The sequence below is a fragment of the Bufo bufo genome, chromosome 4, assembly GCF_905171765.1.
Source record: "Bufo bufo chromosome 4, aBufBuf1.1, whole genome shotgun sequence".
Lineage (NCBI taxonomy): Eukaryota > Metazoa > Chordata > Amphibia > Anura > Bufonidae > Bufo > Bufo bufo.
This window is the reverse complement of record NC_053392.1, coordinates 136,416,530-136,704,887: the sequence shown is the minus strand read 5'-3', so window position 1 is coordinate 136,704,887 and position 288,358 is coordinate 136,416,530. Positions and strand designations below refer to the sequence as shown.

At 44.8% G+C, this 288,358-nt stretch overlaps 3 protein-coding genes across 3 annotated transcripts; 2 read left to right on the top strand and 1 right to left on the bottom strand.

The window, feature by feature from the left end:
- Nucleotides 1–51,887: 51,887 nt before the first annotated feature.
- On the top strand, nt 51,888–117,658 carry SGPP2 (sphingosine-1-phosphate phosphatase 2). The gene is made up of 5 exons (XM_040427994.1): nt 51,888–52,161; nt 93,006–93,164; nt 109,296–109,475; nt 114,091–114,180; nt 116,519–117,658. Exons 1-5 carry the CDS (start codon nt 51,949–51,951, stop codon nt 117,059–117,061), a joined length of 1,185 nt encoding a protein of 394 aa, XP_040283928.1. The 5' UTR covers nt 51,888–51,948; the 3' UTR covers nt 117,062–117,658.
- A 4,876-nt stretch (nt 117,659–122,534) lies between these two features.
- Nucleotides 122,535–201,561, bottom strand: FARSB (phenylalanyl-tRNA synthetase subunit beta). The gene is made up of 17 exons (XM_040427990.1): nt 201,428–201,561; nt 198,563–198,618; nt 195,617–195,771; nt 194,007–194,079; nt 176,997–177,112; nt 175,304–175,454; nt 175,016–175,124; nt 174,146–174,216; nt 173,996–174,057; nt 163,440–163,491; nt 161,644–161,705; nt 158,405–158,612; nt 155,229–155,309; nt 155,004–155,096; nt 147,377–147,494; nt 134,144–134,296; nt 122,535–123,198 (listed from the first exon to the last, which is right to left on the bottom strand). The coding sequence occupies exons 1-17, from the start codon at nt 201,483–201,485 to the stop codon at nt 123,047–123,049; spliced, it is 1,770 nt and encodes a 589-aa protein (XP_040283924.1). The 5' UTR covers nt 201,486–201,561; the 3' UTR covers nt 122,535–123,046.
- Nucleotides 201,562–242,413: 40,852 nt separating this feature from the next.
- Nucleotides 242,414–280,723, top strand: MOGAT1 (monoacylglycerol O-acyltransferase 1). The gene is made up of 7 exons (XM_040427996.1): nt 242,414–242,487; nt 255,830–255,945; nt 272,454–272,632; nt 273,498–273,702; nt 276,092–276,266; nt 277,877–278,076; nt 280,157–280,723. Exons 2-7 carry the CDS (start codon nt 255,849–255,851, stop codon nt 280,309–280,311), a joined length of 1,011 nt encoding a protein of 336 aa, XP_040283930.1. The 5' UTR covers nt 242,414–242,487; nt 255,830–255,848; the 3' UTR covers nt 280,312–280,723.
- Nucleotides 280,724–288,358: the final 7,635 nt, after the last annotated feature.

Here is a 288,358-nt window from a genome sequence, read left to right as displayed (position 1 = left end):
TTAAATTTTAACAGTTGCCACTTCCATAAATGGAAACGCAACATCCCCTATAGCCAAATGAAGAGGGTCAGAATGAACTGTACCGATGATAAGACTCTGAGGAAACAACTTACTGTTGTACAAAAGAGATTCCTCAAGAAAGGTTACCCATCTAGCCAAATTTAGGCCTCTTTAGAGAGAACTATGAAGTAAGGCCAACATGAATGTTTAAAACCACGAATCCCTACAAATGAGGTTGGAGATTTTGGCTACAACTTCCTTACGAGATATAATTCTGAACACAATCTCATCAGGCAGATTTTTTGAAAATACTGGACTAATTACAGAAAAAACCCATTATAGGGAAAGCACTACTGAATCAACCTAACATGACCTTCCATAGAGCCCGTACCTTGAAAAACCTTTTAGCCTCGTTCCTCCCAAAAATCCAAACAAATGAGGCAGTTCTCACTAATGCAAAAGGCTCATACAGATGTGGCTCTAAACATTGTAAATGTTGCGACATTATCTCACATGAGATACATGAGGTACAAATCACCAATACTAGTGAGACTATCCAACTTACACACCATATGGATTGCAGCTTGAGTTATGTTAGCAGTGCCCATGTAATCTCCGATATATAGGTCGCACAACTCGATCTTTGAGGGAACGATTAAACCAACACTGCTTGAATATATTCGGAATTATGCCAAACGTAGTGTTTTCAACCACTTTACCACTATTCACAACTGTGATCCATGTCTCCTTAGAATAACACCGACAGACTGGATCCCTCAATCATATACTCAATTATGTAAGAGGGAGATGTTTTGGATATTCCGTTTTAACACCCTGACTCCATTCGGGCTTAACAAGGCCCTGGAATATACCAATTATTAACTAGTTTATATGCTATTTTTGGAACATAAGCCCTATCTACAGTACAATAGAGGTCCAGTCGTGATAAAACTAGCCTGAAATGTCCCTTAGCAGCAGTCTCTAAATGAGTGCTCACTGTGAAGGCGGCTGGGGTTAATTATTTTTCTCTCCCTGCTGGTTCCTATATATTTTTTAAAAATTAACGTATGTAGTATGCATATATATTTTCGCTGTCCTCTGGTCTCCTGCAATTTTGACACTGATCATCATGGCTGGCACTGACAGTGAATAATTCTTCCGTAAAGGGCAGATCGTACAGTCAGCACTGGCTATTGAGGAGGAGAGACAGGGAGAAGCTATTGAGGAGGAGAGACAGCTATTGACACACTGATTATAGTATATACTATAATCAGTGTGTCAATAATGGAGGAGGGCATAGCAAATATATATGCACAGTACAGATATTAACTTCTAGAAATATATAACAGGAAGGGAAAAGCCATCTTCACAGTGAGCGCTGCTCTGTACCAGATAGACGGACATATCTTAGCAACACTCATTTAGATAATGCTGCTACGGAACATGTCAGGCAAGTTTTCTCTTACAAATGTACAAGTTCTCTTTTATAAGTGTATTAGAAAAATGTTCCCTATCACAGTCCCTACACATTCAAAGAAAATAAATAAATAGTTACTCTTTAATTTACTAGTGACTTTGAAGCAGTCATGGATTCTTTGCAATGGTCGTAACGGTTTCTCCCATGGGGAAATTATGTGTAGCCATGACACCCTAGCCATTAAAAGAGTTCAATACTGATGGCCTATTCTCAGGATAGGTCATCAATCTCTGATGGGAGTTGGACCACCACCTAACACCCCCACTGATCAGCGGTTTGAAGAGGCCGTGGCGCTCTGGTGATTGTTGCAGCCTCTTCCTAGGCGAGTGAGATCACGTTCAGCGGTCACATAGCCTATTTAAAAGTTCCATCTCATTCAAATAAATAGGCCTGGGCTGCAATACCAAGCACAGCCACTATACAATGTACGGTGGTTTGCTTGTATGTATCCTCTTCAAAAAACTGATCGGTGGGCGTACCAGAAGTCAGACCCCCACTGAAACAGAAGAAAAATATTTCCTCCAGTGACCATCAGACGCCTAGTAAATGAAAGATTTATGATTGACATTTCTCTGTGCTGGATCTGTTTCGGATTATATAAAAAGTCACTAAATCATTTATGTAATATGTAAATGTCCTGTTTTTCTGTTTCCACAACAGATTCCTCAAAATGTAACTCCTCCCGAAATACATAATTCCTCTAGTCTTGTGGTTTATCCTTGGTTTGGCTGTGCAACACAAAGTTTAATCAGGCATTCGTGAAATTGCCTATGCTCAAGTCGTTCGCTTTCATGAAAAACACTGAGGATTTCACAGACACATTCCTCATACCAGCAGTAAAATACTAGTATGTCAAAAGTGTTTTCCTGAGAAAAAATATAGAAATCCCATCAAACTTGTATATTTACTGTTTTTACTTTATTTTGTATTGAGGAATTGCAGCATATTTGTACCTTCAGTATGCTGATTGCATATATCACCATTTACATTCCATATTTTTTGCTTTATAAGACGCACTTTTTTCCTCCAAAAGTGGAGGAAAATTGCACTGCGTCTTCTAAAGCAAATACTAGTGAGCACTTTCATTATGTAAATGCTCATTAGTATGCTGGAGGCTCAGAGAGCAGTGACTGTAGCGCTTCTACTGTTAGCTGTACTCATCGTTCCCTGGTCTTTTTCTGGGCCCCATGCTATACTGTGTATAGTGTCAGGACGTAGTGCATGTAGGGGTGCACTTTGACTTGACGCTATGCAATGTCAGGTCACAGTGCAGCGTGGGGCCAGCAGAAGACCAGGGAGTGGTGAGTGCAGGAAAAATGGAGTATGAGGGATAAGTTCATTTATGTATACACTGCGTGCAGAATTATTAGGCAAATGAGTATTTTGACCACATCATCCTCTTTATGCATGTTGTCTTACTCCAAGCTGTATAGGCTCGAAAGCCTACTACCAATTAAGCATATTAGGTGATGTGCATCTCTGTAATGAGAAGGGATGTGGTCTAATGACATCAACACCCTATATTAGGTGTGCATAATTATTAGGCAACTTCCTTTCCTTTGGCAAAATGGGTCAAAAGAAGGACTTGACAGGCTCAGAAAAGTCAAAAATAGTGAGATATCTTGCAGAGGGATGCAGCACTCTTAAAATTGCAAAGCTTCTGAAGCGTGATCATCGAACAATCAAGCGTTTCATTCAAAATAGTCAACAAGGTCGCAAGAAGCGTGTGGAAAAACCAAGGCGCAAAATAACTGCCCATGAACTGAGAAAAGTCAAGCGTGCAGCTGCCAAAATGCCACTTGCCACCAGTTTGGCCATATTTCAGAGCTGCAACATCACTGGAGTGCCCAAAAGCACAAGGTGTGCAATACTCAGAGACATGGCCAAGGTAAGAAAGGCTGAAAGACGACCACCACTGAACAAGACACACAAGCTGAAACGTCAAGACTGGGCCAAGAAATATCTCAAGACTGATTTTTCTAAGGTTTTATGGACTGATGAAATGAGAGTGAGTCTTGATGGGCCAGATGGATGGGCCCGTGGCTGGATTGGTAAAGGGCAGAGAGCTCCAGTCCGACTCAAAAGCCAGCAAGGTGGAGGTGGAGTACTGGTTTGGGCTGGTATCATCAAAGATGAGCTTGTGGGGCCTTTTCGGGTTGAGGACGGAGTCAAGCTCAACTCCCAGTCCTACTGCCAGTTTCTGGAAGACACCTTCTTCAAGCAGTGGTACAGGAAGAAGTCTGCATCCTTCAAGAAAAACATGATTTTCATGCAGGACAATGCTCCATCACACGATTCCAAGTACTCCACAGCGTGGCTGGCAAGAAAGGGTATAAAAGAAGAAAATCTAATGACATGGCCTCCTTGTTCACCTGATCTGAACCCCATTGAGAACCTGTGGTCCATCATCAAATGTGAGATTTACAAGGAGGGAAAACAGTACACCTCTCTGAACAGTGTCTGGGAGGCTGTGGTTGCTGCTGCATGCAATGTTGATGGTGAACAGATCAAAACAACTGACAGAATCCATGGATGGCAGGCTTTTGAGTGTCCTTGCAAAGAAAGGTGGCTATATTGGTCATTGATTTGTTTTTGTTTTGTTTTTGAATGTCAGAAATGTATATTTGTGAATGTTGAGATGTTATATTGGTTTCACTGGTAAAAATAAATAATTGAAATGGGTATATATTTGTTTTTTGTTAAGTTGCCTAATAATTATGCACAGTAATAGTCACCTGCACACACAGATATCCCCCTAAAATAGCTAGAACTAAAAACAAACTAAAAACTACTTCCAAAAATATTCAGCTTTGATATTAATGAGTTTTTTGGGTTCATTGAGAACATGGTTGTTGTTCAATAATAAAATTAATCCTCAAAAATACAACTTGCCTAATAATTCTGCACTCCCTGTATTTTATCTGATTTAAGGTCTGATACAGATTGGGGGTCTAATCTGAGATCTTATAAAGATTGGGGGTTTGAACTGAAGTCTGACAAAGATTGGCGGTCTGATCTGAGGTCTAATAATGATTCGGGGATCTGATCTGAGGTCTGATAAAGATTGGCGGTCTGATATGAGGTCTAATGAAGATTGGGGATGTCTGATCTGAGGTCTGATGAAAAATATTTTTTCCAGAGTTTCCTCTAAAACTTAGGTGTGTCTTATAATCAGGTGCATCTTATAAAGCAAAAAATATGGTATATTAAAATTAATATCTTACCTGCCCAAAGCACTATTATGTGAAATACTACATGGAATAATAGAGTCTAGATCATTAATATATACACTGCCCGTCCAAAAAAAAGTCGCCACCAAAAATATTTTGTTGGACCGCCTTTAGCTTTGATTACGGCACGCATTTGCTGTGGCATTGTTTTGAAAAGTTTCTGCAATGTCACAAGATTTATTTCCATCCAGTGTTGCATTAATTTTTCACCAAGATCTTGCACTGATGATGGTAGAGTCTTACCGCTGCGCAAAGCCTTCTCCAGCACATCCCAAAGATTCTCAATGGGGTTAAGGTCTGGACACTGTGGTGGCCAATTCATGTGTGAAAATGATGTCTCATGCTCCCTGAACCATTCTTTCACAATTTGAGCCCGATGAATCCTGGCATTGTCATCTTGGAATATGTCCGTGCCATCAGGGAAGAAAAAATCCATTGATGGAAAAACCTGGTCATTCAGTATGTTCAGGTAGTCAGCCGACCTCATTCTTAGAGCACATACTGTTGCTGAACCTAGACCTGACCAACTGCAGCAACCCCAGATCATAGCACTGCGCCACAGGCTTGTACAGTAGGCACTAGGCATGATGGGTGCATCACTTCATCTGGCTCTCTTCTTACCCTGATGTTCCCATCACTCTGGAACAGGGTAAATCTGTACTCATCAGACCACATGACCTTCTTCCATTGCTCCAGAGTCCAATCTTTGTGCTCCTTAGCAAATTGAAGCCTTTTTTTCTGGTTTGCCTCACTGATTAGTGGTTTTCTTAAGGCTACACAGCTGTTCAGTCCTAATCCCTTGAGTTCCCTTCACATTGTGCATGTGGAAATGCTCTTACTTTCACTATTAAACATAGCCCTGAGTTCTACTGTTGTTTTTCGATTTGATTTCACCAAACGTTTAAGTGATCGCCGATCACGATCATTCAGGATTTTTTTCCCGCCACATTTCTTCCTCATAGAAATGAGGAACAACTCATTGCACCAGTTGGGGTTAAATAACTTGTTGCCAGCTGAAAGATAGTCGCCCATGCAGTATTTATCCAATAGGAGGCTCATAACTATTTGCTTAGTTAAATCCAGGTGGCAACTTTTTTATTGGACAGGCAGTGTATGTTGATACTGCCCCCGGTTCACCTGTTGTTTCAAAGCAAATGGCCGACTGACAACACAAGCTGAGAATAGAGAGGACATTCTGACACGTATCCCAGCAGCAGTTTGTGTAGAAATGAGAGGGTAGAATGTACAGTACATATAAATTAGCCATCTGGACTGGGTGGCAGCAGTATTATATATTATGCTGCACCTAATAGTGCTTGGGGGAAGTAACAGATTCCCTTTTAAGAAATCAAGCTGTGTGTAACCCTCTAGAAACCAAGTTCGGCCTCAACCAAATGATTCTTGAAAAACGTTGAATTTATAAACTTCATACATAACATCCCTCTCTTATAAAGAGAAGAATGTCCTACGTCTTTTTATGGCAGTCACTAAGGGGCCTTAGGCTGGCCCGCTGCCTTTTCATGGTGGCCTGTTCTAAGCACTGCACTGGTCCCCCATGTAGTGCTGAGCAGGGGCACAGCTCTCACATGAGAGATAGCCTCACTAATAGCCCGGATCAGCAGAAGTGCTTATCCAGGCTATTTAAACACTTACATGCCGCGGGCATCTAACCTGTCAGGTGAACACCGTAAAAAAAAAAAAACTGCGCCAGAACAAAGAGAAATAAAAAAAACATGAATAAAACAAAATAGTACCAATAAAAGTGTCACCTTATCCTATAATTTCCAGAATGGGGTCACTTTTTTGGAGTTTATACTTTAGGGGTGCATTAGGGGGACTTTAAATGTCATATGGCAATTTAAAATTATCCCAGTAAAATCCTCTCTCCAAAATCCATATGACGCTCCTTTCCTTCTGCGCCCCTCTTCCCCCCCCCCCCCCCCCCCCCCGCCGATCTGATATTGATTACCTGTCCTGAGGATAGGTCATCAATATACAAAATAAAAACAACCCCTTTAATACAAGGCACTTCCTAATATATTGTGATTGTCCATATTGCCTCCTTTGTTGGTTTGATTCATTTTTCCATCACAATTTACATTGCTCGTTTCCATGGTTATGACCACCCTGCAAGCCAGCAGTGGTGGTCATGCTTGCACACTATAGGGAAAAGCACAGGTCTCTCTGATTGCCGGGATTGTGGGAGCGTACATAGGCATACATGCACAGCAGTCCCATCCTGGCCACCTTGTATCTGTACTGCAGGGTGGTCGTAACCCCTGGAAACGAGCAGTGTAGCAGTCTAGCCAACAAAGGAGGCAATATGGGCAATCACAATACATTAGTAAGTGCCTTGTATTAACTTTGTCTACATGATAAATGCTATTTGCTGAAATGAGACAACCCCTTTATAGGTCCTAGTCACATCTTGGCACGTAGGAAATGCCCTGTCTGCCAATCGCTGACTCAGTTGGGTCATGTGGAGAGAGGACCAGGAAGGAAAGACCAGAGGTGGCCTTTATTGACAGCTATATAGTGACATGATAAACCATATACTTTTATAAGCTGTGCAAGGAGAAACAACAGGTCCACAGGTTCACCAGAGTTTTATTAAACCTTCAGAAAAACTGGCCTTATTGCCCCAAGCAACCATTGACCGTGCTGGTCTGATTCATTGCTATGGGCAACAAGGGCAGCTTTTTGTTAGACAGTTTACAATGTAAAGGTACCAAAGTTGATCAAGATGATTGTTGGTCAGGTGAAGGTTAGCCAAGAACTATGGTTTTAGGTGACCAGTAGCTGAACAGGCATTGTCTGAAAAGAAGTGAGTTGTGTTTTATATTTTCATCAGATCTTTTATCCCTTGCCCCGGTGTCATTGAACATGTATGACCTTTTGAAGAACTGTAATGGTTAATATAGACTAAGATGCGTATGTCTGCAAAACAATCGTTCACCAGATGACTAGTTGTTCAGAAATCAATATACTTCTTTATAATGTGTATAGCCTCCTTAAATGTGTCTTTACATGTGCCAACATGCAGGGCGATTATGAGAAAGGAGTGGTCCTGGGAATTCTTGTTCTTGATAATTGCCCTGTGTAAAGGTGCCACCGATCACCTGTTGATGGTGACGGCATCACTGATGTGGACACCTAACTCATCGTGCGGTGTTAACAGCGATCTGCTGCCCAGAAATAATGATTCTCTGTGGGGACAAGCGATCGCTCGGCTCCATAGAGCAGAGATGAATTCTGTATGTAAATGCAGCCTTCACCTCCTCTAACGAGCAGGCAATTATTGGGAATCAACAGTTTGTTCCCGATAATTGCCTACTGTGTCGGTCCGTGTAAATGGGCCTTAATACCGTGGCTATACTACTACACTTTAGGTGTTCAATGGAAAATGTTCTGATGGATTGCTCTATAGAACTCAAGATCCCAAATGCCATTGTGTACGGTAACTTGTAACCTAATACACGTTGTATCTGCTACTATAATCTGTGCCTAATCTAGAATATCTGTATCACACAGGACACCCAATACAGAACTACAGCCGATGTGACATTATACATACTAATTGTGCTTAGCAGGGTTCATAATTAGAGCTTTCATGTAGAAAACGGTGATTGTAGGCTCTTGGCAGAAGAAATCTATTAGCATCCTGGTTACTCATGCATTCGATAGGAGCATGGCAATAAATGCACAGTCACTCCTGATCCTAAATCCTATGAACCTTTTTAACTTACCAGGCTTTGCTTGAAAACATCTGCTTGGCAGGGGCCTGTTTTCCGCTCTATCTCGTAGGCTGTTTGCATGTGGCATAATTGTAGATTTACAGTACAGTGCAAGCGAGCCTGTGTTCAGAGGTACACAATAAAAGAATTAGGCAACTTATGCATCTGACAAAACTTTGTGATGGCCGCCATTGTATAGGTATATAGTCGTATATGGGCAGCACGGTGGTTAGCACTGGTGTCCTGCAGCTCTGGGGTCCTAGGTTCGAATCCGACAAAGGACAACATCTGCATGGAGTTTGTATGTTCTCCCCGTGATTGTGTGGGTTTCCTCCGGGTTCTCCGATTTCCTCCCACACTCCAAAGACCTACGCCGGGTACATGGGGCACTATGACTACATTTAGCATATGTTCTGGAAGATTTCCCTGTGCATACCCCAAACCTATTCAAATAATGAAGTGTGAACCAAGCATTAATAGAGTAAGAAATTATCCATGCAGATTTGTAAATGCACACCACTGCAATGCAAAGGGTGAAATCCGCTGCAGAAAATATCTAATTCATGTGAACTTCCACAAAAAACTACAATTAAAAATGTGTGGGTTGTGGTTTGTGTGTGTGGGTGGGGGTGAAGCATCAATAATATTTATGAAGGCATGAATTTAATGAAAATGGTTCACAATGAGACAAATTTAACAAAATCACAATTTTCTAGTCAGGTTAAACGCATCCTCTTTTGCTACCTTAAAGGGGTTGTCCCACTTCATTAAATCTGTTTAACCCAATATACTTTCCCCAATGAACATTTATTCCTATCTATGTCATTAAAAAAAATGCTTCAATCTTCTGCAAACAGCTTCTATTAGAAGCTGTTGTTTACCCTGGTGTCCCATGGATACGGCCGGCTTTTCGCCGGCCGCATCGTTTCGCCGCGCCTGCGCACTACAGGCAAAGAAATAATCGGCCGGCCTCTCCTTTACATGAACGCGCACGACCGCGCATGCGCAGTATATTCGCGTCTTAGATAGAGCTGCGCATGCGCGGCCGTCCGAACAGTTCGGGCGAGTCAGCGGAGTGAGCGGACGGACGTCGGAGGAACGGGATACTGTAAGTATAATATCTGCTGTCCCACTAATCGACCAACGATAATTGTATATTCTGCAATAAGGGGGGTTCATAGGAAATTCAATGGGGTCATTTTTGTGTACAACTGGGGGGCAACTATATTCTATCTATGGACACAGGGGGCAACTATATTCTATCTATGGACACTGGGGGCAACTATATTCTATCTATGGACACTGGGGGCAACTATATTCTATCTATTGGACACTGGGGGCAACTATATTATATCTATTGGACACTGGGGGCAACTATATTATATCTATGGGCCTTGGGGCAACTATATTATAGCTATGGACACTGGGGGCAACTATATTATATCTATGGGCACTGGGGGCAACTATATTCTATGTATGGAAACTGGGGGCAACTGTATTATATCTATGGGCACTGGGGCAAACTGAGTTTTATGCACAATGGGGGCAACTATATGAATTATATGCACAATGGGGGCAACTATATTATATCTATGGACACTGGGGGCAACTATATTATATGTATGCACACTGGGGGGCAACTATATGAATTTTATGCACAATGGGGGCAACTATATTATATGTATGCACACTGGGGGCAACTATATGAATTTTATGCACAATGGGGGCAACTATATTATATCTATGGACACTGGGGGCAACTATATTATATCTATGGACACTGGGGGCAACTATATTATATGTATGCACACTGGGGGCAACTATATGAATTTTATGCACAATGGGGGCAACTATATTATATCTATGGACACTGGGGGCAACTATATTATATGTATGTACACTGGGGGCAACTATATTATGGGGGCGGATGGAGGAGGCACTTATGGGGGCGGATGGAGGAGGCACTTATGGGGGCGGATGGAGGAGGTACTTATGGGGGCAGATATGCAGAGATGTGTATGTGGCGGTTTAGAATCAATGCGGGTGAAATATAGAATCAGATGTAGCAGAGCTGAATAAGCGCTGTTCAGTCACAGTACTAATGGTGAAGGAAATAGACGGATTTAGCAGAGATGTGTATGTGGCGGTTTAGAATCAATGCTGGTGAAAGAGAAACAGATGAAGCAGAGCTGAATATGCGGCTGTTCTGACACAGTGCTGGTTGAATAGAAAAACAGATGTAGCAGCGCTGTATATGTGGCAGGTCAGCATCAATGCTGGCAAAAGAGAAACAGATGTAGTAGAGCTGAATATGCGGCTGTTCTGACACAGTGCTGTTTGAAGAGAGAAACAGATGTAGTAGAGCTGAATATGCTGCTGTTCTGACACAGTGCTGGTTGAAGAGATAAACAGTCAGATGTAGCTGAGCTGTATATGCATCTATAAAGATACATAGTGTGAGGTTTATACACAACTGGAGTACAGCTGTAATGGAAACAAATCTGCATCAGTGCTGGGGGGTGGGGGTCGGTCAAGCTTTTGGACTAATGTATAATATGGAATTATAGTTTTTGATGCACAGAATGGGTTTGTAAAAGATCAGACAGAGATTTTATGTGTAAAACTGTACACTGAGCTCACTTCACATGGCTCTGAGTGACCATTCCCCTCACAGACACTGCATACTGATGAGTCATACTCTTCACATGAACGAGCACATAAGAACTCAGTGCTCAGTGTGATGTCATAAGGAGGTGTGGCCGGCCTTCACTCTAGCTGCCTAAGCCCGCCCAGCCTTAGCTGCAGAAAACCAGGAAGTTACCAGCAGAGCTGGCTGCAGGTGAAGCTGATTTAGCAAAGTGGGAAAACCCCTTTAACAAATATTTAGCGCACATCATAAATTTGGCAGCGTTTATCAATCCTCATTGCTATACCCCTTTTTCTTAACACCTTTTGAAACTGATGAGGTAGGCATAGGAAATAATACGTGGTGCAGTTATTACAGGATTCAGATACATTTTGTTTCGTAAATCTGCAGTCTTCTAGATCATCTAACAGGTTAATTCCCGGCCCGGTTACAGTTTCAAGTACAAGCAGATGAGGTGAAAGCATACAGAAAGTGTCATTACGGAGAAAGTCTTTAGTTAATTTGTATAACTTTTTGCATTTATGAAAGCTAAATGATGTACTTTATAGATGTGAGTTTGTAACTCGAGGCAATACTTGTTATTGTGTAATCTTTTCATAAGACCCAGAGTTTTCCATTTCAGACCTTTATAATTATGCAAGTTAGAAGTTCTTGTAATGCCTCCTTCACACGTCCGTGTTTTCATTAGTGATTGTGAGCCAAAACCAGGTGCAGCGCTGAACACAGATCAGGTGCAGATCTTTCCCTTAGGGCTCATGCACACAAACATTTTCTTTTGGTGTCCACTCCAGTTTTTTTGCGGACCGTATGTGGAACTATTCACTTCAATGGCTCAACAAAAAAAACTGAAGTTACTCCGTGTGCATTCTATTTCCATATGTCCATATTTCCGTTCCACAAAAATGATTGTCCGCATTACAGACAAGGATAGTCCTGTTCTATTAGGGGCCAGCTGTTCCGTTCCTCAAAATACGGAATGCACACGGATGTCATCTGTATTTTTTGCGGATCCGTTTTTTGTGGATCGCAAAATACATACGGTCGTTTGCATGAGCCCTTATACCTTATGTCTCTGGAGGCTCCAATCCTGGTTTTGGCTCCCAATCACTGATGGAAATCACTGACCAAAACACTGACGTGTGAATGAGGCTTTAAGGTAAAGCAGCATAGAGGCCACCACATTGCCGCTGATTTTGAGTATTACTTACAAAACCGCACATATATTAACCCACGTTTATATTCTGCACTGATTTGCAGTAAAACTGCATTTGGCTAAGGCTTTCAGCCACACTGCAACCATTTCTCAGCCAAACAGTGCTAGCTTACCATTGACCCCTTCTACCCCGGGCCATTTTTCACCAGGCCATTGTTTGCAAATCTAACAAGTGTCCATGGGCGTCCGCAAGGGGGGGGGCAAGTGAAATCTGTGAACTGAGTTCTGCCACTGGCGGATCCAGGAAGGGGCAACGGGGTAATTGCCCCCCCCCCCCCCCCCCCCCCGAGCTGTTCAGAAGTGAGGGGGGCGGCGGCGGGGTACAGGGAAATGAACGCTTCCATTGTGGAAGCGTTCATCTCCATAGTCATCTGTATCGCCGTCCTCAGGACAGCGATATAGATGACTGTGCTGAGGCAGGGGAGGGAGAGGCATGTCCCTTTCCCTTCCTCTGATAGGCTGCTGGCCAAGTGCCTGCAGCCTATCAGAGGCCGGCGCAGGCGACGCAATGATGTCATCGCGCCGCCTGAGCCGTACAGCGCGGGACACAGGCCAGAAGAGGCCTGCATCGCATCGCTGACATGGAGGTAAGTATAAGTGTTTTTTTTTTTTGTGTACAATACTGGTGGCTACTGGCACATGATGGGGGGGCTGTCATTACTGGCACATGATGGGGGGGCTGTCATTACTGGCACATGATGGGGGGGGGGCTGTTATTACTGGCACATGATGGGGGGGGCTGTCATTACTGGCACATGATGGGGGGGCTGTCATTACTGGCACATGATGGGGGGGCTGTCATTACTGGCACATGATCGGGGGGCTGTTATTACTGGCACATTATTGGGGGCACTATAGGGGCATCTACTGAGGCCACAAAGAAGGGGTGTTTTATATGGGGGCTCTGTACAGTAGAATTTTATACTGGGACACATTATGGTGGGTACTATGAGGAAGGGGGGAGAGGAGTACTATGGGGTCATCTACGGGGGGCACTAAGAAGGGGTATTTTATACTTGAAAATTATGGGGGACACTGAGGGCATCTACTGGAGCATTTTATACTGGTACATTATGGGGGGCACTAGAAGGAAGGGGGGTGGGGGGGAGAGGAGCACTATGGAGGCATTTACTGGGGGCACTATATAGGGGTATTATATACTGGCACATTATGGGGGCACTATGGGGACATTAGCTCAACTGGGGGCATTACAAGGGGGTTTTTTCTGCACTGTCATATTATAAGGAAAATTATTTCTACTAGGGGGCATTATGGTGGGCTTTATTACTCCCACATGGTATGACCCCCTAGTAGCAGCACCATCCTCTCCCTGCTCTGCTATTCCTCTGCCCCTTCTCCAAATCCTTATTATGAAATCTTTCTCATTAGGATAAAACACAACATCAGCTCCACCGAGCCCCCGGCCAAGTGTTGAAGTGGTGTCCGAGATCCCCAAGGGCCAAGCCAAGTAATTGTAAGTTTTCATGTGAAATATGTTTATGTTATACACATATAGCATACACTGTGCCACACGATATACAGTATACCGCTGCACTGTGTAGTCTGTTCTATAAGCACCATTGTTTTGTGGCGGCGGACAGAAAATAATCTGGAAGTGCCCCTCCCGAGACCAGGCTCTGGATCCGCCACTGCACAGCTCATGCGTTATTATACTTTGTGATAAAGAATATGCCCCTCCCCTTCATTACATTCTCAGAAACAATCAGAGCATGGATGTCAATAAAATTATGTCCCCCACCTGGAACAATTTCTGCGGACGCCCTTGAATGTGTCATTTTATATGGTGATAAATTTACCAATATGTGACGAGAATGGCTTGGATAAGTAAAAGCGTTTTAAAGTTAAGTCAAAGTATTTAATTTTTATTTATAAAAAAAATACCAAATTTACCCAAAATTTTGAAAAATTTGCAATCTTCAAAATTTCTATTTCTCTGCTTTTAAAACAGATAGTGATATCTCCTAAAATAGTTATTACTTTACATTTCCCATATGTCTACTTCATGTTTGGATAATTTTGTAAATGACATTTTCTTTTTTTTGGACGTTAGAAGGCTTAGAAGTTTAGAAGCAAATCTTTAAAAGTTTTAAGAAAATTTCCAAAACACACTTTGTAAGGACCAGGCTTACATAATAGAAACCACCCATAAATGGACCCATTTTAAAAACTACACCCCTCAAGGTATTCAAAACTGAGTTTACAAACTTTGTTAACCCTTTAGGTGTTCCACAAGAATTAAAGGAAAATGTAGATTCAATTTTATAATTTAACTTTTTGGGCAGATTTTCCATTTTAATCCATTTTTTCCAGTAACAAAACAAGGGTTAACAGCCAAACAAAATTCAATATTTATTACCCTGATTCTGTAGATTTTTTTGCATTTTTGAAACAAGAAAATCATGTTTTAGTGTCTCCATATTCTGAGAGCCATAATTTTTTTTATTTTTTGCCCGATTGTTTTATGTAGGGGCTAATTTTTTGTGGGATAAGGTGATGGTTTGGTACTATTTTGGGAGGTATATGCCTTTTTGATCACTTGGTGTTGAACTTTTTGTGATGTAAGGTGACAAAAAAAAAAAATGGTTGCTTTAGCAAGTTTTTATTTTACTTTTTCTACGGTGTTCAGGTGAAGGGGTGGATCATGTGATATTTTTATAGAGCAGATTCCCCGATGGGGACCCAATGGAGAAGCGGAGGGCACACGTACCCCCCCGCAAACCCTCTGCATGCTGTGGTCAGCTTTGACCGTGGCATACAAGGGGTTAATATGCCGGCATCTGTGTCTTCACCGATGCCGGCGTATGCAGCAGGGGCCCAGCTGTCAGTGACTGCCGGGTCCGTGCCGCTGATCGGCGCTGGTCTTTAAGTCACGTCCACCAGTGCCGTACATGTACGGCGGGGGTCCTTAAGGGGTTAAACATTGTAAAAAAATAAATGTCTTTAAGGGGTTTTCTGGGATTTTTGTATTAGTAGCCTATCTTGATTGCTTGTCCATCAATATGTGATCTGTGGGGGTCTAAACCCTGCATCTCCGCCGACCAGCTGCTCCTGAGTAGCTCCACTGTTGGAACTACACAGCTCTGTGTAGTGGGCTAAACTGGTTACTGCGGCATTCACCTCTGTCCTCTACACAATGGAGCAGTGTAGAACCGACTTGGGAACAGCTGATCGGTGGAGGTGCAGGGTGTCGGATACCCGTCTATCAGACAAAATGGAAAAACCCTTCAATGGTTTTATTAACTGTAAAGGCAGACTTCAGGATAAGTTCCTTATTTTAATTATTGAGGCATCATAGAAACATGTTTGGTTAGTGGCGGGCTAGCAACAGTGTGTATTGCCACCATGTTTCAGTATGGTAACCAAGTGCACCCCAAATAAAGCCCAACTATATAAATAAATATATTGTCTGTCTATGTAATGCTGCACGTGTCGAGCAGAAAACTTTTCCTTTAACCACCTCCGGACCGCCTAACGCAGGATCGCGTTCCGGAGGTGGCAGCCCTGCGCACAGTCACGCATATATGCGTCATCTCGCGAGACGCGAGATTTCCTGTGAACGCGCGCACACAGGCGCGCGCGCTCACAGGAACGGAAGGTAAGAGAGTGGATCTCCAGCCTGCCAGCGGCGATCGTTCGCTGGCAGGCTGGAGATGTGTTTTTTTTAACCCCTAACAGGTATATTAGACGCTGGTTTGTTTGGATCGACCACCAGAGGACACAGGTAGCTCAGTAAAGTCCCACCAAGCACCACTACACTACACCACACCCCCCCCCCGTCACTTATTAACCCCTTATTAGCCCCTGATCACCCCATATAGACTCCCTGATCACCCCCCTGTCATTGATTACCCCCCTGTCATTGATAACCCCCTGTAAAGCTCCATTCAGACGTCCGCATGATTTTTACAGATCCACTGATAGATGGATCGGATCCGCAAAACGCATCCGGACGTCTGAATGAAGCCTTACAGGGGCATGATCAATGACTGTGGTTATCACCCCATATAGACTCCCTGATCACCCCCCTGTCATTGATTACCCCCCTGTAAAGCTCCATTCAGATGTCCGCATGATTTTTACGGATGCACTGATAGATGGATCGGATCCGCAAAACGCATCCGGACGTCTGAATGAAACCTTACAGGGGCATGATCAATGACTGTGGTTATCACCCCATATAGACTCCCTGATCACCCCCCTGTCATTGATCACCACCCCTGTCATTGATCACCCCCCCTGTCATTGATCACCCCCCTGTCATTGATCACCCCCCCTGTCATTGATCACCCCCCTGTAAGGCTCCATTCAGACATTTTTTTGGCCCAAGTTAGCGGAATTATTATTTTTTTTCTTACAAAGTCTCATATTCCACTAACTTGTGTCAAAAAATAAAAATCTCACATGAACTCACCATACCCCTCACGGAATCCAAATGTGTAAAATTTTTTAGACATTTATATTCCAGACTTCTTCTCACGCTTTAGGGCCCCTAGAATGCCAGGGCAGTATAAATACCCCACATGTGACCCCAGTTCGGAAAGAAGACACCCCCAGGTATTCCGTGAGGGGCATATTGAGTCCATGAAAGATTGAAATTTTTGTCCCAAGTTAGCGGAACGGGAGACTGTGAGAAAAAAATTAAAAATATCAATTTCCGCTAACTTGTGCCAAAAAAAAAAAAATTTCTATGAACTCGCCATGCCCCTCATTGAATACCTTGGGGTGTCTTTCCAAAATGGGGTCACATGTGGGGTATTTATACTGCCCTGGCATTCTAGGGGCCCCAAAGCGTGAGAAGAAATCTGGTATCCAAATGTCTAAAAATGCCCTCCTAAAAGGACTTTGGGCACCTTTGCGCATCTAGGCTGCAAAAAAGTGTCACACATCTGGTATCGCCGTACTCAGGAGAAGTTGGGGAATGTGTTTTGGGGTGTCATTTTACATATACCCATGCTGGGTGAGAGAAATATCTTGGTCAAATGCCAACTTTGTATAAAAAAATGGGAAAAGTTGTCTTTTGCCAAGATATTTCTCTCACCCAGCAAGGGTATATGTAAAATGACACCCCAAAACACATTCCCCAACTTCTCCTGAATACGGCGATACCACATGTGTGACACTTTTTTGCAGCCTAGGTGGGCAAAGGGGCCCATATTCCAAAGAGCACCTTTAGGATTTCACAGGTCATTTACCTACTTACCACACATTAGGGCCCCTGGAAAATGCCAGGGCAGTATAACTACCCCACAAGTGACCCCATTTTGGAAAGAAGACACCCCAAGGTATTCCGTGAGGGGCATGGCGAGTTCCTAGAAATTTTTATTTTTTGTCACAAGTTAGTGGAAAATGATGATTTTTTTTTTTTTTTTTTTTTCATACAAAGTCTCATATTCCACTAACTTGTGACAAAAAATAAAAACTTCCATGAACTCACTATGCCCATCAGCGAATACCTTGGGGTCTCTTCTTTCCAAAATGGGGTCACTTGTGGGGTAGTTATACTGCCCTGGCATTCTAGGGGCCCAAATGTGTGGTAAGGAGTTTGAAATCAAATTCTGTAAAAAATGACCAGTGAAATCCGAAAGGTGCTCTTTGGAATATGGGCCCCTTTGCCCACCTAGGCTGCAAAAAAGTGTCACACATCTGGTATCTCCGTACTCAGGAGAAGTTGGGGAATGTGTTTTGGGGTGTCATTTTACATATACCCATGCTGGGTGAGAGAAATATCTTGGCAAAAGACAACTTTTCCCATTTTTTTATACAAAGTTGGCATTTGACCAAGATATTTATCTCACCCAGCACTCACTATGCCCATCAGCGAATACCTTAGGGTGTGTACTTTCCGAAATGGGGTCATTTGTGGGGTGTTTGTACTGTCTGGCCATTGTAGAACCTCAGGAAACATGACAGGTGCTCAGAAAGTCAGAGCTGCTTCAAAAAGCGGAAATTCACATTTTTGTACCATAGTTTGTAAACGCTATAACTTTTACCCAAAGCATTTTTTTTTTTTACCCAAAGCATTTTTTTTTTATCAAAGACATGTAGAACAATAAATTTAGAGCAAAATTTATATATGGATCTCGTTTTTTTTGCAAAATTTTACAACTGAAAGTGAAAAATGTCATTTTTTTGCAAAAAAATCGTTAAATTTCAATTAATAACAAAAAAAGTCAAAATGTCAGCAGCAATGAAATACCACCAAATGAAAGCTCTATTAGTGAGAAGAAAAGGAGGTAAAATTCATTTGGGTGGTAAGTTGCATGACCGAGCAATAAACGGTGAAAGTAGTGTAGGTCAGAAGTGTAAAAAGTGGCCTGGTCTTTCAGGGTGTTTAAGCACTGGGGGCTGAGGTGGTTAAGGCGCCATTCACTGTATTGTTTATCCACCTTCATTTCAATGGGGCCTTAAAAAAATAAAGACAGCATGCCCCGTACTGTCCGCATCTGTGTATCCATTCTGCAGTCCCGCAAAAAAGATAAAACATGTCCTATTTTTGCCAAAGTGCAAAAATGCGTAAATTCCAGCATTTAGGCCACTGTTAAAATTCCAGCGTTTATTGCATCATCTTCAAATCCATTAGCTGAATGGAGAGCAAAACAGCTATATTCTTGACTGTTTTGCAGACAAAAATAGGTATTGTTACAATGGATTCACAAAACGAACGGATGCAACACAGACATTTATATTTTTTGTGGATCCGTATTTTGCGGACTGCAAAATACATACGGTCATGTGAATGCACCCTAAGGAGGACAATACAGGTCATCTGGAGTTGGAAATTGTGTGTTAGTACTATTCCTTGTTATGCTACTGGGAAAGCACTGACCTACAGGACTTCCATTTAAATGCCACAAGTAGTCTATTTTGAGGTAAAGTGGCTGATTTACATATTCTTGTTTAATCCTCTGTTGTGTATGGCAATGTTATACAGAAGCATTCAAGGCTGTATAATGGAGGAACGAGGAACAAAGTAAAATTGTACAATTATGGAGAGCAGGCCATTCATAGTGACACATGGCTCTACAGCGGCATAACCAGTACAATATGAGTGAACAAGACCTTGCTGCTGGCCAATCTCAAGATTGCTGTATTCATATCTTTGTTGCACAAATGTTTGAGGACCTCTTTGGCAATACAAGTTGACATCAGGAACAGACCAGGTAGCCCTAATCAAGGGTCATTATAGAAAACGACATAATGGAACTGCATGGATAATCCTGTTTTTTGGGGAAAATAAAAACTTATTTTGTCTTAACCTGTGTTATTTGGTTAGGCAGCCACAAAAAATAACTATTTAGTGAATTTTATGTTCACTGATGTTTGAAAGCATCTGACTGGACAGTCATTCAGGGTCTCTCATAGGGTGGGTTAAATGGTGGGGTTAAAAAAATATACAGTATGTAATACTCACCTAGCCGTCATTCACAGAAACTCCACTTCTGGCTCACTGCTTTAAAATGGAGCAAGCAGGTAGACGGAGTCCTGTGGCTCCTCTGGCCCACCAGGGGACATGGCTCTAAGGCCCCACCTTTTATCCACACAGAATATGCACACATCCACTTTTAATTTCATTGTAAACTTTGCTTTTATCGCATGCACAAAACATATTATCAGTAAGCTGATATAGATTTGTGAATCAACTCATAAGAATGACGTGAGGCCTACCTGGATAGTCGATGCTCATGGATGGCCACACATGGAGGTCAGCTCCTCTGATGTAGAATCTGTGGGTAACGACTGACATGAGTAGAAACCAGTTAATAGTACCAATGGAATTTTTTGTCATTTCAGCAAAAGAGCAGGGTTTGCAGAGTTCATGCAACACAATAATCCAAACGGCAAAGGTAAATGGCAGAAGATCAAAGCTAGGGGCAATCCAAGCAATACAGAAGCTGACAAACCTATTGCTCAGGTAACAAGCAGTGGTGGAGGGGTCCTTAAAGATTGAGTTCAGAACTGAAAGTGTAAAGGACTGTTTTGTTGTTGAACTTGTTATGGTCAGGTTAGATAGAGGTAAGATGATCAGGAAAGATGGCAGAACTGAATTTGATACATGACATCCAGTTGGCAACAACAGATATAGTGGGCAGAGAGCGTGATAAAGAAGCAGACTCAAGGCTCCAAAATCACCTCCACATGGGGTTGTTTTCTGCTAAATCTTTATTAAGTCTGGACCCACCAGAGAATTCTCTGGTACACTAATAAGCCCGCCAACTCTGCCAAGGTGAGTAACATTACTAGCTCTGGTAACCTATTGCAATCACTGGACTGTACTGTGCCAGTCTGGAGGAATACGTAATGCTACTGATGTCAGGGCTGGAGAAGCTATTCAGCCCAAACATCATGTCTGAGGCCTTGTTCTCACGTCAGTGCTTTGGTCAGTGATTGTGAGCCAAAACCAGGTGTGGGTCATAAATACAGAATTTGTGCAAATGTTCTCATTATACAGTGGGATGCGAAAGTTTGGGCAACCTTGTTAATCGTCACGATTTTCCTGTATAAATCGTTGGTTGTTACGATAAAAAATGTCAATTAAATATATCATATAGTAGACACACACAGTGATATTTGAGAAGTGAAATGAAGTTTATTGGATTTACAGAAAGTGTGCTATAATTGTTTAAACAAAATTAGGCAGGTGCATAAATTTGGGCACCACAAAAAAGAAATAAAATCAATATTTAGTAGATCTTCCTTTTGTAGAAATTACAGCCTCTAAACGCTTCCTGTAGGTTCCAATGAGAGTCTGGATTCTGGTTGAAGGTATTTTGGACCATTCCTCTTTACAAAACATCTTTAGTTCATTCAGGTTTGATGGCTTCCGAGCATGGACAGCTCTCTTTAAGTCACACCACAGATTTTCAATTATATTCAGGTCTGGGGACTGAGATGGCCATTCCAGAACGTTGTACTTGTTCCTCTGCATAAATGCCTTAGTGGATTTTGAGCAGTGTTTAGGGTCGTTGTCTTGTTGAAAGATCCAGCCCCGGCGCGGCTTCAGCTTTGTCACCGATTCCTGGACATTGGTCTCCAGAATCTGCTGATACTGAGTGGAATCCATGCGTCCCTCAACTTTGACAAGATTCCCAGTCCCTGCACTGGCCACACAGCCCCACAGCATGATGGAACCACCACCATATTTTACTGTAGGTAGCAGGTGTTTTTCTTGGAATGCTGTGTTCTTTTTCCTCCATGCATAACGCCCCTTGTTATGGCCAAATAACTCAATTTTAGTTTCATCAGTCCACAGCACCTTATTCCAAAATGAAGCTGGCTTGTCCAAATGTGCTTTAGCCCACCTCAAGCGGCACTTTGTGCTGTGGGTGGAGAAAAGGCTTCCTCTGCATCACTCTCGCATACAGCATCTCCTTGTGTAAAGTGCGCCGAATGGTTGAACGATGCACAGTGACTCCATCTGCAGCAAGATGATGTTGTAGGTCTTTGGTGCTGGTCTGTGGGTTGACTCTGACTGTTCTCACCATTCGTCGCTTTTGTCTATCCGAGATTTTTCTTGGTCTGCCACTTCGAGCCTTTACTTGAACTGAGCCTGTGGTCTTCCATTTCCTCAATATGTTCCTAACTGTGGAAACAGCTGAAATCTCTGAGACAGCTTTCTGTATTCTTCCCCTAAACCACGATGGTGAACAATCTTTAGCTTCAGGTCGTTTGAGATTTGTTTTGAGACCCCCATGTTGCTACACTTCAGAGAAAATTAAAAGAGGAGGGAAACTTATAATTGACCCCCTTAAATACTCTCTCATAATTGGATTCACCTGTGTATGTAGGTCAGGGGTCACTGAGCTTACCAAGCCAATTTGAGTTCCCATAATTAGTTCTAAAGGTTTTGGAATCAATAAAATGACAACAGTGCCCAAATGTATGCCCCTGCCTAATTTTGTTTAAACAATTATAGCACACTTTCTGTAAATCCAATAAACTTCATTTCACTTCTCAAATATCACTGTGTGTGTCTCCTATATGATATACAGGGAGTGCAGAATTATTAGGCAAGTTGTATTTTTGAGGATTAATTTTATTATTGAACAACAACCATGTTCTCAATGAACCCAAAAAACTCATTAATATCAAAGCTGAATATTTTTGGAAGTAGTTTTTAGTTTGTTTTTAGTTTTAGCTATTTTAGGGGGATATCTGTGTGTGCAGGTGACTATTACTGTGCATAATTATTAGGCAACTTAACAAAAAACAAATATATACCCATTTCAATTATTTATTTTTACCAGTGAAACCAATATAACATCTCAACATTCACAAATATACATTTCTGACATTCAAAAACAAAGCAAAAACAAATCAGTGACCAATATAGCCACCTTTCTTTGCAAGGACACTCAAAAGCCTGCCATCCATGGATTCTGTCAGTGTTTTGATCTGTTCACCATCAACATTGCGTGCAGCAGCAACCACAGCCTCCCAGACACTGTTCAGAGAGGTGTACTGTTTTCCCTCCTTGTAAATCTCACATTTGATGATGGACCACAGGTTCTCAATGGGGTTCAGATCAGGTGAACAAGGAGGCCATGTCATTAGATTTTCTTCTTTTATACCCTTTCTTGCCAGCCACGCTGTGGAGTACTTGGACGCGTGTGATGGAGCATTGTCCTGCATGAAAATCATGTTTTTCTTGAAGGATGCAGACTTCTTCCTGTACCACTGCTTGAAGAAGGTGTCTTCCAGAAACTGGCAGTAGGACTGGGAGTTGAGCTTGACTCCATCCTCAACCCGAAAAGGACCCACAAGCTCATCTTTGATGATACCAGCCCAAACCAGTACTCCACCTCCACCTTGCTGGCGTCTGAGTCGGACTGGAGCTCTCTGCCCTTTACCAATCCAGCCACGGGCCCATCCATCTGGCCCATCAAGACTCACTCTCATTTCATCAGTCCATAAAACCTTAGAAAAATCAGTCTTGAGATATTTCTTGGCCCAGTCTTGACGTTTCAGCTTGTGTGTCTTGTTCAGTGGTGGTCGTCTTTCAGCCTTTCTTACCTTGGCCATGTCTGTGAGTATTGCACACCTTGTGCTTTTGGGCACTCCAGTGATGTTGCAGCTCTGAAATATGGCCAAACTGGTGGCAATTGGCATCTTGGCAGCTGCACGCTTGACTTTTCTCAGTTCATGGGCAGTTATTTTGCGCCTTGGTTTTTCCACACGCTTCTTGCGACCCCGTTGACTATTTTGAATGAAACGCTTGATTGTTCGATGATCACGCTTCAGAAGCTTTGCAATTTTAAGAGTGCTGCATCCCTCTGCAAGATATCTCACTATTTTTGACTTTTCTGAGCCTGTCAAGTCCTTCTTTTGACCCATTTTGCCAAAGGAAAGGAAGTTGCCTACTAATTATGCACACCTGATATAGGGTGTTGATGTCATTAGACCACACCCCTTCTCATTACAGAGATGCACATCACCTAATATGCTTAATTGGTAGTAGGCTTTCGAGCCTATACAGCTTGGAGTAAGACAACATGCATAAAGAGGATGATGTGGTCAAAACACTCATTTGCCTAATAATTCTGCACGCAGTGTATTTAACTGACATTTTTTATCGTAACAACCAACGATTTATACAGGAAAATCATGACTATTAACAAGGTTGCCCAAACTTTCGCATCCCACTGTATCTTATCTCTGTGTCGGCTCCACTCTTTGTTGTGGCTCACAATCACTGACATGTGAATAAGGCCTAACGTGGATTTGAATATAGTGAGGTGAACATCAAAGATCTATACTGATTTTAAGATGAGTTCTTAACAGGACCATGACTGGTATGATGGATCTTTTTATATTACTAACTTATGTTGAGGTCTGTCAGATTTCAGTCAGGGTTCTTTCTGTTTTTGACAACAAGAATAGAGGTGCAGACTGTTATTCTTGCTGTCAGAAACACTCAAACCTCGGGGAGTGATAAATAACAGATTTATTGCTGTAGCCCACCAGTGAATGGTGTTATTTGGAAGAATTGCAGTACAATGAGAAAACTATATGGCAGTATATTATGGGTTAGTATTTTGATATTGTATATTATTTGGCCATTATATGGAGGTGTGTGATGTGTATATTGTAGTATTATTTTGGCATTAATATACAAGCAGTTCTGTAGAGAACGTATGGCGGTATTATTGAAGCATTTTACGGTGGTATTTTTGGATAGCGAACATCATTTTTATTTTATTTTGCATATGGGTCATTAGTCTTACAGTATATACTGTATACCTGCCACTTTGTAATATAATCAAGTGACTTGTATCCCTATATCTGACTGTCAGTCCGACAGCCCATCATACTTCCACCAGTCCATGACTTTGCTCTTTAGTCTTCCAGTCCAGAGATATTCACAAGAGTCAACAGCCTTTCTAATTTTTTTTAACAGTTTTTTTAACTAAACCATCAATTAATGAACACAGATAAAAATCTGATGCCAAAATTGAGCAGCATAGGCTGGAGTGGAAAGATGGCACAAGGTGGAAGAGTTGGCGATTCAAAGGAATATGCAGGGAGGAACTCAGGAAGTGCCTGACTGAGTGTAAAGGGAAAGAAGGAGTAAAGTCTCATGCACACAACCATGTCCGTTTTGCGGTCCGCAAATTGCAGATCCGCAAAATGGAGACTAGCCTTGTGAATCCTGCATTTTGCCATTCTGCACATCTTGTCCTATGTTGAAAATGCCTATTTTTGTTCACAAAATGGACAAGAATAGCATATGTTCTTATCTTTTTTGTGGGATGGTGGAACAGACATATGGATGCGAACAGCACACTGTGTGCTGTGGCTTTTTTTGCAGCCCCATTGAAATGAATGGGTCCACATTAGCTCCTCAAAAAATGCAGATTGGATGTGGACAAAAAATATGGTTATGTAAATGGAGCCTAAGGCTGAGGTTGGATAACCCTTATAAATGTCATATATATTTCAATATATTTCAACAGTATGTAGAATTATATTTGGATAGTGTATGAAGGTGTTATTTAGATATTGTATGCCAGTATTATCTTATATATTTCTTGTTTTAAATTACAAAAAGGCCTGCCTAAAAATGGTGAGGGTGATCGCTACTTCACTTTTTACCCAAGGCTCTATTTTCTATAAAAATCAGCCATACTATTAATAATCAGACAGATCCCTGACTTAAAAATCGTGTGTGTTTTTTTTTTTTTTTTGCAAGCACTCATCAGTGAAACTTAGTTCGATTCCTGGAAGGAAGCCATAAATGTGTCGAAGGTTTGTCCAGTAGCATCACCTTCAGCTTATCTGACAAACACCAGGAGGTGTCATCACCATCTATAGAACAAAGGGCATATTTACACTTTGTCAAAGATTAGACGAGAATATGTAGGAGAACAGAAGCCATCGCTGGGTGAGGCGCTTCCCCATTTTCTTTCTTATCAAATACTGGAGGTAATTTGGTAATTTTTCAAATAATATGTAAGTATGTGCCTGGTATAGCAGTTTAGAACCATTCATTTGAATGAGGCAAAATTGTAATACCAGACACAGACCATGAATATGAAGGGTGCTGTTTCTGTAATAAAAGCAGAACACTTTTCTCACCATAAAAAAATGTAATTAAAAAACCATGTAAAAAGAAACTCATGCACAAGGACTAAACAGCAGATTTAGGGATGAGCAAGAGCATACATACCAAAAATTCAGGGCAAGTAAACCCTGCCCTGGAAACACCCTAAATCCACCCAGGAACACCCACATACATACAGCCTTTTGAATTTGCCAAGACTGTTAAAGTCAGTCCCTCCAAATTTAAGGCTATGGGACTAGCAGCTATGGAACTAGAGGGTCCTTGGATGCTAAGAAACCCTGTGACCGGGTTGTATATAAAATTAGGGTGTCTGGCATAGTGGACTGTCAATTGAACCTTCTTTCTGTTTTCTTCCTCACCCTCCCAGCCTTATTTTTTTCTGTTGTCATAACCTCTTTGTAAGAAGGAGGGTTAAGTCGCTCTCTGTTAGAGAGTGGAAAGGTAAAATTTGAACTGGTTTTAGGTCGAGCTTATGGCTGGTTTAGTTATTGATTTATTTATTCTGAGTTTTTATTATTATAGTTTTGTTTATTTCAGGGTTTATCTTAAAGAGGCAATGTACTTTGACACAATTTCATTTAATATAGAATGGTGTAACTGGCACATTTCTAAATAACTTAATTAAAAAAATATGCCTGCGTCCACCTGAAAAAAGCTGTAAAGTTATGGCTACTAGGGGTCTCACTTCTACTTATTTGCAGTCGACTGCCTGTTGTCAGGCAAGATCCATCCCTGGTAACAGAAACTTGGAAGACGCTCCTGGAAATTGGGGCGTGTCAGAGCTAGTTGAGCTTCTGAGCACTGCTTCTACACTGCTTTTGAAGAACAGAGAAGCTCCTGTGTGTCTAGAATTCTGATTTCTCCCTTCTTGTCAGCTTTCCGAGCTTCCTAGAAAAAGACAAATGTAGTGGGAAGTGAGGTCACTGCATACATTACTAGCAGATTCAACAAAAGGTAGACAGACACGGCTTTTGAATGAAATGCATCTAGCTGTGCAGCTGAAATAGGGAATAATATGGCTGAAAAGACTTTAGGGAAGCCCAAACGTAACTGTTCCTTTACAGTTATGTGTTACAAAGAAGCACAGCCATTGTGCAAACTTTTTTTTTGAAAGGTTAGGACATTCTTTAAGATGATATTTAATAAAGTTGGCCATGGCCTAATTTCTGTGTCCACAGGCACTATTTTAAAGACTATTACATTGTGTGTGGTCTATAATCCCATGAAAGTTTCTTCACACATTTAGACAGTTTATTAAATCTCATGTCAAGTGGACTTTTTCCAAATAAAAGCAAAACTGGCATGCACTCCATATGAAAAAGCATTAAGCTATTTATTTATTTATTCATACACATGACTTACTGGTGACCATATCTGAGATGGTTTTAGCATATGTTATTACTGGTCAAAATAAAGAGCACTTCACTGGTCCACATAAAATCACTATAATGATCAATTTAAATAGGATGAATGTATTAGGACTGGTATTTCATTCACCAATCTTAATAGTATACCCCACTGGTGTCTGATGCACCATAATTATTAAGAGGCCGTAATTCTGGCACATGGTGCCAGAGAAAGAAATATGTCAGCTAGGGAGCTAAAGCAGATTTCTGGCGTAATGTGTTCACATGTAAATGAGTCAGACTGTGGAGGACTCTTGCCTATGGTCTGTCCAAGCCGCATCCACTTTTTGTAAAAGTGTTGATGGAGATGGAAAAGATTCACAATTTTGTGAAGCAAAACACAGAAATAAATAAAAATTGCCATACAAAGTTGATATATTCCCGCACACTGTTTTGCAGATAAATTATCAATAGGTCTACATAAACAGCGTTTTTGTGTATGGCGTTTTTTGGGGCATTTTTGGATTTTTTTTCCCTAATGCAGCATGCTATGGTATGGCATCTGGGCGGCCTGGGAACTTCAAGTGGCCATGGAAAAAACACCTATAGTTGCCCCATGTTGTAGACAGCTCGAAATTGACAGAAGACAGGTCAACACAAGTAGGCAGGACTTGTATTGCAGCACAAAATACCGCCCCAGCAGAACCAAATACCAAAATGCAGCAGAAATTACTGCTGCCCTCACCACAGTATTCATCTATATCACCGTCCTAAGGATGGTTATACAGTTGAGTTCAGGGTGGACTCTCATTGCATTCGTTGGTGGCCATTTGGCACCAGGAGAGGTGTGGAGTGGGCTCGGCATGCATGTTGGTACCCGCTTTCCCTGGATTTAATGGAGGCCATTTTGGCACCAAAGATAATAAAAATTAAGGTGGGCCCAGCATGCATGTGGAACCTACACTCCCTGAATTGTATGGTAGCCGTCATGGCGCATAACAGGTAGAATTTAGTGTTAGGATCCCCTCTTACAGAGATCGCCTTGACATTTGGCAGACGGGCCCAAATAATTTTGTACAAAATGTATTTGCCAAGCATCTCTAATTTACATAATAAGCATAGCATTAGAATACCTTTTTTGTACTTTATTTGGTTTGAAGAGAGCTGTTTAATTGTATTTTTTACTTTGCGTTTTCAGCCACAGCAACGTGCACCTGCGCATTGGGATGTGCTGACTGACCCCCTTTTTTTTGTTGCATTATATACCCAGCCCATCGGCCTACTGGGAAATTTCCCTGTAGGGTCTATGGTCAGCCTGCCCCTGTATGCCATTTTGTGTGTCATAGGTTTTTCCATAGGACTTAAATACAATATATATTAAAAGACCAAAAAATTATGAAAACCCCTTAAACAAACTGTCGAAAATTAGCACAAATTGTCTGGTGCATTTTTGCCGCATCATTTCTTGAGAAATCCTCTGCACCTAACTCAAAAAGGGGCATCAATTAGTAGCGAAAGGGGGAATGGCCTAATATGCAACATTTAGAGACAAAATTGTACCTCAATTTTGGCATAAAAATTCTCAAACTAGGCCAACCAATAGTTTGTATTACAGAGTTCCAGTGGATCACTGTTAAAGGTAAATCCTCTCTCTGCACTATGTATTCCAGTAGTTGTGTATGGACATAAAACAGTTGCGGTAGAGACTGGCTGGTTTGGCCTCCTTTGGTAAGACAGTCTTGGTGGAGCAGAGCTAGAAGCAACACCTACATGTGTGGGTATCAGGGGTCAGATACCCCTGACGAAGCTTCACAAAGCGAAACCCGGGTCGGGTGAATTGATTTGTATACACCGCATGTGATTTTATCCATCTTGTCAGTATAGTAAAAGCCTTGCAGTTGGAACCTCGTGTGATTGTACTTCACTATTGGTGGCACCTTGATTTCTCACAAGGTTACCTGGAGGAAAGGTGAACACAAGTGAACTGAACGCTTACCCATATCCAGAAAATTCCTGTGAGGTCTGGAAGGGAGGATTTGTCAGCTCTGTCCGGGTGCAGCACGGTCCATTCAAAGAAAACGTGTCTATAGATGTGAACTTTGCCCACTTCACTACTGGACTCGCGATGCACTAAAAGAAAGGCAACGTACCGAAGGCTTTTTATATATATTTTATTTGCATTGTCTTTGGACACCTAAAGGAAGGAGAAGGTAGCTATAAGGGAATGGACAAACTAACAAAAAAAGGGGGGGGGGCAGGGGAGGGTCGAGCTGAGGAGAGCTCCTTGTACCAGGAAGAGAGATAAGCCCACAGTTAAACTGGGAGAACAAAATCTCCCTTCCCCCCCTTTTTATCTTACAGCAGGAGAGGGGGATCAATAGACTCCCTGACCAAGCAATAATACCCCCGAATGGGACTCACGGATGGTGGCAGCATCGGTTCGGGCTCTCTAGGGGACCGCTCTGTCCCAGACATTGTGGTCGGATGCTTCGTCCTTTTTCCAGGAATAGGTAAGGGCTCCGCAGGCTGTGGGAACCGATCCACAGAAGCATCTTCCTGGAGTCCAGGCCTCGGCCTTAAGCCGGGCGCCGAACGCCGTCCACGTCACTTCCGGAACGCCAGAAGTGACGTCATAACTATGCGCCGCGGGCGCTGGCGCGCAACCCAGCTGAAGCCTCTGTAGGCCAGGAGGGAGTCTACGCCGAGGGATCAGGCCCCAGATTAACCGGGACGAGACTATACCCCACACCCTCTGCCCAGCGTTAGTACAAGACCGCGGGAGGGCAGGGGGACGCCATGCAGGATGCCAGCGATTTTCCAAGGTAACACACAAAAGAAAAAAAGGAGATTCAATTTCCTTAGCTTCATCTCCCTGGCTACAGGGAGACCTTTCTCTGCCCTGTCCTCTGTAGGGACTGGAAACACTGGTGTTGGTGGTGGGAGGGGGGTATTTAACCTTTCTCTGTTCCTGCCCCTACAGAGGTCAGGGGTCAATCTCCTTGTATGCCGTCATGATGATGCTATGGAAATCGCTGTTAACGAGATAGAGTACTGTGGAGGTCACTAATAAAGGGGCGTCCGCTGTGGAGGTCACTGTTAAGGGGTAGGGCGCTGTGGATGTTACTGTAAATGGGGCAGGCCGCTGTGGAGGTCACTGTTAAGGGTGGAGGGGACTGTGGAGGCCACTATTAAAGGGGCAGCGGGGTACTGTGAGGTCACCGTTAAGAGAGCGGGGTACAGTGGAGGTCACTGCTAAGGGAGCAGGGTATTGTGGCAGTCATTGTTAAAGGTTTCAGATCAGTAGGCCACAGCACTTTTTCGAAAAATGGCAAGGGTGGGTGCGCGTCCGAGTTGTGTTCTGTAGCTCCACCTCAAGAACTGTAGATATCACACAAATATTTAGACAGCACTCCGTGATGATAATAATAATAAGTGGTAATTTATTTCATATTATTTCAGCCGGAAACAGTGGTAGATAAGTTGCATGCAACGTTTCGAGCTAACATACGCCCTTCATCAGGCTGACCAAACATAATATACAAGAAATAGTAATATAATATTATTCATAGAATATTCTTTAAACATGATTTTACAGCATTACAAAAGTCTGTTCAAATGGACATGATTGGTAAAACAAGACTCAATTCGATTGTATGAGCTATAAACATGATGATATGCTTCATGGCATATAGACAAAACATATACATGGGATCAGACTATAAAGATATATCAAAATAACGACCCATGCAAAGAATGGATGGTTGTAGCATGATAGTCAGACCAGACATGCGGTGGAAATCACCACAGATCTGATCCAAGTACCATGCCACATCACTGCAGACAGGCTGAAAAGAAATAGGTGAAGAGGACACATGTGCAGAAGAGGGAGCCCACGCTTCTAGAGCACAAAAGAAGGCAATGAGGAAAGTATTACAACTGGACAGAAAAGTGAAGCTCCAAAGATGCCATAAAGTTGGAGCCACAGGCTCAAAACACTCACCACTAGTAGGACCAAAGCTTGTGTATAGCCGGCACTAACTTGTATTGCGGAGCGCCATGTTAAATATCACTTAAAGGATGCTCATTGGTGGCTGAGCATCACATGTCAGCCTCGGTGGGCAGTACTGCTCCCATACGAGGCTTGGAATGCAGGGAGGATGGAGAGTGGAAAGTATGACCTGCGCGTCACATGATCGCGCCACCTGGTCTATCCGAATTGAGAAAGAGGATTAACTAGGTGAGCCAAGGATGGGTGTGTGGATTCACATGCAAATAGGGCAAGTTACGCGCACGTCACATGATCGCACCATCCTACTCCGTTGCAGAAAGGGCCCAACAGGAAAGTATAATACGTACCAGCGGTCATAACTATAGACAAGCACTAGGTAAGGGAAAAGGGGATATATAGAAGAAGAAAAGGAGGGGACAAAGTCCACATACCGTGGCGCATGCGCCGAACCCGGATGGTCCACCAGCGGCCATCTTGGAAGATGGCAAAATAAGGGCTTCAGGGGAGACTCATCATATCGCTATATAAAGAGAGGTAAATAGGGAAAATATCTAAGAGCATGACAATGTAGCCATAAAATTATACGCTCCACTAGTTAAACATTTTATTGTACATAAACATGCAATTAGCTAACTACGATTTCAGGTGATTGACTGGATTCCTCCCCTGAGAAGAGGGAGGTGACTGTCAAGCGTTTTTATGAGAGAGAGAGAGAGAGAGAGATGACATGGATTTGCCGCCTGTGTACCTTACAACCTATTGGACTCAATAGGGATTTTCTTTTGGATGAGTAATGTCGCCTATACTATGTTTTGAGTGTTTCTAACGTTGGTTTCTTTTCTATTTTTACTTTGTAGGACCGGAACTGTCCAGTAGCGGGTGGAGGCATCCGCCACGCTCATTCTACGGTCCATTATAACCTCAAGCACCTCATGCGTCAGTTATAAGTGACCTATTGTATATTATTGACGTAGAATACAACACAACTTGTGCAATGGTTTCTGTTCCATTGATTTAAATGCACCAGTGGCCTTTTTGCAATTGGGGTTGGCCCTGGAATTATATAGAATTTTACATGGTTATATACATAGCTATGTATAATTGTATAATTTTATGGCTCACTGTTTATGGCTCAAGGGGGTGGAGTGCTGTGGAACTCACTGTTAAAGGGGCAGGCTGCTGTGAAGGTGTGCGAAGCCGGGTCCTTCTGTATTTCACAATCTGCTCAGTTACTGGGATTTTCACGCACAACCATTTCTAGGGTTTACAAAGAATGGTGTGAAAAGGGAAAAACATCCAGTATGCGGCAGTCCTGTGGGAAAAAATACCTTGTGGATGCTAGAGGTCAGAGGAGAATGGGCCGACTGATTCAAGCTGATAGAAGAGCAACGTTGACTGAAATAACCACTCGTTACAACCGAGGTATGCAGCAAAGCATTTGTGAAGCCACAACACGCACAACCTTGAGGCAGTGTCACGGATGGTGTACAGGAAACAAGATAATACAATACAAACAATGACTCACTGGACCCACAACTAAGGAACAAAAGGGAGACCCCTGCAATCGACCTGCCGCTCTCCCTTATTGCTCAGCCTATGCGACCACCCCAAAGGTGGATGGGCGCATATCCACGTACCTCGGCTATCTTAGACCTGAAGGCCCTACAATAGTGAGGGGACACGACCACCGGCTCCCTACACAGACACGGAGGGAGTCAGGGTCACCTGGATCCAGAAAACAGAAAATAATAAATACATAAACAGAACTTATCTTGCAGACGACTGTGGACAGGGAACTGGGAACTGGGAACGGGGACAGCATGCACACACACTCCAGGAAGTTGTATCAGCCGCACACTACTGCCTTATGGGTAGGAATTTAAAGGGAAGTAATCAGTCCGACTGCATGACAGCTGAGATAGACTAACGAGGTGAGGAACAGAAACCAAAACAAAGAAACTCAAGGAGGAGGATCTGGACGGCTCCTGTCAGAGCTTCTCAGCTGTCTGGTTGTGACAGTACCCCTCCCTCTAGGAGTGGACTCCGGACACTCAGGGCCCACCTTCTCAGGATGGGACCTATGGAAAGCCCTGATGAGACGAGAGGCCTTAATGTCCGTCACTGGGACCCACATCCTCTCCTCAGGACCATAACCCTCCCAATGAACGAGGTACTGGAGGGAACCGCGGACAAGACGAGAATCCACAATCCTAGAGACCTGAAATTCAAGATTTCCATCAACAATAATCGGAGGAGGAGGCAAAGGCGAGGGTACAATAGGTTGAACATAAGGTTTCAATAAGGACTTATGGAAAACATTATGGATCTTCCAAGTCTGAGGAAGATCAAGACGGTAGGCAAAAGGATTGATGACAGACAGGATCTTGTAAGGCCCAATAAACCTAGGACCCAACTTCCAGGAGGGAACCTTCAATTTGATATTCTTGGTAGACAGCCACACCAAATCACCAACATTCAGGTCCGGACCAGGCACACGTCTCCTATCCGCCACACGCTTATATCTCTCACTCATGTTCTTTAGATTATCCTGAATCTTTTGCCAAATAGATGACAAAGACGAGGAGAATCTGTCCTCATCAGGCAAACCAGAAGAGCCCTCTCCAGAGAAAGTCCCAAACTGCGGATGAAACCCATATGCACCAAAAAATGGTGACTTATCAGAGGACTCCTGACGACGGTTATTTAAAGCAAACTCAGCAAGGGACAAAAAAGAACACCAATCCTCCTGATTCTCCGCCACAAAACAGCGCAGATATGTCTCCAGATTCTGATTGACACGCTCTGTCTGGCCATTCGACTGCGGATGGAAAGCAGAAGAGAATGACAAGCGAACCCCCAAGCGAGAACAGAAGGCCTTCCAGAATCTGGAAACAAACTGCGTGCCCCTATCAGAGACTATGTCTGAAGGAATCCCATGCAATTTGACAATGTGGTCAACAAATGCCTGCGCCAGCGTCTTAGCATTGGGCAAACCAGGAAAAGGGATAAAATGCACCATTTTGCTAAAACGGTCCACCACCACCAGAATCACAGACTTCCCCGAGGAACGAGGCAAGTCCGTTATGAAGTCCATGGACAGATGTGTCCAAGGACGGGAAGGAATGGGCAAAGGAAGGAGAAGACCTGATGGCCGTGAATGAGGGACCTTGGCACGAGCGCAAGTCTCGCAAGCTGCCACAAAACCCTCAACCGACTTACGAAGCGCAGGCCACCAGAATCTCCGGGCAATGAGATCCAGTGTGGCTCTTGTCCCCGGGTGCCCAGCAAGGACCGTATCGTGGTGTTCTTTAAAAATCTTGTGTCTCAAAGCGAGAGGCACAAACAACCTCCCAGGAGGACAAAGATCAGGAGCTTCTGACTGAGCTGCCTGCACCTCTGCCTCCAATTCAGGAAAAAGAGCAGAGACCACCACACCTTCAGCCAAAATGGGACCCGGGTCTTCAAAATTCCTACCTCCCGGGAAACAACGTGATAGGGCATCTGCCTTCACATTCTTAACCCCAGGGCGGAACGTAACAACAAAATTAAACCTTGAAAAGAACAAAGACCATCTGGCCTGTCTCGGGTTCAGACGCTTGGCTGACTCCAAGTAGGCCAGATTTTTATGGTCAGTAAACACGGTAATAGGGTGTCTGGCTCCCTCTAGCCAATGGCGCCATTCCTCAAAAGCCAACTTGATGGCCAACAATTCCCTATCTCCCACATCATAATTTCTCTCTGCGGAGGAGAGCTTCTTTGAGAAAAAGGCACACGGTTGCCATTTGGCAGGAGAGGAACCCTGAGACAAGACCGCACCCACCCCTACCTCAGAAGCATCAACCTCAACTATGAAGGGTAACGAAACATCAGGTTGTACTAGGATAGGAGCGGAAGCAAAACTCTCCTTGATATTAGAAAAGGCCTTACGCGCCTCTACCGACCAGGAAGAAAAATCTACCCCCTTTCTGGTCATATCAGTGAGTGGTTTAACAACAGAGGAATAATTCAAAATAAATTTCCTGTAATAATTAGCAAAGCCCAAAAAACGCATCAGCGCCTTCTGATTCTCAGGAAGCTCCCACTCAAGCACAGCATGAACCTTCTCGGGGTCCATGCGAAAACCAGAAGCGGAGACAAGAAACCCCAGAAATTGGATCTCTGGAACCGCAAACACACATTTTTCCAGTTTCGCGTATAATTTATTCTCCCGCAGGATGAGTAAGACCTGACATAAGTGTTCCTTATGAGTCTTGAAATCAGGAGAAAAAATCAAAATGTCATCCAAATACACTAATACAAATTTTCCCATTAAATGATAAAAAATGCTGTTGACGAAATGCTGAAAAACGGCTGGGGCATTCATCAAACCAAAAGGCATAACTAAATTCTCAAAATGGCCCTCAGGGGTATTGAAAGCCGTCTTCCATTCGTCTCCTTCTCTGACCCTAACCAGGTTGTATGCCCCTCTTAGGTCTAATTTGGAAAAGACTTTCGCCCCAACAACCTGGTTAAACAAGTCCGGGATCAGAGGAAGCGGATAAGGATCACGAATAGTGATACTGTTCAGCATCCTGAAATCCAGACAAGGTCTTAAAGAACCATCTTTTTTCTTAACAAAGAAAAAACCAGCGGCAACAGGTGACTTCGAGGGTCGTATGTGTCCTTTTCTCAGACTCTCAGAGATATAAGCAAGCACGACCCTCTCAGGTTGGGAAAGATTGTATAAACGAGATTTAGGCAGCTTGGCGCCTGGGATGAGATCAATAGGGCAATCATACTCCCTGTGCGGAGGTAAACCCTGAACTCCACTCTCAGAGAAGACATCCAAAAATTCAGAGAGGAAAGGTGGTACAGTTTTAGTAGAAACCTCAGAAATAGATGTTATGAGGCAATTCTCTCTGCAAAAGTTACTCCAACCATTTATTTGCCTCGCTTGCCAATCAATGGTGGGGTTATGTTTAGTGAGCCAGGGTAGCCCCAACACTAGAGGAGTAGGCAAACCGCTAAGGACGAAACATGACACATCCTCAACATGAGCATCATTCACAATTAAATGGATATTGTGAACTATGCCCTTCAATGATCTCTGAGAAAGTGGAGCTGAATCAATAGCAAAAACAGGAATATCTCTTCCCAAAGTGCATACCTGGAAACCATGAGTTATTGCAAATTGATTGTCAATGAGGTTGACAGCTGCTCCACTATCCACAAAAATCTCACAAAAAATGCTCTTGCTCTCTAGCGCCACCCTAGCAGGCAGGACAAAACGGGAACTACAAGCAAAAGGAAAACCTTCAATTTCCGCCTCAACCCTGCCAATAGTAACAGACGGAACATTCTTAAAAGATTTCTTCCTTTTTGTCTCTTTATTACTCCCAGAAAACTGCCTGAACCTCCTAGAGGGACAAACATTTGCCAGATGATTTATACCTCCACAACAAAAGCAAACCCTCCCCTGCGGGCTGAATCTTCTATTGTCAGAGGCAATCAACCCCAGCTGCATGGGCTCCTGCTCAGAAGGGGCTGACAGCGACTGAGACCCCTGTGCACAGAATGAGACCGCTGCACTGTCCCGGGACTGAGTATGACAGGAAGGAGAGATCTCTCCTCTCTCTCTAAGACGCCTGTCAATACGAACAGCCTGAGACATAGCAGAATTCAAGGAGGTAGGTCTTTCATGAAAGGCAAATGCATCTCTCAATCCCTCTGAAAGACCATAGCAAAATTGACTTCGGAGTGCAGCATCATTCCAACCCGTATCTGCTGCCCATCTCTGAAATTCTGAGCAGTAAATCTCTGCGGATTGTTTACCCTGGCATAACAGACGTAGTTTAGACTCAGCCAGAGCAATACGATCCGGATCATCATATATCTGACCCAGGGCTAAAAAGAATTCATCCACTGAACGGAGGGGCCGTGCCCCCTCCGGCAGCGAAAAGGCCCAGGACTGAGCGTTACCCCTGAGCAGCGATATAATGATACCCACTCTTCGTTCTTCATCACCAGAAGAATGGGGAAGAAGGCGAAAATGGAGTTTGCAAGCCTCTCTAAAACGTACAAAATTCTCACTACCCCCGGAAAACGTATCCGGGAGCGAAATCTTAGGCTCAGCACAAACTCCATGAACGCAAGCTGAACCGGTCACTTGAAACTGAGAAAAAGTCTTACGGAGATCAGCTACCTCCAAAGCAAGACCCTGAAAGCGTTCAGCCAAAAGTGTAACCGGATACATGCTTGAGACGGTTTTGGCGGCTGATAATGTCACGGATGGTGTACAGGAAACAAGATAATACAATACAAACAATGACTCACTGGACCCACAACTAAGGAACAAAAGGGAGACCCCTGCAATCGACCTGCCGCTCTCCCTTATTGCTCAGCCTATGCGACCACCCCAAAGGTGGATGGGCGCATATCCACGTACCTCGGCTATCTTAGACCTGAAGGCCCTACAATAGTGAGGGGACACGACCACCGGCTCCCTACACAGACACGGAGGGAGTCAGGGTCACCTGGATCCAGAAAACAGAAAATAATAAATACATAAACAGAACTTATCTTGCAGACGACTGTGGACAGGGAACTAGGAGCTGGGAGCTGGGAACTGGGACAGCATGCACACACACTCCAGGAAGTTGTATCAGCCGCACACTACTGCCTTATGGGTAGGAATTTAAAGGGAAGTAATCAGTCCGACTGCATGACAGCTGAGATAGACTAACGAGGTGAGGAACAGAAACCAAAACAAAGAAACTCAAGGAGGAGGATCTGGACGGCTCCTGTCAGAGCTTCTCAGCTGTCTGGTTGTGACAGGCAGATGGGCTACAACAGCAGAAGACCCCACCGGGTACCACTCATCTCCACTACAAATAGGAAAAAGAGGCTACAATTTGCACGAGCTCACCAAAATTGGACTGTTGAAGACTGGAAAAATGTTGCCTGGTCTGATGAGTCTCGATTTCTGTTGACATTCAAATGGTAGAGTCCGAATTTGGCGTAAACAGAATGAGAACATGTATCCATCCTCTGATGGCTACTTCCAGCAGGATAATGCACCATGTCACAAAGCTCGAATCATTTCAAATTGGTTTCTTGAACATGACAATGAGTTCACTGTACTAAAATGGCCCCCACAGTCACCAGATCTCAACCCAATAGAGCATCTTTGGGATGTGGTGGAACGGGAGCTTCGTGCCCTGGATGTGCATCCCTCAAATCTCCATCAACTGCAAGATGCTATCCTTCAATATGGGCCAACATTTATAAAGAATGCTATCAGCACCTTGTTGAATCAATGCCACGTAGAATTAAGGCAGTTCTGAAGGCAAAAGGGGGTCCAACACCGTATTAGTATGGTGTTCCTAATAATTCTTTAGGTGAGTGTGTTCTCCATTTGCAGCTAAAACAGCTTCTACTCTTCTTTGACGAGTGTGTCTTTATTCAGAAGAACATTTGTGAGGTCAGACACCGATGTTGGATGAGAAGGTGAGGCTCACAATCTCAATTCTAGTTCATCCCAAAGGTGTTTGATGGGGTTGAGGTCAGAGCTCTGTGCAGTTAGTCATGTTCTCCACACCAGACATACCCAGCCATGCCTTTATGGACCTTGCTTTGTGCACTGGGGTGCTGTCATGCTGGAACAGAAAAGAGCCTTCCCCAAACTGTTTCCACAAAGTTGAAAGCATACAATTGTCCAAAATGTCTTGGTATGATGAAGAATTAAGATTTCCCTTCACTGGAACTAAGGGACATAGGCTAAAACAACTCCATATTATTATCCCTTCTGCACCAAACTTTACAGTTGGCACAATGCAGTCAGATAGGTAAAGTTCTCCCGGCATTCTCCAAACCCAGAGTCATCCATTAGACCACCAGATAGAGAAGCTTGATTCATCACTCTACAGAACATTTCTACTGCTCCAGAGTCCAGTTGCGGCATACTCAACCTGCCGCTCCATTCATTTCAGAGTATCGGTTGTCTGTTCTTGTGATCACTGCAGTCCCAGTAGCCAGAGCTCCTGGGATAGGTGATACATTTTTATAAATGGAAAACCCCTTCAATCCTCTGACATGTCGCATGCAAAGTTATTGTCGGGGTGGTGGGTCATATGACCTGATTAAAATGGGAACAACATACTCCACATATAGGTACATTGTAGTCATCCATCATGCTTTTGAAACTGATCTGTCGCTTGATATAGGTGAAATTTTTCACTTTATAATTGTCAGGTCATTTTAAGACTTGCTTTTTTCAGTATGTTTTTGTTAAAAAGACGGATCATAACAGTTAAGCTGACAGATCATATTATTTCTATAGGACTCCAAACAAGAATATGTATGCATTGTGTTCAGACTTGTCTACCCCTTGATTTCTGGCCAGCTGTACTATTCATTAACTTCTAAAAAAAAATGGTATGCAGATGTAAACCTGCCAAACAATTGTCAAAATAAGAATCTTTTCACACTGATACCACGACAAATAGTAATGACCCACAAAGCTACAGTAAATATCAGATGCAGCAGGGAGCTAGGAAAAACAACAATTTCCTGATCAATTCTGCCTAATCAATTATGGATTGCTTCAGTGCTCATGTACAAGTCAGACATGGCGCCTTTAGGCCAGACACAGACAAGCAAGTGCAGTGCAAGAAACTCTGCGTGTGGTAGTGAGAGTTCCTGTTCGCACAGCATTACAATGATTTATAAGGCTGTGTGTCCCTGTCTCATAATGGTGTCAGTGTAAGGGCTCATGCACATGACCGTGGTTTTGGTCCACATCCGATCCGCATTTTTTGAGAGTCAGATGCAGACCTGTTCACTGCAATAAGGCCACAAAAGATGTGGACAGTACCCCGTGTCCTGTCCTCAAAATTATAGAACATGTCCTATTATTGTCCGCATTATGGACAAAGATAGGATTGTTCTATTAAGGGTCGGCCATCCCATTCCACAAAATGCACACTGCCAGTATCCGTGTTTTACGGATCTGCAATGTTCTATTGGGCTCTGCAAGTTTGCCGTCCCCAATGCACGGAATGGCTGCACAACGGCCGTACGCATGAGGCCTTAGTGTATGAGCATGCAGCGTGGTCATCTCACAGCTGTGCTGCAGCTTAGTACCTCAAGGCCATACGGACAACTGCACTCAGTTTGCATTGTTAATGACCAAACAGTATTAAAGGGTGCCACGTGTGCGGTCTTCATTAGTTAACAAAAACCAGGTGCAGCACATACGGCCGCGAGGTACTAGACCAGAGCACAGCCGCACTGCAACCATGACACGACCGTCTTAGCGAGGTTGCACTCATGTTTTTTTTTTCTTTAAAAAAATTCCACTTTGTGTGTTTTAGCAACAATAACAACAAATCTCCACAAACACTTTTTTTGTAATGTCACTCTGAGACAGTTTCCTGGCCCTTTTCCCCCCCCCCCTTGACATTTTTTTCAAATTGCAGCATGTTCTGTGTGTGATGTTTTTTCAGGTGTTTTTTTTCCCCCCAAAGACTCTCAGGGGGTCACAATCACAAACAACAGGATTTAATGTCCAAACTGGTGCTTTATTTTGGCACTTCAGCACACGCACAAACATAAGCATCAAAAAATAAACACCTGCTCATCTGGGCTCACTATTACACAGTACTTTTCCCTGACTCACCTCTAAGCATAGCTTATACATAGGGTCTTAAGCTCCAACCCTTTGCATATTCAGTCACCGAACACAAGTCCAGATAGGGAAGAGATCCAGCTACACGTAGCCTCGTGGTCCCCCTCAGCCATCCTGGCTGAAACCACCCAGAGCCTCTGTTTCCAAGTTTTCTCTCCCCAGACGGTTTTATCCCTCCTTGATTACAGCAGGCTTCACCTGCGATGACCTCAGGTAAAAGACAATACCCGGACTGGAAGGGTGTGGACTGGCAGATCCCACTACCAAACCTATCCACCAGTCCAAATAAAATCCAGCCCAGAACAAAAATGTAAACAAAACTGTCTCAGCAAACTATGCTTTGCTGAAACACCTGCAGCTTTCTGGATTTTATTTATCTCACCCAGCTGAGGTATCTGGGTGGGATATACACACCTTCCAGCACTTATACCTTACACATCACCACACTATGCAAAACAAAAAGTCTGAAAAACAATGCAAAGTAATATGTGATTTTTTAAAAAGTAGCTTGAGGGAAAAAAAAGGTTGAATTTATTGATAATTTTTCCAAGTCAAAATCCACAGCGTTTTTTTTACTGCGTTCCCGCTGAAAAAAATGCACATAAAAACCGTAACAAGATGGCATGTATTACATGCGGTTTTTGAAGCGGAATAGCCAGCAGATTTCACCTTCTCCATTGGAAAGGTAAAATCTGCAAGAAAAATCTACTGTATAAATTGACATGCTGCAGATTTCAAATCTGCAATACCACAGCTTTTCTGCTGCGTCTGTTTTACGCAAACGTGGATAAGAATTCAGAAATTCTCATCCACTTTGCTGGTCCTGTACAATGCTGTGGCACCATAACCGCACATGAGCCCTAAGTCATATTCAGCCTTGTTGGATCTCATTCGAAGGTTGCAAGGTTACTGGGAATGTCCTTTCCATAGGAATACATGAAAGTTGCATCATGGTTGAGTAAGTCCAACAAATATTACCAGCGCCTGTGGTCAACATGTCGCTGTGAAGCCTTAGCCTAGGTGCTTATTTTAACGATTATTATATGTTTCCATATGGGAGCTGTACATTTACTGCCAAGAACCAGGACAAAGCAGGGAAACCCTTCCCAAATAAAACCTTATCCTCTCCATGTTTAATGTTTCTAGTCTGTGTTAGAAACTGTAGTCTTGTTCATCATTGCCTTTTGGGCACTTCTTCATAATCACATTTTAGTCTCTATAGAGAGAAGAAAAACATTTTCATCTGCTGTTATGCAATCCTGTTTTTGTTCAAAGAAAAAAAATACAGAAACAAGTTAATCTTATGGAACAAAGAATAATATGTTCTTCTGAATAATTAAAGGTTTATCGGAGATTAACCAATTGTTCTGCTAGATTCTCTTCTGGTTTGCAGCTCAAGAGTTGTGTCATTTCTGCTGTAGCTGTCTCCCTATGTAGTGTACGGGGACTGTAATGCCCGTCACTACAGAAGGGTCACTTGTGTGCTGTCGTCCCCCTTATTTATGGGGAAGTTGGTATGGGTCGTCTTTATAAAATGTAATGTAATGTAATGCTATGTACTTCCCTGTTGCTGTGAAATTTGCATCTACAGGCCTGCTAGGGGTGTCATTCCGGCTCTTAGTCACTAGAGGGAGCTAGGGAGCCCTAGTCTATATAAGGCCCAGTCAGGGAAGGGAAAGTCAGTCTAAGGTTGATAGTCTAGTCTAACCAGAGATTAGACAATGTCAGAGTCAAGTCCAGGCCTGAAGCCTGCAGACCAGGAGAGGGTATTGCAGTCCCTGTAACCGGGTTCCAGATCCAAGGAGAAGGTTCCCCTCCTAAATATATATATGCAGAAGCAGGAATACCACAGCTGATCAGCCTGAGGACACTGGGAGAGTTCAGAAGTTTCTAGAGTCAGTGCTGAGAGAGACAGAGGCAAGTCCAGAAAAGCAAGAGGTACTAAAGACAACAGAGGAGGTACTTGATAATTATAAAACCAAGGATATCCGCCAGAGCTAGGGCATTGGGCCTTGGAGAAGGGTTTCTATGTTCCAGGATCAGTCAGGAATAGAATGCAAGCCGCCTGTACTACAAATCCTGTGTCTAACACTCTGAATGTCACCTTGCTATATATATTGCCTGCATCAAATGTACTGCAACCAACTGTCTGCAAAGGAACTGCGCTTCCATCTATGTCCATGCATGATGACTACTAAAGTTTGAGTTCTGCTTTAACATCACGTGGTTCCTCAGTTATTCCTGCTATCAGCAAACGGCGTGCCACCGTTTAATTGGCACTGGCGTCACGAACATTACTTATCATGACCTGCCCTTGCAGAGAGTCAGCTGTCTCAGGTTAGTGTCACAATTGCACTACAACACCCAGGAACATTTCTACACCTAACTTGAGTACGCTGCACCTCTCTTTTGGCGTCACGAACAGAATGCGCACGCTTTCTAGTGCAAGAAGCGTGAACTTTGTGCCTTATACAGTTGCCCTGTGACCAAAGTGACATATTGCCTGTTTTATTAAAGTGGACTTTGTGGACTGAAAAACATACCAAAAGTGTCCCTAAAACCTCCAAAAAGCGCTGTGCAGTGTTGCGCTATCAAGAGGAAAGAAAACGCCACATCGGAGTGTGGTTTTGTGGACTTTTCATCATCCTGCTTGCTGTCAGTGAATAGACAGCGCTTCTACCAAAGATGGCCGCTGAGACTACTGAAATAGCTGCTGCGTCATCTTCATCCCGAAAAAGCGGGAAAAATTGGCGCCTTTTTGAGGAAATAGCGGGAAGGAGTTCAAGGTCAGGCGCCACTGCTTATCTGGACATTTGCATGTTTGCCAGCATGGACTCCGCTTCCCCCTACTGGAATACCTGGGGGGCGGCCTCCCAGTGCAATGGGAGGATCTGGCTGATCTTATTGGCGCCACCCTGTCGCTCTCCAGAGAAGGATCGAGCATGTTGGAGAGTGAGCACTGCGTTGCTGCAACGTCCGCGCCTGAAATATCAAAAATGGATAATGTTGGTGTCAAGCCAGAGGAGGCTCCACCGGCTTACTCTCCGGGACCGGAGAGACCCGCCTGCCTGCCACGGGAGAAAGAACCAGAGCCCTGCTATGGCTCTTGGAGAGACTTCTTTCAGCCCTCTTTCAAGTGGTCCTCATTAATGGCAGAGATCCGGAGATAAAGCGGAATACCAAGACTAAAATATATTATGAGGAACTGACCAAGACTATCCATGAACGACACACCAACACCCAACCCCGCCTGGAAAGGAGAAAGGGGTTGGTGGTGTCCTTTGACAAAACCCGTGGCTACGGGTTCATCCAAGATTATCTAACTGGCAGAGACTTGTACTGTATGTTAACAGAAGATCTGTCAAGAGAGACTACCTCCCTTCCTATCAGCACAGCCTCCGCGAGGGAGAGGAAGTGGAGTTCACCCCTGCCGAGAGCCTGAGAGGCCCTTATGCAACTGCCGTGACCCGTCCCAAGCGAGAACCTGAGGACTGGGAGGCAGAAGAAGACTACTCTGGCTGCGAGCGGGAACCTGAACGCTCTCCAGAGCCGGCCCATCACGCCTTCCAAGAGCGGGGCTCCTTCATTGGGCCTAATGTCTTCTGGCAGCCAACCGTGTTGGAAAAATGGGTGAGCCCCTATCCTTCCCCCGAGCTGCCTCGTCGGGAGAAGACCGTACAAGACATGGAGAATTTAAAAGGACTTCGGGTTACCTTGGAGAATATCCGGAAGGGTAGGAGACCAGATGCGCCACCGGAATCTGCCAAGGCTGCGTCCGAGCCATCGTTGACTGTACCTGCGCCGACGGCGCCAGCAGAGGACAGCGATTCCGACACAGAGAGCATTGGTGACCAGATCGTCCGGCTGGAGGAAAAGTTGCGGGAGCTGCGCAAGATTGCCACCGCCAGGATCCGGACGCCACCTAAGGAGGATGAGGTAAGGGTGCCTGTCACCACCCGTAGACCACCTTCTGTCACCCCCGCTCCGTTGCGGCCCCAAAGAGGACCCGCTAGTGCTGTGAACTGCTGCACAGAGCCCACCGGACCGCTTGCGGCGGCGGTACCCAGCGCCGCACCACCCACAATCATTATGCCGGGACCGGTACGGTCCACCCGAGGGTCTACCCCTAGGCCCATGGGGCCAATACCTATTAGGGGCCCCTTTACCTTGCAGCTGCCCCCTGACACCGTTATGTGGGCACATCCTCCTGTAGAGGACTACTACAGGCCGTACTTGCCAGCAGAGCCGGGTAATTATGACATACCCCTGTGAATCAGCCTGCTAGGCCTTTGCTTTATTTCACCAAAGAATGATGTTGTTAACCTTTCCAGGACAGGAGTCCTATATTTTTTGGTCCTTTGTTGCTGCTGCCAGTTCATCCACGGCTCAGTGGTAGGTGTCACTCACTGAAATAATAAACTCAACAAAGCCAAGTTTGTTTCCAGGATCTCCTGCCTGCTTTTGCTATTTTCCACCACGTTGTGCCTGTTCCGTTGTTGCACCTTTTACCCTTACCCCCCTTTTCAGGTTGATCAGGGGTATTACAGCACTTGTTTTCTATTATACAATTTTATTGTGCAACTTGATACTAAGGAACCGTGCCCGGAGATAGACTCAAAAGAACCTGAGCCTCTAAGATTTTTGCTCTTTTTAAAGAAAATGTGCCCAGAGATGGACTCCACCGCATGAGAGCCTCTGTGATTTATAGGAAAATAACCTGGGTACGGACTCATATTTGTTCTTTGAGCCTCCAAGAACTTTTATACTGTTTTACCGTTTCTTGCTGTTCTAATATGGACTTATTCATTGTCATGGACTATCCTGGTATTAATGTCACGCTGTGCCAGGTCAGCGCCCCAGTTCCATTCACTATCCTGAGAGAAGAGAACGACGCCCCTTGTCACCACCCTTCACCTTTGCCAATTGGACCTGATATGAATGTAAATGCAGATGAATTACATGTATGTATGCCTGCATGTGTCTTTTTCTGTTTCAGGTGAAGATTCCAGTTGGGCGGGCCCTGATGGAGTACGAGGTCGTACTCAGCTTAAAGCAGTGGGGTATGTAGTGTACGGGGACTGTAATGCCCGTCACTACAGAAGGGTCACTTGTGTGCTGTCGTCCCCCTTATTTATGGGGAAGTTGGTATGGGTCGTCTTTATAAAATGTAATGTAATGTAATGCTATGTACTTCCCTGTTGCTGTGAAATTTGCATGTACAGGCCTGCTAGGGGTGTCATTCCGGCTCTTAGTCACTAGAGGGAGCTAGGGAGCCCTAGTCTATATAAGGCCCAGTCAGGGAAGGGAAAGTCAGTCTAAGGTTGATAGTCTAGTCTAACCAGAGATTAGACAATGTCAGAGTCAAGTCCAGGCCTGAAGCCTGCAGACCAGGAGAGGGTATTGCAGTCCCTGTAACCGGGTTCCAGATCCAAGGAGAAGGTTCCCCTCCTAAATATATATATGCAGAAGCAGGAATACCACAGCTGATCAGCCTGAGGACACTGGGAGAGTTCAGAAGTTTCTAGAGTCAGTGCTGAGAGAGACAGAGGCAAGTCCAGAAAAGCAAGAGGTACTAAAGACAACAGAGGAGGTACTTGATAATTATAAAACCAAGGATATCCGCCAGAGCTAGGGCATTGGGCCTTGGAGAAGGGTTTCTATGTTCCAGGATCAGTCAGGAATAGAGTGCAAGCCGCCTGTACTACAAATCCTGTGTCTAACACTCTGAATGTCACCTTGCTATATATATTGCCTGCATCAAATGTACTGCAACCAACTGTCTGCAAAGGAACTGCGCTTCCATCTATGTCCATGCATGATGACTACTAAAGTTTGAGTTCTGCTTTAACATCACGTGGTTCCTCAGTTATTCCTGCTATCAGCAAACGGCGTGCCACCGTTTAATTGGCACTGGCGTCACGAACATTACTTATCATGACCTGCCCTTGCAGAGAGTCAGCTGTCTCAGGTTAGTGTCACAATTGCACTACAACACCCAGGAACATTTCTACACCTAACTTGAGTACGCTGCACCTATCAAAGCTCGGGGGGGGGGGGGGGGGGGGATCCTTTATGCTGTAGCTCTCTCCCTATCACAGCCTAGCTAGCATGTCCTTTCTGCTGCAGCTCTCTCCCTATCACAGCCCAGATGGCATGTCCTTTCTGCTGCAGCTCTCTCCCTATCACAGCTCAGGGGTCATGTCCTTTCTGCTGTAGCTCTTTCCCTATCGCAGCCCAGATGGCATGTCCTTTCTGCTGCAGCTCTCTCCCTATCACAGCTCAGGGGATGTATCCTTTCTGCTGCAGCTCTCTCCCTATCATAGCTCAGGGGGCATGTGATTTCTGCTGTAGCTGTCTCCCTATCACAGCCAAGGGAGCAAGTTCGTTCTTCTGTAATGTTGCTGCCCAACCTCGACTATAATGAATTGTACCGACATAATGCTGTCAGTACAATTTATTACAGTTGAGGTCGGGCAGCAACATACAGCATTATAAATCATTATAATGCTGTGAGGTCCTGTTACAAGAGGGATGGGGATGCAGGATGGGAAATGATGCTCTGCAGGGCACACAAGTGCTTTTTTGCTACTGGCATTTTTGTTAATTAGGTGCCTTTTTGGGTCTCCGGCATTTTTTTATTTTTTTTTAGCACAGCATGTTGAAGCTTTTGGCATTTTTTTATGGCATTTTGACAGCTCCTTCTATATAGGAAAAAACTGATTTGGTTTAAACAGTTTTTCTATACAAAAATACATGCTGTATAGAAAACATGTGAATGTTTTCATGCCTTTTCTAGTGAGCAAAAAACATTTAGGGTCCAATCACACGTCCATAGAATGTGTCTGCACCCGTTCCGCAATTATCCGGAACGGGTGTGGCCCCTTTCTGGAGTGCGGCCCCCAATCTTCCGGTCCGCGGCTCTGGAAAAACATGGAACATGTCCTATTCTTGTCCGTAATTGCGGACAAGAATAGGCAGTTCTATGGGGGTGCCGGCCGGTGGATTCCGGATCCGCAATACACTACGGATGTGTGAATGGACCCTTATATGTGAAGGGGCTCTTAGGCTAGGGCTACACAACTACATGTGTCGCGCGACAGTAAGTCACGCGACACATAGGGCACAACTACACTGCTACATTGATGTCCATAGTGTCGCACTGCAACATGTGACATGCTGCGACTGCGACAGTCACAGAAAATTACATCTTGGGTGGATTTTTTGCGACTGTTGTGTCACAGTCGCAGCATGTCGCATGTTGCAGTGCGACACCCTAGACTATCATTATAAAAATTGTTGTATGACATTGGTGCGACAAAATGTCGCGCGACACATGTCGTCCTGTAGCCCTAGCCTAATATAGCTGGCCCCACATCTGTCCAGGAGTCCTGAATGGCAGCGTTGTCTATTTATGGAGGTATGACCACGCGGTCCGGGATCCTGATACAGTTTTGGAAGCCAAAACCAGGAATGAATAAAAAAAAATAAGAGAAGTTGTATCTGTCCTTTATATGTTCTCTCCTGTTTCACTTCCATGACAGCTGTAAGGTCATATACACACAAGGGGCCATTTATTAAGACCGGTGATTTATACGCCAGTCTTAATCCCCCTGCGCTGGCGGCAGATGCTTCAAAGTTTTGTAGAGGTGCAGTCCTCTACATACCTTTGGCGCTTGGTGCTGCTGGCCGTGTGACATGCTTTAAACTATGCTAGCTGCCTTGCTGGAGTACTATTAGGCCATTTTCCACGCCATGAACTGGCGTGGAAAATGATGTATGAGACAGGCTGTCGGCCCACACCCCCTTTTCCCGATACCTCGGCAAAGTCACCGATTTTGCCACAAAACCCCTTTGCGACAAAACCTGTAACAAAAATGCACCAAAAAGTGGTGTAAAAACATTAATGACCCTCACAGTGAGTATTTGTGGATTTTCATGCAGAAATGTGCAGCATAATACAGTACCATCAAGTATTCATTTTCTAAATCTCTTGTGTATGGTGCAGAAATTGACCTGTGATTGTTTGTATGGATTTTCAGTGAGATTTCACCCTTTGCAATGCACAAAAAGGAAAATCTACGCGGGAAAATCTGCATTAGCTATGTGCATATATCCTAAAGGTAAGCATATAGATTAACACCCAGGGGGTCATTTATTATAGTGGTTTGCGCCAGTTTTTGCCCTAATTTTTTCTTGTTTGGATAGACTAAGGCCACCTGCACACATTGCGGAATACGTGCAAAAACCGCACAATACCAGTAACGTGTATGACATTACACAAATCTCACACTCGGATTTCCAATTACACAGCATGTCGATTATGGTTGCAATTTTAGATGCGGATTTCACCCTTTTCCAATGAAGGGTGAGATCTATGGTAAAACCGCATCAAAAACCGCCGTTAGAAGTTGCAGTTTTTGGTGTGGATATGATGCAGAAACACACATAAATCTGCACAGAAATTCATGCGGCTCTTATGTGCGTTCACCCATACTCGTGTGCAGTTGGCCTAATTGTTTTAGCCACATATAGGCCTCCTGCACACGCAATGTACGAACACCATCCGTGGGGCTGCCGCAGCGGATCGCGGACCCATTCACTTCAATGTGTCCGCGATCTGGCCATTCCGCAAAAAGATAGGACATGTTCTATCTTTTTGCGGAACGAAAGTACGGGACGAAACCCCACGGAAGCACTCCGTAGAGCTTCCGTAGGGTTCTGTCCGTGCTCCCGTTCGGCACCATTCCGCATCTCCAGATTTGCGTACCCATTAAAGTGAATGGGTCCGCATCTGTGATGCGGAATGCACACGGAACGGTGCCCATGTATTGCGGATCCGCAAATGTGGTCCACAATACGGCAACGGGAAGCACACGTTCGTGTTCAGGAGGCCTTAGGCCCCTTTCACACGGGCGAGTTTTCCGCGCGGGTGCAATGCGTGAGGTGAACTCATTGCACCCGCACTGAATCCGGACCCATTAATTTCTATGGGGCTGTGCACACGAGCGGTGATTTTCATGCATCTCTTGTGCGTTGCGTGAAAATCGCAGCATGCTCTATATTGTGTGTTTTTCACGCAACGCAGGCCCCATAGAAGTGAATGGGGCTGCGTGCAAATCGCAAGCATCCGCAAGCAAGTGCGGATGCGGTGCGATTTTCACGCATGGTTGCTAGGAGACGATCGGGATGGGGACCCGATCATTATTATTTTCCCTTATAACATGGTTATAAGGGAAAATAATATCATTCTTAATACAGAATGCTTAGTAAAATAGCGCTAGAGGGGTTAAAAAAAATAAAAAATAATTTAACTCACCTCATCCACTTGTTCGCGCAGCCCGGCTTCTCTTCTGTCTTCTTCTTTGATTGGAGGAAAAGAACCTGTGGTGACTTCACTGCGCTCATCACATGGTCCATCACATGATCCATCACCATGGATAAACTGTTAGTTTTTAACTGACGTTTTTTCAGTGATGCCTTTCTGAGAAATAGATGCTAAAAACGGTCCCATTCAGTTGTATGGGGACTGTTGGTCAGTAAAAAAAAAAATTACAGCAGTGTGAATAACCCCATAGTTACCATTGTTCCTAAAACAGACATGTGCCGGCCATTAAAAAAACATCCATCACACGTCCGATTTTCATTGTCATGTACATGTAGCCTTAGACAGTTCATGGTGTGGGCGAATTTTGAGGGTGTGGCTAATTGTGCGGCATTTTTTCAGCCTATTTATATACATGCGCTTTTTTAAAGTATGAATTTGACGAAAAAGTTTGACACCACTCATGAGGTGGCATAGTTTTATTCGTCAACTGCTTGTGGGGACGTGCAACAATTTTATTTAAAAAGTCACATCTGGTTGACGTGCGCCTTTTCACACACATAAAACATTTACTAACTTTTTATTTCATATGCAACTTTTCACCGCAGACGGTAGTCTAATTGCACACGATCGACCTGGCCCTGGCGAATACAAAGACACCTCACCTAATTCATCAGCTGCTGTGCGACTCATTATAAATACTGGGGCACTTTTACAAAAACCGCAGTTTTCATGCTGGTCTTTGGGGGTTATTTATCAAGGGACCTGGAATTATTTTATACTTAAAGGGGTGGTCCAGGTTCAGAGCTGAACCCGGACACATCCCCATCTTCACCCCTCCGGCCCCTTTGATTCATGCTCTGATGCTCTCCCTTGCCCTTCGCTTTTTTGTTTATATTATTACACTGCTAGGCGGAAGCTTCAGCCTAGCGGTGTTCCCAGTGACGTCACCGGCTCTGATGGGCAGGCTTTAGCGCCGTTTTACAGGCTAGGGCAGCGCTAAAGCCCGTCCATTAGTGACGGTAACGTCACCGGGTCCACTTCTAGGCAGAAGCCTCCGCCTAGCAGTCCCAACGGAAAGGTACGACATTGGATCTCCAAAAGATGCCTTTTCCCTGCGCGATCCTGCGCAGGGCAAAGGAGAGCATTGGAGCGTGAAATGCTCCGATGCTCATATCAGGGGGGCCGGAGGGGTGAAGATGGGAATATGCATAACGGAAACAGGACGGATCCGTTTTGCAGCCCACAGACTTCTATTATGAAGGAATGAATAACGGAATGCCTCTAAAATCTGTGGTAATGGAATCCATAACGCAATTCACCTTTACCGACAAACGAGGTGTGAACGAATTTCATAAGTGGAAAGTTGCTCCTCTCTAATTGCAGCTTTTACATGTTAATGAATCAGACTTGCTGGTTTCATCTATATCCAAGCTGCAGTGGTGCAAGCGCAGAACTGGGTGAACTTGTCTTTGCAGGAAGCTTAATGAGGACGGTTGTTCCCTTGTTGACGCACGTATGATGTGTGTCGTGCGGTCCTAAAGCATTTTGGCAGTGAACGTGTTACTGCTGCAGATGAGTAAAGGTGTGTGCGGGCGCTAGGACCGCCTTGTACACCTGTTTCCCACGGTGTGCATGTAGCCTCTGCTATATCTATGCTGATCAAAGGGCAAAGTAAGGTTTAGATCTATTCTATTGCCTCCTACCCAGTTTCACTTAGGTAGACCATGGCTCTGTCACTGCTGGAAACTCTGCAGGACCCTCAGCTGGTGGCCCAATTCCAAAGGTTCTGTGGTTTGACCCTAAAGACGAAGGGTGAGGCTAATGGAGCAGCTCCAGGGCATAGCTCTGAGAAAACGGCAGGGGTCAAGGGAGTTCCCCAAGAAAATGGCCACGTGCCCTACATCAATGGATCATATACAAATGGAACACATAGACAGGTAAGATTACCTTAAATCCTAATTCTTCTATTAATGATTGTCCACCGGTCAGTGATGTAAAACGAGCCAACGCCTCTAGGTAACATTCTACTTAATTTTTTATAGACGGCTTCCCACGTCATTTTCTGGTGGCCTCTCCACATGCTAGTTCCCTGCAGCCATCAGTCACTTATTTCATACTGAGACATTTGGTTATATATAGAGGTGGGTTTACTGCCATCAGGGTTGCCAACCAGAATTTTTTTCGGGACAAATGATCCCAAAATCCCGGACAGCCAACATTTTTTACGGACAAATTGGAAAACCAGAATGAATGATAAAGATTATAAGTGATACATGTCTATAGCTCAATATACTGATAACACCTCATTACCAGCATTTACTGCGAGCTGTAAAATGATGAGAATTACCACCAAAATACTACAGTACCACCAGCCTAAAAATAAAAAAAATCACACAGACACCTCTATTTATTTATTTTTTGTTCACGGACACAAGAAAAAAGTTACCTATGTTTCCAGAAATTTCTGGACTGTTGTCAACCCTGACTATACTTGTTATACTTGTGCCAAAGTTGTAGCTAGGATAACATGACAACACGATAAACTGGTTTCCAGTCATTTCAGCGTCAATTTTATACGGGTATTTTGGTTCATTATTATCCCCTGTCCAGAGGATAGGGATAACTATTAGATCACGAGAACAGGGGCCCCATATCCTCTGCAGCGCCCCCTGAAATGAACAGAGTGGCTGATCGCACATGCACGTGGCCGTTCCGTTTCTATGGGAGTTCGAGAGATAGGTGAGCGCTCTACGTGGCTACCTCCGAAATTCCCATAGAAATGAATTGAGCGGCCTCCTCATTCATTTCAGGGGGGGGCTGCATGAGGTACGGGGCACCCGTTCTCTAACCAGAATACCCCTTTAAGGCTTCATGCACTCCCTGTGTGCATATATCAGTCTGCAAAATACAAATACCTTCCATTTACACTCCACGTCTTTCTCGCTCCCATCAATAGTAAGGGCTACTCTCATCCGCAATAAGGACCAGAATAGGACATGTTCTAAAATTTGCGCAAAGGTCACACAGATCCACAAAAAATACGGGTGTGTACACGGCCCTATAGAAATGAATGGGTCAGGTGGTGTGCTACCTGCAAAAAGATTAAAAAAAATAAAAATAAAATACCGGTAATAATAAAAAAAAAACGGTCCTGTGCAGCGGTATTCAGGAAAATGCTCCCAAGCTAGTGTCAAAACCTGAGCCCCAGTACAAAGTCACATCACTTAAGGGCGCATTGTGGTCTGTCGCATCAGTATTATTTCCTAGAGGAAAGCAAGAAAATAGTCGTGAAGGTGTCCTAAAAGCTAGTGACATCACCTGCCACCAGAAGTGATGTCACACAGGGTCCATTCACACATCAGTATTTTTGTTTTGCAGATTTTCGTTCCGTTTTTAGCCGATCCGTGTTTCCACAAAAACCTTCAGTTTTTACCAATTGTGCATCCGGTTTTCTGCAAAAAAAACAAACGAGGAGGAATATACTAAAATAAAATTTCTTTCTTTTTCCTGGAAACGGATCCGCAATTGCGGATGGCATATTGATGCATTCCGCACCTCATCTGCATTTTTGCGGACCCGTTGACTACAATGGGACAACGGAACGCATTTTGCGGACAATAGTAGGACAAGCTCAATTTTTTTTTGCGGATCCGCATAACAGAACAAGGGATGCGGAAAGCTCACTGAGTGCTGTCTGTATTTTATGCGGGGCCATTGAAATGAATAAGTCCACATTCCATGCTGCAAATTTGCGGAACAGATGCGGATTACAAAGTACGGACATGTGAATGGACCCTAAAGGCGGCATATATACTATGGGAAGGAAGTATTTATTTGTACAGAGAGATAACTTGTAGAGTAGACGAGCACATACACAGGGGAAGATTTCTCAAACTGGAGTAAAGTAGAACTGGCTTAGTTGCCCATAGCAACCAATCAGATTCCACCTTTCATTTTCCAAAGGAGCTCTGAAAAATGAAAGGTGGAATCTGATTGGTTGCTATGGGCAACTATGCCAGTTTTCCTTTGTCCCGGTTTTGAGAAATCTCCTCAAAGTCTGCATTGCTATTCTGGTTATGTTTTTATTTTTTATTTTTATTTTTTTTGGGGGGGGGGGTTTAAGTATTTTAAGAATGAATTTGACTAATCGGACAGACATCATTGAGCGTTGTTAAGCTGTGTTTGGACCTCATGTGCATGAAATCCACAAAAAAAACGCACATAAATCCGCACTAGTACTTTGGTGCATATTTTTTAAAATGCAATTTTTGGTGTGATTTTTCCACAGATCTCGCCCTACCATTGAAAGGGGTGAAATCCGCATAAGAAAAACGCACCAACAGTTGACGTGCTGAGGATTTCAAAATCTGCACGGCAGTTCAATTTCTGAATCTAAGAAAAAAAAAAAGCGAAGTGACCATGAGATTTGTCTGATCTCATACACTTTGCTGGTCCTGTATTACACTGCTGTTTTTCCTCATGAAAATCCATGTGGAAAAATGCACACAATCCGCATTGTCTGCTTCGCATTGTGCGCCTTCGTATGCGGCAGATTTTGTTGAAGAAAATTTCTACTAATGAAACATGGGGGGTTGTAGAAATCCATGAGCTTTTCCCCAAAACAAACCGTGCATTCCGAGTCAGCATGTTCTGCAAAAAAAAAAAACAGAACATGTCCTATTATTGTCGGCATTACGGACAAGGATAGAACTGTTCTATTAGCCGTTCTTCAGAATGTACATGGCCAGTATCCGTGTTTTGCGGACCACAAAACATCCAGTGGTCGTGAGCATAAGCCCTTAGAGTATCATACGGGGCTGACGAAGCAGAAGGTGAAACCTCGGTTGGGCGCTTGAAACCGACATTATAGCATTGATATGGCTGTTATTTTATCGATTTTGGGAGTATGATGAATTTGCTAGACATATAATCGTGGTTGCGGTGCTTCGCTATTCTCTACCCCATCTCTGGCGGAAAACGGGGAAAGCAGGAGCAGAGCTCTTATTGAAGGCTTCACCGAGTGGAGCAGTGATTTACTACACCTGTAGAATATCTGGAGCTGTGCACAAGCCCCATCTTGTGACGGTTCCTTCCAGTTGATTGATGCCATGAATTCCTGCCTGACTATGGATCTACTGTACTGTAAGTTCAGGAAATACAGACGTCACATGAAGCTTAAACCATTTCTATTGTGTATTTTCTAATTGTAGAATCTTTACCTGATTCGGGGGGCAGACGTACCTTGGGTGCTTTCACGTGTGACAGACTTTATTAGGATACTTCACATCTTCGTCACCCTATCCAGTAGTCTGTTCTGGCAGAGGAACAGACTACCAGATATTACCGTATCTAGCATAGCTGGATACGGCCGAACCACATTAACTATTATAGGATCCGGCGGCTATCTGGCATGAGTGGCGGGTTTCAACCAGATAAAAAAAAGCTACGTGCATGAGTTTTTGTCTGACCAAAACCCTGTACTCCTGCCGTAAACCGGCCAGATCCCCACCGGATTCTATAATAGTCAATATGGTCTGCCAGAACAGACTACCAGATAAGGTAGCACAGATGTGAATGTACCCTACCATAAATTTCTGCGACTGAAAATCAGCTCCATTCAACTGAATAGGTTGCTTTTGGCAGCAAGCACATGGACTTCTACAAGCGGTGTTCAGATGAATGCAATTCGTTTTCAGCCGCAGAAATTTCATATCTACATCTGAGTTGTGAACAGCAGCTCCAGAGGTTTGCCTTACATCATCAGCATGGACATAAGAAACGCCCAAACCGGTCCTTCACGCCATGTCATTGGCACTCCGAGTTTAGCGCAGAGTTCCCATCTACTCCACTTTAAATCCCCATTGGACTGGAAGTGTGATGTATCATCTACACGCATGTAACCGCTACCAGCCAATCAATGGCCTCTGGTGGTGGTGGTCCCATACCATGCCTGCAAATGTCACCTCTGAGGCCAGTATCTGATGTGCGTGGAAATGGCAGGTCACAGTGAAGTCAAGCGAGGAGCAAAAGCAAAGGAGAAGAGAGCTTGACACTCTATCTTGTCATATGAAAGGGTTCTCTGGTCTCTGAGGACCACTTTAACTATGCCCCGCCACTATCTCCCATGGTTAACCTAATGTCATCCTATGTATTAATTTCCAGGTTCTGCAAAATGTGTATTCATATTTCTTGTTATGTAACTATTCAAGTGTAATATGCCTGGTTCACCAGCAGGTGGCAGTATAAATGGCAGAGCTACAGATACAGAGAATGGAGCTTTCTATTCCATTCTAACACCCCCCTCTGTGCTTTCATGGGCATGTCCCACTTGCTGCAGGGAGGGAGGAGCTCTAGTTAGAGGTCAGTCTAGCCTAACCTTCTAGGGGAGAGGTCGAGTTCAGCTTACCCCCTGCTAGGGGAAGGCAGAAGGAGCATGTCCCTGCTGGACAAGCCCTGTCTGAACCAGCTAGAGCACCCTCAGATCTGCTGGATATGGAGGCAGAAGCTGGAAGCCTCTGAAGCCAGGAGTAAAGTTTTCCCTGGACAAAGCTAGAGACAGACCAGATTACAAAGTGAAGTACAGCATAAAGAAGGAGCAGGGTTCTATAGCCAGACTGTTAGCACAGCAGAGCCAGAGAGCAACAGACATAGCAGAGAAGAGCCTGCCTGCCACAGTTGATGCCAAAGCCTGCTGGAAACCAAGACAAAGCCTGTAAATTGTTTGGAGAAAAGCTTATTCAAGTAAAGCTGTTATTGAACTTCATCACAAGGTCTGGACTCAATTTATTATTCATCCCCTATTACTACTACCCACTTTTCTGCGTTCGGAGGGCAATGCCTGGGGTCCAGCATATCCAGGTAGGAGCACCGTGACACGTGCAACACCATTAAGGGACATTTAGGCTACCATACACCACTCTGGCATTCCTACACTTGGGTACCATCTACCACCATATCACTAAAAGGGGCCCTGTGCCCTTGTTGCTTCTGGCGTCTGTTGCAACTGGCGTCACGACAAATATGTACTTTAAGAAGTTTAAGATCCCTTGCTGTGCGCCCGACGTTTACCGCACATCCCCACACATAATTTCAGATCCTCATAGGATGTCCACATATCTCTGACCTGCTTTCTCGATACATCCCCACATGTAATCTCAGATCCTCACAGGACCTCCTCCTCGGTTTTCCTCTAATCTGTTCTTCACACAATCGCCTCCAAGTTTTCTCATGTGCCTCTCCCCTACTCTGGAACCACACCAACACATCAGACTCTCCCCCAACATCCAAACCTTCAAGAGTAACCTGAAAAACCACCTTTTGCAGGAAAGCCTACCAATTGCAATAGCATGCTACTCCACACAGCCACATGAGCACGCCCCATATGAACACAGGAAGAGGGGCCAAGCCGTCAGGCAGAAGGGGCAGAGCAAGCCTAGCGGGAAGGGGATAGAACGAGTTTGGTCTGCACCATTGGGAAGCCAAAACCTAAAGCCTCATTCACACGTCCGTGTCGGTGCTCAAATCCGTGAGAAGGTGGTCAGTGATGCATCCGTGAAGGATCCGTCTTGGGTCCGTGGGTCCGTTTTTTGCTGTCCGTGTTTCACTGACACTGAACAGCTGAAAAATAATTTTCAAAGCATTTCTTCTTAATGATCCGTAAAATACGGATGCAACACGGATGGCATCCATGTTTTTCACGGACCCATAGACTATAATGGGCGTGAGGGATCCGGGAACACGACCAAGATAGGACATGCATCCGTGCTAAAACACTGATGTGTGAATACACACATTCAAATGAATGGGGACGTGTGCTGTCCGTGGAGAACACGTACGTGAAACACTGACGCGTGAATGAGGCTTAAGACTTGTAAGTGAAGCAGCATCAGCCACGGTCGGTCGCTGTAACACAGGCTGGATAGATGTCTTTTGTTCACACAAGTGTATGCAATCCCTTTCCAGATTGAAAATTCCCCAGTCACGCTGATCATAGATGGTCACATTGCTAGGATCCAACAGTCAGTTCTAGAAATCCATGCGCTTTTCCCCAAAACAAACCGTGCATTCCGAGTCAGCATGTTCTGCAAAAAAAAAAAACTGAATATGTCCTATTATTCTCGGCATTACGGACAAGGATAGAACTGTTCTATTAGGGGCCAGCTGTTCCGTTCTGCAGAATGTACATGGCCAGTATCCGTGTTTTGCGGACCACAAAACATCCAGGGGTCGTGAGCATAATCCCTTAGAGTCACCCTAGGAGATCAATCAGTGTCCATGTTTTACCTACATATTGCAATACATTATAGTGGGCATATGCTATAGAAAAACTTCCTGTATTAAAAAATATTACCAAAATAATTTTCAATATATAAAATAAAGGGTCTTTTATAATAATAATCTTATGCAGTGTCAGCCTTGATAACTCAGAACCTGTGTGTTTGTCAACTGTATTACCATCCATTTTTGTTTTTTTGTTTTTTACCTTTATGCTGCAGATGCAATCTGAGATCTGAATTGGTTTCTACAGTAGTACTTGAAAGTTTGTGATCCTTTTAGAATTTTCTATATTTCTGCATAAATTTGACCTAAAACTACATCAAATTTTCACACGGATCCTAAAAAAGTAGATCAAGATAACCAAATCTAACAAATGAGTCAAAATATTAGACTCCTTTTATTTATTGAGGTTGCTATGTGACATTATTGCTTACATTTTAATGGCTAACAAAAATAGATCATCCCTGCAATACTCTTACTTTGTTTCTCTTAGGCCTCTTGCACACAAATGTATTAGTTCTGTTCCGTGCATTGGGGACCGCAATTTGCTATCCCCAATGCACGGGCAACGTCAACTTGAATGGGTCCGTGATCCGTCCGATCCGCTAAAAGATAGAACAAGTTTTTCTTTTTAGGGTGGAACTGGACCCCAAGGAAGCACTCCGTAGTGCTTCCGTACCGCATCGCATCTCCGGATTTGCTATCATTTTGCCCATGGATTTCCAGATCCGGCAAGCAGTTCCGACGACGGAACTGCCTGCCGGATCTTCACAACGCAAGTGTGAAAGTACCATTAGTAAGAGAACTAAACTTATTTATGGGGAAAATTTGGCTTCTACCTCAGTGTTTTTTTTTTTTGTTTTTTTTTTGCCTTTCTCTGGATCAACTTGCAGGATAACAGGCCGAACTGGATGGACAAATGTCTTTTTTCGGCCTTATATACTATGTTACTATGGAGGTCAATGATCTAATGGCCACCTTCACACAGTCAGTAATAGATCAGTGTTTGTAAGCCAGAACCAGAAGTGGAACCTACATAGAGAAAATATAATGGAAATATTTGTGCCTGTTCTGTGTTTTGGACCCACTCCTCTTTTTAGCTTATGGCTTAGGAAGAAGAGTTGTTGATGCTCATAAGGCTGTAAAAGGTTATAAAATCTCTAAAGAGTTTAGACTCCACTAATCCACAGTCAGACAGACTATGTACAAATGGAGGAAATTTAAGACCATTATTACCCTCCCCAGGAGTGGTCGGGGTCATATATATGCAGAAATACGGATAATGCTGACAGGGTCACAAACTTTCAAGCACCACTGTATTTGAAGTATATAGCCATCATACAACATCTCATTGAGCATCATGTCCCTTGGGTAATACATAATACAATGTAGCGTGCATGTTGCAAATGTGCTGTCGCAAAAGCAAGTCTTAAAAACACAGTTTTGAAGTGCAAAATGTAAACAACATTTTCACATATTATGTTCCACTTTCACCCAGGACAAGTAGGTTCTCATTATGAAAGCTTTAAAACCCCCATGGCACCTGCTAAAATTTGGCACAACTTAAAAGATATTTGCAGTTTCCACCCGGGCAGCTTATGTAAATGTCTCTAAAACTAAGACTAAAATAAGTAGTTTTTCTTTTTTGCACACATGGACATGTTGCAAACATACAAGTACCTGCATGAAATGATCCGGCTTGTGCACTTTATAACCACATTGTATAGTATCCACTCATGGTTAGTATACACTAGAGCAGTGATGCTCAACCTGCGGCCCTGTTGCAAAACTACAACTCCCAGCATGCCTGGACAGCCTACAGCTATTAGGGAATGTTGGGCGTTGTCGTTTTGCAACAGCTGGAGGGCTGCAGGTTGAGCATCCCTGCACTAGAAGGTCTATGGGTACTGTTCAGAGTCTTGTCAGGGATAAAAAAGATTGGAAAAGTAGAATTTAATGCCTTGTAGTACAACCTACAGTTAGGTCCATATATAATTGGGCACTGACACCATTTTTAAAATTTTTTTTTTTTACCTGTTTACTAAAACATATTCAAGTTATATAATGGACATAAAGTCCAGACTTTTAGCTTTCATTTGAGGGTATCCACATTAAAACTGGATGAAGGGTTTAGGAGTTTCAGCTCCTTTACATGTGGCACCCTGTTTTTAAAGGGACCAAAAGTAATCAGACAATTGACTCAGAGGCTGTTTCATGGGCAGGTGTGGGCAATTCCTTCATGATTTCATTCTCAATTAAGCACATAAAAGGCCTGGAGTTGATTTGAGGTATGGTGCTTGCATTTTGAAGATTTTGCTGAGAAGTGAACATGCGGTCAAAGGAGCTCTCCATGCAGGCGAAACAAGCCATCCTTCATCTTCAAAAACAGATAAAACCCATCTGAGAAATTGCTACACTATTAGGAGTGGCAAAATCTACAGTTTGGTCCATCCTCAGAAAGAAAGCACTGGTGACCAACAATGCAAAAAGACCTGGACTCCCACGGAAGACAACAGTGGTGGATGATCGCAGAATAATTACAATGGTGAAGAGAAACCCCTTCACAACAGCCAACCAAGTGATCAACACTCTCCAGGATACAGGTGTATCAATATCCAAATCTACCATAAAGAGAAGACTGCATGAAAGTAAATACAGAGGGTTCACTGCACGGTACAAGCCATGCATAAGCCTCAAGAATAAGAAGGCTAGATTGGACTTTGCTCAAAAACATGTTTAAAAAAAAAAAAACAGCACACTTCTGGAAGAACATTCTTTGGACAGATGAAACCAAGATCAACCTCTACCAGAATGATGAAAAGAAAAAAGTATGGTGAAGGCATGGTACAGCTCATGATCCAAAGCATACCACATCATCTGTAAAACACGGCGGAGGCAGTGTGATGGCTTGGGCATGCATGGCTGCCAGTGGCACTGGGTCCCTAGTGTTTATTGATGATGTGACACAGGACAGATGCAGCCGGATGAATTCTGGGGTTTTCAGAGACATACTGTGTGCTCAAATCCAGCCAAACTGATTGGTCGACGTTTCATAATAGATATGGACAATGACCCAAAACATAAAGCCAAAGCAACCCAGGAGTTTATTAAAGCAAAGAAGTGGAATATTCTTGAATTGCCAAGTCAGTCACCGATCTGAACCCAATAGAGCATTTCACTTGTTAAAGACTAAACTTCAGACAGAAAGGCCCACAAAACAAACAGCAACTGAAAACCGCTGCAGTAAAGGCCTGGCAGAGCATTAAAAAGGAGGAAACACCGCGTCTGGTGATGTCCATGAGTTCAAGACCTCAGGCAGTCATTAACATTTAATTTCCAATTATCGAATTTGTCCAATTACTTTTGAGCCCCTGAAATTTAGGGATTGAGTTTAAAAATCGCTTTAGTTCCTCACATTTTTATGCAATAATTTTGTGGCAATTTAAATTTTTTACCAAATCCAGAAGTGGGTTGGAAGGGAATGAAAAACATAAAGGAAGGGCTTCTGCTTCTGGCTTTGTCTCCAAAAACTGCCACATAAAGCAGTGTGTGACACCACCCTTAGGCCCCTTTCATACGAGCGAGTTCCACGCATTGGAATTGCAGTGTGAGCACCTGTCCTGACCTCCCAGCACTGACGTGGTTCGTATAGCATTATATTGATCTATGATGCTATGTAACCCTTAAGCCCATTTCACACGAGCAAGTTTTCTGCGCGGGTGCAATGCGTGACGTGAATGCATTGCATCCGCTCTGAATCTGGACCCATTCATTTTAATGGGTCTGTGTACATGAGCGTTGCTTTTCACGCATTACTTCTGTGTTGCGTGAAAGTCGCAGCATGTTCTATATTCTGTGTTTTTCACGCAGCCCTGGCCCCATAGAAGTGAATGGGGCTGCGTGAAAAACGCATTGCATCCGGAAGCGTTCCGTTGTAAATGCAAGTAACTTAGCAACAGTGAAGGGATTTTAGACAGGAAATTGAGTTTGCCAGCGTCTGGCTCCAGGCAGTGCAGTGTGAGAAGTTTGTTTGGAGAGTCTCCTGCCCTTGCGGACCTATTTCAACATGTCCAAGCCACCCAAATCCATGGACGTCAAGAGGCTCATTGTCCTCGTGGAGGAGAGGCCCTGCATTTGGGATACAAGGTCGGGGGAATACCACGACCGGTACAAAAAGGATGCAGCATAGGTGGAAATAACCCTGGAGCTGTTTACCACTATATGGGAGAAAACGAAAGGCCAGAGTTTGGGTAAGTAGCCAATCTATACGTGTGATACTTGCTGTCCTCCCTAGCATAGCACATGTCATACGTTTGTCCTCTGTATGATTGTATTTTTTGCTAAATTTAGCTTTTCTTGTCTTTTTATTAAAAGTGGATGAAGCCAAGAATCGGTGGCGGAGCTGCAGGGACCAGTTCAGGAAGGAGATGCAGCATCAAGGCCACCTAAGAAAAAACCCTACATGTTTAGGGAACAACTCATGTGAAGTGATGGAACTGCGTCCGTAAGTTAATTATAAACACTGACCACTACATGTTTATCAGTACACACTGTATGTTGTCTATGTTAGCAATGTGATTTTTATTTATTTTTTAACAATTTGTAAATTAGAAATGTCATAGTTGCCGATAGAAACCAAGCCGATTTTTCCTTTCATTAGCAAAAGTAGGTGAACAACATTGCAAGTGGAATCAGATTTTTTGCTATGGACAGCTATGCCACTTCTAATTTCCCCAATTTTGCTACATGACCACATATGTAATATGTTGGTTAGTTCATGTAATACTATGTGCTAAATGTATTTTTTGTACTGATGATAGTAATAAGTAGTGATGAGCAGCAGGGATCATATTCGAATTCACTATATTTTGCAAATATTTTTTAGAATATTCGCGAATATTAGCGACTTCGAATATTCGTTATATTTACATTTTTTTACTCGTAAAATCAGGAATGTAATTGCATAATATGTGAATATTACGCGTTCAAAACAGGCGTGCGTCAAAAAGGAATATATAGCACTATATTCGATATAGTGCTATATATTTGTGTTTTAGAATATTCGTAATTTTTTTTTTTCATCTGAAGTTATGATTCCTCCCTGCTTAAGTTGCTTGTCAAGCAATTTAAGCAGGGCGGAATCATGACTTCAGATGGAAAAAAATGCTGAATATTCTAGAAAACTAATATATAGCACTATATTCATTATAGTGCTATATATTTCTTTTTGACCCACGCCTGTATTGAACACGTAATATTTGCATATTACGCAATCATTACATTGCCGATTTTTCGAGTAAAAAAAAAATAAAAATTACGAATATTCGAAAAAAGAATATTTAGCAAAATATTTGCAAATTCTCGAAGTTGGGAAATTTGCGATAAATATTCGTAATTCGAATATTTGCGCTCAACACTAGTAATATGTGACGTGACTATTTTCTTTTTTAAGTGTGTTCATATATTATTTTACATGTTCAGTTTTTTTTTTTTTTTAATTGTGAAGAACGGAGGACAACCTAGAGGAGGAAGCAAAAGAGTCTGCTCTCCAGCGCCTACAATGAGGACACTCCATCTGGGCCACCTCCTACAGAGTGCTGAAGGACCCCGCACCACTGCAACCACGCTTCCCACTTCGGGAGTTGGATTTCCCTCACCCCCCCCCCCCACTTTGCCTCTACCCAGCCAGCGAAGAAGACGGGCCATGCCTCCTGCTGAAGCTCTGGTCAATAGCCAGGTACTGGACTATTTGTCTAGGGCCCGGCAGGAGGACCACTAAGACCTTTATGGCCGAAGTCTGGCCCATTATTTGCGGAGGCTGGCTCCAGAACAATTACTGAGAACCAAAGCGGCTCTCAGAATCGTTCTGGATGCAGCCACTCCGCCAAATGACCCCACTGAGATGTTTGTGGCCCTGGAGAATTGGCGCACCCATGGGCACATGTCTGGCCCCCGCCCAATGCCAATTTCACAGGGTCCCACTCAGTTTGCTAGTACAAGGGAACATTATGGCAAACCAAGTCTGCCATGTGGCCAACCATATCACCCTCTTCATCCTAAGCTGGGCCATCTCTGCACTCTGGCCCCCCTGCACAACCCTCCTACCATGGCCCTCAGTTTCATAGTCCCCCATTGCCACCTGGGCATTTTTTTAATTTGTAATTTTTCTTTTCTATAATTTATTTATTGGCGAAAAAAGTCAATTTGACTAATCTGTGTTTGAATAAACAGGGTTTTATTTTCATGAATTTTGTTTGTTCTCTTTATTATATACAGTGTATAATGATATTTATGTAGCACAAACACATAGACCAGATTAATAATTGTAAACGTTTAATATACATTAATATAACCCAAATACACTTACTATATAAATCTGATTTCTCAATCATTTACACACACTAATATTAATGTGGTTATAAACAATATAAAAAAAATTAATACACTTTATTCAACATATTTTTATTTATAATACATATCTTCCAAACATTCCAAATAAAATATGTCCATTAAGCACACGATAGTAAACACAATACAGATGGAGTTTACTGACATGACACATGTAATGATAGTTTTTATTAATTCATATTGAGGCCAACTACAGCTTTATTATTGAGGATGGTGAAACATGCATACATTTAGTGCTAACAATTACACTTTATATTAAAGGGAGTCTTTCACCTAAAATGACCATTATACACCACAAACATCATGATATCTATTATATTCCCCATATCATAATCTTACCTTTCATATTGCTGACCATTGCCTATTTTCTCTTAAACGCTTTTAATCCATAAGCTTATTAGGTTCTGAAGGTGCCCAGGGGCGGCGTTCATGCGGCTGGTGCCCATGCCCCACGGCGCTGTTCAAATCAAACCCCTCCCCTTTCACCCCTCTGGCCCGCCCTAGTTTTTTTAGATTCTATCCTCCTGTCATTGTTAAATCCGGCACCTGTGCCGTTCAACATAATCCTTGCGCTTGCGCACTCCATTACCCACTAGGGCAGAGGCAGCAGAGCGTTTAATGCGCATTCGCCGGCCCGTACCTCCCGATGTAGCTGGAGGAAGTAAACTGCCGCAAGATCGGGATGCCGGATTTATCAATGACTAGAGGATGGAATCTGATGAACCTAGGGCGGGCCAGAGGGGTGAAAGGGGAGGGGTTTGATTTGAACAGCGGGGCATGGGCACCAGCCGCATGAACGCCGCCCCTGGGCACCTTCAGAACCTAATTAGCTTATGGAATAAAAGCGTTTTTAAGAGAAAATAGGCAATGGACAGCAATATGAAAGGTAAGATTATAATATGGGAATATAATGGATATCATGATGTTTATGGCGTATAATGGTCATTTTAGGTGAAAGACTCCCTTTAATGAGGTATTAGTACATATTTCACATACCGTGTTCTAAGCAAAATATGTAAGCTCGCAACCCACGTCAAGGGTCCTCATTATCTTGCGAGTCCCTAACAAAAAAATACTAAAACTAACTAAAAATTAACCATCCAGGTTGTGAAAAAAAAACTAAACATGGCAACTACAACCTTCCATGTGTCGAGTACTACTGCTGGAAAAGGAATAAACTGATAGGGGACATAAAATAATCAGAAAACAACTCCCTCACTCTCAGTCCAGTAGATCCTAATCTTCCAAGTTGGAAAGTGTCTCTTCCAGATGGCGGACTATATACTTCGGTGTTTTCATCAGGTGTCGACTCATAGGTGCGTATGTAGTTGTGCAGCACTACACACGCTTTGATGACCACATTCACATTTTCGGGAGCCAGTTGTATGGCCGAATGAAAAAAAAACGCCATTTGAAAAAATACCAAAGGCACACTCCACAATCCCTCTGGCCCTACTTAGACAATTGCGCCTCTTTTCATTCAAACCTCGCCTTGGAAAGGGACGCATGAGGTGGGTAGAAAGGGCAAAACCCTCGTCACCTACAGCCACATAGGGTGCATGTGGACCAGAGAAGCCAGGTAGGTTTGCTGGCTGTGGTACGTCCAGTTGGTTGGACTGAAGCCACCGACTTTTTCTGGAAGCCCTGAAGATGCGAGCATCTGCAGTACTTCTATAGGACCCAATATCTACAATTATAAACCTGTAGTTTGTGTCAGCCAAGGCCAACAAAACTACAGAGAAAAACTGTTTATAGTTATAGAATCGGAACCCTGAGTTCGGTGGCTTCTTAACCGTATGTGCTTTCCGTCAAGGACACCTATACAATTTGGGAATTGAGCCCTCTCCAGGAATCCCTGACCTATATCAAGCTACTGCTGCCTGGTTGGATGTGGCAGCACCGAAGCTTTCAGTCTCAACCAAATGGTGGCTTATGTAGCCCGTACCACGCCAGCAATTGTGGAGGTCCCCATTCTAAACTCAAAATGTAACGACGAAAAAGAGTTGCCAGTCGCCAGATATCTGAAATGAAAAACAAATACTGATTAGCACCAAAAGACCACATGTTTTAAAATCTTCAGCATTACTTATAAGTATTTCATGGCAATGTGTCTGGCAAGATGAAATAAAATTATACCATACAACAAGATTGGGACTCAATACTTTATATTGAAATACACTTTAAAGTAAGGAAAACCGTTTAGCTACATCAACTTCCAGACATTTACCATATACACACAGGTGATGTATCCTCATCATTACAGCCAGGATTTGAACCCACCCCCCCTCCCCCCCCGGATCTTGAATCTGGTGTTGACTAATAAATGACTTGGTAGTACACCAAATGACTGGATAAAAAATGTCCGGGGCAAAAGCTCACACAGCTTCTTACTGTAAATGTAAAATATACAATACTTGTGTACTACTGTTAAGTACTTATACATAGAACAGGTAAAGTTCTGAAAATACACAGGCCACAGACCAAACTGCTATGTATTGGCAAACAGTGGGTCGGATAATAGTCTTACCTTAAAGTAATAATAAGACGTTCTTCAGGTGACACACTCCGCCGCATGTTGGTGTCCTGGAAAGTCGAGGCAGGCCGCAACTCCCCCAACAGCCAATCAAACGTAGCCACCGACATGCGGCAATAATTAAAGAACTTAACAGGGTGCGCACGGAGGTCAGAGTACAAACAAAAAAAATTGCCCTTTGCTGGCCCGCTGTGAAATTATAGGATGCACCCACATCCGCTTCCTCCTCTATCATTTCTGGCCGCTCTCCAAAACAACGGAAGACGGATGGAGTTCATGACCTTTTATTTAACATGATCCGTCTTGGCCATGTTAAAGATAATACAACCGGATCTGTTCATAACAGATGCAGACGGTTGTATTATCAGTAACGGAAGCGTTTTTGCTGAGCAAAACCGCTAGTGTAAAAGTAGCCTAATGTAGTCAGGCAGGTAATGTTCTCCTGGCATTCACCAACCCAGACTCCTCCATGAGACCGTCAGGTAGAGAAGCTTGATGCATCACTCCATAGAACATTTCTAATGGTGGCCTGCTTTACACCAATCCATCTGACACTTAGCATTGTGCTTGGTGGTGTAAGGCTTGCATGTGCAGCTGGGAGGAGGATAGGAGTGGTAGTTGTGGCACTGATAGGGGTGGTAGTGGTTCACGGTGGCTGTCCTCACACTGGTGCTCCCCGGGGCCATGCAGCAGTGAATGGAGTGTGCACCCTTTCTTCCTTGGGCCTTTTGGGGACTCCTGCCTGCTAGTAGTTGGAGTGCCTTTGATGGTGAACATTTGGCAGGGTGCCAGGCAGGAGAGCATGTGCAGGGCAGCATAATGGCAGCGGTGCAAGGCAATATTCAGGCCCTTGTAGGGGTAACAAATCGAATGTTCTTTACTGAGATAGTCTAATCAGTTCATACACAGACACTGGTAGCATTCAGTTCAGTCTAGGCCGGGGGTCGGCAACCCGCGGCTCCACCTTTGCTGCGGCTCCGGTAGTGTGTCATGCGGGCCGGAGTCTTTCAGTGGCTGCGGCGCGCTCCTGAAGAATGGGAGGCGCCGCCTTACCTGTCAGGCTGCTCGCCGCGGAGGAAGATCTGCGACGTGTGTGCTGCCGCTGGCCGGCAGCCTATCAGAGAGGCCGCCGGACCTGTGCAGGCGGCACGATGACGTCATCGCGCCTCCAGACTGCCGCTGCTCTGCCGAGCCTGCCGTAAAGAAGAGGACCGGGCTGAAGGAAGGCACGTGATTCGCTCTCAGGAGGTAAGTCACCCTTTTTTTTTTCCCTCTTTTCTTTTCTATAATGCCAATGGCTAATTATATGTGGCCTGGACTCATGTGGCACATGTGGGGGCCCCCCTGGACTCTGGCACATTATATGTGGGGGCCCCCCTGGACTCTGGCACATTATATATGGGGGCCCCCCTGGACTCTGGCACATTATATGTGGGGGCCCCCCTGGACTCTGGCACATTATATGTGGGGGCCCCCCTGGACTCTGGCACATTATATTGGATGGGGGGTGCCTGGACTCTTGCACATTATATTGGGGGGGCCACCTGGACTCTGGCACATTATAGGGGGGGCCACCTGGACTCTGGCACATTATAGGGGGGCTATTGGACTCTGGCACATTATAATGGGGGCCTGGACTCTGGCACATTATAGCGGGGGCCTGGACTCTGGCACATTATAGGGGGGGCTATTGGACTCTGGCACATTATAGGGGGGGCTATTGGACTCTGGCACATTATAATGGGGGCTATTGGACTCTGGCACATTATAGGGGGGCTATTGGACTCTGGCACATTATAATGGGGGCTATTGGACTCTGGCACATTATAGGGGGGGCCTGGACTCTGGCACATTATAATGGGGGCTATTGGACTCTGGCACATTATAATGGGGGCTATTGGACTCTGGCACATTATAGGGGGGGCCTGGACTCTGGCACATTATAATGGGGGCTATTGGACTCTGGCACATTATAATGGGGGCTATTGGACTCTGGCACATTATAGGGGGGCTATTGGACTCTGGCACATTATAATGGGGGCTATTGGACTCTGGCACATTATAGGGGGGGCCTGGACTCTGGCACATTATAATGGGGGCTATTGGACTCTGGCACATTATAGGGGGGCTATTGGACTCTGGCACATTATAGGGGGGGCCTGGACTCTGGCACATTATAGGGGGGCTATTGGACTCTGGCACATTATATTGGGGGCTATTGGACTCTGGCACATTATAGGGGGGGCTATTGGACTCTGGCACATCATAGGGGGGCTATTGGACTCTGGCACATTATAATGGGGGCTATTGGACTCTGGCACATTATAATGGGGGCTATTGGACTCTGGCACATTATAGGGGGGCCTATGACTCCTAGCACAATGTAGGGGGGAGCTATGGCTACTAGCACATTGTGGGGGCTCCTATTGGCTACTGGCATATTATATGGGGGGCTTATTGGCCCAGTAATGGTGGTGATCTGTGATTTTTAGCGGTACAGTGGTATTGCGGCAGAAATGCCGAACAATTTTCACACAGGTTGCAGGTAAAGAAAGGGGAAGTGGGCATAGCAAATTGGTATGGGGCCCTGTGATTTCTACTTACGTTGCTGTTTTCAACCCCCTGGTAGGCCAGCCATGGATAAAGGCAAGAAGAGAAAAATTTCTGATGAAAACAGAGTGTTTAATGATACGTGGACAGAATAATTTGCATTTTCTACTGACGAGACTGGTTTACCAGTATGCTTAATATGTGGTGAGAAATTAGCAAACCACAAAAAGTCCAATGTTGCAAGACATTTCCAGAATAAACACACAGCCTTTGCTGAAAAATATCCAGATGGAGATGAGAGACGAAAAGCTGTTGCAGAACTTATCAGGAAGGTTAATATGAGCAAAAATAATTTCAAGAAGTGGGTGAAATCTGCAAATACCACAACATATGCTAGTTTTGTGGCCGCTCAGGAAATAGTCAAGCACGGGAAGCCCTTCACCGATGGAGAGTATATAAAAGAAGCATTCATTAAGATTTCGGAACATCTATACATGGACGTCAAAAACAAAAATGAAATTGTGCAGAAAATCAAAGACATGCCACTCTCTGCGAAGACTGTCAAAGACAGAACCCTAAAAATGGCAGAAAACATTAGCAAACAGCAAATTCAAGACATTAATTCAGCTGTGGCGTACTCCATTGCCTGTGATGAGTCCAAAGATATCGGTGATATTGAACAAATAGCGCTGTTCTGCCGATATGTGAACTCTTTTGGGCCACAGGAAGAACTGATTGAGCTGATACCACTAAAAGACCAAACAAGGGGTGAGGATATCTGTAAGGCTGTCCTGGACTTTTTAACTGCTAAAAAAATAAACACCAACCACCTGGTCTCAGTAGCTACTAATGGGGCACCGAGCATGAGAGGAGCACAGAAGGGCTTTGTGGCTTTACTGCAGAAGGCTGTGGGTAGAACGCTGCTGTCATTTCATTGCATCCTGCACCAAGAGGCATTGTGTGCTCAAACATTTCCGCCGGAATGCACAAAAGTGATGGATGTGGTCATTCAGATTGTTAATAAGATAATGGCAAAGGGTTTAAACCACCGTCAGTTCCGTTTGTTATTGGATGAGGTGGAAAGCAAATATTCTGACCTCCTGCTCCACAACAAGGTCCGGTGGCTGTCCAGAGGCGAGGTGCTAAAACGCTTTGTCACATGTTTGGAAGAAGTAAAAACCTTCCTGGCCAGCAAAGAGCTCACCTTTGCTAAGCTGGAACAGCCAGAGTGGCTGGAAAAATTACATTTTATGGTAGACATGACAGCACATCTAAACACGCTAAATACAACCCTTCAGGGGAAAGGAGGCACAGCCCTGCATATGCTGGAGGAGGTTTTGGCATTCGAGCGCAAGTTGACAGTGTTTGTCAAAGATTTACAGAGAGGCACACTGTCTCACTTTCCCTCTTTGAGAGAGTTCAAACAAAGTCATGATACAATCAATTTGGAATATTTCAAGTCTGCAATCACGGCAATGCAGAGTTCATTTGGGAAACGATTCTGTGAGTTCAGAGAGGAAAAAACCACATTATCCTTCCCTGTCACTCCCCTGGAGATCGATCCATCCCTATTGAATATGACTGCATTTGCAGGTGTAAGTCAACCTGATCTTGAGATGGAATTGGCCGATATAGCCGACAAAGATCTATGGGTGTCCAAGTTCAAATGCTTGACCGCTACTCTTGAGGATGTTGCCCGTCAGAAGGCCATTCTGGCCCAGAATCATAAATGGACTGATATTGAAAACCTTCCCAAACAGGACAAACTTGTATTCGAAACATGGAATGCCATCCCCAACACTTATATAAACATGAAAAAGTATGCATTTGGAGTGCTGTCGATCTTCGGCTCCACATATGTATGTGAGCAGGTCTTCTCCAACATGAACTATATTAAAAACAAACATCGATCACGCCTCACAGGTGACAGCTTGCAAGCCTGTGTGAAAATGAAGGTGACGTCTTACAGCCCTGATGTGCAGACACTGTGCACTGACGTTCAGGAGCAAAAATCCCATTAACCAGGTAAATTAAATATTTTAGTTAGCTATTAACAATGTAAAATATTTTTGCACATTAAGTGAAAAAGTCCTTTTTTTCTTCAGATTGACAGCTAACTGCACGATCCTGTATATAGCATTAAGCCTTAATGATTAAGGTAAGAAACAATATATGCAGTGTTAGATTTGTTTTATAATGGTTTTGCGGCTCCCAGTTTTTTTTTCTTTTCGGAAACGGGTCCAAGTGGCTCTTTATTTCTTAAAGGTTGCAGACCCCTGGTCTAGGCACAGGACATATACAATACTTCTAAGGGCTCATGCACATGGCAGTGTGCCGGCCAGCCCTGTATTGCAGCCCACAAACAGCGGGTCCGCAAAATACAGGCCTCGGATGAGGGTTCTTTACAGCAGGCCTCACTTCTGCACAGGCAGATGCTTCCTCTCACCTAGCCTGCTTGAAATCCACCACTAAGCTCCTGACCTCGAGGAGAAGACACTAAGCCGTGCACAATTACTAAAAAGTGTTCCCATTTCAGCTCTTGGATTACAAAAATTACATAGAAAAAGTGCATTATTTTAACAATGGACATTAACCCATTAAGTAGCAAATTAACCATTTGCAGTAATCCCGTGGGTGGCACATGCAGCTGCTCGACCATGGAAACCCATGCCATGAGGCCCCCGGGGGAACAGTTTTTGTGCTGATGTTAATGCCAGAGGAGGTTTGGCACTCAGCAGTTATGGAGTAAGCAGAGCGCTGGTGGCTTTTATGCACTATGGGGAACATTTATAAAACCAGATACATCAGGGTTTTGGTGTGAAAATGTCGCACGACATGCCAATTGTGACTTTTTTTTTGTGACATTTCTGCGACATTTAGGTAACAACCTGGATTATGACACAAATTCGTGTAAGTCATACAACACAATGCAAAACCAGACTTATATGACATGAAAACAATCTCGCATGATAAATGCCCCCCTATGTGTCTCGGCACTCGGTGATCCCGCTCTGTAACTCTATGTGGTCTCCACTTCATGGTTGAGTTGCTGTGATGGAATATCTAGGAGGGAAGAAATGTAATGAACTGACTTGTTACAATGGTGACATCCTATTACAGGACCACCCTGGAAGTCACTCAGCTCTTTAGAACGAGCCATTCATTCACAAAGGTCAATATATTGTGTTTCTTTGTGGTATATGGTTCTGATGGGACAGTATTTTGCACTATGATATTGCTGACCCGCCTTCCCGGCTACAAATTTTTGATTTTTTTTTTTCGAGGGCCACTTTAAGTTCTCAGTCCACTCCAGCTGGAGCTCGGCTACAAAAAGAAACCAATTGAAATGTGTGCATGCAATTTTTATTTTTTTATGGTATTTTTCATGAAAGTAGGCAGTCCGGGATGAAATTCAACATGTGCTCTCCTCTTAAAACGAGAGTTTTCTGTATGTTACAAGGCATCTTTTTGCTTTAGTATTTCTAAGCTGCTCTTGTGGTCATCGCATGCCTTGTTATGGGAGAGTGTTTCTATTACTGACAAGGTACTGGTGGGCAGGGACGTGCACACATAGGGATGAAAGGGGGCTTGAGCCCCTGCCCTTTTCATCACCGGCCCCTTAAATGCCCTCCGCTCTTACAGAAATTTTATTTTATTGGAACTTTTTTTTTTTTCATAATGCGCAGATGCTGGCACTCACTGTCACGTGCGCTGCGCATTAATCTTTGTTAATTATCAAGACCAGACCCGCCGGCAAGTCACGTGGTACGGGCGGCGCGCACAGGCAGTCTTCTGAGCAGAGAAGAAGAGCTGCCTGGCTGTGTGTGCTCCCGCCCGTCCTGCCCCTGCTGACAAGCCGCCTCAGAGCCTCACCGCCCGCCCCTCCCGTCAGGAATCCGGATTCAAGTGTGGGTGAGTGAAGAAAAAGAAAATGATTGATGACATACCACTGCCCTGCGGCCCTGCCCTGCTCACTCAGTTTAATTCCTCCTGTGTGTGCTTGCTTGTGCTGAGTGACTGGGTTGTTGTCTTGTGTTTGTCTTGTCTGTCGGTCTAAGTCACTGTCTGTGTGAGTGTGTGAGTGTGATGTGTCTGTCTGTGATCGCCCCCCGCTCTGTGCTCTGGCTACTGTGCTGCTGCCTGGCCTGCTGACTGAGCCTGCCACACTCACTGTCATGGAGGTAGTAGTAGGCCATTAGTGGCGGCTGGCGGGAAAAAACAGGGAGGGGGGAGGGTGTATAGGAGAGGAGATGCTCTACCTGCCTGCAAAACCCACCCACTGCCCAGCACACCCATGCTTCAGTTTACAATCATGCCTTTATGGCCCAGCAGGCCAGCACCCCTGCTTTTTGGCTACTTGTGCTGCCTGCCACTGCCATCATGGAGGCTGGTAGTGGCGGGAAAAATGTACCGGGGGGGGGGGGGGGGGTATGATATGTGCTGCCAGGCTGCCTGCAGTGCAAACCCAGGTCCCAGGCCCATGAATCACCCCTGCAGTCTGTGGGGCCACTTCTTGCTAGTACAGTGGCACATTATTGGTGGGCAGTGGCCAGTGGGCACTATATAGGGGCATCTACTGAGGCCACAAAATAGGGGTATATGTTATATGGGGGGTTCTGTACAATGGCATTTTATACTGGGACACGCTATGCTTGCATTGCTTGGTACTATGGGAAAGGGGGAGAGCAGTAATGGGGGTCATCTACCAGGGGCACTAAGAATGTGTATTTGATGTTTGCAATAGGGATCGACCGCTATTGATTTTTTTTATTGCCGATACCGATATCCTGTGAACTTTCAGGCTGTTCTTTTCTGCCGATATTGGACCGTGATATTTGCATACTCTGAGTCGCCTCAATTGTATTGGACTGCACATTGTGATTTCATATCTGTATGTACCTTTTTCTTTTTGCATATACAAAAAAATAAATAAAAAGAATTGACAAAAAATAAAGGAATATGCATTATTACTGTATCTATACATTTATGGAGAACAAGGAAAGACTTTTAGAAAGCAACTAAGCTTTGTGGTACAAACACTTTTTAGATTTTTGTCAAGTGCCCTTTTTTTTTAAGCCCCTGTCCTTCAAAATGTCTGTGCACGTCCCTGCTGGTGGGTACTGCTATGTGGTAACATAATACAGTATGTACATTGCTTTCCAGGTTCCCACATGTCAGTGGCTCATCTCTTTATGAAGTAGTGTTTATTTCACTATAGTACGGTTGCTCCTGATGTGTACTGGGGATGGTATCGTTGGCAGGGTTTTAGGAAGGTTAACGGGAGCTATTATTTCATGTAGTTATACTTTTTGGAATTCTTTAGCATTGAGGAAATCCAGGGGTGTAGCTATAGGGAAGCGGCTGCTTTGCGGCCTGAAAGAGGAGGATTAAAAGATGTTGTTATAAGGGTCCCTCAACTGTATTATAAAATTATATACAGTGAGATGACACACAATATGTACATGTAAGAAACGGACAGAGCGCCGTCTGAGACGGTGAACTTGCATGGGAGGAGGGGGATGCAAAGAAGTTGCTGGGGGGAGGGAGCCGTTCAAAAATTTGCTGTGGAACCCAGTGATTTCTAGTTACCCCACTAAGGAAATCCTAATACCCGTAGGCAGAGGTTTTGCCTGCTGCCTCTATGGTGCATTACAATTTTGCTATGCCGTCCATTGAGGGGTCTCCTTGGCATCTGCCGCTTTCTCACCTTGCCAGAGGACCACTTAGGTCTCCTGCACACAACCGTATGGCTTTTTCAGTGTTTTGCTGTCCGTTTTTCATGGATCCATTGTTCCGTTTTTTTGTTTCCGTTTCTGTTCTGTTTTTCCGTTCCGTTTGGCATATACAGTAATTGCATAGATAAAATTGGGCTGGGCATAACATTTTCAATAGATGTTTCCGCAAAAAACGGAACGGAAATGGAAGACATACGGATGCATTTCCGTATGTCTTCTGTTTTTTTTGCGGACTCATTGACTTGAATGGAGCCACGGAACGTGATTTGCGGGCAATAAGGCTCCATTCACACGTCCGCAATTTCGTTCTGCATTTTGCGGAACGGAATTGCGGACCCATTCATTCCTATGGGGCAGCACGATGTACTGCCCGGACACGGAACTGTGGATCCGCACTTCCGGGTCCACACTTCTGTTCCGCAAAAAAATAGAACATGTCCTATTCTTGTTCGCAATTGCGGACAAGAACAGGCATATTCTATTAGTGCCGGCAATGTGCGGTCCGCAAAATGCGGAACGCACATTGCCGCTTTCCGTGTTTTGCGGATCCGCTGCTCCGTGTATCCGCAAAACACGTTGCGGAAGTGTGAATGGAGCCTAATAGGACATGTTCTATCTTTGAACGGAAAAACGGAAATACGGAAACGGAATGCATACGGAGTACATTCAGTTTTTTTTGTGGAACCATTGAAATGAATGGTTCCGTATACGGAACGCAAAAAACGGCCCGTAAACGGGGAAAAAAAACGGTCGTGTGCAGGAGGGCGTAGAGTAAAATAGTCTCCAATCAGATAAATGAGGAGAGTGAGACCGCCCAATGTCACAATGAGATCAGCAGGACGCTTACACACCTTGAAGCCTTGTCATGATCACCTTCCCTTCTTGGCAGGAATGTCATTGTCCTCTTCCCTGACTGAATGGCAGGCGTCACCTCTGTGTTTCCTGGTTGATATCTGAGAGCACACAAGAAAATGCAGTTCTTGTCACAAGTTACTGATAGCATGTGGCGGATAACTATTTTATCTGTATCTAATAACTAGAGGGCTTATCATAGCTGTGGCTTCACCATCCCTCCAGTTCTCCTGCTGGTGGCATTGTAAATTCTGTGTTTGGCCTACACGCCAGATACCAATCTGTTTCTCTGTAGTGTGCACATAGCTCTTTCTGGTTCTGTGGAATGTAGCTGAAAACTGACCTTTCCAGTCGACCCACACGTACGTTTCCCCTTTATGTCAGTTGGTTAGGTGTGTACTTTGTGCATAGACCGGTTCACAAATGCAATACTTTTGTGGTTTCTCAAAATAGCCTTAGAGTTAAAGGCCCCATTCACAAGACCATATTTCTGGTCCGCATCCAATCCGCATTTATGGTGGATTGGATGCGGACCCATTCATTTCAATGGGTCCACGACAAATGCAGACAGCACACCATGTACCGTCAGTGGAGGCGAACCACACAACTGCTATGTGGCTCGGGGAAGAGGAATGTGGTTGTTGGACCCAGCGCTGAACTCTTTCTGCGTTCTCCTCCCAGTGTAAAAACACTGTATTGCATTTTCATTCAGCCACCACTAGGGGAAGCTCAGTACAAACAGAGCTCCTCCTAGTGGTGGCTGCAGGCAGTCAGCTTTGGAATAGATGAAAAGCAGGAGATTTATCAATGTATGTATTCCAGTTGTCTGAGAAATATGGTGCTCAAAATGAGTGCCATGTTAATGAAGCACCTGTTCCACTTTGCCGATCTAGAAGTCGAATAAAGTGGGTGAGCCTAGGTGTGACCTTTATTATTACAAACTAGCAGAAGGATCCGGCTTTGCACGGGTATATTTCATCTATTTAATTAAATGTTTCTGTGTGTCGTTAAAAGATATCAACGGTATCTCCTATAACAGTGACCTCCACAGTGCCTGCCCTTTTAACAGTGACCTCCACAGCTCCCTACCCCTTTAAGGCTAGGGCTACATGACGACATATGTCGCACAACATTTTGTCGTACCAATGTCTCGCAACAATTTTTATAATGATAGGCTATGGTGTCACACTGCGACATGCTGCAACTGCGACACGACAGTCGCAAAAAATCCATCCAAGGTTGTGCCCTATGTGTCATGCAGCCCTAGCCTAAAGCTGTGTGTATGCGGAGACTAAGAGCCTGTGGGCTTCTATTGGCTGATAAGGGTCATGTGACCGTGTGTATGGCAGTTGGGATATGAAGAGAAAGACTTGCAGGCTTGTATTGATTAATGCAGGTCATTTTTTGGGAATATCTCAGGAACGTTACATCCTAGAAAGCTGTGACCTCCACAAGATTTCTTTCCAGGTAGCAAGGGATGTGTATACCAAGTTTCGTTGAAATCGGTGGTTGCGTTTTTCAGTGATCGTGGAACATCCACACATACATATATACATACATACATCCTTCTTTATATATATACACACTGCTCAAAAAAATTAAGGGAACACAAAAATAACACATCCTAGATCTGAATTAATAAAATATTTTTCTGAAATACTTTGTTCTTTACATAGTTGAATGTTCTGACAACAAAATCACACAACAATTAAAAAATGGAAATCAAATTTTTTAACACATGGAGGTCTGGATTTGGAGTCACACTCAAAATTAAAGTGGAAAAACACACTACAGGCTGATCCAACTTTGATGTAATGTCCTTAAAACAAGTCAAAATGAGGCTCAGTAGTGTGTGTGGCTTCCACGTGCCTGTATGACCTCCCTACAACGCCTGTGCATGCTCCTGATGAGGTCGCGGATGGTCTCCTGAGGGATCTCCTCCCAGACCTGGACTAAAGCATCTGCCAACTCCTGGACAGTCTGTGGTGCAATGTGGCGTTGGTGGATATAGCGAGACATGATGTCCCAGATGTGCTCAATTGGATTCAGGTCTGGGGAACGGGTGGGCCAGTCCATAGCATCAATGCCTTCGTCTTGCAGGAACTGCTGACACACTCCAGCCACATGAGGTCTAGCATTGTCTGGCATTAGGAGGAACCCAGGGCCAACCGCACCAACATATGGTCTCACAAGGGGTCTGAGGATCTCATCTCGGTACCTAATGGCAGTCAGGCTACCTTTGGCAAGCACATGGAGGGCTGTGCGGCCCTCCAAAGAAATGCCATCCCACACCATTACTGACCCAATGCCAAACCGGTCATGCTGGAGGATGTTGCAGGCAGCAGAATGTTCTCCATGGCGTCTCCAGACTCTGTCACATCTGTCACATGTGCTCAGTGTGAACCTGCTTTCATCTGTGAAGAGCACAGGGCGCCAGTGGCGAATTTGCCAATCTTGGTTTTCTCTGGCAAATGCCAAACGTCCTGCACGGTGTTGGGCTGTAAGCACAACCCCCACCTGTGGACGTCGGGCCCTCATATCACCCTCATCATAGAGTCTGTTTCTGACCGTTTGAGCAGACACATGCACATTTGTGGCCTGCTGGAGGTCATTTTGCAGGGCTCTGGCAGTGCTCCTCCTGTTCCTCCTTGCACAAAGGCGGAGGTAGTGGTCCTGCTGCTGGGTTGTTGCCCTCCTACGGCCTCCTCCACGTCTCCTGATGTACTGGCCTGTCTCCTGGTAGCGCCTCCATGCTCTGGACACTACGCTGACAGACACAGCAAACCTTCTTGCCACAGCTCGCATTGATGTGCCATCCTGGATAAGCTGCACTACCTGAGCCACTTGTATGGGTTGTAGACTCCGTCTCATGCTACAACTAGAGTGAAAGCACCGCCAGCATTCAAAAGTGACCAAAACATCAGCCAGGAAGCATAGGAACTGAGAAGTGGTCTGTGGTTACCACCTGCAGAACCACTCCTTTATTGGGGGTGTCTTGCTAATTGCCTATAATTTCAACCTGTTGTCTATCCCATTTGCACAACAGCATGTGAAATTGATTGTCACTCAGTGTTGCTTCCTAAGTGGACAGTTTGATTTCACAGAAGTGTGATTGACTTGGAGTTACATTGTGTTGTTTAAGTGTTCCCTTTATTTTTTTAAGCAGTGTGTGTGTGTGTGTGTGTGTGTGTGTGTGTGTGTGTATATATGTGTATATATATATATATATATATATATATATACTGTGTGTGTATATGTATGTGTGTGTGTGTGTATATGTATGTATGTGTGTGTGTGTGTGTGTGTGTGTGTGTGTGTGTGTATGTATGTATGTATGTGTATATATATATATATATATATATAATTTTTAATTAAAATTTATCTTGCTTAACCACTACAGGACCGCCGTACGCAGGATTGCCTCTTTGCGGCGGCCCTGTTATTCTGAGTGGACGCGCCGGCGCGTCCTCTCGCGAGACGCGAGATTTCCTGTGAACGCGCGCGCACACAGGCGCGCAAGTTCACAGGAATCGGAGGTAAACTAGCTGATCTGCAGCCTGCCAGCGGCGATCGTTCGCTGGCAGGCTGTAGATGCGATTTTTTTAACCCCTAAAAGGTATATTAGACGCTGTTTTGATAACAGCGTCTAATATACCTGCTACCTGGTCCTCTGGTAGTCCCTTTTGCTTGGATCGACAACCAGAGGACACAGGCAGCTCTGTAATAATTAGCACCAAACACCACTACACTACACCCTCCCTGTCACTTATTAACCCCTTATTAACCCCTGATCACCCCATATTAGACTCCCTGATCACCCCCCTGTCATTGATCACCCCCCTGTAAGGCTCCATTCAGACGTCCGTATGTGTTTTGCGGATCCGATCAACACATACGGACGTCTGAATGGAGCCTTACAGGGGGGTGATCAATGACATATAGCCCATATAGACTCCCTGATCACCCCCCTGTAAGGCTGGCTCCATTCAGAGGTCCGTATGTGTTTTGCGGATCCACGGATCGGATCCACAAAACACATACGGACGTCTGAATGGAGCCTTACAGGGGGGTGATCAGGGAGTCTATATGGGGTGATCACCCCCCTGTAAGGCTCCATTCAGAAGTCCGTATGTGTTTTGCGGATCCGATCCATGGATCCGCAAAACACATACGGACCTCTGAATGGAGCCTTACAGGGGGGTGATCAATGACAGGGGGGTGATCACCCCATATAGACTCCCTGATCACCCCCCTGTCATTGATCACCCCCCTGTAAGTCTCCATTCAGAAAAATTTTGGGCACAAGTTAGCGGAAATAGATTTTCAATTTTTTTGTTTTTTCTTACAAAGTCTCATATTCCACTAACTTGTGACAAAATCTCACATGAACTCACCATACCCCTCACGGAATCCAAATGCGTAAAAATTTTTAGACATTTATATTCCAGACTTCTTCTCACGCTTTAGGGCCCCTAAAATGCCAGGGCAGTATAAATACCCCACATGTGACCCCATTTTGGAAAGAAGACACCCCAAGGTATTTTGTGAAGGGCATGGCGAGTTCATGTAAATTTGTATTTTTTGTCACAAGTTAGCGGAAAGGGAGACTTTGTGAGAAGAAAAATAATAATAATAATTTCCGCTAACTTGTGCCAAAAAAAAAAAAACTTTTATGAACTCGCCATGCCCCTCACGGAATACCTTGGGGTGTCTTCTTTCCAAAATGGGGTCACATGTGAGGTATTTATACTGCCCTGGTATTTTAGGGGCCCTAAAGCGTGAGCAGAAGTCTGGAATCCAAATGCCCTCCTAAAAGATACTCATTGGAATTTGGGCCCCTTTGCCCACCTAGGCTGCAAAAAAGTGTCACACATGTGGTATTGCCGTACTCAGAAGAAGTAGGGCAATGTGTTTTGGGGTGTATTTTTACATATACCCATGCTGGGTGACAGAAATATCTCTCTATAATGACAACTTTGTATAAAAAAAATGGGAAAAGTTGACTTTTAGAGATATATTTCTCTCACCCAGCATGGGTATATGTAAATAGACACCCCAAAACACATTGTCCTACTTCTTCTGAGTACGGCAATACCACATGTGTGACACTTTTTTGCAGCCTAGGTGGGCAAAGGGGCCCAAATTCCAATGAGTATCTTTTAGGATTTTACAGGGCATTTTTTACACATTTGGATTCCAGACTTCTTCTCACGCATTAGGGCCCCTAAAATGCCAGGGCAGTAAACCTACCCCACAAGTGACCCCATTTTGGAAAGAAGACACCCCAAGGTATTTCGTGATGGGCATAGTGAGTTCATGGAAGTTTTTATTTTTTGTCACAAGTTAGTGGAATATGAGACTTTGTAAGGAAAAAAATAAAAAATCATCATTTTCCGCTAACTTGTAACAAAAAATAAAAACTTCCATGAACTCACTATGCCCATCAGTGAATACCTTAGGGTGTCTACTTTCCGAAATGGTGTCATTTGTGGGGTGTTTGTACTGTCTGGGCATTGTAGAACCTCAGGAAACATGACAGGTGCTCAGAAAGTCAGAGCTGCTTCAAAATGCGGAAATTCACAGTTTTGTACCATAGTTTGTAAACGCTATAACTTTTACCCAAACCATTTTTTTTTTTTTTTACCCAAACATTTTTTTTAAATCAAAGACATGTAGAACAATAAATTTAGAGAAAAATTTATATAGAAATGTAGTAAAAAAAAAAAATTACAAATGAAAGTGAAAAATGTCATTTTTTACAAAAATTTCGGTAAATTTCGATTAATAACAAAAAAAGTAAAATTGTCAGCAGCAATGAAATACCAACAAATGAAAGCTCCATTAGTGAGAAGAAAAGGAGGTAAAATTCATTTGGGTGGTAAGTTGTATGACCGAGCAATAAACGGTGAAAGTAGTGTAGTGCAGAATTGTAAAAAGTGGTCTGGTCATTAAAGGGGAGCTGAGGTGGTTAATTAATAAAATGTAAATTCATCATGCGCTTTGCATTCTGCATTGCCTGGGAGTGATTGATACATGCATACTCGGACACAGGATGGGGTGGGGGCTCTTACTAGATTTTGTGTGTGTGTATGTATATATATATATATATATATATATATATATTGTGCATGACTAGCCATGTGTTCAAGACGCACTTCGAAAAATTCATCTTGCTCTATGTGAATGAAGTTACAGAGATTCTTACTGCAGATGCTTGTGTTAGACTACTTTCACACTAGCGTTTTTGTTTTCCGGTATTGAGTTCCGTCACAGGGGCTCAATACTGGAAAAAAACTGACCAGTTTTATCCTAATGCATTCTGAATGGAGAGCAATCTGTTCAGTATGCTTAAGGATGCATCAGTTCAGTCCCTCTTACGTTTTTCGGCCGGAGAAAATACCGCAGCATGCTGCAGTTTTTTCTCTCTGGCTGAAAATCCTGAACATTTGCTGGAATGCCGGATCCGGCAATATTTTCCATTGAAATGTATTAGTGCCATATGTTCTGGAAAAACTGATCCGTTTTTGCGGTCTGCGCATGTGCAGACCTTTAAAAATGTGAAAAAGATAAATACCGGATCCGTTTTTCCAGATGACAACCGGAAAGACGGATCCGGTATTGCAATGCATTTGTCTGATGGATCCGCATCCAGATCCATTTGCGTCCGGATTGCCGGATTCGGCAGGCAGTTCTGGCAACAGAACTGCCTGCCGTAATCCTCTGCCGCAAGTGTGAAAGTACCCTTAGGTGTGGAGAGACACCCCTCCGGATCTCATTGACTATATTCTGTAATATAATATGTATTATACGCCGCACTCCGAACAGTCCAGTAGGGTTTATTCTCATTTTTTAGTGCAATGTTTCAGCTTGAAATAAAGGTCCTGACATAGGACTGAAATGCTGCAGTGAGCATGAGATAAGAGGTCCATGTCACGTCAAATACTCATTCAAGGGTATCCCCCCCCCCCATAATAAACATGAGTCTAGTGCTCGACTTGGTGCCGCGGTACACTGCTGCATCCATGAGTAACGTTGACTGCTACTTGCTGCACTCGTGCTAAACTCTGCTTACAGTTACATTAAAAAGGGTTATCCCATGACTGATGTAAAAAATTAAAATTAGACATCAGAACCAGCCCTGTACCTCACATGGATCCAGAGATCTCCACATTCATTGCTCCAATTGTTCTGCTAGATTCTCTTCAGCCTGGCAGCTCGGGCGTGTCCTTTCTGCTGAAGCTATTTCCCTGTAACTGCCATAGCTTTAACATTATAGCCGGTGGCAGTTGAAGATTTAGGGCCCATTCACATGACCGTATATTTGAGTCAGATTCCATTTCACAATGCGGACCCATTCATTTCATTGGGTTCGCAATTGCGGATTAATTAAGAATAGGCATTTCTATCCTAGGGCTGGCCAATCCGTTCCACAAAATATGGAACGCACACTCCGGTATCTTTGTTTTGCGGATCGCAAAACACATACGGTCATCTGAATGAGCCCTTATACTGAGCACGTTCGACCAGCTCAGTGATATGGACAAAATAAGGGAAAGAACTAACAGCAGGTGGCGCTATACAGATACATTTTATTGAATCACTCAGTAGCTATACAACATTTTTAATTACATTCAATTCCAAAAGTATTCAGATCCAGGAACTGGTTTGAAAAATGTAGAATATGTGACACAACCCCTTTAAAGGGAATCCATCCAAGGGACACATTGAATGTGTCCTAGCCGTGATCGAAGCGACACACATAAAGATGACAACTAGTAAGTGCCAAAATATCTTCTACCCAGCAACACCCACTGGGTATGACCGGGGTAGAGGGACGGTTAATCTAAAATATCTGATTGGTGTTTTGGGGATCTGGTGCTGTCTTGGTTGTAAAAGTAGAAAGATCACATTTTTGAAAGGGTTTGATCACGTAAGGACACAAGAATGTATTACAATGGGGTCCACTGTACATGGGTTAATGGGTGACAAGGGGCATTTCATAGCCTCTGTCTGAAGAGAATACCGCTCTGTGCTGCCGTTTGCTACATTTATTATGTACCATTAAATCACATCTGTCACCCTGAGTCTAAGATAACAGTGCAATTATTGGGCTGACTTCAGCATGTTCCTCTATCAGTCCACTCCCTTCTGATACAGCATCCTCCTCAGTTAACTCCTTCTATGCTGCCTCAGCCTGTGGATAGCGAATACCAACAATAATGCTTGTCTAAAAGGATTATCTAAGAATGAATAAAAACGGCAAAAAAAAAGCCTTCTTCCAGAAACAGCGCCTCACCGGTCTATGGGTTGTGTCGTGTATTGCAGCTCTGCTCCATTGACCTGAACGGAGCTGAGCTGCAGTACGACACAACCTGTGGACAGGAGCGGGGCTGTTTCTGGAAGAAAGTAGCCATGTTGTTGTAATCCTGTCCTATCCATCACAGAGAAATCCCGTAATAACAGAAGCCATGATGCCTGTGTGAACAGTGCCGCAGAAACATTCCTGAAAGCCCAGATCACCATAGGTCTGTATATTTAAAGAGTAACTCCACTTTTAATCAGGTTTTTTAATATACTTTATTTATTGATTTTTGACTTTTTACTAAGGATATTTCACCCTAAGGCCTCTTTCACACAGGCGTCCTGGATTTGCTCCGGATACGTCGCGTGTGCATTGCGGGGAAACCCGCACGAGTGCGCACGCAATTGCAGTCAGTTTTGACTGCGATTGCGTTCCGATGTTCAGTTTTTATCGCGCGGGTGCAATGCGTTTTGCACGCACGTGATAAAAAAACTGAATGTGGTAGCCAGACCCGAACCCGGACTTCTTCACTTAAGTTCGGGTTTGGGTTAGGTGTTCTGTAGATTTTATTATTTTCCCTTATAACATGGTTATAAAGGGAAATAATAGCATTCTGAATACAGAAGGCTTACTAAGATGTGGATTGAGGGGTTAAAAAAAAAAAGAATATTAGCTCACCTCATCCACTGGATCGCGGAGCCGGCATAGTCTTCTTTCTTTTTCTTTCAGGACCTGCAAAAGGACCGTCTATCTTCATTCAGCAGGACCTGCGCTGACATCACCACGTGGTGAGCGCGATTACATCATCAAAGGTCCTTTTGCAGGTCCTGAAAGAAGAATTAGAAAGAAGACTATGCCGGCTGCACAATCAAGTGGATGAGGTGAGTTAATTTTTATTTATTTTTTTAACCCTTCAAGCAACATTTTACTAAGCATTCTGTGTTTAGAATGCTATTATTTCCCTTTATAATCATGTTATAAGGGAAAATAATAAAATGTACACAACACCTAACCCCAAACCTGAACTTCAGTGAAGAAGTCCGGGTCTGGGTACCACATTCAACATTCAACAAGGCAATCGCATGGATGGTTAAAGATGAAGGGATTTTAGAGGGCAGTGCTCTTTATGTATGATTGTAAAACTCTTCTACAAGCTTGTTCACATCTGCGCTGACTTTTCCGTTACTCTGTTCCATCAGAGGAACAGAAAAACAGGAAAAGAAGTGTGCACTTTCATCCCTAATTGCACCGTCCGTGTGCATGCCATTTGCAGATGCAAACCCATTCATTTGAATGGGTCCGCGATCCACAAGAGACAATCCAGACCGCAAAAAAATAGGACACGGACTAAAATCCCACGGGAGCGCTTCGTACTGCTTGTGTGGTCATCCGATCCGTGCCTCTGCTACGTATATTGCGGATAGCAGACCCTTTCAAGTCAATGGGTCCACATCCATGATACACAGTGCATGGTGCCCATATATTGCGAACCCTCTGTTTGTGAGCCGCAGTATGGGCACGTGGCACACATGTTTGTGTGCATGAGCCCTAACACCGAGGTTTTTTTTTTTATTTAAACCGCATGACGTGTTTTTTTTCCACTCGTGGTTTTAAAAACTACAGAGTAGGGAAAAAAAATGAAGGAAAATAGTTAGTTTTTGGTGCAGGTTCCTTAATTAATCCATGTCCAATGTGTCCACTGAAATAGGGAATACCAAAAACTGCATCAAAAACCACAGTGAATTGTGACGTGGGGTCCATATTGTTTTTTTACTCCATGTAAACTCAGCCTTAGGTTTTTCCTATTTTTGATGGAAGAAAAAGGTCTTTCTGCAAAACCTTTCTTTCCTGGAAAAAAAATGGATACATGATGGAATGGAGAGTTCTGACATAGATGACGGATAGAAACAGACGGTGTTCCTTTTTGTAGGCGTCATGCCATCCATTTAACGGATCTATTTTTTGTTCTGTTCCTCTGACTAAACAGCACAGAAAAGTCTATGCACTTGTGGAGACGCCTTTAGTCTGTTGTGCCCACCATTGGAACAAGTTTGAATCTAGAAATATGTGTTGCAGCCATAGATAACAGTTTTATAAGATTATATAAGAGAGCACAGTACAAAAATGACAAGACTGTAGGAAAATGATTGAAAAGGGACAAAAAATTGGTTTGTTAAAACATAGAATATAATGGCAGAACAAGAGTTAACCTGTGATGGATTGGTGACAATCTAGTAAAACTTTTTTTGAACTTGAGAAAATAAGTAGTTTGAAATTTAGGCTGTAATAGTTGATCTACATTTTCCTAAACATGTCAAGCTTTAGCATGTTAAATACCCACCTCCTTTCCTCTAAGACAGGCATCCTCAAACTGCGGCCCTCAAGCTGTTGCAAAACTACAACTCCCAGCATGCCCGAACAGCCTACAGCTATCAGCCTACAGCAGGGCATTGTGGGAGTTGTAGTTTTACAACAGCTGGAGGGCCGCAGTTTGAGGATGCCTGCTCTAAGAAGTCAAGTTTAATACCTTATGGAATTCAATGCTGCAGAGCAATTGCCCTCTGTAGACTGCATTACCTGATTCAGCCACTAGGGGCCTAAAGTGGGACTTGCCATTACAGTTCTCTATGATAAATTTAAAATATTTAATTTGCAGAAATAATGTTTGTGAAGTCGGTAAGTGACTTTGTAAAGTGTCTGCTTTCAGTGCTTGGAGAGGTGATTGATAAAATGTGGCAGTCTTCCTGTTTTTTTGATCGTTGCTTTAAATGTCATTCGTTTTGCTCTGACAATGAGCAGCTTTATCTTAGATTCAGGCCTCATGCACACGGCCGTTGCCCGGCCATGGCGGTATTGCGGCCTGCAAACAGCGGGTCCGCAATATGCGGACACTGGCCGTGTGCTCCCCGCATCACGGATGCGGACCCATTCACTTGAATGGGTTAGCAATCCGGAGCTGCGGTGTGGAACGGAGGCACGGAACCCCACAGAAGCACTACGTAGTGCTTCCGTGGTGTTTCTGTCCGTGCCTCCGCACCACAAAAAAATAGAACGTGTTCTATTTTCTTGCGGTGCGGACGGATCACGGATCCATTCAAGTTGAATGGGTCTCAATCTGTCTCGGCCGCCGCACAGACGCTGCCCGTGCATTGGGGACCGCAAATTGCGGTCCCCAATGCACGGAACAGCCGCACAACGACCGTGTGCATGAGGTCTCAGTGGTATGGCTCCGGCACCAGTCATGCTGACATAAAGTGGTCCACCGCCTAGTTTCAAAATAGATCCTATTTATCACGAACGTCTTGAACTGATCCCAAGACTTCCTGCCTATTTGTTCAGCAATTACGATGAAGTCTAGGATAGGAAGGATTTAATGTGCCAGCAGCTGACACTGTGCTTCCTGGCTTAATATGGAGCGTTCTAAAGCATTAAGGATGCCTATTAAATCTGGAGCATCACATGTCACTAGGAACTCACACAGGACGCAGTCATCGATGACAACAGCAGAGGTTCATGTCCCACCAGAATACATAGTAGATACTAACAGAAGTCCTATTAACTGTTCCTTATTCAGATTACTTTTCTTAGGGATGAGCAAACTTGTGTTTTCAAGTTCGGCATATAAGGTTCAGGTTATCTAAGAATTCCAATATGAATTCCGCTACCACGGACCATAAGTTATAGTCCGTGGTAGCGGAATCCATAACTGAATTCTTAGATAAACCGAACCTTCTACGCCGAACTTGAAAACACAAGTTTGCTCATCCCAACTTCTCACCCTTCCATTCCAGTTGTATGTTAGAACACAGTTCTTGAACATATTATAAAATACAAAGTAGTGGAATGCCCATCAGGCTCTATTTACACTGCTTTTTAGTTTTAGGATTAAGTTGGGGCCTACATTGGCAATCAGCAAATTTTGAAACCTCACCAGAACCTGATAGACCAAGTTATGAGATCCATCAGAAACTGGAGGCATCCATAACATGATGAATCCTGTAGAGCCTTGTGGCTTTTATTATACAATTTAGCCCCAAGAATAGTGTGGACAGAGCCGTATGCTTGTCTGAAGAAGGTGAACAATTCAAATGTCGGAAAAACTCAAACTCCAGTCACCAGAAACCCAAACTTGTGTGTTATGACGACTTGTGAGTGGCCGTGTAGTCTTAGCCGAAAGCTGGCCATACACATTAGGCTTTTGTTGGCCTATTTCATGGCGGATAAGGCCAACACATTGATGTGTGTGGGGAGCTCTCGACTCTCTCCCAACAGATGACATGGGGAGACCAGGATCGGGCAAAATGGATTTGAAATCTGCAGCATGTCAGTTGTGCAGTTCTTTTGTGCAGATTTCTCCCTTTTCAATGGAAGGGTAGGATCTGCTGAAAAATCCCATCAAATCTGCTCCAAAAACCACAGCTAACACATGCAGATTTTGATACAGATTTGGTGCAGAAATGCACAGAAATCCTCACGGAAATTCATGCAGACTTTATGAAAGTCTACCTATACCCCTGTGCACGTAGCTAAAGGGAATCTGCTACCAGTTTTATGCTGGCCTCTCTGAGGACATCATAAGCTAGTGACTCTGATGCGTATATTGGGTCACTTACTTTTTTTTTTTTTTTGGAGCGTCCCCAGTGGGATCTGAGCTCTGCAGTTCTCATGTTCATGAGCTGCGGCTTCCCTCAACCTGCCGCGGTTGATTGACAGCTTTAAGGCCTCCTGCACACGACCGTAGGTGTCCCGTGGCCGTATTGCGGACCCGCAATACACAGGCACCGTTCCGCCTGCATCCCGCTTCACGGATGCAGACCCATTCACTTCAATGGGTCCGCAAATCCGTAGATGCGGAACGGAAGCACGGAACCGAACCCTACAGAAGCACTACGGAGTGCTCCTGTGGGGTTTCATCCCGTACTTCCGTTCCGCAAAAAGATAGAACATGTCCTATCTTTTTGCAAAATGGCCGGATTGCAGACCCATTAAAATGAATGGGTCCGCGACCCGCTGCGGCTGCCCCACGTATAGGTGTCAGTGCATTACGGCCCGCATTTTGCGGGCGGCAGCACGGCCACTGGGCGCACACATTCGTGTGCAGAAGGCCTTACTCCAATATAACAGTATAGGAAAAAAGACAATAAGCGGCTGTGGGGAGGGGCGCAGCTCATGAATTCGAGGACTCCACAAAGTGCACACATCATGAAGCGGGCTCAAACACTCGTGTCCTATGGAGCACTGAACGAGGATTTAAAAAAAAAAAAAACTGACCAAAAAAATTAAGTGACCCTGCATTTGACTCCAGGCCAGGACTGCAATTTCCTTCAAGCTGTCGGTTTTCTGATGAGAGAAGATCCCACCATTTCCCTTCCCAGTTGAAACAACATGGATATGTATGTGAACCACAGGGGCATATTTATGGGGAAGTTGGGGAACATGGCTTTTGTCAATGAGCTTTCATAAGCTGACTGTGCACATTAGAAAAGAAGGCCTAATGTATATGGCGCCTCCTGAACATTCCCCGAGGAAGATGTTGGGGTGTGGCAATCTGGCATGTGTTGGATATTAATATGCTTGATCCTTTGTTACCTTGGAAGATAAATCTCTGTGAGAGGGTTCCGTCAGCATACTTTGTATCAAATATGCAATTAAAAACTATAAAAATAAATGTTTTAAAGAGATTTTTATGGCACAAATAATTAGTAGTCCTCTGTGCAATCACCTTTACCTAAGGGCTCATTCACACGACCATGGTTTGGTTGCGGCTCGGTTGCGGACCCATTCACACTGTGTGCTGTCCGCATCCGTTGCTCCGTTCCGTGGCCCCGCAAAAATTACGAGTCATGTCCTATTCTTGTCCGTTTTGTGGACAAGAATAGGCATTTCTATAAAGGGCCGTCGGAAGGCACACGGACGGCATACGTGTTTTGCGGATCCGCAATTTGCCGCACGTTCGTGTGAACAAGCCCTAAGTAGCAGGATGATGTCCAGTCAACTACAAGACTCAACATCCCTTCTGCAGTGTAGGTAGCTATTCCATACACCAGAGGGGCGGCTGAGTGCCATTCCCATACACCATAAAGTTCTGCAGTGTTTTAACCCCTTCTAATGCTAGAACAAGTGTTGGATGTCTTCATCCGATTACTATTGCCTTCTTCAATATAACCAGGGTCTGGAGCTAACCGGCCATGATCTTCCTCTTCGCACATCTTAGCTGCAAGCTTGTGCTTTATAGGTCTGCAGACAGCACGAGCTGATTGATATATAGTTTTATGTTAAAAGATTCAATACAACTTGTCATATATTCATTTAGCCTCTGCACTTCTTATACATTGGAGTCATGTGGGCGGTCCTATCAGTGATTGACAGCTAATTCTGGAGGACTTAGTATAAAGGGATGGCTGTCGATCACTGATAGGACCGCCCACATGACTCCAATGTATAAAAAGAGCATAAATGAATGAAGTACAAGTTTTACTGAATCTTTTCCCATAAAACTATATAATAATCTGCTCTGCTCCTCCCGCTCTATAACCTGCAGATTGCACTGTATTTCATGGTGACAGGTTTTCTTTAAAGGGTATTTTGGTTAAATGTAGTTTTCCCTTAACTACAGGATGTGGAATAACTATTAGATGAGAAGGGGTCGGACAGCTGAGGCCCCCACGAATCCAACAATGGGGCCCCATGGCCCTTAAATAAATGGAGCACAGGTCAAACATGTGGACTGCCAGTCCCTTGATCTCTATGGAACTGTTGGCTCTTGTACTCTGCTATCTCCGACAGTTTCATGGCAAATGAAAGGAGTGGCAGTCCACATGCTTGACCTGCCGCTCCATTAATTTTAGGGTTATGGGGGTCTCTGTTCTTATGAGTGATGCAGGTCCCAGCTGTTGGACCCTCACGGATGTAGATTTATTGACTAAGGGCTCCTTCAAAAAACTGTATACATTTTTGCGGTCCACCAATCGTGGATCCGTGAAACATGGACACTGGCCGAGTGCATGCAGCCATTTTTTTTTTCTCCTGCAGAAATTTCCTATCCTTGTTCACAAGCGGACAAGAACGGGACATGTTCTATTTTTTGTGGTGACGTGGAATGGACATACAGATACGGACAGCACACGGGCATCTTTTGAGGTCCCATTGAGAGGGATGGGTTCACATCTGATCCGCAAGAAATGCATATCGGATGCTGATCAAAACTATGGTCGTATGCATGAACCCGAAAGACATTTCTGGAGAACTCTAATTTTCAAACAGTATTGGGGCGGATTTATATTTTTTGCTGTGTTTGCAATTTTTTTTACGTGCGTTTTTTTAGTACATAAAAAAAAACCTCTAGATGGTAGATGGCAGTAAGTCTATAGGAATTAGGAAATTAAGCAGTAGAAATCTGTGATTTTATTTTATTTTCATTTTACTGGTGTTTTTCTTTCATGTTTGCATTGTTGTTTTTTTTGTTTTACGTTGCAGTCTCATTTGCTGGCATGTCTGTGTATATTGCCTTTTATGGCGTTTCTATACAGCTTTTTTTTTTCCAATGACATTTTTTTTAAGACATTTACAGATGTAGTGACATCACTGAGGTATAGATACTTTCCTATTTCAGAAAGCATGGCTTTAAAAAAAAAAAAGGCCACAAACAATACGTTGAAACACACTATTTAAAAAAAAACTGCAAAAATGCTACAAAAACGTCATAAAAAAGCATGTCAAAGGATAAAAAAGTGTTTTGTTTTTTCTCTTGCACTGAATAAAAAAGCAAACCAAATTTATGCATGAAGGAGACCAAAGGTTGTATGAAGCTCAGCCTTGGAGTAAACCCATGGAGACAAAGTGGGGAATCTTGTGGTTTTCACAGGATTTTCACATTTCAGTCATTATTTTTGCCAGTTTCTACTGTATGTGCCAGGTTCAGTGCCCACACACACCCGCACCTCGCCATACCCTCTTTTTGGAAACTTGTAGAGTGCCGTGTCGGTTATACAGTTGCAAAACCAGATTTTTCACAATTTTAAAGCCAGAAAGCTGGCATTGGGGGATGATCAATTTCCTGGTAGTTTTCTAGATCTTTTTTCCCATCATGAACCCATAAAATGTCCTTGTTTTCTTTATTTGCAGGGTCGGGAGAAAAAGTATGTGGTCCACAACTACTTGCTGTACTACCTCTTCAGATTTGCTGCCGCACTGGGCCAGGAAATATTTTATATCACGTTCCTTCCTTTTACCTTATGGAATATAGATTCTTTTATCGCAAGACGACTGATCATAGTCTGGTGTGTAAGTATCACACATTTCTGAAGCTCAAGTCATGAAATTCAGTCCTTCCTTTAAAGGGGTTTTCTGAGTCTTATCCCCTTTTGTAGGTCGTCAGTATCTGATCCTGTCAGCACCGCGGCCTTCTCTCTGCTCAGTTCCATACATTGTATAGCGGCTGTGCTTGGTATCGCGGCTCAGCCCCATTCACTTCTATGGGGCTGAGCTGCGCCTAGGTCAAGTGACCGATGAATATGACGTCACTGGCCTAGGCAAAGCTGCAAGAAAGCCGTGGCACTACTGTGAGTGCCGGTACCTTCACAAACAGCTGATCGGCGAGGGTCCCGGACGTGTCGGACCCCCACCGATCAGGTACTGATGACCTATCCAGGATCTGTATGGCATGTAATCTGCTTCATCCACTCATTTCATATGATTAATATGAACAGTCCCAAATCGGCGTTACTTTATTTAACTTTTCTTGAATTCATCATCATATAGACACTGAATACAGTGTTAACAAGCACTGGAATCCAGGGGGTATTCCACCCAAATTATTTAGCACCTATCCATGGAATAACATATTGCGGGGGTCTGACTGCTGGGACTCCCCATGATCCTGGACAGTGGCGTCACTAGACTCCTATGGGCCCCAGGGAAAACTTTGGACCAGGGCCCCCCCTTACTCGGGCAACACTGCCCAGAGGGCTTATGGAGAGAAAAGATAGCATGCAGCTGTGATGCGCCTTGGGCCCCCACCCCCTCGGAGCCTGGTTGCAGTCACACCTCCGGCATCTGTGACGGTTACAGCTCTGATCCTGGGAACCAGAGATCTCCTCTCTGAATGGGATAGTAGGGCATGTACGTCCAACTCTATTTACTTCTGTGAGGCTGAATGGACCTCCACCGATCATAAGAACGGGTTCATGTGTCCCCATCAGGAATGGAGCAGCAGCCGAGCATACGCACTGCCACCCCATTCAGCTCTCTGGGGACTGAAGGAGGTCTGCTCAGCAGTCAAACTCCAATCAGACACAGTTTACATTTTGGGACAACTTCTTAAATCACTATTTAAATAAGAAGTTCCACAACTTTCCAATGTACTCTGCGTTTCAGTTCCCCACATTTTAAAGCTGTGTTTTTGCCCTCTGTGAATGAGAGCACTGTTCATTGAAGGTTATAAACCCATAAAAGCTAGTCACAGCCAAATATGTAGAAGTCCAGCACTCCATTAAAACTATTGACTTTATTCAACTCAAATCTAAAAGTCAAGAACTGCTAACGCGTTTCATGCTGAGCAGCATTTAGTCATAGCTTCACGAAGCATTGTTCAGCCTGAAAAGTCAGTGATGGTGATTAAAAATTTTAAATGTTACACTCAAAATTGTTTATTTTTACACCCCCTCCCCCCCATCCAGTTACTAGATGAGCTGGTGTATGTAATCATATGTTTAATAACCTTAGATATGGGTTTATTGATGTATTTTCTGTGTCCGTTACTTTTGACAGATCATGTGACCCCCGATGAGACTCAACGGATCTCACATCATCTGCTGTGTGGACAGTAAGCCAGTAACTCTCTTCATTCCTATGAGACAGACATCGAGGCTTCCATCGGAATGAATAGAGAAACTGACTTCCTCTTCACACAGCAGATGATGTGGGATTCAATGAGTCTCATTCCATCAATAAATCCATATGTAAGGTTGTTACATACGATTATCTACACCAGCACATTTACTAACGAGGGAGACAGAACATTTTTTTGTGGGAGTACCCTCTAGGTTTTGTTAATTTAAAAAAACAAAAACAAAACTGTGAAACCCCTTAAAGGGTTAGTCTAGGATTAGAACTTTTTTTGTGGGAGTGCCCTCTACGTTTTATTGATAAAGAAAAAAACAAAACTCTGAAACCCCTACAACCTCTTAAGGGGTTGTCTAGGATTAGAAAAAAAATGTCCGATTTCTTCTAAATACAAAAAATAAAATAAAAAATAGCAACACACCTATCCATAGGTTGTGTATGGTACTGCAGATCAGTCCCTTTGACTTCAATGATGCCGATCTGCAATACCAACCTATGAGCAAGTGTGATTTTTTTTTTAATGCATGGTTGCTAGGAGATGATGTTAGTAAATTGATAAAGTCAATTTACTGTATTATTTTCCCTTATAACATGGTTATAAAGGAAAATAATAGCATTCTTAATACAGAATGCTTACTAAAATGTGGCTTGAGGAGTTAAAATAAAAAAAAAAAATTTACTCACCTCATCGGTTTGTTCGCGCAGCCGGCATCGTCTTCTTTCTTCTTCATTCAGGACCTGCAAAAGGACCTTTGATGATGTAATCACGTTCATCACGAGGGGAGCATGGTGACGTCAGTGCAGGTCCTGCTGAATGAAGATAGAAGATTTCTATCTTTATTCAGCAGGACCTGCGCTGACGTCACCACGCTCCCCTCATGATGAATGTGATTACGTCATCAAAGGTCCTTTTGCAGGTCCTGAAAGAAGAAGAAAGAAGACATGCCGGCTGCGCGATCAAGTGGATGAGGTGAGTTATTTTTTTTTATTTTTTAACCCCTCAATCCACATTTTAGTAAGCATTCTGTATTAAGAATACTATTATTTTCCCTTATAACCATGTTATAAGGGAAAATAATAAAATGAATAGAACACCTAACCAGTGATGGCCAGTTTGCATTGTTCACCTGCGAACATATGCGGGCTGCCATATTTTTTTCACAAGTCCGGCGAGGCACAAGTAAGCCCTTACCTGTGCCTGTGCCGCGAGCCGGTCTGAAAACAAATGCGGTCACCGGGAGCAGGCAGTTCCGAGAACAGCCCGATGAAGGCCCCGGTGGCTGTTCTCGGAACTGCCTGCTCCCGCTGACCGCACTTGTTTTCTGACCGGCTCGCGCACAGGCACAAGTAAGGACTTGTGAAAAAAGATGGCAGCCCGCAAATGTTCGTGGGCGAACAATGCGAACTGGCCATCACTGCATATAACCCAAACCCGAACTTCAGTGAAGAAGTCCGGGTCTGGGTACCACATTCAGTTTTTTTTCACGCGCGTGCAAAACGCATTGCACTTGCGTGGAAAAAACTGAACATTGGAACGCAATCGCAGTCAAAACTGACTGCAATTGCGTGCCTACTTGCGCGGTTTTCCCGCAATGCACACAGAGCAAATCCGGGACGCCCATGTGAAAGAGGCCTTACGATCTGAGTAGATTTTGGCTTTTAAGGCTTTTTTGTGATCAAAGTTGATTCTGAACCTGGATGTTGGCTCAGGAGTGACTGTCAATCACCCCACTCTTGATCTCATGGGAACAGCTGTGCCCCTCTGGTCTTCGAGGATGTAAATGGTACAGCACAGTTCTGGAATATACATGTAGGTCATTTTGCTTTAAAGGGTTAAATTAATTTTAATTGGAATACATATACATACACAAAATTTTGCATATAAATAAGATTAATGAAGATATAAGTCTGATATCTGTAAACTCTGATTTTATTAATAGGTAATGAAACTTTCACGTGAAAAATGATTCCTACAATAAACTATAACAATAATGATATATAAAACACCTCAGGGAAACGTTCACAGGTCAGTCTTATGACACTGAAGTGATCTGATCCACACTGGGCCCCTCTGGGGAATTGTCAATCTGCCCCTCTTTTCCCACTGAGCTTATGGGATTTCTCTTCTTCCTCGTACTTGTGGTTTGGATAACCTCGTATTACACTGCTGATTGTTTTCTTGGATTATAGAAGATTGCCCCCAATAATGGAGATGTGTAACACATGAAGGTGGTTCATGCAGTTGGCACATCACGTGCTTAACACCCGGAGACTATTCTGTGCACCGTCTGACTTTTGTGTGTATGGTTTCTAGGTTAGGCAATAAATATCAGATCACAGGGTATGACCACTGGGACCTCTAGTGATCTCAAGTACATGAGTCCTCACTCTAAATGGAGCCGCAATGCACATTTCGGCCCACCACTCCATTCACTTCTATGGTAATGGCCTAGTGTATGGAGAGAAGCAGGGCCGATCCTACACGGGGTGCAGCCGTACCCCAGCGCTGTCACCCGAAAGGCGCCGAGCAAGCCGCCGGGACTTTTTTTTTTTTGACTTTTTTTTTTTTTTTAAGCCGAGCAGCCGAGCCGCCGATTCGCCGAGGAATCTGCGAGCCGAGCGGGATGTCAGTGACGACCAGTGTTCCCTCTAAGCTGCGCGGGTGGGCGGCCGCGCAGCAATTATTGTGGCCCCGCCCCGCTCACAATTTTATAATGCCCGCTCACTCAGCTGTGCCGGCCCCCAGCTGATTCCCCCGCTGTTTTGCTGGCTGACGCCGCCCGCCGCACGGTCAGTTCATTTACAATACCTGGCTGTGGGCTGCCGGTGGGCGGTGGCTAGTATTCAAATAGGGGGGCGGACCCGCCGGAGGCAGAGAGGGAGTGCGTGCTGTGCGGCGCAGGCTGAGGTCACGTCACGTCACGTCACGTTACGCTACATCTGAGTACCCTGCGCGCCTGGCCGCCTGCTAGCTGGTGAGGTGAGGGCATATAAAAAAAGAAGTATGTACCCCCCCCTGTCCCACAGTGCTACGAATCCTCTGTTGTCCCCTGTATTACCCTGATACCCATCAGTTATATAATATATCTGAGGGGTATCAGGGTAAATTATACAGGGGGTAATATAACTAGGGGTATCAGGGTACATGAGGGGTAATATAACTGAGGAGGAGGGCTAGGCTACTATCAGACATTATACAGGGGTAATATAACTTATCTTACCCCTCACCCCTGTATTATGTCCCTGATAGCCCTCCTCACTTATATTACCCCTGTATAATGTACCCTGATAGATACCCCTTAGTTATATTACCCCTGTATAATGTACCCTGATACCCCTCAGTTATATAATATAACTGAGGGGTATCAGGTTAAAATATACAGGGCGGGGTAATATAACTAAGGGGTATCAGTGTACATTATTATACAGGGGTAATATAACTAAGGGGTATCAGGGGACATTATTATACAGGGGTAATATAACTTATATTACCCCTGTATAGTGTACCCTGATACCCCTTAGTTATGTTACCCCCTGTATAATTTACCTGATACCCCTCAGTTATATTACCCCTGTATAATGTCCCCCATAACAGTGTGTCCTCCACAGGTCCCCCATAACAATGTGTCATCCACAGATCTCCCATAACAATGTGTCATCCACAGATCCCCCAAATTATTTTAAAAACCTGCTGTTTCTCTAGATGACCTTATGTTTATGGTAGTGGTAATAGAGTCGCAATGGTCTATAAAAGCAGCTACACTATTTTTACAGACCTTTGAGACTCTATTAACACTACTATTAACTATTAACATAAGGTCATCTAGACTAGAAAAAGCAGGTTTTTAAAATTCTTATTTTTCCCATTTAGGTGTTAGAGCAATCTAATTAAAGTTATGTTTTAACACCTAAAGAGAAAGAAAAAATAAATAAAAACCTACGGTTTCTCTAGATGACCTTATGTTGATAGTAGTGTTAATAGAGTTTCAATGCTTTGTAAAAATAGTGTAGCTGCTTTTATAGACCCTTGAGACTCTATTACCACTACTATCAACATAAGGTCATCTAGAGAAACAGCAGCTTTTTTTAATTATTTTTTCCTTTAGGTATTAAAGCAATCAAATGAAAGTTATGTTTTAACATAAGGGTCAGAAACTGGGTTTTGACTAAGTTATTGTCAAAGCAAATTGGTGGGGCTGAAGTTGGGGGCTGAAGTTGTTGCCATAGAAACATTGTAAAGGGGAGGAGTTAGTAAGATAACCACGCCCATGTGGGGGCGCCAGAAATATTTCTGCACCCAGGCGCCTGTGACCCTAGGATCGGCCCTGGAGAGAAGGACTGACATTCATTATGCTCGCTTCACAGAGAGGACTGAATGGAGTATATAGGCGTCATACAGGTAGGTCCCCAGCTGGGGACAAGGTTTAAGAACAGAGAGCCACTCTATGGGAGAAGGTCCCGTTTTGGCAAACGCTAGCTGTCCTTGTATTACTTGGATGGCCATTCATCTATAATGTGGGGGTCTACATTTTGAAATTTGTCTTTGGTGAGGCAACCCCTTTTAATATACATATATATAACATATAAGATTTTAAAATGTGCAAAAAAAAATAAAAAAGGCAAGTTCCCTTTGGCCTTCACCTCCTAAAGGTAGCTAACCTGACATCCCCTTATATTACACAGTCACGACACTGCTCTCGCATAGTTGTCAACTAGACTTAATTTGCAAGGATTGCCCATCATTTTTAGAGACAGTCCCGGCAAATTTGTGCTGTCCGGGGCTGTGAGCTTGTGGGTGTAAACCAATGGGAGGTTCTAGGTGGGTTTGGGAGCGTTCCCATGGGTGGGGTTTATATGCCCTGAATTTACCAACTACAATGTTGGTGAGTATGCCCTTGAGGCCCAGATATGGATTATATTATAGAGTAAAACACTTTCTCAGCAGCCACAAAACCCACCTTCAGCTGAGACGGGAGTAGTCGATGTGTCAACGATACTTGAATGCAGTTTCTTTTTACTAATTCAAAGTTTCTCAAATCTGAATCTAGGAAACCCTAACAAGTCATGTGCTGAACAGATGATTATACATAGCTTGACTATACTGAAACTATGAGAAATCCTCAAGACATAAACTGTTGCAGATTTTTAAAGTCTGGTTTAAGAAACACTGCTGTAGCCTAAACGCCTAGGAACATCCACAGTCCTGCACCTTTCCCTGTTCAGAACACCTACCTACACTTATACCCCTCTCAATATTTCCCATGTTCAAAGAGGGGCTTTTCAAGAAACTAATCTGAAACCCATCTTCTCTAGATGTGCTATGACCCTTGTACATGAGCTGAGAAATGGGCCAATTATCAGGAATGAGCATTTGAACAAACACTCGTTCCCGATAATTGCCTCATGTATATATGCCACTGATCACCTGACAAATGAGCAGGGTGATCACAACATTTATGTGGTACATAAGATTATGGCTTACTGATGGCACATCGCCCTTTGTAAATGGAGATGTGCTGCTGATTCAGTGACCCAGCAGATGATTTAAAGGGAGTCGGTCGCCTAATCTGAGCCTTTTAGACCGCTCACATCAGGTTATAGACTCCTTTGCAATGTTACCTTTATTTGTGCCGTCCCTCGCTGAGATCTTCCAAAAAAGACTTTTGCTAATGAGTTTGGCAAGTGCCCAGAGGCGGCGTTACTGCAGTAAGTGCCCAGGCCCCTCGGCGATGTGCCCAGAAAACCACACCTCTTTCACCCCTCTGGCCCGCCCTCCTTTCCTATTATTACCTCCTCCTCTCCCTCACAAATCCCGCTCCTGCGCCGCTCCACACTTGTCCTCATTAGCATAAGTTTTAAAAGTCTTTTTTGAAAGATCTCGGCGAGGGACAGCACAAATAAAGGTACCATTGTAATGTGGGCAAAGGAGTCTATAACCTGATCTGAGCGGTCTAAAAGGCTCAGATTAGGTGACAGACTCCCTTTAATGTTAAAAGCACTCATTTCTTTATGCACTCCCAAATGGTTGTGTATGGGAAACAAACAGTTAACACTGGCAGTCTTGGCCTAGATTCCAGGGTGATGGGCTAGACGCAAGACCTACATGTGTGAGCCTACCCTGAGAGATTACCCCTGGGGGGAAGAGAAGTAACATTCACAGAAAGTTTAGAGCCACGTTTTAAGGGCTCATGCATACAGCCGCTGTTCGGTCGCACCGTGCATTGGGGACAGCAATTTGTGGTCCCCAATGCACGGGCAAAATCAGTGTGGATTCCACACTGATCCAGACCCATTTAACTTGTGGTGCGGAGGCACGGACAGACACTTCCCTGAAGCACTCCATAGTGCTTCCTAGGGGTTTCCGTTTCTCCGTTCCACACCGGACCTTCCGGATTGCGGATTCATTCAAGTGAATGGGTCCGCATCTGTGATGCAGGGTGCACACGGCCGATGCCCGCATATGCCCAACTGACACCAGGCAGGAGGCCCAATACCAGGGTATGCCCCGAGAGCATTGGGGTGAGAACAGCCACCGCTAACCACAACTCCTATCAGTGTCACAACTACCACTCTCCTCCTCCAGGCTCTCCCCCTGTGGGCTTGCAGCACTGGCAAACAATGAATTTGTACGGGGACAAACGAGCATAGTAGTGATCGTTCATCCCCATACAGAGGGGATCATTGCTGTATGTAAATGCAGCTCAACCTTGGATCAATGATCAGGCAATTACTGGGAAGGTTCACCTCATTCCCTGTCATTCAGTCTGTCCATCTGCCTGTCTGTCTCATCTGTCTCTCTCTTATATCTGTCTGTCTCATCTGTCTGGTTATCTATGTCTCGATATAAGAGTCTATCTATTTCATCTGTCTAATCTAGTTTATCTATCTGTCATGTCTATCTACCTCCACAGAATTGCAGGGGACGTGGAACCGATCCTTTTTATAATTCTCCTCATGTACTTGTGTATATACGAGGAAGGGCTCGCTTGTCAGGTTGACCCGCACCTACGCCATTACTACGCAGGCGATCTGTCAGTGCCTGCTCCCGCTCACTTTCTATGTTTCTTCTCCAGCCAGACTTATTTTTAGTGACTTCGTCAGCCCAGTGTCTTCTCTGGTTTTGTTGCCATAGAAACGTCTGTTGGAGGTACCGGAGTCACAGCCAAAGGTTTCTTCCTGTGTTTTCTATGCAGGGAATGTGCTTCGCTCCCTATGATTGCCAATTTCCTCATTCCAGCTAAAAGGGTAAAGATGCAGAAGAAATCCAGCAATGAGCTAATAATCGCCAGGGACGAGCGAGCAGATCTGTATCTGTGCGGCTGAAGAGCAGGGAATTCTTGGTTGTATTTTGTTATAGGTATATAATAGTCGCCAGAGTGACCAGCAACCAGCAAAAAAAAACGAAAAAAAGGCCGCCTGCGTCTTATTAAACTGATTAATAGATTTTCACGGATACATTTACTAAAATGAGATCTCGTAGAATAATAAGAAACGTACTGTTCCATCCTTTGTAAATAAGAAACCCCCGACACCGCTGTGTGACGTGTACAATTATTACCCACAGCAGCCTATTTATTAAAGTGTAACCTATATAAACCCACTTAAAGAGGGGGGCGCAGAAGAAATTCCCTGATAACCCAGGCGCAATGTTTTGTAGGGCTAGCTCAGCTGTGGGTAATGACACCTTTAACTTGGCGATCTATTGCTTCGTTCTGGAGACAAAGTATGTTTAATCCATATGCAAATGAGCAGGTAAGTGCACTGAGGGCGGGCCCAAGCCACTTGGTGCACTTCCTTCCTCTGCCAGCCCATTCCTCTCCTTTTTGATTGACAGGACCAGACGAGATGACTATGCAGGATCATGTCAATCATAAGGAGAGGAGGAGCTGGCGGCACAGATCGCTAAGTGAGGGCGGGTGTCGGGAGGAATAGCTGTCGGCTGTATGAGGGTTCGGCTGAGCTCTGTCTAAGGCTGCTTTCACACTGATCCGACAGGGATCAGCAAAAACGATTCCATTACTGATAATACAACCATCTGCATCCGTTATGAATGGATCCGGTTGTATTATCTTTCACATAACCAAGACGGATCCGTCCTGAACTCCATTGAAAGTAAATGGGGAACGGATCCCTTTTCTATTGTGTCTATTGTGTCCCGTTTTTCTCCACATCCCATGACTGAAAGAAAACCGTATGGGAACGCATTCTGGTGCACCCCGTTCTCTTCAGTTCCGTGTTTTTTTCTTCAGTATTGAGATCCTCTGCCGAAAATGTAAACACTAGTGTGGCAGTAGCCCGAGGTGTGTGGCCATCTCTACTCTTGGTTGAGCAGTGGACACAATCGCATTTATTTTGGGCCATTTTGTGTGAGCTAAACAGCCTAAACTTCAGACTGATACATTTTAGCAAATTATCAGTAACATTTATGCTGCTGCTCATGTATTTAGCTCACAGAGATTTACAAAAAAAAAAAAGCCTAAACCCAGGAAGAGGTCTACGTCCCTGCATTTTTTCCTGGGCTCTCCACAGAGAGCGGAGTACAGTACTGTTTATGGCCTGTGGTCCGCTCCCAGGTAGTGAACCTTTAAAGAGTTTGGCTGTGCTTGCACATGCAACAGGCGGGGGTGGTGTTCACTACTCGGGGTCCCTTAATGTATAAGTTTTTTGTCATGACACCAGTTGCATTGAAGCAACAAGGGACAGAGTCCCCTTAAGTAGATGATGCTGGTGGTTGGTACCCAGAGTAGGAATGCCAGAATGGTGTAGGGTGACCTAATGTCCGTTAAAGGCGTTCCACTTGTCACGGTGCTCCTACCTGGATACACTGAAACCCCAGGCGTGGACATCCGTTGCAGGAAAATAGGGTAGTTGAATGGTGCGGTGAAGAAATAAATTGAGTCCAGACCTTGTGATGAACTTGATAACAGCTTTACTTGAATAAACTTTCATCAGAGAACAATCTTCCAGCTTTATCTTGGTTACCAGCAGGCTTTGGCATGAATTCTGGCAGGCAAACACACTCTGCTCTGCTACATCAGTTACTCTCTGACTCTGCTGTTCTGACAGGATTAAATAGAAAATTTTCCTTTCTGCTGTACTTCGCTTTCTGTAGTGTCTCTGTCTCTGTCTCTGTCTCTCTCTCTCTCTCTCTCTCTCTCTCTCTATCTCTCTATCTCTCTTATCCAGGGAACGTTTACTCCTGGCTCCTGAGGCTTGTAGCATGGGCCTCTAGGTCCAGCATAGCTGATGGTGCTCTGCTGGCTTGGCTTTAGCAGGGACGAGGGCCTGCTTCCTTCCCCTTAGTGGGGGTACTCTCAACTCAACCTTTCCCGTAGAAGGGGTAGGTTAGACTGACTTTCACTAAACTCCTCCCTCTCTAGAGAGGGCTAGAATGGAAAGAAAGGCTCCATTCCAGGTAAACTAGCTCTGCCATTACTTCCGCCATCTGCTGGTGAAACAGGCACATTATATAAAAAATAACAGTTGCATAGAAATAAATATACACATTTTGCAGGACCTGGAAATAAGTGCATTGATGACATTATATTAACCATAGAAGATAGTGGAGAGGCGTTAAAGGTGGTAATGCACCTCTGGGGCGTTACACACACTATAGGGAAAAGCTTTGGCTTATGTGAGCTACCACCAGAGAGGCCGGCGCTTTTTCCTATAGTGTGCAAGCACGACCACTGCAACTGGATTATAGGGTGGTCATAACCATGGAAACAAGCAGTGTATAATGTGATGGGAAAATGAATCCAGCCAGCAAAGGAGGCAATATGGATAATCACAATACATTAGTAATTGCCTTGTATTAACTTTCTCTACATAATAAATGCTATTTGCTGAAGTGAGACAACCCCTTTCTGACCGCCCCACTTAAATTTACATCTGCAATTTAGCATTTAAAAATGGTGCCCGCTCATGAGCGAGTGCCATAACAGTTGGGTGATAACATTGATCGCATACATTTAACTCCTCAGATGCCGTGGTCAAATGTGACAATGGCATCTGAGAGGTTAAAGACTGGGAGCACATGCTCCTGGACTTGTACCGGCTCCCCCCAGGCGAGGATCGCGGGAGCTGGATGTAGTGTGCGGCAGCCTTTGTACTCGGGAGTGGTACGAGGCTGCCGCACGTTACTTTCAAAATGTGGCAGGGCTCCATAGGAAAGTACTTCTGTATTACACCAACAGATTATCCGACCAATTTCTGTCCAATCAGACCGATAGTTGGTGTGTATAACAAAAGATCTGTGTGTGTAAACGGACATCTGACCGATGATTGGTCAGAAAATCTGTCAGATAATCTGTTGGTGTAATATAGCCCTTAGTGTACAGGTCCCGATGTTACAGCCAATGGCCGGGAAGCGATTTGCTTCACAGTATGAGGACGAGGGGTGGCTATAGCGATCGCTCATCCTCATACAGAATCCTTGTTTCTGCACAGCAAATCGCTGTTTAGACCGCAGGATCTGCTGCCCAGAAACGATGATTGGAGTGCGTTTTTTTTAAATATAAAAAAAAAAATGAAAAATTCAGACCACTCTAAAACTAAAATAAAAATAATGTAAAAAATGAACATCATGGGAATTGCTGCATGTAAAAATGCCCGTACTATAAAAAAATGGGGGGGGGGGGGGGAGTCAAAATGGCCTATTCGCTTTTTTTGGGCAATTTAGCTCCCCCAAAAAAATTAATAAAAAGTGATCAAAAAGCCATACACACTCCAGAAAGATATCAATGAAAAGTACATATCGCCCCGCAAAAAGTGAGCCCTCACAAAGGTAATTTTTTTTTCAGTATTAAAACACAAGAAAAAGTATACATATGTGGTATCGTTGTAATCGTACCGACCTAGAGGATAAAAGTAACAGGTCAGTTTTACCTCCTAAGAAACCGTGTAAAAAAATAAAATAAAATATATATATAATGGTGCTTTTTTTTTTTTTTTTGAATTCCAGCCCATTTTAAAAAAAAATCCCACTTCCTACCACATTGTATGCAGCCGTAAAGGGTGCCATTAGAAAGTGCATCTTGTCGCGCAAAAAACAAGCCCTCATACGACTGAGTCCAAAAAATAAAGAAGTTATGGCTTTGGGAAATCTGAGAATAAAAAATAAATAAATAAAGTCCGGAAAATCACCCGGTCTTGAAAGGGTTAACCATTAAACACCATACCCAGGGTCACAGTGTCTGCAATAGATCTATCACAGAGCCCTCAAAACCCTTGGCTCTACTAGGCTGCCTGCCATGACCATGTCTAAATAAGAAAAAAATAATCTCATCCAGACCTTCTAGAAATACTGTTCCAATTAGGGCAGATGGACTTCTCAATGACTCCAATGCATTTACTCTGGTAGGAATGTGTAAACTTATAATAAAACCTAGAATCATAAGGATTCCTCACAAAATTAGGTTTTTGCACAAATGTAACCTTGATTTATTTTTTATTATTTTTAATGTGATGCTGTAATGTACTTTCAAGTAGCTCGCCATGCATCTGTAGGATCCTGATTTTGATTTCCAGCAAATGTAATGCAGGCTGCAACGTAGGTTTGACTCTCAGAGGCCGCATTTAGGTCCCTATAAACCCAGTCTCGTTGAGTTTTTTCTTTTGGGTACACTAGTTTCTGGTAGACACAGAATATTGCAGAACTTTATTAGCAAGCCAATTAAAATGATATATGGACATTGGACTGAGTACCACTGGGGGCAGGGGCTGATGTGCATATAAGAGCTTAGTGATAAAGTGTTACTTGGCTACAATAAGGTGCACCCTACATCTGTGAACTTCTACGCCTGTTATAGTAAACTTCATACAATCTGCTGAACCATCTGCTCTTAGTTAAAAGCTTCTGTCTGTTTACCAAATGTCCTTGTTAAACCTGTAGGCACCTTTTATTTATTGGATGGGAGGTTCGGCCGCACACAAAGTTGCCCAGTCATTCTGGCGAGTTAGTATTATATTGCAGACAATTAGCCTATAGAAATCAATGGACAGTATTGATCACAACCAAAAATACAGTCGAAGAAAACTGAATAAACACATGGCTTCCAAAAGCATTGAGAAGTCATACTAAGGTTAGAAGTGATCAGGTCACTTGACCTAAGAAACTAATGGAGGAAACTATACAATTTTTTATTTTTTTTTTAAAGTTTTGCTCAGCACATGATGACCATTTAAAGGGGTATTTCAGCACAAAACATTACAAAACATATACTATCAGATTCCCTGCTGCTGTCATTCAGACAATGCCCAGGTCCCTGATGCACTTCACTTAGTGCTCCTGTCTCAACATAGCAGGAAATGGCTGGGAATGACATTTAGCCAATCACTAGCTGCAGTGATGACCCGCCTCAGGCAGTGATTGGCTGAGCAGCACTCCCAGCCATTTCTTGCTATGTCGAGACAGAAGTAAAAAGTGGACTTGGACACTGTCTGAATGGCAGCGGTGGGGGATCGGCGAGGTAAGTAGAGGTTTTTTCTTTTTTCTTTTATACAACATGTGTAACCCCTGGGATAGTGTTTTTTTATGGGCTGGAATAACCCTTCAGCCCTAAGGTTTGTAAATGATGATCATGGTATAAATTCACCTTGATCTTCTACAGAAGTTCTATATCTAGGATGCTCAATAAGCCATAGATAAAACAGTTATTACTTACTAGGACCTACTATTGGTTGTATCACATGTAGGGCTGCAGCTAACTATTATTTGAATAATCGATTAGTTGTCGATAATTTCATCAATTAATCGGGAAAAAACACCAAAATGGCAAAAAAAGGGGTTTATATGATTTTACTTGAAAAATTATGTTCAAAGGCCATATTAAAACAAATTGTGGATGGCACTGTTATGGGGGATCTGTGGATGGCACTGTTATGGGGGATCTGTGGATGGCACTGTTATGGGGGATCTGTGGATGGCACTGTTATGGGGGGGATCTGTGGATGGCACTGTTATGGGGGGGATCTGTGGATGGCACTGTTATTGGGGGGATCTGTGATGGCACTGTTATTGGGGGGGGATCTGTGGATGGCACTGTTATTGGAGGGGATCTGTGGATGGCACTGTTATGGGGGGGATCTGTGGATGGCACTGTTATTGGGGGGGATCTGTGGATGGCACTGTTATTGGGGGGATCTGTGGATGGCACTGTTATTGGGGGGGATCTGTGGATGGCACTGTTATTGGGGGGGGTCTGTGGATGGCACTGTTATTGGGGGGGATCTGTGGATGGCGCTGTTATGGGGGATCTGTGGATGGCGCTGTTATGGGGGGGATCTGTGGATGACATTGTTATGGGCATCTGTGGATGGCACTGTTATGGGGAGGGGAATCTGTGGCGCGCCTGCTCCGCCTACTTTATGAATGAAGCAGGCGGAGCATGTGCGTCACGTGAGTAAGTGACGTTACGCCGCCCGCTCTGCCTGTTACTGGAGCTTCATTGTAAGGTAATAAAGATGCGGTGATTTAAAGTTCAAGGCCCGCAGGCATAGCGCTGACGCACGCATAGCAACGAATCGGCGATTATTCGATAACGGATTCGTTGATGACGAATCCCGTTTATCAAATATTTTCGATAATGTTGATTAATTGTTGCAGCCCTAATCACATGATAAATCTTAAAGGGGGTTTGTCAGCAAAAAAAAAACAACAACAAAAAAACACTTTTTAAAACCAGGCACAATGTCTAGTAGGGATAGCTCAGCATAAAATAATCCTACCTTTTATTATTTGGCCCAGTGCTGAATTATTTATATGCAATTAAGTTAAGGGGACTGAGGGCAGGCCTGAGCTACTCTGTTCACCCTAGCTCCGTCATCTTTCTCTGCCAGCCCCTCCATCTCAATTGACAGGGTCATACTTCTGCATTGTCCTCTCTCTAGCCCCTAAAATCTCATGCCTGTGCCATTCATCAGAGCTCTGGTGCATGCGCAGTACAACACCGTGTCCTTTCCTGATGATCTCTACAGCACGTGCAGCAATGTTCTAACAAATGGCACAGGAACAAGATTTTAGAGCTGGACAAGATAAAGATGGAGAAGCCTGGCCCTGACAATCAAGAAGGAGAGGGTGGGACTGGCATAGGAAGGCAGCAGAGCTGGGCTTCACAGAATGGCTCAGTGCACTTTATAGATCATTTGTATATCAATAAAAAGTAGCATCAGATTGAAAAAATAAAAGGTATGATTACATTACGCTGAGCTAGCCTACCAGTCATTGTGCCAGGTTTAAAAGTTATTCTCCTGCAGGCAGACTTCCTTTAATGTCTGTGGCCACATTTGCCATGATGTGTGGCTAGATCAAATGTACATTGGGTATAAGCAGTTTGATGTATTCACATATACTGGAGAATTATGTCAATGTTGGTTGGGACAAAAATGACTCATTATTTGCAATGGTCGGCCAACGTAGTCTACAACACCACAACTGGTTGGCACATTCATCATGGGACCACTACAGGAATATCTAAGTACATGCTGCCATGATCAATGCTTGCTTGCAGAAAGTTATTCTGGGACTGGTGAAGAACTTGACTACATTCAGATGTGATCTTTCTCTTTCAGATTGTTATGTACATAGGTCAAGCTTCTAAAGATCTTCTAAAGTGGCCTCGTCCTTCCTCTCCTCCAGTGGCAAAGCTTGAAACTAGAGTGGAAGCTGAATATGGCATGCCATCAACACACGCCATTGCTGCCACTGCAATCTCTTTCACGTATTTGTTGGCCGCCATGGAACGATACCAGGTTGGAGATGGTTTTATAGTTGTTTGACTATAGATTGATTTTTACATTGAAAGAACAGAAAATCTTATTCGATGGATAATCCATAAAAAGTGAAGTTCCACTTTTATTGGGTCCAACATTAAAACATCCGAATGAAGAGTAAAAATGGTAAGGTTTATGCGTGTTGGCTAGTTGCCTTAATTTTAACCTAATCTAAACATAAGAGTCTCCTCTTAAAAACACATGATTAATGCAACACATACATCTGCATAATTACACCATTAAAAGAAGCTCAGAGCTTCCTTAAATTAGGACTAGTGGAAGTATACAGGATAACTCGTCAGAAGAGGAGAGAGACGCACTTTGTGAACTAGAACAGAACGCAGACCTGATGGTCAGGAATGCAGATGAAGGAGGAATGTTGAATGATGTCAGTACATGCTGTATTTTCTTTCTTGAAGGTACTTAAAGAGGACCTGTCACCACTCCTGACATGCCGGTGTTAATAGCTCCATGCATTCGCCATATGGCTCTATGTTGTGCTGTTCCTTTATTAAGCTGAATTCACACGTCCGTGGAACATGGTCCGTAAGATACCGGACTTGCATCCTGCTTAGTGCTGGAGCGCACTCCGTCATTGGTTTCTATGATCTATACGAGTGTATTACTGTACAGCGGCTGCGGCACGAAGCGCACTAAGGAGGATGCCAGTCCGGTATCTCATGGACCGTGTTCCATGGACGTGTGAATTCAGCCTTATTTCTACTAGAAGTTATGAATGACTTGCTAGCAGTCTGCAGTAAGGGTACAGAGGGGAGGTAACCAGATTTGGGGGGGGTGTCCGTGCACAGTCTCTATCCAATCAGTGCCGCCATTTTCAGGGACACACTTTCCAACAATAAGAATAAAGGCCCCTTTACACTGCATAATGTAGCAGACGATTTGAATTCTGGAATGCAGAAAGGCTCCTACGTTAGGCACACTGTTGTCCCCAAATTTATTTTCGGAAGCAAAACAGTCATATAATCCCCGAGACGTCAAATATTTATTCTAAGTATGGTCATAAGAGATGTAACTCCTGCTCGTTTGTTATAGTTAATAAAACATTTACATCAGTAATCACAGGTAAGGAATATAAAATCAGGAGCTACATCAATCTAGAGAGTGGTGATGGTGATCTGACTGTCAGGTATGCTTTCTGTTCTAGGTCACAAAGTGCCTCTCTCTCACCTCTTTCAACAAGTTAGGGCTCATGCACACGAACGTATTTTTCTTCCATTTCCCTTCTGTTTTCTTTACAGGTCCGTATTCGGAACCATTAATTTCAATGAGTCTGTAAAAAAAATTGGAAACTACTCCATGTGCATTCGGTGTCCTCATGTCTGTTCAGCAAAAAAAAAAAAAACAGAACATGTCCTATTCTATATACAGGCATTGTTACAATGGATCCGCTAAAAAACCTGATGCAACACGGACGACACACTGATGTTATCCGTTTTTTTTCTGATCCTGTTTTGCGGACAGCAAAATACATACGGTCGAGTGTGTGATCAATTATCCTTTATACCTCCACTATTCCCAATTAAAGGAAGCTCCGAGCTTCTTTTGTAGTTGTGTAAATTATGCAGACGTATTGAGTTGCCACTAATCATGTGTTGATCATGTGTTTTTAAGAGGAGGATCTTTTATGTTTAGATTATGATATGATTAAAGCGACTAGTCGAAACATGTAAACCTTACCATTTTTGCTCTGCATCCGGATGCTTTAATGCTGGACCCAATAAAAGTTTTTTTTTTTTTTTTTTAACCGGACACTGCGCTCTGATGGCATTGCTATATCTATAAATCAATCTCAATCCAGGAGCTCTGTGCACACCAGTATTGGCTTCTCAATGGTGAACTAACTGTGTTTCATGTATTCGTTGACAGTCTATAGTTGTCAATGAGATCCAGATTGTAGGCGGATACACTAAGATGCAACCATTCATAGGAAATAATATCTGTGAGATGAGATATGCAATAAAAATCACATCAGTGGGGGGAGAGAGGTCACTACAGGGGCTACCACCCCCCAAAGAGTGGCTGCGAAGATAATGTAGCTGTTTCCATACCTCCAACTGACTTTAATGGATGATCACTGTTGTATCGGCTGGCAACGGGTCACTAAGCAAACCTGGAGTCCCAGTGGTCAAATTTTAAAAATCTTTATGTATAAGCAAAGTGAGAACATAGGATGAGGGTCTAAGCCCCATAAATAGTAGCACAGGGGACCCATAGAGGGATAAGGAGAGAATTAAAACCAGAGTGAGTGTTTACACCAACAGATTATTGACCATTTCTGTCCAACCAGACCAATAGTTGGTGTGTGAAACAAAAGATCTGTGTGTGTAAATGGCCGTCTGACCAATGACTGGTCAAAAAATCTGTCAGATAATCTGTTGGCTTAAATGCATGTGTAATCATGTTTAGTGTATTGTTCTTCTATGTTTTTTTTTTATCTGGTTTATGGCCTCTCAATTCTATAATTTAGAGAATAGATTCTATAATATAAATGTAGATAAAGCAGTTATTGATTTGTCTATTGTGATGCCGACTGTGCTCATGCTGGCTGTTTGACCTTCAGTGTAGCTGACATACATTAAAGGGGTATTCCCATCACAGACAATGGGGGATATCGCTAGCATATGCCACATTGTCTGATTGTCCCTGTGTGGGACTGGCACTTACGCTGAGAACGGAGCAGGGAGAGTGGTGGCTGGAGGACCCCGGTTTCCCGGGGTCCGGCCGCCGCCATGCGCTCTCTCCATAACAAGTGAATAGGGGCAACGGAAATGGTTGAGCCAGGTCAGCTATTTTCGGCAGCCCCATACAAATGAATGTTTTTCGCCCCCAGGGCCCCATTTCACTAGAACCGGCCTGGATGTATAGTAAACAGATCTGCAAATGCTATAATATAGCTCCAGAAGTGGAAGAGTAGCGCTATGGACACACTGTAATAGTGAACAATGTAGTGTAAGTATGTACTATAGCAGAGACTTATGCTATGACAGTGTCCCAACTATGGCAGTAACCAATATGAAAATACCGTGAATGTTGAGAATAAATGAGTCATGATCATGGTCATAGGAAGGGATGGAGGGAGGAGGAGTGTAGAGGGTTAAGTGAGTATGGATGAAATTATACTGCTCGCCTCTGCAATGTCGACTGCGAGCAAGTAAGCAGTGGAGAGACAGCAACGCTCATGTAAGCACTGCATTCTCTCCAAACAGCGGATCGATAGGGGTGCCAGTGGTTGGACTCCGCCGATCTGATATTAATGACTATGCTAAGGATACATTGTTAATATTGGAAACTGGACAACCCCTTTAACATAGCATAGGTATGGTTTTAATAGTCTATTCACGATTTGTTAGATCATAAAAACCCATTCATTTCTATGCAAGAGTTAATGTTGATCTAGTTGAATAAAGTAAAAAAACAGTTTATCTGAATGGTATGGTCTAACCACGCATTTCAGCTGTGTCACTAGAAGCCGCAATCATAAAAAACACCCTTTAACCTACCTAACGGGTTTGGCCACAGCCATGATTAAATTGTCGGTTAACTTACAATGTTTGCTGTATCTTCTATAACTCTAAGAAAATAAAATATATTTTTTAAATGTGAAACTGTTTCCAGAAAGCAAAAAATATAAAACATGCTGTACATGGTGCAATGATTTCCAGTGAACAGAATTACAATGATCACATTTTTGCATCCATTTTCTCTCTTTTTTAATTTTTTTTAGGTGATTGATAATTTATCTAAATTTCCATCTAAATCTCCAAATGTAACATTTACAAAGAAAAAATGGTGCACTACAATGGAAAATGCAATTGACAATATATGGCTAAAACCACACCTGATATTAAAATGAGACTTTAGCCTATATATTTTTATATTCAAGAAACATACCGGAGCCCATGCACCCTGTCAAAGATCTCAAAGTGGCACGGGACCTAACGCTAACCTACTGTGCCATATGGGCAATTACAGGGCATAAGGTCCGACACACAGCAATACATCTCCCAGTTACCTCCAGTGTGAAATCCACATACAATGGGAGGATGCTGTGAGTCCCACCTATCACTTGGTCCCGTGCCACTTTGAGATACCTAGACGGGGTGTGCGGGCTCCGGTATGTTCTTGATATAAAAATATATTGGCTAAGTCTCATTTTAATATCAGTGTGAGGGTTTACCCATATATTGTCAAATGCATTTTCCATTGTAGTGCACCATTTTTTCTTTGTAAATGTTTGCTTTATATAGCCAATTACATCCACACATTTGGCTCCCCTGTGTAGGATGTTTCTGTTGTACATATGGTCCACTGCCGGCATCCACCATTGTATGCATTATTGCTGTTATCAAGGGATCACATGTGCAGGATTTGCTCCCCGATTATATATGCGCAACAGCATATGGGGTTTTGAGCATCTTTCTGCCTTTTATGGCCATGTTATTTTATTTCATTTTTAATTTCCAAATTGCACCGTGTATGTCAGGCTTATCAGAGACTGTGCTGGAAAATAAGATGTAGTTGGAAAATGTGATAAATTGGGAGATCTTTTTAAAAGTTGTCTTTTATTCTGCAGTTTCCGTTTGCGTTTGGATTTGTGGCCGCCCTTTTCCTCTCCACCCTGGTGTCCCTCAGCCGGCTGTATACAGGGATGCACACAGTGCTGGTAAGTTGTAAAGACCCTGCTAGTTATGGGCTCCATTCATACAGGTGGCTGGTCCTGTTCCATAGGCTTAGAAACTATTTTTTGTATCTTTAGTATGACATGGTGCCAACTAACACCTAGTAGCATGAAACACTTGAGCAAAGCTTAGGTATGTACCCCAATGACCACTGGACAAATGCCAACTACCTTCCAATATGGAAATACACGTATGTTCACACTTCAGTTATTTGGTCAGTTATTTCCATTAGTTATTGTGAGCCAAAACCAGTAGTGAAGCCTACACAGAGATAAGGTATAATGGAAAGATATGTACCTGTTGTGGCATTTTTGACCCACACCTGGTTTTGGCTCTTAATAACTGATGGAAGTAACTGATCACATAACTGAAGTGTGAACTCAGCCTAAAATAGAGTTTCCAAATCTCACAAAACTGAAAATGTCATCCAAAACCCTAGATTTATCCTGTAAAGGCTGTCTTATCCGTCGGGCATGGTAGTTTTATTGGTACAATTACGATAATAAAATGAGCATAATCATAGACAACACAGATGACATTTACTAAAGCAGGAAATAAGAAGCTTTAGGCTGCACACTGACATTTACCAGCTTGTAAATGATTTCTTTGTGGGTTTATTAGTCCAGAACTGTTTCACAAAGACTGATGCATTCAGTTTTGACAATGCCGTGAACATGGATGAACCTCCAAATCCACATTCAGTCACACTTGTAATCAGGAGTAGGATGGTGGTAGAGCTATCAACATTTAGCCAATTCCAGCTCTGTTGGTAAACTAATCATGTTCTACAACCAGGAGATGCTCCTCAGTCTATAAATAATGTCAGATGGCATAAAGTTGGTCATAGACATAAGATAGCTGTCAGCCAACAGCCACCTCCCGTGAAAGGCCAGAGAACATGCAGTCTCATATCTGCCAGGCATTCATTGACAAGTTATGAAGTAGCCCCAACAATTGTCAAATAAGCAGTGTTAAAAAATTTCAACACAACTCTGCCATTCCTTGCCGGTAGCTGTGTTAATGGGATCGACCTATTAAAGTCAGTCAGGTCATAGCCATCTTTAAGATGCGTGGCAACTATCAGTCTATATTCTTGACCCTGTTGCCTCTTTTTTCTAAATGCTGGTGGGGGTAATTTTAAAGAATAGTCTCCTCAATATCATACTTTTTAAAGTGTCCCTTGTCCATTGCCATCCAAGCCCTGGGCAAGAGAAGCACATAATGAGATGTACCATGGATATTTCAGTGGAAATGATTACTCAGAGAAGAACAATGGCATTCATTGGCCCCGTCCCAGCAGGGGTGCTGGGTAATATAGTAAAATTTAGTGATTTGCTGCCTTTTCCAGCAGGGAGCGGATTAAACTTCAGAGACACATACATTACCCTAGTTCATGTGGCCACCAGGCAATTGGAAATTGTCAATAAGTCTTGAAAGCAATGCCGGAGGAGTCATATAAAGGATTTTTAAGTGGGAATCATGTGAAGGTCTCGTGAGATCGTTTCCATGAAATCCGAGCTTTGAAATTCAGATGGGAATGCTTTGTGGAATTACAGTATTGTTATAATGTCAGCTACTAGACTGCATGTCAAAGGACAAGCCCGATGAGAGTTGTGAGGAGCTCACAGTGTATCTAGATGTTTTATCATTCCTACACACTCGCCGCAGAATGTAAACCCCATCCCTAGGTCTATAATAAAATGTAGCATCAAAAAACAATATTTATCAAGAACAAAAAGATTTTCCCATCTCCAGCTCCCCATAATATCACTATAAATAACTGGTACAGATTTTAATCAATCTTAAAGGGGTTAACCTGATAAATCAATTTATTTTAAATGGGCCATAACAAGATAAAAAAAATTAACTGTACTTGCCCTCACCAATCCCCTGTTGCTGCTGGTCCAGTTCCTGCTGTTCCTTTCTTCCTAGCCCTGGCTTGACCCACCAGAAGTGACAGGAAAGGCCCTGTATGAGGTGCTCACTGCTACAGCCAGTGATTGGATTAGCAGGCTTTTCCTAGCATGTCGAGCTTGGATTAGGAAGTGAAGAGCATTGGCATGGCCGCATGTACAAATCTGTAAGAAAAAAAAACTTGTGCCTCTGTACAATTGGAGACATAAAGAGGCACAGTATGGGCCCATAAAGTCCTCTCTACATCAGCTACTACGGTGTGGCCAGTCTACAGAGAATGGGCATATTTATACAACCTAGTATGTGCTATGTAAAACCCATATCAAGATAAAACCCGATACCTGCATTCTTCTTAATTAACCTAGGCTTGGGGTACATGAGTCTTATCGTTCATCTTTTTGTTTGCAGGATGTGATTTGTGGCGCTGTGATCGCACTGTTATTTCTAGCAGTGACATTTCCGTTGTGGGACTCAGTGGATCATCTGATTCTGACCAGCCCAATATGTCCTGTATTTTCTCTCGTTTTTGGTTTTCTTCTGAGCTACAACTACCCAAAGTTGGACCACTACAGCACTACTCGAGCAGACACCACCGTTATACTGGGCGTGGGAGCCGGGACCTGTGTGGGTACATGGATCCTCAATTTGATAGGACTGACTTATGTGCCTTCTGGACCGTTCCCGCTTAGCATCCCCCCAATAACATATCCTATGCTGCTTAAGCAACTACTGAGGTTTGTTCTTGGTGTTGCACTTCTGGTAATAACACGGTACTTTGCTAAGACACTTTCTCTCAAAGCTCTGGGCTTGCGGTACAAAGTCTCAACTCAAGATGTACTGGTTAGGCAAAGGCTGGAGATTGAGGTACCCTATAAATTTGTGACTTATACATCAATGGGTGTAGTTGCCAATTCAACTGTCCCTTGGATATATTATTTGTTGAATTTATAAGAAGAGCAGAAGTGGGAGATCAATTTGGAAGATAAATCGGTCCAGTGTCCAATCCCGTTCCTACTATTGGTTGTGCTACAGAACCGTAAATTTGGAGGACTGTACTCAACATGGACAATGGGCCAGTGTATGACTCCTTGATGATTTCCACTCATCTGCTGAGCTCCCAACCACAGCAAGATGCTCTATTACTATTTATGAGAAGGCATAATGGACACTTCCAAACTTCACAATTATTTTTGGACATAAGACTGAACTATAATATGATGCTAAAGAAATGACTTTGGAAAAAGTGACCGTTTACAGTATTTCTACTGCACTGATTTTGTATTCCCTGTCTGTCTGATGCCGTATAATTTACAGATGATAATGTAATGAGCGGCTTATGAAGCAGCAGTATATTTATGTCTCTGCCTATTGTGGCCTCAGGTTTATTCTGAATGTACCCAGAGCGGCTTCTAAACCTAGAGCTTACAGGGATCAAACTATTGGGGTGACTGCACTCATGACCCAGATGGCGAGTTGTACGTCTCCGCCATACCTGCTCTAATAAAGGTATTACTGGATTTCTTAAAGATGTTGTACATGAATATTAAATGGGAGTGTTCAAGCTTTGTAATATACCATGAAATTATTGTTTTCTGCAGCCATGTGCGAGACTCGGCATGTTGCGTTACCTACTGATTTCTAAAAAGGTCTGTTCCAAGAGTCATACTGCAGAACACTTACCTGTTCCTGTGAATTCACGCCGAGAACCAACTCAGCCCACAATATGTATACACAGACTAGAGACAAAGGCCTTTGGTTAAGGGACTTTTACATAGAGATTTTTTTGGCTGAAATGAGCACTGATCACAATACAGCAACATAATCAGCACTCATTTAACTCCATAGACACGGAGGACTTCTCACCACTGTATGTGCCCGAACGGCCATTACCCCCTTGCTGATGGAGTTTTTTTTACTCCCTGCCTCACACAGCTGTATGAGTTTTTTTTTTTTTTTTACGGGGCAAGTTGTACTTTCTAATGGAACCATTTAGTAGTGCATAGGATGTAGATAGAACAGTGAAAAAAAAAGTCAATTCCGCCACAGCTTTGTTTTTGCGATGTTCACTATGCAGTAAAACTGACTTGTGAGCTTCATTCTCTGGGTCAGTAAGATTACGGCGATACCACAGTTTTTATTGTGTTCTAACAGTGGGAAAAAAATAAAAATCTTTTAAAATTTTATTTTCATAGCAATTAGAGTTGAGTGAACCTGCCTTTTTGCAGGTTTGGGTTTTAGGTGAATTACATTATGGATTCCGTTGAATCCATAATGTAATTTAATGTCGGCATGCCAAACGGATCCCTCGGGGCTGGCCATACACTTGTAGTGTGCAGCATGCCGGCATTGTATTATGTGACGGATTCCGTGAATCAATTACGTAAATAAATTAAACGCCAAACTCAAATCTGCAAAAAGGCAGGTTCACTCAACTCTAATAGCCATATTCTGACCCCTATAACTTTTTCATAGTTATACTGAGCTGTGTGAGGGCTCAATTTTTGAGACAACCTGTATTGATACCATTTTGGGATGTGTATGACATTTTTGATCATTTTGAAAACAAATAAGCACAAGACTTGGATATGCTGCGGATTTCAAATACCGACGGAAATTATATGCCCATGTGAATAGCTGTATTCATTAACATTAGCAGCGGATAAAAAATCCAGGCCATGTACGAATTGCAAATATGCTCATGTGAAAGAGGTCTTTAGGGAGGTGAAGTGATGAAAAAACTGCCATATTGACTTTTGATACGCCATTCACTGTATGGAACTTTTTTAAATATTTTAATAGTATGGGTGTTGTCGATGTCGTGAAGGGGTTGTCTCATCTCAGAGGGGTTGATCACTAGGATATGCCATCAATGTCAGATAGGTGTGGGATCCTCACCCATGTCTCGAAAAGGTCACCCCCTCCGAAGTGAAAGAGACTGCACACACTGTCTATTCACCACTGTGGGAGTTCTGAAAACAACCGAGCCAGGACACAGACCGTGTCCAAACAATGGTTGTGTGTGTGTGTGGCATTAAATTGATTAAATTTTAAAGGGGGGTGGAATGTTTTTGGCTATTTCTGCTCAAGTAGTCCACCTGGTATGCCTTGGACGTTCATAGGTGATGCAAATTGAGCAGGTCACGTGCCACCTCCTCCCTAAAAGGATGTTGACATAGGCACACCAGGGAAATGAAGAGCTGGCCAGGGAGCAATAAAAACTGGAGCCCAGCAATGGGGACCAGGTAAGTATGATCACCACTGAGGGTCTGTTATTGTCTCGGATAACCCCTTTAAAGGAAATTTGTCAGGTCTGGAAAAAACCCTCTTTCCATGTGCATTCTAATGCTATGTGTCTGCAAAAGACAACGTTGGGCAGCAAATCCTGTAAAAATAAAATATATGTGCTGGTGTGCATCGCCATGGCTAAAAAGTAAAAGCAAACACAATGCAACAGCACTCTGCCACCAGAATATATGAACTAATGCTACAGTCACTATATAATTATTTTACTCACTTATATAGCGCTGACATAATAATCACTTGCTGTCTTCAACGGGGCTCTCGAAGTTCCCTATCAGTATATCTTTGAAGTGTGGGAGGAAACCCGTGTAAACACGGGGAGAACATACAAAGTTGTCCTTAGTCGGATTCAAATCTAGGACACCAGCTCAGCCAGGCCTGCAGCAAATATATTTTGATCAAAATCATCTGTGCCCATCCACGACGACACAGTGACCTCTTTTGGATGGGAACCTAATCTATGATTATTCAGTGGCTAGAGAAAGCGAGAATTATTGCGAAACGGCAGTCGCCGCTAAGATGTGTGCGCCCCTGCCTGTTACCCTGAATATTTTTAAGAATAAAGGACTGATTTTACAACACAGCATTGGTGAGTGCCGCACTATTCATTTTCTCTCTTATATGGACATTGTTGCTTCTATGAGGGCTTGAGCACCGCTATATTGCTTTTTTGATGACGTGGACGTGCGGCGGATGTTTTTGAGGTGAGACGTTGTTAGCCGAGCAGCTGTGCCGCCGGTTTCTGTGCTAATCTATATGATACCCCAGGCTGTGCGCCCACAGACCAGCAGTGCAATGTACCAAGAGGACTCCAAAAGCAGTCCAATCAATACAACTTACTGCCGGTTTGTGGGCGCACAGTGCTGGAATGTGAGTATGAAGATACACAGTACATAATCAGACTCCCTGTCATTTACACCACTTACTGTAGAGTTGCAGTGTTTTGGAGTTGAAAGATTCTCTAAATCACTGTTCAATTTTTGCAGGTAAAGTTGCTCCTTAGTTTCAAAAAAGGTTTATTCCCATATCACATAATTGTTGCAGAAATGTCTCCAACTGTACTAATCATCGGAATAGGGGTTGCGGAAATGCTTGCAAATGCCCCAGAAACCGCCCGAATCAGATTTTTATTTGCAGAAATTTCTGCAACAATTCTGCCATGTTAATGTTCTCTAACAGTTTTGCAGTAAAACCACATTTTGTTAGTCCTCATCATGTGTGTCGGTACCTAATATGTACTGCAAGACAGGATAAGCATATCAGGGAAGTCGCCTCCATAGTGTCATTAGGTCAAACCCTGTTATGGGCCCATATTGGAGTAGTAGTTCCAGAGAAGAGGATACTGCTGGGTTTTGTGCTCATCTTGCAGCCTCATGTTCTATTACATAACATATCATTTATATAACTGCACTCCAATGTAACAAATGTACTTTATTGTGAAGCGACTAGTATCATTTACAGGAATAAATACAAAAATTAGGTCAGGGAAGCTCAGCCTGTGTTACAATTTAACAAAAAAAAAGTATTCTTTACTAATATATGAATCTATTATTTGGAGGTCAAACAGTTGTAGACATCGGAGCCCGTATGCTGTAGGGTGAGGAGTCCTTCATTTCACACCAGCATATTCAGTCCATGAAACACACTCCGCATGACAGAATTGTGTCCCGGACTGAACAGCATGATAAATTATTTAAAATGCTGTGTGTTGCTGCCTGTCCACAGCTGTACTAATGGCATTCTGAGAGTAGGAACACACAGCATTATAATGCTGTGACTTCGTGTCACAGGAGCAGTGTTGTCACATGGAGCATGTTTCACGGTCTGAATACCCTTGTGTGACATCACCCATTATATGGATAAGTCCCATTATGGAGGCAATCCATTGACATATAGATTAGGTTGCTGGGAGATCATCAAAATTGCTGGGAATTGCCAACAAAACGGCCTAGGTGCAGCTCAGCCCCAAATCAATGGGCCTCAGTTGCGATACCAATCACAGCTGCTATAAAATGGACGGTGCTGGGCTTGGTCAGCTGAGAGAAGGCTGCAGTTCTACTGCGAGTGTCAGCGCCTTCTCAAACAGCTGATAAATAGGGGTCCTGGGAGTCGGACCCCCACCGGTGAGATACTGATAGTCTATCTAGAGGCAGGGGTAGGCAACCTCCAGCACTCCAGCTGTTGTGAAACTACAACTCCCAGCATGCATACTTACCCTGCTCTTCTCCATACTCCCATAGAAATGAATGAAGCATGCTGGGAATTTTAGTTTCACAGCAGCTGGAGTGCTGAAGGTTGCTGCTCCCTGGGCTAGGTCATCAGTTCAAAGCTCCTGGAAAACCTCTTTAAAGGGCATCTGTCAGCAGATTTGCTGGACGCTCTTCCCCAATAATTGTCTCAGGGTACTTTCACACTAGAGTTATTATTTTCCGGTATTGAGTTCCGTCCTAGAGGCTCAATACCAGAAAAAAACTGATTCGTTTTATCCTAATGCATTCTGAATGGAGAGCATTCCGTTCAGTATGCATCAGTTCAGTCCCTTTTATGTTTTTTTGTCCGTAGAAAATACCGCAGCATGCTGCAGTTTTCTCTCTGGCCAAAAATCCTGAACACTTGCCGGAATGCCGGATCCGGCATTAATTTACATTGAAATGTGTTAGTGCCAAATCCGGCATTGAAACTGACTGATCCGTTCTTCCGGTCCGCCCATGAGCAGACCTTTAAATCTGAAAAAAAATAAAATACTGGATCCGTTTTTCCAGATGACGTCGGTGAGACGGATCAGGTATTTTAATGCATTTGTCAGATGGATCCGCATCCTGATCCGTCTGACAAATGCATCCGTTTGCGTCCGGATTGCCGGCAGTCCATGTAACTGGCTGACCTGTTGATGTGCTCTTAGCAGCTGAAGGCATCTGTGTTGAGCCCATGTTCATATGTGCCTGAATTGCTGAGAGAAATAAGGGGGCATTGCTGTTACACCTAGAGGCTCTTTCTACCTCATCATACCCGGCCCTGTCAATCAAAGTGCAGAAGGTGCAGCAGTTGCAGAGAGCAGATTCTCTAGGTGTAATGGTAACGCCCCCGTTGCTCCTAGAGGGTCATTTGTATATATTAAAATAGGTACAAATCTGCTGACAGATGCCCTTTTTACATGGACTGCGGATTGGGACAATTATTGGGGAAGTGTCCATACAATCATTTCCAGTCTGTGGGCAGCACTTTGCCCTGTGTAACAGGGATGTGCTCCCAACAAACAAGATGATTATAGGGAAGAACCAACATAGAAGCGGGCAATGCTCTGCCGGCCTGTGTCAAAGGGCCCTTAGATCTCCTTATCTTCAACACCTCTGTGCACTTTCACTGAATGTATCAGAGGTGTATTCCCAGTATGCTGTTAAAATACAACCAATGTATGAGCTCATTTATCACAAAGTCCACTGGGTGCAGTCTATAAAACCAGCTGGAGAGCACACATTAGGTCTCAATCTGCCCTGCAGGTAAGCGTGCCCTGACGTCGCCTAAAACACGAATGGATGGCTGAACTGATAATGGTGTTCAAAGTATTAGGTTATGTCAGCCCATTTTTGTATATCCCGTCTGTGATTAAAAGCAATTTCCATGGATGATTCTTTATCACAAGAATGGCTCCACATTTATTTCCAGGGCTGAACAAGGCATAGTCAAGTCAAATTTTGTGATGACGTCAGGGTGCAGGACGCCCAGTTTTCCTATGGTTTTGCCATCAGCCAGTATTTCTGCACAACGGCCGGGGAAAAAAGCTGGATCTGTAAAAAAAAAAAAATCAGGATTGTATAAAACACTGGTATATAAGATGCATACCATATACTGTGAATCTGTATGGCAGTGCATACCATGAAATAAAAATAATCACCAGTAACCTGAACTCCTTAAAGAGTTAATATCTGACCTTTAGGGGTCCGACTCCGGCCACAGCTGCCAATCGGCTGTTTGAAGGAGCTGGAAACCCCTTTAAATACTTTACTCAGCAGGTATAGTGGTAGTCATTCAACTTGGGACTCCTGAACAGCAAATCTGCCTTGTAATAGAACCGCACACAGGGAAGTAATGTATCACTGCATAACCAGACAGATATCCAAACCCTGGCAGCTGCCATATTGGTCACCACTCAGCTTTCCCAAAAACAGATCTAATTTAAGGCTACTTTCACGCTAGCGTTATTCTTTTCCGGTACAGGTTCTCAATACCGGAAAAAAACGCATCAGTTTTATCCTAATGCATTCTGAAAGGAAAGCAATCCGTTCAGTATGCATCAGGATGTCTTCCATTCCATCCCTTGTACGGTATTTGACCGGACAAAATACCGCAGCATGCTGCTGTATTTTTTTCGGCCAAAATCCCAGAACACTACTGCCCTTGCTGGATCCGGCATTAATTTCCATAGAGATGTATTAATGCTGGATCCGGTACCAAGTCTTTCGGAAATTGACGGATCCGATTTTCTGGTCTGCGCATGCGTCGGGACATAGGAGGAGCCATTTTCCCTTTTGATCTTTGAAAAAAATGAAATACCAGATCCATTATACCGGATGAGACAGATCCGTCTAACGGATCTGGAAAAAACTGATTTCTGTTTGCATACGGTTTTCCGAATCCGGCAGGCAGTCTTCGCTCTGCTTTTCCTAGACCAGTGACGACACGTTCATTGGTCACGTGGCCTAGGAGCAGCTCAGGTCCATATAAATGAATGGGGCTGAGCTGCAATACCAAGCACTGCCACTATACAATGTACAGTGTTGTGCTTGGTGGGCAGAGAGAAGGCCATGGCACTTCTCAAACATCTGATCAGCAGGGGTCCCGTGTGTCGGATCCCCCACCGATCAGATACTGACAACCTAGCCAGAGTATAGGTCATCAGTTGTAAAATCTTGGGAGACCCTTTTAAAGGGTGTGTGCCACAAAATACATTTTACAAGGTGGGTGATCAGGGTATGATTGCTGGGGACCTACTGCCCACTAGTACATCCCTCCTCAATGCTATACCGTGTGTTTAGGAGGTATTTTAATGGAGCAGGCCTAGATTTGTGCTAAAATTTGCTCCCATTTCTGGCTTTAGTATTAATAAACCAGTCACACCTTCTAGTGAAACACACAAAATTTTTTGCACAAATTGTGACTTTTTTGGGGCTCAGTTCGGTGAAACTGGTGTAAATGGATCAATACATTAGGGCCACAGTGCGAAGAAATGCTATGGAAATATATAAAATTATAGAAATAAAAAAAAAACAGAACTACTAGAAGCACCTTTTATTTGAGAATCTGACCACAGAGGAGTAAAACGGCCTTTAGGCCTCATGCACACTACTGCGCTGTCTGCATCTATATGTCCATCCCGTTTTGCGGATAAGAACAGCCATTTCTATGAATGGGACTGAAAAAAATTAACATGTGGACTGCACACGGAAGGTATGCGTATTTTGCGGCCCGCAAAACAAATACGGTTGTGTGCAGGAGGCCTTACATATACATGGGGTTTGGTACATACTTTGCTTTGGGCGGATGGAAAAGTATTAGGATCTGACACTACGGGTTTCCCTGTCAAATTACTTGTTTTTGGAGGGGTCTACAAAAAATGAATCTTTCTTCTCCATTCGCATACTAACGTGTGTTTGGTGAAAAATCTAACATGCAAGTTGATGGGGAAGCTGGGGCCGATGGTTGAACAATCTTATGGATCTGAACGGCCGTGAAGCCACAGGACGGGCCGGTAATTAGTGAGCATCTCATGGTAATAAAACAGCCCAGTATGAAGCCCCTCTATGTGCTGTACTGCTACAAGAGTCACACATCAGGAGGACAAGGAGAAATAATTGGAGTAAAAAGAAAGGACGCGGTACCCTGCAGCCTGACACCAGGCCAGGGCCGCCTCCAGAAACGCTGCTTCTTGGCCATTTACTTTGGACAGAAGTGTGAAATTGGTGAATCTAGCACGCAGCCGACAATAGCTGTGAAATGGGCTTAGGATCCACCCACAATAAAAGGTTTAGGATAATACCAATTCAGCCCGTGGCTCTGAGAACCTAGACTGATAATTAAGGCATTGTTCTAATTACCCAAGAAAAAGTGACAGTGTATTGCAGCGTCATCCTGCACACTGGTGGCGACACAATCCACCGTCTATACAAGACCTATAGAAAATACAAAAAAGTGTCTGGCCGACAGAAACCGCTCTATAGTAACCAAAAGATAGTAGGCAGTAACATCTGTGATCAGAGCACAGAACCAGGGCCTGCGAAATAAAAACTGCAGACAGAGAGTGAAGCTCAATAGGCTTGTAAGTTTTTTAATGTCATAAGAGTCAAATAACAGTAAATGCCAAAAATTCTTAAAGGGCATCTGACAGCAGATTTGTACCTATGAAACTGGCGGACCCGTGATGAAGACATCTGTGTTGGTACCATGTTCAGCTGCCAAGCGCATATGCAACAGGTCAGCCTATTTCATAGGTATAAAGATGCTGACAGATGCCCTTTAAAAGGGGTTTTCCAAACCCCTCACTCCCCTCTCATATGACCCTCCACTCCTGCATCACGCGGATCACTGGCCTCAGTGCTGTTCATGCACACATCTGCTGAGGTCACATGAACGATGGACATGACATCATCTCTATGGGAGCAGAGGGACATAGAAAAAGGTAAGGGAGTTTTTTTTCCCCCTTTATTTTATACAGCCACCTGAAATCCTCTTTACTATACAGTAAGCCCACAACGCCCTCTAGGTCTCCTGTACTGTAAATAATAACTGGGAGCGATGTGGTCCGTTCCTCTCGAGTTTATTGGAGCTGGGAATGTGTGAAAATCTAGACGAGGATCCAAGACAATGGAGCCACATATTTAAAAACATGGGGCCATGAGCCAAAGTTACAACAAGGTGCACTATAAATGGTACACAGACTTCCTTTCAGGCTACTGTATGTCAGCAACTGATAATAAAATGGCAAAATTTAAGTGGTTGCACATGTATTTTTTATTTAATTTTTTTAAAGCAAAAACTACTGTGGTCGGATGTTAAATGCTTGGCATGATGTTCTTCTGTAGTGCAAAAATTGCAGCTTACGGCATTACCTTGTAGAAAAATGCATGGGGCTGACTCACATGACCGCACCTGGTCCGGGGAAACATGGGTCATGTGTCGGCTACCTCTCCTGGACTGACTGCATACAGTTCCTATCTGATTGCAGTGCTATTGTACTGTACTCACATCACCACAGGAGTACAGTACAATCGCCTCACAGTGAGATAGGAACTATCAAAAAACTATCATAAGTTACTACGATTCAGTCAGTTCTGGCCAGGGGAGCCGTGGGAGGTCCGGGACGGATCCGTTTTGCAGGCCATAGACTTCTATTATGACAGAATGAATAACGGAATGAATAACGGAATGCCTTTAAAGGTGGTAACGGAATCCATAACGCAATTCTGCTTTAACCACCAAAGTGTTAACGAATTTCAAAATATGAAATTCGCTCATCTCTTCCTCCTACAAACAGATGGAAAATATATATATTTTTTAAAGAAATAGGAATATATTGTACATTTTTGTAAATCTGGCCAGACTTCTCAGGCCTCCATGGCAGACTACAGCAGCCTGTATTCTGTCTATAGACCAAAGAAACGTACGGACCATTATTAGGGATGAGCGAATCGACTTTGGATAAAACATCCGAAGTAGATTCCCAGAAAACTTTGTTAGAATACTGTAGGGAGCAAGCGCTCCGTACAGTATTAGAATGTATTGGCTCCTATGAGCCGAAGTTATTACTTCACAAAGTCTCCCGAGACTTTGTTTAATAACTTCAAGAGTTAATTTCTACAGTTAAAAACCTTTTACCGAACTCTGTTTCGGTTCCAAGTGGTACCTAACCATTACCAAACAGATCCTACGGTAAAGAGTGTCCTATTATAAATCATGCCGTTCCCCTACAGGTTCTTTAATATGAAGCTTCACTTTAAGGATAATTTTGCAATACAGTAAAAAATAAAATGATTAAAGAAGCTGGGCTGACATGAGGGCGGCTTGCACCTCGCAGCCGTATAATTAGTCCCCCCCATACGGCGAGAGCTGACAGCTGTGTCTGCTTATCAGATTGTACGTATGAGCCTTGTATGAACAGATGTGTGGTGACGGCTGAACTTCACAACTCACTTCCCTAAAGCCATACATGTCACCTTCTTTCCAAAGTCCACTGGGCTGTGAATAATCACATAATTACAGCCCGTCCTAGGACTTCTGTATTCCGAAAGACAGGGCCGCTTTAACCCGTGAATGGCAGGTGCCTGAACACACTGCAGACCCTGCCATCACTGCCCCCGGGCATAAAAAGAGTTAAGAGCTGGAGGGGGCCAAATGTCATTTGTATCGACTAATCTTGATCACATTTTATGGACAATTAAATATCAAAGGGTTGGTTCTTCTTATCCGAGCACTTTAGTCACTTTCTTGTGTGAGCTTCAGAATGAAAAAAGAAAACTGGGAATAAAAAAGAAAAAGGCGCAGGTAATATTACAGGCTTAGACGTACCCCAGCAGTCCTATAATTTGATAGGATGTGCGGAAGTGAAGGCTTACAGGCAGCAATTGAGAAGTCGCATTAAAGGCTAAAAATCTAAGAAACACTTAAACTGCGCTTTCATCTGCAGCTGAGCTCCGCTGGTAACATTTCACGTCTGATCCCGCGCCACACTTGCCCGATCTCCCGGCCGGGGCCATTGTTGTACGGTCACTCAGGCACATAAATCACACACGTACAGGAATGGATCTGGGGCAAAGAGGCATCTGGATATTAGATCAATGGGACGGCGCTCATTATGTTAAAGGGGGCATCTCTCGCTGGCCATACACATTAGAGGTATGTTGGCTGAACCTGCCAATTTTAGTGAGCTCTGCTGCAAAATAACCAGATATGTGACATCATAACCTTTAAGAAAACCTTTCTATAAGGCCTCATGCACACGACCGTTGTGTGCATCCGCGGCCGTTGTTCCGTTTTCCATTTTTTTTCGCGGACCCATTGACTTTCAATGGGTCCGTGGAAAATCGGAAAATGCACAGTTTGGCTTCGGCATCCGTGATCCATTTTTCCAGTCCGTGAAAAAAATATGACCTGTCCTATTTTTTTCACGGACAACCGTTCACGGACCAATTCAAGTCAATGGGTCCATGAAAAATCACGGATGCACACAAGATAGTCATCCGCGTCCGTGATCCGTGTCCGTTTTTCCTATCATTTTCAATGCAAACTTGACTTGGACACGGATTCTATATTAGGTTTTTTTTCAGCGCCAAAAATACCTGGTGTAAAACTAGCATAAAACAAAAACAAATCAGGCCCCCCCCCCCCAAGTTTATTGTGTTTATTTTGTCACACCTACCTCCACAGCTGGGTGCACAGTATTAAAGGGGTTGTCTCACGCGTCCTGATTGCAGTTCTTCCGCGCAGCTCTCTAGGCACACTTTCTGAGCTAAATGATGGCACAGGCAACCGGTGCAGGGATAATGTAATCCCGTCCCTTGCCTGTGCGTGCGCGCTCCGCAGCCATATTCATAACTGCATGCCCTGGAGCTGTTCTTTACTAAATACCAGGGGACATATGAAGGGGCCAGGACGGGGAGCTACTAAGACGAGGTGATATGAGGTGGCCGGGAAGGGGAGCTACTGCGCATGCGCCTATGTGCGCTCACTCCTGCCTACCAGAAAAAAGGCTGGCATTCTTCTTCTCAGCGTATAAGTGTGGCCACTACTGCTGCATGGCGGCAATGGCCATAACCCCTAGAGTACTATTGATAATAAATGTAGATTGGTGAGACACCCCCTTTAATAGATGGATGCCAGACATAAGCTGTCCAGCCACACCAAATTTATTATGCCATTTTCACTACTTTGATCACAATTTGTCCCGTATCTGCTCACTCAAATTCAGGCATATTGATGGATCTCGCCCATTATTTGAAGTAACATCTAAGTCATTAGTGTTTATATGAGACAATCTTAAAGGGGTACTCCAGGATTTTTATACTGATGGCTTATCCTGAGGATTGGTCATGAATATTAGATCTGTGGAGATCTGACCTCCCGCAACCCTGCCGATCAGCTGTCCAGGAGATGCTCCCAGTGCCGGAACTACTCCGTAACAGCTGATCCGCGGGAGGCGGAGTGTTAGACCTCCGCCAATCTGATATTGATGGCTTATCCTAAGGATAGGCCATCAGTATAAAAATTCCAATAAACTCCTTTCAACTGCTCCAGTATTTCTTACAGTGAGATTCCAAAATATAATTCCCCTCCATTGTGTGAGTACCAAGACAGGGGGCTAATAGCTGGGGGGCTTTATATACACAGCAAGGAGAAGGGCGGGGAAGAAGAGAACAACAATAATTGGTATTAATGTAATATGCAATGCAGATCAAAGGCCTGGAGTGTAGAAGAGACCCCACAGGGAGCTAGTAATAATTACCCATGAAACTGTACCTACTGTCAGAGGCTGGCTCTCCCGCTGTGCCTCCATCGCCGACTGCTTTAGATCCCATTTACATTTCTATTTTGAGTTTCAGCAGCTACTCTTAATTATTATTTAACATGCTGTCTGCATTTCATGCCTGCTTAAAAACACAGGTTCCTTCCAGAGGTCAGCAGCCATTACAGGTGTAATATGCCTGCTGGCTTCTAAACACTGTCACACACTTAATGCACCAGGAGGGTGCCACCCAGCCCGCAGAGGTGCACCTTACATGGCGTGCAAGGGTGGAGTGCTAATAGCAGGTGCACGCACCCGCCATACACCTGCCCATGGAGAATCAATTTACACACCGGTCACTAATACAATACTTCGCCCCTTTAGACCTAATCATCCAAATCAATAGGGTGGTTTCACTGCTTAAACCAATGTCTATATGCTGTAATGGGGCAAATGGACCTCACTCGTGGGGTATAAGGGGGGGGGGGGGGGGGGGATACGGCTCTATGTGCCAGAACAGTGAGACGGTCATGGTTTTCCCCTATGATAACAGCGTCAGACTGGTGCTAGAGAATACTAGATTAGGGTGGCATTACCCTGCCTGACCTTTGGGCAGTGCGAGGGGTTATGGATGACAACACATCCACATGCTGATGTATACTGAACATGGGAGGAACAATTACTACTGCAGTCATTGCTCCCTCGTTCTGTTGTATTGATGATCGGCAGCAAACCGCTGAGTACACAGAGATGTCATCTTTCAGGCTAATGAAGAATGCCCATCAGCTGATGAACTAGCACTTGCTTATTCATTGGCTGATAGAATAAAAAAGCCAGTTATTGGGAACTAGTGCTGGTATGCCCAACATTGTGCAGTGTAATTAGGGTCATGGTCACACAAAATCCATGGCATCAGATTTCCAGTGTAGAGCTACATGTGTAATAGCCCCATTGTAATGCAGAGGACCTAAGCTGTTCAGTGTGGAATCCGTGCTGGACTTATCTGTGGTCCGGTCTATATCTTCAGGTCGTCTAGTGTGTGATCTGTATCCATTTTGTGGTCTGCTGAAGGGGCCATATGTCCTACTTGTGACTGAAATGTCATTGGTTGGGGCATGTCCTATATAAATAAGTCGGGCACAAGGGGTAAAAATTTGCCACACTGATGACACCCAACGGACCATTACCTATCAGGGATTAGACATTATGTCTGCCATTTCAATAGCTACTATAGCACGTTTTACTGTTCTAATCTTTCCACTAAATCTCAAGGATCTGCTGATGGAGGCTCCAAACAGAGCCACTGACGGCAGGGAGAGTATAGCCTTACTTTATTAACATTCACAACGCATTGCTCGGCTGGAACTCCTGGTCAATACTTGACTTCATTAGTTGAGAAACACTGGTCTAGTGCCAGTCAAATGGATATACCACCATCTCATCTCCAGTAATGACCAAACAAGACAGAAAAGGAATCCAATGCTCAGGAATGTGTCCTAATGCCCTCCTTAGATCAGGAATGGCACCACTGGCCGATATGTTCTGGATATAAGATGGGAATACTGCATTGGCCCATGAGCCATCAATATCAGGCTGGTGGGGGTCGGACACCCAGTACCCTTGCCGATCAGCTGCCTCCTTGTAGTGGCGAAAATATGCAAGTGAATAGGGGCAGCGCTGTCCATGGCATAATGGACGGAGCAGTGCAGTCCAGCACTGGAGCTACAAGAACAGTGATGGCCAGTTCGCCAGCGAACACATGCAGGCTGCCATCTTGACTCACAAGTCCGGCGATGCACAGGTAAGCCCTTACCTGTGCCTGTGCCGCGAGCCGGTCTGAAATCAAATGCGGTCACCGGGAGCAGGCAGTTCCGAGAACAGCCGCCGGGGGCCTTCATCGGGCTGTTCTTGGAACTGCCTGCTCCCGGTGACCGCATTTGTTTCAGACCGGCTCCCGGCACAGGTAAGGGCTTACCTGTGCATCGATGGACTTGTGAGTCAAGATGGCAGCCCGCATGTGTTCGCTGGCGAACACTGAGAACTGGCCATCACTGTACAAGAATACAGCTGATCAGCGGGGTGCAGGGTGTCTTACTCCCATCGATCTGTTATTGATGGCCTTTACTGAGGACGGGCCATCAATATCAAGATCCTGGATGGCCCCTTTAAGACTGGTTTCTCTGATGTTTAGGAAAATAAATTGTAATAGTCTTGAACATGTGTCCATACTCAATGGAAGAAATCCTTACTAATTTCTTCTATTGTGCACTCCACTGTAGGACACTGCAATCGTCCCATCAGATAATTAGTTGTAACCTAAATACACGGACAACAGCTTTTATCATCAAGTTAGTCTTGTCAAACATAAAGCAACATACCAGCTCCTATGAAAACTGACGCCCGTTTTATTAACCTGTCCTTTTTCACCACCAGGAATAGGGGATTTTGTGCAAAATATTCCCAAAAATTAGACAATTCATAGTTGCATAATAACTAACAAGCCTCATGTTCCTTATGAAGTCATTACAAGAACATAAATCTCAGAAACCCTCATCCATCATAGACAAGCTGTAGGTTATAGTAAAAGTGCATCGGATTGCTTTGTATCCATTACAAATGCAGAAAGGCAGAGGAGATAATAGAATTTATAAGAGACAATTCCTGGAGATCTCAACCTCGCTGATAATGTTCCCGTTCCCTAATAGAATCAGACAGCAGCTAAAACATGGCTCGGGCTACAATTACTGATCCTGTAAACCGAGTACCAAGACATCACAACTGCACCGTGGTAATTCTGCACAGCTCCCATCCCATAGAGAGGAGCAGAGGTTATGACCCAGGTTAGGTGTACGCTCCTTAAGTAAGTTAAAGGGACAGAAGGTGCGTGAAAACTGACTATTATACATATGCTCCTAATAGAGGAGACAACTGTGCCCGTATGGAAAGAAGCTGCAATCTATATTGTCTTCATGCCTAAAGATAATGTAAAGTTGTGGGAATTCCAGGACTCGAGGACCACACCTGGTGCCTTCAAGCTGAACCCAGTTTTTCGTTATAATTTTCAGTTTGCCATCAGCTGAGCGTTCGGCCTACAGCTACTGAATGTGTATGGCCAGCTTTACTATGGAGACACTGGCATAGTTACCTATATTTCTTGCCAAATGCTGCCGTTGTGACGGTGTGTAACGAAACGAGCACCAAAACTGCACCACTTCTGGCATACACTACTATCATTTCCTGACCACATGGTGGACAACACTGCAGATGGTCCTCTGAACTAACACTGCATCCGGAGGGGTTACTTGCATCAGACTATCCTTTCTGCTACAAGGGTTCCCTGACAATAAGCTGATCCCACCATGTCCCACTGCCGAGGACCCTAGTAATCAGCCGTAAAGCAGGACTTCAGTTCCCCTGCAGAGCCATCACAGGGGATGAATCATTACAGAGTGCCCACTAAAATAAACGGGTGGGCTCCTCTAGGCTCATTGCAGCCACTCACCAGTCTGAGGGTCCTATAGGAAACAGATCATATTTTTTTCAATAGACGCATAGAATCTACAGCTACGGGAAAGGAAAATAACCAAAACTCTGCCAGGCAATGGTCGGCTCTCTGAACAGAACTTATTTCCAGCATAGACAGTGAGTCTATGGACCCAATACATGTGCTCCAGAAAAAAAATGCTGATAATGACATTATAAACGAAAACAAAAGCGATAAAATTAAAGGGGTTTTCTCATCTGAGACAATAGGGACATATCGGTGGGACCTGCAGCTATCTCCTAAACGGAACCCCGAAAGTAGTGCATGCGCAGCCGTCCTACATTAATTTCTATGGGGCTGCCAAAAACAGCGCTTGCTCAGCTATTTCCGTCTGGCCAATAGAAGTGAATGGGAGCGGTGGCCGGTCATGTGCGGTGCGCTCCCATTCACTTCTATGGGGAGAGCGCTTGGTGGTGGCCGGACCGGAGTCCTCCAGCCACCACTTTGCGGGGCTCCGTTCTTGATATAGGTGCGGGTCCCAACGGTGGGACCCGCACCTATAAGAAAATAGGGGGTATATCCTAGCGATATGACCCATTGTCTCAGATGAAAATACCCCTTTAAGAAGAAGTTTGCCTTTCCTGTAACACCGGCAAAATGCAGTTGGATCCATGTACACAGTGCATCCATACATGCACAAGACTTTAGAAGACTCAATATATACTAAATACACCCTGGCGCCAACGCCTCTTACCCTCCGCAGCTTTGATCCGGTATCCTTTCTCGGTGCCAGGACTGACTGCTAACAGCTGCATGATGCGGTCCAGCAGGCCGTGTATGACCTCAAACCCCGGGTTCTTGTTGTAATAGACTGCGCACAGGTGACGAAAATTCCTCGCTCCGACATCTTAAAAAGGCAAGTAAAATAATAGAGGTGTTAATGGTTACATCAAATCAGGCTTCTTACGATCTGAATAGATGTGGATAAAATCCACTGAGGACATCTAGGCGCCATTAATAATCTGCTCATATTGTAACTTTGATACACAAATGACAGAATATTCGCCCAAATGATGCACTGGTCTCGTCTCTAGGAAAGCGCATCCTTTACACTCCCTGTCTTCTGTAAAAGCAGAGCGGCATCCAATATGATCACCATTAGAGCTCCTCCAGGGGCTGTGACCCATCTAGTAGTAATGTGTCCCTGCATACGCCATTCAGAAGGCAAAGCTGGCTGAAAATCTATGGTGGAGCTGTAATCCAAACAGTTTTTCTCTTTCTGTTACAGTTGCATCGCAGTATTTTTCGCCCCATGTAAACCCAATACGGATTAGTGTCTTCAAGCATTCGGACCTATACAAACTTCAAAGAGGAAAAGTGGGCAATGGCACAAAAACGGAGGAGGGCATGACAAGTAGCAATCACCGAGATGAAGAGTGGGAGATGAAAATAACAGGAGAATGGCGTAAACAGTAGACATACAAGATAAGGAAAAGCCCAAATCAGCTGCAGACCTGCTCTTTGTAGAAGTAAGAGGAGAAATTGGGACCAGACGTAAGAGTCGGCCTCCATCTGCACATTGTCAAGCTTCAAACGCTCGGTATCTGCAGCGCACTCTCCATGTCCGGAGGACGGAGGCCCAAACTGCTTTATCTCCAGTCCTCTTCTAACAACCCCGGCAGTGAGCAGCAATTACACAAGCACACCACATCTATGTACACGACAGGAGGCACCGCAAGCAAACATTAAGAGCCGACTTGTAAGCTCCTCAGACGAGAGTCAACATGTGTATAATGGCCCAGTAACATCCATACACCTACATAGTAAAATGCCGAAAAATACCACAGACTGTAACAGGGAACTGCAGAGGTTAACTGAGACAGGCTGGGTGTTAGGCCTTGTGCAGGCCCCTAGCCCAGGGCTCATACCACTGCCATACCTTTCTCTACCTCTTATTGCCCTATTGCAAAAGTAGATGGAAAACCTATTTAAAAAGCACAGAAAAGTCAAATTTGGCTATATTCACATGTGACAGAAATTTCTGCGACTGTCCAATGTTCATTTGAATGGAGCTGACAGAGAGCCATGTGCTTGCCGCCAAAACAACCCGGTTCAGATGAATGGAATACATTGTCTCAGAGTATGAATAAACCTTTAAGGCTCCATTCACACGTCCGTAACGTATTTTGCGGATCCACTGATCCGCAAAACACAGACAGCGGCAATGTGCGTTCCGCATTTTGTGGACCGCACATTGCCGGCACTAATAGAATATGCCTGTTCTTGTCTGCAAATGCAGACAAGAATAGGACATGTTCTATTTTTTTTTTTTTTCGGGAACGGAATTGCGGACCCGGAAGTGCAGGTCTGCAATACCGTGTCCGGGCAGCACATCGTGCTGCCCCATAGAAGTGAATGGGTCCGCAATTCCGTTCCGCAAAATGCGGAACAAAATTGCGGACGTGTGAATGGACCCTAAAGTTTTTTTTGGGGGAGTTTTATATTGATGGCCTATAGTGATGGTGGGGGTCCCGGCCATATCGACCAGATCAGCTGTTTAAGATGGCAGTGGCGCTCCAGTGACGACACATTCATTGGTCACATGGCCTAGGTGCAGCTCAGCCCCATAGAAGCGAATGGGGCTGAGCGCGATACCAAGTACAGCCGCTATACTATGTATGGTGCTGTGCTTGGTGACCAGGAGGAAGGCTGCAGTGCCGTGCCTTCTCAAACAGCTAATCAACGGGGGTTCCCCAATGATCAGATATGACCCAAGTCAGGCAGAAACACTATGGATGCTGGACAGGTGCCAGCTCAGGCCAAAAACTTGGCTGGACACAAATGTTACATGTAAGTAGACCTAGGGTATGTTCAGACATGGAGGTGCACATGCCAGTGCAGATTTAGTGGCAATTTATAGTATAATTCAAGTGGATGGGGTTTTCAAAATGTAAAAATCAGGAGGAAAATACGAGCAAGTTGTAGATTTTTTAATGTGCAACACGCTTATTATGGTGCGGATTTTCATTGTATAGGGTAAAGTCTGTGGCAAAATCTGTACAAAAAAGCTTTACTACAGGATCAATGTGGATTTGCAGGGGAAACATTTGTCACATCTGGCCTTCCCTTTAGGGCTCATGCCCCAGCCATTTTTACACCGAATCACAGATGCGGACCCTTTCACTTCAAGGAGTCAGCAGTCCGGAACGGAGGCACGGAACCCCACAGAAGCACTACAGAGTACTTCCATGGGAATATGTTCTATTTTTTTCCAGTGCAGACAGATCATGGATCCATTCAAGTTGAATGGGTCTGGATCCATCTGCTGAATCTGCACGGATGTTGCCCATGCATTGAGGAGTGGAGGTTGCGGTCCACAATGTACGGAACAGCCGAGCGGCGGCCATGTGCCATTAGTTTGTCATGTCATTGACGCAGAGGAGCTTACTCCCCTCCACCCACACACAGTGCATGAGAGCACCAGCGCACACAGATTAGAGCAATCTGTGGATGAAAATATGTAAAATAGCTCAGCTTTATATAAAATGATAAAAATTTATCCGATATAACAAATCAGACAAGGAGAAGTGGAGGATCGGCGCTGTATTGGACCTAGTCATTCTGTGCTATAAGCAGCCGGATATCATCTGATAGCCAGGGTTAATGGGGAGCAGGAGCAGAGAATGCACTTACTGGATACTCATTACCTCCCAGCAGTCCGAGGAGCACTCTCATAGACACACACCTAAGCAGTAATACATATTATTGGGGGCCACGTATCAAAGGAGGTTTCTGCTACCTTTGCATCTCTTGCACATTAATCTTGAAATACAACATGCTGCATTCTTTTTTACATCTGATAACAGATTTTGGGGCTGTCAAGAGGTCCTCGTCTAGAGGAAGGAAGGTTTCTACATAACAGGATTCTTTACGGTAAGAGCAGTGAGACTATGGAGCTGTCTGCCTGAGGAGGTGGTGATGGGGAGTTCACTAAAAGCGTTCAAGAGGGGCCTGGATGGATTTCTGGAGCGTAATAATTAGTGTTGAGCGAATCGAGCTTCGGATCATAGATCTGAAGTCGATTCGTCTTCGTACAGCATTAAAAGGTATTGCCTCCATGGAGGCAAAATTAGTTTCACCCTAAGTCGTGCGAGACTTCTTCGGTGAATGAATTTGGTATTTATTTCTACATCTTTAAAAACATTTAAAATTCAGAATCTGAAGTTGAGTTTGCTACCGGCTGCTACCACAAAATTTGTTCTGTAGCAGGAGTATTTTTTGCCTTCCTCTGGATCAACGCTGCTGGATTATAGACTAAACTGAATGGACTTGTGTTTTTTTAAGCCTTAATAACTGTTACTATATATGAATGGGGTAATTCTGGGAGCTCAATATAGATGGCTTATCCTCAGGATATCCTCACCAATATCTGATTGGTGGTGGTGTGAAGAGTCTGACCCCACCAATCAGCTTTCTGATGAGGCTGCGGTCTCCTCCCAGCTAACCAAGCACAGTGTCGTACATTGTATGGCAGCTCTGCTTGGTATTGCAGCCCATCCACTTGACCGTGGAGGAACGTGATGTTACTGGCCTAGGAAGAGGCCACTGGGCTCACCAAACAGCTAATCTAAGGGATTGCCAGAAGTCGGACCTAATCAGATACTGATGACCTATTCTGAGGATACGCCATCAGTACTGAACTCTTGGAAAACCCTTTTAAACCCTGGACCATTTTTAGGTCAGTGGCCCCTCACTGTAATAGATTAATTTGGAGCACTTGGTATAGCTGGATGTGTTCAGGGTGGTCCTTTGATGAATCAGACCTTGGTAAACTGGTGACTGCAGCTCGTCCAAGATGAACAAAAGATAAAAAGGGAGAAAAAAATATTTTATAAAAGGCATTACTGATGTATGATTCAGCTCGAGAAAGTCACTCCATATAGATTTTCCTGGAAACAAATGTATTGAGAGGAGCCTACCAATGATGCCAAAGTGATTCAGATACTGCAGAGATGTTTGGCCTCCGGGCTTGTTACTAAACATTGGGCGCCCATTCTACTGTTATTAAGGAAACGTCCCTCTCTTTGAACTCTAAGTTGCTGCAGATGTCGGGAACTTCTAACTACTAGGATGTCTTCCCATTCTGAGCCATGCAGTTCATTCACAGCTTGAGAATCTAGCATTTACCAGCAGCGGTGGCACACAGTCTGCAGACCAGGTGATGCGATGCTGCTCTGTGTGGCCCCCAACCACTGGAATACAGACATATTGATCAGAAAGACACAAACCTGCTACAGAGAACAGCACCTGAGGGCCAGGCAGCATCAGGTACATGACAACCTCTTTCTAACAAACCTACAACCAGCCCTGTTCCTCACATGGAGCCAGAGATCTCCCCATTCATTGCTCTGCTAGATTTATATCAAGCTGACAGCTCAAGGGGAGTGTCTTTTCTGCTGCAGCTCAGGGGGCGTGTCCATGCTCTGCCTATCACAGCTCAGGAGGCATGTCCATGCTCTGCCTATCACAGCTCAGGAGGCAGTTGGAGGATGAAACTGAGCATGTGCGGCCATCTCAGTGAGCAGGACTAAGAAATAAGAAATAAATAAAACAGCAGGTGGCGCTAAATAGATGCTTTTAATTAAATGACTCAGTGGCTATGCTACATTTTTAATGACATGCAATTACAAAAGTAATTCAGATCCAGATGCTGGTTTAAAAACTGTAGAATATCTTTTGTGGGACAACCCCATTAAGAGGACATAAGGTGGCACTACAGGGGGTACTGTGTGGTTTGTACTACTAGTAAGCCGTGGGCAGCTAGAAATGTTATGGTGCAGTGGGTTGCAGCCTGGGAAGAAGAAGAAGCAGGAGCTGCAGGATCAGAAGTGCCTGGGAAGGTAAGTTTGAGTTTATAATATTTATTCAGGCTCCCAACAGTTTTCCCTAATAAATAACTTAAAGAACCCCTAAATGTCTCAGATGAGAATAACCCCCCCTATATGTAAAGTTCATAGAGATCAATGTAAGAAAGAAGATCTTTTCGTAGGCTACTCACACTGGACTGCTGGTGGTAGGGTCTGCTGGATAAAAATAAATAAAATACATTTTCTGACATCTTTAAAAGGGTTTTTCAGTCCTTTTATATTGATGCCCTATCTTCAATACCTTGGGATAGGTTATTTAATCTACAAGGGACCAACACCCTGCATCCCTTGCAGATCAGTTGTTTCCGCAGTAGCTCCAGCGCTACAGCTGGAGATGGGAAAACCCCTTTAAGGCTTTATACAGTAGCACAAAAGTTCTTTGTTATAGACCTGTAGACATTTTTAAGTTAGGCTTTCACAAAGAAATACTGCGGGCATGCAGATCCTCCTGTAGGAACTGTTCAGGAACCTTTCTTCCACTCCATACAGATTCATCACTGAACCATCGGTGGCGACATAACAGCAAATTTCCAACCGCCTTTAATGTGTGCTCCTTTGCTGGGCCATATGCAATAAGCCCCTTCTGCCCCTCTGTGATGCTATCCCTCTGACCTGTTTCACACAAAACATTGAAGTTCTTCACACGCTCCACAGCCGGGTCACAACTAACAATCGGGTTTTCTGACCTATTTCTGTTGTAAATAAAGATATATGCACAAAAAGTTCTAGTTTAACCTGTAAAACCATGTCTCCACTGGCAGAAGCTCAAATACTTATATTCTCCTGCCCCCTGCTGGTAAACAAAGGTAAATTATATAATTACAGAACGCACAATTGCAATGGGTATGAAGGTTAAAAATGACATGGCTTCTGAAAGGAGATGAAAAAATGCTGTATAAAACACAAACTGCAAAAAAAACTTTAATAACACACAAAACGCAAAAGTGGTTTTGAATAAAATGCCAGTAACAGTGAATACTGGATAAATGAAGCAATGAATTAGGGAGTGCTGCCACCTATCAGCCAGCAATGGTAAAGTAATGTAACTACAACACTTTATATATATTTTTGATATCAGTGACATAGCAAAGGTCTTGTTTGGTGGGGGGTTCTAGTGCTGAGACCATCTTCAGCAGCGAGGAGAACCAGTGCTCAATAAGCCCCTCTAACTCCTCGTTTTACTGATCTATCAGAGTTCTCATTGCTCAGACCCCTACCGATCAAAACCTCTCATGTGTCATTCTGACATATCAAAACTTTATGTACAGCGAAGTTACGCTAATAAAATGGTGTACCACTGCTGCCAAAAAATGACACAGGTTTAACTGAAATGGTTTCTCACCATTAGGAGTGACGGCATATCACCAGGACTGCAGGGACCCCCACTCATCCTTGCAAAGAAGTACAGACAGTGGCGTAGGGATAGCCATAGCAGCCATAGCAATGGCTATGGGGCCCTACGCCACTGGGGGCCCGCCGAGACTGAGGATAAAAAATAAAATAAAAATGTGGCGAGTGGGCCAGGCGTGGCGCTGTGATAGGGGCAGGGCTCCAGATGGTCTCTCCCTCCCCCCTGTGCTGCTGCCGCCGCGGCCAATAAGAAGAGAGACAGGGGGAGGGGCTGTGGCCACTGCGCCACCAATGAAGATAACTGACCTGTTAATACAAATACAGGAGGCGGGTGCTGGAATTAAATAGCCGGCACCTGACCTCTATGACAGGGAGCAGCACCTGAGGGGTTAACTGACGCTGATCGCAGCTCCCTGTCATAGAGGTCAGGTGCCGCTATTTGATTCCGGCACCCGCCTCCTGTATTTGTATTAACAGGTCAGTTATCTTCATTGGTGGCGCAGTGCGCCCCCCCCCCCCCCCAACACCCCAGTATAATAAACATTGAGTGCGGCCCCCCCCAGTATAATAAACATTGAGTGCGGCCCCCCCCCAGTATAATAAACATTGAGTGCGGCCACCCCCCCCCCCCAGTATAATAAACATTGAGTGCGGCCACCGCCACCCCCCCCCCCCAGTATAATAAACATTGAGTGCGGCCACCGCCACCCCCCCCCCCCAGTATAATAAACATATAAACATTGGTGGGCAGTGCCAATGAGGGTTAAAAAATAAAAATAAAAAATTAACTCACCTCCTCCAATTGATCGCGTAACTGCTGCCGGTCTCCTGTTCTTTCTTCAGGACCTGTGGTGACGTCACTGAGCTCCAGCCTCCTTCACATGGTCCATTACCATGGTGATGTATCATGTGATGAGCTCAGTGACATCACCACAGGTCCTTTGACAGGTCCTGAAGAAAGTACAGGAGACCGGCTGCTACGCGATCAATTGGAGGAGGCGAGTTAATTTTTATTTATTTTTTTAACCCTCACTGGCACTGCCCACCAATGTTTATATGTTTATTATACCAGGGAGGGGGGGCGCACTGCGCCACCAATGTTTATTATACTGGGGTGTATATAATGTTTATTATATTGACCTTCTACTACGCATTCTGCATTAAAGAATGCTATTATTTTCCCTTATAACCATGTTGTTATAAGGGAAAGTAATACAGTGAATAGACTTTCATCCTAGCAACCATGCGTGAAAATCGCACGGTTCAACCGGAAGGATGGATCCGGTATTTTGAATGTCGGATCTGGCACTAATACATTCCCATGGGGAAAAATGCCGAATCCGGCATTCAGGCAAATCTTCAGTTTTCTTTCGCCAGAGATAAAACCGTAGAATGCTGCAGTTTTATCTTTTGCCTGATCAGTCAAAAAGACTGACCTGAAGACATCTTTTCTGGTATAGAGCCCCTGTGACGGAACTCTATGCCGGAAATGAAAAACGCTAGTGTGAAAGTACCCTAAAATATTAAGTTTAAATCCCCCCTTTCCCAATTTTACATATAAAATATATAAACAATAAATAAACAAAGTCCAAACTATTAAATTTTTAAAATATTTCTCCTATGCGGCGAGCATTCGCCATTTTTAGTCACCTTGTCCCCTCAAAAAATAGGATAGGACTGTTCTATTATGGGCCGAACGTTTCATAAAATGCGAAATGCACGCAACTTTTTTTGTCGTTTTTTTTTTTTTTGCACGGTATTGAGTATCGCAATACTTTTTTATGGTGACGAAAGCGAATCAAAACTTTGGTGTCGAAACAACCCTACGCCAATCTGATCGGCGTAGCGTTGTCACGATACCAAAATTTTGATTCGGCGACTAAAAATTACATTTGGCTCCTAAATTTTTCAGTTTAGGAGCCAATGGCTACTAGGTATTTTTTTTAGTCTGGAGCACTGGATAGGGGGCGGTCGGACTCGGAGCCGGCGGAGGTAGAGAGGCAGTCGCCAGAAGTGGAGGAGGCGGGGTCGCAGACTAGGAGTGGCACGTACTAGGAAGCTGCGAGTTGAGCTGCTGGAGTGTCGGTGGCTGGCTGGCTCGGCGGGCGGCGCATGCGCAGTACGGGGTACAGTTCGGTTGGTTCAACTTCAAGTGGCTGAGGTGAGGGCTGGCTGGGGAGTGGCACTGAGTCTGACTGAGTCTCTGACCGAAGCGGCAGGCGGCAGCGTCAGTCAGTGGAGAGATGTGGAGACTGGAGTACTGTAACTGGAGTCACTCTGGAGACTAGTGTAGTGGACAAGTGGAGGAGACTGGAGTTATTTCATCTGTGTGTGTGAGCTACCGCCGGATCTCAGCATCTTCCCTATTCACACATATACCTGCTCAAGCCTGGCAGGCGCAACTGCGCCCGCATTATTTAATAGTGTGGTGTGGTAATGGTTAATGGCATTGGCGAAGACACAGACACCTAATCCTATCTGAGGGGTCTGTGATTAGGTGGCTGTGTCTTCGCCAAAATGCCATTAACCATTACCACACCACACTATTAAATAATGCAGCTGCGCCTGCCAGGCTTGAGCAGGTATATGTGTGAATAGGGAAGATGCTGAGATACGGCTGTACCTCACAGTGAGGTACAGCCAGATCTCAGCATCTTCCCTAATCCATATTCACACATATACCTGCTCAAGCCTGGCAGGCGCAGCTGCATTATTTAAAGGGATTCTGTCCGATTTAACCCCTCTAACCTAAACATATACTCATGTCCAGACTAATAAGAAAAATCCTAAGCTGGCCTTATTAAACCTCACTGTGGCTCTATTTGCCCAAAAAACTGGTTTTTATAACCTGTCAATCACTTACTTAAGGTGCCCAAGGGGAGGTCCGTTAATACAGGGTGCCCGACCACACCCCTTGCCGTCTGGTGCCCAGCGCCACCTTCCCTGTCTTCAGCGCCGCCTTCTACAGCTCACCGCCGCCTCCGCAATCCTCCCCGTCCCTCTGCCAGATCCCGCGCCTGCGCACTAGGCTCAGCCTGATGCGCCCGTGCGGACTCCTGGCAGCGGCAGGCTCGGGATCTGGCAGAGGGACGGGGAGGATTGCGGAGGCGGCGCTGAGCTGTAGAAGGCCAGTTTTTTGGGCAAATAGAGCCACAGTGAGGTTTAATAAGGCCAGCTTAGGATTCTTCTTATTAGTCTGGACATGAGCATATGTTTAGGTTAGAGGGGTTAAATCTGATGACAGAATCCCTTTAATAGTGTGGTGTGGGGATGTTGGGGTGGGAGGTCTGAGAGGTATGTGGGGGTGGGAGATCCGGGGGGGGGGGCCCATAATTTTTTTTTGCTATGGGGCCCAGTCATTTCTAGCTACGCCCCTGAGTACAGATGTAGCAAACCTTAACTTTACGCTTAAAATGCATTTAAAGGGTTGACTCGCAAAAAAGATTCATCACCTATCCCATATAAAAAATGAAATGAACATGTGCACTACTACTCAGTGAAGGGGCCCCCATTACCCAGGATTGTTGTCAGAACTGTGGAGGTGATGCATGCTTTTTGTGGAAAAAATCCCTTTAAAGAGGACCTTTCACTAAAATAAAACATCTAAACTAACTATACAGACATGGAGAGCGGCGCCCAGGGATCCCCCTGCACTTACTATTATCCCTGGGCGCCGCTCCGTTCTCCCGGTATAGGCTCCGGTATCTTTATATGTTCGGCTCAACTGGGTGGAGCCTGCCGGCGTCTCCTTCTTCCAGACTGTAGCGCTGGCCAATCGCAGCGCTCAGCTCATAGCCTAGGAGCTGAGCGCTGCAGCATGGGAGAATGAGACGCCGGCAGGCTCAACTGGGTGGAGCCTAACTATGAAGATACGGGAGGCTACACCGGGCGAACGGAGTGGCGCCCGGGGATAACAGTAAGTGCAGGGGGATCCCTGGGCGCTGCTGTACATGTCTGTATAGTTAGTTTAGATGTTTTATTCTAGTGAAAGGTCCTCTTTAAATGCACAGCTGCAGCAAACACTAAATTGACCCTAAACACAACAGTAACAGCAGTGCCAGTTATGCACTGGAGCCCTTTCACTCCTATCAACCACTCTGCAGCACAGTACCATTTACGCTAGCTGAAGACTTCCTCCCCATAATTTAAGTGATGGGCAGGGCTTTCAGGGATCACACCCAGTGGCGTACTCATCATGGAGGCAGACTACACCACTGCTATGAGGTCCATGATAAGGGAGCCCCCCCAACACTGGATTCCTTCCTTTTGTTAAACCACAGTAATTACCCGTAGCCACCACTAGAGGGAGCTCAGTGCATACAGATTTTTACAGTTTCCAATGAGTTCCAAGACAATTATAAAAAATCCTATGCACTGAGCTCCCCCTAATGGTGGCTGCGGTGGCACTATGTGAAGAGACGGAGCAGACATAGAGCTGTATAGAGGTGATGTATCACTATATTTACAAATGTTTTTCGGTGTAAATACATTGAGAAATATGGTATTCAGAAAATGGGGTTATGTCTGGCAGTGGTGTACATAGAGAAGTAAGGGCCCCATAGCAAGGATCAAACCAGGACCCCCACACAGAACAGAAACCCTTTTCAATGACCCTTGGGCCATTTTTCCACTGCCTCATTTGCTAAAAGTTGTTCCTTTAGAGCAGGGATAGCAGGGCCGGCGCCACCAGTAAGGCGACTAAGGCAGTCGCCTAGGGCGCCATTTAGCAGGGGGCGCCCGTTGCGGTGTAAAAAAACAAAAAAAAAACGTTGGTTATATAGTTCGGCCGGCCGGCGGCGCCTCCTGAGCGGCTGAGCGCTTGCCGCTCCTCTAGAGAATCTCCGGCCGCCGGCTCAGTGCTGCGCAGCCTGCGGTGTCTGCTCTGTGCTGTTAATGTAGCGTGGCCGAGCTCTGTTCGGTCCGCGGTACAGGAGCTTTTGATTCCTGTAACCGACCGGACTGACAGGAAGTGCTCACTTAGTGTGCGCTTACTTTCAGTCCGGCCGGGTACAGGAAACAAATGCTCCTGTACCGCAGACCGAACAGAGCTCGGCCACGCTACACTAGAGGTGGGGGGGGGGGGGGGGGGAATGGAATGGAAATGAGAGTGACAAGGGGGGGGGGGGGATGGAAATGAGAGTGACAAAGGGGGGGGATGGAAATGAGAGTGACAAGGGGGGGTAGAATAAGAGTGACATAGGGGAATGAAAATGAGAGTGACAAGGGGGGGATGGAAATGAGAGTGACAAGGGGGGGGGGGGAATGGAAATGAGAGTGACAAGGTGGGGGGGGGGAGGAAATGAGAGTGACAAGGGGGGGGAATGGAAATGAGAGTGACAAGGGAGGGGGGGAATGAGAGTGACAAGGGAGGGGAGGGGGGGGTGGGGAGGGGGGGGGGAGGGGGAGTGGGGGGGGGGGGGGGAGGGGGGGGAGGGGGGGGGGGGGTGGGGGGGAGAAGAGAGTGACAAGGGAGGGGGGGGGAGAGAGTGACAAGGGAGTCCCCAGAGCCAGACCAAGAGCCAGACTGCAGCCAGAGACCAGATCATCTTATTGTCCTGGTGGTAAGTAGACAATGCAATATGTTTATTATGTAATTGTTTAGTTATTAATACTACATTGGAAACTAATTTACCTCACATTTAGGGTCCATTCACACATCCGTGTGTGTTTTGCGGATCCACAAAACACGGACAGCGGCAATGTGCGGTCTGCATTTTGCGGACCGCACATTGCCGGCACTAAGAGAATATGCCTGTTCTTGTCCACTATTGTGGACAAGAATAGGACATGTTCTATTTTTTCAGGATCGTGAAACTACAACTCCCAGCATGCATACTTGCTATGCTCCTCTAAGAACTCTTATAGAAATGAATGAAGCATGCTGGGAATTGTAGTTTCGGGACAGCTGGAGTGCCAAAGGTTGCTGATCCCTGCTTTAGAGGATAGAGTCCTGACCAAGGTTTCACCTCCAGTAGAAGAGGAGATAATCCCAACTAAGTCTGGGCCTCCTCTTTCCCTCGGCCCCTTAGCAGTCGCATGGTCTGCAGCTATGGTAGTAGTTACGCCCCTGATGTCTGGGTTCAGCTCTGAACCCGGACAACCTCTAAGAAACTTTAAATCTCACAGGGAGTTTTTGCTATGGAGCCCTGTGAGGTCTGTGTACGCCCCTGATCACAACCAAATTGATCAGGAGGTGGTAGCATGTCCTAGCCATATGTTCTGACTAATCATGGTGGGAAGATCCAATCAACCACCCTGCGGACACCAGATGCCCCGTGGGTCAGGTCTGGAGCTTCTCTTGTTCTACGCTATACTGCTGTGGCATTTGCATTGTAGTGAAAAGCAGGCAGCTGAACAGAACCGAGCTGTCTCAAGCAAGTCAGATCTATTCAGTCAGCCAAAAGAGTGGAAAAAATAAAATAATCATGTGTAGATGTAGAATCCATCTGTGTGCTCCTCTGAGCTGCCTACACAGTCAGGATGGAACAGCGATATTAACTCACAGGCAACTGTTCTAATTATTGTTCCCAAAATGTGTATGGAAATGTATCACAAAGCACAGAAATCCTGACGGCGATCTGTCCACCTTAACCTTCTTTTTCCATAGCCTAGCATGGATACCAGACCACACCATACCTGACCAGAGAATTCAAGGCACACCCTATATACACGTGTCGGGAAGGAGTGGTGTTCCTGGTCGCACTAATTACCTTTAGTGTTGTCCTTTGTCACCACATCGGATATTTCAAACAGTTTCAAAGGGAGAGGCATTTTGCGATTGGCTGCAACCGTTTTCAATAAGCCGGGCAGTAAGGTTGTGCGAGCCACCTGAAAAAACAAGACATAAAAAATCTTTTTTACTTAAAATCAAAAAGACAACGTCCAGATTTAGATGAACCGTACAGGCTGTCTCTCGTACATTAGCCATTTGTGTCCCAGATCTCCTCCGCTCATATTGTGAGGGTGACAGCTACTACAGACATACTGTGTGGGCTCTCCGGATGCTGGTGTGTCATCTGTCTTCCCCTTCCATATCACTCTTCCACTTCTCACCAGTAGTGTTGAGCGAACTTCTGTTTTAAGTTCGGTGTCTAAAGTTCGGCTTCCGGTTAGCGGAGAATCCCGATATGGATTCCGAATTCCGTTGTGGTCCAGGGAAGCGGAATCAATAATCGGCCATTATTGATTCCGCTACCACGGACCACAACGGAATTCGAAATCCATATCGGGATTCTCCGCTAACCGGAAGCCGAACTTTAGACAGAAGTTCGCTCAACACTACTCACCAGTCATCTCACTTTTTAGAGACATGCTTGAGTAAGTTTAGTGTGAAACACATATCGATGCCAGAATAAAAAGGTAACGGCAGTTCCTTTAGGGGGTCCCAGAGGGCCCATGTATAAGATGTAGGAATCCAGGGGACTGTCATTTCATGGCCTATTTTTCACACTCTCCTGAACCATGCACAGAACCACTAACTTTTTTATATTTAATATAATCATACCATGTCGATACAGCGGTGAGGGTCACCAAGGCAGTGATGCTAGCTCTCAAGGGGACATCACTTTCTATAGGGCCTTAAAGAGTAACTAAACTTTTGATTAAATTTTTGTTAAAATGTCCCTAATGTCACAATAACACTTTTTGTAATATACTTTATTAATGGTTTTTGTATTTTAAATAATCTTTCTCAATGGGTCAGCAGCGCACACTGCTGTTCCTGCCCATGCCGCCGGAGGTTTACTAAATACCCTATGCCCATGTACTATGCCAGGATTCGCGGAGCCAAGTTGTAGTTTTTAAATGTGTCATTTTGGGGTACACATAACTTTCTGATTAACTTGTATTAACTCTTTCTGGGAGGAAGATGGGAAAAAACAGCAATACTGCCACTTAGTTTTTACATAAAATTTTTTACGCCATTCATTTTTCGGTATAAATAACAAAATATCTTTATTCTCTGGATCAGCACGATTACAGCAATACCAAATACATAGTTTTTTTTTTTGTTTTCTTTACTTTTACTACTTTTGTGCAATAAAAATCTTTTTGCATCGCCGCTTCCCAAGACCCATACATTTTTTACTTTTCTTCCTATGGAATTGTGTAAGGGCTTGATTTTTGGGGACGACTTGTAGTTTACATTGGTATAATTTTGGGGTAAATTATGATTTTTGATTGCTTGTTATTACATTTTTTCAGTAGTGACTAAGCAATTCTCCAATTTTTTTTTTTTTTACGGTGTTCACCATAGGGCATAATTTACATGATATTTGTGTAGTGTGGGTTGTTACGGACGTGGCGATACTAAACAGGTGTTGCACTATTTAGATTGCTTTTAAAATACAACACACACATCAGTGCTGTACTGACATTGACCAGCAGGCTTTGCCAGAGAGGCACAGCCTGCTAGAAACCACTCAAGGCTGGTCTGGGGCCTATATCAGCCTTTACACACATGGGCACCCTGCAATCGCATTTGCGGGGTGCCGATGGGAGACAGAGGGAGTCCCCTCCCTCTGTCAGCACTTACATGTGGAGGGCGCCATGTAAAGGGTTAAACAGCCCGGATCGGCACTCCTGCCGGTTCGAGTTGTTTGAGCAGGAGCGCGGCTCTCATGTGACAGCAGAACCTCCGCTCCCCAGGGGACCAATGTAGCACTTAGACTGGGCCGCAGTGAAAAGACGGTGGCCCCTTAGTGACCGCCATAAAAAGACATATAGGGGTTAAATGGGAAGTAAAAATCCTCTGTTGACACTAGCCATGACCCATCATCACATCTACTAGTGCCCTACAGGGGACCCATCGATCCAGGTCCCTGGCCATTCTCCCTAATGTCAAGCCAGCTCAGTCACAGCTGTGCTACAGAGCTTTAAAGGGGAAGATCCAGCTCCATGCCATGGCTCCAGTCACTGCAGTTGGGTAAGCAACTGGTAAGGGTAAGAAAAACCATTGTTTCTGGATGCATATATATTTCTCTGTGGCCATTTCTGCAAATCCACTGCAAAAAAAAAAGTGTGATGTGGATCCTGCAGATTTCATCACATTTGCTGTGAAAAGCAACCACTCAAAAGCAGAATGCACGTGGCCTGAAATCCATGCAGATTTATTCCGCTATGTGGTGAAACGTTGAAGTGTCATTTTCAGGGTCTCCTTTATGTGGCCTAAATGCAAATGACTTGTTAAAAAGACAATTTTAGTCCAATACAACATTTCTGAGCTTGCCTGTGTTTCACAAGATCAAAAGAGTAAAGAGTCGCCAGTATACAATCTACAGAAGGAAATAATCTGGGGGCGTGAAAAGGAATATGGCTGATAAGATCTTAATCTCAGGTCCATAATCTACTTTGCTGAGAACAGCAAACAGACCTGAGTGAATAGTGTATTAATGTCCTTATCCCATCTGTGACTGGAGAGCAAAGTGAAAAATTGCAGCCCATTAAATAAATCAACCTGTTAGGAATTACTGCTGCTTAAAGCGAGTGTCTGGCCCCGACACCGTCCCCAACAAGACTGCAGTGAATTCACAATACGGTGTCCTTGTAGTGACAATATCAGCACTGGGGCTCTGAGTTTTCACATAGCATCCATTGGTAACCAGTTGGGGGTGTGTACCTGCACAGATGACTCTATCCAATCAGTGCTGCCATTGTCAGACTGTGCAGGCACACCACAGCTGGTTACCTCCCCTCTGTACCCTTACTGCAGACTGCTAGTAAGCCATTCATAACTTCTAGTAGAAATAATAAAGGAATGGCACAACATAAAGACATAGGAATAGAGGCTCCAGAATTGTTATTACAGGGGGAATGCATGAAGCTATTAAAACAGTCAGGAGTGGTTAAAGGTCCTCTTTAATTCACCTCGATGGGCTAATCACAGCTGTTTCCCTACACACCTATCAAAACTGGAGTAAAAATAATGCAAACTTTTTGAGCAAAGAAACTTCTGCCAGCGTTCTGGAGCAGAGGTCTTAAAAATGTTCTCCTCCTGCTCTTCAAAAACATGTTGTTAGGTTTTATTCAAATATATAGGGAAGATTTATCATAAACCGGTGGGGTAGGCTGGGCTACGATACCCAGATGCATTCCCAGAGGTGTACGTCTCGTCATAAAAATGACCTGCAGCATCGACAGTCTGTGAGCCTCAACTAAAATCTACTCCAATGGGCATAGAAGTTGATAAATGTGGTGGGGCCGCCGGCCAATTCCTTCCCTCATCACACCCCCTTTTCAGGAAAGTGTCGCGGCCAGCAGAGAAATGCCACTTGCTAATTCAGACGCCATACGGATATCTACCCGAGCGGAAATCATTCTGGAACAGCTGTCTGCATCAGGCTTTAGGACTACAATTTTGAAGATATTCTTACCCATTTGGAAAAGAACAGCTCAGCAAAGTACATTTACAAGAGTTTCTCTGCGGTCAACATACAGATGACCTATCCATAAGATGGGCCATCAATATAATCGGTGGAGGTCCAATACCCCCTATAGCAGCAGCCGCAGGTTCTGGAAGTAAAAAGTGTACGGAGCTGGAACACCACAGCTCGGTACACCGCATAGTGGCTGTTCACAGGTACTGCAGCTGATGCTCTTATTCAAGTGAATGGGAACTGACCTGCAATAGATAAGCTCCATACACTGCTTACTTCTGGAACCTGCAGATATTAACAGCTGATCTGTGGGTGTGCCAGGGGGTCGGACCCTTATACAAGTCATACTGATGACCTATCCTATGGATAGGTCATCAGTATGTGAGTTTTGTAAAATCTCTTAAGGATAACTGTCATATTTTTATTTTATTTGCTAGTTTATTAGAGCTAGGCATGTATACCTGAGTTAGTCTGTCAATGATTGCCAAAATATCTGTAATTACCTTATAATAACAGCTTTTCATTAATGTCCTCTGTCCCTTTCCACTGCTCCCTTTACCGGTTTAGGACATAGGGCGTGGATAGTTACATTCCTTATAGCGCGATATAGGAGAATATAATCTTATCACTTACTTTCATGCGGCCGTTTCTTTAGAAAACAAAGTTTTATAATATGTAAATCCGGTCTCTACCAGCAAGTAGGGCGTCTACTTGCTGGTAGCCGCAGCAGAAATCCGCCCCCTCGCCGTGTTGATTGACAGGGCCAGCCGTGATCTCCTCCTCCGGCCGGCCCTGTCAGTATTTCAAAAATCGCGCGCCTCTGTTCATTCGGCGCAGGCGCTCTGAGATGAGGAGGCTCGTCTCCTCAGCACTCCCTCAGTGCGCCTGCGCCGATGACATCACCGAAAGAGAAGACGTCATCGGCGCTGGCGCACTGAGGGAGTTCTGAGGAGACGAGCCTCCTCATCTCAGAGCGCCTGCGCCGAATGAACAGAGGCGCGCGATTTTTGAAATACTGACAGGGCCGGCCGGAGGAGGAGATCACGGCTGGCCCTGTCAATCAACACGGGCGGTTTTCTGCTGCGGCTACCAGCAAGTAGACGCCCTACTTGCTGGTAGAGACCGGATTTACATATTATAAAACTTTGTTTTCTAAAGAAACGGCCGCATGAAAGTAAGTGATAAGATTATATTCTCCTATATCACGCTATAAGGAATGTAACTATCCAAAAAAAAAAAAAAGAGTTTTGTGGGGTGACAGAAGCCCTTTAAGGACACAGGACGTATGTATTTCCGATCACCGCCCACCCGGGGCCTGCTGAAATCAACCACAGGCACCCAGGGTCAATGCCCAGGGGGGTCCTGTGACCCCCCCCCGTATCAGCGATCGCTGCATACCGCAGGTCAATTCAGACCTGCGGTTCGCGGCGCTTTCTGGAGGTTTCTGATCCCCGCGGTCCGTGACCGCGGGGATCAGAAACTTCAAAATGCCTATATTTTATGTTTAACCCCCCCCTTGCAGCCCTCTGTGTATGTGCCGGCGGGCGCTGCGGGGGGGCTGGGTGCAGGCGGTGCGGCAGTGCGGGCGGGAGGGCCGCTCGATCATCAGCCCGCCCCCCCTCTCAGGATGGCCGAGCGGTTTACAGAGTGTCAGCACATTGCTGACACTCTGCTTGAAACGCCTGACATCTGTGCTGGGACCGCTGTATGGAAGAGGTTAACAGGGAGGGAGCTCCCTCCCTCTCACATCAGGGACTGCTGTGCCTTTTCAGCCCCAGATGGGAGAGGGAGGGGGCCCCCCTCCCTCCCCATCACCCACTGCTCTTCTGTGGCAGCGAGTGATGGTTACCATGGCAACCGGACGCCTTCACAGGCAAAAATGAAATCATTGTGTAAAACTTACATAAATAAAAAAAATTGTATACATATTAGGTATCGCCGCGTCCGTGGCAACCTGCTCTATAAAAATACCACATGATGTAACCTGTTAGATAAATGTTGTAAATAACAAACTTATCTTGCCTCACAAAAAGTGTAATATAGAGCAACTAAAAATCATATGTACCCTAAACTAGTACCAACAAAACTGCCACCCTATCCTGTAGTTTCTAAAATGGGGTCACTTTTTTGGAGTTTCTACTCTAGGGGTGCATCAGCGGGACTTCAAATGGGACATGGTGTAAAAAAAAAAAAAAAGTCTAGCAAAACCTGCCTTCCAAAAACCGTATGGCATTCCTTTCCTTCTGCGCCCTGCCGTGTGCCCGTACAGCAGTTTACGACCACATATGGGGTGTTTCTGTAAACTACAGAATCAGAGCCATAAATAGAGTTTTTTCTGCCTGTTAACTCTTGCTTTGTAACTGGAAAAAAATTAAAATGGAAAATCTGCCCAAAAAGTTTAATTTTGAAATTGTATCTCTATTTTCCATTAATTCTTGTGGAACACCTAAAGGGTTAACAAAGTTTGTAAAATCAGTTTTGAATACCTTAAGGGGTGTAGTTTCTTAGATGAGGTCACTTAATGGAGTTTCTACTCTAGGGGTGCATCAGGGGGGCTTCAAATGGGACACGGTGTAAATAAACCAGTCCAGCAAAATCTGCCTTCCAAAAACCATACGGCATTCCTTTCCCTCTACGCCCTACCGTGTGCCCGTACAGTAGTTTACGACCACATATGGGGTGTTTCTGCAAACTACAGAATCGGGGCAATAAATATAGCATTTTGTTTAGCAGTTAACCCTTGCTTTGTTACTCGAAAAAATGGATTAAAATTGAAAATTTGGCCCAAAAAAAAATTAATTCTGAAATTCTATCTCCATTTGCCATTAACTCTTGTGGAACACCTAAAGGGTTAACGACGTTTGTAAAATCAGTTTTGAATACCTTGAGGGGTGTAGTTTCTATAATGCGGTCATTTTTGGATGGTTTCTATTATGTAACCCTCACAAAGTGACACCAGACCTGAACTGGTCCCTAAAAATTGGTTTTTTGAAAATTTCTGAAAAAAAATTCAAGATTAGCTTCTAAACCTTGTAACGTCCCCAAAAACTAAAATGTAATTCCCAAAATGATCCAAACATGAAGACGACATATGGGGAATGTAAAGTAATAACTATTTTTGGAGGTATTACTATGTATTATAGAAGTAGAATAATTGAAACTTGGAAATTTGCAATTTTTTCAAAATTTTTGCTAAATTTGCAATTTTTTAATAAATAAAAATGATTTTTTTTTACTTAATTTTACCAGTGTCATGAAGTACAATAGGTGACGAAAAAAACAATCTCAGAATGGCCTGGATAAGTAAAAGCATTTTAAAGTTATCACCACTTAAATGCGACACTGGTCAGATTCTAAAAAAAAAATGGCCTGGTCCTTAAGGTGAAATATGGCTGTGTCCTAAAGGGGTTAAAAGACCGTTGCTATGGCTCATCTGTCTCCGGTTAAGAAGACAGAGGGGCGGTCCTTCACACTGCATGCCTGCATAAGGCTTGAGTGTGAGGAGGCGTGTCTCAGTAATCCAATCTGATTGGCTGGCAGGAAGCTGCTGGCTACAGTAAGTGTGTATGTGACCTGAGGGAAAGCAGTTTTGGCCTCAGAGAACTGGCAAAAGAGCCATCTTGAGAAGATCCTCATAATGTAGGATTCAAAACAGCCGTAACTAAGGGGAAAACTCAAGGAAAACAGTGGTAAGTGAAGAAACTAAAGATTACTTTATGCATAATGCTGCTGCAGCAGTAACATATGCTAAAATCGATTTTTTTATGAAAGTTATCCTTTAAAAAAATAAAATTAAAAAAATGATGCAGGCGTCAAGTTCCACTTTTCAAATCCCTAACCACCAGGTCCACATTAGGTAGAAAGAGAGGCTCAAACATATTGTTCCGTTTTTCTTTTATGAGAGGAGGCAATCTCGCCAATATTACAGTTCATTTACAAATTCTATGTTGCTTCCATAACTGACCTGAAATTCTGCAGTCTTGGGATTTGCAATGTGTGCAGCGTTGGTGGCGGAGACAGGAATCCCCAGTTTATCTGCAATATCATCAACTGAACACTGCGGTGACAAACAAAATAAAGAAGGCGTCAGGGTAATTTCAGATAGAATTATAATTAATATGGAGAAATAGACAATTGGGCAGATGAACATTTGCCTTTCAATGAGGCTGAGGATACATCAACTGCTTACCAAGGCGAAGGTCAGAGCTTCGGTGAAGCCGGCAGCGGCCAAGTCCTGACGCAGCAATTCTGTCAGCTTATTGAGAGGCAACTAAAGATAAAGACAGAGAGGTAGTCAGGAGGCTGCTCAGTGTGAATATATGGAAGATACTGCGCTTACAATATCTGTGCATTTCACAGTATGTGATGCTGTATGAAGATTATCTACATGCTGAACATTATTACTCAGTTACAATTATACTTGGAAGAGTTAGGCCCCTTTCACACGGGCGTCGCGGGAAAATCGTGCGAGTAGGCACGCAATTTCAGTCAGTTTTGACAGCGATTGCGCTCCGTTTAGTTTTTTCTACGCGAGTGCAATGCGTTTTGCGCGCGCTTGAGAAAAAAAACTGAATGTGGTATCCAGACCCGAACCCGGACTTCTTCACTGAAGTTCGGGTTTGGGTTAGGTGTTCTGTATATTTTATTATTTTTCCTTATAACATGGTTATAAAGGAAAATAATAGCATTCTTAATACAGAATGCTTACTAAAATGTTGCTTGAGGGGTAAAAAATTTAAAAAAATTAACTCACCTCATCCACTTGATCGTCCAGCCGGCATAGTCTTCTTTCTTCTTTTTTGAGGACCTGCTAAAGGACCTTTGATGACGTAATCGCGCTCACCACGTGGTGAGGCCGCCCATCAGAGCCGGTGACGTCACGGAAGCTTCCGCCCAGCAGTGTGTTATAATAAACAAAAGAGCCTGTGCCCTGCGCGATTTAGCGCAGGGCAAGGGAGCGCATCGGAGCATGAGATGCTCCGATGCTAGCTTCAGGGGGGCTGCCTCTTCCATGGAGGACACGTCGGAGTGAGACTCTCTGGGAGGAGGCAGAGGAAACGGGAGACATAGACACCCTTTTGGGGGAGGATGGTCTGGCCCATTTAGCGGGACATCTGCAATGGGAATGAGCCCCAGGATCCCCAGAGTCGGACTGGTCAGAGGACGGCCTTGCGGACAAACGCCCCAGTATTTCCAAAAAATAAACCCTCATATAGCTATGTAATCGGAAGTCCTGATTCTCCCCGACGTCTGATTCTGGTAAAACGAAGGGTGAACATGCCCATAGCTATTGTTATAGACTTCCGAAAACTGCAGAGCAAGCGTGCTTGGCTATTCTTGGAAGCCTCACTTCAGTGAATGGAGAGCAAGTTGCACACATGTGGCCACCCCCTCCATTCACCACTTGGCTATTTTTGGAAATCCCATAGAGGGGTGGCTGTGCATGCATGGCTTGCTCTCCATTCACCTGAGGGCCTCATTGAGGTAGCAGCCGGTCCCAGAAGTGGGAACACTTGTATTCATAGGTCATAAGTGTCCAGATGAGAAATTCCCTTTCAGTGGCTTGATCTGCGCACATCTGTATTTAGATTGTGAGCCCCTAAAGGGACAGGGTAAGTAAATCCATTCTTTGTAAAATGTTGTGGAACAGATTAGAGAACAGTGCCACGCCTGTCCACGGGTGGTGTCTAGTATTAAATGGAGCTGATCTGCAATACCACACACAACCTGTGGACAGGTGCGGCACTGTTGCTGGAAGAAAGCAGCTATGTTTTTCTAAACCATTACAACCCTTTTAATAAGAATAACAATAGTAATAATGCTCAGGATAGTAAGAACAGCAATGTAAATAATAATAAAAATATTAAAGGGGGTGTCTCACCTCATTAAGTTAAATTTATTATGTGTGTAAAGTTAATATGAGTAGCTTACTAATATATGTTTGTTTTCAATAATGGCTCTGGTCCTCAGTATCTCCAAATTTGTTCCTTTTTATACACCGCTAGTCTCTAGGGTTTACGGCCGTGGTGGCGCACAACATGAGTATAAAGCCAGCCTCTCTGGTGGCCGGGAATCGCGGGAGCGAGCGCACAAAGGCCAGCGCATGCGAATTAGCTCCGGTCCCTGACCACTGCTCTTCTCTGGCAATTGCTCCTGTCCTCGGCCACCTCGTTTCAACTATGGCTGCTTGTATAGAACAGCTTCAGGGCATGTACCACAGCCTTGGAAGTGTTCTATACATCTATGGAAAGATGGAGGACTAGCAAACAGATCTTGGCAACCATTTCTCATTGGTTGTCACGATCTGCACTGTCCTCACTCAGCCGAAGCTGCTATTGATTCTTATACACTAGCATCCTCTGGAGTGCGCACACACAGCCGCTTGCCTGTGCCATCACTCTCAGCAAAAGGCACTTCAGCTTCGAGTGTGTTTCAGGAACAATGCAACACTTAAATCAGGAGGTGAGACAACCTCTTAAACTGTAAAATAATAAGAAAATAATCATAACAAAAAGGTATAATACTACTGAATTCTAAAAACTGGACAGTGTCAGAGTGTGTTCAGGAACACATCCGATTAAAGGGGTTGTCCAGGTTCAGATCTGAACCCGGACATACCCATATTGTCACCCAGGCAGCCCCCCTGATGTTAGCATCGGAGCATGTCATGCTCCGATGCGCTCCCTTGCCCTGCGCTGGATCGCGCAGGGCAAGGGCTCTTTTATTTACAATAATATACTGCTGGGCAGAAGCTTCCGACCAGCAATGTGTTCAGTGGCGTCACCGGCTCTGATGGGCCGGCTTTAGCGCTGCCCTAGCCGTTTTACAGGTTAGGGCAGCGCTAAAACCCACCCATCAGAGCCGGTGACGTCACCGGGCTCACTGCTGGGCGGAAGCCTCCACCTGGCAGCCCTAAGGGGAACCCGGTACGTCACCGGATCTCCTGAAAATGCCTTTGCCCTGCGCGATTGAAATGAAATGCTCCAATGCTCTTGTCAGGGATGCTGCCTGGGTAAAGATATGGGAATGTACGGGTTTAGCTCTGAAACCGGACAACCCCTTTAAGGGCTCATTCACACTACCGCATATTTGGGTCCGCATTAATAAAAAAAAAAAAAGAAAGTCCTATTCTTGCACGGACTGCAAAACAGATACGGACGTCTGAATGAGCCCTAAGAAGGTAATCAAACTTTCCAGAAAGGATATACTCCCATCCCCCAGCTGAACATAATTGACATGTCTTCACAGAGGAACGGCACAACACAGAGATCTAACAGAAGATGCTCCAGAATTATTATATTCTGAGAAGTACAAGTATTTACTAAACCAGACGTGTCAGGGAGGTGGGAGACTAGTGCAGGTTACCTGGTTAGCAATGGTGTACGTTTTGGGGATGGTCATCTGGATGTTATTGTAACCAAAGGCGACAGCTGCATCCTCTACAATGTCACAGGCGTGAATAATGTCTGCTCGTGTAGGGGGGATCTCAACCTCCAGCTGCTCCCCATCTTCCAACACTTGAGATTTCAGACACATCCGTGTAAGTAGTTTAGCCAACTTGTCTGGAGTCTCCCTGGAGAAACAGAAAGTGATGGATTACATACAGCTTATACCTATAGTGACTGGACGTCACCATCATTTAAAGGGAATCTGTCACAAGCGTCCTCTCTATCCAACTGTCTGCAGAGACATATAGCTGATTGATCTAAGGCTCCGTTCCAGAGATAGGATACGTTTTCTTAATATGCAAATCAGACGTTTAGTGCAATGAGGGCATCATCATTGCTCTTGTTGCACCCAAGCTGCGCTCCTTTCTGTGGTTAGCCCGTCCCTGGCTTTGATTGACAGGACCAGAAAGGGAGGAGCTTGGGTGCAACAGGGGGCAAGGGTTACACCCTCATTGCACCAAACACCTAATTTGCGTATTAGGAAAAAGTATCATAACTTGGAAACTGAGCCTTAGTTCAACAAAAGAAAAACAGCATATTAATCAGGAGGTCCAGAGCTATGTGTCTGTGCAGGCAGCTGGATAGGGAGGTCGCTGGGGACAGATTCCCTTTAAGGGTATCTGTCACCAGAGGGCGGCATAAATTGCTGACAGATACAAAATGCTGGATCACCGCTATTCTACTGAATTGGTCCTACACATCAGTATACCTATATAAGGTCACAAGGTCAGCAGTTTAATCTCATTCCTTGCTGCCATATCCGAATGCAGCATACACCAGTGACGGACACCCAGGGGAAGGCGATGACAGAACAAGGCTAATCTAGTACTCATGTATTTCATTTAAAGGGATTCTGTCACCAGGATTAACGATATGTAGATATTTATATGTGCCCATTAATCTTCATGCAGTGTTTACAATGACCCCACTGTTTATGCTCTGTGTGCCTTATATTCTTATAAAAAGCGATCTTATTCATATGTAAATCACCTCTGTCAGGAGCCCAAGGGGTTGTCCCACGATCTCCTGGAGCCCAGACGCGCCCATCGATCCGAAGCCCAGCACCGCCTACCACTTAATTTATTCACTGCACTATCCTGACGTCATGTAATCTCTGCTCTGTAGTCTCGCGCAGGCGCAGTAGACACTGTAGTCTGCGCCCGTGCGGACTACCAGCACTGGCTTCAACTTGTCCACTGCGCATGCGCCGGCTCCCTGCGCACCCCGATCGGACCGGAAAAGACTCTCTCTGCGCAGGGAGCCGGCGCATGCGCAGTGGACAAGTTGAAGCCGGTGCCAGGCGCAGTGAGTGAATGATGCGCTCCTGGTGCCGGATTCCTCACTGCGCCTGCGTCGACTACGTCACAGTTAGGAAGCCGGCATCAGGAGAGCAGCCTTCACTCACTGCGCCTGCGCCGAATACAGAAGTGAACAGCGCAGGATTTAGTCAGCAATGCTGTGAACCGTGACCTCAATCAAGAGGAGCGGGGCGGGCAGAACAGAGGACCTGGGCGGGATAAAGGGCGAGTAGACCGAGCCTCTAGGTGCTGATTTTACGCCCACATAGCACCTAGAGGCTTATTAGCATATTATACAAGTGCTTATTTTATCACAACGGCTGCAGGGAGAAATGTCAAAAACACACGGTTATGTAGTGCTGACATTAGCGCATCGCTAATGTCAGTCTGCTACATAACGGTATTTCTGATGGAAGAAACCCTTTAATGAAGAGGAATTAATCACGAGGGGAACAGTTGATGTCCATTTTCCTTGAGTCTGCGTTGGGGCACTTCGTGACATATTTATCACACGGCGCAGTTTTGTCCACAAATGCTCTCTGCATTGGAGCGAGTTTGGGACAGTGATAAATCTGGAGTGAAACTCATTAACATAATTAGGTCCACTTTCTAGTGACTTTTCAAAACTCGAGTGAGTGGTGGTAAAATGCAAAAAAGATGCAATTTTTTTTGGGGTGGGCAAGTGATCTCAAAAAGACATAAAAGCAGTATTTTGCTACTTTTTGTATACAGAATTCTGAAGTATTGGTGTGAAAAATTCCATCCTCTGCCTCCAGATATGAGACATCAGTTTGCACCATCTGACTGACTGATGCCCTGCTTTAGACAGAGATTACACAAGTACTACGCGTGGTTAAGTGAACAACCCTTATACATACTCCGGAGGATGCGGAATTCACATGAACATCCTCTTACCGTAATTGGAAACTTGTGTGTCAAAACTCAGAGGTTCAAGCCACAAGGAAAGGGGTCAATCTGGGGGCACCATGGGGGTCTCATGTTTGCCTTCAATCTTTCTCCGTCCCTTTAAGGTAATCCTAATTCACATTCAAACAATTTATATAGCGCTAACATATTCCACAGCACTTCTATAATGCACTTGGTGATTATCTCCGATTCTAGAGGATAAAACGGTGGGGGTTCTGGGACACTTACTGATTTTAGGAGAGAAGAGCTGGGCTCTCTTTAAGGTCATTGGGAAATTGGAATCTGCTGAGAAGCAGTTCCCTATCTTGCTGTTACATTACAAGAAAGATTATGCACATGAGACCAATTCACCAGCATGGAAGCACCCTTGTTCTCAGGAATGGATGGAAAACCCCTTTGAAGGCGTGTAGCCATCTTTAAAGCCTTAGGGCTCATGCACAGAACCGTAGCCCATTTTGTGGTACGCAAACTGTGGATCCGCAATACACGGATACTGGCGGGGTGCGTTCCACATTTTGCGGAACGAAATGTCCGGCCCATAACAGAACAGTCCTATCCTAGTCCGTAATGCAGACATATTTTAGATATTTGCAGATGCAGCCAAAAAATATGTTCATGTAGGTGAGCCCTTATTCACACAGTGATTTCCATCAGTGATTGTAAAACCTGGTGCGGTTCTAAACACAGAACAGGTGCAGACCTTTCCCCCATCTCCGAGTAGCCGACAATCCTGGAAATCCCCCCTATTGGGAGAACATGCTAGCAGAGGTGGCCACAAACGGGCAGAAACTAAATGGAGAGATAAGGAGCGGGCACCTCTTTTGGAAATGATATTATCAATTGTCAAGAGAGAGGGACAGTACTTGGCATAAATATAAGCTTACAGTAACTAGAACACGATGAATCGGAAAATTCTTTCCCCATTTCTTACCTGATCCCAATTTTGCTGTTTATTTTGTGGGCAGCAAGCGTTTCTTTCCTGTATGCCAGCTCCTGCATCCCAAACAATAAGATGTTACTATTACAAAGATTCATGTGTGCCCGATATAGCAAAATGAATAACTCTGCTCCATAATTACCTTTCAGGTTGCGGAATCCGTAAGGTAAATACCATATTTTTCGCTTTGTAATAAGCGTTCCCCCCCCCCCCCCCCAAAAGTGGTGGAAAATGGCAGTGTATACTAGCGAGCGCTTCCATTATAGAGGCGTTCACAAGCATGCAACAGGTGTGGGGGGCCGCGAGTGTACCATTGATAGCACTTGCTGTGCTCACAGGTCTTCTCCGGATCCGTGCTGCACTGTCCTGTCTGCATACAGCTTTAGGACGTAGCGTGCGCACTATGACATGACGCTGTGCAAGGTAAGTTCATTTCATTATTTTTGGTCTGACCTGGGTCTGATCTGAGGTCCGATGGTGGTCCGATCTAGGTCTAATGAAAAGTATTTGTTTTCTGATTTTCCTCCTCTAAAACGAGGTCAGTGGTGGCAAACCTATGGCACGGGGGACAGAGGTGGCACTCAGACCCCTTTCTGTGGGCACCAGCACCCTGGAAAAAGTCTATGGTGTACCAATATGCCTTAGAGTCTCCCTGTCATTTATCAGCGCAGGGCGCACTATGAACGGCACAGGCAGCGCACTGAATGCAGGCAGGCGATTATAGATAAATGATAAAGTACATGGAGGATATACTAGTGTTCAGGTTAAATTGCCGTGTTGGCACTTTGTGGTAAATAAGTGGGTTTTGGGTTGCAGTTTGGGCACCCGGTCTCTAAAAGGTTCGCCATCACTGACCTAGGTGCACCTCATAAAGCGAAAAATACGGTATATTGCAAGGTTTGTTATTTTGAGCCCGTAAAAATCCCATAATATCCTATAAGCACATTCTATCAAATTAGACATTCTAATCTCTCAGGTTTATAACAATCCAATTCAGCAAGGTTTTCTTTTTACAACCTGGGAGGCTGTTGATATATAAAGTTTAAACAGATATACATACAGCAGATATATCTAATGATGCAGATATGCCTATTTTTTTTTTTTTTTAGCAAATAATATATACGGTAATAATAATAATATACCATCAATGTGTGACAAGTGGGGTGCGATCCCTGAGCTCCCTCTGATTAGGAGAGTATAATTAATGTTTCAGCATATAAACTGAAGCACTGGCAGGAAACCATCATAGTAGAATTGGGCAATGACTTTTTTTTTTAGGTTGTAATATCTTGTCTTATATCTCAATCTTGACAACCACACCCAGTGCAGAATAGCAGAATACTCATGGGGGAGATTTATCATCTCTTTTGTGCCTGAAAAGAGGCATTAAATAGTTGCAAGTGCAACTTTTTAAAAAACTGTTACATCCCCCACTTTTCGCCAACCTTGCCACTTTTCTGAAAGGGGGCGCAAGAAGTGCGGGGAAGGGGCATGGCCAGCCGCCCTGACAAATTTATCTTCATTTACACCAGTTTTCTCGAGTAAATGAAGCCAGAAATCTACGGCAACGCTGAGCTGTCATAGATTTCTGTTAAGGCTGCAGGAGGATGTGCCTAACCTATGACGAAGCGTGCGCCTTGTCATAAATTAGGTGTATCCTTCAGTGGTGCAGAGGGATATCAAGACAGGTTCAGAAAGCGCCAGTCTTGATAAATGTCCCCCATGATGGTTAAAAGGGCTACATTTCCCAGAATGGGCCTTTCAAAATAAAATAAAAATGTCATATTTACCGGGTAGAAGTAACTTTTTCCATCTGGGTAAATAACCTCAGCAGCCTCCACGCTAAAAGAAAAAAGTGACTTTAGAAACAGAATAAAATATATCTGCTGGCAGAGCTTAATCCTCATAAGACTAGTGCTTTCACTGCACTTAAATGAAGCCAATGACCTAAAGAGCATAGAAATTCAACAGACTACATCTAGAACCTGGCATAGAGGGTACCTTACAGGAATGAGTAGAATTATCCTACATACAGAGGTCCATCAAGTTACAAGGGCCTCAGGTTACACTATTTTCAGCATACAATGGTCATTCCTGAGCCTCTCATTTAAAACCACGTTCAACAAACAATGACCGACCCTGTCGATATGTGGTGCATGTGATTGACTCGAAAAACTAGATTTTTGTACTTACCATAAAATCTGTTTCTCTTCCGTTCATGGGGGGGGGCAGGCTTGACCATGGGGTATAGCTGCTGCCACTAGGAGACTGACACTAAGCACAAAGGTGTGAGCTCTTCCCTTCAGCTATACCCTTCCTACAGGGACTAAGCTAAATCAGTTAGTGCAAAAGCCGTAGGAGAAGCAAGATAAAAACAGGAAAACCAAACTATATACAAACCCAGAACCACACAGGCCAGAAAAGGCCCGTAAACAAGATAACGGGTAGGAGCTGTGTCCCCCAATGAACGGAAGAGAAACAGTCCCCCAAGGGTGGGCATAACCAGAAACCCTCCTGCCAATCAGAGAACCGCCGTCTGCAAAGCTCTACACCTCACAGACGCGTTAGCAGACGCAAAGGTGTGCACCCTGTAAAACTTGGAAAAGGTGTGCAAAGACGACCAGGCCGTCGCCTTGCATACCTGAAGGGCCGAAGCCCCGTGATGCACTGCCCAAGAGGCTCCCACTGCCCAAGCAGAATGAACAGTCACCCGGAAAGGTGGGGCCCGGTCCTTAACGTGGTACGCTTTCACAATGGCCAAACGAATCCATCAGGAAATGGAAGTCTTTGACGCTGCCAGCCCTCGTCTCGGCCCTTCTGGAATAACAAACAGAGAATACGTCCGCTGGAAAGATGCCGTCTGGGACAGATAGCCGCGAACGGCCCGTACCAAATCTAGAGTGTGGTGCGACTGCTCCCGAGGATGAGACGGGTCCGGACAAAATTAAGGGAGAATAATCTCCTCATTTACTGTAGATGGAATGCCGACACCTCCTTCGGAAGGAAGGACTGAACAGGACGAAGGACTACTTTATCCTGATGGAGGATCAGGAGAGGAGACTGACATGACAGAGCTGCAAGTTCAGAAACCCTACGGATGGAAGTTTTTGCCACCAAAAACGCCACCTTGTAAGACAGGAAGCGAAGCGACACCTGCTGCAAAGGCTCAAACGGTGAAGACTGGAGAGTGTTGAGCACTAGATTACGACCCCAAGGATTCCAACGGAGGATGGAAAGGGGGCGCAGCATGCGCCACCCCCTGCAGAAAAGTCAGAACCGCCGAGAGGGAAGCCATTTTCTACTGAAAAAGAATGGAGAGAGCCGAAACTTGTTCTTTGATGGAACTGAGTGCCAACCCCAAGTCCTTGCCAGACTAAAGGAAAAAGACAAGAGTCACGGCAAGGAGAACTGAACAGGAGACAGCTGATGCCGCTCGCACCAACTAAAGTAGGACTTCCAGGTCCGGTGGTAGATTAGGGAAGGAGACAGCAAGAATGACAGGCAGTCCTTCGGACCTGATCTTCCTGAGGAGATGCGGAATGAGAGGAAGAGGTGGAAACACGTAAGGAAACGTGAACCGACGCCATGGAATCACCAGTGCGTCGCACGCCAGGGCCATGGGGTCCCTGAACCATGCAACAAAGTCCTCGACCTTGTTGTTGAAGCGGGACGCCATGAGATCCACGTCCGGCCGACCCCACCGCTCGCAGATGGCTCGAACGACCTGCGGGTGAAGAGCCCATTCGCCGGGATCGAGACGCTCTAGGCTGAGGAAGTCAGCGATCCAGTTGTCAACACCAGGGATGTAAACTGCAGACAGCGCCGGAACATTGTTTTCTGCCTAGCTATAAATCAGAGCCGTCTCCGCCATGGCTGCCGGGCTATGGGTGCCGCCCTGGTGATTGAGGTACGCCCCCCCCCCCCCAACCCCTTAGCCTTGCGTCCGTTAGCACCGTCCAATGGAAAGAAAGGAACGAGCGGCCCAACGTCAGCATCGGAGAGACCAACCACCACCTGAGGGAGACGCGTGGGCTGATCCAGGGAGGCTGGGGAATGGTCCCAGCTGGACAGAATGGCTCGCTGAGAGTCCTGGTATGGAACTGAGCATATTGAACTGCTTCGAAGGCAGAGACCATGAGACCCAGAGCCCGCATGCAGTGACGAATGGGCATAGGGCAGGGCCGCAACAAGGGGAGAATCTGAAGATGGAGTGTGGACAGCTTCTCCGGAGGCAAGAATACCTTGGCCTGAAATGTGTTGATCACCATGCCCAGATAAGTCAACCGCTGTGATGGATAAATACAGGACTTCTGCCTGTTCAGGATCCATCCGAAGCGTTCCAGGACTATGCGCAGGCTGTCCGCCGTCAGCCGGAATGACGGACCCTTTACCAGGATGCCGTCTAGGGTTGGGCGATATACCGGTGTTCACGATATACCGCGGTATTAAAAAAACTGCGATATCGCTGTTTCCTAATCACCGCGGTATTTTGTGACGTCACACGAAGCGGTCATGTGCGCTGACCACTGCAAAAACTGCGTCTGCGGCTACCTGCCCCTGCATCATTACACACCAATTGCCTCCCGCAGCGGCCGACCAGGCTCCTCCTCGCTTGCTCCCGTGGAGCAGTCTCCGCCCACCGACGTGTAACGTCGGAATCAGATGACGCCCAGGCTGAGCAGCGCAGTAGCAGCGAGCGAGTGGCGGGAAAGTCAGTCAGAAGTTGAACTTTTTCACAGCTGCCAGACGGGCAGCTATTAAAGATGTAAGGTCTCTGCCCCAATTATATGTCTTCTGTCCGACCTTGGCCTACTCAGTCGTCAGTCCTTCATGCCTGCAATGCAACTAGGTGCATGCTCCGCACTCCACATTGATATAGCAGCCAGCAGGCAGGCAGGGAATGAGCCATCACGAGTCCCTCCCTCCCCCATGACCAACAAGAAGGAATTACTGTATGGTGGTGCCAGGCAGGTCACACAGGTGGCCATAAGACATGGGGGGGGGGGCAGCACCTTGTGGCCGCCCCATACAGTATAACGTCTCCTTGTGGCTGCCCCCATACAGTATAACATCTCCTTTTGGCTGCCCCCATACAGTGTAACGTCTCCTTGTGGCTGCCCCCATACAGTGTAACGTCCCCCTTGTGACTGCCCCCATACAGTATAACGTCTCCTTGTGTTTTTATCTTTTAAACGGGTATTTATCGCTTTATATATCGTTATCGTGATAAATTTCTTAATATCGTTATCGTCTGAATATTTTTGATATCGCCCAACCCAAATGTCGTCTAAGTAAGGGATCGCCACGATTCACCTGGCATGGAGCAGGGCTATGACTGCTGCCAGAATCTAAAGACCCTGGGAGCCGTAGCCAGCTGAACGGGAGGGCTTCAAACTGGAAGTGAAATGGACCCACTGCGAACCGGAGAAATCTCTGATGACTGATGCAGATGGGCACATGAAGATAAGCATCCTTGATGACGCAATGACCAATCTCAGGGACTCCATCCAGAAATTGCGGATCCGAAGGAATCAGTTGATCGCCTTGAATTCCAGAAAGGGACGGACCGTCCTCTCTTTTGGGAATCACAAAGAGATTGGAGTAAAACCCTCGAAAACAGTCTTGCGCATGAAGGGAATTTGCTGCTGAGGGAGAGGTAGGAGGCGACGACCAAAAAAATATAAATCAGGACGGAGGGGGAAGACTTTAATTCCAGCTTGTAGCAGTCTGCACCGACCTCTCTCACCCACGCATCTGAAATGTGAGCCAGCCAGACATGTCGAAACAAATGAAGCCGACCGCCCACCCGATCGGAGGGTGCCGGAAGCGTCCCGTCCTTCAGCGGAAGTCTTGGTTATAGGACTTGGAGCCCTGTTGACGGGGATGCCAGGAAGGGCGAGGCTTAACCACTTACCGTCACACTAACGCCGAAAGGCGTCATTTCTGCGGCGCTCCCAGGTCACACTAACGCCGATTGGCGTCATCTCGCGTGAGCCGAGATTTCCTGTGAGCGCGCGCTCACAGGAACGGAAGGTAAGAGAGTTGATCTCCAGCCTGCCAGCGGCGATCGTTCGCTGGCAGGCTGGAGATGTGATTTTTTTTAACCCCTAACAGGTATATTAGACGCTGTTATGATAACAGCGTCTAATATACCTGCTACCTGGTCCTCTGGTGGTCCCCTTTGTTTGGATCGACCACCAGAGGACACAGGTAGCTCAGTAAAGTAGCACCAAGCACCACTACACTACCCTACACCCCCCCCCCGTCACTTATTAACCCCTTATTAGCCCCTGATCACCCCATATAGACTCCCTGATCACCCCCCTGTCATTGATTACCCCCCTGTCATTGATCACACCCCTGTAAAGCTCCATTCAGATGTCCGCATGATTTTTACGGATCCACTGATAGATGGATCGGATCTGCAAAACGCACACGGACGTCTGAATGGAGCCTTACAGGGGCGTGATCAATGACTGTGTTGATCACCCCATATAGACTCCCTCATCACCCCCCTGTTATTGATTACCCCCCTGTCATTGATCACACCCCTGTAAAGCTCCATTCAGATGTCCGCATGATTTTTACGGATCGGATCTGCAAAACGCACACGGACGTCTGAATGGAGCCTTACAGGGGCGTGATCAATGACTGTGTTGATCACCCCATATAGACTCCCTCATCACCCCCCTGTCATTGATCACCCCCCTGTAAAGCTCCATTCAGACGTCCGCATGATTTTTACGGATCCACTGATAGATGGATCGGATCCGCAAAACGCACACGGACGTCTGAATGGAGCCTTACAGGGGCGTGATCAATGACTGTGGTGATCACCCTATATAGACTCCCTGATCACCCCCCTGTCATTGATCACACCCCTGTAAAGCTCCATTCAGACGTCCGCATGATTTTTACGGATCCACTGATGGATCGGATCCGCAAAACGCATACGGACGTCTGAATGGAGCCTTACAGGGGCGTGATCAATGACTGTGGTGATTACCCCATATAGACTCCCTCATCACCCCCCTGTCATTGATCACACCCCTGTAAAGCTCCATTCAGACGTCCGTATGATATTTACGGATCCACTGATAGATGGATCGGATCCGCAAAACGCATACGGACGTCTGAATGGAGCCTTACAGGGGCGTGATCAATGACTGTGGTGATCACCCAATATAGACTCCCTCATCACCCCCCTGTCATTGATCACACCCCTGTAAAGCTCCATTCAGACGTCCGCATGATTTTTACGGATCCACTGATAGATGGATCGGATCCGCAAAACACATACAGGCGTCTCCCTGGAGCCTTCCAGGGGGGGTGATCACCCCATATAGACTCCCTGATCACCCCCCTGTCATTGATCACCCCCCCCGTCAGGCTGCATTCAGATGTCCGTATGATTTTTACGGATCCACGGATACATGGATCGGATCCGCAAAACACATACGGACATCTGAATGGAGCCTTATAGGGGGGATGATCACCCCATATAGACTCCCTGATCACCCCCCTGTCATTGATCACCCCCCTGTAAGGCTCCATTCAGACATTTTTTTGGCCCAAGTTAGCGGAAATTATTATTTTTTTCTTACAAAGTCTCATATTCCACTAACTTGTGTCAAAAAATTAAATCTCACATGAACTCACCATACCCCTCACGGAATCCAAATGCGTAAAATTTTTTAGACATTTATATTCCAGACTTCTTCTCACGCTTTAGGGCCCCTAGAATGCCAGGGCAGTATAAATACCCCACATGTGACCCCATTTCGGAAAGAAGACACCCCCAGGTATTCCGTGAGGGGCATATTGAGTCCATGAAAGATTGAAATTTTTGTCCCAAGTTAGCGGAAAGGGAGACTTTGTGAGAAAAAAATAAATAATATCAATTTCCGCTAACTTGTGCCCAAAAAAAAAAAAATTCTATGAACTCGCCATGCCCCTCATTGAATACCTGGCCGTGTCCAAAGAGGCCTCACAAATATACGCACTGGTATGAGAGAGCTGTAGGGCCATATCGGCTAGTTCCCCAAAGGGAACTCCCGAGGTGAGACCCTGATGTAAATTATTTGCCCACTCCTCCATAGCCTTGCTCACCCATTTAGAGGCAAATACCGACTACAGTGCTGTGCCCACTGCTTCAAAGGCTGATTTTGCAAAAGCTTGCAGTTTCTTATCCCTGATATCATAGAAAGAAGCCCCATCCGCCATTGGTAAGGTAGTATGTTTAGCCAAGCGGGAAACTGGTGGGTCCACTATAGGTGAGGACTACCATTTATTAGTCAAATCCTCCGGAAATGGAAAAAGGAAGATTTGGACCGCACAGCCGCAGTGGAAAAGGACAGGGGAGGGGAGTAAACGGGCGGGCAGAGGCGCACGGAGGGCGGGGTTATGAGCCGTTGAGGAGGTGCTGCCTGGGGCTCCGAGGATTGAGAGACCGCCCTGGGCACTTGAGAGGGCTCATTAACATAACCTTATAAGTTCATTTTCGGCTAAAAGAAAAGTCCGTTTTCTACAGCAAAGGTACCGTTTTTAAGTTCTGGGTGGACCATATAACCCTATTTGATCGGTCTAATATGCCCAAATGTGGTGACAGACTCCCTTTAAGCGCTTTGGTAAAGCAAAACGTCTATAAGGAAAATTCTACTCCTTGGAAAGAGGATTAAAAATCGTGGTGGTTAGGGAAACACTTGTGCGAGCGCCGGGACGTTCTAAAGGGAAAAACCCGAGCTGGCCGAAGAAAGTGTGGGGTACTCGACCTGCAATGTCTCGATAACCGCTGTAATAAGATTGTCCACCATGGAGGACAGTTTGGATGACTGACCCTCAGGAGAGACAACATCCTCATCTGACCCCCCCTCCTCAGAACATGCCTCTTCCATGAGGACACATCAGAGTGAGACTCCCTAGTAGGAGGAGGAGAGGCCGAGGAAACGGGAGACACAGACAACCTTTTGGGGGAGGGTGTTCTGGCCCATTGCACGGGACGGCCGTGATGGGCATGAGCCCCTTGATCCCCAGAGTCGGACCGGTCAGAGAACCGCCTTGCCGACAAACGCCCAAATATTTCCACAATAGCTCTTTGTTGGTATTAGAGACATCCTGTACAATCCTTGACAGGGAACACGCCTACTCTGGTTCTACCATAGACTGGGCAGTAGGGGCGATTGGGTCCGGGGTCGAGCCACTAGACTACGGAACAGCACACGCAGAGCAGAGGGGGTCTGACTAAGCGAATGGAAATTTTGCACGACACAGAAGTGACCGCCTGTTTTGGGGCCTGGGGTCTGGGCTCGGACATAATGACAACCCTGCCGTGACAAAAAGGAGTCTAATGGGGGTAGGTTAAACCCTGTAGGAAGGGGAAAAACAGCGCTTACCCAGCCTGTGTCCCTCCATTCAGCAATTCCAGAGGAGCCTTGTCAGCATCCCGCCGCAGGTGCATTTAAAATGAAAAAAAAAGTGGCCCGCCCCCAAAATGACTCCCGCCACCAGCGCCAGCCCACTAGCCACGGTATCCGAACCGGGGAACAAGAAGACGCGGGGAAACCACGCGGGCCTAGGCTGCAAAGAAGCCAGGGCCTCAATTAGCAGTGGCCCCGGCGGAGCCGCTCATCAAAGTAACTGGAAAACGGACGCCCTGCATCAAGCCCTGACCCCCCCCGTCTCCCAACAGCAGAGACCTCCTGGAGGTGTCCAGCTCTGTGGGGACCAGGTAACCTGAGAAGGGGAGGGTACTGGAAGGAGGGGAGCACTTTGGGGCCAAAACCCTTTATACTCACCTGTCCAGCGTCTTCTGCCCCCCTGGCTCCAGTCGGATCACCACCTTCGGTGTGCGGCCCCTTAAGGAGGGACGCTACACCGGAACAGAGGAGACTTGCGGTGGACGGCCGTAGTGACGCGAACGCTGGCGGGACACAGAGGCTTTTAGGAACCTCTGGTCCTCCTTTGCTTCTGGAGAACGGGAAGGAGCAGGGGGCTTGGGGGACCCCTTGGTCTCCTGGGTAGGAGTGCAGGCAGCTTTTAGGACTGCCTGAAACTCCCACTAGAAAACAGGGGAAAAAAAGAGAACAAAAAAAACAAAAGAAAAAAAAAAAAAAGCAGACCTGCAATGCAGGGAGGTCTGCCTCCTACAGACACCAAGCTAAAAACGGATTTAGCTTAGTCCCTGTAGAAAGGGTATAGCTGAAGGGGAAGAGCTTACACTTTTGAGCTTAGTGTCCGCCACCTAGCGGCAACAGCTATACCCATGGTCAAGCCTGTGTCCCCAATGATATGGATGAGAAATACAACCAATCAGCATAGACATTTTAATGGTAAAACACCCGTGTTAGGGTGTTTTGTTCCAGGCAGAATATTGGCGTGGACACCGCTCTGAAATACCGCCAGCGGCTGCATCATTACTGCCTCCTATTCTTTTTCAATGGGAGGCAGTGCTGAAGATCTTAAAGCGGCGATCAGGAAGAGAAGGACTGTGGCTGTGCCAAAATTCCACAGGAAGAAAAACACTGAGGGACATTTATCAATGACTTTATGCACACGGCATGTGTGCACCATAATTTGCTACTTTTTGAGCTTCTCTGCACTTTTCTAAAGTGCAGAGAAAAGGGGCGTGGCTTAGAAGGGAAGTAGCTTTGCACCGCCGCCGCATTTACTATAACTTTAACCAGAAAGTGGCGGAAGTTATAGCTGAAGTCTATGCCAGCCTGTATCTGGTGTAGACTTCCCTTTCTGGCGCACACAGTAAGGCTTCGATGCGCCTGATTGGTTAAGACGTTTCTGCCTCTTAACAAATCAGGCGCATCTAACGCCAGTGCGGGGAGATCAAGACTGCCAGATGGATCCACCAGTCTTGATATACCTCACCCACTGTGTGAACGGCCCCTTAATGAAGAACAGGCTCTGATTGTGTCTAGTAGCGCCTCTCTACAGTACGGTACAGTACTTTATGTTCTGAACTGCTTTTTACCAGTGCCAAAATGAGCTGCTTCTATAGGCACCAGGTGAGGGCAGCTCCATGGTATTTTTCGGGAACGCTGTGTACTGAACAGGACCCTGCTGTTCTGCTCAGAGAAAACTATTTACAGCTTTCTGACTTACTTACTTACTGCACTACTTATTCGTTTACTTGTCTTCATTTTCTTATTTTGGGATGACATTCTTGGGGTGTTTCAAACCAATTAGTAATGGTCTCAAGTTTTCAATCTACAATGGTCATCCTAGAAATAATGAAAGGGATTGTGCCCCGAAAAATATTCTACATTTTTCAAACTATCTGAATTCTTCTGAGAAATCTAGTAAATTAAGAAATTTAGTCATTAATATCAGCTTAGTGGTGTTTTGGGCACTCCCCGGAAACTATACCATGGAAGCAGAAGGCTCTGCCCACTATGTAGAGTATGTGCTGTTGTATTTCAGCTTAGCTCCCATTCAAATGAATGGGAGCTGAACTGCAGTATCTCAGCACTAGAAAACACAAGGTGAATGGATCCTTCTGGCTCCAACCCGTACAACCCTGATCAAGACAGCTGACTGGTTGGTGGGAGTGCTGGACGTTCTGAAAATAGGTCGTCATTATCGCAGTTTGGAGAAACCCTTAAACGATGAACAATTGTTTTAGGTTACTTTCACACTAGCGTTAATATTTTCCGGTAGATCAGTCAGAGGGTCTCAATACCGGGAAAAAAGTTTCCGTTTTGTCCCCATTCATTGTCAATAGGGACAAAACGTAACTGAACAGAACGGAGTGCTCCAAAATGCATTTTGTTTCCCTTCAGCATGTTGCGGTTTGCTTTCCGTCCTGGGATGCGGAGCAAGACAGATGGATCGTCATGACCCACAATGCAAGTCAATGGGGACGGATCCATTTTCTCTGACAATAGAAAACGGATCCTTCCTCCATTCACTTTAAATGGAGTTCATGACTGCTCCAACTTGGGTATGTTACAGATAATACAACCGGATCCGTTCATAACGAATGCAGAGGGTTGTACTATCAGTAACGGAAGCGTTTTTTGCTGAACCCTGCCAGATCCAGCAAAAACGCTAGTGTGAAAGTAGCCTTAGCCGACTAAAATCAGTCCTTGAAATTTTCATCTGATAGTCAGTAGTTCATGAATGATCTTCCTGTGAAAGAGTGCCTTACCTTTGGCTGGTGTCATTGAAAACATATGGCCAGTTGACTGACTAACAGCCATCGGTAACCAAAATGCGTGAGGCAGTGTGGTTGTAATGATCATTTGCTCAACCAGCAACCTACTTCTATTCAATGTGTACAGCCACCTTAAGACAGTTTTTCCACAGTTACCCCATTACACTATTACGTTTTACTCACGTGAATGGTTGACTGCAGTATTCACTGAACATAGTGACCATAATATCCAGAACTATTTTAGCCTGCAAGAAAATACAGCTAATAAGTAACACAAACAATCCAAAAAGATGTTACCAGCACAAGGACAAGGGGTTATGGTAGCTCCATCACCTTTGTAAGATCCGTGGCTGTGCATTCTATAAATACGTTGTGGGTATTCAAGCTGATTTTTGTGTGATCCCCTAAAAGACATAGGAAAAGAAAGAAAATCTGAACATAAGTACACATTGTAAGTGTTATCTTCTTATGTCACTTGTTTGTCGTCATGCATTGAGGGTAACTACCGTAAAACGTACATGATCAGTTATATAATCCCATCTCCGTAAGGCTCGGGATCACAGCAGAACTGCAACATGAAGATGTAGCAGCAGCTCTTCAGGAATTATTGGGGAGAATTGTCACAATGTGACAATTGCTTCTCAGACTCCTATCATACAGGAATTTCTGACAATCTATGGGTGCAGAAGTTAATTAGATTTTTAGGCCAGCACAATTTTGTCTTTCTCCAGGTTGGGTGGCACTAAATGTGTCCAGGAGCCGCTTGTCCCTCCAATAACATATTTTGGACTGAGCCAAAAGTGCATGGTAATGAAGGATCAACTTTAAATCGGGCAATCATCTATTGTTTAAAGCTGGCTATACACACTAGACATATGCCAGAAAACCTGCCAGCTTTGGTGGGTTTGGCAGACAATGTCATGGGTTTGGAGGCAGCCCAAGAGTCCTCTGACATCTGCGGCTGAGGGAAAATGAGCTGCTATTTCAACATGTCTGATCAACTGTTCCCGCAGGAGATAAGCCGAGGCCAGAGGTGGCTGCCACCAACTTATCCCTCTATCCTTATTGAAATAAACATGCAAGCTTGACAGGCATGCTTAGGGCAGAGAGGGGGGAGAACATTTGGCCAACGACCGTCTCATCTCATGGTAAGCTCAGCTTTCCCCTTGTAATACATACACACACAGTCGCTAACTCTATTACCATTGATGATTGGCGGCATAGAAAGCAGCACCCCATTGCTGTCATAGATCGCGGGATAGACTGGTTTGTCTTCAATTATGTGCAGGAAATGTTTCAGGTGGCTGTCAGTCTGAGAAGAATTAAACAAAAAAAAAAAAAATCACGATTGCCAAGCTAAAAATTGCCAGAAACTTGCAAACCACAGATACATTCAAAAATACTCTATGCAAGCAATATTCAGATTTCCTATCTGTATGTAGAGCTAAGCACAACTATATATGTATACTGTGGTTATAAGAGATCCCTCACCCTGTAGAGCTCCATCAGCTCTGGTGCAGTGTACTCTTTGCTTTGGTTCAGTGGTCTGAATTTGATACTGGAGGGAGGCTTTGCGGTGTAAATAAATGGTCCTGTGATGGTGTCTAGATCATGGGTTCCAATTGCCACCAGTGCTCTCCGCCTAAGAGACAAAGGGATTGCCAAAAAAGTAATCGTGTAAGCATGCTACAGTCCTCAGTAAATTAAGGGCACTTTCACATCAGCGCTATTATTTCCATTCTACTGCTCAATTATAGGACCAGAAGAATAAAAATAATGGAACTGGCCGGAACGGGGCCTAACAGATCCCACTGACCACAATGGGGTCCGTTAGGTTTCCATTCGGAAGAACATTTTATTAGCGGAGAAAGAAGTCCTGCATGCAGGACATTACTCTCCTATATTTTTGATGAAATCTGTGACGGAGGCTTCAAGGCAGATGTGAACATACACTTAGAAGTATTTCAGTTAGGCCTCATGCACACGGCCGTTGTTTTGGTCCGCATCTGAGCCGCAGTTTTGGCGGCTCGGATGCAGACCCATTCACTCCAATGGGGCCGCAAAAGATGCGGACAGCACTGCGTGTGCTGTCCGCATCCGTTGCTTCGTTCCGTGGCCCCGCAAAAAAAAAAAAAAAACAACATGTCTATTCTTGTCTGCGCTTTGCGGACAAGAATAGGCAGTTATATTAATGGCTGTCCGTGCTGTTCCGCAAATTGCGGAACGCACACGGACGCCATCTGTGTTTTGCCAATCCGTGGTTTGCGGACCCCAAAAAAATGGAACAGTCGTGTGCATGTAGCCTTACAAGAATCTGCTATCCACATGAACCCCCACTTATCCATCACAGTCAAACCCTCACCAATCCCAAGAATATGGTCCCTTTTCCCCATCCAAATAGAGCGGTATGCGTGCCGCTGCTCCATTCATTCTCTATAGGACTGCCAAAGTGTACAGCACTCCATAATCTATGGGTGAAGCAGCAGCGCACATGCCTGACCTGCCACTCCAATTAGATGGGGGAATGAGATTCCCAATCCTGGGGTCAGCGGAGGTCAGACCCCTAATGATTTAAAGTTAGCCCCTATTCTGCGGATAGTAGATACCGTCTCCTAACGGGAATATCCCTTCAGTGATACCTATAGATGAGCAACATATATGTGGGCCTGAGGAGGAGGGTCTACACAGACCCTCGACCAAGTGTTCTGATTTCTTGCATTGCCAATGCTGCTACAATTAGTGGCATGGGAAGTTTGGGTAGTTGTGAGTACTTCTTTTTCTACCATCCTACTAAAATTCCCCACAATCGCTTTGGCTGTTTTTCACATGTACCACACTTAATATCAGTCTGTTTATTGTCCTCTACTGCAAGAAACATGTACTGCAAAAGAAAATCTTTTAGGTGCCAAAATAAAAAAAGTTTAAAAAAAATAAAAAAAATAGCACCCAGAAGAGAACCCAGCAAACTTATGCCAAAATGACACTTTGGGCATAAGTGTGTTCCACAGAAACCTATGGAAGCAGGTCCTCCCCTTTACTCTAGGAACAGAGCAGTAGACAGAGCGATAACTTGATCTGCCGTAAACATCAGTCATTGGAATAACTCCTCTGTGAGACAGGAATAATACCCAACACACATTTTTCGGATATATAGCCTCAGAATGCACTTGGGAAATGGAGGTACCTGCATATGTTCTGGTGGAGTTTCTCTTGCAGATCAATGAAGTTTTCATATCGCTCCTTGGTGAATGTTATGTTCCGGAGCACAGCGGCCACTGCAAAGGGGCGTACTGCGGCTGTCTAACACAAGAAATGGCAAATGCATTAGTCTCCTGGATGCCATTACAGATCAAAAACTATGGAGAGTATTCACTCATTAAAGAGGCACTGTCACCAAGATCAACCCTATTAAACCAGACATACTTACTTTTCTCTATATGCTAAACAGGTGGAGAGAAGTTAGCATTTATATTCATATACAAATGAGAAGTTCCAGCACCAGGAGGCAGGGCTGAACCCTTTGAGCACTGCTTTGTGACACCCCCTGTGCTCTGCACACTCCCCCTCCCCTTGATTGATAGGGCTAGACAGGCTGAGGGCAGAGCTGTGTCCTAGCATCTCCATATCATATAGCAGGGGTAGGCAACCTCCGGCACTCCAGGTGTTGTGAAACTACAACTCCCAGCATGCATACTTGCTCTTCTCTTCTCAGAACTCTCATAGAAATGAATGGAGCATGCTGGGAATTGTAGTTTCACAACAGCTGGAGTGCCGAAGGTTGCTGATCCCTGTCATATACTCTATGTACTATAGCTTCACCACACTGAGAACTGCTCAGAAAGCTCATATACAGTACAGACCAAAAGTTTGGACACACCTTCTCATTCAAAGAGTTTTCTTTATTTTCATGACTATGAAAATTGTAGATTCACACTGAAGGCATCAAAACTATGAATTAACACATGTGGAATTATATACATAACAAACAAGTGTGAAACAACTGAAAATATGTCATATTCTAGGTTCTTCAAAGTAGCCACCTTTTGCTTTGATTACACTCTTGGCATTCTCTTGATGAGCTTCAAGAGGTAGTCCCCTGAAATGGTCTTCCAACAGTCTTGAAGGAGTTCCCAGAGATGCTTAGCACTTGTTGGCCCTTTTGCCTTCACTCTGCGGTCCAGCTCACCCCAAACCATCTCGATTGGGTTCAGGTCCGGTGACTGTGGAGGCCAGGTCATCTGGCGCAGCACCCCATCACTCTCCTTCATGGTCAAATAGCCCTTACTTTTAAAGTTTTCCCAATTTTTCGGCTGACTGACTGACCTTCATTTCTTAAAGTAATGATGGCCACTCGTTTTTCTTTACTTAGCTGCTTTTTTCTTGCCATAATACAAATTCTAACAGTCTATTCAGTAGGACTATTAGCTGTGTATCCACCTGACTTCTCCTCAACTCCACTGATGGTCCCAACCCCATTTATAAGGCAAGAAATCCCACTTATTAAACCTGACAGGGCACACCTGTGAAGTGAAAACCATTTCTGGGGACTACCTCTTGAAGCTCATCAAGAGAATGCCAAGAGTGTGCAAAGCCGTAATCAAAGCAAAAGGTGGCTACTTTGAAGAACCTAGAATAGGACATATTTTCAGTTGTTTCACACTTGTTTGTTATGTATATAATTCCACATGTGTTAATTCATAGTTTTGATGCCTTCATAGTCATGAAAATAAAGAAAACTCTTTGAATGAGAAGGTGTGTCCAAACTTTTGGTTTGTACTGTATATATATATGCACATTGACACTTTATTGATAAGATTAAGGCTCCATTCACACGTCCGCATTTTCGTTTCATTTTGCGGAATAGAATTGCGGACCCATTCATTTCTATGGGGCAGCACGATGTGCTGCCCGGACACGGAATTGCGGATCCGCACTTCCGTTCCGCAAAAAAATAGAACATGTCCTATTCTATTAATGCCGGCAATGTGCGGTCCGCAAAATGCGGAACGCACATTGCCGCTTCCCGTGTTTTGCGGATCCGCAAAACACGTTGCGGACCTGTGAATGGAGCCTTAACCCGAGAAAATTCCTATCCATGACGCTAGATGGATGAGACAGTCATATGAACTGTAATAGGGGACTAATAACTATTTATTATTACTACAATCATGAACATTGATTCCTGAATGAAATTAGGAAAATAATTGATATCTGGATCAAGTAACAGCACTGATTATTTATCGGTATTTTAAACTAATACAATCATGAACAGTGATCATTGGATGAATTATGGACAATAATCAATTAACTATTTGGATCAAGTAATACCATTAATAATTCCCTAGATTTAACAACATCACTAATCATTTAATATTTGCGTAATCAACATCTTTTAGGATAATATAAATATATATATATATAAGTTTTTGTATTTTTACTTTTTATATTTTTCAATCAGTGATATATAACTATTCAAACATCTTAGGCAATATATTTTTGATCATGTATTCTTGACAGCAGGTAACATGTACTGACGCATATAAAAAGGTATTTGATTAATGAATTTCTGCTATGAATGTTGCTCACATTGCGTTTAAAAAAAAAAAAAAAAAAATTCCTTTTATTTACTAATTTTTATTTATACTGTTTTGTCTATTTTATGTATTGGGTATATTAAAGTTTTAATTTTCAAGGCAGTTCCAGGTCATTGAGTGCCTGTTAATATTTATAAGCATAGATTATTAGTACTAAAAGGCTGTGGGGTAGGCCTTTAACAGTGCACCTATATCCAGAAATTGAGACAGGTGAGCCACTGTATCAATTTTCTATTAAAATATATGATTATACAGACACCTGTAATATGTGTGAGCTTCTAAGCATATAAAAAAAACTGACTTCTCTGTGTGGTAATGCTATAGCTTAGTGCTAGGAGATCCCAAGTTTGAATCCTGAAAAAGACTTCCAGATTTCTTTCTTCCACATTTAAACCATAATAAACATCTATATCCTTATTATATCGAGAATAATGTTTTTTTTTAGAAAGCTATTAAATATTAATGGTTACTTTGTAATCATATATTGTATCTGTGAATAAACCAGTAATAGTTTTTAGGTTTCTAAACAAACAAAACGCTATTCTCAATACAGTAAGGCATCTTATTATTATATGATTATATTATTACAATTATTATTTCTTGTCGTATAACCTTTTATTATGGTTTAAATGAGAAAAGAAAAGAACAGAAAAAAATGTTGCTGTAAGTCTCTCCCAAGATTCAAATCTGGGATCTCTACATGCAAAACCAATCACTTACCACAAAGCTATAACATTACCACACAGAGATGCATGATTTTTCTGTGCTTAGAAGCTAACACATTACTGGTGTATGTATGATCATATATTGTGTTTGTGAATACAGCAGCTTTCTGAGCAGATCTCAGTGTGGTGAAGCTACAGTACTTAGTGTACATGAAAAAGTGTAAATTGCATAACCAAAAAAATATGGATGCAGTATGTGTGCATCAGACACTTTTCAGCGGCCCCATTGAAAAATTGTCAATTCTTGTCTGCAGAACGGACAATAATAGGACATGTTCTATTATTTGTGGCTTGGCTGCACAGATGTGGTAAGGAATGGTAATATCCAGTTTGTAGGAGGAATAATAGAGCAATGGCACAACCTAGAGTTATATGAAAAGATGCTCCAGAACTGTTATATGTGGAATACAATTATTTTCTAAAACAGACGTGTCAGGAGAGGGTATGGGTCCTCTTTAACTCTTTTCTGCTAAGGAAGTAACTCATACGTTCTTGCAGAGTGGAACTTCAGTAGTTAAAGACAAATGAGACAATTCCTTGCTACTGATGGCTCTATCTCAGACTGCATAGCAGAGATATGAGACAGATCTTATTTTAAAGCTGGCAATAAAGGTGGGTGAAGAGAAAGCTGCATATACCTTAAAGAGGTTGTCCGAGTTAGAAAAAAAAAAAAAAAAAAATGTGTATGTGTGTATATATATAAATAACAAAAAGGGCAGCACTCCAAAAAGTAAAAGAAGAAAAAAAAAAATAGAAAATCTTTAATTACCCAGGCGGGACAAGCGACGTTTCGGCTCAATGTGTGAGCCTTTCTCAAGCTAAGTGTACAGACAAAATACTGGGTATATATGCCAGTGAGAGTGAATACAATCAATGTGCAATCCAGGTGTGTTCAATCATAACAATTGAGATAATCAAAATACAAAATACAGTACATATGACATAATCACAATGGGTCACATGATAAAAATCAGTGCATAATCATATGGTGAATCATCAATTAAAAAATTCATATAATATACAATAAAAATGTGCAAATACATAAGAATACTGCATGATTATCAATCATACAGTAAGTGGTGTCAGCTGTATATGCTGATAAAGTGCTAAGTGCTTACTGCGTGGGTCAGGCAAACGGAGGGTGAAGGAGGATGCAGGACACAGGCGGCTGTCATAGAACATGCGGTTTCGGCGTGCCTGTAGTGTGACTGCGCATGTCACAATGACGTATGTAACATACTTCCGGGTTACGATGTGCTTGTGGTACCGCAAATGCGCATTGGCCTTCTGATGTCTCTTGCGCCATCTTGAATCAGGGCATATTGCCTGCAATGCCAGGGACCTCTGTTGGTAACAGTCGATGTATAACAAATAAGGTGAGGGCACATCATAGTGCTCCTATAGCCTATACTGGTGGCTGCGTGAGTGCAGAAACGGGACGCAACAAAATCAAAGCTGCAGCCCACATCCGTGATCCCAGATCCATTGCGCACCCACACGTTAGTGTGAGGTCACACAGTATCTGCGAACAATACCCACTCATTACCACCCTATAGGGGAGGGATCTCCTCATATACACCTCTAGTGTAAACAACAGACTGTGGTCACAGAGGCACCAAAAAGCATCTACAAACATAAGAATGCACTGACAAAGAAAGACTATCCCTGTATAGGCTTGCCGTCCACATTTACAGCCTCATATCTCCTCACTCCATGCTCCGTGGCCCACCAACTGCAGACTAGGAAAAAAAAGAAAACGAGAGAAAAAGAAGAATAAGTATATTGTGTATACAAATAAATAATAAAAAGGAACATGTTTTTTTGTCTTGTACAAAAGTCTCACAATATACACAGTGAGGTCAACACCATAATGTACAGCATGGAGGCAAACCACAAACCCTAACCCACCCCAATCCTGTAGTCCACATTTAGACCACAGGGCTTGAGGGAATTAAAGGTGTGAATCCACCTCAACTCCCGTCTATTTAGAAGATTAGCCCTGTTGCCACCTCTTCTGGGCATAGGTATAAAATCAATAATACAACACCTGAGATCTCTTTCAGTGTGTTTGAGGTCCGTAAAGTCTTTAGACACGGGCAAGTCAAGCCGTTTTTTTCTTATGCTTAGACGGTGATTATTAAGCCGTGTCTTAAAATCAGTAGTGGTCTCACCTACATAAATTAAATTACATGGACACATCAGTGCATAAATGATGTAACTAGAATCACAAGTTAGATAATATCGTATCGGGTATACCACCCCAGTATGAGGGTGTACAAAATTTTTGCCTTTTACGATATATTTGCAATTTACACATGATAAGCATGGGAAACAACCTGTGCTGTTTGTTGTCAATGTTGTCTGTCTCAATTTTTTGGTGGTACCTACGTCAGCCTTGACTAACTGGTCCTTAATACTTTTAGATCTGCGGTAGGACATTAGGGGTGGAGCATGGAATTCTTTTACAGCATTGTGGCATCCACCCAGTATACCCCAATGGCGTCGGATGATGTTCCCTATCGCTATACTCTGTTCCGAGTACATGGAAACAAAAGGAATTCTAGTTGGTTTTGTTTGACGTATTTTATTAGAAAGAGTATCATTCCTATCTAGTTTCCTGACCAGTTCTTTTTTGTCATGCAACAATTTGGAAGGATATCCTCGTTTCTTGAACTTATTAGTTAGTACGTCAAGTGTGTTGTGTTGTCTAGCTGATCTTGATCTGAAACTATACGCCTTGCTCTTAAGAACTGGGAATAGGGCAAGGATCTAATCATATTTTTAGGATGATTACTGCTGTACGTCAATAGTGTGTTCCTGTCGGTCGGCTTTGTGAAAAGTGCCGTATGCAGCTTCCCGTCCGCCAGGAACACACGTGTGTCCAGAAACTGCATTTCGATGTGGGAATGCACTAAAGTAAATTGTTGCGTCCCGTTTCTGCACTCACGCAGCCACCAGTATAGGCTATAGGAGCACTATGATGTGCCCTCACCTTATTTGTTATACATCGACTGTTACCAACAGAGGTCCCTGGCATTGCAGGCAATATGCCCTGATTCAAGATGGCGCAAGAGACATCAGAAGGCCAATGCGCATTTGCGGTACCACAAGCACATCGTAACCCGGAAGTATGTTACATACGTCATTGTGACATGCGCAGTCACACTACAGGCACGCCGAAACCGCATGTTCTATGACAGCCGCCTGTGTCCTGCATCCTCCTTCACCCTCCGTTTGCCTGACCCACGCAGTAAGCACTTAGCACTTTATCAGCATATACAGCTGACACCACTTACTGTATGATTGATAATCATGCAGTATTCTTATGTATTTGCACATTTTTATTGTATATTATATGAATTTTTTAATTGATGATTCACCATATGATTATGCACTGATTTTTATCATGTGACCCATTGTGATTATGTCATATGTACTGTATTTTGTATTTTGATTATCTCAATTGTTATGATTGAACACACCTGGATTGCACATTGATTGTATTCACTCTCACTGGCATATATACCCAGTATTTTGTCTGTACACTTAGCTTGAGAAAGGCTCACACATTGAGCCGAAACGTCGCTTGTCCCGCATGGGTAATTAAAGATTTTCTCTTTTTTTTTTTCTTCTTTTACTTTTTGGAGTGCTGCCCTTTTTGTTATTTCTGTCTATTTGGATTGGCTTTCATCCACGCTGGGCCAGCTGCACCCGCATTTTTTTCTTTTTCTTTGACGGTGCTGCCACTGAACTTTTTTGCTCTCTCTCATATATATATATATATATATATATATATATATATATATATATATATATATATATAAAAACGAAGAAAGGACAGCACTCCAAGTAAAAAATATACTGGTCTTTAATCACCCATGCAGATGGCAACGTTTCAGCTCAAACAAGAGCCTTTTTCAAGCGAAACGTTGCCATCTGCATGGGTGATTAAAGACCAGTATATTTTTTACTTGGAGTGCTGTCCTTTCTTCGTTTTTGTTCATCTGGGGTAAGCAGCAATATCCCTGGACATAGCACCCACATTGCTTGTCTCCAGTGCCGCCGCTATCTTTCCTTTTATATATATATATATATATATATATATATATATATACACACACATACATCACTGTAAATCTGATGGGCAGCAATATATAACTAAGCTAAGCAAGTTTTAGGCAAAAAAACATATTTCCTCATTTCCCTGGTTCTTTTTTGTTCCTTTGTTTACCGGCAATAACAACAATCTCTGCCCCTCCCCCTGCACTGCTAAGGGCTCTTTCACACTTGCGTTCTTTTCTTCCGGCATAGAGTTCCGTCGTCGGGGCTCTATGCCGGAAGAATCCTGATCAGTTTTATCCTAATGCATTCTGAATGGAGAGAAATCCGTTCAGGATGCATCAAGATGTCTTCAGTTCCGGAACGGAACGTTTTTTGGCCGGAGAAAAATTGGATTTTTTGTACTCACCGTAAAATCCTTTTCTCGTAGTAGGCATTGGGGGACACAGCACCATGGGTATATGTCCAACTACCACTAGGAGGCGACACTAGACATAAAAAAGTGTTGGCTATACCCTCTCCACAGACACTAGGCAGCTCAGTTTGTACCAAAAGCAGTAGGAGAGAGAAGAAAGGCAAGGAACCAACAACTCCCGTACCGGGAAAGATCAAGAGACCAGCCCGGAGAAGCGGAAGTAAAACAATATAGGGTGGGATCTGTGTCCCCCAATGCCTACTACGAGAAAAGGATTTTACAGTGAGTACAAAAAATCCAATTTTCTCGTGCATGGCATTGGGGGACACAGCACCATGGGACGTCCCAAAGCAGTCCCCGAGGGTGGGAAAAGGACAGCCATGCCACCGGTTGGGCATACAGGTGCGGGAGAACCACGTGACCCAACAGGGGGAAAGCACAGAATAGGCAAGAAGCCTCATAATAAGGTAGAAACCCCAATGAAGCAACAGCGAAGATTGCCCGCACTCCAGGACAAATGCCTGGGAGAAGGACCCAAATGCAAGGCGGCGGCAAAAGGGAAACACCGAGCTCCACCAAAGGCTGGAGAGAGAAAGTAGGACAGCACCACGTAGTGGAGCTACCCAACATTCTAATTGACTCAGGCAAAAGCACAAACACCCTGAAGTCAAACTCTGACAGGCCAGGGGAACAAGGGAACATGGACTCATTGAAGGCCATACGAGTGAGGGAAGCCATAGCAAGGCTCACATGAGAAGGGAGCAGCCCTCCCCTCAGCGCAAAACAGGTGATGAAGATAAGCGCCCTATTGAAAGGAAAAAACCCCAAAGACGATAACGGAAACCGACAACCCTTGTAAAGGGAAGGGGTTGTAAGTAAATGCCAGGAAAACAGAAAAGATGAGGCCGGCATCACAAAATCAGGAGACGAGGAACGAGCCCCTGAAAACAAAATATCGCTAAGAAGCGCAAGACCGGAGAAACTCTGGCCAAAAGAAGTATCAGGGAAAAAAGGGGACCAGATGCAGGCCCCGGAAATCTCAGCAGGGACACCCTGGAGTGAGAGAAGCCATAGCAAGGCTCACAATGAAGTGAGCAGGACTCCCCCACCGCAAGGCAGGTGATGAAGTTAAGCGCCCTATTGAAAGGTTGAAACCCCAAAGGCGCCAAGGGAAACCGCCAACCCTTGGAAAGGGAGGGGGTTGCAAGTAAAGGCCAGGAAAAAAGATAAGACCTGCATCCCACAACCAGGAGACGAGGAACGAGCCTCTGAAAACAAAATATCGCTGAAAAGCGCAAGACCGGAGAAACTCCGGCCAAATGGAGAATCAGGGAGATGCAGGCCCAGGAAATCTCAGCAGGGACACACTGGACTGAGAGGCATGGGAGGAGAAGGAGAGTACTCCCAACAATCTAAGGAGGAAGATTCTACAAACAACGATTATCATACAGAATCTGCGTGGTCCATGAACGGGGACAGGGACTCCAGAAAAGGAGTACCTGGTATGGGCTCACAAGGAACCAGGAACTGAACCACCAGAGGCCAACGAAAGGTAGAATAACCAAGAAAAAATTAAGAGAACCGCTACATGGGAAGGGATTGGTCATGGACAACTAACCATTCTAAGAATAGTGGCTAGCAATCTATATACATTGTCCCGGAGAGGACAAGTACAGCGGCTTGGGTTGTACCACAAAATCGACAAACACCCATACGCATAAGGAATGGCGAAGTCGTTATAAAGAAACGGAGTGACTACACGAAATGTAGAAACCAGCTGCGACCGACACACAGAAGACTCCCAGGGGGAGAAAGTACCAGACAGGCGCAGACAATAGCAAGGTCCAAGGGAACTGCCCTCTGTCATATAGTACAACTAAGCAGAGAATATAAGGGAACACCCGGACCCAGAAGGAACTACGGAACCCTGTCCGATGCCAGAGCAATCAGCAGAAAATTCACCTACCAGGCAGGTGTATGGCGCTCAGTGTTTCCGTCCCTACCATTAGGAAAGACGTCCAACGAGGAAAAAATGGTGACCCCAGAAGGATTCCGTGTGGCGGAGGACATCCAGTGATGGCCGAAAACCGCTGCAGCGGCCGGAGCTCACCAAGCTCGTACCCCAACAAGGTAGAAGATCCAGTGGAGATGACTGTACTCCACCAGGAGTGGTCCGCCCTGTAACAGAAAACAACGCGGGTACTCCTTATGATATGGGGTAACGCGGAGTGCCGCGGACAGAAGTACTTTATAGGGATGGCAAGAGCAACCTTAGCACGAAAGCCAACAACCACCTGGCCATGGTGTAGGGAGCGTGGTTGTATGTGGACCACCCACCAGATCAGAACAGATCAGCCATATACTGGGTACACCAGAAGTAGCAGTAGACCGACAAGGTGGCGGTGGGGGTTGGGCTGGCCCACCCCTGCCAGATATGGTTACCGTGCACATGCTGAACCAGGATGGCCTGTTGTAGACAGTGCCTTGAGAAAACACAAGAAGACCATAGAGCACGACAGTAGATGTCTGGAGTATAGAATAGAGTCCAGGGAAGGAAGCACCCCGTAATACAGAAACTGTATGGGCCACAGATTGCACCCTAGGGCCCAGCACGTGGGCTAAAAATACACGCCTAAAACCGAGCTAAAGTGGCAGCATGTTGCACACTAAGGAGAGTGGAAACAAAGCCACAGCATCCGGAAATGCAACCGCATTTGGAGGGTACAGGTCTACAACCTGGTAAAGTAGCAATACGGCTGTGTAGTGAAGAGATACAACCAGACAGGTGCAATGGGTACAGCATCTGGAGATGGTAGAAGTACTAGATTTAAGATTAGAGAAATGTGGCCGCATGGTGCCCCATAGGACCAGAGAAGTCCAGCGGCTACCGCGTTAGCAATGCTACCTATATTCCGCTCGGGAGGGGGAAAATAGGGCCACACGGTACCACAAAGAACGACAGGTGCACACCACAATTAAGTAAGTGCAATGGCAACTGAAGGAGGCCCTCTATTTCACCAGAGGGAAACAGGGCCGCAAAGTACTCCATAGAGCCAGACAGGTGTAACGGTTGCAGAAATCTACCTAAGAAGAGAGTAAGATGGCTGTTTGGTGAACACTATGATGAGGTAGGTGCAATGGCCACGGCAATTGGGGGAGGCCTCAATATCTCGTCCGGTAAGGGAGAGAAAATGCCACATGGTAAACCATAAAGCCAGACAGGAGTAACGGCTACAGCATCCGGAGATGGTGCAGGTACTCTACCTATGAAGGGATCAAGGTGGCAACTTGGTGCCCACTAGACACACAGAGAGGGGCAATTCTGTGGCAATTGAAAGTGGCCTCTACATCTCGCCCGTAGGGAGAAATGTTGCCGCATGGAACACAATAGAGCCCGCCAGGGGTATTGGCTACAGCATCAGGAGATGGTGTAGGAACTCTACCTATGAAGGGAGCAAGGTGGCTGGAAACAGACAGGGGCAATTGCAACGGCAATTGAAGGCGGCCTGTATATCTCACCCAGCAGGGGGAAATAGTGCCACGTGGAACACCATAGAGCCAACCAGGGGTAATGGCTACAGCATCTGGAGTAAGTGTAGGAACTAATCGCCACGGCAACAAAAACAGGCCTGTATTCACTGATACAGGCTACTACAAAAGAACCTTTAGAGGCCGAGGAGGGTTACCAACCCTACAAGAGGCGCTTGCCTGAATTATCAGCTTGCCTGGAACATAGCCCCTGGTGAGGGGAACCAGGAAGGTCTGTCGTGTACAGCCTACGAGGGCGCACGTACCAGAGACACCATGTAGGTGTCCCAGTTGCTAAGCACGGAGACGGCTGGCTTACCAGTGCGGTAATTACCTGTGCAGGTAGGAGAGCGCCATCCGAAAGTCCACTAGAGGGACACCGAAACCTGGGTAGGGTAGGTTCCTCCGTGCACGTTTGTCTTGACCTCACAGAGGGCTTCTGTATGGTGGAAGACCGCCTGATGCTCTGTTCCGAGAGAATCGGTGCAGAGGTGTCCCCAGAGGCAACTGACAGAGAAGGCTTCGTCACCAGCCTCAGGCCTGTCCTGGGAGGACCCAAGGATGCCGAGGAGGGGTGGAAGCTAGTTAAGACCACCAGAGGTTGGTCCGTGGGCTACTCCTTGCGTGACCCTGTATCGACGTGAGCCTAGGGGGGAGAGGAGACCGCAATTCGTGGGTAGCGCTCCAGCGACTCCGCCGGGGATTGGGCGAGTCAGGCCAGGTTCCCATGGTTCGACAAGGAGGGAGCCCATTCAGGGGGGACCTACACAAAAGGGTGGAAAAGGGGGGGGGGACGACGACAAGGCGACCATATGGAAACCTCAGTAAGACAACGGACGCACGTGAAATACGTGGCGATCCGATGGGGAGGCTGGGAGAGGAAATCCTCATAGAGCAGCAGGGCTGACCTAACTGTCCCCGGAGCCACTGTTCCAAGAGGTGCAGCAGCAGCAATAGATCAGGTGGCAGGGCTGCAGGAGAATGCAGCAATTGAGAGGAAGGAGAGGGGGGGGGGGAGCCTGCAGAGCAAATTAGCCAGAGGCTGCCTACCCGACCCCAGGAGCTGTGTCAGCGCGCCCCATGCAGGAGAAGATGGACCCGGTGAAGAGAAAGAAGCCGGCAGCCGGAGGAAGAACCGCCCCTCTGACAGAGCAGGGCAGCTGGAGCTGGATTGGGTAAGGAGCAGAGGCCCCTCCCACGGAGGGAGGGAGAATGAGAGAGCCCGGGAAGCCAGGAGTGGGCGGAGAGAAGGCTCCGCCCCACGTGACGCTGGATTGGTCAAGGAGCAGAGGCCCCTCCCAGGCTCCTCCCACGGAGGGAGGGAGAATGAGAGAGCCCGGGAAACCAGGAGTGGGCGGAGAGAAGGCTCCGCCCCACGTGACCTGCGGCCTAGTCGGCCGAAAAGCCGGGGCCTAGATTAGGGAAGTGCAGCCGGAAACGGACGCTTGCGATCGCGGGGGCGTCCTGAAGCCGGGAGGAACACAGGGCCGAGGGGAATTGAGGAAGCCCTCAGGAAAAACACCCGAAAATGACCCCCATTAATGCTGCGGCTTCTGTGAAAGTGCCGGACCCAGAAGAGACATGGGCCTCTCTGCAGGTATTTTGGCCCCCAAATAACCCCCCCTTCATGGGGATAGGGGAGATAAGTGGGTGGACCAGCCAGCAAAGTGCCCCAGACCCTAAGAGGCCATGGGAGGGAGTTGGGGAAGGAGGGAGGGAGAAGGGGACTACAGGGCCCCCACAATGGATCCGGATCTCTACTTACCTTCCGATGTCTTCAGGCGCAGCAATGACCACCCCCTCGGCGGACTCAACACGGGAGCCGTGGGTCTACCGGAATTCCACTGCGGAAGCAGTTACAAGTGGGGACTGGGTGGCTGCCAGGTACCTGAGTACGCGCCCGCAGGGGGGCAACTAAAGTGGAACACGATGGAGCCACCCCTGCCGCAGGCCGAAACCTGCAGAGAAAGAAAAAATGATTGAAGAAAAAATAAAATAAAAAAGTAGCAGGATGACCTGCACAAAAAAGCAGGTCAGGTCTGCCTCCTATGGACACTAGAACAAGACTGAGCTGCCTAGTGTCTGTGGAGAGGGTATAGCCCAACGGGGAGGAGCCAACACTTTTTTATGTCTAGTGTCGCCTCCTAGTGGTAGTTGGACATATACCCATGGTGCTGTGTCCCCCAATGCCATGCACGAGAAATACCGCAGCATGCTGCGCTTTTTGCTCCGGCCAAAAATCCTGAACACTTGCCGCAAGGCCGGATCCGGAATTAATGCCCATTGAAAGGCATTAATCCGGATCCGGCCTTAAGCTAAACGTCGTTTCGGCGCTTTGCCGGATCTGACGTTTAACTTTTTCTGAATGGTTACCATGGCTGCAAGGACGCTAAAGTCCCTGATACACACAGGATCTTCCCCCTACCTGTTCTTGTGCAATGCTCTGCAGAACTCCCTTGTCAGATCCTGTGCCCAGCATTTGTCTCCTCACTGCCTACAGCTACTCAGTAAAGCCTTCAGCCCTGAGTCTGTGCAGCTGAAGGGGTTAATATTTTTCCTCAAGAATCCAGGGAGTGAGCAATAAGCAGCTGGCAGTGCAGGGTGGCGTGGCCAGCACAGTGACCTCTGGTGTACAGGCACATATCTGCTCTCTGAGGCTTGTGCAGGAAACATCATCAGAGCAGGGAGAGAGGCTGACATCACAGGTCATGTGACCCTCAGTGAAATCTGAGAAAGCAGCAATTGGAGATAAAGTAAGTGAATTGTGAAGTGTTTACATTTGCCTAGTTAAAACATACAAAGAACAAAAAAATAACTCAGACAACCCCTTTAAGCTCTCATTCCACACAGTTTCTAAGGCTACATTCACATGACCGTATGTGTTTTGCGCTCCGCAAATCGTGGATCCCCCCCCAAAAAAACGGATGATGTCTGTATGGCATTGTTTGTTTTTTGCGGATCCATTGTAACAATGCCTATCCTTTCTGCAAAACGGACAAGAATAGGACATGTTCAATTTTTTTTACGGAACAGACATACGGATGTGGATAGCGCACTGTGTGCTGTCCGCATTCTTTGCGGACCCATTGAAATGAATGGGTCCTCATCCAATCCACAAAAAAAAGGCAAGGACACGGAAACAAAATACGTTTGTGTGAATGTAGACTAAAGGTTCTATTCCTGACTGTATGAAGGTTATCAGCATGATGCGGCAGTCTTGTTTTAAAGCTTAGATTATTCTGCTATGCAGACTATGTAAATTAAAGCAGTCTCCCATCCCCCTTTAGCTTGCCACATACTCTAACCCAAAAGATTACCAGCGACCAGATCACGCCGTAAAAGCTGCACCAAACACACAAACATCAATAAAGTTTCTATTTTACACTGTCCCTACATTAACAGCGATGACGATTATTACTAGAGAGGAACATTAATATATTTCTGACAGACGGTAAAGATTTCAGTCAGAAAACACATTTTTGCGCAGTAACTGTCGCCATTAACGATCGCTTTCAATTAGTTATACGAGAGGGAAAAAACAAAAACAGTATGGCCGCTTTTTAAGACAGGTGTAATACAGGGGCTTTTTTGTGCCAATACTGTACTACGGATGGACCTGGACCTCCCATGGATCATCAGAGGCAGAGTTTAGGTCATCAATATCAGATCGGCGGGGGTCTGACTCCTGGCACCCCAGCTGATCAACTGTGAGAAGAGGCAGCAGAGCTTCATGAGCACTTTAGGCCTCTTGCTAGGCCAGTGATGTCATCGTACATCAGTCACATGGCCTAGACATAGCTCAGTCCCATTCAAGGGATTCCGGTGAGCACTGTGGCCTCTTCAAACAGCTTATCGGTGGGGGTGCCAGGTAGGGATCGACCGATATTGATTTTTTAGGGCCGATACCGATAATTTGTGAACTTTCAGGCCGATAGCCGATAATTTATACAGATATTCTGGGAATTTTCATTTTTGAAAAAAAAATAAATTCCTACACAAATCTGCTGAAAATTTATGTTTATTGTTAACGTGTATTTTTTTTTTTTTTAAATCTTTCTTTTTCATTTATACTTAATATTTATTTTATTTTTTTTACTAACTTTTAGCCCCCTTAGGGACTAGAACCCTTGTCCTATTCCCCCTGATAGATCTCTATCAGGGTGAATAGGAGCTCACACTGTCCCTGCTGCTCTGTGCTTTGTGCACACAGCAGCATGGAGCTGAACATGGCAGCCAGGGCTTCAGTAGCGTCCTGGCTGCCATGGTAACCGATCGGAGCCCCAGGTTTACACTGCTGGGGCTCTGATCGGAGGAGCAGGGGAGAGGGGGTCCTGTGGCCACTGCCACCAATGATTAATACTGGGGGGGCTTGAGTGGGGGGGCCCACTGCGCCACCAACGTTTTTAATACTGGGATGGGGGTGGGGGGCGCACTGCGCCACCAATGATTAATACTGGGGGGCTTGGGGGGGGCGCACTGCGCCACCAATGAAGATAAGTTTTTCATTAATTTATATACAGGAGGCGGGAGCTGGCTGCAGAATCACATAGCCGGCTACAGACCTCTATGAGCAGTAGCTGCGATCCGCGGAACCTAAGGGGTTAACTACCGCAGATCGCAGCTACAGCTCATAGAGGTCGGGAGCCGGCTATGTGATTCTGCAGCTAGCTCCCGCCTCCTGTATATGAATGAATGAAAGACTTATCTTCATTGGTGGAGCGGTGGCCACAGCCCCTCCCCTTCTTTTGTCCTCTCTCCTCTAATTGGCGGCAGCAGCATCACAGGGGGAGGAGACACTGCCTCCTTCTCCCCTGTGCTGCTGAGGGAACAAGGAGAGCGCTGAGAGCAGCGCGATCCTGGTTCCCAATACGTTATCGGTATATCGGCAAAATAGATGCCGATACCAATAACTGTCAAAATCCTGAATATCGGTCGATAATATCGGTAAAACCGATAATCGGTCGTTCTCTAGTGCCAGGAGTCAGATCCCCGTCGATCTGATACTGATGACCTATTCTGAAGACAGGCCATCAATTTCAAATTCCTAGAAAACCTCTGTATAGGGTAAGTAAAAAAATGACATGCAGCACCCATGTAATCCCCAATATTTTCATGCAAAAGTTGGCTGGTGAACTTCTGCACGTTTGGGCTTCTTTAACACATACACACCTCTACATTCAGTGCTGCATAAGCATGTGCAGCAGCTGTTTTCCGTGTGCATATGGTATGTATTTTTAACATTTGTGGATGACGCCCAAATATTGTATGGACAGTGCTCTTGAGGGCACAAGCTGTTGCTTTATACACTTGTGGGGGTGCAATTACTTTTTAAGAAGTATTTAATAGTTTGCTTCCTTACAATTTTCACCCCCCCCCCCCCCCTTCCCCTCCAGTTCTGGTCATTTTATGAAGATATGTGCATTTAAATATAGGCCCAAGTGGTATGCATGGACTGTACACAAGTTGTAGTTTTAGGAGGTGTAGTGCATTCAACTTTCTGCTTGGGTCACAACTTTACCCATTAGTATCAACTTTGATGTCATTCTTATGGGGGGGGGGGACACGCTTTGACGCAAAATTGCATGAAGGTGCCTGTACGTATAAATTGCCAAGCAGCATTCTGAAAAAGTCAGCGGTGTTTACTTAAAAAAAAAAAAAAAAAAAATAGGAATATTAAGGGTTAATATTTTTATTTTGCAATTTATCTTTACACAAAAATTTGATAAATTGTCCTCCTGGCTAGCAAAGATGCAAACCGCCCAAAACCCTCTGGCAGCGAAAAGGTTAAAATCTACCTGTCCTGTATCTTCCATTTTGAGGCCTCCCCAGTTTACATGCAGCTCTCCATCAGAAGAGAGTTAGATATGTCTCACCTCCTCTGTGATGAACAGCCTTTGGAGCTGACTGTCGGCAGGTGTAATCCTTTTATATCTAGGGGCATCGATCCTGTGTAGGAGAAAATCGGAATTAGACTTACCGTTATTTCGGTTTCCATGAGATCACCATGATGGCCACAAGGAGAATAACGGGCCGTCATGGTGATGATATGGAAAAATTTGAATTAGCATTACCGGTAATTCGGTTTCCATGAGACCACCAAGATGGCCCGTTATTCTCCTTGTGGCCATCATGGTGATGATATGGAAAAAGGGGCACACAATAAATAATGTATAGGACGGAACCTGCTGACAACGTCTGGTTACACATGTAAAATGTCCAGGATTAGAAAAATGGGTCTGCTTCCTCCGAGAAACAGCGCCTCTCCTGTCCATTGGCTATGTCTGGTACTGCAACTGTGAAAGAGGCTAAGCTGCAAATCCAGGTACAGACTATGGACTCTCTCTCAATTCCTCATGTGCTGTACAATTCCGGCCCTGTCACCGTGTACTTGACATATGGTTGGTGAGGACACAAGGGCTGTGCTCACAACATCCATAGGGAGAGTCAAATATGACATACCTCTGATCCCACCCATGTAACCACCTTAAATGCTGTAGGCAATTGCCCACACTTTAAAGAAAGCTTCTAGGTCTGATGTGAGAGGCTAAATAAAAAAATAAAAAAATGCTCTATTTTGGAGAAAAAAATAAAAAATATCTAAAAACACTACTTGTATTGGTATTCCCAAAACCATACTATAAAATTATAGGGTATTTTAGCGCATTTTGCCATGTGAAAACAGCAAAATAATATCAAATATAATCTACAACTTGTCATGCAAAAAATAAATAAAACAGCAACGTCCATAATTAAAGTTATGACTAAGAGCGCGCATACAAAAACATGAAGAACAATATAAATTTGGTATCACCATGAATGTCTAGCAGAAAAATGCATACAATAAAAGACTTCAGTTTTGGGAATAAGTGTCACGGTGGGCAGTGGGGGAAAACTCCCCACCGTATAGCGTGGGTAAACGGAGAAGCAGCTAGGCCTGGACACCAGGAAAAGGCCTGCCCTAATCCTGGCCCTGACTCCTAACCGTATGAGCAGACCCAGATAGTAGGTGGTCTCATACACAGGAACTATGGACCCTGATGATCCCTGAATAAAGGTTAGGAGCTAGAGACGACCTGTTCCTCCAGAACGCGGACGAACAGGAGTCTCACAGGCCAATCAGCAAAGGTAAGGGAAGACAGTGAGCAGCAACTGGATCTGCAGGTAAGAACCCAGTGACAGGACAACACACCGGAACAACAAGCACTTACCTGCCACAGCAACAGGGTGGAACACCAGCACCAAGACTACCTGGACCCCCATGCGGACCGAATGCATGGCGGCCCCAGGCAGAGCTGCTCACTGACTTGTGCTTCCCCCTCCGGGGAACCCAGAGGCCCTCTCACCGATGGCACAGACAGACAGGGGAATGTCAAGCAACCATGCTGGACAACACTCCAAACAGACCAGACATGGAACACAATATGAAGGAGGCCTAAAGGTAATTTCAACAGCAGCTATGGTAGATGTGACCTCGATACAGCACCTCTCTTTAAATACTTGCAGCCCACGAACCAGTCCCTCCAGACACAACAGGTCGTAGCGGTTGGCAGGCACATCAATCTTGAAGAGAATGACATCTGATGCTCCGTCCACTTTTCCATCACCTTTTTCTTTGCTGAGGATTTCTCTCTCGGAGGTCTGGAATGTGAAGGAATAACTGTATTTACCAATGATTTCCCCCAAACCAGTCATACTCAAAGGGGAAGAGGAGAAGCTGAGATCTAGGGTCCTGTTTAGTAGGGAGCTGCATTTAGCTTGGTGAATTCACTGGCTAACAAAATTGTGGATTTACATGATAAAAAGTATATGCGAGTATATGATTGGATTTCATCTCATTTAAATTATTTTTCAGTTTTTCTGGTGGTTTGTTTTGGTCCACAGATGGCGCAAAAAAAAAAAATAATAATAATTAAAGCAACTTTTGCAGTAGATTTCCAGCAAAATTCATGTCAAGATCTGCATGTATCACATGCAGATCTTGTCACATCTGCTGCAGAATTGACCCGATGCAAGGTGAAGATCTGCAGAAAGGATTGACATGCTTCTGATTAAGGATATGTCCACACAGAGGATGTGGGGGTGTATTCAGCATGCATGCCAAAAACCAAAACAAAGCTGCTCGTGGTTTAGCGCCATTCAATGGAGCTAAACCTAAAACGGGTCTGCATGAAAATCCACAGGAGAACCCGCACCACATCTCAGCGGTTTCTGGTGTGGGATATGGAGTGGATTTTGTTGCAGACAAAATCCTCAGTGTGAACATTTTATTTATTTTATGCACTTATATAGCGCTACTATATTCTGCAGCGCTTTACAGACATTAGCAACCAACTGTCCCCAATGGGGCTCCCTATCAGTAGGTTTTTGGAATGTGGGAGGAAACCCACGCAAACACGGGGAGAACATACAAACTCTATGCAGATGTTGCCCTTGGACCCCAGTGCTAGCCACTGAGCCACCGTGCTGCCCGTAGTAGTAATGTAAAGTAGCAACATACCCTTCACAATGTCTATCTCCAGTAGTCCCATAGAATGCAGCAGCAGCGTGCAAGCGTGACCGCTAGCTCCATTCAAATGGGGAGCACGCTCCCATTCTTGTGATCATTGTGGACCCAGCATTTGAATCTGTGGGTGTTTGTCATGGGGCAATCCCTTTAAAATCCCCACATGTCAATTGTCACACGGAAAATACAGTTTGTGTTCTTATCTAACCATCAGACTATGCAGAGAATTTAACGGGAGTCTGTCATCAACATTTCACCTTTGTAACCCTTCCCATAGGTTTCTAGCATCCTTACAGTTAATAAAAAAACGTTAGCTTTAGCATCAATCCTGGACTTATAAAACTGGCAAAAAACATCTTTGTAGCATATGCAAATGAGGGCTCGCAAGTGCCCAGGGGCGGCGTTACCCTCGTAGGTGCCCAGCTAGCTCAGCCTTTTCTTCGCTTCCCCCCGCCCCTTCCTTCCCTCCGCCCGCCCATCCTTTCCCTATGACCGCCTATCTACTAACTTGTTGTTTCGCCGATATCCCGCGCCTGCGCACTCAGTCCGTCGGCCAGCGCATGCGCACTGCGATGCCCATTCCTTGTACGGCATCACAGTAATTAATGCGCATGCGTGATGCCGTACAAGGAAAGGGCATCGCAGTGCGCATGCGCCGGCCTGAGTGCGCAGGCGCGGGATCTCGGCGAAACAACAAGTTAGTAGATAGGCGGTCAGAGGGAAAGGATGGGCGGGCGGAGGGAAGGAAGGGGCGGGGGGAAGCGAAGAAAAGGCTGAGCTAGCAGGGCACCTACGAGGGTAACGCGCCCCTGGGCACTTGCGAGCCCTCATTTGCATATGCTACAAAGATGTTTTTTGCCGGTTTTATAAGTCCAGGATTGATGCTAAGGGTCCATTCACACGTCCGTTGTTTCTTTCCTGATCTGTTCAGTTTTTTGCAGAACAGATCTGGACCCATTCATTTTCAATGGGTCCTGAAAAAAAACGGACAGCTCAATGTCTGATTCTTTTTCAGGACCCATTGAAAATGAATGGGTCCAGATCTGGTCCAGATCTGTTCCGCAAAAAACGGAACAGATCAGGAAAGAAACAACGGACGTGTGAATGGACCCTAAAGCTAACGTTTTTGTTAACTGTAAGGATGCTAGAAACCTATGGGAAGGGTTACAAAGGTGAAATGTTGATGACAGACTCCCTTTAAGGGGAAAATGCATCAAAATATTGGAGCAGTTGTCCATGGCCACCATTCAGATTTCACATCTCAATTCTCAGAGGCCCTCTGCTAAATAAAAGCACTGACCCGCTTGGCCGTCACAGACAACTACTCCACTTTTCCTTTGCACCATATTGATACATCTCCCCTTCTACACGGAGAAGGGCCCAATCATTACTACTACTGCTACTTGAGAAACCTTGGCGCGGTGCTCGGGCTAGGGCTCAGACATGTCCTACACCGTAGGACAAGTTGGCTAATCTCTCAATTTTAAAAATCTGTTTGAGGGTTTAGTAAGACCGCAGAGTGCACCTGTCTTTGCTATTGTTATATCCCAATCATTACAGCATAATCTGATGCTCAGACTAAGACAAAAACTGTATTTTCAGCTTTAGGGTATGTTTACAAGTAGCAGATATACTGCAGAGGGTCCCGTCCCTGCTGCTTCAGGTGCCTTATGGAGGGGAAGTGTAACGTTCTGTCTGTCATGACGTGTGCTTCTGCAGCCTTTCACTGGCCTCAGCAATGACTTACCCCAGAGCGGCACGTGCATGCTGAAGCCAGTAAATGGCTGCAGCAGTGCACCTGCCATCACACAGGGGACAGGAAGCAGGGGGATGGGACCCTCTACTAGAAAAAAGTGCCAGTGAATAGAAAAGTTTCTGTCTTTCCTTAGGCAGAGCAGATTTGGGGCCATAAGTACCATTACTTACAATCTCATCTAACTCCAATCCAAATTCAAAGCAGAGCTCATCAAACTCTTCATCAGCTGGAAAGACAGAGAGAAATACAGTTACATATAGACATTTGGGAGGTGACAAACATTTTTTTTTTACAAACATTTTAAGGCCAATTTCACACTGGGTCTGGAAAACATGCCCCATGTGATTATCAAAGTAATAAAAATATCCCCCCCCCCCCCAAAAAAAAAAAAAAAAAAAAAACAGGGAAAAAAAATAAATAAATCACATAATAAAACCACTTACAAACACAAAACACAGACAATCTGCAACAAAAGTTACAGTCCCCAGATCAGCATTGTCCTTTTGCGCTGCAGTTTTTCGTGGGTACCCTTCACAAATAACCAATGTATAGAATATTAAAAAAAAGCGCTGCTTCCACTTGAGTGCAGTTCACACTGAGGGAGACAAAAGGTATCTATCGATGTGACTCCTCCGTTATGGTTCGTGCACATTCTATATGCGTGTTGTTTTATGGATCTTGTGAGTACAATAAATCACGCTATTTAAACTCAGTTGGCGGTATTTCACTATGTTGGGCCATCTCTTCTTTGACTTTTAGGAGATTTGAGCATCGACCCCCCTAACGGAGGAGTCACATCGATAGATACCTTTCGTCTCCCTCAGTGCGAGCTGCACTCAAGTTGAAGTAGCGCAGTTTTCTATATTATATGCTCCATGGGATGGTCACATTTCCTGGGCCGAACACTGCTCTTCTGACCGGAACTCACAGCATCATCGTGACTGCGGGTCTATTGTACTGTACTCAAGGCATTGTGGGGGTACAGCACACAGCATTACAGATCATTAGGACCCTCTTGCCCCTACCTGGTGCTGCCTGAGGCAATCGCCTCACCTCGCCTCATTGGTGGTGCACCCCGGGGTAAATGAATTTTCCTTCACAGGTGTGAAGCCACCCTCAGGGTTAATTCTGCCGAATGGTATTCCTGCCCTGGTGCTGTCCAAGTGTCCATCTGAACAATGACCCAGTATAGTCAGTGGGGGTCATTTATTGTAGTGTTTTGCGCCTGTTTTGTAATTGTTCCTGTTTTAGACTGTCTAATTTTTTTAGGCGCATTTATTGTGTCCGTTTTGGAGGCATTTGCGCCTCGTTCAACAATTGCCAGTTTTTACCTTATTCTGGTGGCATCTTTTTTTTGGTCTATTTACGGATGTAGCAGAGTTAAAGGGCTTGTCTCACTTCAGCAAATGGCACTTACTTCTCTATTGTGATTGTCCATGTTGCTTCCTGGATTCATTTTTCCATCACATTATACAAAGCTCGTTACCATGGTTATGACCACCGTGCAATCCAGCAGTGGTGGTCGTGCTTGGACGTTATAGGAAAAAGCACTAGCCTATGTGCGGTCCCACAGTCCCGGGCCACCAGAGAGGCCGCCACTTTTTCCTATAGTATGCAAGCATGACCACCACTGATGGATTGCAGGGTGGTTGTAACCATGGAAACAAATAGTGTATCATTTGATAGAAAAAATGAATCCAGCCAGCGAAGGAGGCAATATGGACAATCACAATACATTAGTAAGTGCCTTGTATTAACTTTCTCTATATGATAAATGCCATCTGCTGAAGTGAGACAGCCTCTTGAAGGCCTCTTGCACATGAACGTATTCGTTCCATTCCGTGCGGCGGCCGGGACGGATCCAGACCCATTCAACTTGAATGGGTCCACGATCCGACCGCTCCGCAAAAATATAGAACAAGTTCTATCTTTTTGCGGAATGGAAGCACGGAACGGAACACCAGGAAAGCACTCCGTAGTGCTTTCCTTCCGCACCGCATCTCCGGACCCACTCAACTGAATAGGTCCGCATGTGTGATGCGGAATGCACACGGTTGGTGCCCCGTGTATTGCGGACTCGGCGTATGCGGGCAGCAATACGGCCATGGGGGGCACACGGTCGTGTGCAAGAGGCCTAACAGTCCCATTTGGTGATTTATCACATTTATTTAACACGTTATCACTGTGACTGTTAACTCTGCTGTATCTGTATCCTGGCGCGCATTTTTTACGCATGAATTAGAAGCAAAAACATAGTCATTTTTACTCCACTCCGGGGCTGGCGTAGTTCTGTTCGTCTGCTTTGTGTAGGGCCATGCGACAATTTTGTTAAAATAGTCACATCGGCGAGTAGACATGCACCTTTTCACAAACATGTATATTGCTGCGACTTTTTAACTAATATGTGACTTTTTTGCTGCACTTTTGTACCTAATTCGTGAACTGACCAACCAGTCGTCTAATTGGATATGATCCCCCTGATGAATACAAAAAAAGCATTGCCTACTGTACAACTCCTTATAGGTACTACGTAAAGCAGCGACAGGCTAATCTACTACGCCGGTCTACTCGCAGATCAGCATGATAAATGACCCCCAAGGGTACGCGAAATTAACACATACGCCTCCAGATGTGGTCCATTTAAGAAATGAAGAGAATTCATTGTAAGGGCCTGTTCACACGGTCTAGGCCACGCAGACTCTTTACCCAAATTCTGGCAGCGGCTACGTGGTGTTTGCAATAGGAGGCAATGCTACAGTTCGCATGGCCAGCTGTTTAACGCCCCAACCGCACCAAAGGGGCATGTCCCTTTTTAGTACGGTGCCTGGACACGCGCCACTTAAAGTGGCAGCAGGTGTCCAGCCGTGGTTCAGCGCCATACAATAGACCTAGGCAGTGTGTGGTGTTTGCGCATCCAAACTGAACAACCACTAAATACACTGCAGATTTTGGCAGCACAGAAATATCCCATTCCACTGTATGTGAGATGGATATGCTCCATAGTAACATGTTATTCCCCTGTGTGCTGTACATACTGTATGTCCGGCCCAGGGCCTGGTACAGCAGGTCTCTCTTCACACTGACAGTCGGCATGGTTCAGCAGCAGCAGCCCCGGCATAGAGAAGGACCTCAGGACCTCAGTAAACTTCCCCTCACCGGTCTGTCCGCGGCGCCTAAAAAAATATAAATGCCATTACCATTTTCCACTCTTCCATTTAGCATGTTGTGGGCTATGTACGTTATATACTGTCCTACAACTATACAGTATAAAATAAAAAGTTATATCATATGTAGTTTTTTATCGCTAATCTGAGAGCAGGCATTGCCACGACCATCCAACACACTTTACTTTGTATTGCATCACTTTCGCGTCCGGCTGTTTCCATTACCCAATCAGAATGGATCACTCAGCGCTCGACCAATCACTGGATGCAGCTAGGTGGAGGCTTGGAACGCAAGACGGGGTCCTGATGCGCGCTAGACCCTTTCCTCAAGCGGAAGGGGAGTGGGGGGGTGTGTGCCCGGTGTGTGCCCCGTGTGTGCGCAACTGCTACGGCCAATAGGAGCAGGCCATGCGGTTGCTATGGGGCCCATAGGAGGTGGGGCCCGGAGCGGATTGAAGGCACCGCCCCCTAATTACACTATTACAACAATGGCAGCTTTGGCGCAGCCAGCGATACTGTCTTGAGTCCCTATTGGGGCTCCGACGGGCCCTGCTTTCCTTGTGCTCAGGGTCCCCCTCCTCTACATACTTTGAGCATGTCCCTTCTCTGGCACTCCGGTGTTCCGTTATATTTTCCTACCTCGTGAGATTTCCCTGCCCTCCTCACTTCCGGCCGCAGATCAGCTGGAGGAGGGGGTGTGCGCCTCAGCGCAAGCGCACTACCATGGGTAAGGTAAAATTACAGGGAGCGCTGTGGGAGAATCGGCCACCAACTGCGCATGCGCGACCACTAGCACAGCCTGACTCACGGACTCCACGCGCACTGAGGGGTAGTGGCGTCTCTAGCTTTCAGATTTTGGGGGGGCACACTGGGGGCCAGGACAAAAGTAGGGGGGGCAGCTATAACAACGATACATTTACACAAGTACGCTTAGAAATGCTGCAATACTTTACCCAATACCTAAAACCGCAACAGGGAAGAAAAGTCCTGCTGTCTGTGGTTTAAAAAAAATAAAAAATCACTCAGATTTCAACATGTCCTAGTTGTGTGAATGACACTTTTATAGGGAGGGGGATCTGTGGATGACACTGCTATGGGGGGGGGGGAGGGGGGGTTAGGATCTGTGGATGACACTGCTATGGGGGGGATCTGTGGATGACACATACCGTATATAGCATCTTATGCTATATGTGTCATCCCCAGATCCACCCCATGACAGTGTCATCCCCATTTCCCCCTCCCTATAACAGTGTCATCCACAGATCCCCCTCCCTATAATAGTGTCATCCACAGATCCCCCTCCCTATAACAGTGTCATCCACAGATCTCCCTCCCCGCCGCTCACAGGAGTGTACATTTGACATTTCTAAACTGTAATCCATATCCTGCAGTAACTTTAACTTTAAAGGGTTTCTGTCACCCCGCAAAACTCATATTTTTTTTTTGGGATAGTTAGATTCCTCATAGTGCGATATAGCAGAATATAATGCTCTTACTTACTTTCATGCGGCCGATTCTTTATAAAACGAACTTTTATAATATGTAAATGAGGGCTCTACCAGCAAGTAGGGCGTCTACTTGCTGGTAGCTGCTGCAGAAATCCGCCCCCTCGCCGTGTTGATTGACAGGGCCAGCCGTGATCTCCTCCTCCGGCCGGCCCTGTCAGTAATTCAAAAATCGCGCGCCTCGCGTCATTCGGCGCAGGCGCTCTGAGATGAGGAGGCTCGTATCCTCAGCACTCCCTCAGTGCGCCTGCGCCGATGACATCACCGAAAGAGAAGACGTCATTGGCGCAGGCGCACTGAGGGAGTGCTGAGGATACGAGCCTCCTCATCTCAGAGCGCCTGCGCCGAATGACGCGAGGCGCGCGATTTTTGAATTACTGACAGGGCCGGCCGGAGGAGGAGATCCCGGCTGGCCCTGTCAATCAACACGGCGAGGGGGCGGATTTCTGCAGCAGCTACCAGCAAGTAGACGCCCTACTTGCTGGTAGAGCCCTCATTTACATATTATAAAAGTTCGTTTTATAAAGAATCGGCCGCATGAAAGTAAGTAAGAGCATTATATTCTGCTATATCGCACTATGAGGAATCTAACTATCCAAAAAAAAAATAATGAGTTTTGCGGGGTGACAGAAACCCTTTAAATCAGGATTAAGCGGCCGCTCATCTCTACAAGTACCTTAACCTTACACCACTCGGCTAGCTTCGGTAACAGGGCCAGGCTACAGCCTACAGGCACTGCCTGTTAGTTGTTACCGAGCGAGTGCTGATTTCTGCAGGTCAGAGGATACGGATTACAGTTTAGAAGAAATGTACACTCCTGTGAGCGGTCCAGACCAGTGGCGGATCCAGAGCCTGGTCTCGGGAGGGGTACTTCCAGATTATTTTTTGTCCGCTGCCACAGAACAAGGGTGCTTATAGAACAGACTCCACAGTGTAGAGGTATACTGTATATTGTGGGGCACAGTGTAGAGGTATACTGTATATTGTGCGGCACAGTGTAGCGGTATACTGTATATTGTGTGGCACAGTGTAGCGGTATACTGTATATTGTGTGGCACAGTGTAGAGGTATACTGTATATTGTGGGGCACAGTGTAGCGGTATACTGTATATTGTGTGGCACAGTGTAGAGGTATACTGTACATTGTGTGGCACAGTGTAGAGGTATACTGTACATTGTGTGGCACAGTGTAGAGGTATACTGTACATTGTGTGGCACAGTGTAGAGGTATATTGTGTGGCACAGTGTAGAGGTATACTGTATATTGTGTGGCACAGTGTAGAGGTATACTGTATATTGTGGGGCACAGTGTAGAGGTATACTGTACATTGTGTGGCACAGTGTAGAGGTATACTGTACATTGTGTGGCACAGTGTAGAGGTATACTGTACATTGTGTGGCACAGTGTAGAGGTATACTGTATATTGTGGGGCACAGTGTAGATGTATACTGTATATTGTGTGGCACAGTGTAGCGGTATACTGTATATTGTGTGGCACAGTGTAGAGGTATACTGTATATTGTGGGGCACAGTGTAGCGGTATACTGTATATTGTGTGGCACAGTGTAGAGGTATACTGTACATTGTGTGGCACAGTGTAGAGGTATACTGTATATTGTGTGGCACAGTGTAGAGGTATACTGTATATTGTGTGGCACAGTGTAGAGGTATACTGTACATTGTGTGGCACAGTGTAGAGGTATACTGTACATTGTGTGGCACAGTGTAGAGGTATACTGTATATTGTGTGGCACAGTGTAGAGGTATACTGTATATTGTGGGGCACAGTGTAGCGGTATACTGTATATTGTGTGGCACAGTGTAGAGGTATACTGTACATTGTGTGGCTCAGTGTAGAGGTATACTGTACTGTACATTGTGTGGCACAGTGTAGAGGTATACTGTATATTGTGGGGCACAGTGTAGAGGTATACTGTACATTGTGTGGCACAGTGTAGAGGTATACTGTACATTGTGTGGCACAGTGTAGAGGTATACTGTACATTGTGTGGCACAGTGTAGAGGTATACTGTACATTGTGTGGCACAGTGTAGAGGTATACTGTACATTGTGTGGCACAGTGTAGCGGTATACTTTATATTGTGTGGCACAGTGTATGCTATATGTGTATAACATAAACATATTTCACATGAAAACTTACAATTACTTGGCTTGGCCCTTGGGGATCTCGGACCCCACTTCAACACTTTGGCTGGGGGGCTCGGCTGAGCTGATGTGTTTTTTCCTAATGAGAAAGATTTCATAATAAGGATTTGGAGAATGGGCAGAGGGATATCAGAGCAGGGAGAGGCTGGTGCTGCTACTAGGGGGTCATACCATGGGGGAGTAATAAAGCCCACCATAATGCCCCCCCAGTAGAAATAATTCTCTTTATAATGTGACAATGTAAAAAATACCCCCTTGTAATGTCCCCAGTTGAGCTAATGTCCCCCATAATGTGCCAGTATAAAATACCCCTATATAGTGCCCCCAGTAAATGCCCCCATAGTGCTCCTCTCTCACCTTCCTCCTAGTGCCCCCCATAATGTACCAGTATAAAATGCCCCATATATCGTGCCCCAGTAGATGCCCTCAGTGTCCCCCATAATTTGCAAGTATAAAATACCCCTTCTTAGTGCCCCCCGTAGATGACTCCATAGTACTTCTCTCCCCCCTTCCCCATAGTTCCCAACATGTGTCCCAGTATAAAATGCTACTGTACAGAGCCCCCCATATAAAATACCCCTTCTTTGTGGCCTCAGTAGATGCCCCTATAGTGCCCACCAATAATGTGCCAGTAATAAGTGCCCCCAATAACGTGCCAGTAATAAGTGCCCCCATTACGTGCCAGTAACAAGAGCCCCCATCACGTGCCAGTAACAAGAGCCCCCAAATTGGCCAGTAATAAGAGCCCAGCCCCCCATAACGTGCCAGTAATAAGAGCCCCCCAATGTTCCAGTAACAAAAGCCCCCCATCATGTGCGAGTAATAAGCTCCCCCATCATGTGCGAGTAATAAGCCCCCCCATCATGTGCGAGTAATAAGCCCCCCCATCATGTGCCAGTAATAAGCCCCCCATCATGTGCCAGTAATAAGCCCCCCCATCATGTGCCAGTAATAAGACCCCCATCACGTGCCAGTAATAAGCCCCCCATCACGTGCCAGTAATAAGCCCCCCATCACGTGCCAGTAATAAGCCCCCCATCACGTGCCAGTAATAAGCCCCCCATCACGTGCCAGTAATAAGCCCCCATCATGTGCCAGTAATTAGCCCCCATCATGTGCCAGTAATTAGCCCCCATCATGTGCCAGTAATAAGCCCCCCATCATGTGCCAGTAATATGCCCCCATCATGTGCCAGTAATAAGAGCCCCCCATCATGTGCCAGTAATAAGCCCCCCCATCATGTGCCAGTAATAAGCCCCCCCATCATGTGCCAGTAATAAGCCCCCCATTATGTGCCAGTAATAAGCCCCCCATCATGTGCCAGTAATAAGCCCCCCCATCATGTGCCAGTATTGTAATAAGCCCCCCAATGTGCCAGTAATAAGCCCCCCAATGTGCCAGTAACAAGAGCCCCCCTAATGTGCCTGTAAAACTATTGTAAAAAAAACAAACACTTATACTTACCTCCATGTCAGCGATGCGATGCAGGCCTCTTCCGGCCTGTGTCCCGCGCTGTATGGCTCAGGCGGCGCGATGATGTCATCGCGCCGCCTGCGCCGGCCTCTGATAGGCTGCCGGTTTAGTGCCTGCAGCCTATCAGAGGAAGGGGAAGGGACACGCCTCTCCCTCCCCTGCACCGCCGCAGCACAGGCAGATTACTATGGAGATGAGCGCAATGGAAGCGCTCATCTCCCTGTGCCCGACTGCGGCGGCTCACTTGGGGGGGCATTTTAGTTGGGGGCACATGGGGGGGCAAAGCGTGATGTAGGGGGGGCCGTGGCCCCCCTGGCGACACCACTGCTGAGGGGTAGGGAGTTCGGATGGTGGTTCGCTGTGCGAGCGATCCCTGGCCGATGGAGTGCATGCGCAGTGTAATCCCGATGTTTGTGGCCGACGGGAGTACATTGCGGCTAGCACCCCCCCTACCGCAGCTAAGGCTTCATGCGCAGGCGCAGTGTCTCCTGGAGCCTAGCTGTTGACGGTCGCACATGCGCATTTGGTGGCCGCTTCTCCCGCAGCGCTCCCTGTAATTTAACCTTACCCGTAGTAGTGCGCTTGCGCTGAGGCGCACACACCCTCCTCCAGCTAATCTTAGTCATGTCCGGTGCAGCCGCGTCACCGGAAGTGACGAGGGGTAAGGGATTTTCACGGGGTAAGGTTTTTTGATAGAACCCAGGGAGTCAGGACCTGCTGCACATAATGCTATGTGCAACTGTATTCACTGCACTAGGAAAAGTAAAATAAATAAAATGGTCCTCACGGGGGTGTCGGAACCTGGATTGTTGTTAGCTGGATGGGGGGATGGGTGTGGTCCGGGAGCTGGTTGGGCTGAAAGATTCTGCCTGGGGCAGCAGCAGGAAGAGTTCATGGGGGCCCCATGAACTCTGCTTGCTGCTGAGGCTTATTATATAAGCAGTGTTCCTCATCGCCAGTCCTCGGGGCCCACCTACCAATCATAATTTGAGAATATCCCACAGAATGATGACCTGTGGTAAGTCCTGATGCACAGACACTAATTATATCACCTGCTCAATACTAAGGAAATACTGAAAACATGGCCGGCAGGTGGGTCCCGAGGACCAGAGTTGAGGAACCCTGATATAGAGGACAGTGTCCCTCAGGCAGCCTGGGACAAACTAAGCAGGGTAGGGGGACGCACATTGTCCTATATAAAATCATCAGCAGCGTATATGTGTAGCATATATATGATGCACCCCTCTGTATTAGTAGTATATATATATAGTCGTGGCCAAAAGTTTTGAGAATTACATAAATATTGGAAATTGGAAAAGTTGCTTCTTAAGTTTTTATAATAGCAATTTGCATATACTCCAGAATGTTATGAAGAGTGATCAGATGAATTGCATAGTCCTTCTTTGCCATGAAAATTAACTTAATCCCAAAAAAACCTTTCCACTGCATTTCATTGCTGTCATTAAAGGACCTGCTGAGATCATTTCAGTAATCGTCTTGTTAACTCAGGTGAGAATGTTGACGAGCACAAGGCTGGAGATCATTATGTCAGGCTGATTGGGTTAAAATGGCAGACTTGACATGTTAAAAGGAAGGTGATGCTTGAAATCATTGTTCTTCCATTGTTAACCATGGTGACCTGCAAAGAAACGTGTGCAGCCATCATTGGGTTGCATAAAAATGGCTTCACAGGCAAGGATATTGTGGCTACTAAGATTGCACCTCAATCAACAATTTATAGGATCATCAAGAACTTCAAGGAAAGAGGTTCAATTCTTGTTAAGAAGGCTTCAGGGTGTCCAAGAAAGTCCAGCAAGCGCCAGGATAGTCTCCTAAAGAGGATTCAGCTACGGGATCGGAGTGCCACCAGTGCAGAGCTTGGAATGGCATCAGGCAGGTGTGAGCGCATCTGCACGCACAGTGAGGCGAAGAATTTTGGAAGATGGCCTGGTGTCAAGAAGGGCAGCAAAGAAGCCACTTCACTCCAAAAAAAAACATCAGGGACAGATTGATCTTCTGCAGAAAGTTTGGTGAATGGACTGCTGAGGACTGGGGCAAAGTCATATTCTCCGATGAAGCCTCTTTCCGATTGTTTGGGGCATCTGGAAAAAGGCTTGTCCGGAGAAGAAAAGGTGAGCGCTACCATCAGTCCTGTGTCATGCCAACAGTAAAGCATCCTTAGACCATTCATGTGTGGGGTTGCTTCTCATCCAAGGGAGTGGGCTCACTCACAATTTTGCCCAAAAACACAGCCATGAATAAAGAATGGTACCAAAACACCCTCCAACAGCAACTTCTTCCAACAATCCAACAACAGTTTGATGAAGAACAATGCATTTTCCAGCACGATGGAGCACCGTGCCATAAGGCAAAAGTGATAACTAAGTGGCTCGGGGACCAAAACGTTGACATTTTGGGCCCATGGCCTGGAAACTCCCCAGATCTTAATCCCATTGAAAACTTGTGGTCAATCCTCAAGAGGCGGGTGGACAAACAAAAACCCACTAATTTTGACAAACTCCAAGAAGTGATTATGAAAGAATGGGTTGCTATCAGTCAGGAATTGGCCCAGAAGTTGATTGAGAGCATGCCCAGTCGAATTGCAGAGGTCCGGAAAAAGAAGGGCCAACACTGCAAATACAGACTCTTTGCATAAATGTCATGTAATTGTCGATAAAAGCCTTTGAAACGTATGAAGTGCGTGTAATTATATTTCACTACATCACAGAAACAACTGAAACAAAGATCTAAAAGCAGTTTAGCAGCAAACTTTGTGAAAACTAATATTTGTGTCATTCTCAAAACTTTTGGCCACGACTGTATATACCAATACAGAAGGGGCATTAAATATAGTGCAGAAGCAACCATTGAATATACTAGGGGAAAAGGGGGAATTATATATACTAAAGAAGGAGCCATAGTATATACTAAGGGTAGAGGGGGTGCATTCTATATACTATAGAGGGGGCCATTGTATATACTACGGGGGAGGGGAGGCATTCTATATACTACAGAGGGGGCCATTCTATATACTATGAATACAGAAGGTGCATTATACTATGAGGGGGTGCGTGACAGCATTTTAAATACTATCAGTACAGGGGGCATTATCCTACAGGGGAAATTACACGTATGGGCACGGCATTATATGTAGTGGCACTACAGGGGTATTATAATACAGGGGTAATCAAGTGTTCCTGCATGACAAGACCACTTACTGTTATCTCACATATATATTCTTATTATTATAGCCAAATTTACCACCCTAACTCCTCCCACAGTTTTTACACTACATAGACAGTAATATACCGAAACGTGCGGATTGTTCCCGATTGGTGTGCTATTACTTTGTGGAACGTTTTGCCGAATGGTTCACGGAATATCAGCGTTTTTGTTGCGAAATTGGTCCCATAGGAATGAATGGCAGAATGTTCAAAACTAGAGTGGGAGCTGAAAAATCAGGACATGATTTCTAAACTGCCACCACTCCCTCATTTTCAAGCCCACCTACACAAATCTTATATCAAAACGTTCAGCTATCCCTGCTGCCACTAAAAATATCCAAGCCATAGTCCTGATTGTTTTCACAATATGACCATTTGTTTGCAACTCATACCGCCCATTGACATTCATTGAAACTCCACTGTAGCCAAATTTGAAGGGCAATTTCTAAACTGCGACTGTGCCTTCATTTTTAATATTTCAGAGACATACTATGCATCAAAATGTAGGTCTCACAATATAAAGCTCTTCGCTGTAGGATTTATAATTTTTAAACTACAACCGTTTGAAGATGACAACCGCCAGTGAAGTGAGCAAGTTGGAGCAGTTTGTTTTTAACCGCTCTTCTCTGCCCTTGCTGTAGAGCAGGCATCCTCAAACTGCGGCCCTCCAGCTGTTGCAAAACTACAACTCCCAGCATGCCCGAACAGCCTACAGGTATCAGCCTACAGCAGGGCATTGTGGGAGTTGTAGTTTTACAACAGCTGAAGGGCCGCAGTTTGAGGATGCCTGCTGTAGAGTGAGATGCCATAGGAACCCATGTGTGTGAGCAGCCAGCAGAGTGACAAAAGCTAGAGTGTGAGCTGAAAAATCAGGACATGATTTCTAAACTGCCACCACACCCTCATTTTCAAGCCCACCTACACAAATCGGCTGCAAATGTTTTTATAAATGTATGTTTTAATGTAACTGTAAAGCACTTTGGGTGTCACGGCTGTATGTGAGCAACAAGAGTATACACAGTAAAAAGAGCTACTGACCGGACCCAAACTAGGGAGGATAAAGGGTGACCCCTGTCAGACCCTCAAAGCTCTCCCTATGCTGCTAAAGCACATGCCCGGATCCAAATGGCGGAACGAGGCATGCCCACGTACCTAAGTCTGATGACCACTGTAACCCCTACAATAGTGGAAGGGGCACGGCCACCGGTGCCCTGCTCAGTATATGGAGGGAACCGTGGCCACCTCAGATCCAGTCAGAAAATAACCAGGTACACATCAATGTCTGCACACTTAGCTGAAGGTGCTGCAGCCGCAGAGAAGACGGATCCAAGGACAGCTGGCAATATCCGGAGTGCTTGCTGCAGCAGAACACAGGTCCAGTGAACTGATAGCTACAAGTGAAGATACTAAAGCAAGAGCTACAACTGAAATGAGAAATATAATCCACGCCCTACAATAGGAGGAGGGGAGATTTAAAGGCAGGGAAATCAACCGCAGGAGGAACAGCTGGAAGGAAGGAAAAAGAAAGTAAAGACTTCATCACAGGGGCGGAGAAACAGAGCAGTGAGAACTCCTCCAAACTCTAGTAGTGACATCATCACAGGGGTGGAGAAACAGAGCTGTGAGAACGTCCCAAAGCTCTGGTAGTGACAGTACCCCCCCCCCCCTTTACGTGTGGACTCCGGACACCCAGGACCCACCTTCTCAGGATGAGCCCTGTGAAATGCCCTGATGAGGCGAGTGGCTTTAATGTCCGACACCGGAACCCACATCCTTTCCTCAGGACCATAACCCTTCCAATGAATGAGGTACTGAAGAGAACCGCGGACAATGCAAGAGTCCACAATTCTGGAAACCTCAAACTCCAGATTGCCATCAACCAAAATCGGAGGAGGAGGCAAAGAGGAGGGTACCGTGGGCTGGACATATGGTTTTAAGAGAGATCTGTGAAATACATTATGTATCTTCCAAACCCGTGGAAGATCAAGACGGAAGGCAACAGGATTGAGGACTGACAAGATTTTATAAGGCCCAATAAACTTGGGACCCAATTTCCAGGAGGGAACCTTCAGTTTAATATTTCTTGTAGACAACCACACCAGATCACCCACATTCAGGTCCGGACCAGGCACACGTCTCTTATCAGCCACACGCTTATACTTCTCACTCATCTTTCTAAGATTACTCTGAATCTTTTGCCAAATGGTAGACAAAGACAAGGAAAATCTCTCCTCCTCAGGTAAACCAGAAAGAGCCCCTCCCGAGAATGTCCCAAACTGCGGATGGAACCCATATGCACCAAAGAATGGTGACTTATCAGAAGATTCCTGACGACGGTTGTTCAGAGCAAACTCAGCAAGAGGGAGAAATGAACACCAATCCTCCTGGTTCTCTGCCACAAAACAGCGCAAATATGTCTCCAGATTCTGATTGAGGCGCTCAGTCTGACCATTCGACTGCGGGTGAAAAGCAGAAGAGAAGGACAGCCGAACCCCCAGGCGAGAACAGAAAGCCTTCCAGAACCTGGACACAAACTGCGTGCCTCTATCGGAAACAATATCAGAGGGAATGCCGTGCAATTTAACAATATGGTCGACAAAAGCTTGCGCCAACGTTTTAGCATTGGGTAAACCAGGGAAAGGTACGAAATGAGCCATCTTGCTAAAACGGTCCACCACCACCAGGATCACCGACTTCCCTGAGGAACGAGGAAGATCCGTGATAAAGTCCATGGACAGGTGTGTCCAAGGACGGGAAGGTATGGGTAACGGGAGAAGGGAACCTGAAGGCCGTGAACGAGGGACCTTAGCGCGAGCGCACGTCTCACAAGCAGCCACAAAACCCTCCACCGACTTACGAAGAGCCGGCCACCAAAATCTCAGAGCAATGAGATCTACCGTGGCTCTACTCCCGGGGTGACCAGCAAGAACCGTATCATGATGCTCCTTGAAGAGTTTGTGACGTAGCTCAGGAGGCACGAACAACTTCCCAGAAGGACAACGGGCAGGTGCCTCAGTCTGGGCAGCCTGGACCTCGGCCTCCAAATCGGAATATAGAGCAGAAACAACTACCCCCTCCGCCAAAATGGGACCCGGGTCCTCGGGGTTTCCTCCTCCCGGAAAACAGCGAGAGAGAGAATCAGCCTTCACATTTTTGATCCCAGGTCGGAATGTAACGACAAAATTGAATCTGGAGAAGAACAGAGACCATCTGGCCTGTCTCGGATTCATACGCCTGGCCGACTCCAAGTATGCCAGATTCTTATGGTCGGTAAAAACGGTGATAGGGTGCCTGGCCCCCTCCAACCAATGGCGCCATTCCTCGAAAGCCAACTTGATGGCCAACAACTCCCTATCTCCCACATCATAGTTTCTCTCTGCCGGGGAGAGTTTTTTAGAGAAAAAGGCACAGGGTCGCCATTTGGCAGGAGAAGGGCCCTGGGACAAAACTGCACCCACACCCACCTCGGAAGCATCCACCTCAACAATAAAAGGTAAGGAAACATCGGGATGCACCAAGACGGGAGCAGACGCAAAACTCTCTTTAATCTTAGAAAAGGCTGCAAGCGCCTCCTCCGACCAAGAGGAAAAATCCGACCCCTTTTTTGTCATGTCAGTGAGGGGTTTGACAACAGAGGAATAATTCAAAATGAACTTTCTGTAATAGTTCGCAAAACCCAGAAAGCGCATCAATGCCTTCTGATTCTCAGGAAGCTCCCACTCAAGTACAGCACGGACCTTCTCCGGATCCATGCGAAAACCAGAAGCAGAGAGGAGAAAACCCAGAAATTGAATCTCCGATACCATAAAAAGACATTTCTCCAGCTTGGCGTACAATTTATTTTCCCGCAGAATCTGCAGAACCTGAAAAAGATGATCCTGATGGGTCTGAACATCAGGGGAAAAAAATCAAAATATCATCAAGATACACCAATACAAATTTCCCCCATTAAATGGTAGAAAATACTATTAACAAAATGCTGAAAGACGGCCGGAGCATTCATCAGGCCGAAAGGCATAACGAGATTCTCGAAATGCCCGTTAGGGGTATTAAAGGCCGTTTTCCATTCATCCCCCTCTCTGACCCTGACCAGGTTGTACGCGCCTCTCAAATCCAATTTGGAAAACACCTTGGCCCCAACAATTTGGTTGAAGAGGTCCGGGATCAGAGGAAGGGGATAGGGATCGCGAATCGTGATATGGTTCAGCTCCCTAAAATCTAGGCAAGGTCTCAGAGAGCCATCTTTTTTTTTAACAAAAAAAAAACCCGCGGCCACAGGTGACTTTGAGGGACGAATATGCCCCTTATCAAGACTCTCGGAGATATAAGTTCGCATTGCGATTCTTTACGGTTGTGAGAGATTGTAGAGGCGTGCTTTTGGCAGCTTGGCGCCGGGAATGAGGTTAATGGGACAGTCAAACTCCCGGTGAGGAGGTAGCTCCTGAACACCGCTCTCGGAAAACACGTCTGAGAAATCAGAGAGAAATGATGGCACAGTTTTAGTAGACACCTCTGCAAAAGTCGCTGTGAGACAATTCTCTCTACAAAAGTCACTCCACTCATTTATTTGCCTTCCTTGCCAATCAATAGTGGGGTTATGTCTAGTGAGCCAGGGTAACCCCAAAACTAGAGGAGAAGGCAATCCGTTAAGGACAAAACAAGATATATCCTCCACATGAGTGTCACCTACAGCTAGCCGGATATTGTGAACAATGCCCTTCAGAGATCTCTGTGAGAGTGGAGCAGAGTCAATAGCAAAAACAGGTATATCCTTTTCTAATGTGCAAACCTGAAAACCATGCATGGCTACAAATTGAGTGTCAATAAGATTGACGGCCGCTCCACTATCGACAAAAATCTCACAAGAAATGACCTTGCTCTCTAGCGCCACCCTGGCAGACAGGAGAAAACGGGAACTGCAGGTCAGAGGAAAAGCATCAATTCCTACATCAACTTTGCCCAAAGTAGCAGATGAAGCAGAACTTGAAGATTTACCTTTTGAGGTTTTTCTCTTATTATCGCTCTCTCCTAGACGGACAAACATTTGCCAAATGACCTATGCCCCCACAACAAAAACACACCATACTCAGAGGACTAAATCCTCTTTTATCAGGGGCAAGTCGACCTAGCTGCATGGGCTCCTCCTCAGAGGGGAGCGAGACAGGATGAGGTCCCTGCACACTGAATGAGTCCGCACCATTGCCCCTAGACTGACAATGGCTGGACAGAGAGGTCTTGTTTCTTTCTCTTAGACGCCTGTCAAGGCGTACCGCCAATGACATGGCAGACTCTAAGGACGTTGGTCTCTCATGGAAAGCAAACGCATCTTTCAATCTCTCTGAGAGACCATGACAGAACTGACTCCGGAGTGCAGCATCATTCCAACCTGAATCAGCTGCCCATCTCCGAAATTCAGAACAATAAAGCTCTGCAGACAGTTTGTTCTGGCATAAAACACGTAAGTTAGATTCGGCCAGAGCAACACGATCCGGGTCATCATATATCTGCCCCAGGGCCACGAAAAATCTTTCCACGGATCGAAGGGAGGGATCCCCTGATGGCAACGAAAAAGCCCCAGTCTAAGCATTACCCCTGAGCAGGGAGATGACAATCCTCACCCTCTGCTCCTCCTTACCAGAGGAGTGGGGACACAAGCAAAAATGGAGTTTGCATGCCTCTCTGAAGCGAACAAAATTCTCACTGCCCCCGGAGAACGTTTCCGGAAGTGAGACTTTTGGCTCGCAACAGACTCCATGAGCCGGAGCAGAGCCCAATGCTTGGAGCTGAGTCATAGATTGACGGAGATCCGCTACTTCCAAAGAAAGACCCTGCATGCGGTCAACCAGGCCAGAAAGCGGATCCATGTCAAAAAAGGACGGTTTTGGTGGATTATAATGTCACGGCTGTATGTGAGCAACAAGAGTATACACAGTAAAAAGAGCTACTGACCGGACCCAAACTAGGGAGGATAAAGGGTGACCCCTGTCAGACCCTCAAAGCTCTCCCTATGCTGCTAAAGCACATGCCCGGATCCAAATGGTGGAACGAGGCATGCCCACGTACCTAAGACTGATGACCACTGTAACCCCTACAATAGTGGAAGGGGCACGGCCACCGGTGCCCTGCTCATTATATGGAGGGAACCGTGGCCACCTCAGATCCAGTCAGAAAATAACCAGGTACACAACAATGTCTGCACACTTAGCTGAAGGTGCTGCAGCAATATCCGGAGTGCTTGCTGCAGCAGAACACAGGTCCAGTGAACTGATAGCTACAAGTGAAGATACTCAAGCAAGAGCTACAACTGAAATGAGAAATATAATCCACGCCCTACAATAGGAGGAGGGGAGATTTAAAGGCAGGGAAATCAACCGCAGGAGGAACAGCTGGAAGGAAGGAAAAAGAAAGTAAAGACTTCATCACAGGGGCGGAGAAACAGAGCAGTGAGAACTCCTCCAAACTCTAGTAGTGACATCATCACAGGGGTGGAGAAACAGAGCTGTGAGAACGTCCCAAAGCTCTGGTAGTGACATTGGGCAACAACATTGATATTCAATGTGCTATATAAATAAATAAATGTTGAAATGCATTTCTCACTATCAAGCTTGCCATGTGCACTTTTTAAATTTAAAGGGCTTCTGTCACCCCACTAAAGTGATTATTTTTTTTTGGGCTAGTTAAATTAGTTATATAGCGATATATGAAAATATAATTGTGTTACTTACATTGATCCAGCAGTTTATTCAAAAAACGAAGTTTTATCATATGCAAATTCGGTCTCGACCAGCAAGTAGGGCGGCTACTTGCTGGTAGCTGCTGCAGAAATCCGCCCCCTCCTCTTGTTGATTGACAGGGCCAGCCGGGATCTCCTCCTCCGGCCAGCCCTGTCGGCTTTTCAAAAATCGCGCGCCTGTGTGGATTCGGCGCAGGCGCTCTGAGATGAGGAGGCTCGTCTCCTCAGAACTCCCTCAGTGCGCCGGCGCCGATGACGTCTTCTATTTCGGTGATGTCATGACAGAAGCCCTTTAATCAATTGGTTAATGTAATGTTTACTGTCTTTACTCACTCCAAACACTCCACACAGTTACTCTGCCCACTCCATAAAGTTACTCTGCCCAGTCCAACCTTTCCACAGTTACTCCAGCCACTCCAACCACACAACAGTTACTCCGCCCACTCCAATTATAGACTACTGGTGGAGGCAAGAACACTTCACACAATTTCCCCAGAAATTGTAGCTTTTCTAGTTATAACTACCGTGGACACTGCTGCAGGGCTTTATAAATACTGGGGCACTATAGGGGGCTTTATTACTACTGTGGGTTCTATAGGGGTGCCTTGTAGAGTTTCCCCTGAAGACGCCGACAGGCTCGGCGAAACATGTAGGGACACAGGGTTAGAGTTTTAGGTAGGAGTTAGTCAGGGGGCCCATTATTAACTCTCTGGAGTAAGAGATTATTCATTACCAGACGTTATAAAACACTAGGAATATCTAGGTATAAGAGGCACAAGTAGTGAACCAGTAGAATTGGCAATCGACCCTGAATTTGCTAACTCCTAAGTTTTAAACATGCTCCCAAGTAATATGTGTTTTAAAAAAAAAAATTACAATAAAATTGAGTTTTAATAATACTAGTCAGAGGAGCTGCAAAAATACGCCTGGTCCATGTGACCTCTGAAAAAATTCAAATTTATGGTAAATAAGTGGCGTAGCAACTCCTCTGAGGGATTTCTTTGTTTGTTATTGTTATCAACTCATTGCTTACACTCTGATTCAAAAGGCTGACAGCCGTTTTAACCCCTTCCATGCCGCGGTCCGTAGGGACCGCTGTATGGAAGGGGATGGAGCTCCTTCCCTCTCCCATCGGGGGGCTGCTGTGCCTTTGCAGCCACCGGACAGGATGGGTTCACAGAGGGAGGGAGCCCCCCTCTCTCCCCTTCCCCGTCTGCTCAGTTGTGGCAGACGGGGAAGGTTCCCATGGCAACAGGACGCCTTCTCAGGCATCCTGCTGTCCATGGTGCTGAACAGATCTGTGCTAAAGGCAGAGATCTGTTCAGACAAAGTGTGAGTGAAATACAGTGCAATACACTATATAGTGTACTGTACTGTATTATACAGACATCAGACCCACTGGATCTTCAAGAACCAAGTGGGTCTGGGTAAAAAAAAAAAAAAAACATTTATTCCTGATAAAAAAAAAAAAAAATTCCCTACACATGTTATATATCACCGCATCCGTAACGACCTGATCTATAAAACGGTCATGTTACATTCCCCTCACGGTGAACACCATAAAAAATAAAAACTATGATGAAATTTTGCACACCTTACTTCCCAAAAAAGGTAATAAAAGTGATCAAAAAAGTCGCATGTACGCCAAAATAGTACTATTCAAACCGTCGCCTCATCCCGCAAAAAATGAGCCCCTACATGAGACAATGGCCCAAAAAATAAAAAAACGATGTCTCTCAGACTATGGAGACACTAAAACAAGTTTTTTTGGTTTAAAAAATGATATTATTGTGTAAAACCTTAAGAAATAAAAAAAAGGTACACATATTAGGTATTGCCATGTCCGTAAGAACCTGCTCTATAAAAATATCACAGGATCTAACCCCTCAGGTGAACAACGTTAAAATAAAAAATAAAAATGGTGTAAAAAAAGCCATAATTTTGTCACCTTACATTACAAAAAGTGTAATAGCAAGCAATCAAAAAGGTATATGCACCCCAAAATCATACCATTAAAACAGTCATCTCATCCTGCAAAAGATGAAACCCTACCTAAGACAATCGCCCAAAAAATAAATAAAAAATATGGCTCTCAGACTATGGAGACACTAAAAAGATTTTTTTTGTTTCAAAAATGATATTATTGTATAAAACTTAAATAAATTTAAAAAGGTAAACATATTAGGTATCCCTGCGTCCGTAACAACCTGCTCTATAAAAATAGCACATGATCTAATCTGTTAGATGAACGTTGTAAATAATAAAAAATACAAAACAGGTATTTTTTGGCAAATTTTCAATTTTAATCCATTTTTTCCCATAACAAAGCAAGGGTTAACAGCCAAACAAAACTCAATATTTATTGCCCTGATTCTTTAGTTTACAGAAACACCCCATATGTGGTTGTAAACTGCTGTACGGGCACACGGCAGGGCGCAGAAGGAGAGGAATGCTATATGGATTTTGGAAGGCAGTTTTTGCTGGACTTGTTTTTTGACACCATGTCCCATTTGAAGCCCCCCCCCCCCCGATGCACCCCTAGAGTAGAAACTCCAAAAAGTGACCCTATTTAAGAAACTACACCCCTCAAGGTGTTCAAAACTGATTTTACTAACTTTGTTAACCCTTTAAGTGTTTTACAAGAGTCAATGGCAAATGGAGATGAAATTTCAGAATTTCTATTTTTTGTTACTTTGCTTCACAAAAAGTGTAATATAGAGCAGCCAAAAATCATATGTACCCTAAAATAGTACCTAAAAAACTGGTCCTTGAGGTGAAATAAGGCTGTGTCCTTAAGGGGTTAAAGGGAATCTGTCACCTGGTTTTATCATTTTAAGCTGTCACCATTGCCATGTTCAATAAACTACCTTATTTCCTGCAGTGGTCTTCTTTCTTCATTTCGTGTAGTCATTTTGATAAAAAAGCTCTTTTTCTGTTATGCAAATGAACCTCCAAGGTGCCCAGAGGGGCGTTTTTTTTACATCTCTGGAGCCCAGTAACGCCCCCTGCAGTGCCCAGCCCGCCTTAATTTGAAGTCCAAGCACGCCTCCTGATCCAGGAATATCCTCCCACAGCCGAGGAAAACGGCGCAGCCCCCTCCGCTACGTCATCTTTAACCTTCCAGATACGCCCCGTTATTCTTCAGGTCTGCCGCCGGAAATCTGGCGCAGGCGCAGTTCCGCCGACTGCCTGCGCCTGCGCGATCATAAAGCTTCGTAGGCAACAGCGCTCAGATTACGTCACTGGGCTCGGCGCATGCTCAGTGACACTTTGGAGGCTGTTGCCCTCAGGAGCTTTATGATCGTGCAGGCGCAGGCAGTCGGCGGCACTGCGCCTGCGCCAGATTTCCTGCAACAGACCTGAAGAATAACGGGGTGTATCTGGAAGGTTAAAGATGACGTAGCGGAGGGGGCGGCGCCGTTTGCCTCGGCTGTGGGAGGATATTTTGCTATGGGGCCCCATGAATTCTATGTACACCCCTGCTCCCAGCATGCTGCAGGAATTTACTGTACATGTGGTTGCTAGTTTTACTCCTGCCTGGCTCCATTGGTCCCCAATACCCGTGCATTTTACAAATGATACATGTTTCTGCATTGGGAGGTTTATGTTTTAAAGTTAATGGGGGTCATTTACGAACATTTTTAAGCCAGTTTTTAGCGTAAAAATGTCAAACTGCCTGTGCAACGCAGGAGTTTCGCAGGTGTGGTGGGACTTCGCATCCACAAGTTTATGACAAAAAAAACTACTCCAGCCAGGGGCTGGTCTAGTTTTTTTGCCAGGCACATAGGGTGGGGTATGATCTTTATAAATGACCCCCAATATTCCTAGTGGGCCTGGGTGATTTAGCTGTTAATACATTTGTGATCTAGACTGGGTTACCTGTACTCCACTATCACCGCCACTCCCATACAACTAAATAGAGTGGCCGTGCGCATGCCTGACCACCAGTCAGTGGCATAAGGCCAGTTTCACACTGGCGTTAACGGCAGGGGAACAGCCTACCGCGGTAGTACGGATCCGGCAGGCTGTTCCCCTGCCGGAAAAGCTTAACGCCAGTGTGAAACTGGCCTAACTAGAAAACCCTGGGCACCATAGCAAATGGAGTGGTAGTGCGCATTTCTGACCTGCCGCTCTGTACATTTCAGGGGAGCTCAATAGAGTTCTCATAATTGGTGGGGTCCCAGCGGTAGAATCCCCACCAATCTAATAGTAATCATTATTATTATGTGTACTAGCAGGGAAGGCCTATGGCAGTAATTCTGACCCTGCCAACACTCCATTCAAACGGGGAACACAGGGTCTCCATTTTGTTGATCATCAGAGACTCCAGTGGTTGGACCCCTGACCATCAGACACTTATCCCCTATTCTTTGCATAGGGGATAAGTGTTTGCCATGGGACAACTCCTTTAATTGATGAGTTTCAAGGTGGATTTACACAGGACGATTCTGCAGCCTATTATCGGAAAGGAAGCGTTTCTTCCTGACAGTGGACTGCTCGTTCAGTGAAGGAGACCGCACATTTACATGCAGTGATCTCCTTCACTGTATGTGGACGGGGGAATCGCTATTGCGATCCCTCGTCCTCATAAAGATTCATGGTTTATGAGCAGCAGACCGCTGTTTAGACCACACGATCTCCTGCCCAGAAACTATGATCGGTGGTGCCTGCATAAACGACAGGATCACCCGATGAACAAGCGTTTTGCTCATTCAGCAGTGATCTGCGGCCATATTGTCGGAAACGAGCCTTTGCAGGAAGGGTTGTTCCCGATTATCTGGACGATTATTGGCTCGTCTAAATGAAGCTTTAGCCAGAATAGAAACAGATATAATTTGATTTCTGTGACATTTTTGAAACATACAGTTGTGTTCAAAATAATAGCAGTGTGTTTAACAAAGTGAATAAAGCTCAAAATCCTTCTAATAGCTTTTATTTCCATACACACAAATGCATTGGGAACACTACACATTCTATTCCGAATCAAAACATGAAGAAAAAGATATCAAATTTGTGTTCCTTTAAAAAAAATTGAAGAAAAGTGAATATTAGACTGTTCAAAACAATAGCAGTGTTTGTATTCTTCTTTACAAACTCAAACATTCACTATATAAACTGAAGAATGTTTGAAGATTTTGCTTTCCTTTGAATCACTTGACTAATATTTAGTTGTATAACCGCTGTTCCTGAGAACTGCTGTACATCTGTGTTGCATGGAGTCAACCAACTTCTCGCACCTGTAAACAGGTATTCCAGCCCAGGATGATTGGACTACATTTCACAGTTCTCCTCTATTTCTTAGTTTTGGCTCAGAAGCAGAATTTTTGATGTCACCCCACAAGTTTTCTATTGGATTAAGATCCGGGGATTGTGCTGACCACTCCATAGCGTCAATCTTGTTGGTCTGGAACCAAGATGTTGCACATTTACTGGTGTATTTGGGGTCGTTGTCTTCATTTGTGAGATCCGTTCAGGGCTCTCACAAGCGGTCCAAAACCGATCAGTTTTGCCCTAATGCATTCTGAATGGATAAGGATCCGCTCAGAATGCATCAGTTTGCCTCCGTTCAGTCTCCATTCCGCTCTGGAGGCGGACACCAAAATACTGCTTGCAGCTATAACGACCAGGCTGCAGGGGAAAACAAGTGAGGCTACAGTGGGCCGATCGGGGTAGTAGTTGTTTGTACTCATGGTTAGCGGATCCTCCCTAGTTGGTTGGGTTCTATGGTAGCTATTGCAGATTGCCAGACGACCACTGGCCCATAGAATTTGGCAGTCTGTTGAAAGCCTACCCTCGTAGATGTTGATGGCTGACTGCGGGCATCTGGTCTCCTCACTGCAGGTGCTGCGGCAGCAGCTGCAGCTTCCTCTGCTTCGGGCCTCACTTCCTCTCCCCAGTCTTCTGTCTCAGGCAGGGAACGCACCACACCGGTGGCATAGGAGCCTCGCGGCCCCTCAGCGGGGGTAAATTCTACGATTTCACCTACCTTTAAATTGTGCAGATATTCAGGCAGGTAAGATCTTTTCACTGATCTTTGGTTCACGAAAAAGTCCCGGCCGGACTCATGTTCCCGGATGAAGCCATACTCTTTTGCTTTATCGAACTGGAGCACTACCCCCCGCTTCCGCTGTAGCTCAGGTAGGGAGTCCACCAGATAGTCAATCATTTTCTTGGTCAACTCCTCATAATACACTGCTCAAAAAAATAAAGGGAACACTTAAACAACACTATGTAACTCCAAGTCAATCACACTTCTGTGAAATCAAACTGTCCACTTAGGAAGCGACACTGAGTGACAATCAATTTCACATGCTGTTGTGCGAATGGGATAGACAACAGGTGGAAATTATAGGCAATTAGCAAAACACCCCCAATAAAGGAGTGGTTCTGCAGGTGGTGACCACAGACCACTTCTCAGTTCCTATGCTTCCTGGCTGATGTTTTAGTCACTTTTGAATGCTGGCAGTGCTTTTACTCTAGTGGTAGCATGAGACGGAGTCTACAACCCACACAAGTGGCTCAGGTAGTGCAGCTTATCCAGGATGGCACATCAATGCGAGCTGTGGCAAGAAGGTTTGCTGTGTCTGTCAGCGTAGTGTCCAGAGCATGGAGGCGCTACCAGGAGACAGGCCAGTACATCAGGAGACGTGGAGGAGGGCAACAACCCAGGAGCAGGACCGCTACCTCCGCCTTTGTGCAAGGAGGAACAGGAGGAGCACTGCCAGAGCCCTGCAAAATGACCTCCTGCAGGCCACAAATGTGCATGTGTCTGCTCAAACGGTCAGAAACAGACTCCATGAGGGTGATATGAGGGCCCGACGTCCACAGGTGGGGATTGTGCTTACAGCCCAACACCGTGCAGGCCGTTTGGCATTTGCCAGAGAACACCAAGATTGGCAAATTCCCCACTGGTGCCCTGTGCTCTTCACAGATGAAAGCAGGTTCACACTGAGCACATGTGACAGACGTGACAGAGTCTGGAGACGCCGTGGAGAACCTTCTGCTGCCTGCAACATCCTCCAGCATGACCGGTTTGGCATTGGGTCAGTAATGGTGTGGGGTGGCATTTCTTTGGAGGGCCGCACAGCCCTCCATGTGCTCACCAGAGGTAGCCTGACTGCAATTAAGTACCGAGATGAGATCCTCAGACCCCTTGTGAGACCATATGCTGGTGCGGTTGGCCCTGGGTTCCTCCTAATGCAAGACAATGCTAGACCTCATGTGGCTGGAGTGTGTCAGCAGTATCTGCAAGACGAAGGCATTGATGCTATGGACTGGCCCGTCCGTTCCCCAGACCTGAATCCAATTGAGCACATCTGAGACATCATGTCTCGCTCTATCCACCAACGTCGCGTTGCACCACAGACTGTTCAGGAGTTGGCAGATGCTTTAGTCCAGGTCTGGGAGGAGATCCCTCAGGAGACCGTCCGCCACCTCATCAGGAGCATGCATAGGCGTTGTAGGGAGGTCATACAGGCACGTGGAGATCACACACACTACTGAGCCTCATTTTGACTTGTTTTAAAGACATTACTTCAAAGTTGGATCAGCCTGTAGTGTGTTTTTCCACAGTGTGACTCCAAATCCAGACCTCCATGGGTTAAAAAATTTGATTTCCATTTTTTAATTTTTGTGTGATTTTGTTGTCAGCACATTCAACTATGTAAAGAACAAAGTATTTCAGAAGAATATTTAATTAACTCAGATCTAGGATGTGTTATTTTTGTGTTCCCTTTATTTTTTTGAGCAGTGTACTTTTTCTTTTCATGCACTGTTTTGTGAATCACAGTTCGGAGCTCTCTCATCAGCCGCTGGTTTAACGAATAGGTTTGCTTAGCGGGCTCTCCATATGGTGGCTGCTCAACACCTCAGGCTCTCACACTTGCAGCCCACTCTGTCACGGACTCGCTCCTCCTCGAACTTCTTGTTGGGGTCCGGGTGGCTGGTTCTCTCCTGCTGCGTGGGGATACGGTCCGCCATGCTTGAATCCACCTCGTCTTCTCTTTCTCTGCAAAGCACCTCCTCTTCCTCTCTCTGAGGGGCTGGCATACACAAATCCTTCAGGCCCGCCCCCTAGGTTCACTTGTATTAGGGGGGTAGCACAGCCATTTCCCGCCGCACAGGGGGCGGTACACACTCCGGGAGGCTTAATGTAAAGTCTATGATGGTGCAGCCACAATTTATCTTCCCGCTCTTTTAAAGGGTTGGCACAGTGATGGCGCAGTTTAAATAACTAGAAAGCGCTCAGGCCGCCATTTTAGATGCCATCCAAAAGTCAATTCACTGACAGCAAGCAGTTTTAGTGACACAAAAATATGCATTTTCTTCCCACTTTTGACACGGCAATTTAATAGTAGGGCTCTTGTATAGTATGCCCATGCAATTTGTAATTCACATAAACACTTTTGCAGCTCAATAAAGATGTTTAAAGATTCCACAGTATTAAAGCACATGTATACAGTAGTCTCTCAAGTAAACAAGTGGGGCTTATTTTCATAAGGCACAGAGGAGTTTATCCTGTTCATGACTCCAAAATTATGTAACGACCAGGCCGCAGGGGAAAACAAGTGAGGCTACGGTGGGCTGATGGGGGTAGTAGTTGTTTGTATTCACGGTTAGCAGAGCCTCCCTGGACCAACGTACAGTGATGGGGAAGACAGCACTACATGCTCCGGCGCAATCTCGGTTGCAGGGAACACCAGCCAGATGGAAGTTGAGGTGCCCTTGATGGTATAGGTGTTTAAGGTGCTTTGGTGGCTGGGCCCCAGGTTCGTGATGCCAGCACCGTAAGGTGCAAATGATGAGGAGTCGGTTGTAATCAAACAGCTGAACATTTACTGAATCAATTGTCTTCAGGTAATCAGTACAGAATCAGTTCATTTGTATGATATAAGTGATGACTCAGAAATACGGTAGGTTCAATATTATTCCTTTTATCAGGTTTAGGCAGTTGTCAGTTGAGGAGTTCTCTTTAAGGTTGACACTTTACAACCAAGACTTCTGTAATTATTCTAAAGTCCAAAGTAAATATGCTGTTTTCTACTTATCTTGAGCTATTCAATAAGGGTGTTCTCCCTCGTGGCAGGCATCAGTCTTCTGCTACATTTTTTGCAGGATGCTCTTCTGAAGGATTCAGGTTTTTAGGATTCCACTATATCCCGGAAGGCTTCTAGTGAATAAGGACAATTCTGCGCACTAATAATCCATTTGTGTCCCAGCACTTGGAAAGTTACTCTCAGGCACCTGTGCTGGTGAGGTCCATAGGCTAGATTCAGCTGTAACCCTCACTAGACTTACTTCATATTTAAACATAGACTTATGGTCTTGTGCTTGGCTGCTGTAGAGTACAGTCGTGGCCAAAAGTTTTGAGAATGACACAAATATTAGTTTTCACAAAGTTTGCTGCTAAACTGCTTTTAGATCTTTGTTTCAGTTGTTTCTGTGATGTAGTGAAATATAATTACACGCACTTCATACATTTCAAAGGCTTTTATCGACAATTACATGACATTTATGCAAAGAGTCAGTATTTGCAGTGTTGGCCCTTCTTTTTCAGGACCTCTGCAATTCGACTGGGCATGCTCTCAATCAACTTCTGGGCCAATTCCTGACTGATAGCAACCTATTCTTTCATAATCACTTCTTGGAGTTTGTCAGAATTAGTGGGTTTTTGTTTGTCCACCCGCCTCTTGAGGATTGACCACAAGTTCTCAATGGGATTAAGATCTGGGGAGTTTCCCGGCCATGGACCCAAAATGTCAACGTTTTGGTCCCCGAGCCACTTAGATATCACTTTTGCCTTATGGCACGGTGCTCCATCGTGCTGGAAAATGCATTGTTCTTCACCAAACTGTTGTTGGATTGTTGGAAGAAGTTGCTGTTGGAGGGTGTTTTGGTACCATTCTTTATTCATGGCTGTGTTTTTGGGCAAAATTGTGAGTGACCCCACTCCCTTGGATGAGAAGCAACCCCACACATGAATGGTCTCTGGATGCTTTACTGTTGGCATGACACAGGACTGATGGTAGCGCTCACCTTTTCTTCTCCGAACAAGCCTTTTTCCAGATGCCCCAAACAATCGGAAAGAGGCTTCATCAGAGAATATGATTTTGCCCCAGTCCTCAGCAGTCCATTCACCATACTTTCTGCAGAAGATCAATCTGTCCCTGATGTTTTTTTTGGAGAGAAGTGGCTTCTTTGCTGCCCTTCTTGACACCAGGCCATCTTCCAAAAGTCTCCACCTCACTGTGCGTGCAGATGCGCTCACACCTGCCTGCTGCCATTTCTGAGCAAGCTCTGCACTGGTGGCACTCCAATCCGGCAGCTGAATCCTCTTTAGAAGACGATCCTGGCACTTGCTGGACTTTCTTGGACGCCCTGAAGCCTTCTTAACAAGAATTGAACCTCTTTCCTTGAAGTTCTTGATGATCCTATAAATTGTTGATCGAGGTGCAATCTTAGTAGCCACAATATCCTTGCCTGTGAAGCCATTTTTATGCAATGCAATGATGGCTGCACGCGTTTCTTTTCAGGTCACCATGGTTAACAATGGAAGAACAATGATTTCAAGCATCACCCCCTTTTAACATGTCAAGTCTGCCATTTTAACCCAATCAGCCTGACATAATGATCTCCAGCCTTGTGCTTGTCAACATTCTCACCTGAGTTAACAAGATGATTACTGAAATGATCTCAGCAAGTCCTTTAATGACAGCAATGAAATGCAGTGGAAAGTTTTTTGGTATTAAGTTAATTTTCATGGCAAAGAAGGACTATGCAATTCATCTGATCACTCTTCATAACATTCTGGAGTATATGCAAATTGCTATTATAAAAACTTAAGCAGCAACTTTTCCAATTTCCAAGATTTATCTAATTCTCAAAACTTTTGACCACGACTGTATTTTTCACCCCATAAGATGCATTTCCCCCCAAAAAAAGTTGTGTCTTATGGGGCGAATACGAATGAATGTTTCCATTATGGAAGCGCTCATTAGGACCGGGAAGTGGTGAAGGCTTTGTACTCACTGCTTCCTGGTGCTTGGCTGTCGGCTGTGAAGGCTGCTCACAGCGTGATTGTGCTCTGTGATCTCATGCTGTGCACAGCCTTCACAGCACAGACAGAAGACAGAGCGCGCTGAAGGAGAGGAGCGGCGGCGTCCGGAGCAGGAGAGGTAAGTGTTTTTTTTATTTTAACCCATATGTGTCACGGATGGTGTACAGGAAACAAGACAATGCAATATAATCAATGACTCACTGGATCCACAACTAAGGAACAAAAGGGAGAGCCCTGCATGGACCTGGCAGACTCTCCCTGACTGCTCAGCCTATGTGAACACCCCAAAGGTGAATGGTCGCATATCCACGTACCTCGACTATCTAATACCTGAAGACCCTACAATAGTGAGGGGACACGACCACCGGCTCCCTACACAGACAAGGAGGGAGTCAGGGTCACCTGGATCCAGCAGACAGAAAATCACAAATACATATACAGCACTTATCTTGCAGACGACTGGGAACTGGGAACTAGGAACAGCAGGCATGCACACACACTCCAGGAAGTTGTATAAGCCGCACACTACTGCATTATGGGGAGGAATTTAAAGGGAAGCAATCAGTCCAACTGCATGACAGCTGAGATAGGCTAACGAGATGAGGAACTGAAACCAAAACAAAGAGAACTCAAGGAGGAGGTTCTGAACGGTTTCTGTCAGAGCTTCTCAGCTGTCTGGTTGTGACAGTACCCCTCCCTCTACGAGTGGACTCCGGACACTCAGAGCCCACCTTCTCAGGATGGGACCTATGGAAAGCCCTGATGAGACGAGTGGCCTTAATGTCCGTCACTGGGATCCACATCCTCTCCTCAGGACTATAACCTTCCCAATGAACGAGGTACTGGAGAGAACCACGGACAAGACGAGAATCCACAATCCTAGAGACCTGAAATTCAAGATTCCCATCAACCATAATCGGAGGAGGAGGCAAAGGCGAGGGTACAATGGGTTGAACATAAGGTTTCAATAAGGACTTATGAAAAACATTATGGATCTTCCAAGTCTGAGGACGATCAAGACGGTAGGCAACAGGATTGATGACAGACAGGATCTTGTAAGGCCCAATAAACCTAGGACCCAACTTCCAGGAGGGAACCTTCAATTTGATATTCTTGGTAGACAACCACACCAGATCACCAACATTCAGGTCCGGACCAGGCACACGTCTCTTATCTGCCATACGCTTATATCTCTCACTCATGATCTTTAGATTATCCTGAGTCTTTTGCCAAATAGATGACAAAGACGAGGAGAATCTGTCCTCATCAGGTAAACCAGAAGACCCCTCTCCCGAGAAAGTCCCAAACTGCGGATGAAACCCATATGCACCAAAAAATGGTGACTTATCAGAGGACTCCTGACGACGGTTATTTAAAGCAAACTCAGCAAATGACAAAAAAGAACACCAATCCTCCTGATTCTCAGCCACAAAACAGCGCAGATATGTCTCCAGATTCTGATTGACGCGCTCTATCTGGCCATTCGACTGCGGGTGGAAAGCAGAAGAGAATGACAACCGAACCCCCAAGCGAGAACAGAAAGCCTTCCAGAATCTGGAAACAAACTGCGTGCCCCTATCAGAGACTATGTCTGAAGGAATACCATGCAATTTGACAATATGGTCAATAAATGCCTGCGCCAGCGTCTTAGCATTGGGCAAACCAGGAAAAGGGATGAAATGCACCATTTTGCTAAAACGGTCCACCACCACCAGAATCACAGTCTTCCCCGAGGAACGAGGCAGGTCCGTTATGAAGTCCATGGACAGATGTGTCCAAGGACGGGAAGGAATGGGTAAGGGAAGGAGAGGACCTGATGGCCGTGAATGAGGGACTTTGGCACGAGCGCAAGTCTCGCAGGCTGCCACAAAACCCTCAACCGACTTACGAAGCGCAGGCCACCAGAATCTCCGAGCGATGAGATCCAGTGTGGCTCTTGCCCCCGGGTGCCCAGCAAGGACCGTATCGTGGTGTTCCTTAAAAATCTTGTGTCTCAAAGCGAGAGGCACAAACAACCTCCCAGGAGGACAAAGATCAGGAGCCTCTGACTGGGCTGCCTGCACCTCTGCCTCCAATTCAGGAAAAAGAGCAGAGACCACCACACCTTCAGCCAAAATGGGACCCGGGTCTTCAAAATTCCCAGCTCCCGGAAAACAATGTGACAGGGCATCTGCCTTCACATTCTTAACCCCAGGGCGGAACGTGACAACAAAATTAAACCTTGAAAAGAACAAAGACCATCTGGCCTGTCTCGGGTTCAGACGCTTGGCTGACTCCAAGTAGGCCAGATTTTTATGGTTAGTAAACACGGTAATAGGGTGTCTGGCCCCCTCTAGCCAATGGCGCCATTCCTCAAAAGCCAACTTGATGGCCAACAATTCCCTATCTCCCACATCATAATTTCTCTCTTCGGAGGAGAGTTTCTTCGAGAAAAATGCACACGATTGCCATTTGGCAGGAGAGGAACCCTGAGACAAGACCGCACCCACCCCTACCTCAGAAGCATCAACCTCAACTATGAAGGGTAAAGAAATATCAGGTTGTACCAGGATGGGAGCGGAAGCAAAACTCTCCTTGATATTAGAAAAGGCCTTACGCGCCTCTACCGACCAGGAAGAAAAATCTACCCCCTTTCTGGTCATATCAGTGAGTGACCAAAACAACAGAGGAATAATTCAAAATAAACTTCCTGTAATAATTGGCAAAGCCCAAAAAACGCATCAGCGCCTTCTGATTCTCAGGAAGCTCCCACTCAAGCACAGCGCGGACCTTCTCGGGGTCCATGCGAAAACCAGAAGCGGAGAGAAGAAACCCCAGAAATTGAATTTCTGGAACTGCAAACACACATTTTTCCAGTTTCGTGTATAATTTATTCTCCCGCAAGATGAGCAAGACCTGACGTAAGTGTTCCTTATGAGTTTTGAAATCAGGAGAAAAAATCAAAATGTCATCCAAATACACTAATACAAATTTTCCCATTAAATGATAAAAAATGCTGTTCACGAAATGCTGAAAAACGGCTGGGGCATTCATCAAACCAAAAGGCATAACCAAATTCTCAAAATGGTCCTCAGGGGTATTGAAGGCCGTCTTCCATTAGTCTCCTTCTCTGACCCTGACCAGGTTGTATGCCCCTCTTAGATCTAATTTGGAAAAGACTTTAGCCCCAACAACCTGGTTAAACAGGTCCAGGATCAGAGGAAGCGGATAAGGGTCACGAATAGTGATACTGTTCAGCTCCCTGAAATCCAGACAAGGTCTTAAAGAACCATCTTTTTTCTTAACAAAGAAAAAGCCAGCGGCAACAGGTGACTTTGAGGGTCGTTTGTGTCCTTTTCTCAGACTCTCAGAGATATAAGCACGCATAGCGACCCTCTCAGGTTGGGAAAGATTGTATAAACGAGATTTAGGCAGCTTGGCACCTGGGATGAGATTAATAGGGCAATCGTACTCCCTGTGCGGGGGCAAATCCTGAACTCCACTCTCAGAGAAGACATCCGAAAATTCAGAGAGGAAAGGTGGTACAGTCTTAGTAGAAACCTCTGAAACAGATGTCGTGAGGCAATTCCCTCTGCAAAATCACTCCAACCATTTATTTGCCTCGCTTGCCAATCAATGGTGGGGTTATGTTTAGTGAGCCAGGGTAGCCCCAACACTAGAGGAGTAGGCAAACCGCTAAGGACGAAACATGACACATACTCAACATGAGCATCACTCACAATTAAACGGATATTGTGAACTATGCCCTTTAATGATTTCTGAGAAAGTGGAGCGGAATCAATAGCAAAAACAGGAATATCCTTTCCCAAAGTGCATACCTGGAAACCATGAGTTATTGCAAATTGATTATCAATGAGATTGACAGCTGCTCCACTATCCACAAATTTCTCACAAAAAATGCTCTTGCTCTCTAGCGCCACCCTAGCAGGTAGGACAAAACGGGAACTACAAGCAAACGGAAAACCTTCAATTTCCGCCTCAACCCTGCCAATAGTAACAGACGGAACATTTTTAAAAGATTTTTTCCTTTTTGTTTCTTTATTACTCCCAGAAGACTGCCTGAATCTCCTAGAGGGACAAACATTTGCCAAATGATTTATACCTCCACAGCAAAAACAAACCCTCCCATGCGGGCTGAATCTTCTATTGTCAGAGGCAATCAACCCCAGCTGCATGGGCTCCTGCTCAGAAGGGGCTGACAGCGACTGAGACCCCTGCGCACAGAATGAGACCGCTGCACTGTCCCGGGACTGAGTATGACAGGAAGGAGAGATCTCTCCTCTCTCTCTAAGACGCCTGTCAATACGAACGGCCTGAGACATAGCAGAATCCAAGGAGGTAGGTCTCTCATGAAAGGCAAATGCATCTTTCAATCCCTCAGAAAGACCATGGCAAAATTGACTTCGGAGTGCAGCATCATTCCAACCAGTATCAGCTGCCCATCTCCGAAATTCTGAGCAGTATATCTCTGCGGATTGTTTACCCTGGCATAACAGACGTAGTCTAGACTCAGCCAGAGCAATACGATCCGGATCATCATATATCTGACCCAGGGCTAAAAAGAATTCATCCACTGAACGGAGGGGCCGTGCCCCCTCCGGCAGCGAAAAGGCCCAGGACTGAGCGTTACCCCTGAGCAGCGATATAATGATCCCCACCCTCCGTTCCTCATCACCAGAGGAATGGGGAAGAAGGCGAAAATGGAGTTTGCAAAATGCACAAAATACTCACTACCCCCGGAGAACGTATCCGGGAGCGAGATCTTAGGCTCAGAACAAACTCCATGAACGCAAGCTGAACCGGTCACTTGAAACTGAGAAAAAGTCTTACGGAGATCAGCTACCTCTAATAAAAGACCCTGGAAGCGTTCAGCCAAAAGTGAAACCGGATCCATGCTTGAGACGGTTTTGGCGGCTTATAATGTCACGGATGGTGTACAGGAAACAAGACAATGCAATATAATCAATGACTCACTGGATCCACAACTAAGGAACAAAAGGGAGAGCCCTGCATGGACCTGGCAGACTCTCCCTGACTGCTCAGCCTATGCGAACACCCCAAAGGTGAATGGTCGCATATCCACGTACCTCGACTATCTAATACCTGAAGACCCTACAATAGTGAGGGGACACGACCACCGGCTCCCTACACAGACACGGAGGGAGTCAGGGTCACCTGGATCCAGCAGACAGAAAATCACAAATACATATACAGCACTTATCTTGCAGACGACTGGGAACTGGGAACTAGGAACAGCAGGCATGCACACACACTCCAGGAAGTTGTATAAGCCGCACACTACTGCATTATGGGGAGGAATTTAAAGGGAAGCAATCAGTCCAACTGCATGACAGCTGAGATAGGCTAACGAGATGAGGAACTGAAACCAAAACAAAGAGAACTCAAGGAGGAGGTTCTGAACGGTTTCTGTCAGAGCTTCTCAGCTGTCTGGTTGTGACAATATGAGGCTGATGGGGCTTGAACACTGCCGGGGGCTAAAATGAGGCTACTGGGGGCTGATATGAGGCTACTGGGGGTTGATGAGAGGCATGGGGCTCTTATCTGAGGTTTAATTGGGGGTCATTCACATTGGGGTCTGAGCTAAGGTCTGATTGGGGGTTTGATCTGAGGTGTTATTGGGGCCTTATTAACATTGGGGGTCTTATTGGGTCTGTCAGCTGAGGGCTGATTGGTGGTCAGACCTGAGGTGTAATGAAATTTTTTTTTTCTCATTGTCCCCCTCTAAAACCTAGGTGCGTCTTATGGGCCGGTGCGTCTTATATTGTGAAAAATACGGTAAATATTCGCGGTACTCCCTTAGCCTGGCAATGACCAAGGGGTAGAAATAGCAGACGACATGGTGGACGATGCCTGTTTCTCTCCTCCATACACTCTCCTCTGATACACTTCCTGTTCTTCTCTACATCTAACACACACCCCAAGCTATATAGATTAGTGGCACCATAACCACCTAGGGGAGGATGGGTGAAATGACATTGCCAGCCTGATTATAAGCAGATGTTTAAAGTGTCCTATTTACACACATATGTGGGACGCTGCACAGTGTTTTGCTGTCCGCCTGATGAAGCAGAGCCAAACGGATCCGTCCTGGCACACAATGTAAGTCAATGGGGACGAATCTGTATTCTCTGGCACAATCTAGCACAATAAAAAATGGATCCGTCCCCCATTGACTTTTAATGGTGTTCAAGACGGATCCGTCATGGCTATAGAAGACATAATACAACCGGATCCGTTCATGACGGATGCATGTGGTTGTATTATTGTAACAGGAGCGTTTTTGCAGATCCATGACGGGTCCGCAAAAATGCTAGTGTGAAAGTAGCCTTACTAATCTGTACTTTATAATTACTCTGCCCTTGATATAATAGAAATCCGTCCTCCATACAGTATAATGACTTCCTGATTAGCCTGTGATAGACTTGTGTTACACACAGCAGCCAATCTTCAGACGAACAAGTGTCACGCTCCAGACTCGCATGACACTTGCTCGTCTAAAAGGGGCCAAACTGTTTTTGCGCCTGATTAGTGCATAAACTGTCTATTTTCTACTCCACTCCAGTGCTAGAGTACTTTTCTTCATCTGTTTTGAGTGGTGAGTTGTGGAAAATTTTGCTTAAAATGTTGCACTTTATAAGGAGATGTGCACCTATTTTCATGCTCATACTAATTGGACCAGTCTTAGCGAATATGAACCTGTCGTACTGATAAAGAACCATTAGAGGTCAGACTAATACCAATAAGCCTAGTCTATTTTATAAAGCAATGTGATACTCTTGATAAATTCTCGAAAGAAGACCGACAGACGAAGCAAATATGCCAGTCTATTTATACTCCTAAAAACAGGCAAGCTTGATAAATGTGCCCCAATGTATGTGCCATAAAGTTCTAGTCTACTGGACAGCTAGGCTGGGTTCACACGTTGCAGTAGTGTGCCAAACAGTAGAACTGCACGTGTTTGATGTGGTTTTTACACTTTTTTTTTTATCATGTTTCACCTGTAAAAAACACATTGGAGAAAAATGAAATTTTAATACTGCAGTCAGCACATGCGGGTTTGCAGTGTAATAAGTGGTGTGCAGCACATCACTGCAATGTGTAAACCCAGCGGATCCGCAAAACACGGACCCCGGCAATGTGCGTTCCGCATTTTGCAAACCGCACATCACCGGCACTCTCATAGAAAATGCCGGACAGCACATTCCGGCCCCATTGAAAATGAATTGGTCCGCACCTGTTCCGCAAAATTGCGGAACGGATGCAGACCCATTTTGCGGACGTGTGAATGGACCCTATGAGCCTAAGAGTCCATTGCGGGAATCACACTTCATGTGTGAGCGTGATCCTCCATGCTGAAGTTGCAAGAGCGCACGGCGTTATCATGATTTATAATGCTGTGTGTCTCTGCTCTGCATGACCTTACTTCTACAGAATCATAGCGACAGCTTTCACTTCCTGCGTTGACCTATTTTCCATATATATATAGTATCTTGTCCTTATCAATATTGTTATTACTTGCATGCAATTTTGTGTATTCCCACTTGTAATCGTTTGCCCGCATGGTTGTCTCCTTTGTTTATATGTTGCCTTGACTATCTGACATCACAGTTTGTGACGCCAGATCCGGCAGGCTATTTAAATTTTGTTAATTGTACACTTACTTGTTTGACAAAGACTCGATTGTCAAGTCGTAACGCGTCACTTATTTTCCTCTATGTGGCAATAAAAAGATAGCATTATATCTACTCCCGCGAGTGCTGGTCTTCCTCCTTTGCATACTGACGGGACGCCGACCCTGGACACGTGCACCGCACATCAGCAGAACGGAGTGCCGGCTGTTTCACTTTGGTAGCTTTATGTCACTATGATCCTGTGACCGTAAGGTCAAGCAGAGGCACATAGCATTATAAATAAGTATAATGCCGTGCGCTCCTGCAAGTCCAGAACGGAGGATTACTCTCACAGACGGAGTGTGATTCCTATAATGGACTCGCTTGTGTGAACCAGCCCTAACACCACTACTCTGCTGTGTGTGTAAATAGCAATGAGGTCTCTAAAAATGAGGTGTAGCCATCTTGCCGCCTCTTTATCTTCTGCATTGCAACACTTGCAACCTCAAACGACGCAGTCTCCTGTGTAGTCAATGGGGAAGTAAAACTGCCATCAGACTCCCTTTTGCCCTGCTTGAAAATAATATTTGATTATTGTCTTTATGTCTCTTTAAAGGGGTTGTCCGGGTTCAGAGCTGAACCCGGACATACCTCCATTTCCACCCAGGCAGCCCCCCTGACTTGAGCATCAGAGCAGTTCATGCTCCAATGCTCTCCTTTGCCCTGCAGCATTTTCAAGAGTTCCGGTGACGTACCGGGCTCTCCATGGGGCTGCCAGGAAGCCCGGTGACATCACCGGCACTGATGGGCAGGCTTTAGCGCTGCCCTAGCCAGTAAAACATCTAGGGCTGCGCTAAAGCACGCCCATAAGAGCCGGTGACGTCACCGAACACACTGCCAGGCGGATGCTTCCGCCCGGCAGTGTGTTATTGCAAACAAAAGAGCCCGTGCCCTACGCGATCTAGCGCAGGGCAAGGGAGCGCATCGGAGCATGAGATGCTCCGATGCCAACATCAGGGGGACTGCCTGGGTGAAAACAAGGGTATGTCCGGGTTCAGCTCTGAACCCGGACAACCCCTTTAAGCCCTACAGAACCAAGCCAATTTTGATGATGTTTTTGTCTTTACTCCCCACTTTCCACTAGAAGTTGACACTGTTACAAATCTTCAGATATTTCAGTCACAGTAATCAGTGAATCGCTGCTTCTGTTGCTCAAGCAGGTCAACACGGATTCTGATATCACAGGATGAAGAAGGAACCTCAGTTACTTCAGGATGTTATGAAACAGGCTATATTGCAATGTACAGCTCAGGATTTCATATGTATAATCGGCGTAGTCCTAACTCTGGGACCCTCATCTATCAGGACAACGGTGGTGGCGTGACCCCAGCGCTTCCCTGTCTACAGTGGCAGCACTCATCATAGGCTGAGAGGCGGCTGTGCTTGACACTCTTCATTGAAGTTTATGGGGACTATGGAAATAGCCAAATGCTACAGTTAAAAGGGTTGTCCAAATATAAAAAATATGGAAACAGGCAGGGTAGGTGTTAAAACAGATATACTCACCAGTCAAGCCCCCTCCGTTCCAGCACTGTCATACCCATCCTCCCAGCCAGGTTTCGTGGTGGTGACTGCTGAAGCCAATCAGTTGGCTTGTGGTGTGTATCACTGAGGCCAGTGATTGTCTACAGCAGTCATGTGCCGTATATAGGTACATTATGGCTGCAAGGAAGATTGGAGCAGAGGGAGTATAAACTAGTGAGTATATGTATTGTTTAATTTTAGTACCTTCCCTTAAATTCAGACAACCCCTTTAAGGGTTCATGCACATGACCGTTGGCTGTTTTGCGGTCCGCAAATTGTGGATCCGCAAAACACGGATACCGGCTGTGTGCATTCCGCATTTTGCGGAACGGAACTGCTGGCCACCAATAGCTCTATCCTTGTCAGTAATGTGGACAAGAATGGGACGTTGTATAATTTTGCGGATGCCAAATCTGCCTTCCAAAAACCACACGTCGCACCTTTCCCTCTACGCCCTACTGTGTGCCCGTACAGTAGTTTACGGCCACATATGGGGTGTTTCTGCAAACTACAGAATTGGGGCAATAAATGTAGCATTTTGTTTGGCTGTTAGCCCTTGCTTTGTTACTGGAGAAAATGGATTGAAATGAAATTTGAGAATTAAAATTTTTGGGCAAATTTTCCATCTCCATTTGCCAATAACGCTTGTGCAACACCTAAAGGGTTAACAAAGTTTGTAAAATCAGTTTTGAATACCTTGAGGGGTGTAGTTTCTTACATGGGGCCACTTTTATGGAGTTTCTACTCTAGGGGTGCATCAGGGGGGCTTCAAATGGGACATGGTGTAAATAAACCAGTCCAGCAAAATCTGCTTTACAAAAACCATACGGCGCACCTTTCCCTCTACACCCTACTGTGTGCCCGTACTGTAGTTTACGGCCACATATGGGGTGTTTCTGCAAACTACAGAATCAGGGCAATAAATATAGCATTTTGTTTGGCTGTTAACATTTGCTTTGTTACTGGAAAAAATGAATTAAAATGGAAAATTTGCCAAAATATTGAAATTCTCAAATTTCATCTCCATTTGCCAATAACTCTTGTGCAACACTTAATGGGTTAACAAAGTTTGTAAAATCAGTTTTGAATACCTTGAGGGGTGTAGTTTCTTAGATGGGGTCACTTTTATGGAGTTTCTACCCTAGGGGTGCATCAGGGGGGCTTCAAATGGGACATGGTGTCAATAAACCAGTCCAGCAAAATCTGCCTTCCAAAAACCATACAGCGCACCTTTCCCTCTACGCCCTACTGTGTGCCCGTACAGTAGTTTACGGCCACATATGGGGTGTTTCTGCAAACTACAGAATCGGGGCAATAAATATAGCATTTTGTTTGCCTGTTAACCTTTGCTTTGTTACTGGAAAAAATGGATTAAAATGGAAAATTTTACAAGCATTAGAAGTTTAGATGCAAATCTTGAAAATTTTCAGAAATGTTCAAAAACCCACTTTTTAGGGACCAGTTCAGGTCTGAAGTCACTTTGTGAGGCTTGCATAATATAAACCACCCCAAAGTGACATTCTAGAAACTACACCCCTCAAGGTATTCAAAACTGATTTTACAAACATTATTAACCCTTTTGGTGTTCCCCAAGAGTTGATGGCAAATGGAGATTAAATTTCAGAATCTAAATTTTTAGCCAAATTTTCAATTTTAATCAATTTTTTCCACTAACAAAGCAAGGGTTAACAGCCAAACAAAACTCTATATTTATTGCCCTGACTCTGCGGTTTACAGAAACACCCGATATGTGGTCGTACACCACTGTATGGCCCCACGTCAGGGCGTAGAGGGAAAGGAACGCCGTGTGGTTTTTGGAAGGCAGATTTCGCTGGACTAGTTTATTTACACCATGTCCCATTTGAAGCCCCCTGATGCACCCCTAGAGTAGAAACTCCAAAAACTTTACCCCATTTTGGAAACTACGGGATAAGGTGGCAGTTTTTTTGGTACTATTTTAGGGTACCTATGATTTTTGGTTTCTCTATATTACACTTTTTGTGAAGCAAAGTAACAAAAAATAGAAATTCTGAAATTTCATCTCCATTTGCCATTGACGCTTGTGGAACACTTAAAGGGTTAACAAAGTTTGTAAAATCAGTTTTGAATACTTTGAGGGGTGTAGTTTCTTAAATGGGGTAACTTTTTGGAGTTTCTACCTTAGGGGTGCATCAGGGGGGGCTTCAAATGGGACATGGTGTCAAAAAACAAGTCCAGCAAAAACCGCCTACCAAAATCCATATGGCATTCCTTTCCTACTGCGCCCTGCCGTGTGCCCGTACAGCGTTTTACGACCACATATGGGGTGTTTCTGTAAACTAAAGAATCAGGGCAATAAATATGGAGTTTTGTTTGGCTGTTAACCCTTGCTTTGTTACGGGAAAAAATGGATTAAAATGGAAAATTTGCCAAAAAATACCTGTTTTGGCACCGTTTTTATTTTTTATTATTTACAACGTTCATCTGACAGATTAGATCATGTGCTATTTTTATAGAGCAGGTTGTTCCGGACGCAGAGATACCTAATATGTTTACTTTTTTAAATTTTTTTAAGTTTTACACAATAATATAATTTTTGAAACCCCAAAAACTTTTTTTTGTGTCTCCATAGTCTGAGAGCCATAGTTTTTTTATTTTTAGGGCCATTGTCTCATGTAGGGGCTCATTTTTTGCGGGATGAGACGACGGTTTGAATGGTACTGTTTTGGCGTACATACGACATTTTTGATAACTTTTATTACCTTTTTTGGGAAGTAAGGTGGGCAAAATTTTAATTTCATCATAGTTTTTATTAACATGACCGTTTTATAGATCAGAGCAGATGGGGAAGGGGAGGGAGGAGGGCTCCCTCCCTCTGTGACCCCATCCTGTCTGGGGGCTGCAAAGGCACAGCAGCCCCCCGATGGGAGAGGGAGGGAGCTCCCTCCCTCTTCACCTCTTTCATACAGCGGTCCCTATGGACCGCGGCATGAAAGGGGTTAAAACTGCTGACATCTGCACAGATATCAGCCCTTTGAATCAGAGTGTCAGCAATGAGCTGACACTCTCATTCAACCGCTCGGTCATCCTGTGAATAAACGGGGGGCGGGCGGAAGATCGCGCACCCGCCCCCCACACTGCCACCCGCCTCCCGCACCGCTGCGCCCGCAGGCACAAAAACACAGAGGGCTGCAGGGGGTGGTTAACATCGAAATATAGGCACTTTGATGTTTCTGATCCCTGCGGTCACGGACCGCAGGGATCAGAAACTTGCATAAGCGCTACAAACCGCAGGTCTGAATTGACCTGCGGTTTGTAGCGATCGGCAATGCGGGGGAGTCACAGGACCCCCTAGGCATTGTCACAGGGTGCCTGCTGAATGATTTCAACAGCCACCCCGTTCCGATCACTGCCGGCCGTGCGGCAGTGATCAAAACTACACAGGACGTACCTGTACGCCCTGGGTCCTTAAGGACTCACTAAACATGGCGTACCGGTACGTCCTAAGTCCTTAAGGGGTTAAGGAGTTAAACGGGTTGTCCCACGAAAAATATCCTACAGTTTTCAAACCAGCACCTGGATCTGAATACTTTTGTAATTGCATGTAATTAAACATTTTGTATAGCTATTGAGTCATTCAATAAAATGTATCTGTATAGTGCCACATATTTTCTTATTTCTTTGACCTGCTCATTAAGAAGGCCGCACATGCTCAGTTTCATCTTTCAACTGCCTCCTGAGCTGTGATAGGGAGAGCATGGACATGCCCCCTGAGCTGTGATAGGGAGAGCATGGACACGCCCCCTTAGCTGCAGCACAAAAGCCACTCCCCTTCTAGCTTTGTTAGAAATAGATTGTCATGTACAATATGATGTCCGATTTTCATTTTTTATATTATTCATGGGGTAACCCCTTTAAATGTTCTCCCCGAATAAGGTCTCATGCACACGAACGTAAGGACTCTGTGCCCATATGGCGGACTGCAAACGCTGAGTCTGCAATATATGGGCACTGGCCGTGCTGTGGATGCAGACCCATTGACTTGAATGGGCCTGCGACATGCAAGATACGGACATGTCATATCTTTTGCAGAGCAGAGGTACGGATCAGAAGCCCACGGAAACACTACAAAGCACTTTCATGGGCTTTCGGATCAGAAAAGATAAGATATGTTCTATCTTTTGCCGTATCAAGCAAATGGGTCTGCATCCACAGCACGGAGTTCACAGGGCCGGTGCCCGTGCATTCCGGACCACTATTTGCAGTCCACTACATGGGCACGGAGCCCTTACCTTCATGCCTATGAGCCCTAACTGTGAGGTTGGACCAGCACCTATCACACATTTATGGCATAGATAATGTAAAGATATGTTTTCTATGAAGTTCATGTGTCATACATGTATATTATAGAGCTAGTACTTGATGCTACTTCCACAAGTAGCATAAATTGGATGGGAAAAAATCTGTGACAGATTTACTGTATTTCACACTTGCAGCAGAGGATTCCGGCAGTCCGTTCCGTCGCCGGAACTGCCTGACGGATCCGGCAATCCTGACGCAAACTGATGGCATTTGTCAGACGGATCCGGATGCGGATCCGTCTGACAAAGGCATTGAAATACCGGATCCGTCTCTCCGGTGTCATCTGGAAAAACGGGTCCGCTATTATTTTTTCTCTTTTTTTACCGGCAAGTGATCAGTATTTTTGGCTGGAGAGAAAACTGCAGCATGCTGCGATATTTTCTCTGTCCAAAAAGTTCAGAGGGACTGAACTTATGCATCCTGAATGGAATACTCTCCATTCAGAATGCATCAGGATAAGGCCTCATGCACACGACCGTTCCGTTTTTTGCGGCAATTAGCGGAACGGAACAGGCGGCCCATTGTAGAAATGCCTATTCTTGTCCGCAAAACGGACAAGAATAGGACATGTTATATTTTTTTTGCGGGGCCACAGAACGGAGCAACGGAGTGCTGTCCGCATCTTTTGCAGCCCCATTGAAGTGAATGGGTCCGCACCCGAGCTGCAAAAACTGCGGCTCGTATGTGGACCAGAAATACGGTCGTGTGCATGTAGCCTAAAACTGATCGATTTTTGTCCGGTATTGAGTTCCTGTGACAGAACTCAATACCGGAAAACAAAAACGCTATTGTGAAAGTACCCTTAGTGGTACACAGCAACCAATCAGATTCCACCTTTGTGCCTCTGGAAAATGAAATGGAATCTGATTGGTTGCTAAATCTCCCCCAAAATCTGCAGCATTTCCTCTATGTGTGAACATACCCTGAAAGTGCCAAGTGGAGGCAGATCCTGTAATACAGTATATATATATATAATGTGTTCCTGTTTTAACATAGGACATTGACCAATGGTTTACAATTTTTTCCCTTACATTGAGTAACAGGATAGATGGTGCAATACCCTGAGCTGGTGGCTCTGGTGTGGTGCAGAAGGGGTTAATGCGTCAGCTGGGTGTCAGACTCCCAGCAGCACCTCCCCCGGTGTCTAATGTCAGTTCTTCCACAGAACATACAAGCCTCACTAGTGCTGGTGAGAGGACATCCCACCCAGCGAGGAGGTGAGTGCATGCCATCTGCAAGGACTCCCAGGACTCACTTTCTGTAGACCTCTGTGCTGTCCTATTGTATATTGCTGACTTCTAACAAACTTTAGGGCCCCAATTACACTGAATTTCATGCGTCTAACCTTGTAGGTTGTGGTTTTTCACAATGCAGAGACTACCTTATAAATGGGGCTTTTCAAAGATCTGTCTTCCCGTCACTTTACCATCTAGAAATAACGTTTAGAGATGAGCGAATCTTTAAAAAATCTGTTTTCCAGCAATTCTTCAAGCTGTTCATTGCTCTAATTCACCGCAGAACTGTACAAATCTGTTCTATGGTCTCTAATTGTGACTAGGGATGAGCAAGTTTGGCGTACAAGGTTCGGATTATCTTAGAATTGCGTTATGGATTCTGCTACTACGGAACATAACTTATGGGTCTGTGGTAGCGGAGTCCATAACGAAATTCTTAGATAACCCGAACCTTGTATGCCGAACTTAAAAACACAAGCTCGCTCATCCCTATTTGTGACCTAAGGCCTCATGCACACGACCGTATGTATTCTGCGGTCTGTAAAAAACGGATCCGCAAAAAAATACGGATGACGTCCGTGTGCCTTTCGTATTTTGCGGAACGGAGCAGCTGGCCCCTGATAGAACAGGACTATCCTTGTCCGTAATGCTGACAATAATAGGACATGTTCTATTTTTTTGCGGAACGTAAATACAGCCCTACGGAAACAAAATGCACACGGAGTAACTTCCGTTTGACCCATTGAAATTAATGGTTCCGTATACTATCCGCAAAAAAAACCAGAATGGACACGGAAAGTAAACAAGATCATGAGCCCTTAGGTTGTCTTTAGGACTGAAATGTGGATTTTCATGAAGGAGTTTTTTTTAGCAATTCTCTTCCATGTGCTTTGGGAAAAAATTGGCAGCGGAAACTGAGCTGCTTGTCAATTCACTGGGTGCCGCAGATATTCATGGCGGATTTCACCCTTTGCATTGCAGCTGAATGGGGTTGTTTTGGCGGCAAGTCCCAGTCAGGTGATATGAAATTATTTTCAGTTGCAAAAACGTTCTACAGCAAAATCTGCTGTGTAGAGGCACCCTGTGGGTGGCTGCGCGCGGTGCAGAAAATCTGCATGAAATCTGCACTATTTTTTGCGGGATTTTACGCAGATCTCATCCTTCTATTGAAAAGGATGAAATCTGCACCAGAAAAGCACAACAGTTGACATACTACAGATTTCAAAATCCACACATTAGGTCAATATCCGCACCTAAGAAAAAAAAAGGCGAAGTGCCCATGAGCGATGTCTAATCTCATACACTTTGCTGGTACTGTATTACGCAGAATTTTTTTCGCACGGAAAAACCACATGTAATCTGCATGGTGTGCAGGTAGCCTTGGTATCCCCTTTGTCCCACCTGCTGCTCTGTTCATTTCAGCGGGCCTTAAGGGGCACGAGGCTCACGATCGGTGTGGGTACCTGCGCAAGATCTAATAGTTATGACCTAAATCATCTTCTAATCGCTCCACTTCTTTAGGGCCCATGCACATGGCCGTTGTTTTCGTTCACATCCAATCCGTATTTTTTCTGCAGGTCGGATGCAGACCCATTAATTTCAATGTGGGCCGCAAAAGATGCGCACAGCACACCGTGTGCTGTCCGCATCCGTATGCCCGTTCTGCGGCCCCTCAAAAAAAATAGAACATGTCTTATTCTTGTCCATTTTACTAACAAGGATAGGACAGTTCTGTTGAGGGCAGGACGTTCTGTTCCTCAAAATGCGGAACGCACACGGCCGGTATCCATGTTTTGCGGATACACAATTTACGGACTGCAAAAACAGGAACGGACATGTGCATGAGCCTTTCGATGGATATTTAGCTCAGAATGGGGCTTGAGTGAAAAAACGCATTGCATCCGGAAGCAAGTGCGGATGCAATGCGTTTTTCAAGAAATGGTTGCTAAGAGATGTTTGTAAACCTTCCGTTTTTTATCACGAGCGTGAAAAACAGATCAAAGCGCACTGCACCCGCGCAGAAAAAACTGAACGCAATCGCAGACAAAACTGTCTGAACTTGCTTGCAAAATGGTGCGAGTTTCACTGAATGCATCTGGAGCCAATCCATATCGTTCGTGTGAAAGAGGCCTTACACAGCAGACACCCAGTGACAGAGTTTGTGAAAGCTCCGATCACAGACTTTTAACCGTTCCAATGCCATCATCAATTGTGACCACAGGATCTGAGCTGTCATTTATAGGGTGACTGAACAGCCATACATGACGAGATCACAGAAGTCGTTTGGTTGCTATGGCAGCCTGTGCCTTCTGAAGGCTCCCTGGCCTGCATAGTACAGTTCCTATTAATCCCTGCTTATGACTAGGCTTAATAGGAACACAGTAATTCTCCTATAGATCAAGGGTCAGCAACCTCTGGCACTCCAGCTATTGTAAAACTACAACTCCCAGCATGTTCCATTCACTTCTGGATTACATTCAGACTGGTGTTGGATAGGGCAAAGTTATGTAGAGGCCAGCACCTCTTCATAACTTAGGCGGATCCACCGTCAGCTATAGCTTAAGGCTACTTTTACACTCACGTTTGGTGTGGATCCGTCATAGATCTGCACAGACGGATCCGTTCAGATAATACAGCCGTCTGCATCTGTTCAGAACAGATCTGTTTGTATTATCTTTAACATAGCCAAGACGGATCCGTCTTGAACACCAAAGTCAATGGAGGATCAGTTTTCTATTGTGCAAGATTGTGTCAGTGAAAATGGATCCGTCCCCATTGACTTACTTACATTGTGTGCCAGGACGGATCCGTTTGGTTCAGTTTCATCAGACGGACACCAAAACCCTGCAAGCAGCGTTTTGGTGTCCGCTTCCAAAGCGGAATGGAGACGGAACGGAGGCAAACTGATGCATTCTGAGCCGATCCTTTTCCATTCAGAATGCATTAGGGCAAAACTGATCCGCTTGTGAGAGCCCCGAACAGATCTCGCAAACGGAAACCAATACGCCAGTGTGAAAGTAGCCTAATAAATGTGTCCCTTAGTCCTTACACAGTCCATATACGTTGTAACGCTCCAAACTTCGAACGGAACCTCACGAATAGCTGCTAGAAGACGAATAGGAAACGCACCCAAGCGGCTTACACTCCTAGTAATCAGTCTCTAACAGCATACAGTGAATCCCCCCAAGAACGAGACGAGGCTCCGTGTTGAGGCTCAAGCAGTGGACACCCAGAGCTGTGTCTTTATCGTTCTTATATAACATTGTTACACACTAGTACCACACACAGGGTTTTGCAAAAACAACCAATAAACACGTACAATACAGTAAAACACTCCCACACAAAATCCTCCCCTCTGCCTGTGATACAATTACCTTACACAATGGGTTGATGTAATTATCACAGGCAGGAGAATACACAATGTCTTTTGTCCTGGAGACAACCGAGGACTAATTCAATTATCTCAGGACAAAAGGAAATCGCCAATACACACGTGGGGACAATAGGACAGACATCACTAATTAAATATACAATGTCCCAACCATTACAGTAACATAGACATTTAACATATCCCCAGATGGCTTGGATCTGAGCGCTCAATATATCCAAACAGCGCTCAGATGCCACAAACACAGTCAAATCGCCATGGGGTTTTAGTTTAGCATGGGCTGATGAGAGGGCCCATAATCCTGGGGCAAGAGGCTGGCAAGCAGGCCCCTCCAAAACCCAGTGGCGAGGTTAGTTTCGCCACATACGTAAATATAAAAAAGTTCAGAATTCAAAAACATAAAACATAAAAACTATAAAAATGTGGTTTCACTGTAATTGTACTGCCCCCCAGAATGAAACGTAAATTTTACCACAGAGATAATGCCTTAAAAATAAAATCCATACAACAATGGCAGAATTCCACCGTTTCCATTACATCATGTAATCATGAAGGGGCAGGGAAGGAGACGCGGTTACCTCGACTTCAAGCATGACTAGAAAATAGCGTGGGCAGAGGATAAAAGAACGTTTTCAGAGCTTTTGCCGCATCTGACTGCTGAAAGAAAATGATCATTAGAAACACACTGCTGGTTACTCTCAGGTACTGCTGGCGGCTTGGGGTGGATTTTGGAGGTGACAAGTTCCCTTTAATTTTAGAACATTGGGAAAAATCATTACAGTTTCACAAAAGCCTTGATGATCGATGGCGGCAAAGAAACGTCAGAGAGTGGTTATCTCGTCCATTGTGCGTGTTGTCTGAAATCTACGGACTGCAGAACTAGAGATAACTTTTCTCTCTAGTTCTCTCTCTCTGTTCTTGAAATAAGTACATGCTCGAGTTCAGTGACAACACCCTATCATTAGATGGGGAGCCAGCTCACAACTCCAGACAAGCCGTTGCCCTGTACATAGGACATTCGTTCTTGGTTTAGTTTTGGTCACCATTGTGATGTTAACCTAAGCCTGATAGGAGCGCTAAAACAGTTCAGACAGTCGGATGAATACGGGGAAGCCGCATCAAGCCACGCCCCTGGGGGCGGGGTGTATTCCCCTTTAACGCTTGGTGCTCACACGGCCGCATGCGGCCATCCTAGCGCCGATACTTCCACCAGAGTATCGTAGTCTCTTTCAGGCAGGGATATTATGCGAACAAGGTCTCCTGTGTATGGCTCCTCACGAAGTGCTAATGACAAGAGCACAGAAACGCGTTGAGCCACGTGTATTTGATCTTATCCTAAAACCTGGGATTGATCCACGGTACTGGCCATACTAGATGCCAGACTTTAAGCAACATTGAGACTTGGGCCTCTTTCACATGGGCGTCACGTTTTGGCTCAGGGTGCGTCCCGGGTGCATTGCAGCAAATCCGCGCGAGTAGGTACGCAATTTCAGTCAGTTTTCATTGCGTTCCGTTGTTCAGTTTTTATCGCGCGGGTGCAATGCGTTTTTGCACGCGCGTGATAAAAAACTGAATGTACCCAGACCCGAATTTCTTCACTGAAGTTCAGGTTTGGGTTAAGGTGTTGTGTACATTGTATTATTTTCCCTTATAACATGGTTATAAGGGAAAATAATAGCATTCTTAATACAGAATGCTTAGTAAAATAGGGCTGGAGGGGTTAAAATAAATAATTTAACTCGCCTTAATCCACTTGTTCGCGCAGCCTGGCTTCTCTTCTTTCTTCATCTGTGAGGAAAAGGACCTGTGGTGACGTCACAGCGCCATGGTGATGGATCATGTGATGGACCATGTGATGAGCGCAGTGACGTCACCACAGGTCCTTTTCCTCACAGATGAAGACAGAAGTGATGCTGGCTGCGCGAACAAGTGGATTAAGGTGAGTTAAAGGGTTTCTACCACCAGAAATACTGTTATGTAGCTGACTAACATTAGCGATGCGCTAATGTCAGCACTACATAACAGTATGTTTCTAACATTAGTCCCTGCAGCCGTTTTTGTAAAAAATGCACTTTTATTATATGCTAATGAGCCTCTAGGTGCTATGTGGGCGTAAAATCAGCACCTAGAGGCTCCGTCCACTCACCCATTATCCCGCCCAGGTCCAGTGTTGTGCCCGCCCAGCTCCTCTTGATTGATGCCACGGTCCACCGTATCATTGACAAAATCCCGCGCCTGCGCCGTTCACTTCTGTCTTCGGCGCAGGCGCAGTGAGTGAAGGCCGCTCTCCTGATGCCGGCTTCCTCGCTGTGACGTATGATGCGGTGGACCGTGGCATCAATCAAGAGGAGCGGGGAGGGCAGAACAGGGGATAATGGGTGAGTGGACGGAGCCTCTAGGTGCTGATTTTACGCCCACATAGCACCTAGAGGCTCATTAGCATATAATATAAAAGTGCATTTTTTACAAAAACGGCTGAAGGGATTAATGTTAGAAACATACTGTTATGTAGTGCTGACATTAGCGCATCGCTATATCAGTCAGCTACATAACAGTATTTCTGGTGGTAGAAACCCTTTAAATTATTTTTTTTTTAACCCCTCCAGCCCTATTTTACTAAGCATTCTGTTTTAAGAATGCTATTATTTTCCCTTATAACCATGTTATAAGGGAAAATAATAATGATCGGGTCCCCATCCCGATCGTCTCCTAGCAACCGTGCGTGAAAGTTGCACCGTATCCGCACTTGCTTGCGGATGCTTGCGATTTTCACGCAGCCCCATTCACTTCTATGGGGCCTGCGTTGCGTGAAAAACCCACAAAATAGAGCATGCTGCGATTTTCACGCAACGCACAAGTGATGCGTAAAAAAATCACCACTCGTGTGCACAGCCCCATAGAAATGAATGGGTCCGGATTCAGTGCGGGTGTAATGCGTTAACCTCACGCATTGCCCGCGCACGGAAATCTCGCCCGTGTGAAAGAGGCCTTATAGTTGCGAATCCTAGGGAGGTTACTAGTTCCATTCTCTGGGATCATTGTCTGAAGGCAGACCAGTGGCTCCTGTGAGCTGGCCTTCAGACATTCTGTTCAGCTAGAGGAGGGTCTGAGCCGTGTGTCCGTGAGCTCTGACATACTTTGTGGTTCAGAAACATTCGCTGCGTGGTGATTTATTGCTTCATCAAGCCACACAGTGTATGCTCCTCTTGAAGCCTGATTTTTACATATATGAAATTTGGGGCAACACCCCCGTAAGTTTTAAACCAGTAATATCAATAAAGTTTATTTTATTTTAACCCTCCTATCAGGCTTAGGTTAAATTGATTATTGTGTAAGGGTCGCATGCCACTATACTAGCATTCCGTTAGAAATTGGTCACCATTGTGGTTGACTATATGCAGTTTTGGTTTTAACAGAATTTGCAGCAGTGGTGACAGACAATGCGCTCGTTCCTTTTGATTGCGGATTTTGACTGCCCCCCCCCCACGCCCCCCCCCCCCCCCCCCCCTACCATTGAACTCATTGGGGCAAATCTGCAACAAACTCGTGAGCACTCTGCCTCAGAAATTGGCATGCCTCATATTTAAAAATCTTCTTTTCTGTACTGAAAATTTACTCAGTGTGGACGAGACTTATAATACAATTTGCTGGTACTAAAATCTACTATGAATTCTCCATCCACAAATCCAGATGGATATCTCTACATCCGCTAGGCTAGTCTCTATATCTAGTGGTTATATGAACATTTCAATAATGAATTTTGGATCTATTTAGATTTAAAAACTGAATTCTATTCAAGGGTAACTACTGGGCGATGTAAAAAATAAATTAAACTAAATAAAAAATAGTACCGTAAATAAATGACAAAATAATTTACAAATGGCACCAAGCACAAATGCAATTTCTCACGCATAAAACTAGGCCACGTATAGGCATGGTAATGAAAGAATAAAAAAAAGTTATGGCTGCCTGAACATGGAGAGGAAAAACTGAAAAAAAATAAAATAAAAATATTCTGGTCATTAGGGGTTAAACAATCTGAGGTAATATCAACTTCATGCAGTAATAAAGTCAGCGATTTTGGCACGTTTTTTGGAAAATGCTGCATGTTGGGATCAAAAAACATGTTCTGGAAAATAGCAGATTGCAATAAGTGAGTGTGCTTGCCAAAAGAAAAGTTAACCACATATTACATATTCAGCTTCTTTTTCTGAAAAGCTTGATTTATTGAGACTATTTGCCTGTATAAGGCCGAGTTCACACACTGACTGCAAAAAAAGCCACAAACTGAAAAGGCCATGTGTGTAGAGATGTTCTTGTAGCTTAATGGCAATTTGCTGTCCCCAATGCACAGGCAACATCCGTGTGGCTGCCGCAGACGGATACGGATCCATTTAAGTGATCGATCCGTGCGGAGGCACGGAGAGAAACCTCACGGAAGCGATCTGCGGGGTTCCGTGCCTCCGCACCAGAATGGGTCTGCATCCGTGATGCAGTGAGCACACAGCCAGTGCCCATATATTGTGGACCCGCTGTTTGGGGGCCACAACATGGGCACGGGCCAGCAACGGCCATGTGCATGAGGCCTAAGTCATGACTTTTGGATGAGGTGGAGGGGAGGCCATTCCAACTGGATTTATTTGCAGAAACTGCACATAAACCAATCTTTGTAACGTGTTTTCATATTTTGTCATATGCTCCTGCAATGCCAGTCCGGTATCTCACGGACCATGTTCCACGGACGTCTGCATGAGGCTTTATTCAATAAAATGTATCTGTATAGCCCCACCTGCTGTTTTTTCTTTTTCTTATTTCTTTGTCCGGCTCACTGAGATGGCCGCACTGTCCGCACATGCTCAGTTTCATTCGTCAACTGCCTCCTGAGCTGTGATGGGGAGAGCACGGACACGCCCCCCTGAGCTGCAGCAGAGAAGACACTCCCCTTGAGCTGCCAGCTGGATATATCCCCATTAATTGCTCTGCTAGATTTACAGTTGCAAGAAAAAGTATGTGAACCCTTTGGAATGATATGGATTTCTGCACAAATTGGTCATAAAATGTGATCTGATCTTCATCTAAGTCACAACAATAGACAATCACAGTCTGCTTAAAGTAATAACACACAAAGAATGAAATGTTACCATGTTTTTATTGAACACACCATTTAAATATATTAACAATGCAGGTGGAAAAAGTATGTGAACCCTTGGATTTAATAACTGGTTGAACCTCCTTTGGCAGCAATAACTTCAACCAAACGTTTCCTGTAGTTGCAGATCAGACGTACACAACGGTCAGGAGTAATTCTTGACCATTCCTCTTTACAGAACTGTACAAAGATAAATGCTTAAAGGGGTTGGAGGACTCTGTTTCATTTCAGCAATATTCTTGGGATGTCTGGTGTGAATCGTTTCTTGAGGTCAGGCCACAGCATCTCAATCGGGTTGAGGTCAGGACTCTAACTGGGCCACTCCAGAAGGCGTATTTTCTTCTGTTTTAAGCCATTCTGTTGTTGATTTACTTCTATGCTTTGGGTCGTTGTCCTGTTGCAACACCCATCTTCTGTTGAGCTTCAGCTGGTGGACAGATGGCCTTAAGTTCTCCTGCAAAATGTCTTGATAAACTTGGGAATTCATTTTTCCTTCAATAATAGCAATCCGTCCAGGCCCTGACGCTGCAAAGCAGCCCCAACCCATGATGCCCCCACCACCATACTTCACAGTTGGGATGAGGTTTTGATGTTGGTGTGCTGTGCCTCTTTTTCTCCACACATAGTGTTATGTGTTTCTTCCAAACAACTCAACTTTGGTTTCATCTTGCCAGTACTGCTGTGGAACATCCAGGTGCTCTTGTGCAAACTGTAAACGTGCAGCAATGTGTTTTTGGACAGCAGTGGCTTCCTCTGTGGTATCCTCCCATGAAATCCATTCTTGTTTAGTGTTTTACGTATCTTAGATTCGCTAACAGGGATCTTAGCATATGCCAGAGACGTTTGTAAGTCTTTAGCTGACACTCTAGGATTCTTCTTCACCTCATTGAGCAGTCTGCGCTGTGCTCTTGCAGTCATCTTTACAGGACGGCCACTCCTACGGAGAGTGGCAGCAGTGCTGAACTTTCTCCATTTATAGACAATTTGTCGTACCGTGGACTGATGAACAGCAAGGCTTTTGGAGATACTTTTATAACCCTTTCCAGCTTTATGCAAGTCAACAATTCTTAATCGTAGGTCTTCTGAGAGCTCTTTTGTGCGAGGCATCATTCACATCAGGCAATGCTTCTTGTGAAAAGCAAACCCAGAACTGGTGTGGTTTGTTTTTTTTTTTTATAGGGCAGCTGTAACCAACACCTCCAATCTCATCTCATTGATTGGACTCTAGTTGGCTGACACCTCACTCCAATTAGCTCTTGGAGATGTCATTAGTCTAGGGGTTCAGATACTTTTTCCACCTGCACTGTGAAAGTTTACATGGTGTGTTCAATAAAAACATGGTAACATTTTATTCTTTGTGTGTTATTAGTTTAAGCAGACTGTGATTGTCTATTGATGTGACTTAGATGAAGATCAGATCACATTTTATGACCAATTTGTGCAGAAATCCATATCATTCCAAAGGGTTCACGTACTTTTTTTTTCTTGCAACTGTATGTCTGGATCAATGTGTGGTACAGGGCTGGATCTCTTAGAAAGAGATTGTTATGTACTATATGATATCTGATTTTCATTTTTTACATTATTCATGGGATAACCCCTTTAACCCCTTAGGGACCCATGACGTACCGGTACGTTATGTATAGTTCCGATCATCGGCAGGCGGTGATCGGAACCCAGTGCCTGCTAAAATAATTGAGCAGACACCTTGGCTAAATGCGCCGGGGGGGTCTTGTGACCCCCCCCCCCCCCCCCCCCATGTCGGCGATCACAGCAAACCGCAGATCAATTCAGACCTGCGGTTTCGGAAGTTTCTGATCCCCGCGGTCATAACCTTTACTTTAATGTTTAACCCCCCCCCGTTGCCCTCTTTGTTATCTGCTGGCGGGTGCAGCGACAGGGAGGGCGGTGCGGACGGTGCTTGGGGGGGGGGGGGGGCGGGCAGGCATGCGATCATCCGCCCGCCCCCTCTGTCAGGTTAGCCAAGAGGTTTGTAGAGTGTCAGCTGGCACAGATGCCATGCGTTTAACCCCTTCCATGTCGCGGTCTGTAGGGACCGCTGTATGGAAAAGGTTAAGAGGGAGGGAGCTCCCTCCCTCTCCCATCGGGGGCTGCTGTGCCTTTTCAGCCCCCGATGGGAGAGGGAGGGGGCCCCCCTCCCTCCCCATCACCCACAGCTCTGCTGTGGCAGAGAGTGATGGGTACCATGTCAACCGGACGCCTTCACAGGCATCCGGCTGTCCATGGTACTGATCAGAGGCTGTCCATGGTGCTGATTAGACTTCTGCTAAAGGCAGAAGTCTAATCAGACTTTGTAAAGTGAAAATACAGTACACTATATAGTGTATTGTACTGTATTATACAGACATCAGACCCACTGGATCTTCAAGAACCAAGTGGGTCTGGGTAAAAAAAAAAAAAAGTAAAAATCAAAAAACACATTTTTTTAAAAATAAAAAAAATATAATTCTCTACACATGTTTGATATCACCGCGTCCGTAATGACCTGATCTATAAAACGGTCATGTTACTTTACCCACACGGTGAACGCCATAAAAAAAAAAACTATGATGAAATTGAAATTTTGACCACCTTACTTCCCAAAAAAGGTAATAAAAGGGATCAAAAAAGTCGTATGTACGCCAAAATAGTACCAATCAAATCGTCACCTCATCCCTCAAAAAATGAGACCCTACCTAAGATAATCGCCCAAAAACGGAAAAAACTATGGCTCTCAGAATATGGAGACACTAAAACATGATTTTTTTTTTTTTTTGTTTCAAAAATGAAATAATTGTGTAAAACTTACATAAATAAAAAAAAAAGTATACATATTAGGTATCGCCACGTCCGTAATAAACTGCTCTATAAAAATATCACATGATCTAACCCCTCAGGTGAATACCGTAAAAAAAAAAAAAAAAAAAAAACTTTTTTTTATGGTGTTCTCTATGCGGTAGTATTAAACTGTTACCTTCATTCTCCAGGTCAGTACAATTACAACAATACCATACTTGTGTAGTTTTTCTTGCGTTTTAATACAGAAAAAAAAAAATTAACTTTTATCATCTGACCCCTAAAACTTTTTTTGTAGTTGTGTATGGAGCTGTGTGAGGGCTCATTTTTTGCGGGGTGATCTGTACTTTTTAGTGATACCATTTTGGGAAGGTGACTTGACAAAAAAAGTGGCTGGCCATTTTGAATTTTTTTTCCGTTACCCCATTCACTGTATAGGGTAACTATTGTTATATTATAATAGTACGGGTGTTTTCGGATGCAGTGATGCCTATAATGTTAATTTTTGTTTATTTAGATTTTGGGGAAAGGGGGGTGATTTGAACTTTTATATATATTTTTTTAAATGTTTTTGAAAGTTTTTTTTTACGTAACTTTTTTATTTTATTTTTTTAAATCGCCCTGAGTGACAACTGGCAATCATTAGGCTGCCCTAGGCTGCCTATTGTGTTCTGTGATGGCTATATAGCCATCAAAGAGACACAATTTACTATATACCAATACAGTGCTGCTACCTGCTGGCCTGTATTGGTATATTCCAGTAATAGCTATCAGAGCCTGCTTGAGGCTTCAGGCTATTACTGTAATGTAACAGGTTTCCCAATCCCAGCTGGGGAACGCTGTTACAGACTTTGGTGTCTGCTCTGCTCAGATCTCGTGGTCACATTTGGCCATGGCATCTGAGGGGTTTAATGTATGCAATCAGCTTTAGGGCCTCAGCGGCTATGGCGCCCGCTGCTCGTGCAAGCGGGTGTCCTCTTTACATGTACGGGGGAGGTCGCCAAAGGGTTAATAGATTAAAAATAATTACCTCGAAAGGTGTCCATAGCCTTTAAAGAGTTTTTCTAAGGTTTAATTTATTGTAGAGAAGTGCCAGATGGTCTGTTGAAATAAAAAATAAAAATAAAAATTACCTTAACTTCCCGAGCCCCATGCCATCCATTGCCGCAAATCAGTCTCCTCCACCTGGCTGCAGCTGTAACGTCCTATATACCACAGCAGCCAATTACTGGCCTCAGGCATCTTGCGGGTACACCACTGAGGTCAGTGTTTTCGGCAGCAGAAGTATGTGGGATGTCACTGCTGCAGCCAAAATAAGTCCATAGCTGAGGGAAGAGGACGGATCGGATTATTACCAGTATCCAGATTGCTTGTGTTTTTCATGTCTTGACGAAAAACTGAAGAATAACAATCTACATCTCCCAGCGACCATCAGTGAAAGACATATTGCATGCGGGTGCCTTCCTTTCTTTCACACAAGTCCCATTCGCTTCTATGAAGTCAAGGCGGCGTGAAAAATCGCACAAAATAGAACATGCTGTGATTTGTAAAAAAAAAATCCTGAACGCAGAAATGATGTGTGAAAAGCAACATTCGTGCACAGACCGATTCAGTCCAGATGCTATGCGTTCGCTTCACTCTTCGCATCTGGATGGAAAACTCACTTGTGTGAAAGAGGCCTTAAGCTTGAGATATCTATTGGTCAAACACTTGGTCTGCAGACTGCTATCTCTACTGATATCCCTCTGTACACCTGCATGCTCTGCTTGACGGTGAGGGCCACTGCCACATACATTTGGCGTTCAACTCAAGAACAAAATGATAGGGCATGTTAAAATCCAACATGCCTGACCCCTACTTCTGGGGTCCCTATATACATCAGATGATCAGCTAATCCTGCTGAAATCTAATTTTTTAAGTGGTATAATATTCTAGTATAACTAATATAATATTCTTTAATATTCCTTCATTTGTATTTTTTTTCTTTGCAGAGTAAGACTTAGTCCAATCATGATGAAAGTGGAGTTTGCACCTCTAAACATCCCATTGGTCAGGAGGATCCAAACCTTAGCTGTGGTACAGTGGGTTTTCTCATTTATACTGCTGGGTAAGAGCATTAGTAAATTGTATGTACTTTCATGTATACCCACGTGTTGTCATTCTCTGGAGTATTACACATATAAAGAGTTTATTTGATATCCCGATGCTGCAAGTGATTGTCGCGAGGGAAGCGTTCCCTCCCGGCAGTCGCCAGATATCTAGCAGAGGACAATGCTGGTATTGCATACAGTGATGTCCTCCGCAGCATGGGGAGGAGTGATCGTAATGCCATTGCTCGTCCCTATGCAGGACAGCGGTGCGGCAGATCGTGATTACACAGCACAATCTGCCGCCGGCAAATCCAGATCTTTCAGCATGCTGAAAGATCAGAATTGCCCAATGAATGAGTGTTCACTGCTAAATGATCGCTAACGAGCGATTATCGGGCAGAAAAACTGCCCGTCTGATATACCCTCAACTGAAGTATCTTCAGGAGTGTGGTATTGCAATTATTGGTGCTCAAGCTGGTAATACAATATATGCCCTAACAAATTCAGGCCAGCAAGTTATGCAGATAACCCTGACCGATCCGCTCACCAATCAGAAGTTCAGTGACGTGATACTGTGATAACTGTATAGCAGCTGCCCTTGGCATAACTTTGTGAGAAATGTCTGATCGGTGAGGGTCCAACCTCTAGGACCCTACTGATCATGAGAACTCCATTGAATGGAGTAGTATGTCTTACTACTGGAGATAGCCATGTATGGTGGTCAGCCATCTCTGGTACTTCCTCAGACTTTGAATGGAGCAGCACTGTACATGCTCAACCGCCGCTCCATTTAAATCTAAAAGACAGGACCTTTATTTGCATGATAGGTGGCGGTCCTAGTGGTCAAAACACCCCCCCCCCCCCCTCAGCCCCCGAAGGGACACTTCTCACCTAAGCAAAAATAAGCGAGAGCCCTTTCATGCCAGTAAAATGAGTCATTCATAAGGTAAATTTTTCACTGTCAGAAAAAAAGCAGTAAATGCGTATTAAAAAATCTAATATAAAACCTATCAGTATTTTTCTCCACTCTACTTTTGCACACGTTCCTTCCACTAACTTTTCCATCTTTCCAATATTAAAATCAATGGACTAATTCTGTGTCCTCGCAACAAAATGTCTCATTCACTCGGCCGTTGTTCAGTCATGCCCGTATTACGGCCTGCAAACAACGGGTCCGCAATATGCCGGCCCCTGCTGTGTGTTCCCCACATCACGAAATCCGGAAGGTTGGTGCGGAATGGAGGCGCCGTGGGGTTTCCCTCCGTGCCTCCGCACCGCAAAAAAAAATAGAACATGTTCTTGAATAGGTCTGGATCCGTTATGGCAGCCGCATGGAAGGTGCCCGTGCATTGGGGACTGCAAATTACGGCCCCCAATGCACGGAGCGGCCGAACAACGGCCATGTTCATAAGCCCTAACATTTTTATTATCTAGATTGTCACTAGCATTCACAAAAGCAGCTACAAAAACACAGCAGCAAAGTCAGTGCCTCTAAAATGAATAAAGACCTATTCCTGATTAGATAAGATATAAATAAATCCCCCAGGGGAAATATGGGAAAAAAGTGGTTTCCAAAACTGAAGTTCAGATTTATTATAAGATACAGCTAAAATGGGATATTAGGGCTCCAGGAATGGTAAATTGTAACCATCAGATAAACCGAGACAAGAGCAGTTGTCATAAAGGTCAACCCTATTAAACTAAATGAATTTCCCGGTAGGGTTTTCCTGATAAGTAAAATTATATCTTATTTATGTGTCTTCGTTGCACCATTCCCAAGATACATCATCACAGTGGAAAAGTGCAGAATAGCAAAAAAAAAGTGTAGGAGGGGAACATACCACACCAGACTGTGGGCCGACTGCCACGTTTACACCAGACTGTGGGCCGACTGCCACGTTTACACCAGACTGTGGGCCGACTGCCACGTTTACACCAGACTGTGGGCCGACTGCCACGTTTACACCAGACTGTGGGCCGACTGCCACGTTTACACCAGACTGTGGGCCGACTGCCACGTTTACACCAGACTGTGGGCTAACCCAGTTGGACAAAGAGCAGCTGAGGCAGGCAGACATGAGAGGAGTGTGGCAACATTGCCATGCAGCTCAGAGAGACCTTTATTCTTCCAGCTATGTAAATAATTTAAATGATGGGGGCCCAAAGCAGATTTTTTTTTTATCCACCAAGCTTAATCTGGTCCTGTGCAATGGTGCTTTAAAATTTGTGAGCCATTCAGAATTTTCTTTATTTCTGCATAAATTTGACCCAAAACTACATCAGATTTTTTTAAGTCATAAGTCGTTAAAGATAACCTAATCAAACAATGGAGTCCAAACAAAGGTATAATAACCTTTGCTTTCAGTATCTGGTGTGACCACCTTGTGCAGCTATAAATTCAACTAAAAGATTCCAGTAATTGATGATTAGTCCTGCAAATGGTCTTGGAGGAATTTTAGCCCAATCCTGCATTCAAAACATCTTGACCTCTGTTATGCTAGTGGGTTGCTTCAGATGAACTGCTCGCTTCAGGTCCTTTCACAACATTTCTATTGCATAAGGTCAAGACTTTAACTTGGCCATTCCAAAATTTTAAAAGGCTTTTCCAGGATTTTATAACTGATGACCTCTATCCTCTGGATATGTCATCAGTATCTGATTGGTGGGGGTCTGACACGCACTCTTGTGAGCACCACTGCCTTCTTGCAGCTTACCAAGCACAGCGCCACACATAGCATAGTGGCTGTGCTTGGTATCACACTCGAGCTGCACCTAGGCCACGTGACGATGAACCTGTCGTCACTGGCCTAGGAGAATCTGCGAGAAGGCCGCAGCGCTACTCCAAGCACAGGTGCCTTCTCAAAACAGCTAAACGGTAGGACCCCCCCCCCCACTGATCAGATGCTGATTACCTTTCGAGAGAATAGGTCATCAGTTATAAAGTCTTGAAACCCCTTGAACTTTATTCTTCTTTAACCATTCTTTGGTAGAACGAGTTGTGAGCTTAGGGGTGTTGTCTTGCTGCATGACCCACGTTCTCTTGAGAATCACCTCATGGACAGATGTCCTGATATTTTCCTTTTAGAATTTGCTGGTGTAATTCAGAATTCATTGTTCCATTAATGATGGCAACAAATCAGGCCCAAACCATGATATTACAATGCTTCACAGATGGGATGAGGTTTTTATGCTGACATGCAATATTTTTCCTTCTCCAAACATAACCCTTCCCATTTAAACCAAAAACTTCTATTTAGGTCTCATCTGTCCATAAAATATTGTTCCAATAGCCTTCTGTTTTTTCTAGGTGACCTTTAGTAAACTGTAGATGGCCAGCTAATGTGTGTTGTTTTTTTTTTTTTTTTTTTTTTAAGAGCAGCTGGCTTCTCCTTGCAATCTTGCCATGCAACACCATTGTTCGGTGTCGTCCTGATGGTGGACTCGTAACAATTAAATTGGCTAATGTGAAAAAGGCCTTCAGTTGCTTAGAGGTTATCTTTGGTTTCTTTTGTGACCTCTCAGACTATTACACGATTTGCTGTTGGTGTGATCTTTGTTGCGCGACCATTCCTGGGGAGAGTAATGATGGTCTTGAATTTCCTCCATTTGTACATGATATGTCTGACTGTGTGGAATCCAAACTCTTTAGAGATGGTTTTGTAACCTGCCTGATGAGCATCAACAACTCTTCTTCTGAGGTCCTCCTTTGTTCATGCCAGGATACACTTCCACAGATATTTGTTGTGAAGATCAGACTTTGATGGCCTGTTCTTTAAATAGGGCAGAGGCAGGGCAGAATGCTGGATGCAGAGTTCGATCACATTTGCATTTTCCGTTTGTATATGTATTTCGCCATAGTGATGTGCACCTACATACAGGTTGTGCTGACTCAATCCCCCACATTTTTTCTTTGTAGTATATATTGGAGGCGTGGCGATCTCCTTGGAGTCATTGCACACCTGACCAGTCAATCTGTCCTGGAGGCTGGTTTTAAAGTCAGTATAAAACTGAGTCTGCTTATATAGAACCTACCAGTAGCCATTTGGCTCCAGGAGAAGTATATGGTGGGCTCAGCGTGCATGTTGGTACTTGCATCCCTGGATCCGATGAAAGCTGTAATGGCACCAGACGGGGTTAAAAGCAGAGTGTGCTTGGCTTGCATGCTGACCTGCATTCCCTGGACTTTGTGTGGCTGTCATGGCCCATAAACAGGTAGGAACTAGTGTTGGGGACCACTCCATAGAGACGACCTTGACATGGTGATTGGCTTATTACGCTTTGGCCAAAATGTACACCAATGTCTCATTCAGCATGGAGGCAGGGCAGAATGCTGGATGCAGAGTGCGATCACATTTGCATTTTCTGTTTCTTTAAAGGGAATCTGTCACTAGCAATTTACCCAATTTTTTTTTTCATGAATCCATGTTTAACAGAGTACCTTTTTTCCATCGGTCTTGTTCTTTTGATTGTCCGTCTTGTCATTTCTTCAAAAAATCGATTCTTATGATGTGTAAATGACGCTGTAAGGAGCCCAGAGGGGCGTTCTTCTTTCTCCACGGTGCCAAGGAACGCCCCTCTGAAGTGCCGTGCCCGCCTAAATTTGAAATCTAATAACGCCTCCAAGTTCATCTAAATCCCCTCCCAGAGGCGTGGCTAAGTGCTCAACAACGCCCCCTCCTCAGCGCCGCGCTCTGCGGCAAACACCCCGATCCTCCTCTCGCCGGCATCCCAATCCCCGCGCAGGCGCAGTGCCGGCGATTTCCTGGGCTATGATAAGATGACTGTCGGCACTGCGCCTGCGCGGGGATTTGGGATGCCGGCGAGAGGAGGATCGGGGTGTTTGCCGCAGAGCGCGGCGCTGAGGAGGGGGCGTTGTTGAGCACTTAGCCGCGCCTCTGGGAGGGGATTTAGATGAACTTGGAGGCGTTATTAGATTTCAAATTTAGGCGGGCACGGCACTTCAGAGGGGCGTTCCTGGGCACCGAGGAGAAAGAAGAACGCCCCTCTGGGCTCCTTACAGCGTCGTTTACATATCATAAGAATCAATTTTTTTGAAGAAATGACAAGACGGACAATCAAAAGAACAAGACCAATGGAAAAAAGGTACTCTGTTAAACATGGATTCATGAAAAAAAAATTGGGGTAAATTGCTAGTGACAGATTCCCTTTAAATAAAACGGGTTGCCCGCTCACACCTAATCGTCATCCCATTGATTGACACCTGACTTGAATTTCACCTTCAAATATACTTTTGCAGTCACAGAAATGTGATATTGGATCATTTTCCTCACTAAATAAATAATCAGTACTAATATTTTTAACACATTTGTTCTGATTTGGTTATCTTTATCTACTTTTAGGACTTGTGTGAAAATCTGATGTAGTTTTAAGTCAGATTTATGCAGAAATATACAAAATTCTGAAAGGTTCTAATACTTTTAAGCACCACTACTACATACTGTAAATATTTGGAAATGGGTGGCTTACGGCTGTTATTACTGGAAATTATCCACTTGCCTACCGATCTTTGACTGTATAAGTCCAGGCGGTCGGCACATACAGTATGTCTGCACAAACATTTTAAAACGGAGATCGGAGATGCACTTTAATCATGCAGCGGGAGCAGGGAGCTCACTGTCAGTGACAGCAGGGTAAGTAAAAGTAAAAGTAAACCATTTTGCGGACAAGAATAGGCATTTTTAACAAAGGGGAGGATGTGTGGATCTGCAAAAACTATTACGGCCATCTACACAAGGCCTGACGGTTGCTCATGATCCCCTTTTTTTTTTTTTTTTTTTGTTCTGTTCTTCTGACAAATCAGAAGAACGGAAAAATAAATGATGATGTGAAGTCAGCCTAAGGCTGGGTTCACACGAGCGTGTCCGGATTAGTTCCGGATGCGTCCCGGTGTGTTGCGGCAAACCCGCGCGAGTAGGAATGCAATTGCAGTCAGTTTTGACTGCGATTGCGTTCCGATGTTCAGTTTTTATCACGCGGGTGCAATGTGTTTTGCACGCGCGTGATAAAAAACCGACTGTGTGTAGATGTTATTATTTTCCCTTATAACATGGTTAGAAGGTGTCACGGAACCATGAACCAGACGTACAACAAGAGATAAGTGAAAATAAGAAGGCTTTATTGAAAATAAAGCTGTAAAGCAAAAGTCCAAACGAATGGTGAAACCGAAGCAGAGTCTTTGAGAGGCCAGAGATCAGGAACCAGAAGGGTAGTCAGACGAAGCCAGGATCAGGAACCAGCAGGGTAGTCAGACGAAGCCAGGATCAGGAACCAGCAGGGTAGTCAGACGAAACCAGGATCAGGAACCAGAAGCAGCAGCAGTCTAAGAAGCATGTGAACACAGGAGGACCAAGCAAGGAACTGAAGCCACAGACCTCCTATATATATGAGCTAGGCATCCAGCTCCTCCCAGTGGGAAGGAGGAGCCGCAGGGTGGAAGGCTACAAGAAACCCAGAAACCAAGATGGCCGCCAGCACATGTCAAACGAAGGAGAACAGCAAGAAGGTAAGACCATGACAGTACCTCCCCCTCAAGGACCCCTCCTCCGCGGAGCAAAAAACGGTTTCTGAGGGAAGCGTGCGTGGAAGGCTCGGAGCAAGGCAGGAGCATGGACATCTGCGGAGGGAACCCAGGAACGCTCCTCTGGACCATAACCACGCCAATGGACCAAAAACTGCACCCGACCGCGGACCAGGCGTGAGTCCAGGATATTGCTCACCTCATACTCCTCATGATTGCCCACTCGGACCGGACGAGGCCGAGGAACCGAGGAAGTGAAACGATTACACACCAGTGGCTTCAACAGGGAGACATGAAACACGTTAGAGATCCGCATGCCAGGAGGAAGCGCAAGGGCATAGGCTACCGGGTTTACCCTGCGAAGCACTCGGAAGGGACCAACAAAGCCGGGCGCCAGCTTGGGAGTGGGCACTCGAAGGTTGAGGTTGCGGGTGGACAACCATACACGGTCTCCGACCTGGTAGGAAGGAGCAGGCGCTCGTCTGCGATCAGCCTGGAGTCTCTGGCGCTGCGCAGAGGCCTCAAGGGACTTCTGGATCTGTACCCAAGAAGCACGTAGGACGGAAAGGTGATCCTCCACCGCCGGAATATCCTGGGGAGAGAATACCTCCGGTAACACGGCAGGTTGGAACCCATAATTGGCCAAGAATGGAGACGTCCCAGAGGAAGAGTTCACCGCCGTGTTCCTGGCAAACTCAGCCCAAGGCAGAAGGTCAACCCAATTGTCTTGGTGATCGGAGACATAGCAACGAAGAAATTGCTCCAAGGCCTGATTGGATCGTTCTGCGGCCCCATTGGACTGAGGGTGGTAGGCCGAGGAGAAGGAGAGATGAATCCCCAACTGGGAGCAAAAGGCGCGCCAGAACCTGGACACAAACTGACTCCCCCGATCCGACACAATCTCCTTGGGCAAACCGTGCAACCGGAAGACCTCCCTGGCAAAAATCGTGGCCAACTCTTGTGCAGAGGGTAACTTCTTGAGAGGAACACAGTGGCACATTTTGGAAAACCGATCCACAATCATGAGAATGACCGTATGGCCTCGGGATGCAGGGAGGTCCACAATGAAATCCATCCCCAGGTGTGACCATGGGCGCTCCCCGGTGGCTATGGGTTGCAGAAGGCCCAACGGAAGGTGCCGAGGGGACTTACTCTGGGCACAAACGGAGCATGCCGCTACATATGCGGCGATGTCGGAACGTAGGGAAGGCCACCAGAACAGACGTGAAACAGCCCAGGACAGCTGATTCTTTCCAGGATGCCCCGCGGTCTTGGAGTTATGGTAGGTTCGCAACAACCGAGTGCGCAACTCCTCAGGCACAAAACATCTGCCGTTGGGTCTCCCAGAGGGAGCACCAGATTGAGCCGCCAAAATCTGCTCACCCAGGGGAGAGGTCAGGCTGGTGCGAATGGCGGCCAGGATCTGATTCGGAGGTATGACCGAAGTCGGAATCGACTCCTCCCTGGACAGCTCGGAGTACTGCCGTGATAGGGCATCCGCCCTGATGTTCTTGGAACCGGGTAGGTAGGAGACCACGTAATTAAAACGTGACAAGAACAGAGCCCATCTGGCCTGACGTGGTGTCAATCTCTTGGCCTCAGAAAGGTAGGTCAGATTCTTATGGTCCGTCAGGATGAGAACCGGAACCACCGAACCCTCGAGCAAGTGCCTCCATTCTTTAAGGGCCTGCACGATGGCCAATAACTCCCTGTCACCAATCTGATAGTTGCACTCCGCGGAAGACAGTTTCCGGGAGTAAAACCCACAAGGAAGCAGAGGACCCTCTGGTGTTCTACGCTGAGACAGAAGGGCGCCTACTCCCGTCTCAGACGCGTCCACCTCGAGGACAAAGGGCAACCCAGGGTTGGGATGCGACAGAATAGGAGCCGACACAAAAGCGGACTTTAGGGCCTCAAAAGCTCGGATGGCCTCGAGCGGCCAGACCTGGGAATTACTGCCCTTCCTGGTCAGATCCGTGAGAGGCTTGGCCAGCATGGAAAAGTCCCTGATGAACTTCCGATAATAATTGGCGAAGCCCAAAAAGCGCTGCAGGGAACGAAGACCACTGGGCTGGGGCCACTGTAAGACAGCCGAAACCTTCTCAGGATCCATGGAGAACCCCTCAGCGGAAATGATGTAACCTAAGAAGGTTACCTGGGATCGGTGAAATTCGCATTTCTCAAGCTTACCGAACAGCTTGTTCTCTCGTAACCGTTGCAACACTCGTCTGACATCCAGAATGTGGGCCTCCATGGATTCAGAATATACCAAGATGTCATCCCAAATAGACCACCACACACTGCTGCAACAGGTCACGGAAAACATCGTTGATGAATTCCTGAAAGACTGCGGGCGCATTGCACAACCCAAAGGGCATAACCAAGGATTCATAATGACCGGTCCTGGTGTTAAACGCGGTCTTCCACTCATCGCCCGTCTTGATCCTTACCAGGTTATATGCCGCCCTCAGGTCGAGTTTGGTAAAGACCGTGGCCCCTTTAAGGCGATCGAACAGCTCGGAAATCAAGGGTATCGGGTAAGCGTTCTTGATCGTGATGCGATTGAGACCCCTGTAATCGATGCAAGGCCTCAACTCACCGCCCTTCTTTTTCACAAAGAAAAATCCAGCCCCTGCCGGGGACGAGGATTTGCGAATGTGTCCGCTTGAAAGCGCCTCCCTCACGTACTCCTCCATGGCCTCATTCTCCGCTACCGACAGTGGATAGACTTTGCCACGAGGAGGAACGGCACCAGGTTGTAACTCTATGGCACAATCGTATGGGCGGTGCGGAGGTAGAGCAACCGCGCGCACCTTATCGAATACATCCCGGTACTCCTCGTATTCAGGAGGCAACAGAGAGTCCGAGGAAGTACACAGCAACTTGACAGACCCATGGATGCAACTAGCCCCACACTGCGGTGACCACGAGAGGATCTTGGCCGATCTCCAATCGAAAGTCGGATTATGCTTCTGGAGCCAGGGGTACCCCAAGACCACCGAGTAGTGTGGAGACGAAATAACCTGGAGACAGACCGACTCTCTGTGAACGGCACCAATGGCTATCCCCACTGGAAGGGTCTCATGAGTCACGTGTGACGACAGAAGGGGTCTGCCGTCTATCGCCTCAAGAGCCAGTGGGGAACCTCGAGCCTGCAGTGGAATTGGCGGCAGCGAACACACTATCAATGAACAAACCACCAGCACCAGAGTCCACCAACGCCTGGGTCGTCACCGAGCCCCCGACCCAGGAGAGGACAACAGTGATCAGTGGTTTGTCAACACGGGAAACCGGGGACGAGGAGACTCCACCCAAGATCTGCCCCCGACAGGATCTCAGGTACGAGCGTTTCCCGGACGGTTCGGACATGTCAACCGAAAATGCCCACCGAGACCACAGTACATGCATCGACCCTCGCGTCTCCGGAGTACCCTCTCCCCCTCGGACAGGCGAGCAAACCCCAGCTGCATGGGTTCACCCCCAGACAAGTCATCCCCAGGAGGCGTGGGAGGAGAGGGAGGCACGGGTGGGACAGCAAACGTAGGCGCCAATCTGTTAGAAGACCTCCGCAGGCTCTCCTTAAAGGAAGGTCTCTCCCTGAGTCTGGTGTCAATCAAAATCAGGAAAGAAATAAGAGACTCGAGCTCCACTGGTAGGTCCTTAGCTGCAACCTCATCCTTCAAGGCATCCGAGAGACCATGAGAGAAAGCAGCGACCAGAGCCTCATTATTCCAGCCCACCTCTGCTGCCAGGGTACGAAACTCAATGGCGTATTCAGCTACGGATCGTGGAATCTGTCTGATGGACATAAGGAGCTTCGCAGCAGAGGCAGCACGAGCCGGCACATCGAATACCTTCCGAAGAGAAGCAACAAAACTGGAAAACTCGGCAACCACCGGATTGTTGTTCTCCCATAAAGGGCTGGCCCAGGCCAAGGCCTTGTCCGAGAGCAGCGAGATCAAGAAGCCCACCTTTGATCTCTCAGTAGGAAAGGCATGTGGCAGCAACTCGAAATAAATGCCCACCTGGTTAAGGAAACCTCGGCACTGAGTTGGCTCTCCCCCAAAGCGCTGTGGAAGAGGGGCAGAACCGGTCATACCCCGAAACACCGCAGGCGCAACAACAGGTGTCGGGGTAGACTCTGGCGCAACAACCGGAGCGGCAGTAGGAGCGACAACCGACCCATCGGCAACGGGAGCGAAATGAGCCGTGCGTTCAAGCAGGGTTTGCAACGCCACAGCGAACCGACCCAACAGGTGATCCTGCTGATCAAGTCTGGCAACCAGCATGGGTAGCGAGGATGGCCCTGTACCGTCAGAACTCATGGCTTGGTCCTAATGTCACGGAACCATGAACCAGACGTACAACAAGAGATAAGTGAAAATAAGAAGGCTTTATTGAAAATAAAACTGTAAAGCAAAAGTCCAAACGAATGGTGAAACCGAAGCAGAGTCTTTGAGAGGCCAGAGATCAGGAACCAGAAGGGTAGTCAGACGAAGCCAGGATCAGGAACCAGCAGGGTAGTCAGACGAAGCCAGGATCAGGAACCAGCAGGGTAGTCAGACGAAACCAGGATCAGGAACCAGAAGCAGCAGCAGTCTAAGAAGCATGTGAACACAGGAGGACCAAGCAAGGAACTGAAGCCACAGACCTCCTATATATATGAGCTAGGCATCCAGCTCCTCCCAGTGGGAAGGAGGAGCCGCAGGGTGGAAGGCTACAAGAAACCCAGAAACCAAGATGGCCACCAGCACATGTCAAACGAAGGAGAACAGCAAGAAGGTAAGACCATGACAGAAGGGAAAATAATAGCATTCTGAATACAGAATGCTTAGTAGGTGATCAATTGAGGGTTAAAAAAAATAAAAAAAAATTAACTCACCTTCTCCTCTTGTTCGCGTAGCTCCCTGTCTCTTCTTTACTTCTCAAAAGATGAACTATGGGCTAAAGGACCTTTGGTGACGTCAGATCACATGCTCCAATCACATGGTCCATCACCGCGGTGATGGACCATGTGATTGGAGCATGTGATCTGACGTCACCAAAGGTCCTTTAGCCCATAGTTCATCTTTTAAAGAACTAAAGACTGGGAGAACTACGCGAACAAGAGAAGGTGAGTTAATTTTTATTTATTTTTTTAACCCTCAATTGACCACCTACTAAGCATTCTGTATTCAGAATGCTATTATTTTCCCTTCTAACCATGTTATAAGGGAAAATAATACAGTTTATAGACTGTCACCTAGCAACCATGCGTGAAAATCGCACCTCATCCGCACTTGCTTGCGGATGCTTGCGATTTTCACGCAACCCCATTCACTTCTATGGGGCCTGCGTTGCGTGAAAAACGCAGAATATAGAGCATGCTGCGATTTTCACGGAACGCATAAGTGATGCGTGAAAATCATTGCTCATCTGAACAGCCCCATTGAAATGAATGGGTCCAGATTCAGTGCGGGTGCAATGCGTTCACCTACCGCATTGCACCCGTGCGGAAATCTCGCCCGTGTGAACGCAGCCTAACTGGGGCTATTATGTGAGCCCCAGTTACAGGAGAAATCTGCAATAAATTTAAAAAAATGTTCATTGTCATAACCCATACGTCCCACATATCAAAACGACCATTATGGAAAGGACCCATAATAATAATAAAAAAAAATTTTAGCTGCATTTTGTACCTTTTAAACGGAAAAAACTGACTATTCCCCCCCATTTATTCATTTTTTTTTTTTTTTACTTTTTATTAAAAAAAATATTAACTTACAAAAATAAAGCCTCACGAATCACCGAAAAAAGGCCCAAAAATGATTTGCATAACCAAACTTAAAAAGTTATGGCTTTCAAAGACACGTGTGAGAGGTGTAAACAGCTAAACTGGTTAAGTAAACTGGTTTTCTCTGACTTGCGCAGTACTTTGTCGCTCTGTTTCTTCTATCATTCTTCATGTGTGACTTTCTAGCCACACAAGGTCACTCTCCTGCCTCACCTTTATCCCACATTCATGGCTACTGCTGCACAAGCTATAAATAGAGGTCCCAAGTTGTTCTGTGTCTTTTCGGAAACTATATCTATATGCCTTTAATACGCCTAACTCTAGGGGGGGAGGAAAGCCGATGGTCACTAGTTTTATTTTCTTAATCATTTAACAATCTAGTAGCTTCACAGTGACCATAAATGAGAATATTTTAGAAGCTGTTAAGTGTGCGAGGACCATAGCAAACCATTCCTAGGATTTCTTCTTCCTGAATATCACGGTGGGAGCTCTGAGTTGGGGTTACAGGGGTTATCCCAAAAATGTAAAACTTCTTCTTTCTTTTTTTCTTTCAAACTCACCGGAGGACATTCTTCCCTTTTTGGTGGTGGTGTTGGGGGTTACATGAGTCAATTATCTGCATCTCCTGGCATGCCTTGCAATTAGCTCTTGTTAACTCTTCCCCCCTGCATATAACATTTTTATTGCTTATATGTTGCAATGATACTTCATTTGAGATGACCTATTTGTTCTATAATAATACGTGGGATAACCCCGGGATTCAGGTAGGATTCGCTTACTTTTCAGAGCAGAATAGTGGATACATAAGAAATCAGACTTTACATTATACTTTTCTTCCTTTTTAGATCTACTCCAGGCTTTGGTAATATAAAAACTAGGGGTTTCAAAAACTAGCCTAACTAGCATCTCATTTAGTGAGGTTAGACATAAGAATGTGGTTCATTCCTTGAAACCACAGAACAACTGGTAGCATCTTTTTATAACTGCATCTACTGGAGCTCTGAATGTGAGGTGAGGTTGAGGCGAGACCTTGTGTTAACCAGAATGGCATGAAACCTTTGTTTAGGATGAGATCTGTAGTTGTGTTGATGTATAGTGAACAATCATCAATTTCTGTTCTCTTCATAGTCATAATACCATTCAACTACTTTATTTATTAAATTTTTTATTTTCTCATTCTTTATTGAAGAAAATTGTAATTTTTACAAAAAAGTCTATTAAGAAACAATAGACACAATATCAATAAAACTTATCAGGTACATTACATTGATGATATTACAGATCGATGCAAATATCCAGTAAGGATAGGCTTATAAGAATCATGGCAAAAGATTGATCTATTCCAATGGTGGTCTAAATAAAAAGAAAGGATCGGAGTATAAATAATACACAATTAGTAGTTCCTAAAAGAAGACCAAGGTAGCCAACATTTCCTAAATTTGATTATTCAGTTATTTTCCCATGAGGCTATTTCCTCAAATCTATAGAGTTGGTCTATTTTACATACCCATTGGGGTATTCAACTACTTTATGACCAGATGTTTATTGTACCTTAACAGCTAGAACAAGTCCACTATGAATAGAGGTCTATACGAGCAATGGTGGACTGAGGGGAGATGGGTCTCTTCTACAACAGAAGGGATGTGTGGCTCTCAGGAGGCTTTCCACTTCCCTTACCGATGGAGAGGTAGCAGGCTCACCAGTAGTAAAATAAGTCAGAGCAACTGGACATGTTGTATTATTTTCTTCTTGAAGACCTTCCGCTTGTCATCCACCTAGCTTTCTCAATTAGAATTTTGAGAAAGCCAGTCGAATGACAAACAAAGGGTCTTCAAGAAAAGAAACAAATCCAGTTGCTCTGACTTTTTACTACTGATATACCATGATCTGGATGAATGAGAACCTTCACAGACATAGCAGGTTCACATTAGGCATGGAGAAGATGGATGGGGCATCCTGATTTTTGATGCCCTTTTCTTCATGGGTCCCATATCAGCTGCCTCAGTAATACGTAGGCCAACATATATAAGCACAACCTTTTGTCTAAAATCCTTCCCCATCCATTCTCTTTTTCATACAGATACAGAACAGTTTGTCACTTCTGCTTTTCAACCCAAAATAATGTGGAAGTACACAACTAGACAATTCTCCCAAAGTATTAAGAGGTGTAAAGAAAGAAAGAAAAACATTTTTTTTCTGTAATGTTTTTAACCTGTATGTTAATGTCTGTTCCCTGAAAAAGACTTTGTAAAATGATAACTGTATTAGGCACATAACAGACACTAATCCATAAATGGACCCTGTTTTACTGTAAGGGACCTAGCAATTTCATAGACTGCATGGGCAATCAGTGGTTAATAAGTAAAGCCTTTCTTTTGCCCCCGGAGGGCTGTTATTCTGTTAGCCAGTAACTGACAGCTATGCAGTGCTGGACCTCTGCCAAATATCTACATGTATCTGCATCTAGGACCCTATGAGTTTGAAGAATCCATGTAAATCCCTGCTTGTATGCCATGGTCATGGGGGGGAGAGGGATATTGGAGTGAACTGTCTGCACAAGTAAGTTTTTTTTCAGGTTTTGAGTTCTGCTGACCTTACATCTTAGATAGCTGTTGGCCTCCCAACTCCCACGTACACATGCAAGTTCGGCTGTGCGAAAGGGAAAAGATGTCCCATCTTAGACATTGGTGGAATATCCTAGTGATATGCCACCAATGTCAGATAGGTGTGGGTCCCAGAGGTATCTCCAGAGTGAGACCCCCAAAGAGAGCTGAGAGCAGCCTCGCATGCACTGCCGCCTTCCATTCATTTTTATGGAATTGCTGAAAATAGCAGTGCTATCGGCTATCTCCGGCAGTACCATGGAAGTGAATGGAATGGTGGCTGCGCATGTGCAGTGCACCTTCCTTCACCTTTCGGGGTCAGTTCTGGAGATAGGTGCTGGTCCCGCCCACATCCTAGTGATATGCCACCAATATCTAAGTTAAGACCACCTCTTTAAATCTAATGTGCATGACCAGCTTTAGACTTTAAATAACTTGGAGAGGGTGATGGACTGATGCAGGATCAACCTATGGAATTCTGTATGCTAGATGTGACCAAGTAAAGAATTCTCTTTGAGCGACTGGCACCTGAAGATGTTTTTCATGTTAAAATATTCCAGTCTGAGTAAAATCGCATTTGTTTCTGTTATTTTCAGTCTCCACCTACTGATAAAGTTCCTTCCAATAACCTTGTCTGGTCACACCTTTTTTAACATGTCATTCATCAGAGAGTGCAAAGAAAAGAAGATGCCCATAGCAACCAGATTTCGGCTTTTATTGTCCAAACTGCTTCATGGAAAATAAATTAATATATGGTTGTTATGTGTGACAACTGCGCTATTTCTTTGTAGCACTTTTGATAAATCCTGTCCTTTCAGTTCTAATAGTAGTAGAGTGGACAGGGCCTAAATGTGCAGAAGAATCAATGACAGAGAATACTGTGGGAAATCTAGTATACTATACACGTGTAGACAAAATGAGCTAAGCATTTGGGAGATACTTCTGTCTACCACCACTAGGGGGCGCACATTTTGTCTCAAGTGCATTCTTGTGAAAAAAAGAATTAGTGACTTTTTTGCCTGAGTTACAGTACCACCATCCCTCTTGCATACCAGTCTACCCCTCCAAGGCTATATGTACTGTAAAACAGCAGGACATAACGAGAATTTTATGCTTGTACATCCTTTTATTTGCATTATTTTACTTTGTACTTTTTATGTTCTTATCTCTTAAAATTCAATAAACTTTTTCAATGCTAAAAAAATAAATGTAGCGAGGGAATTTGTCCTCACGATCTTAGACTATTATCTGCAGTATTACTATTGATAACGAGTCCAGATCGCAGTTTTGTATTTTCCTACTGACCCCATCAGGGTTTAAAGCTGTACTGAAATGCATTGTCGGGACTGTTGGTCTGCTCTGGATGCGCACAGGAGTCCTCCTCATTACGTCAGCATAGCAGCAGTCTGGACTGTGTGTTTTAAGAGCAGCTTTGAGTGCTGACAGCTGCGATACGGGGATAAGTAGGAAAAGAAAAAATGGGATCTGGACTCCTTATGTGCAGTACTACTCGTGTATTACTGCAGATAATAGTCCATAATCGTTGTGAAAATTCCCTTTTAAGCTTGCAATGTCCTAATCTAACTGTTCTCTGCACTTCTCTGTCTGTAGCACAATGCTGTGTGGGACTGTTCCTCTTGTTGGTTCTTGCACGATTTTGGCTCCTGGTGGCACTCTATGTCCTCTGGCTGTACCTTGACTGGGAGACCCCACAGACTGGAGGCCGCAGGTGCGAATGGGTACGAAACTGGACAGTCTGGAGGCACTTCAAGGATTATTTTCCAATAAAGGTAATTCTAGTAAAACATAGAAACATAGAATGTGTCGGCAGATAAGAACCATTTGGCCCATCTAGTCTGCCCAATATACTGAATACTATGGATAGCCCCGGCCCTTATCTTATATGAAGGATGGCCTTATGCCTATCCCATGCATGCTTAAACCCCTTCACTGTATTTGCAGCTACGACTTCTGCAGGAAGGCTATTCCATGCATCCACTACTCTCTCAGTAAAGTAATACTTCCTGATATTACTTTTAAACCTTTGCCCCTCTAATTTAAAACTGTGTCCTCTTGTGGTAGTTTTTCTTCTTTTAAATATTCTCTCCTCCTTTACCGAGAAGAAATCAAGAACTTCTTTGTATACACTACTTCGTGTATAGCAATTATCTATCTAATCTACCCGTCTAACATGGAGACATACATCCTACTTATGGTACTTTCACACTGGCGTTTTGGTTTCCGTTTGTGAGATCCATTCAGGGCTCTCACAAGCGGTCCAAAGCCGATCAGTTTTGCCCTTAATGCATTGCAGCGTTTTGGTGTCCGTCTGACGAAACTGAGCCAAGCGGATCCGTCCTGGCACACAATGTAAGTCAGGCCAGCAGTGATATCTGGAGTAAGTACTGTTTCTTAAATATTAATCCTAGTGACTGTGGCTACCAGTGGATTGATCTGCCTTCTAATAGACCTGAATTGGATCAGTTGTGCTCCAGTCATTTAGACTGCATACATTATTGATCAGCCCCTGCCTCTGAGAGAGTGCAGCTCTACAGTAATTTATGTAGTACTTCTAACGTGTCCGTTTCTGGTGCTGATTTGTGATTGTTGTCATTGCTGTTTACTAAACGGTCTCTTTTATGTGATTTTTCTCAGATAATCAAGACAGCTGATTTAGATCCCCAGCACAATTATCTCTTAGGCTTCCATCCTCATGGTGTCCTTGTTGCTGGGGCCTTTGGAAACTTTTGCACCAACTACACTGGATTTAAGGAGCTTTTTCCAGGCTTGACCCCTTACCTGCACATCCTCCCCTTCTGGTTCCGATGCCCCTTCTTCAGGGAGTATATCATGTGTGTGGGTAAGTTAAAGTAGTTTATGAAATGGAGTCTGTCTGCCTGTTTAGGGGCCTGGGAGAGCAGGAGAAACATACGCTTTTGTGGTGCTATTATTTTCAGGAGTAATGTGAATTTTTATTCTGCCACATTTTTTTCCTGGCATGTGCCCAGGAAGCTTCTGAAGTTCTATCTGCATTAAACTGCTTTACAGCCCCTGCAGCGATCCCCTGAGGAGCCTGGGAAGAGGGTGGGGGTGGTCGTGGCCCTGATAATGATGTGTCACAATATACTCCTTCAGGCCAAAGGTGATTTAATGTCCCAGGCCAGAAGTAAAAGAATGAAAGTCTTTTTACTAAATGCACAACATAAATTGTAGTAAATCTAGTAGTAGTTTGGACAAAGTGCAATTTTTTCCCCTAAATGATATATGGTGGCTGACAATGGCACTCTGAGTATACTAGCTGGCATAAGTCTTTCTCCTGATTCTCTTGCTATCAGCAATAAGCTGCAAATGCAGGCTTGTGAGTGTTCCTGCCCTGAACTGTGGTGACGGCTGTCCGAACATGTTTTCCCTCTGTATGTCTGTATAACTGTAGTGCTGATCACTAGTACATGAATGTGATTTTCTCAACAATATATATATGTTGTCTATAGCGGTACTCCTTTTAATTATGGAGAGCCCATGGTACGCCGAGTACACGTGCGCAGTATTGTAGGCCAGGCAATGCCCCTTTTGGGTTGCTGGGTAAAAGGAGCATTGTCTAGCTTACAGTAGTTTTCACATGAATCAACTGGTCTCCATAATAGAGAGAGTACTCACCTAGAGGTTCCCCCTAAGGCCTTCCAACTAGAAATGTTGTTCTCCTCTACCTTTTTCTGATTAAGGACTTTTGTCCTAAAATAACTACTTACAGAAGTGAGGCTGACTTAGCTATTTTCCTTGCTTTGCTACATAATCACGTTTAAAAGGCAGGAAGACATCTCTGCCAATTTGCTGTGTGAAAATAATGCAGTGCTCATTGCTACTGTTTACCTACTTGCTGTATAGCAGCGAGTACAATTATAGCTCCTTCCTATTCACCTATTTCTATTATGGAGACCAGTTTATATACATGACGACTATTATAGGCTAGACAACTCTCCTCTGGGTTTCTGGGTAAAATATATGCAAATTCTCATGTCTAACATCTGCCAGCATTAGATCAGTTTAGAAAAGCTAATTTAAATATCTTTCCCAGAAACCCAGAGGGGAATCACTCGGTCTACAATACTGCGCACAAGTATTCGGAGTACCAGGCGCATTGCCTGGCTTGCTACACTGCTCAAATGTACTTGGCATTGTAGGGGCATTGCCTGGCCTACAATACTGCATACGTGACATACCATGGGCTATCCACAATGAGAGAGTACCACTTAGACAATGAATATATATTGTTGAGAAACGCTCTCTGTCTTTCTCTTCACCAAAATTCGGGTTTGACTAAATCCTGAACCAGTTCACTCATCTTTGCTTGTAATGTGTCAGAGGATTATGTCCATGGGAATCCAAGAGCTGAGAATCCAACCAGTGCTTTGATGGAGGGTGCTCAATAAATGTGTCTTCTCTGACCATTACAATTGATGCCAAGCAAAAAATGAAGACCAGAACCCCCAAACAATATGAAGTAAATGTACATTCAAAACCAGGGGTGCACCACCAATGAGGCCAGGTGAGGTGATCAGGCAACATCAGGTAGGGGCAGCTGAAGGTAAGGGGTTAGGTTTAAGAAATTGGCATTGGGGAGGGCGGCGCCGTTTCAGTTTTCGCCTCAGGCAGCAAAAAGGCTAGGTGCACCCCTATGCGGAGCCTACCATGCATTACAACTGATAGCTTCACTGTGTTCTTGTATCTGTGATTTACATGTAACAGAGCATATAAACATGACCATTAATAAAATCTTGACAATCTCTCCTAAAAAGAAAAAATAGAAATCCACACTTTTTGGAATTTGCAGTCCAAGGCACTTGAGGGTCATGTCAATGACAGCAGCACATAGAAGTGCCTGTTACTGTGGGCACCTAAACTGAAAATGTCACATGGCATCAGCACTTGTAAAGGGCAAAGTGGGACAGTGCCAGTCATTCTGACTACTGACTTGCAAAACACTAGGCACACATTTACATGTGATCGCTCTAGTCATTGCAGCTTCTTCCCATCCTCTAAAGCCTACAAACAGGTTAATTGGCTTCCTGTGATAGTCGCCCTGCTGTTTGGGACTGTCTGACATTGAATAGATTAGGTAGTTGTTGTCTACATTGTGCAAAATAACTAATGGAAATGTATACATCTCTATAAAAAGCCAAAGAAATATTTCATATGTATCTCTTTACATACACAACCTTGTACCATCTATGACTTTACTGTGTTTGCAGGTCTGGTGTCTGCATCCAAAAAGAGCGTGACACATGTACTAAGCAGACAGGAGGGAGGAAATGCTGCAATTATAGTCATTGGTGGTGCTGAAGAATCATTGGACGCCCACCCTGGAAACCTGACCCTCCACATCCTGAAGAGGAAAGGATTCATCAAAGTGGCATTGAAAAGAGGGTGGGTTCTAATGGTAGCGATGAGTGCGGGGTGACCAAACCTTCAGAACGTGCATGGATGTCGATTAATCCAAAACTGCAGCCATTCCCCTTTCAAGGACCATCAGAAAGATCGAGATAATAAGAATAGTGTTTAAGAAAGTTCATAATTTGCACCTTTCGACTGTCTGTTCTATACTTTTAACACCTTATAGTTGGCAAACTTTGCACCAGACTTTTGCGCCAAACATTTTGTCACAGTTTTTGTGCACATTTACTCATAAAAAAAAACACTCCCCCTCTGTTAGGCCATGCCTCTTTCCCTCTAAGCCATTCCTCCTTGTCATACGAAGCAAAAAAATAAATAAAAAATCTAACTTAATAAATGTGGTGCGAGTTATGTACGCCAGAATTCTGGTGCATTTTGATTAGTAAATCCCCTCCAGTATAGGCATCCCCTAGTGGAAATTACTGATAGACGTCATTTTATTCCTTAAAGGGAGTATGCCGGCAGTCCTGACCATGCTAGAATTGCTTCCTTAAGTAGGTACTTGGGAGAGTAGACAAGGATACCGCCTGTGAAGTTATTAGATGTAGTAGGAATATATAGTGTTATTCTGCCAGATTTTGCTCTTGCACGTGCCCTGGAGGCTAGACTTGACTGTGATGTGCTTTCTGCATTAAGCTGCTCCACAGCCACTCCTCGCTGCTCTGAGTGGCAGCTGTAGCATAAAACCAGGAGACCACTACAGCTGTCACAAAGAGCAGAGGTGAGGGGCTGTGAAACTACTCCATGCAGAGAGCTCTTCCCAGTGAAGTCCTGCCCTGGACATATGCAGGAGCAGAATCTGCCTGAATAAAGCTTCATATTTACCCTACTCCTGATGAGAAAAGTTTGTACTGCTCTCTCCAGCCCCTACCTGCGGTCAGCAGCAGTTTAGCATCATTGGAACTGCTGACAGACTAAATTTATGATTTTGCAGGAGATCTGGAGCTCGGTATCAGAAAAACAAAACTGCAGTAAACATATATTAGGAAATTAATCAGCACAGAACATTGGATCTATATTGCTGGAAAAATGGCAGTCAATTACTTTAAGGGTTGAGTCAACCTTGCATACCTTTTTATATAAAAATGTATTTGAAGGGGTTGTCCAGTTTCAGTTCTGAACCCGGACATATCCACTCTTTCACCAAGGCAGCCCCTCTGATATAGGCATCGGAACACTTTTTATGCTCCGTTGCTCGCCCTTGCCCACCCTTCAGTGCCGGTGACGTCACCGGCAACCCTGATAGACTGAAGCCTCCGCCTATCAGTGACAAATGTAAACAAAAAAGCCCTTGAAATGATCCGAAGCTCATATCAGAGGGGCTGCCTGGGTGAAAAAGGGGATATGTCTGAGTTCAGCTCTGAAGATACAAACCTGTATTAATATTTTATTCCTTGACTCTGAGTTTTGGCTCAGTTTTTGCATCTGCTGTCAATCCTGAAGGGGAAAATGTGTGACACTATTCTAATGTCATTCTTCAGGTCTTCTCCAACATAGCCCCTTTCTAAAATTGCAACCTGCTAAAATGTGACGATCCAGAAAGTTATATGTGCAGAAAATAACATTGTTGCTTTTCTTTTCAGTGCACATTTGGTGCCCGTGTTCTCATTTGGAGAGAATGAGCTGTTTTTCCAGGTACCAAACCCAAAAGGATCTTTGCTGCGTGCAGTCCAAGAGAGGCTGCAGAAAATAATGGGCTTTGCTCTACCCCTCTTCCACGCACGTGGGATCTTCCAGTACAGCTTTGGACTGCTGCCTTTCAGAAAGCCCATTCACACAGTGGGTAGGTAACAATAAATTCATACCATTATAGGATGGTACAACTTGCTTTTAAAACCATATTTGCAGCACTCTTGTTTAACCCCCTTCAGGACTGTCGGCATAATTTAACTGCGGAAATCCAGTCTTTAAAAATAGCGCCTGCTCGCAAGCCGACTGCATAGCTGCCAGATTTTTGCTATTTTATCCGTAGACACCCGGAGGTAATGTTTGTCATTAGCAATAACGCAGATCACATAAATTTAATCACACAGATGCAGTTGTCATTTGTGACCACGGCATCTGAGGCAGCTTTCCCCAGAAGCGCTGTGCTCCCAGTGGCTCGAACGGTTGCCCCACATGGTGATCGGAGAAAGCTATTTGTTAAGAAGGCTCGAGGATACCACATCAATACATTCCTACGTAGCCCTGCCTATGACAGGGCTCCATAGGAAAGTATTGAATCTCCTATAGACTGCAATGGTAAATGATCGCATATTCAAGTCCCCTAGGGGGACTATAAAAACTTTTAAAAAGGAAAATAATTTGCACTGCCGTGTCCCAAGATGCCTATACTATTATGAATGTATATATAAATGTATTTATTCTGTACAGTGAATGCCAATATGAAAAGAAAAAAAGAAAAATGGCTGATTTGCCGCCGTTTTCATCGCTTCACCTCCCCAAAAAATGTAATAAAAAGTGATCAGTCATACACACAAGATGGTATCAATAAAAACCACCCTGCAAAAAAATAATCCCTCACACAGTTCTGTAGATGTAAACATAAAAAAAGTTTATGGCGGGTATTAAGACACACTATATAAATACAATGGTGTCCCCTGGTATTTATTTTGTATAGCTATGTAAATGTCCACTTACATGCCCTCTGAGAGGACACTGAGCTGCCAGCTTGAAGAGAATCTAGCAGAGCAATCAATGGGAAGTCTCTGGATCCTTAAGAGGTACAGGGCTGGTTCTAGTTCCATTAGAAAGAGATTGTCATGTACTGTATGATAGAAAAAGTCAGTTTCTACATTGATGCACTCAAGTTTGTTGTCATTCATTAGTCTGGTTTTATTTTTTTTTGGACCATTGGCCCATCTTGGAGCACCTCTGCCAAATAAACCATTAAAAAATTCTGAATTTATATACAGGGACCCAAGTTCAGACCCTTTTTATATAAGCCAAAGCGTGGTACAGCTACACGTACCATTTCTTTCTGGAGGACCTGCAATTTCTGTGATTTAATTTGGCACATTGTAATGTTTCATTAGTCCTGTGGTGGTGCTGCAGAGAAACTGAGCATTTAGTGCAAGGTTTCCCCAGAGTTTACAGGTTTACATTGCTTGGGGTCCTGGTAGCAGAATTGGCTTATTGAAGGACCATGCCAATAAAAAAGGAAACTCTTGCGTATGCATCTGAAATCCACTCCCCTATATCATTGGTGCATGGTCCCTTAGATCAAAAACGAATCTACCTGACTTTCGATTCCTCAAAAGGCGCTAGTACAAGAAAATATAAGAAACGTTGTAATATATCTAATCAGAGGAAATGTCTTTCTCCATTTATGAGCCACTTTTCCTTCTCCTGCACTGATAATTCACTCAGTTTACAGGTAAAATCCAGCATGCTGCCCATAGTTTATAGAGAGGGAAGGAAGGGGGAGGAATCCACTGCAGAGAGCAACAGACAGACATTGCTGCTCATTCTAGTAAGTTTTCTATCTCACACCAGTGCTGGATTCACAGCTACACTGCCCAGTACTGCTCTACTGTGTCCTCCATGCTGCTGCTTCTGCAGGGTGCTACAGAAAGATAGAGGAGCAGGATCTCTACTCTGTTTTGTTTATGGGAAACATCATAGCAGCAAGTCTCCAACTACTAGCTCAGAGAAAACTAACAATTTAGAGAGCCTGCAGAAAGGAAAACTGGTGAAAGGGCATGTAGGATACAAGCCAACATCCAGCTATAGGATTACTACTTATGTACACACACCAGCTTATTCTGAAAAGTCACAATGACAATAATGCTTTCTTTCTTTCTGTAAAGATTTCTTTGATATTGTCTTTAAATGGTAACATGAATTCTGTTTGTCCTCAACAGTGGGTAAACCCATCCCAGTGGTGCAAACTTCAAACCCCACACAAGAAGAAATCGAAAAGCTGCATCAAAAGTACCTGAATGCGCTTCAGGAACTTTTTGAGGAGAACAAGGAGAAGTATGGTATCCCAGAGCATAAAAGTCTCATCTTCACTTGACCTCCATAGATAAGGTTCTACTTGTGGGACTGGAACCACTAGGATTATCCATCTAGATCTGTAGCGCTGTAATCCTTGTGTGTTCAACCAGCCCAGAACTGCGATGGCTGCACTTACTGCTCTTCTTGTTCATGAAGTACACTCCACTCTTTATGAAGATCTACATGCTGTATGTATGAGCAGGACTGGAAAGTCTTGCACATACTATCCGAGCCTCACAGCAAGATTCATTTACCAGTGGATTTGCCAAAAGTTTTGCCTACCCATTTTATTCATTCCAAGAAACTTCATTAACATAGTAAAAATAAGGTACCCAATGAATGACAATTACTGTAAGTACTCAGGAATCTTAGAGGGAGCATTTCATAGCATACATATATTCTACAATATACATACCGTACATATATAATTATTCCTTCAAACCATAGACCTTTTCAAATTACTGGTTCTCTGCCATAAAGCTGCAACTGCCTGAGGACTCAGAAACTGGAGTTGTTTGGTGTGTTATTAAGCTGGCCATACACATCGGATGCAAGTTGGCCGAACTTGCACACCATCTAATGCATATGGAGGCCTTCGGACTTTACCCCGACATCTGATGACGATTAGGTAGTTGGAATTTAATTGGACCATCTCCTCTTTTTTTTCCATACTGAGAATACATACTTCAGCGGTTCAGAAGGGATAGCTGTCAGACGCAATCTTAGGGTACGGTACAGTTGTGATCTGTTCGGGTTGCGGCAAGCTGCTGTCAAGAACCACGTGGCCAATTAGGCCTTATCTGCCTAATATTTAAAGGGGTTATCCTGAAAAAAATAATGATGACATCCTCATTATAGGTCATCATTGTCACATCAGCTGTTTCAGGAAGCTTTTTCACTCACCGAAGCTCTGGTGAGGGATGCAGGTTCCTGGCAGCTTTGCAAAGATAGTGCCATACATCATATAGTGGCAGTGCTTGGTATTGCAGATCAGCCCACATTGAATGAGGCTGATCTGCAACTAGGCCATGTGACTGATGTACAGTGATGTCACTGGCCTAGGAAAAGGCTGCAGTGCTCAAGACCTCTTCAAACAGCTGATCGGCAAGGGTTCCGGATGTCGCACCCCCCGCAGATCTGATACTGATGCTCCTCCTGAGGATAAGTCACAAATATCTTTTCCTGGATAACCCCTTTAACTAATGAAGACCTCTCTGTACAGGCGGTCTGAATTCCTAATGGTTGTGCGGCACCTTCAATACCACGTAGCCATTAAGAATTCAGACTTCCTGTATAGTGCAGTGCTCATTAGATACATATCAGGCAGCTGCAGCCTAATTGGCAGCACATTTCTTGACCGCAGCTGGCTGCGGCCTGACCGGATCACGACTGGACCATGTGGTCGTACCCTTATGTGTATAAAGCCTTAGGCTTTATTCACACATCAGTGTTTGGTCAGTGTTTTCCATCAGTGATTCTGAGCCTAAACCAAGTACAGGTCAGAAACGCAGAACAGGTGCAGATCTTTCCCTTATACCTTATGTCTGTGGAGGCTCCAATCCTGGTTCTGGCTCACAATCACTGATGGTAATCACTGACCGAACACTGACTGTGTGAATAGGGCCTTATTTTCATGTTGCAATTAGGACCTTCCACATTGGTGTCTTAATATAATTACTTGAAACCCCTTGACCTCCATTTGGCTGATCTTGCGATTACTAAGACCGGGTTTACAATGTGCGTTTTTCGCAAGGTTTTGGCGCATTTTGAAATGCAGGGGAAAAATGGGGTGCATTTTTGCCACAGTTTGCAGTGCATTTATTGGTTGCACAGTTTTTATAGGTAAAACACTTTTTTAACTTTTTAACCTACCTTACAGCATTGAAAACATTTGCACAAAAATATTTCTAAATGCAACAAACTGCAAGAAAAATGCAGTGCGAACAGTGAACCTATCCTGTGGGTAAGGACCCATGTAGAGCTTGCAGTGCAGCATGCTGTTTTACTATGAAAATGGCGTGGTAATTGCTTATTAATGTCCAGTAGGTGTTATTGTGCAGATAAGAAGTATTGCCTACTAACAGGTGGACACTTGCAGGTAATGCAATACCGCACCCATGTTGTTTTTGGCTGATACTTGTGTCTTACTCTAAATCCAATCTGTCCCATTGATGATTTGGATGCCAGTAATAGGGGTGATCAGTTATGTCTGCAATTATTTTGTGTCAAATATCCCCAAAAAATGGTGATCACTGTGTAGTTATTTGATTTCACTATGATGGTAAAGAATATTTTTATGCAGATAACAAAATTCTAGCCATCCCCTGTGATTTTAATATTCATTCAATTGAAATAAAAATACTTGGGCTCAATAGATGTGAACTGTAGAACAAAGTCCAAGCATACCTTTGAAGTTGTTTGCACATTCTCTATACTAATACACACACTTTATGAAATATACATCTACAAATTGAGTTAATTTATATAGGTAAATTCCCCCCCCAAAAAATGCAAAAGTTGAACCTATCAATCATTTTGGAAACTTGTTCTTGTCTGAAGTGTTCTCTCTACTAACCACTAGGTGGCATACATTCACCTGACTTTATATATACCGGTACATTGTCACATCTCTTTAGGTTTGTTTGGGCAATTTTGCAACAATGTACAGGAAATGGTGTTCTGTAACGTAGTGCGGTATTAAATGAGCACATGTCCTGCTAATAATGATAAAGTAATGCTGTCTTGGAAAAAGGTAGAAATCCCTCCAAAAAAATTTCAGTTCTTGCGTACTGGAAAGCCATTCATATCCAGTTTGTAATAAACACCTCGGTTATATGAGTGTGCTATTAAACTGAATGTGTTGTGTTCCACCAGACTACAATGTGAATTTACTGTATTTGTACAAATTACTCTATTTTTCTATTTATGAGTAACACAACTGCATATAAGAAGGTTTTATATGAGCTGTCGCTTGTCAAAAAACATCCGCTCCACTATGTTATATTGTTATTGGACTATTGCATAATAAAAATGTATTTGTGGCATACAGTACTTGGGATCCTCATTTCATACTCCTCTTCTGAGTCATGTGAACTTCATGCCTAGACGTAGCATACATTTTTGGATGGTTTGCATTGCATACTTTGCAGATCCCTTGAACACTCTGCAGTGTTATAGAATACAGGCCTATGACTGATCCATTTGTGTAAGGGTACCAGCACAAAAAGAACACATATTCACACTATTGTTGTTTTGGTGCAGATTTTGGTCTGGAGTTTATATTAACAACTCCTCTGAATGCGGCTCTGTCACCAGGATCAACCTTATTAAACCAGACATACTGGCTGGTGGTTTATTCATATGCAAATTAGCATGTTTGAGCACCAGGAGGTGGAGCTGAATCCTTGGAGCACTGCTTTGTAACACCCCCTGTGCTCTCCACCCCTCCCCTTGATTGACAGAGCTAGACATGCTGAGGGCAGAGCTGTGTCCTAGCATCAACATATCATATACTATATGGGTTGCGGGATCACACAAACAAATGACATGCTGCAGATTTTTTTAATCCACATGGCAGGTTAAGGGCTGTTTCACACGAGCGGATGCCGTGCGTGACATCCGCTCCGTGAATGACAGCCAAGACCCGATGCAGACTGCAGAGACACGGAGCATTAACATGACTGATAATGCTCCGTGCCTCTCTGTGATCTCTTTACTGCGAAATCACAGTGAGATAAAGTTGTCACTGTGATTTCGTAGTAAAGAGATCACAGAGAGGCACGGAGCATTATCAGTCATGTTAATGCTCCGTGTCTCTGCAGTCTGCATCCGGTCTTGGCTGTCATTCACGCAGCGGATGTCACGCACGGCATCCGCTCGTGTGACACAGCCCTAAATTTTGCACTGGAGAAAAATCCAAGTGTACATGAGATTTGTGCAATCTTTCACTTTGCTGGTACTGTATTACGCCACATGAGAATCCACACGTAATCCGCATCAATAGGTTGAGACTGCAGATTTGGAAGACTAGACTTGGTTGGTTTATTTGGTTGAGTTATGAAATATGGAGATGTCGCCTTTTTTTATTAACAATTATTTTCCGAGGAGGGTGTCCAGACCTATGAATTCCCGTAATTGTCATTTCTCTCTATTTTGTCCAGTCCGTTACTATTCTAGAACGAGAAGGGTATCTTCAGTGAAGATGAAGGGCACGTCTTGTCCAATTGTGATTTGTAGGAAGGTTCAACAGAACCTAAGTCGAGAAGACCTCTGTGATTCGCTCTGTCCCTGAAATGAGTAGCTAGGAGAGAGAGTTTGTTTTTAAGGGCACTTCCCATTCAGTTGATTCTGCATGCTGTTAAGGGGAATGTCTCAAGGCTACTTTCACACTAGCGTTGTTTAAATCCGGCGTTCAATTCCGACACCGGAACTGCCCGCCGGATCCGGAAAAACGTGTGAAAATGTATTACATTTGAATCCTGATCAGGATTTTGATCACAATGAAAAAATGCATTGGAAAAAACGGATCCGCCATTTATGGACTTTTTTTTGCACATTTTTCGGGTTTAACATGCAAAAGCCGGATCCGGTTTGACTGAACACACGGCGCCGGATCCGGCGTTAATGCAAGTCAATGGGAAAAAGACCGGATCCGGCGTTCAGTCAAAGTGTTCAGGATTTTTGGCCGGAGGTAAAAATACAGCATGCTACGTTTTTTCTGAAAAGCCTGATCAGTCAAAAAGACTGAACTGAAGACATCCTGATGCATCCTGAACGGATTACTCTCCATTCAGAATGCATTAGGATAAAACTGATCAGTTCTTTTCTGGATTTGAGCCCCTAGGACGGAACTTGGCGCCGGAAAAGAAAAACACTAGTGTGAAAGTATCCTTAGAAGTCACATTTTTATGTTGAATCTATGTTTGTTTGTTTTTTGTTTTTTAATCTAAAATTCTACAGTTTTCGCACTGACCACTAGACCTAATATGTTGAGATTTCCTGTTCTGTCCTGGTAACTTCTCAGTAGCCACTGCATTATCATCACATTCAGAATTGCCATGATAGATATCATCTTTGTATAGATAACACCGGATCCACCATTCACAATGGGTGATATCGCAGCTTATCTACTCCCTCTTGACCTCTGCACAGATCACAGAGCATGTCTAGAAAACTTTCCCATGAAAGTCAATGAGGTCCCCTCCTGTCCCTTGTGTTCAGGTTCCTATTGCTCAGACAACAGAAAGCATAGGAATATTATGTAATAAACAGGTATTGGAATTGATCCATGGCTATTCCTTCTGTGTTTTAGTTGTTACTCCTAGTTGGAAAGGTTGAGTCTTGCAGTCAAGACATGGGACATGGTAAAGAAGAAGCATGAAAAACATCCACATGTATACTAGTGGAGTGTCTGTACATAGGCCAAGTTACTGCCACCCTTCTTTTTATTTAATTTACATTAACCTTCCTCACTAACTACTTTTAATAGGTGCCCTGCGGCTTTTTTTTTTTTTGATATTTTTTGGGTGTTCTTACTCTCCTGTCTTGTAATTTCTATATCCTACGCCCTACTCCTCCTATGCCCTGAGTTGTTAGGTATATTTACCCTGTCAGCTTCAGTCTGGGATTTAATTGCCCTTCTCTTGCTATCTCATGTGTTTTTACATGGTTTATCTGACTATGGGTGGTAGGTATTCCATGGGCGGATGCCTGGCCCTAAACTAGTGCTGATGGATGATCTGTGTGTACCGTCCGTCCCCCATACACTTCACATTGTCAGCAGCACATCGCTTGTGTACACAGGGAAATGTGCTGCCAACAAGCAAGCGTTCTTCTGCTTGCACAAACGATCAAATCAGCCGACACATGAGAATTTACTAGTTTGTCGGCCGATCACCCTGCTTACACACGGTGGTGGTCAGGAACAAGCACTTGCTACACCGATCAGCAGTGTAAATGGCCCTATGTCATTTCTTCCATTTTTTTTTTCATACTAATGTGTATTACTGTTTCTTTTCTATTTAGGCCTCATGCACACGACTATGTATTTTGCAAATTGCACATCCGCAAAATGAGAATACCATCCATGTTGCATCTGCATTTTTTGCAGACCCTTTGACGGGTTTGTGGTCTGCATTTTGAAGCTAAGTGTAAGACATGCTCTGTCCTTTTGTGTAACGGACATATGAATGTGGAAAACATCCATTACGCAAAAAGATAGAAATATGTCCGCCAAAAAAAAAGGTGGACAACACAGGAACCACATCCATATTTTGCGGTTCATGGACCACAAAACGGGCACGGTGCATGAGATCTTACTATAGGAAAAAGGCATACAGTAAAAAAAAAAAATACTTTAAAGGAGTTGTCCAGCTTTTACTCGGGTTAGGCCTTCAGTAGCTCATCGTGATGATCTGATCTCCCGTTTGGGTGTAGCTCTGTTGCCGGAAGTTGGTGCCAGAATTACACAGGTCTCTCAAATGTGTAGTGGACAGCGCTCGTCAGTGCAGAGCTGCAGTGACGAGCTCCCTCCGCTACAAGGTTGACACAGCTACACCTGAACAAGGTGCAGGGTGTCGGACCCCCGCCTGTCAGCTAGTGATGGCCTATCCTGAGGTTAGGCATTCAGTTAATAAAAGCTGGATAGCCCCTTTATTTTTGAAGCCTACAACGTCCTCCATATGGAAATGTCATACTGCAAATTTATGCTTGTGTATTCCTGCTCTGACCTGGCTTTTCAGCTACTTTTTTCTGACACTGGAAATGTGGCATACGCTTTATAATTTTGGAAATGAAACATGTGGAACACAAGGAAAATGACAATTTGTGCCTCCAGATCCCTTATGACACAGCTGTAGCGTTCACCGCCTCGTACTACAGGAATAGTATGCATGCATTAGAATTACAGTACAGCTGCTGGATTTACCAGGGTATGTGCACACAGTGGATCCACTGCACCATTCAAAACTGACCCTTGGATTTCTGCCACGGCTTTGCATTAACTAGTGCCACAGGACATGTTTATATTTTACCACCATGTGGATATCAAGTGCCATTAAACACAATGGGAGGTAGATTTTAAGTGGATGAGCGCTGTATCCGTTTTTGCAGTCCACAAAACTCTAATACTGGCTGAGAACCTGCTTCTATTTTATTTATTTTTTCTCCTGCACAAACGTCTTCTTGTCCGCAAAATAGGCAAGAATAGGAAATGTTATATATATATATATTATACTGCTCAAAAAAATAAAGGGAACACAAAAATAACACATCCTAGATCTGAATTAATTAAATATTCTTCTGAAATACTTTGTTCTTTACATAGTTGAATGTGCTGACAACAAAATCGCACAAAAAAAAAAAAATGGAAATCAAATTTTTCGACCCATGGAGGTCTGGATTTGGAGTCACACTCAAAATTAAAGTGGAAAAACACACTACAGGCTGATCCAACTTTGATGTAATGTCCTTAAAACAAGTCAAAATGAGGCTCAGTAGTGTGTGTGGCCTCCACGTGCCTGTATGACCTCCCTACAACGCCTGTGCATGCTCCTGATGAGGTGGCGGACGGTCTCCTGAGGGATCTCCTCCCAGACCTGGACTAAAGCATCTGCCAACTCCTGGACAGTCTGTGGTGCAACGTGACGTTGGTGGATAGAGCAAGACATGATGTCCCAGATGTGCTCAATTGGATTCAGGTCTGGGGAATGGACGGGCCAGTCCATAGCATCAATGCCTTCGTCTTGCAGGAACTGCTGACACACTCCAGCCACATGAGGTCTAGCATTGTCTTGCATTAGGAAGAATCCAGGGCCAACCGCAGCAGCATATGGTCTCACAAGGGGTCTGAGGATCTCATCTCGGTGCCTAATGGCAGTCAGGCTACCTCTGGTGAGCACATGGAGGGCTGTGCGGCCCTCCAAAGAAATGCCACCCCACACCATTACTGACCCAATGCCAAACCGGTCATGCTGGAGAATGTTGCAGGCAGCAGAACGTTCTCCACGGCGTCTCCAGACTCTGTCACGTCTGTCACATGTGCTCAGTGTGAACCTGCTTTCATCTGC

What these genes read in the sequence shown, in the direction of transcription:
- SGPP2 (XM_040427994.1), top strand. Translation starts at nt 51,949, where the DNA reads ATGGCTCTGTCACTGCTGGAAACTCTGCAGGACCCTCAGCTGGTGGCC. An exon ending in GACTGATCATAGTCTGGTGT is followed by an intron (nt 93,165 to 109,295) that starts GTAAGTATCACA and finishes TTTCTCTTTCAG; the next exon opens with ATTGTTATGTACATAGGTCA. An exon ending in CCGCCATGGAACGATACCAG is followed by an intron (nt 109,476 to 114,090) that starts GTTGGAGATGGT and finishes TTTATTCTGCAG; the next exon opens with TTTCCGTTTGCGTTTGGATT.
- FARSB (XM_040427990.1), bottom strand. Translation starts at nt 201,485, where the DNA reads ATGCCGACTGTCAGTGTGAAGAGAGACCTGCTGTACCAGGCCCTGGGC. An exon ending in CTGCAAGTATTTAAAGAGAG is followed by an intron (nt 194,080 to 195,616) that starts GTGCTGTATCGA and finishes TCTCCTACACAG; the next exon opens with GATCGATGCCCCTAGATATA. An exon ending in CCAAGACTGCAGAATTTCAG is followed by an intron (nt 147,495 to 155,003) that starts GTCAGTTATGGA and finishes TTGTTTTTTCAG; the next exon opens with GTGGCTCGCACAACCTTACT.
- MOGAT1 (XM_040427996.1), top strand. Translation starts at nt 255,849, where the DNA reads ATGATGAAAGTGGAGTTTGCACCTCTAAACATCCCATTGGTCAGGAGG. An exon ending in AGGATTATTTTCCAATAAAG is followed by an intron (nt 272,633 to 273,497) that starts GTAATTCTAGTA and finishes GATTTTTCTCAG; the next exon opens with ATAATCAAGACAGCTGATTT. An exon ending in AAAGCCCATTCACACAGTGG is followed by an intron (nt 278,077 to 280,156) that starts GTAGGTAACAAT and finishes TGTCCTCAACAG; the next exon opens with TGGGTAAACCCATCCCAGTG.